We start from the raw sequence: 288358 nt of genomic DNA, 5'->3' as shown, positions 1-288358 counted from the left end.
AAACCACTCTACCACGGACGCCCCTTGTATTCAGTCACAGATTTATATTGTAATATAAATCCGTGATTCAGTTGATATATCAACAAATCAGATGTCCCAAAATGAAAACATATACATGTTTTAATAAGAATAGTAAGGTATATGTCTATTTAGTTCGACAGACTTTCTATGGAATTACGAATATCTGGGGTTTATCTACCTAATCCGGGGAGACAAACTTAATGTAGCAACATCGAAAATAAACGCAGAATACCTATATGACAGCTGGTTTCAGGGTTACCTCGTTTGCTTTTTAATCGCTGGTAATTCTTTTAAATAATTAAACATCTTTGATCCATAAGAAAAATTGGTCTTTCATAGAAAGAGAAAATATATCTGTAACACAATTTATTGTAAACATTTCATGTTCATGTATACAATAAGGGAACATAGTAAAAGTAAACATATAGCACTTCCTATTCTATTTGTCTTTTTGGTGAGTGTTCTTAAAGATGAACGGTACATGTATATATTAAAGCGGCATGTATCATGCATTTTCTTCTGGTCAAAAATGAAGCCTATGTCGGTTTAAGTTTTGATCAAAGGCCCACGAGTTGAATAACATTTGAAAACATCTACCATACCATGTTTCACACAAAATCATTCGTATCGCTAAAATTGAAGGTACTTTGGGCCCTAAACTAACTTCAGTTTTGCTAATATTGTGTGATCAGGTGTGCTAAAACACCACCAAGACTAGGTCAATTACGTAAAACGGTTTCTATATTAATACTAAGCAGCATGTATATTGTAATCTGACATTGTAAAATTTTGACTAAAATACTTTGATTATGCAAGCAGTGAAAATAATAAAATTAAATGAATGCTGAGAGTAATTCGGTGAACACATGATTGTATTGGCATCATCCAGCGGCCGATCCCTAATTTAAAACAGCTGATCAACTGTTTCTGTAATAAACAATATTCAGTGGACTATAGAGATGAATTTTCAGAATGCTGTTTAACGGTCTTCCATACTTTAAAATAGTATCCGAGACATAAGCCAACAAATATGGACTCTTTGGAACATAATAACATCGAAGGCTGGGTTCTTAATGTTGTAATTCCTTTGTGTCAATAGCTGCAAGTTACTTGTATATCCTAGGAAAACTGCAGTTTAATTGCGCTGTTTATACTTTTACATCGTATAATAGTAACATAATAATGGTTGCTTTTGCTTGATTTATCGCATAATTGACTAAGATCATTTGATTTCAATGTATGATAAGTTTGCAAATTAAAAACTATAGACATTGTATGATTGTATTTCTGTAAAGTATAATAAGTTGAAGTTGAGATTCGGTGAACGGGTTGCATCTCTATACGAGGAATGGTGAATCCAGGCACGAATGTCCGCTAAACAGGCCGCCCTCGTTAGCTATCTCGGGTTTAGTGCGTAGCAAATATCCACATTCAAAGTTCTCAAGTTCTGTTGTTGATGTACTAAAAAAATAAACAAAGATAGTAGTAACGATCTATATTTAGACAAGTGACGTAATCATTAAAAGTGCGACGTGCAGAAAATAAGTACGGAAACAAATCGGGAACAATTTAGCTTGATATCAAGTATTTTTTTGTTGATGTGAAAAATAAACAAAGATAGATTTAGTTGTTAATGTTTGCTACAAAATGCTTTGCTTCCATCATAATAGGTACTAATTTCAAATTATACACTAATACAGTTGTATAACGAACGTTTCACAACTTTTTTCTTCATAAACCAGTCACTAGCATAAAAGAAGAAAATTATAAACAAGTATCACCTGATTGCGATATTTTCACGTGCATAAAAGAGGAAATTTTACACTAATACATATAAATTCGGTGTTGTTTGACTCGTTCACTGGATTAGTATGAATAAATCTAAGATGTAAAAATTAAGATATTAATTATTAGAAGAAAGATAAAAGCTTTAAGAAACGCACGCGCTCATGTGCACAAACAACTCCTGTACCTAATATGCACGCCAAATATTCCTATTTCGCTAACGACATCTCGGCATTCCGGTCCTAGACCGACTCGTATCAGACGGTTTCTATGTCTAGCAGCTCGTATCCGGTCCATCAGGATCCACGACGATCTTTCCGGTGAATCTTTTATCTTCTCTAAATATTCCTTCAGTTCTGTTCCAAACAAGTTATTTCCTGAAGCGAAATAAAGAATAGTGGTTTATAAGTGTACTTCAGGAATTGTACAAAAAAAATTATGGACAACATGGTTTTAATATGGATTTCGTTGCAAGGAATGAAAAAAAATACATGTAGATGTATATAGCTGTGAACAATACAAACTTGCAAGTATCAGACTAACATAGATGACAATTGTTTTGTCGACATATAACTTATACTTGGCTACAGTACTGTAAACACAAACTTTACAAGTATTCAATGTTATGATGACCGATTTGGCATTTTAGTAAGAGAGTTTGACCTTGGCACAACAATTTATGCACATGTGTAGGAAATAGTACATTTCAAGCCTGGATGACAAAGCGGACAACAGTTTACATACACATATTCAAGTACATTACATGTATTAACTGCACCATTCGAAGCACCTTGTGTTTATTAATAAGTTTGTGTGTGAGCGTGTGTGTGTGTCTACCACCGTCGACACGCTATCATATATTAATAGATAATTAAATAAAAATCCAATCTCAGTGTACCTCCGCCTTCCCGCTGTGGTTTCAGGACATATTTCTCGGGCGTCTGTAAAGCTTGACTAATTATTTCATCAGAATCTGCCTGAAATAACGTTATAACATATAACAATAATTTATTTTAAAATGTCATATTGTTTGAATTGTTTTTGCTATAGAAGTACCGTAGCAATGCTGTATATTATTCTCCTACAAGCTGTCTACAATATGTACAATAAATACAGTTTCTAATTACATGTAATCTCGTGTACATCATTTTAAAATTCACGATACATGTACATGTAATATATGTTGAATTTATATACTAAATTACAATGTATTTCATATCTAACGCTATTTTCTTTACGTGGTAAATTTAACCCATGCTTGCCCTTACGAATGAAGAATAAAAATCGTTTGCAAAGAAAACTGTACTCTTTAAAGTTGAACAGTAACATTCTCCAAATATAAATGTCAACAAAAAAACAACAACATACATGTATTATTTACTATTGTAACCTGTAAACATAGAATGTATTTGGTTGAATATAAGTCTGACAAATTACATGAATTAACTTTGATTTTAAAGCAAATTAAGGATGGACTTGTTTTAAATTGTGACTATTTATATATATTATTGCTACTTGTTTTACATATTTTATTACTTTATGTATTTTTGCTCACGGATGTTGTTCAATATTTAAATTGATTAATATATGTATATTTGTATAAAACATGCCTACAGGCACGTATACATGAATATATTTAGATAAAAACTCTCTGTCTCTAGCTATCCCACACAAAACTGTGTGAACAAATAAACTTCATAGTCAAGTATTTATCGAGACTGTGATAAACAGATTTAATTTAGACTTTATCCATCTGAGTTCAATTCTTGACACTACGGTCGTCACTAACATCTTGACTTGTTGGGAGTTGCCTTGCTAATACACGTATTGTCCAAGATAAGCTCCTGTACTTAATTTCACCTCAGGAAATAAGATAACTATATCTACATATACATAAAAATAACTTCACTGTTTTTATCGTTTGATTTTAGTATTAAATGACTGACAAATAGAAATTTAACTTTAATCTTTTTACACGAATATGCTGGGGATTTGTGTCTAGGTTTACTTTAACTTAAAATCTAGTTTATTAAGTTTACTGAGTCAGGTTTATCCGCAGTGTCTAGTTTATTTACTGAGTTTAGTTAACCTGCAGTGTCTTGTTTACTCAATATGTCTAGTTGACTCACTGTGTCTAGATAAATAACTCATTGTGTCTAGTTTACCAACGGTGTCTAGTTAATATACTGAGACTACAATGTAGTTTATTCGATATGTTTTATTCATCCACGGTGCCTAGTTTTACCCGCTGTGCAGTTCCCACTGTGTCTAGTTTACTGAATAGCTCTAGTTAACACACATTATCAAGATTACTCAGTGTCTAGTTCACACATTGTATCTTGTTTTCTCAATGTGTCTAGTTTACTCTATAAGTTTAATTCACTGATTGTGTATTATATTCTCCATTTGTCTAGTTTTATTGTGTCAGGTTTATTGTGTATTTTTTATTATGTCTAGTTTACAGTGTCTAGTTCATTGTTTCTAGATTACCGTTTCTTGTTTACTGTGTCTAGTGTACTCATTGTATGAAGTTTACCCGCAGTGTCTAGATTGTTTATGGTGTTTAATAAATTAATTTTTTAACTAACTACATGTAATAAGTTAACAAACTAAGCCTAGTTTACTCACTGTGTCTAGTTTATATAGTCCAACAAATGTAGATCGTAAATCGTTTATAACATCGGTTCCTTTTATAAATCTCTCAAGCACTCCTGGTTCCGCTAAAACTTGTTGTATTTTCTTACATCCGGCCAGATGAAAAGCCACAGTTGGGCATTTGATTGCACGCGATCTCTCTATGTCTAACCGTAGCTTGAATTCCTGTAACACAACAACAATGTCAAGTAACTAATAAACGGATGATCCGTGAGACGAAAGTTTATTTTAGTCACCACCGAAAACCTATACAGACGACTCACGCTGACAGACTGTGAGCCATTTATTTAGGATTACACAACCAAAAGAAATACATGAAATACTACTTTCTAGGAAAAACAAATGGACCCTTAACGTGCAACTTGTATAAAGCACCATTACACCGACACACGGCTTTTAGTTTCACCTAGAAGACTTCAGTTATTTAAGCCGGAGAAGGGCTAATTTGCAAAACTATGTTACAACTGGTCCATTGTCGCTGCTTCAATGAACAGTTAGTGTCAGATGTCCGAACCCGAATGATTTCCGTGGCCATAGGTCACAAATGTTTCGGTAAGCGACGTACTGAATATTCCGTTGTATCTACCGCAACAATCGCACACTTACTGGCATTATATTATTTGCATCGGGATTGAAATTTGAAAGACCCTGTTTACATTCAATATTCAGATTTGTTTGAAAATTACTCAGCAGCTACAGTTTACAAATATAGAGTAGAGACTTACAGCATCTGTAGGATAATGTTTAGGAGAATATCCGTATCTATAGTAGACAACAGCCACCTCCATACCATCCCTGTCAAATATAATACCACACTAACTGGTTACAACATTTTCCTACATTATCATATATTTCGTAACAGAAAATGATAATTCAAGTGTTCATATATATAAACTTCGTTTGTAAAAGTGGAGTCAAGGACTACTTCTGTATCATTAAGAGCTGTCAGACCTTATTTTTGGCTTTAAATTCAGTTTTAATATAATACATGAATTTATTTCCTTTAATGTTTCAAACTATACTATATTTTGATTCATAATCAACGCTTTATCACTTTATGATATGAAGACACTATGCCCCAAGGTGCCATTGACACCAACATTCGGCAGTCTGAAATTAAGACCACCCCACTATTAAGACCATTTTCTTCAGAACCGCAAACGGTCTCATTAGTGAGGTTCTACTCTATTTTGCTTTTTTAAGCTTGTATGGGAATGAGTTGTTTTTTCTTCGAATCAATTTCGAGTCTGCTTCCTAACAAGACTAACAAGTACTGGTGTCTTATGAAGAAACATATGGTTGTGATCGACCATGTTACAACTCAGATCCACAATCCAAGAGGAGACATTTAAACAACTTATTACCACAATTTCAGCATATCTTTATCTTTTTAACTCTTATATATTTCATAATTTTTTACTAGTATCATTAATTATATCTATTAAATAGTAAATATAAAACCTGATATAAAAAGAAACAATATTTACACAAGCAGTTCTTTATTTTCGCCGAGCGTCACCTGGCGGATGAGTTGTGGGAATGTTCTATAAATAACTTTTACAGATCTGTCTATTTGGAATATATCTCTTTCGAGCCAGCGTTGATCCGGGGTATTTGGTTCAGGTATACCCACAATATACAGTATCACAGATCTGAAAATAGAGATTTCTATCTTTACTGTATATGTATTCATATTTCAAACAAGAATGACATTAATGGGTGTTTTTGCATAAATTGTCTTACAGTCGTTACTTTGTTCTTTGATTACAGCGTATATAAAATGTAGTTACAAAATATATTTGAGTTAAGTAATTTAAAAAATAAATCTTTAGTATAATATACATGATTATATAAGGACACATTGTTTAATTCATAATCACTATTTGTTATAAATTAGCAGTAAGTAGACGTATTTGTAAGAATTTCAGACGATTTACCATTAATTTAATATGATCTAAATTTTTTCGTTGATGTATTAAATGTTTCCTAGAAGGAATTCTTTGTGGTGCATCAAATTGTCAACTTCAGATCTGTTGTTGTAAGGCGTTTAACAAATAATTATAAATACGTTTTACAACTTTAATTTAAAAAAAATGTAAACGTTTTTTGTGTGTTTTGATTTAATTGCACACAGATGTTTATAACAAACTTTCGGAAATTCTTACTTCACTAGAGGTACATTAAACAACTCAAAATTTTTCATCACTATAAAATCTGTTTGTTATTTAGTAAAAGTTTTAAAAACACTATTTACCCAGTTGATACAAACTTACAGTATAAAAAGATATCAATAGATCTAGATTGAATCATTTAAGTACATTTTTTATTCGGAACACTTTGACTCATAATGCTTATCCGAAGTTTGGCCGAAAGGGACGAAAAGTTGAGTTTGTACATGGGTATAAGTGCTACTATGAAAGGTACAATGAAATGAAAAAATCGTTCATTTACTTTTGATTTTTGTATAGTCTCCAAGCCTTTACCATACCATCCGCTAATCCAGCAGTAGGGTGATTGTCTGGTAACTGTAGATAACAAATGAAGATGTTAAAATCATATATGACACAACTATAATATTCATATTTTACTCATAGCAGGATCTGTCTATTTGGAAGACCTCGCAAAAAGTAACCAAAAATCTTTATCAAAGTAACGAAATAGACTACTCTGCTCAAAGTAAGGCCTGTTCAAAGTAACGGATGACCCGACAAAAAGTAGGAAAAGATCCTGCTAAAATTAACGCGAGATCCTGCTCAAATTACGAAATACTTTGCTCAAAGTAAATCTCTGTTTAAGCTCGTTACTTTTATTTTGAATATTATCCACACATTTAACAATATCTATTAGGGTTTAAGTCACGCCCACGCTTATATGGTAGAGTATCACAGCTGGTGCCCTCCGTGCATATTAAACTGGACACGCGGAAATTTGAACAATAAGTTAGTTTAATTAATAGCGCAATTGACATGGGAGTAGAAACCATGGAAACTGGGAAGTGGAAAACATGCATCCTGCTTTGGGAGTGCAAAACTCGAGTACCCATATACGTACATACCAGGTATAAAACTATTTTATATATAACAATAACCACAATAAAACAGGCAGTGAGAAAAGAGCAATGATAAATCTGTCAATCGTACATGTAACTCATGTGTTACGTTTTTCATCAGGTCCCCGTAGCGCAGTGGATAGCGCGCTGGACTTCTAATCCAGAGGTCGCGGGTTCGAATCCCGCCGGGGATGTTTTTTTTATTTATATTGTTATATCAAACAATTCTTAGTGTGACCGCGCAATATTTAATTTCATGAATGAATTTACTTTAAAAGTTTGGGGGTTTTGACATTCATTCTTTCATTGAAATACCTGTTCACTGTTGAATGGAATATCTTCTAACGTTAGACTGTACCTGTAATGAAACACACAACATCATGCATCGAACATATTAATAAAATCAAATGTGTATTTACCTTTAATACACTAATTATCTTAATTTCCAATCTGTGCAAAAACAATTGGCCTTTTTAGTGAAAAAATTAAAATAAGTACCAGAAAAGCGTACAGTGCAGACCATGATCGGACGACACGTATATTTAGGTTAGTGTCGTGGAAACCAAGATCATCCGACAATATCCGCATCATCTGACCATGGTCTGTACTGTTCGCTATTCAGTTAGTACATATTATGATTTTCCCCCTAAAATAATGAATGGTTATGTTCAGATAGAAAGATGGACAAGTCCATTTAATATATATGCAACATTGTAAGGTTTAAACGAACGTAAAACGCTCCATAAATTATCATAATAAAACCTGATTTATGTAAATGAATGAAAAGTAATATGTCAACATAGAAACGCTTTAATAAAAACTATGGTGGCTGATTTCTGCCATTTCGTGTCCTGATGTCTTCATCCCTCAAATGTTGAAAGCAAAGACACGAAATGGCAGGAATCAGCCACCATAAAAACTGACCTGTGTACGTCGGTCATACTGCTTATCACTCCGCCAGCACCGGAAGCAAAAGTGTTAAATTCCACCTGTTTACAGTCTTGTGTGACGTCATTATCATTTCTATATTCCATCATAAAGTCGTTGCGTGTTAATACAAGAGATATTTCCTGTAAAATACAACATAACACACATTAAAGGCCCATTTTGCTTTAGAAATGTTATAATTTTTATTTCTAAAAAAAATTTCTATTTTTGTTATCTTGTCACCAGCAAACTCATAATCATGTGCCATATACATAAACTATCTATTGCATATTTTGCTCTGTTTTCAAATGGTATATTAAGTGAATTAGTATCTTGTATGGAAGTAAAATACTAGATTCTACATTGTTTACATTTTACTACCTTTAAGACACATCGCTGTATTTTTAGTGCTACTGTTTTTAGTTGTTTAATATTTAAAATACTCTTAATACCTTAATAAAACATAATCTAACACATCTTTCGGCATTTCTAAAGAAATTCAAAAATATCGATTTCTGAGGCTTGATGTGCCTTTAAATCAAAGATAAAATATTATGTTAATAATCTCTTCCAGAGCATTGGAGGCAGCAGAATTAAAGTGTGACAATTCATCAAAAGCTGTGCTTCAACTCACAGGTGCTCGTCCAGTCTTGGTGCCCATATAAAAAAAATGAAGTTTAAAAAAAAAATTAAAAAAAAAAAATTTGATAAAAAAAACAAAAAAAAAACATCAAAATTACTATTTTGGGTTGAGTGTAAGAAAAAAAAAATTGAAATTTTTTTTTTTCGGAATTTTAACAAATTGGAGTGTCCGAGTTTAAATGTAAGTTATTTAAAATTGTATGTAAGGTACAATAAGAATGTTAACAATTTTTTAAATGCACAATGTGTAAAGAGTAGCAAAATAGCTTTTATTGTTACAGAACTCGACATTGTGGTTGTTCCACAGTGTGTCCTAGTAAAGCTCCGTAGCGTTACGGCGACTAGGTGACCTTTTCGTAGTAATGGTATATAGGGGAAAAAAAATCAAATTTTTTTTTCTTACACTCAACCCAAAATAGTAATTTTGATGTTTTTTTATTTTTTTTTTTTTTCAAATTTTTTTTTTCAATTTTTTTTTTTTAACTTCATTTTTTTATATGGGCACCAAGAATGGACGAGCACCTGTGCTTCAACTTACAACTGTCAGAAGTTTTATGAATCTATGCAACAGCTATTAAGTATATAGTACAATATTTATTCCTTCCGTATTGTATGATAAATCTTTCATCAGGTCCCCGTAGCGCAGTGGATAGCGCGCTGGACTTCTAATCCAGAGGTCGCGGGTTCGAATCCCGCCGGGGATGATTTTTTGTTTTTGTTTTTAAGATAAAAGGATACAGAATAATTTGATATCGGAAGAACACGTTACTTCAGAAGAACTGTGCAAACTGTCAATGAATACGTAAAGCGCTAGCCAGGTCAATTAGGCAGTAAGTAGCTTTCTCCCAAATTCGAGCTTTAAACGGGTCATTGCCGTGTTTCTCACATGACGGCAGTACTAGTTAGTTCACAGAAGTATAAGGATTTTTTGGCCCGGTTTGTACGTCGCAGTAACACAGTATAGGTCTTATGGCGACTTTCAAGCTTTGCTGGTGGAGGAAGACCTCAGATGCCCCTCCTAGCATTATTTCAGGCACGAACGTGCACCTGAATAGAACCATCGGCGTTCCGTTAGGTAGCCGGACTGCTTCCCCAGAATCCAAAGTCACAGTCGAGATTCGAACCTACAGCGTTCAGGGACAAGTGGTTCTAAGGCAACGACATTAACTACTCGACCATGGACGCCCCAACTTTTTGTTAAAATAACCTAAATTCTAAGGTTTATTAATAGGATCACTATTACAATAAAACCCCTTTTCTGTATACCCATTTATAGTTGACTTTAGTTTAAATAGTAAAACATTGACTCTCAATTATACATTGTGTGTTACCTGAGTTATTCCTTCGCCTCGCACAGTTTCATAAATTGTCCAAAGTTGTTTTGTGAAGTCGTCAACATTGAGCAATCTGTGAATTAAAGATAAACAAAGTAAAAGACTGAACGCCATTGCGATTATGACCGGAAATAAAATTTCAGACACCTTACACATCTTACGCTTAACGCCGTCATCCTACCGCATCGCTTTAAAAGACAGCTCATAGCAAGAAATGAAATGTGAAATCTTACTCTATCGTGTCCCATATAGCTGGCAAATTAAAACACACTAATTCTCCTAAAGGTAAAAGTTAATAATATTATATTTTGCACACTGGATGCTTGTGATGAAGTCAACTCCATGAAAAGAAAGTAATATGAAACAATGACACAATGAAGAAGTAATGTTAAGCAAATCGTTCCAGTGTTATCCTTATGTTAAAGGACTGCTGGTATTGGACGCACATTCAATGAAAGTCATATTTCTAGAAATATGAAGAAAAGAATATATTATATGTTATAAAACCAGGGTTTCCGCCAATGTTTCATTACCAAACATGATAAGGCTGCACAACTTGAAGACAATAAAAAAAAATCGGCACGGAAGAAATTGCTTACGCCATGTCGCCCACACTAGCCCTCAGATATTCAGCAAGCCGAGAATAATGTCAAATGTTTGAAAATAAAAACAAGATCAAAAGTTGAAGTTGAAAAAAACCCGTCCTTCGACATTTAATAAGTTAATTACAATGTCAAAAGTTTTGAATCCTACCCTCCAACATTCAACAAGTTACAAGCAATGTTGGGGAAAAAATGGAAAAAAACCTGCTCTCAAAATTAAACAGACAAATAACAATGTTAAAACTCTTTGGAAAAAACATGAAAAGGGTACATATCCAGCTATCATGTATAAATATTTAAAAAATGGCGTTCCTACCCTTTTAAACATTCCTTCATGAACTCATGGTCATTAGCAACCTTATAAATCACAGTCTGGAAGGCTGTTTGTAAACCCCGTGTTTTCCTCAATACGTCGCCAGGTAGTATACTGGGAAATAATGTAAACGGCATAGGTTCAAGTCTTTCCGGGAACTCAGTCGCTGTTATCTTTTTCTGAACACCTGAATTAAAGTTATCTTTTCTGAACAACTGAATTAAAGTTATCTTTTTTGAACACCTGAATTAAAGTTATCTCTTCTGAACACCTGAATTAAAGTTATCTTTTCTGAACACCTGAATTAAAGTTATCTTGAATTAAAGTTATCTTTCCTGAACATTGTTTACGTAAATGCATTTGTATACATATGAGCCGCGTCACGACAAAACAAACATAATGGGTTTGCGACCTGCATGGATCCAGACCAGCCTGCGCATCCGCGCAGTCTGATCAGGATCCATGCTGTTCGCTTACAAAACCTATAACAAGTAGAGAAACTGATAGCGAACAGCATGGATCCTGATCAGACTGCGTGAATGCGCAGGCTGGTCTGGATCCATGCTGGTCGCAAACCCATTATGTTGATTTTGTCGTGACGCGGCTCATATATATATAACACAGGAATATGTATCACGTTGTCGGCATTTTCAACGACAAACTTGGCAACGGACGTCTATATTGTATCAAAACGCCACTCATTCCAGGGAGTCTTTCAAACTGCTTACATATAATATGAAAGATTATCACCACCATCATCATTTTCTTGAACATCTTCATCATCATGTCTTATTTATAACAAACTTTAGAAATGACTAAAAATAAGTGATTTTTTATGAAGAAAGTCTTAAACGAGCAGGTTTTCTTTACCGACACGATCTTTCTTGCATGTAAAAGTGACGCCATCAACTATTTAGTTTACCTTGCTTAAATAGTTGATCTTACTTTAGTCGTGTTGCCATCAACTATTTAGTTTACCTTACTTTAGTCGTGTTGCCATCATAGCATACCGTTTAACAAAGCCCATCCACCAACACGTTGAACCATTTCATCTAGTCTTTCTGGTGATAACGGCTTTCCATAGTCCTCCTCCACTGACACAACCCTGGACATCTTCTAAAATATCTGCTATTCGGACCTGCAAATGCTTAACCCTGAAAAAACAAAACTATATTATTTTGAGAGTTTCAGACGGATGGTTGCATGATCAGTCAAGATAAGAAAAGATAGATTACTAGGTTTTTATTAACATTATGTTTTAAGGTTTATGGTCCAGGTAGCGGATCGGAAGATATTAATACATGTATAAGTTGAATCATAGTTTGGGGACCTTTCTGTTGAAAATGTGTCTGAGTAAAGTCGTATACATGTATGAGATGTATGAATGGTATTTATTCATTTATAACACAGAAGCTGTATAATGAACTGTTCACAGATATTTATTCAGAAGTTCACATATTCGTGAACGTATTTTACTGTCGGTTTCATGCTCAAAAAGTCAGCTTGCCTTTCAAGCGTTTATAGATAAAGAACATATGCCTTTAAGGCTTTTGAATGATTTGTTATTAATGTATGCCTCCAGATTATGCTAATTTTCATTAAAAAATTGAAAATGTATTTTAAAGTAACATATTGTAAAGTAATAGGCACATAGCATACGGCACTTACAATCCGCGGACATTACCAAAAAACAAATCACAAATGGAAAAATAGCTCTCACTGCGTTAGCCACGCAGTATAGAAATTTTATATGGTGATATATTTGTGTAAATACTGCAATATCAGTCATTAATCGCACATATAATTTATAAATTAAAACTTGAGTTTAAAATCAATAATTTTTCTTAAAATCTTAGTACAAATTTTCTCTCAAGTTTGAGTTTCTTGACATACTTTGGCTTATTTTGGATGCATGTAGCTTTAAAGCTACACATTATGATATAAATATTGATGATGAGTTTTGATTTATCATCAGTAGATCGACTAAACTAGCAACAATAGGTTTCCAGTCAGCACAGTCATGTGTTTGTAGTCAGAAAGAAATAGCAATACCTCAAATACATTCATTATTTAATGAATATCATACGAAACGTGATTCTACTATATACTCGTATTGTTTCATTTATTTTATTTTATCTTATTTATATCTTTTTTAAATCTTTTTTTAGGGTAGATTTCAAAATTTAATCTGCAATTGATATAGTAGTGGAGCGGACAATAAACTTGAACGCAGTATACGGAGGTTCAAAAGGACATTCTGACCTTTCCTCATTAAGTCTATACACACGGTCACCGTGTGATGACAGATTGCTGTGCAGTGACGACGGAAATCTTAAATTACCCGATAACTACATGTAAGTTATAAAGTATAAACTTAGTTGGTTTATTCATATAATGCAAATAAGGAGTACAATTTCATGGCTATAAACATGCTGTCCATTGATTTAGTTTTGAACTAGAACAAGTTTCCCCATTTCATGAAATATCTTGAGCGATAGCTTCGGAAATATCCGTAAAAATGGTTGTTTTTATCTAATATATCTTAAATTTGAAATAAATCACTGGTGTCGGTAATATGCCAGGGTTTTTTCTCTCTCACTATATAGCAAAGGCCTTATATGGGCCCCATAACAGTCTACGCTCCAATGTATGAGCTCAACAACTGAAAGAAATGCCACTTGCGCTACTTATAACAAAATGTATATTTAGAAATGTCACCTTTAAAGACCCTAAAATACAAATCCAAGTTATATACAGCCTGATGAATAAGATCTTTGTAAACATTTCATTATAAATAACTCAAGTAAATCTTTCTTTTTCAAATAAAGAAAATGGTGGGCTGTAAATTGAGTGGAAAACAACGCAAACACTTCACGTTTCCGACAAAAATCGAAAATCAAGTGTAATATGTAGATAATATATACATATAGGTAAAAAGTTGACCTTTTCCAACAAAATACTGTTAAGGTAACATTTAATTAAACAAGGGCATAGTCTTCATTCAATCACATTAAAATCATATCCTAACTGTCGCTTCATTACCCTACGCTCGTAGGCTACGTAGCGAAGAGTAACGGAGCGAAAACGATGATCTGATTTTAATGAGATTGAGTCTTCATTACACATTTAACCAAGTTTTGTGTATTCATTATTATTTTTAGCTCGACTATTCGATAAGAATAAGTAGAGCTATTGTAGTCACCCGAGCGTCGGCGTCGGCGTCTGCGTCGGCGTAACCACTTATGTTAAAGTTTTTGTAATAGTTCAAATATTTTCAAAGTCCATTGACATAAGGCTTTGAAACTTTGCACACTTGTTCACCATCATTATCCCAACCTGTAAACAGGAGGAGGTAACTGTATCAAGCATTTTGACAGAATTATGCCCCTTTTTCGACTTAGAATTTACGTTAAAGTTTTTGTAATACCTCAAATATTTTCAAAGTCCATTGACATATGGCTTTGAAACTTTGCACACTTGTTCACCATCATTACCCCAACCTGTAAACAGGAGGAGGTATCTTTATCAAGCATTTTTTTTTACTATCAAGCACTAAGAATAGTCGAGCGTTGCTGTCCTACCGACAGCTCTTGTTTAATTTTTTTTTTGACTGACGTAATTATCCAAAATGTTTCAAGTTTATATTTCATCACCTTAGCAATGTGAAAATAGTACAGGCATCACACAATTAGGGTATGATATCGGTCTACGCATTGTCTATCGGCTATTTAACTACAATTTAAATTGGAGTAATGATGCGTAGGGTTTGACCACGCATGCAAACCATGCATATGTCTGGTGTTTTTCCCCGCGTTAAAACGGCAAAAATAAAATTACGTAAATAAGTATTTTCAATGATGTCATGTGCCTGACGTCATAAAAACAATCTGTCTTGTCTTCCCATCTTTACAGTATCGATAGCAGACCATTTTATTTCATTTTTTAAAATATCAAACATAAATCGCGATATATAACAAAACTCTTTAAAAATCTGCACTAGAAAACTGAAAATAAATCCAAATAATAATGCAAAAAAGGGAATAATATTATACTTTACAGATGAATGTGTCTAACTAATGAAATTTGAATTTTTTGCCCACTGTAACTTACGGTGGCGCTTACAAACCACCATACAAACGTAACATGTATACATGCAAGCAACGTGCTGAAGCATAAATCGATTTATAACATAGCAGGGCTTTGTTTAACCATTTATCTCAAAGCACTCATAAAAAAGATAATGTCACGCGATTTCAAATGTAATACAAAGTCTGATCTGACATCATTAAACGATGAAACATGAAAGATTGTTTATAACTATAACTTCTGACAATTTAACGAGTGATTTAATTGAGTAGCATTTCTACTTTCGTACGTATATCAGTAAACTAAAGAACGAAAAGTAACTTACCGTGGTGAGATGTTGATGTGTAATGTCCACTATTTATCCGTAGATATCATAGAACAATAAACCGATTTATCGTTACAGTTCAAACGAGTGTCTGACAATGTTTTTGTACTGCGGTGAATTCAATCTGTTCTATTTTTAGAACAATAGATAAGAGCGTGTAACTATGGTGTACACGTAGTGATTCAGTGATACATTGTATCAGCACAAGTACTAATTATAAACAATGCGTTTTTGACGCACACGCACAAATATGCGTGTAGTTCACACTTAAAAAAATATATTTTAAAAAGCCCATTCACCAAATAATTTATTGTCGGCTCGTCACACACATAATGGTCTTGTAATGTAGAGCATCTTTTAGTTACGAGGCGTGAAATAACCCAGTATTTTATATGAAGAGAAGTAGTTCCCGTACATAAAATATAACCCATAATAATTATAAAGTCGTGTAACATCGGTCATATTTTTCATTATAATCATAGAAGAGACCATTTTACAACAAGTATTAAAAATAGACATGTCATTCAAGAAATTTACAGTTTGGAGGTACTCTTATCCAAACGTATTGAACTGCGCTAATTATGCATTTGCTCATTAAAGTCATAAATTTATTTAATATGGTGATATTAAAGGACACATTTTCGTATTTAAGTAAGTTTTTTTATCGTATTGAAAACTTATCTAACCAATAGATAATACTGACAGGACGATATCGGTGATTTTCAATAAGTAGGTCCACACCATGTCACGTTGTTTTATATATAAGCTGCTTACTAAACAGCTAAAAATATTGTCCATGCAGCAAGTTGCATTACCATATTATTCACTGTTAAAAATTAGGCTCTTCCATTATCCACTGAAGAGTTCAAATTTGCGAAACCTTTATCGAATTTAAAGATCCTGTAACACATTTTTTTCATGGTTTTATTTCATAAATATGATGCTCAAATTAAGATTTGTCAATCTTGTAAGTTCAAATAAGCATTATTTATAAAGATATTACCCAATTTAACATTTTGCGTAAATAAAGGGAGGTAATTAGAAATTTATTTTCTATAATTCTAAGTCAAATTTTCCAATAAGAAATAAATGCATGTAACTTATTGATTAAATATAATGTGCACAAATATTTGCAGCACACATTTTACATATTCTTGGATGTTTGAAAATTGTTTTATTTGCATAATTATATACATATATAATATTTTGCAAGTGTATGATACATACAGTAACCTTCGTTATTGTCGCCTGCACTGAATTTTACTTTGGACATCATTTCCTTCGAAAAGTAGCTTACCAAAATCTGCTTTTTTTGTTACTTAAACAGCCTCTATTCTTGCTTTTAATTATACAAAGGGAATAACAATGACCAGTACAAGCTTTAGTCAGAAAATTTTAGGTGTTTAATGTGTCGCTGAAATTATCTTATTAAAAAAACCTTCGTTGTTCCCAATTTATATAATCTTTCAAATTATAAATATTTTGATTATCGAGCAACACAATATAGTGATAAAGCTATTAGAGACTAGTGTACACGACAGGAACACAAGCAGATATGTTTTGCACCTAAATGGCAAACACTGGTCATCATAAATAATTAGCATTTCTTCAAAAGTAGATTCTAATAACGTAAAACTTTCGTGATTTAAAAAAATACTAATGTTTCCTAAAGATATATCCTGACACCCTCTCATATCAACCAATATGTCACCTTGGTGTAGTAAGAGCGAAGACTATGTTTAAAACATTGTTATAGATCTACATTAAACTAATCCAGATCATAAATTGAGTTTAAACCTTCGTAATTTAAACTTTCGTTATCATAATTCAAATTTGCCGCGGAATTTGCATAAAATTACAGTGACATCACTTCCAGTGACGTCATATCGGAGTGTCTACTTGCCGGTAACTGAAATCACTGAAAAACACGAAAAACATTACTGGCATTTCCTTCTAGAATTGTGAGTATTTTTACCTTAGTTTTCAAAAGAATTATTTTGTGAAATGGTCGTTTGGAAATATATTTAATTTTGTAATTATTAGCGCAATAACCCATTTCACCAGCCCTTCGTAATTTATCGGAAACATTCGTAGACACGCATCACGTGGGAGGTAAAGTGCTAATATGTTTGACCAATGAAATACTGGTTCTCGAGTGTACATGTATTGTTTATATTTACGATAATGGCGGGTGATTCAGCGGCTGACGAGCGAGTGTTTATTGAATTAAAAAATGCTTATTCTTCTGGAAAACTCCCACAAACACTTTCATTTTGGTGTACGGACATAATCCCCTTCAGTCAAAATCCATACTTTCATTTTATAAACTACTTTCTGATGTCAAAATTAAACATTTCATTATCAGAATCCAATGGATTATCCTCCGCATCGGTCTCAAATGTAAGCTCAAATACTGACGATTTCTAATTGGCTAATATTTAAATATTCTCGGGGAATACCTTGAAAACAACCAATGATTTACGACGCTACAACGTGGCGACCGGGAAGTAAAGCAAACAGGTGTAAAGTCGATATCGACTCGTTATCGTGGCGTTAGGTATAGGAGAGAAGTTAAAACTGATGCATTATCGTCAATGAGTTAACTATGCAGTATAACGGCATATTCTTCGAAATATTTCAACTTTGTGATAAGAATCCGCCATGTAAATTTCCTTTGTTTACTTTTATGTTACTATTATTAGTAATAGATTGTACATGCATCCACCAGCATTTGATTGGTCAGTTGATTATATGATCGTAGCACTTCGCTAATTTTCGTGAGAAATCGTAGTGAAATGGGCTATATCATAATTTTTTAGTTAATAAATGAACATGATAATGATTTGTCTCCCTTTGGTATAAAAGTCATGTTAAAATCTATCAAACCTTCGTTATCGCATGATAACGAAGGTTTTATTTTATTTTTTTGTGATAAAAAATCAAGTTATACTTTGTGTATATACATTAAACATAACCCAGCAAACACCCGACGTTGACCCAACGTTGGATCAACGTTGAATTTTGGTCGCGACGTCGGTGACCTTCATACAACGTCAAATCGACGTTGAATCCCCGACGTCTAACAGACGTTTCATTTTGACGTCGAATCGACGTCGGGTTTTGGTCGGTAATCTGACAATAGGTGAATTTAATTTATGAAACCAATATATATATAAATGAAAGCATAAACAGCGAGAATTTTAAGTTTAAGTTTAGAAAGGGAACATAATATATTTATTTTCTCCATCAAAACAACAGTATCACGTGGGTGGCTAACGTACGATATTCGATAGGTGGCGCTCTGTTAACGGATAGTCGCAGATCAGTATAAAATATATTTGCTCTATTTTCGTTTAAATAATATCTTATCTCCTCGAATTAGTCTAAGAAGTGTTTATATAATTTACAATGAAGCTGTTATCATTTTTGAGGGGCTTCATTTTATAGTGGTAAATAATTTAGTAAATTCGAATTTGCGACTTATCGGATTTGAAATTCAATTGTATTGGCGGACAAAAAAACGTCGGGTTGACAGACAAAGTTGTATATTCCAAACAAAAGAAAAAGGTAGGCAAACATTATATATTGTTTTTCAATGCTAATTTACCCCATGTTTGCATGGATTCGATGGTTATTTGATCATTGAAATGTTTGACTGGTAAAACTTAATGTAACGTGATTTCGCGAGATAAATAATTTTGTTTCCACGTATATAAGAACACTTTATCATTTGCTATATAACAGTCTGTATAATCGGATCATTTTTCCCACACTATATCGCCATGCCAAATAAATGCACGATCAATGGTAGGAAATATCCTAGCAATTGAAATCAATAAAAAGTTAAATGCAGTACGTAAGACTCTTATTATTCAAATGCTGGTAAATAAAAATTCCTCTTATTTCTTATCAACATGAATTTCCCTTATATGAGGGGCCAGTCATTTACACATGTATCAGATGCAGTTTGATTTTGATATCTGTGTAGTTGTTAAACTACTCGTTGTTAATTGAAGTACTTTACCCATACTGTTAGCATACCATGTGTTTCTTATATTATGATAATGATTCATGGCATTTGATACATGTAAATGATACGACTTTGGTAAGATATATCTGAAAGCACATTGTATTTGACTAGCTATCTTTTTATTAATGTAATCAAACAACATATTATCAATCAGAAAACACATTATCATAGTTATAAATCAATAAAAGTAATAGTTTGTTAATTAGCCTGCTTATCAACAAGTTGTATGCTCGTATCATAAAACGTTTTTACACTAAGCCAGTCTGTCCTATATACACTTAGCAGACCAGATCATGCTGGGCAGAGATAATATCTATAAAAATGACAGTAACATGTGAATTTCTTTGATGTTGTATGAGCATTTGTACAAAGTACATTGAATATAAAAAAATAACAATATCAATTTTTGCGGGAGTAGAATTAATTTCATTTTGGTATTTGTTATATCAGTTTTTCATGCGCTTATGAGTTAACTAAGATTAATAGTAATTGGATTTTGCCTATTGTATTAGACAAACATCCTTCCACCACATGGTTAAATTCTAAAACGATTACATTGTATATTTCGTCTTTCAGATTGTGAAAATTATGATAATTCAACATGTGTCAAAAGTTCAGGAGGAGGATGAAAATATTTAGAGGAAAAGAAAAATGAAAACCTACCAAGATTTTGTGACAGGTATATTTCAAAATATTATAGAAAATACAGTGATCTTATTACCCTTGATTTTATAATGAAATTCACGAAGCCATTTTTATCAAAATTAATAGATATATACAGTAGGTACACGAAACTACATGGTTTAAACTAAATTAAAAATAATAAGTATCTTTTTAAGTAGTTGGAGAGTTTTGTTAGAATTTCGTTTAATTATAATATGTATAAGTGATTTATTTCTTGCACTTGTAACTGATTTTTTTTTTAATTTCAGAAAGTGTGATGAGATCTCAGGTTGGAGACGGTAATGATACGCTTATAGTATGCCCCAGATCGACATAGTGTAGGAGGACGAAAGAAGCTAGAATACTAATGAAGATACATGAACATTGCTATTTATAGTTATAACAAAATATTCAGAATATTGTTCCATTTAACATTCAGATCTAGATTCAGTTATAAAATACAAAGACAAATATACAATCAGTGAGTTGGATAGATGATTGAAAAATCCCAAACTCAGAGTGATCAGTTCAGTGGTGATATAATAAAAAACACATGAATGGATGTTTGCTATATAAAATGTCAGTGTTAATATTCAAGAAAGATTTTGTTTATCTTATTTCTAAAACATGCTTAATTAATACATGAAGCGTTATTAAAGTACATACCATCAAGTTCAATAGTTTCATAAAATATTATGTAAATCTTGCATTTGTTATAGTACCACATTTCTTGTTTTGTACTTGTGATTCCGAGTATAAAATAAATTGCTAAAATCATAAGAATGCTTATTTATTAACCCTATTAAAGAGCTTCAAAATGAAAAAAATCATATTCCAAAAGTTTTGAATGAGGTTAAATCATGGTCAGAAAATTTGGTCAGATAAGGTTGGCATATGGTCAGATAATGGTCAGAAAAGGTTGGATTATGGTCAGAAAAAGGTTGAATTATGTCCAAATAATGGTCAGAAAAGGTTGGATTATGGTCAGATAATAGTCAGAAAAGGTTGGATTATGGTCAGAAAAGGTTGGATAAAGGTCATTATATGACGTTGTATAGACGTCGGTTTCTGACGTCTAAAAAACTTTCAAATCCAACCTTCTGCCAACGTTTACCCAACGTCAGGGTCTAACGTCAGTACAACGTTGGTACAACGTCTTTTGTTTGCTGGGAAGTTTCTAAAACATTTATAACAGACATATCAAACGGGCATTATAACAGCCTTTTTAAATTGCTCTGCAATATATTTTAGAATAAAACATTATAAAATATGTTTAGAATCTAAGTATTCATGTTGCTCAAGTGAAAATTTTAATCGTTTACATCATATCCGTTTTCTTTCTTTACAATTTCCAATGTTATTGCAAAGAATTATATTATAAGTGATGTTTTGTTGTACATAAATATAGCCTTAGTGTCCCTTTCCATATTAATCTTAGGATAACGAAGGTTTCACGAACATAACGAAGGTTTTAATTTCTTTGCAGGTAAATATCTTAATATGGGAAAGAGTAAAGCAGAAATCCAAAGGGTCTATCGCCAGCGCCTTAAAGAGAAAAACAATGAAGAATACCTGAGGCGGGAACGTGAGAGAATGCGCCGTAACTATGTACCTTCATCTGAGCTCTCAGACAGAGACAAGAAAAGAAGAAACGAGCAAAATAGAGCTAAATTAAGAAGGTTTTACCAACGCAAGCGTGAAGAGCGACAACGGCAGGTGGCACCACAAGAACAAGACACAAGTGGGTATGATAGTGCTCCAAATGACAGTTCAGAAAGAGGTCGTCTAAGAGTACGAATCCCATTTCAAAACAATAGGAGAAAGGGTGCACTTATTAGGTCGAAACGAGAATTGTCAGAGGCCACCTCACGCATTAGACTTCTTGAACAAGAAAGATCCAAGCTTCTGAAAAGATACAAATCTACTCAAAGATCATTGCAGCGGATGAAGAACAAAAGTAAAAATCAAGTCAAGAATTAACACCACGAAAGCAGACAGAACAAGAAATGCAGATGGCAAACTTATCTAACAGTCAGAAGCAAAAAATTAGAAAGTCACTGTTGCTAGGAAATGTCATTGTCAGAGAGGTCAAACGTACAAAAGAACAAACGCCGATAGGAACTATGAAAGCTGTACATAGAGTCATCTCCGGAAAGATAGCCAAGAAATATAAATGTATAAAAATTTACTGTCATTAAAGACTGACCTCTGTCGACATAAACTTGGAAAAAGCTAAAGTAAGCTCCACCAAGTAGCAAGATCATCGAGAAAGAGCACACTCGGGAGATATCAGGAGAGAGTAATAGAGTTTTTTAAAAGAGAAGACAATAGTAAGCTTCAACCGGGAAAGAAAGATGTGAAGAAAAGTGAAAGTGGTGAAAAGAAACAATTATATATTCTTTCTGATTACCTATCAAATTTGTACAAAAAGTTTCAATCAGAAAATCCTGATGTTGATATATCTTTCACTTCATTTAGTCGATGCAGGCCAAATTATATTTTGTTAACCTCATTTTCAAGCCGCAGTTCATGCTTATGTACGAAACACCAGAATGCTGCTTTGTCGGTAAAGCTGCTTAGAAAGGAGGGTATAGATGTATCAGCAAACCCAGAAAGAGCAATTGAAAACTTTCCAACTAAAGATGACCTTGAGAAATCGCTGCCTGCGTCAATTGTATGGAGTCAGTGGAACAGAATTGAAATAGAAGAGAAAGGCAAGAAAAAGATGGTAACCAGAGTAACCGAAACAAAAGTCAACAGAGAGCAGTTTTTCGTCAAATTAGAACAACAAATGAAAGATTTTGAATCTCACGTGAAAAGGGTTGCAAAACAGTATGAAGAGATAAAGATGCTTAAGCAGAACTTGCCAAAACACGAGATGCTGTTGCAGCTGGACTTCGCAGAAAATTATAGTTGTAGATCTCTAGAAGAAGTCCAGAGTGCATACTTCAATCAAACAAGTGTTACTCTCCACCCAGTTGTTGCATATTTTCGAGACCAAGATGAAAAACTTCAACATCAAAGCATAATTATCGTGTCCGATGAGATGGGACACAAAGCATCAACTGTAATAGCTTTTATCGATGAGTTGCAGCCCATTCTTAAAGAAATAGATGCCAGTATTTCAACTATACACTATTGGAGTGATTCACCAACCAGTCAGTACCGCAACAAACATATATTTGATCTTCTATCTTACCATGAACAGCGGTATGGTACCAAGGCTAGATGGAACTATTTTGAAGCCGGTCACGGCAAAGGGCCGTGTGATGGTTTAGGTGGGTCTTGCAAGAGACTAGCCGACAAAGCTATGAGAAGTGGCAAAGCTATTATCCAAGACGTAAATGATTTCTACAAATGGGGTATCAACTCAAGTATGAAAAATGTCCAATTTAGATTTGTTTCTTCTGAAAAGTGCAGAGAAACAGAAATACGAATTCAGAGTAATCCAGTCAAAGCTGTCAAAGGGACTATGAGGATTCATGCAGTGATTGGCCAAGGAGAGTCTCGAATCAAAGTCAGGGAGGTTAGTTTGGGATGATGAATTCACTAGGACCCAAATAGCGGCCAATAATAGCAGAGTAAATACAGTTTGTGCTCAAGAGGAGAAAAATAATGAAGATGAAAATGCCGAAAATAACAGACATGATGAAGCTAGAAATGCAGAAGTAGAAAAGTGCACACTAGATATGGTGGAAATGAAATATGGAAATGGAGTGTATGTTGCTTCTGTATATGAAAATAAGTGGTTTATTGGCGTAATAGTTGATAAGGATGAAGAAGAGTATGAAGTTAAATTTATGGAAACCAAGAAGCAGTTCTTTCATGGCCTAGAAATGAGGATATTGTTTGGCAGAAACCTTGTGAAATATTAACAAAAGTAGATGCACCAGAAGCTACAGGAAAATCAAAAAGAATGTTCAAAATTAGTGAATATGATAGAGATCGTATTTTGAGTCTTTATGCATTGTATTACTGAAAAGCAGTGATGCCACTAAACCTTCGTTATCAACAAGACTGTTTGTGTTAAATTTGTCATTTAGTTTAACATATCATGATATATTTTGTAGCCATGTCACACAAATATGTTTAAACGTGATTGACGATGTCTATTAGAACAACCAGAAACTTATCTATGAACCTAAAATGATGTATTACGTTATTTTCTGATTCTAAGGAAACCTTCGTTACCATTAGTGTTTAATCGTTTGTCTTGATGAGGTGATCCTATTGCATATCTAGATTATAAGATTGTGTTTAATGGTTATAAATGAAAGGGTAATAATCTAAGAAAAACTTTGTTGGACTATATCAGTTCACTATTCTGACTTTTAATGTTTATTTTCATGAATGGCTACCATTCAATCAGTGAATTTATGAAATACTATAGACAATGCTATGACTTAATATTCATTATATACATTTCTGTATAAATCATTTCTGTATCTGTTCATTCTTGTGTTGAAAATTAAATAGATCTTCGATCAGATTTAAAACATTTTTGTATTTTCATAAATCAAAACCTTCGTTATTTTTTGGTGAATTATTAATGATTGGCCACGTATGTTAGATATATGTGGACTTTGCGAAAATTTGGTTCTTTTTTTTTTCTACATTGAATTAAAAAGTTGCATTTGTGTTTATATGCGATGACTTCAACTAACATATCCGGTACTGTATACATAATTTGTAGCATATATATGATTTTATTTATTTATTTATGTTGTAACCAATTTATAATGCGAACATATCATTATAAAATAGAATTATTTTCTTCCTTCTTGGTCAATTCGTTTAGTACTTTTAAAAAAATAAGTATTGCTATATTATACTTTTACGATAATGTTAAGTTTAGCAATGTTTTCAAAAATATTATATCAAATAAGTGTACATTATACATCATAGGGCTCTAATAACGGAGGTTTATACGTAATAAATTTAGTCTTCAGCCACCTGTGTTTGAGAGATCATTACACGAAAACTGCGAGAGTGTTGTATACAAAACTTTCAGATATTGTCATAGGGTGGTAAATGAATGTCTTAAGACAACTATTGACTAAATCGGGAAAGGTCGAATTTTTAAATATATTTTTTACCCCATGGACCTACTTGTTGAAAATCGGTGTATATGGCAGAAGTTTTGCGCGTGCGCTCAAGGACGTCATGTTTCGACAATACACACTATCAGGTGAAAATGTTTTCAAATGAACACTTTTTGTACCTGCTTCAAAACTAATATTAACACTTAGATTACATCTGCGTAATTTGATATCTGTTTTTAAAGAATGCAAGTATAAATTTAGTGTTTAACGACAAATACGAGGGGGAACTATATACTCGCATGCCACAGGATAATAAATGAGTGTACATAGATTCACTACTAAATTTATTAAACGAGTTGTATATAATTACTTTTATTGTATAAGACTCATGGATTTAAAAAAAATAAGTTGTGAATCTCCTCGAATATAATATTCTGTTAATCACATACCTCAAAAAGAACTCTTTATTGTACAGTGAAAATAATCATTTTTGTAACTGACACACCTTTTACAAGTAAGTGCTACTGATTCATTTCCAACGGGTTTCATGTTTGTACTATCCTTAGTTTTCTTTAGGATGCCAGGCTGCTCGGCTGCTATTTTCACAAAATTCAAAATGTCGGAATGAAAAAAAGTTCAATATCTTAGAAATAAAGATCACGATATTGAAAAAAGCGTGAAATGGTCCCAGTAAGTGCTGCCGATTCATTTCCGACCAGTTTCATGATTGTACTATATCCTTTGTTAAATTTAGACTGCCAGGCTGCTAGGCTGCTAAGTTCACAAATTTCAAAGCGCCAGAATGCAAAAAAAAAAGCTCAACATCTTGTAAAATAAAGATCGCAATATTGAAAAAAGGCGTGGAATGATCTAAGTAAGTGCTACCTATTCATTTCCGACCAGTTTCTTGTTCGTACTATCCATAGTTTCCCTTAGACTGCTAGGCTGTTAGTCTGCCAACTTCACGAACATATAACTTGACGTTTTGCTATAATTGTGTTCAATTGAATATTTTCCTATGAAAAAAAGTTAATAACCACGTGACCAACAGAAATTTCTATAAATATCGTCCAGATTGTATCGGTAACGTTAAAGAGTGGGGTAGTCTTTTTATAATTAAGGTCGTTTTTATATTGTATGTATCATAAACACTTTTCATTATCAATTATTGATCAATCATCATTATAATATTCAATCTTTTGAATTATATTACCAATTCAATTCAATTTGACAGCGATTTAATGAGCATAATGCCACTTTAACAAAGGAGAGAGCAATTTTCACTGAGCCTTTGAATCCGAAAAAATAAACAAATAAATTTAAAAGTTACATGGGCTTCGTAAGATAAATATTTTGTTACCAAAAAATATTGTCAGTGTTTGTAAATCATGTGATATTTTTCTAAGTTAGTTGGAAAACAAAAGAGAAACTCAGTCGTGACAAACCTATATTTCGGCAATGGATTCGAAATATAAACAATAGAGACTTGCGTAGATAAAATCAAAATTTGCCTTTAAAAAGAACGATAGACAAATCCTAAAAATCTGGAAGTTGTTGTTTTGTTTTTGTTTTTTTTTTCATTTTATTTTACAAAAATGAGATTTTGTATTATTCAACCTCGTTTTGATATTTCACAACAGGCAAAACTTCATATCCATAGACTAAAGTTGGTCAGCGGGATTTTGAGGTCTTTTTTTTTTGCTTAATTTCTAAATCAATATATGACAGGCTATTTACTATTTATTGTACAATCAACTTCGCTTTGAATGTATCTTTGACGCCATGTTAAAAGCATTAGTAGCGAACAAAGAAGGCGAAAAAGATATGGAAAAACAGAGACGTCTATCAAACCCATGTTTAAGACCGTATATATAATTTATTGTAAAGTAACGCCCGACGAAATAACTATGCAATAAGTATTTCATGCAATAATAAAAAGACTACTCAGTTAGACTTTTGCTTTTATTTCTGATATCTGAGTTTTTCAAATGAAAAACATCAATTAATATACAAATTTGAAAATTAACACCAATATATAAAACATCTATTACTGGATATTATTTTATAGATATAAATGTATAAATAATTTATATTCAGCCAATCAAATTGCACTGAAATTCACATTATTGTACTAGATCGAAATCAATGATATATAAAAATAGATATATTTATGTATGTTCATGGATAAAACATGCCTTAGATTCGTATTTAAAAAAACGTGATCTATAAATGTATTATAGGTTTAATTAATGAGGGTCAACACGCCCTTTCAGGCATTTAGCTATAACATACAAACCCGGTCATGATTGCCACTATCCATGCCCATTAAGATAGGTGACCTATAAATTTTGAATACAGTTATTTGACTTCAAATCACTTGCCCCTCACCGCTGTGGGTTCGAATCCCGACAGGGACTTTGGATTCTTTCGTGTGAGGAACCTATCCAGCTAGCTTACGGAACGTCGGTGGTTCTACTCAGGTGCCCGTTCGTGCCTGAAATAATGCAAGGAAGGGCACCTGAGGTCTTCCTTTACCAGTAAAGCTGGAACGTCGCGATATGACCTATACTGTGTCGATGTGACGTAAAACCCAAAACAAACAAACAAACAAAATTTGACTTATTCACTGAATGACACTTAAAATGTACTTAAGTCGACTTTTTATGTATGCATAGGACTAATGAGACCATTATATATAAAGGTGGTTTTGCCAAAATGAATTATCATATACAGGATAATTTACAGAAGTCTTTTAGTTGTTATAACACTGAATGTTCGTAACGTAAATTTTCATTGGTCACTCTTGGCCTTAATATTATCAATACCACTGTAGATATACAGAGTATTTCCATTTCCGGGCACTACATATATAATGATTAACAACAATTGTTCGTATTCTGAAATTCAGATACTGGTTTGGACATTTTTCATGATTACAATCATTTTCCTTCTTTCGTTCTTTCTTTCTTTCTTTCTTTTTACACATTTTTAACTACATGTTCTTAGTACACACTCGTGCCTTTTGAATTTCAAACTGTCAAACATATCTGTTTTTTTCTCATCTTACTCCTGGTTATTTTTCAGCAATTTTTTATGTTTTCACAGTTATTATAGATAATTTTGAATCACCGAATAATAATGCAACAGGCAATACAATTTTGTTACCCTCATCCATTGGTTAGTATGGTAATTAAACATTTTGTCTATAGAACGTTTTTAAGTACATGATTAATTGTGTTTCCAAAGTCTTTCGCACTTGGTCTCATCTCGGGATTAAAGGACCATCCCCTTTTCAAAACATCTAGTATCAAATCTGGTGGACGTTTAGGTGAACTCAGTGAGGGCCTCCAGCCGTCAGTTTTTGCAATATGATATTTCAGCTCGTCCATTGCATTGCCGTTGATACCGTAGGCGAAACATTTAGTCGCTATCTCGTCTGCTATGTCTTTTCCAAACCACATTTCCCAGAACATGATTGAGAAACTGTAGATATCCAGCTTGTTTGTTTGGGCCCTATCTGAGAGGAGGACTTCAGGAGCCATATACGCTGGAGAACCCCTTTCAGTCTGCGACAGCATTTTTGTAACTTTGGTCACGCCAACATCTGTAATCTTGATGACATTATCGTCTGTTACCTGCAATTTATTTATAACACATGTCTTTAGACTGAAAACTGCCATGTCTGTACTGTGAAAGGGACTTCACTGAGGTTTTATGACAGTAAGTAATGATAGGTCTGGAAATAATTTTTCGAAATTTATGTTCCATTTTGTGCGGATCTAGACTAAACACTTGTGTGCAAAATTTGAAATCATTTGCTCACTCCGTTTTTCCAGAAAAGTTATTCTCATTGTAAAAAAAGGACTAAAAACTGAAAAGGGTTGCTATGCTTTTCACTCAAATCCTGCTAAGAACAGCAAAAAATACATTTTTTAATTCAATTTTAACCGCGACAATTTAATACATATATCAGTTATTAAGATGCCTTAACGATATAAAAGATATTTAAAAATACTTATGTAGAAATAATAATTCACAGAAGCCATACCCCATTAATAACCAATCACTTGATGTCCATCTATACACACAACTTTCTAAAATGGTAAAATAAAAAGCACAGATATTTACCAGCACATTTTCTAGTTTCATGTCCCTATGTGTGTATCCTTTTTCATGAATGTATTCTAGGCCAAGACAGATTTGGTGGGCATGGTCGAGCACAAACTTCGCTGCATCAGCATAACGAGGATGATCGTTCCCAAGACAACCAGGTATCTTCCGCTCATTTCTTTCACTCCCTTTTAGAAAAAGAGATATGGAAATGTTAAATATGAGGGGGAAATTGTTTTTTTAAAGATAACAATGACACTGTGAATGTAACATGGCGACTTTCCAGATATACTGATGTAGAGAGGCCGCATGTACCTCTAAGTGCATTTGTTTCAGGCATGAGCTGACACCATAATCGAACCACCGACCTTTCGTAAACTACTGCAATAGGTTTCTTATCTGGACTTAAATGATATATATCTAGTACAGTTAAACCGGATGGTAGCCGAGGGTTATGAGATGTGTTATTTTTTTATTTTATCATTCATCGTTGATTTTTATCAGGGGAGTGAACAGGATCATTACGTTTTCTGAGGTTATATATAGATTACTCGCCCCTGGGGAATATTACAAAAAATATTGACATGGTGATATTCATTTGATAGATATGATAGATCGAAATATCACCATGTGAAGTCACACAAGGCTATAGTACTTGAGGTATAATGATATTAAATGATTTGAGAATACTCGTTTAGCTGAGAGTTTAGGACTCCTTCCAGTAAATATAATTCGATTTATCTTTCCTTCAGAAACATTTCAACATCTACTAACTTGAGCCTAAAGTTGAGAGAGAAAGTTATTCTGGGCCTGATAATATTACAATAATACAGATACTTGTATGTGTCAACCTTAATTACACGGGGAAAGAAAATAAATTCTAAAAAAATAATACCAGTATAGATCTGTTTGAGGGTTGTCCGACATAACTCTAGGACCATTATCCAGTGTAGACCCTTTGATGTTTTCTCATACGAGGCACCGTAATATCTGACAACATTATCATGCCTAAGATCCCTGAAAAACATATTTTCCAAAACCAGTATTATGAATGCATGTTCTCTCCTTCTTTTGTCCGACGCTCTGCTGTGTCGGTGGGTTTGGTTTACTGGAGTTAGTCAGGGCTGCGTTCATTGAATGCCACACTTCCATGTTGATCTTTGTTCCGATATAGTATTAATATCACTATTTGTTTATTAAAGAATATATAATGCTTTATCTAGCCTTTGTCGATATTTAAATTATGCAACCATGAACATTTCATTCTAGGTGATATAATATATCTTAACATTGTAGGGATCTGTTGTCATTTTGCAAGCGCCTTGTGTAAAGGAGCACGTCGTTTGCTTATATTTTAGTTGATGTATTTTTGTAGATATTTCATATATACATGGATGTTTATATACAGGAGATATTTTGTCAGATAGAGATTCTGTCATTTGAATGTTAACATTTCACCTGTATAGTGTTTATTTACGTAAACAAAGATCAACAAAGAAGGATGGTATTCAATGAACGCATACCCCCGATGAAACCCATCAACACAGGACCGTCGGCAAAAAAGCAATGTTCAATTAATTTTAATATCATTGATAATACGCCAGTTTCTTAGTTTGCCTTAGGATAAAGGAATTGTAATAAATGTAGTTGGCACAAGAATGTGTTGAATGTTTCAGGCACATGTTTAATATATAATAATAGTTCATGTTTTTTCATATAACTCTACAAATAGAGATGTCTACAGCGAAAGTATTATGCATTCTCCCACAGTAATCGTATTAAAATCAATGACCCAGAAATATCACAAATATATCAACACTGCCTTGAAGTTGTTTCTGGCAAACTTTTTACAACTGCCACATAGATCTCCAAGCCTATTGTTGTGAGTATAAAAATCGGGGAAATTATGCCGAATTACGTCCTCGTTATATTCTGAAAACATTTATATATTTATATCATTCATATCATGCAATGTAAACGAAGAAAATTAATCATGAGAATACATAGAAAAGGGCACCTCAATGTCCTGTCTTCACTCAGAATTTCTGTAACATTTGATTCGTTGACTTCATCAGTGGTTACCTGAAAAAAAAGTTCACTTTAATGGAAGTAAAAACATCTATGATATTACATTTCGCATGATTGTTTAAATCCTAATACCGGTATATTACAATATATTCCATAAAATGATATATGTTAACAAAATTGAAATTCTTAATTAATTCAATATATAGACTAAGAAGCTTATCCTTTTCATTATCACAAATACCAATGTGATATCCAAATATATTATAAAGGTTTTATTCAATGTTATTTTTCAATACTTTATTGTTGGAACAAGAATGACTAACATTAAGAAAACAATACTTGTCTAAGTGCAGTTATAGTGAGTTCATTTGAACCTGAAGCGTAGCCAATGTGAATGTAGCTGGCAATGCTTTTGTGGTCACCGTCTAAGAAGCATTTGCCTATGTAGGCTGTTGGTTCGAATCCCGTCATGAATGTTGGATATTTTCTTGTGATGAAGCTATCCAGCTAGCGTAGGGAAGGCATATACAGACTCAATCAAACCGAGTCTGCAATTTTCATGTAATTTTGCTGTTTTTAATGCTTCCGAGAGATTACTTTTTCCAGATTTTTAACAAAGGTGCCGCCTAGTTTTAGAAATTATGCACGTAGTTGTAACTGATGCCTTTCTCCACCAGTAATACTGTCAAGTCGTTATATGATCTTTCAAGTGTCGATATGACTTTATCAAACAAAACAATCATACTGTACAGCTGTAATTTGCTTTATACATTTGCAGAAACATCAAAAACTTTACTTCGTTATTGTCTAAATTGATAACAATTACCTTCAATGCAACTAGTCTATCTTTTTTCTTCAATTTGGATTTGTATACTTCGGCATATGCTCCGCTACCAAGTTCCTTTTTATCTTTCCATTCTAACTCGGACAGATCGTAGTCAAACTTCATTATGTTATTGATGTAGAATATATCTAGTTTTCCAAGAAGGTCGCAACATTCATTCACTAATTCTGGGAGTTTCTTCTTCAATCGTTCGTCTTCTTCAATACTGGTCCTTAATGTCTCTATAAGCTGCTGGTCAGCCTAAGTACGGAAATTTTTCAAAAACTTTCTTCTCATTTATCATTAATTAATTTAATGTAATTTAATGCAGCAACCGTTAATTTCATTAAATGAATTTTTATTTAGATTTGTTAAAAAAATCGATTTAAATTTTATGCATTCTCACATTATTAATCATTTATGTTTTAGACATTATATCAATAATTGTCATTCTATAATAAAATATTTTATTTATTTATCTTTTTTATCAATCTTGAACCCTTCTATTGTATACTAAAATGTTTTATTTATATGCTACACGCTTTTTTTGAAATATATAATGTTGATACAAGTATCATGTGTATTTGAAACTATAATATGTAATGTTTGTCGTGCATTGCTTTGATATTATGAATATGTATTGCTAATCCCCTATTTTGACATTGTATTTATATTGTTTTGTTACAGGAGCGTATCTTTCCATGTTTCCATGACAATATTAAACCCATTGAAAATCTGTCGGCCCATGTTGTCAATTATTTCCCCGAATGAGTGGTCCGGTGACATATGCATACTAAACCATGTTGATTTCTTACATTTACAGACGCACCAAATATGTATAAAGCTAGTCAATAGAATTAAACTGTTTGAAAACAAGAATTAATGGGGACGGTTTTGGAACAAACTTGAGTAGTTTACTCAGACAGTTTATGCAACAGATAGTAAATACATAATGTAACTACATCTTCATAGCATCCTGTTCTCACGTGAAGAAATACAAAAAAAAATTAAGCCAGCCGATGATATATAAACATGTAAATACGCAAACACATTTTCATGATTCTCTCTACTCACCTTAAGAAATCCAGGAATTCTTTTCGCAGCTTCATCAATGTCTTTAAAGTAACGGTCAAAGAATTTTCTCAGTTTCCCGCTGAATTCTTTGTGTGACAGTATTGTATTTATATATAGCTGAGTCGCCTCTGACATTTTTAGAGCCTGTGTTGTGTCATTAAAGTTTATCCTGAAACATAGAAGGTGATTGGATCTTTAGCAAACATATCTGTTTTATTCCCCCAATCTGTCAGCCCGCTAAGATGAATAGGGAAAGCATTAGATTAATAATGCAAGGGTCGCTGGCGTGCGAGGCGTACTTTAACTTTTGACTAATACACATGTAGTCATTTGTCTACAACTTTTGCTTCTGATTAGAAGTCTATCACTTGGTGAGAAAATGAACATTATTGGGTAGTTGTTTATTCCGCTTAGGCAGATCGACCAACATCGGCGTGAAACACACACAGAAAAGCGACCAAAACAAAAGTTTTATTTCTCATTGAAAACTGAAATTTTGTAAATGTACTATTGGCATATCATTTGGTATCATCAAAGGTATAGTAATGATTTAAAGTTTTTCAAGCTTGAAAAAATAATAAAAATATAATTATTACTTGAATATATCTCGAACTTTTCTCTTGTCTGTGTTAAGCATTCCCATACAGCTGACCGCGCCACCTATCGTTGAGTATGTTTTCTCTACTTTTTTCGCTTTTCTAAAGAAGAAGGTTTTCGGACGTTCTACACGCATCATTTGCTTCATGTTGTCTTTATGGCTATTCATCAAATATTCTAGATCATGCAAAAACATTTACACACACTATTACAACTATTCATGTTATTTTTCACAAAGTGGTATTATTGTTTGTATTTACTCTGATAGTAAGCTATTAAGTCTTTCACTATTTTTCTGAAAAAAAAAGAAACAACCCCAAACATTTCTAATATTTAATGTTAATTTTAAATATGCTTGTATATAAAACACAGAAAACTAGGATAATTATAAAACAAATTTTAAAGAAAAAAAAAGAAGTTTCCAAACGCATTAGAAGTACATGTATAATCCGAGCTAGTATTGCCTCAATAACAAGATAAGATACCTTCAAGTTCTTTCACTTGATCGTCCATCAGTCCGAGCTCTTTCCTGAACACTAATATGATTTCATTATCTATCAAGTGTAGAAGGCCTTTCTGTTTTTGCCAGACATCAAGTTCTCGCGAAATTCGATCTGATATTTTCACAGCTGCAGCATCTGCAGTGTTCTTCCATTTCTTGTCCGGTTTCAGACGTTGTTCCTTGCCTTCCCAATTACTTAATCTGTGTAAAAAATGAAAATAGTTCATGCTTTTATTATTGTATTCCCTTTATTAACAAACACAACTTTCTATTCAAAAATGGGACATATAATATTTTAAGTATAAACAATTGTTTAGAAAACCAAAAGGCATAATATGTGTGGTTAAAAGGCAATGTCTACTTAAACGAGTGCTAGACGATCATTTAGCATCAAATCACACTTCTACTTAAAATCAAAATGTTAGCAACAAAACGACACACAAATAATGTTATATAAATTACAGTTGACTCTCAATAAGTCAAAATCGCTTTACTCAAAATTCCGCGTTAGTCGAAGAATTTCTAAAGTCCCGTCAAATTTCCTTCTTTATCTTTGTATTTTAATTCCGCTCAGGTCAAATTTTGACTTACTGAGACTCCTGTTTAGTCGAAAAGAAAATTTGGTCCCGACAATTAAAGTCCATCATATTTTCATCTCAATTAGTCGAAGTGTGAAAACAGCCGACTGATCAAAGGTCGGCGACATCAAGTTGAGATGTTGTCACTCGTGATTCACACGTATCATATCAAATCAACAGAAATATTTTTATCTATAATATAAAAATCCAAACATTGAGTGTTTAAAATATTCCTGAATTGCCACAAATTGTACAACATCTATGTCAGTACATTTCTATTTTGGGGATTTTACCATTTTTACAGCTACTGAAATATAAAGTAGGATTGTTAAAAGTTTACCTGCCAATAAACGTTTTGTCTTCTAGAATATTTTGGACTTCTGTTATTATTCTCTTAATTTCATATTCAACCCTGAAACGGAGGCGGCTGATGCATTCGTCAGTGTTTTTCTGAAAATTGTAAAACGTTGAGCCTATTTTGCACATTAACTTTGTGTGCATTATCTATTAATTTCAGAATATATGACACAATATTATAAAAATTATAATAAAAATGTAAGACACAAGAATAACTATACATATAACCAGCAAATTACGAACACTAAAACATAAAAACACGATTACTTCTTGATAATCACTCCTGTTCTGTAAATGCTTTATCATTTTGAAATTTCTGTGCGTTTGTTCGTTTTTTATGCTATTTTGTTACTTTCGGGATATGTGTTGTTTTCAGTTAAACATAAACAATGAAATAGAAACAGAAACCAAAATGGAACAGACAAAAATAGATAGGTTACCTGTAAATCGGTCACGTGTTTGTGAACTTTTTCATATTGTCTGTCTAGCTCCTCACGTGTCATCGCTTGCTGTACTCTTGTCACACGCAGGAGGTACGAGGACCTTGCCAGGAATGTAGAAAGCCACCTGTGTTATATAATAATAATTCATAGCTTATTGTATGTATTTAAACTTTGTACAATCACTGCATGAACTTTGAAACGCTTAGTATAAAACCTTTCTTCCATTCTGCCTTAAGCATTTATGTAAAAGTATGACTTCATTTGATTGTACTGGTGACATGTAGGCACAATGGGCCGGATGTCTTTAATTGTCCTTATGTGTTATGTTATTGTCATATACTCAAATACGCGTCACAGTTATAAATTGTTATTATAAGAAATTATATCTATAATTAATGAATACAGAGATCAACGAGAAACCGCAATGTTCGCTGAAAGCAGCCCCGAAAATATTAAGTCATACCAGGCTATCGGGAAGGCACCCTTTTGATATTGCGGTGAATACATCTTACAATTAATTTTATACAATGTATATGTCCTTTATACTCGTATACATGCAACTTATCAAAAGAATAGCATAAACACAATAGATATTTACCAATAGTGAGAAATCATTCCCTGTCTAAGACTGTTAGGAACAAGGTGAACAACTTTGTTCATTAAATGTGTGTGTTCCTGCAGCTTTCTTTTGTATTTCAGATGAAACTCCGATGCCTAAAATAGCAATAAACCTTGCTTCTATATCACCTGAGATAAAATGATGTGAAAATAACTGCTAATTGATATCCGTTAAAGAAAAAGATAGAACCATTCAACATAAACAGTTATCTGGTACCATGACAAACCATGTGTACTCTGACCTATCATTATAATCATAATGAATGGGAAAAATAATCACAATGAATCTCTCTTTCAAACAATAACATTGAATCTATGGTTCCAACGTTTCAACTCAATACTTCTATTCTTGGTGGTTACAAAAGTGTGATAAATTGTCTTCCATTTTAACATCACGGTCAAAATTTATACCTAATAGGTCTTAATTACCTAAATCCAACTTAAGTTTGGAAGTGTGCATTGTGCTTGAGCAAAATCATAATGGTGTTTAGCTCTAAATTTACTTTTTTCTTAGTATTTTTCTTAGTATCGTCTAGTATAATATTACATGTTCAGGTATTAGTTAAGATTCTCAAAAAATAATCCACTATAACAAAGAAGGCACACGGGGAATCCTTGATATCATGGCCAAATAAAAATGTTGTATGGCTGTAGTTGTTAATAATTCATGCTACTATGTACGCCCACTAGGATGTATAACATCAAAATATGATTTGAAATTAATAACGTTAAGTGAAGGAGCAGTTACAGATGCATTTTATACGTTAGTGTTCAAGGAACATACAATGAGACATTTTAGTGTAATTCAATAACAAAATATGAAAAACAAGACCAAAAAGGAAGAGCATACCCCGATTGATTAAAGAATGTGTGTTTAAAGAACTATGAAACATTTCGGTAAATACTCGTACCTTCTTCACAGACATATAATGTATCTGCGTTTTTCGTATCCCTGGATACACCTGATTTAGCTTGTAGAAGATATCTTGTTGTACCTCAACGCGGTCTTCTTCCGGTACATATTCCCATTTATTGCCGATGAATAAAGAAGCTTCTGGGCTGAAATCTTCGCTTTCGTTGACCACAGTTTTAAGCAAATGACCAAGCTAAAATCGAAACATTCATGGTTATTTATGAATCAAAAGGACTGCACCCATTCCACTAGCAAAGGCTACATCCTAAGTAAGTCAAAATTTAACAAATGTGCTAATACATGTTTCTATGATATATAATTGGCTGATGTATATTCTATTGGTTTTGTCAAATTAAATAAAAATTGCTTAGATACTAAGTATCAATATAAACGTCAAAATGAATACAGGTACGACACACATTAAATTGTAGACAGAACTTCAATATTATGATTGATACTAGAAGAATGGCTACATGGTATCACTGATAAACATAAAATGAACAATTGGCTATATGTTTCAACAAAAGACAAGAATAAAGATCAACAAACCCTGCTTTGTTGAACTCCTCCAGCAGTATTCGTGTTGATGACGTAAATAAAGCCGAACGCTCTCGAGAGATATGTCTGTAATCTTTGATCCACATTACTGCCACCTTCTATACCTGGGGTGTCTACAACCACCACGCCTTTCTAAAATCACATGTAATAAAAAGAAGGAAACAGTATATAAAAAACCATTTTAATTCCAGCGAGAAACTTTAAATTCTTTCAATTTACGAGTTAATTTCGGAAGGTTTCTTATAAGATCTGTTACGGTTCTTGCTCATTCCTGGAATAATGCAAGAAGGTGTTACCCTAAAATCTAAGCTTACAAGACGGCATACGACCTGAACAGTAACGATGTGACCAAAAAAGTTGCAATGTGAATGATATTAATATAGTTAAATGCGGAAATCAAATTTCGATAGTAATCCAACAGGGTCATTAAATGTCATGTTACACTGATAATGTTTGTATTGGCCACTGGCGGTCATGAAAAGGCCGGACATGCAGCATTAATTTTACTGTATTGGGCGTTCGTTAAGGTTTTTTTTTATCTATTTTAATATGAATGCTTTTCTTGATTGGTATTTACATTAAAATCATTTTGATTAGACGAGCTACTAAGTCAATTCACATTCTTAATATTTATGATGAATTTTGGAAGATATACATGTACTTTCTTGCACGTTTGCAATGGTTGGAATAATGTAAGGATTATTGAGTATAGCATATACATACACTGAGTGTTTTGAATGGGTAAGACACTTCACATCGCTCATAAGGGTTGTCTTCTGATTGATCACACTCCGCCACGCAGTCTTTGAACTGTTTAATTCCATCCTGACTCTCTGAAACATACGTATAAATATATGCATCTATGTAGTATGTTAACTTGAGCATTTTCACATTTTATTTGTTCCTTAATTGCCAGTCTTATAAATAGAACTTTGAGAAACTGACGGTCAAAGAGCTTTAACTACTAATAAATACAAAAGATGATGTACACGAACAAATGCCGGTAAAGTTCTTTTCATGCAGGAATGGTTAATCATTGTTTAGCACTTATCTTAGCATGTGTAGAATAACAACATCGAACCAATCGGTATTGTTGTGCGAATTTATCTATTTATTATACAGAATATCATTCCTATCATTTCTTCATTTTTACAATCTCTGCTTGCGTGATTTATGCAACATAAAGACCATACATGCATTTGGAAATCATGTGTATGGCATATATTCCAATTCAAAGCGGTCGGTTTGGAAAAGTTTATTTTGCGTTCGTACGAAACACTTGATTAAAAAAAAGATTCTGGTACCAAAGTATGTTATAGGACACATATATGGGACTAATCTTCTCTTATCTGTATGGAAATGAATTAATAAAGTGATATTTTTTATGTCTTTTAAGACACTTTGTGATATATGTGAATCATACTTAGGCTGATCAATTTTGGAGGAATTCTGACTTTTTTCCCATTGTCTGATATCTTTGGTTTGCAGTAGAAAACAGCTTCTTCGTTATCACTGCTTCGTATTTCAAGAATAGTGTTGGTACACTTGAGTGAATCGACTGGGAAGATCTGTGTCTCTAGAATCAAGTTCAGAAGACTTGTTTTGCCGGCACCAACCTCTCCAGCTATAACTATCGTACATTCGCCCGACTTTAACGAGTCTTTTCTTTCAGTCAAATTTGTGCGCACGCCTTAATTGATGGACATTGAAAAAATATTGATGTATTAAAAACAATTGAATGAACCAGTGTTAATATGTTTTACGTTATCAACAATACTACCTATAGGTTTGCTAGCACACTAAAATAAATAATAGCCTTAATGTGAAGTTATTCTTATCTTAATGTAAATCGTGAGCAAACAAGTTTAATACAAAATGTTACCGGTAGGTTAGATTTCATATTTATACTTTGGAATAAAAAAAATAAGAACATATCGGTACAGTTCAATTTCATAGAAAGAGTACGTCAATCTCTTTACATTTAAACAGATTATATATATTATATATACTATACGACACATATGTATGTAATTATTAATTGCTGTTTTATAACGGTCAACCTTTTGAAATATATAGATAATTAAGGGAAAATTGGCAGTGGAAAAAAATGAGGTCGATGTAAATGATTTAATGTACAATTAAACATTTTAAGTTGAAAGTGCTGATATTTTGAATTAAGAAACATCAATAGTTAAGTTCATACGGTAATGTGGAACCTTCAATGTAACTTTTTCTTTTCATTCCATAAAAAGATGCGTATAATTCCAAATAACGCATATAAATATACTACAGGAAAGTAAAGTGGAAGTGAAGGAACATTTTGAATTTTGACAAATTTTGAAAGTTGGCTGTTGTTAAGAAAGTACCCGGTAGTTGACCTAGTCCTACCTATTCTCGAAGTAAAGGAAAGAACTTGTATGAAATTTTGATTTACCATGGTGGGATTCTTCTAGGTTGGATTGTATTTTTCTTGTAAAATTCTCATACAGTTTCTCCGCTTTCTTATACTTTTCGTAAAGAGATTTTCGTGTCTTCTTGTGTTCTTGGAATGCGCTTGCAAGATCAACCGACTCTGTCTATAGAAAGCATAAGATAATTTGATGCAAAATCATATGCATCTTGTACAACCTCATGTCAAAGAAATTAAAGACAAGCAGATGTAGTCTGTGTATGGTAAAGTTTGTGCCTCTCTCATGTAGTTACTCTGTAAATACTGTTTAACTTCGATCATTGAAGTGTGACTATGTCATGTCAATAAACGAGATTTACGTAATTTATCCAATTATTGACAAGTCTGGGGTAATTCGGATTTTTTATGTTTTCACGGTGCAATAATTTGTCGCGCGTCATTTTATCATGCTCTTATTTGTAATATTTTAATTACTTGATTAAACTTGCGCAATAATTCGGTTAACAACACCTAACAACTATCAAATTTCAACTCAATTGATATGTTATTAGCGTCTTCATATTTTACTTTGATATTTTATATTTTGATATAGATATTCCATTAGCGTATTTTAGTAAGAACTTCATAACTCATTCACAATGATTTATAATGATCTTAGTTTTTAATAAATGGAGGGTAAACATAAATTTTATTGAGCATTTTATTTTATTTTTATAACTTTATTATTTATGTTGATACATTATCAGATAAAGATGTGATTTCACTTCTCATTGCCAGATTTAATACAGTTTCCTTAATCGTGACTTGAATTTCATTAAATTCTTAAATGGAAAAATATCACGTTTACATAACACGTGTTTTCGTCTGTCATGCATACTGTTGAAAACTTGAAATTGATACTTGTTTAACGCGACGTTAATTGTTATGTTTGTAACCCAATATTTCTGATGGGCAGACTAAAGTGTCGCAAATGATTGAACATACATGTACTTTAAATTACATAATAGATTTACATTCAGGCATGTCTTCACAGAGCATACATTGAGAAATAAATCTTTAATAAATAAATAAAAGAAAATAATTGATTGAAACTTAATAATATGAAACACTGTACATATTTGACCGATTTCTGTTTGTTCTTTTCCAAAAAAGTAACTTTACATCAAACAGTTATAGGAATAAATTTCATCTCAACATATTTAAGATACCCGGGTACTTAATGTACTAATTCTAACAAAACCATAGCCACGACAATTTCTTAATGAATCGCTAGGTTGCTTAGAAAATGTCTTTTCTTTATATTAGATATCAAAAATGGTGACAACAAAACGAGTCTAAAAACGTCCACGACGAATCGAGAATCAAACCGTCTGCACTCTGAATCGTGGTTCCGTATAATCGCGAGAAATGGTTTCATTCCGGGGAAATAGGGCTCCTTGTAAATGTTGCAAGGGGTATGTGTTTTTTGTCTTGTCATTCTGGGAAGAAAGACAAGTATCTGTCCTACAGTTCAAATGGTTTCCAAGTCATACAAGTATATCTGCAATCGTGTAATAATTATACAAGATATTTGTAACAGTCTTGTATAATATAGATGATGTTGAAATATTATTGAGACGCATGTACGACAATCTCTTCCTATTGGATAGTGTAACTGGGTCATTATAACGAACCAGGATATGTGTACTCTTCAGAAAACAATCGTTGTTAAATGAGACAATACACTATATATATCTTACTTTATATATGTAATTTGTAGATATCTTATGTTTTTTTGTAACATATAGCTTTATAGTGGTAAGATAAGGGTAGATGGTCCTATGTGCTTCAGAAGATATAGAATATTTATATTCAAGTATAAAGTTTCATTAAAGTAAGTATAAAAGTTTCATTAAAAGTAAAGTATAAAGTTCACATTATATTAGTATATTATTATTTTGTAGTTGATTTTATCATTTTTAGTTTGCTATGTTTTTGGTGGTTTACGAAGATCCCTAGATCATATTTAAATTTATAGTATAATAATATAAATTTTATGGTACTATATTATACTTTGCTTCAAAATGAAGGAATAAATCTCCCTTTGTATCAATTGATGTATATTGCATTTTGATTTTTGTCAAATGCGTTATTCTTATTGTCGAGTTCCGGTCATTTTAAATCGCACATGGTCTTATTATTAATATTATATAATAATAACTAATAACATGACGAAAGATACAAACAAGCAATACCGTGCCACTATTTGTTCCTTCTTGCCGGTCTATCCAGAATTTAATAAGTCTGTCATGCATGCCATCTGCCCCTGTCAAACCTGATAAATCCACATCCCAATCTTTCGCTAGAATCCTCATCTGTTGCATCTTTAATTGCAGTATATCCTCTTCGCATTGAACGCGAGGAACTTGGCGTACATTGTTATGATGATGATGTCCATCTTTGTCAGCCATATCTGCCGTTTTCGTTTAGTCAACGCAGGTATTGTTCTAGAGTCATAAAATACAAGAAGAGGGAGATAACGTATTGTTTCGAGAGAGAAAAACAAGTATATTTTAAAAATAATCATACACTTATTTGACTTTTATCCTTTATCCTAGAGAACATATTACATACGTCATTACCTTAAATTTCTAAAATTCAAAATTGTCATGAAAATAATTATCAAATAATTTAGCACAAACTTAGAGTAAATCTTTCCCAAGAGTAGGTATATTCTTGAATAATAGTAATTGCAAGAAAGGAGAAATACATTATCATGCTTGTGTCACCGTATTTGTGTGGTAAGTGGCTGGCGATGTAACGCAAATGACTTGAATTTTGATAAATATCTTGATAAATTAAAGAAAGAATATGAACATGAGATAAAGCGAGTAAGGCATAAAATTATGAAATAGAGAAAATAAGAATCCCGAAAGAAAGCCTAACACGGCAAAATTGAAAATGTTGCAGACTCTGTTTGATCGAGCAGGTTCATGGACGGTACTGTCAAGTGCAAACTACGTCCACGCCCCCCCCCCCCCCCTAGCACCGGGTTAAGCAGAATTCAACATGAATCGTTGGTCAATGTGGTAATTCCTGTATATAACGCTTTTATGTTATAATCAACATTGCCTTGTAAATTATTTCCAAAATGAGAATATCTTTACCTCACCTGATCCTAACTCGTACAGCAATACTTTACTTTAATATCGTCACGCTTTGAATGTTTTGTCAATCAAATGTTATATATATAACCGAAAATGTTAAAAAATTGCACACAAACTACGTGCAAGCAGCTTTAAATCAATACTACCTTTTTTCTTTTATTCCATAAAGATAAAAAAATCCAATTTAGGCACTAGTTAAAATATTCTGATTTATTTTGAATAAATCATATTATTTATTTCCTTAAATTCCAAAATATCAACTTTGAATAAGAAAAGTTTGAATTATTTCGTTTGCACTTCCTGATTTAAAATTTTACACAGTAGTTGATACGGGCTTTTTTATTGGATAATGCTATACAAAAAGAACGCACAAAACAATACTCTAAATGTCGTCTGTCAGTGCTTATTGATTTCACGGCGTCGTATAGAATTTCATAAGTGTACTTTAATAGCCTTAATAAGAAAGAAAATACGATACAATGCATTATGTTGCAATCTGTTTAGCTATTTGAAAACATTAAGATAACAAATATTATTTCAAAACTTATATTCAAATAAAGAAAACTTATAATTTCAAATAATCAAATAATAAGGAAATATACTTCGCATCAGATATATTTATGAGATGTAAAGTGCAACGATTTGCACAATGGGACAATGTTAACCAACAGTTATGTAATAAAATATTTGACAATATGATCCCCCTTCTCGTGTATCATTTATGCTCAAGCTGTACTTACACTGTATAAACATTTAATAAAAAATGTATAACCTAGATTTTTGTTACGGATTTCCATATACATGCTCGTTTTGTGAAGTATTTTGGAAAAAGAAAAAAATTATGCGCACGTGTAAATAAGGTTAACTTATTTGACTAAATGTAAATTTTGTATATTTGGACATATCTATTGTACAAAGTATGACAATTTTTTCTATATTTACGACGTCTAGTCGTAATTCATTCATGCTTGCATGCGCATGCGTGGATACGAAGTTTGATGCGTAGGTATACACAATGATTTTATGAATGAACAATTTCTTTTCATAAGTTTTGAATATTTCTTTCAAATGACAATGCATGGTTTTTCAATTTTCAAAACCTTTTACATGTAACAACCTTGCAAAATATTTTAATGATGAGTTATCTAAATGTAACAATACTCTAGAATGAGGAACTACTTTTTATTCTGAGTGGATGTTGTTCAGCTTTTGTTTTTAACTTAACGAATGTTAACGAATGACATATGAAACATTTGAGGTACTGCGATACTGTTTTGTTCATGTGTATATAAACTGAAATTTCACGCAGTCGTATATAAATCAACAGTATAAATTAGAGATGATATTACAACAAATTTTCCTAAGTTACAATTCTAGTCGTCATGTTGTCTGATTTATGTTACTTTACCTTAAGTTGGAGTCAAAGGTTTGAGTAGGGATGCCAATAATCAATAAGATATTGTGTTTTGAAAAGTACATGTTCCTAAATATAAAGTACACCAAAAACGACAAAACTTTTATTGATATATTTTTTAAACCGTCGGTCTTCTAAGTTTTTAATCTGCTCAAACACAGAATTGTGATAATTTTATAAATTATATAACAATAAAGCATAAATGCAAAAAGTTTGAAATTCAAATCACTTTTCATTGATTTGTTCATGTAAATTGATCATATTTCAATATTACACTACTTATATTGAGCAAGTAACAGAACAAATTTGTAAAAACTTCATTAAAGCGCATGCAATTATAGGATATATTGGTCTATGGCTCAAAAGAGTCACATATTACTTGACATATACTTCTATCAGAGGATGATTAAAAATTCTAAATAATGATGTAAAGTCCTAAGCCGGTGCGAGGGGTGTGAATGATAGTGTCATTCATACATGATTAGACTCCATCAAACCGAATATCCACCAATTACTTTTTCTCCCATCTCCAATTCTTATCCCATTTGTTTGACCGTTTGAATGATAACTTGCAACAAATGAGTTCACAATTCTCAAATTTGGTTCTTATTCTAGATCAAACATTGTATATAAGAACGGGTAACACACAAAAGAGGAATGCATATATTGATTCAATGTGATTTATCTATAGAATAACACACCAACACGCAAACAAAACAATATAATTTTAACAGTGTAAAAACATAGTGTATAAATGATCATTGGGTACAAACAAAATATGTTAAAAACCTTTGGGTTGAGTATTTCATGTAAAACCACTTATTAATAAAACATAATACAAAACGAATGACAAATTATCAGCATTGAGTTATAATATGTCATAAATTGAAATTAGCCGTAAAATTGTAGCTTTCATCGCACATTTAGTCTATATCAACTTTTGCAACAACTATTATAAAACAGATCTTTAACAATGGAGTGATAGGTGTATTATAAAATGATTATATTGATGATTATAAACATTTGCTGTCCAGTTGACTTAAAGCTTGACTTAACTGTAGACTAAATGAAACAAAATGATATCTCCTTTGTTATTTCAAGCATTAAATAAAATAATAATAATAATAATAATATAATTATTGAAAAGATACATAAGAATTTGAGTTGTTATATAAACCAAATATAATTGATCAATTAACAGAATAGAATAAAACGAATCATAAGATTAGGGAAAAAGTAAATATTGGAAGTATAACTCTAAATAATCGATTCATTAGTCATATATATAATTCATAATTGAATTAATTATAATTTAGCAACGAATAATAATTACATTAGCGACTTTATGTCTGCATAACAACTTATATCTATACTAAAGGCATGCGCCTTAATTAGATTATTAAATTAAAATAGATAAATACAGAATCCCTAAAGAAAGCCCAACACGCCAAAATTAAAAATGTTGCAGGCTCGGTTTGATTGAGCCTGTTCATGGACGGTACTGGAAAGTGCAAGTTACCGTCCACGCCCCCTAGCACCGGCTTAAGCAGAATTCAACATTTAAACGTGAAATAGTAAAATTTTGAATTTAGAAACATCCGCAGATGTGTTCACACGGCGGTTATGTTCATACGGCGGTTAAGGTATGTCCCTCTCATTGCCAATGGTATGATTCCTAAATTCGTATAAGTTATTGTCTTCCAAATGGAACCTGGAAAACAGTGTTCACTGCTAAATAAAGAATATCACATTGTGAAATTATTGTTATGTGTAATCGTCATATTAAAATAATGAGAACCAGATGTATTTTATAGCCAACAACATGGCTATTCAATAATTGCCGTGGTATAAGTAGCAGTATGGGTATCATGCAAATGTGGTCTGAGAACTCAAGTTCAAGAACTCTTTATTGTAATGTCATTGTTTAGGCCAGAATTGTGAAATGGCTAAACGAATGGATCATCAATATATTAAATTTAGGTCGGGGAGGGGGGGGGACAAAATTAGATTAAAACAGAACTAGGGGCACAGTTCAGATACTTACTGTAGACAAGAAACTAAATTATAACTTTAAATATAACTAATGTTGTTTACTGGTTAATAACTGAGCACATGAACGTTTAAATAATGTGTAAACAGTAATTGTAGAAAAACTCATTGATTTATTATGTTCACTGATTGTTAAACTGCGAAGTTTATACTTCAACATCATAAGCTAATACATGAACTGATGCCAATATAATAGTTTGGATGATAAAGGAAATTGTGTTGATGATTAATGAATAACATTGTGCAATTTGCTTTGATTTTGAATTACATTATTAGCTTTCTGAAACACTTTATAGCCTATCATGATAGTAGTTCTATCCATATATATAATCACATAAATCTCTTCAGCTGAGATAATGGTAAGCTTTAAAATTTTGTATAGTCTATATGCTTTGTTAGAGGTTGTTCTTCAGAAACAGTTTTAAAGTGTTTCCAAACTCATTTGCACTTGGCCTGTCTTCCGGATCGGAAGCCCATCCCCTGTTTAATACACCAGTAAGTATTTTTGGAGGACGTTTTGGTGAACTCAATGGTGGCCGCCAACCATATGTCCTTGCAATCTGAGATTTGAGTAATTCCACTGCATTTCCATGACAACCATACCCGAGTAAACCTTTGTTGATTTCGTCAGCTACATCCTTCCCAAACCACATTTCCCAGAATATGAGAGAAAAACTGTAAATGTCAATCTTGTTTGTTTGGATCTTTCTCGACAGCAGCACTTCCGGTGCCATATAAGCCAGGGAACCACAAAGCATCTGTGTAACCCTGGTGGCGCCGACATCTGTAATCTTTAAAACATTTCCCTCTGCCAACTGTAAAATTATTTCCAAGATTATAAGAAACATATGTAAACGTATTTATTTAATTTTCCAATACATTAATGGCATCACTGAATGAAATAAAACAGTTTCCTTGAGCAAGAAACTTTACATGCATTGCTTAGTACTGGTTGGTTCCAGGAACGGATTCGAGATTGTTTCAATAAGCTTATAGCTTCCAACACAATCGAACTAAAATAAATTTGTATAAACTAAATAAAATAGTAAAATAATGTTTAAAAACATTTTCGAATCATTTGCATTCTTACTATTCTACAACTGAAGGTATTTGTAATTTGAGCATCGAGATAACAAATAACAAACTTATATTATGATCTTCATGTAGATAAATCTAAAACTTGCTGTTTGAGTTTAAACTCTTAATGATATAATTTATAAAGCCCGTAGGATCAAAAAGCTCGCAAGTCCAAAAATTCAAACTTAACCTTGGGCCAAACTATGCAGTATGTATTTACCAAAACGTTTTCTAGTTTCATATCTCTGTGGGTGTATCCTTTTCCATGAATGTAATCCAGGCCAGTACAAATCTGGATGGCGTGGTCAAGCATATACTTGGCTGCCTCAGCAAATCGTGGGTGGTCAGTACCTAAGCAACCAGGAATAATGCGCTCATCTCTTTCGCTTCCTGTTATTGATTAACTTCTTTTATATTATCTTTTAACATGTTTTATGTGATAGTTTAATAAATACTAAAATTGATTTATAGTAGTAAACTTAAAACATTATTTCACACCTTAAAAACCAATGTACTTTCAGCGTTTGAACGATGAGATGATCCAATAGAAATCATTATCGTATCCACGTCTATATGCATATTACAACCAAAAAAGTAACATTTGTTTCCATTTCCAGAGAACAAAACATTCATTTTAAATGCATATCTCACCTCATATAGCCTCGTTCGCATGTTTAGAGTCCAACATATTTTTTATCAAATAGATATCGTACTCTATTAAGCTTATTTTCCAAGGTCAAAAATCATATCAATTCCTTATTGTATTTGAAGCAACTAAGGATGATAAAATGTCATATATGTCAAATAAATATGTTAGTAAGCATTGAGAACACATTTTGAGAATACTGATTATATTTGAATCGTGGAATCAAGTCTAAACTTATTAAATTGTTTACACTGAATCCATACGGATAAGTCTTTTGTTCTGTCTTCGATTCAAAGCTGTAACTTTTGTTTTTATTTACTTGATAATGAATACAATTTACCAGTATATATTTGTTTGAGAGTTGTCTGACATAGCTCCATCACTATTATCCATTGTAAACCTCTCTTTGTTTTAATATAGGACGCACCGTAGTACCTGACGATGTTAGCATGTTTCAAATCCCTGAAATTATGGGGGGAAAATCTTCATCTTAATTCTATACTTCTTAGTGATATACACAAGAAAAGAGGATAGTTGATTAAAATTATTTTGAGACATGTAATGCCGCACCAAATTTTAATAGATAAAAACTATATTGGACAACTTTTGTTCCGTTGTCAGATATACGGGTGAAAAAAATACAAATAATTTTCTTAAATCTCATGGTTAAAATCAAGACAGCACATTCGAAACCAGTTTTGACTTTGCTGTCTTTTACGTTTACATTTCAGAAACACTTGACGAGTACAGAACTTTTTTTATTTTAAATGCGTACAAAAGTGTTTCACCTCATGATTCTGTCCTCGTTGAGGATTTGCCTGACATTTGATTGGTCGACTACATCAGTTGCAACCTACAAAAAACATTCAAGATCAGTTTTTATTACTGAATATCTCTTCGTAATATTTATTATCTATTATAACAATTGCAACATCAATACTAAAAGTAAATTCTGAAAGGTGCAAAATGATTGTCTTAATATTCTGACGGAACAAGCATCAAAATTCATTAATGAAAAAGTGTTTCAACACCTTTCATATTTAACTATTGGTAGTATATATTTATTCGCCCCTCTAAGTTCACTATATTTGCCCTTGTTTGTTGCCTTGCTGGATGCGTTTTTCGGTGGGCAATTGTGACTTGAATACGTGCTGCTGTCAATGAGCGTCGCTCTGCCTTGTTGATGTTTGTTGTTATATTTCACAAGTAACTCAATAAAGTATAACCAAATACATACCTTTATTGCAATTGGTCTGTTATTTCTTGTAAGTTTTGACTTGTACACTTTGGCAAATCTTCCATTTCCAAGCTCCATTTTATTTTGCCACTCTAACTCAGATAATTCAAAGTCAAACTTCATGATGTCGTTTATGTAGAAGATATCAAGTTGTCCAAGAAGCTCGGCAATTTCATTCACTAAGTTAGGGAGTTTATACATCATACGATCATCTTCTAACTCCAGGAAAACATTTCTTTTAAGCCTGTAACCTCAAATATTATACGATTTCTAATATTTGCAAATATTATATGATTTTAGAAAGTAAATAATTTATTTTCATTCATTACGTTTTTAAGGAAGTGTTTACTTTGTTTATGAAATGCAAAAATTAGATACATGTTCGTCATTTAATTATTTAACAGAACAAAATTTGTATCAGATCTATATAACTGTTTTTACCTATCAGCGCGGTTCCAAGACACTTATTTCTCCCCCCCCCAACACACACACACACACACACACACACACACACACACACACACACACACACACACACACACAAACTAGTTCATGTTACAATAATCAGTATCAATTCAATTGTGAACTGGGTGACTTATTGTCAATGATTTATCATTTAATCGAAAGAACGGTTTTCTGTTATTCGTTTTTGAATATTTCAGATTGTTATTTAACAATTCAGTTCTTGGAAAGCCAGTCCTTTCAGTAAGAAGTTGCATCAATACTTTGTACCATTAGTTATTGCAACATTTGATAATTTTGATATTACAGGGACAGCGCTTTTAGCAGCATTGAGCAAACTATGAAACATACATTATGGTCTGAGTAAACTGGCTGCGAAGAAGGTTATTTGGTACACTCACAGTAAAAATTTGTGTCAGTATTATAAAACAATTTTAAATCTATGTTACAAAATATTCTCCCACGATATATTTAAGCTGTGTGCTCACTATAGTATCTCTCTTTAAATAGATACAAATGGATATTTATAAAGAGACAGACATGTACAGTAGTTAGATAAATTACATTGATTATGGGATATCAGAGAATTTCTTTAGTTTTATGCATCATATATACGTTCGACACACTGGAAAGATTACATATGACGCAGTCCACTCTAGCCATAAGGGAAGGGTGCTGCTAAATGTTCTGGGCTTGAGGGGTTGCTGCAAAAATACTGACACGCGCTCTCAGAAAAAAATTGTTATCAAACAAAAGGATTTCACGCCATGAAAACCTTCAGTACGAGTGCCAATACAAAATAATGACATAAAATCATGAATGGCAAAATGTTAACATGTAGAATAACAGACATTCAATACAGACACATTATTTAACATGAAATGGAAAAAAATTGATTTTGAATAATCCGAAATGAGTATACGGCGGTTATCACGGAACCTTCAATGAAATACTTGTGTAGGTATTTGGCAAACAGTCAGGAGCTTCTCTCTGCAATCAAAGACGCCGCAATGTCTTGTAAAGAACAATCTATGATCCGTAGTATATATATTCTTTCAAAAAGGTTCAGAATGTGAGCGTTTCAAATTTTCATCATTACCTGTTAACCTGTTACGGGAGTTCAGCACAGTGCCTTTAATCCAATTCGTGAATAGGTTATGTGACAAATTAAAATTAAATGAAGCGGTTTATTTACCATTAACTACGGTCACACATTAGTTTCTTTAAAAAAATCACCACATATCGGTGTTCTAACTATCTAAGGTAGAACAATATATGTATCATATAGGTATTCTTGCCGTGACTGGGCGGTGAATTTAAGCGAAAGATGGTATTCGAGTGAGTTTATTTGTAAGACATGTCTTACATTTGTTTCGATCTGGTGCCGCAACTATGGGCGCTAACCGTAGAATAAAACTTGTAATAGACAGTGGAAAAGAAATGGTCGGTTGAAAACATTTCGGCTTATCGGCGGCTATATGGTGGAATCCTTGAGGGTCCGAATTTTTGTGTCATTAAATGTGCATTTATGAGTGTGTTTTTCTTTGACAGTTATTAGAAGTAAGATACTGTCAGTCATGAGGAAACGTGTTATAAAATTGAGTACTGAATCATTTATATCATAATGATATTATGAAACCTCATGTTTATGATTTCCTCTCTCATTTAAAGATATCCAGAAATTCATTCCGCAATTTAATCAATGTCTTTAAAGTAACGATCAAAGAATTTTCTCATTTTCCCGCTAAATTCTTTGTGTGACAGTAGAGTTTATATACACAGTGCAGTCGCATCTAAAATCTTCTTTGTAGTTGTTGTGACATTAAAATCTGTTACGAAACATTCAAAGTTTTAGTTAATTGACACACCTTAGGTGTTTCAAGTAGTGCTCCAAATTTGGCTAATTGATTAAAATCGCTAAAATTTTCTGCAGTGTAACTATCTATAAACCTGTCATTAAGTTCTACCCTTGCACGATTCGCTAATGTTTCCTCATGCAAAAAGCGGAAATATCTACTTATACAGTTCTTTTGTAAAGCGTATGTTATTTCGCAACAAAAATATCCTAGACTTAGAAATCGATATATCATACTCGTTTACACAAACATTCTGACGATTTGTTAAGATATTCATATAATTATGTTCAAATATAAATGTTTAATAAATCTTATCACATGACAAAGCTTTAATTACGCGCTATCATTAATCACCTGTACATCGTCAAAGTGTTTACGGAGCCACTTGGGGTCTCTGTATTGTTCCTCATGTGTCATCGCCTGGTGTCCGCATGTCTCGCGCAGCAGATACAATGAGCGTGACAGCAATAAAGTAAGCCACCTATGACAGAATAAAAGAATACGTTAAGTGATGGAAATGACGATGCATATCTTTCAAACATGAGCCGGATTTTTTGCTAGTGTATTATTTGACATTACATGATCACTCTTATGAAGTGCTTAACATATAGATAAAGAACATTTAATACTATATTGAATTTTGAAATGACGTTGTATTTTACCAGTAATATGACACCATTCCTTGTCTAAGACTGCTGGATACAAGCCGGGATACCTTGAACATTAGAATCTTGTACTCTTCTAATGTTGTTTCATACTTCATTTTAAATTCTGCCGCCTGAAATAAATATGCATATTAAATGCATAGTTTCTGTTTGTTTGGTTCTCTTTTTGTTATGAATTCCGCTTTATTCATTTCTGTCTGAGATATACGAAATAATTGAATTAAGGTACATGGTATGTGAAAACATCAAGGGTTTTACATATAATATCGGTAAATGAGTTATGCATTACATTATCAGTTATGCATTGGTCAATGTCAGTCGTATTTATGGACATTCAGAATTAAATGTCTATCTAAATAATAATAAATATAAAAGTAACAAAAGATTATTTCAAAAATAGAGAAAATAAGAATCCCTAAAGAAAGTCCAAAACGGCATAATTGAAAACGTTGCAGGCTCGGTTTGATTGAGCCTGTTCGTGGACGGTACTGTCGAGTGCAAACTACCGTCCACGCCCACTAGCACAGACTTAATCAGAATTCAACATTTAAAAATAAAATGGCAAATTTTGAATTTAGAAACATCCGCAGATGTGTTCATACAGCGTATATAATGGAACTTTCAATGTGACACTTCCGTGCCACTCCATTAAAAGCGGCGTATGGTCCCCAAGTTGTAGAACGCCAGTATGCAAATGTAAACCCTATCCGTATATTTGAGGTTGGCAATCAAAATAACCGCGTCCTAAACGACACAATTATTCTTGAATTCGAATACAAAGAGTAAATGCTAGTTAAAGCGTACTTTCAATATAATGGAGAAGACTAAATACCGAAATGGAAGTTCACACCAACGATAACAACTATGTTAATTCAAGTAAATACACCTACCTTCTTCACAGACATATAATGTATCTGCATCTGTCGTATACCAGGATACACCTGATTCACCTTGTAAAAGATATCTTTTTGTACGACAACGCGATCTCTTTCTGGTACATGCTCCCATTTATTGCCGATGAATAAAGACGCTTTAGGACTGAAATCTTCGCTGCTATTGACAACAGTTTTCAACAAATGGCTGAGCAGCTGTAGTAAAAGGTACAAGTAAATTCACAGACGAAAACTAGTCATTATAGGTTATTATTGCTGTTACTTAACTACAATGTTATTTGTAAGAAATATCCCGTTTAACGGATAGAGTCTTTTTAGTTGTCAAACAGTAAACAACAGTTTATCAATACATATCTTTCTGAAAAGTACCAAGAAACAAAACTAAACAAATTATTTCATTGGCAAATTACAAAGTTAACAAACCCGGCTTTGTTGATCTGCTGCAGCAGTTATCATGTTGATGACGTAAATAAAGCCGGACGCTCTGGAAAAATATGTTTGTAATCTTTGATCGATATTACCCCAACCGTCTATACCTGGGGTGTCTACAATCACAACGCCTTTCTGAAATCAAATTAAGACAATGATGTCCAGAATTTCCGATGAAATTTAAGGTATCAAAAAAATGTATTTGTGATAAAAATAAATCTTTGACACTATGTCAAGACATTCTTATGAAATATTAAGTGATATTTAATGTTTAATACAATCTGTCATCACATTTTTTGAATATCTGCGAGTTGACAATAAGTTCAAGTACTAGTTACCCACACCGAGTATTTTGAATGGGTAAAACACCTCACATCGATCGTAAGGGTTGTCGTCCGATTGGTCAACACAGTTCTTAAATTCCTGAGTTCCATCCAGACTCTCTGTAAAATAAATGCCCTAAAATAATCAAACTAAAATATTCACTATCTCTAAGTATAATCATAGAACTTGCTCTGAATTTGTTTCGCTTTGACATGGTCCTTAATTCTATCTTTTTTACGTAAAAATATTCATAAAAAGCATCTTTCATTCGACTAGCATGCATATTTTATTTGAAAATAACTAATTTCTGCAGGGTTATAAAAAAAATTTCTTGACATCACTTTTCATAAAAATAACAGGTATTTACATAATTATTTGATACCTGGTAAGTTAAAAAATAGTCGATTTAGTCATACTTTCATAATGATTGGAATATAAGCGGTTGATTTAAGTGTTTGACAATTTCTATATATCTATTGATAGATTTATGTTTGATTGTATCTCACTCAAGCTAATGATCTTCGGTGGTACTTTTTGTTCTCTTTCGCCGCTGTCTGACAGCTATTGTTTGTAATAGAAAATAGCATCCTTCTTCTCACTGCTTCGTATTTCAAGAATAGTGTTGGTACACTTGAGTGAATCGACTGGGAAGATCTGTGTCTCTAGAATCAAGTTCAGAAGACTTGTTTTACCAGCACCAACCTCTCCAGCTATAACTATCGTACATTCTCCCGACTTCAACGAGTCTTTTTTCTCTTTGATAAGTGTACTTACGTCTAAAATAAGTTTATAAGAAAAACGTTTTTATGTTCGAGTGGATACTTTTTATTCAGTGACAAAGTTTAAATTTATCTATGCAAAGCCATAACAAAATTCAAAGCAAATCAATACCATCTAAAACGAAATTGAAAGAGTTTAAATCTTCATAAATTGTTCCTGGTAACTTTCATTAAATTTGTCAATGACTTACTATTGTACTCCCATTTTATATGGTGTGCGAGATAATTGTACACTTTCTCAGCTTTTAGGTATATGTCGATCAATGATTGTTGTGTCTTTTGATGCTCCTTGAAGGCACTAGCAAGATAAGTTAGTTCCCACTTAAATAAAAGAAATATTAAAACATTGACTTGACGTGTCTATAAAAGGTAAAACTTTAATTAAACATTTTTATAACTCTAAGTTTGTAGAGATTATTTATATTCTATATTTTTTAGTTGGTTGATTGAATTTAACACCATGTTTCAACATATTTATGTGCAATGTAAATCATGAATGTATATATAGTTAAATTCAATACACATACATGTATTAGCAATGATACTTACTTTGTCGTTTGCAAATTTAGAAACACAATCCTAAGAAAAAGTCAATTTTACTTCTCACATGTCGTAATTCTGTGATGATATTTTGTTGAATGGTTTGTTAATGTTCAAAATATTCAAGTTTTCATAAACAAACATTTGCAGAGAAATGCTTGTTATATAATTACCTTTAAGTTTTGTGACCTTTATATACGTGTATTTTGTAACTAGAAGACTAAGAATGGATTTTTTGCGCCTGTTGTAGTTTCGTTAGGACGCAGCCTGGTGTGAATTTATGAAGTTCGTAGGACTTATCAATATCCGGAAAAGGTTATTCATCGCAAGCATTATAAACAGCAAAATTACATCAAAATTGAAGACTCGGTTTGATTGAGTCTGTGCATGAGGGATAATGAAATAGTGCAACGTCTCTTACGCCTCCTAGCACCGGCTTGACCGGTACTCAATTCTCAACACTTAAAAGTAATTGACGCAATGATCCCGAAGGACTAGAAATAAATACAACACTGAAATGTAGTACGACATGAAGCCTAATAAGGACTATGCAAATCCTAGGTAAAAGACAAATAAAACTTATAAGGGGTTTATAACTCATACGTAAAGAAGGTGAAAAGCCTAATTATTACTTTGTTACTTCATTGTATTAGAATGAAAAGCGTAATTAGAAGTTTATAACTCCTACGTAGGACTTTTTTTCTTTAAAATAAGGACATACAATCATAATGTAGATCTCGTTCGTTGGTTAAAAAACTTAAATACATGTAGGTTTTAATATCTTCAATGTAGTATTTTATAACTCTTCGATATAAATCCCTACTTAGGCTTGATATATAGTTATAATCCTATATAGAAGCTATAAAATCCTGCGTATGAGCTATAATTACTATATTGTATAATCAACAATAAAAGCGGAGCGAAAGTACGACAAAGTCATCATTGTGCCGTTATTTCGTGTTTTCGTCTAGCGCCTCGCAGATGAAAAAATACGACATAACACAAAGCAACCACCATAGGTTTTAGAATTATTTAAAAATGATATATCCCCATCCAAACTACGCAGATTTTACACTGGAAAAATAACCAAGTATCAATTTAGAAAGTTCTTAACTTAGACAGTCAATACTCAAAGTATCAAACAATGTATAATAAACAAAATAAACTGGTATCATTGTATCGTCTTAAAACAAGTCTTAAAACGTATATCTATGCAGCTGCAATGCACATTGTCTCTAAGGAGCAGAATATTTGTTTATAACGTGTTAAAATCAAATCAAAATAACAATGAATGAATAAAAGTTTACATTATAAATATAGCGGATTAGTCATGCATAAAATACATACAATTAATGCAGACATATTATGCAAAGGCTCTCTTTATATATTGCTAACAAAGTATAAAAACAACATGAATAATATATTACTGTTTATTGCGTTCTTCTTTTATATGCGGTTGTTATGCTTTTTAATTTTGGGCAAGCAACAAATTAACTGACCATACTAGGAATTAGCATCAACTGCAACTTTATTCTATCATATGACACAAGGAAATAAAGATCAGCAACAAATTAAATCACCCAAAGCAGATTCAAAGACAAAAAACAGACATGTTAGTTATTTTTAAAACATTCATAAGTTATCTCAAGTTAAATGGCATTGCACCCACATATTTCAAGTTTATGTTTTTTTAACACTAGATATGCTATGCATATAGTTCTAGTTAATGATTCTTTCCTAATATTTAACACAGAAATTTATTAATTATTCCTGCAAGCAAAGACCTTAAAATATAAGAAACGTTCTGAAAATTTTTCATTTACAGACAATGATTACAATCTATGTCCATATTTTTACTTGAGGCAAAACAACAGCGCCAAGTACGAAAAATGTCTTGTTGGAATGTAGGAATGTGACCAATATCTTGGCAGTGAACATGTTCTTTAATGCAAAGGCTAACATTCAAAGGAATACACTGAAATACAAAAAGAAGACACTATAAAAATATAGCCAGGTCTGCGTCTAGAATAAAATTGTTGAAAAAATCTAAAAAATATTAAAAATTCCATCGTTTCAAATTATCAGAGGAATCCTTTTTATGTCTTCTGCTTCATGTAATTTGAATAATCGTTTTTGTTCTAATTATTGTTGTTATTGTTTTGGCAATTGCCCCAAGGTAAGTGATGGCACTAAATAAGTGATTAAAACACCTTTAACTTATTCAAAAACAAACAATAAAACATGATGAAAGTACATTGGCGGGAGTTCCCTAATTTCTCAACCAGAAATAGATTATTATTTCCTCTAAGCCAATCTTAGATTTTACTCCTGACCCATCGACATTTCATCTTTTTTTTTTGCTACATCACTTAGCATTTTGAAATCTAACAGTGATATAGCGTCAGCACGTTTTTTATTAAAATTCTTAAGAAAACATGATTGACTTACAGAGTCGGACTTTTCCTCTTTCCTGTGACTCAACCATAATTTGATCAGTTTTTCCTCTATGTCTTTCTTATGCCTAAGTCCTGACATATTCACATTCCAACATTTTGCGAGAGCACAGACCTGCAGCAAACTTAACAGTGTAATATCCTCGGCACATTGTATATTGGGCATCTGTTGAGACTCCTGTTTCGTCATTTGTTAATTGAGTAGCGAGGAATTATCTATGATATTAAAAACAGAAAACAATTGATGTTGTATAATAAAGCCCCATAAGCATGTCGTAGCGTGTAAACACATTGTATATTTGGTAGTCAGCTTTGTTACCGAACAATTTACTTCAAGATATCTATTTAAGTTCAATTGTATCACTCTTGGGTTCAATTCTTAAAACTAATATTGAAAGATATACTATGCTCATTTTTTGGTAAAATATTTTTATTTTAGAAATGCTTTGAAATCCATGAAATTCTTACTGAATATGTTTAATTTGAATAAAATAATGAATAAACTATGTATGGGAAGCTGCATTCCTTATTACGGGTTAAGTAAAATTGGTCTTTTCTTAAAAAAACTGCCAGGTTTTTTTTAATGACACTATATATTCATATGGTGACTACATATAGTGTGAAGAGTTCAAAACATATCATTTCTACCTTAAATAAATTCCAAACATGTTTATTTTATACATACAAAGAGACTGTGTAGCAATTATTAATATTTTTAAAAATTAAATTTGAGCATAGTATATCTTTAAGGAAAAAACATAATATTCTTGGTCCTGGTTAAACTTGAGTTGAAACGCGGTCATCTTAACCTTTTGGCCACCGCCACTAATTCGTTAACACGGTTTCTCCTCTTTTCATTGAAGCTAAAAAACTCAGGTTGTCCTGTATGAATAAAAGACATAATTTATAACAAGCATACTTCTCAATGTGTATGTACTTACAATTGATGGCAATATAATTGACCTTGTCTGTGTGTCCATGTCCTAGACATATTTAGACACCCTGAAGTCTTTCTATGTGTTCAAGCGATCGAAAAAGAGATTCTGCTTTTTATGATTTAAGGTACATCTTTTTTCATTTCGTTAGAATGTGTGCACTGTCCAGAAAACGCATTAAAATCAAACCGAGGATACAACATTCTCATTTATGCGGTATTTGACGTATCAATTTTAAAATAATACAATTAATTGCTAGAAATAATTATAACATTATAGAAATAATTATAAAATACAAAGTCACAAATATTAACCGACATGCATACATTAGGACCTCCGTGAACAGAGGAACATCTGAGGTTTCTCAATTATTAAAGCTGAAAAGTCGACATATGACCTTTTCTATGTCGGAATGTTTAGAAAATACGATATCGTATATATTGTTAAAATCATTAATTGTAACAAGGGCCTGTATCAAAACATTATAAACCAGTTATAAATAAATTCAAATGTACCATAGTGAAATAATAGTGTAAACACGATGTTTTTCTTTTCTTTCAAACAAGTTAACCGTCTTTCACTGAACCTTCGGGATTTGTCAAACTTCCATGTTTGGTACTGTCTATTATTATTTAAGAGATTTAAAATAAGTCAGCCAACTGTAAAGTGTCTGGCCAGACTGCACGGATACCCTTGCTAGCCTGGCTCTTGACCAAGAGCCAAAAGAAAATAAGAATCCCCGAAGGGGCAAACGCTTCCAGCAGGTTTGAATTCAGGATCAAGCTTAGATACTAAATTATCGTTAAAGATCCTGTAACACATTTTTTCATGGTTTTATTTCATAAATATGTTGCTCAAATTAAGATTTGTCAATATTGTAAGTTCCAATAAGCATTATTTATAAAGATATTACCGAATCAAACATTTCATGTAAATAAAGGGAGGTAATTAGAAATTAATAAAGGGAGGTAATTAGAAATTTATTTTCTATAAATTCTAAGTCAAATTTTCCAATAAGAAATGAATGCATATAATTTATTGATTAAATTTATTGTGCACAGATATTTGCAGTACACATTTTACATATTCTTGGATGTTTGAAAAAAAATTTATTTGCATAATTATATACATATATAATTTTTTGCAAGTATGGTATACATACAGTAACAATATCAATCACAAAACATACAGGATCTTTAAATAATATACGTAAAGATAACCAAAATAACATATTTTAAGAAAGAATATAAGTAAAATATTTACCTGTTTTATTTTAAACTATCCATTGTTTTATATAGCCACTGTCCCGGCAAATTTAGATGAATATTATAGACTACGTCATTTAACTGTTTCCATCAAGATTCAAACTTTTGACTTCCGCTTTTATCTTATTAAACTTAACCATTATTTCACTTTTTAAAACATAGATTACGCGAATTTGTCTTTTAAATGCGTAAAAAGATTTGATAAGTGGTTAAAAAGCGGAAGTTCTAAGTTTTATGGATCAAATATTTCATTATTGTTCAAGACAGCGCAAATATTGTTAATAAACCAGTTATTGTTATCATGAATAAACTGGTTTGCTCCACCGCACGCACAACACTTATGAATTGGCATCGGGAATAAATATCACGGTGAAATAGGTGTCATGACCTTGGCTCGGACTCGCGGAATCCGGGATTCCAAGGTATACGTCACGACTTGCCTACTGGGTTGTACAATTGCATGCGGGTAATTAGCAAAATAAGAAAAAAGTGTAAAAATTGAAACACGTGATTATATTATTGTCGCTTAACACTGAACAAGATGAATGACTTGTTACTTTAGGGTTGTAAATCTGCAGTTTAAAATGTGTTTTATTGTGTTCTTTAACTCATTTTCAATTGATTTGTCTTTTATCTTTATTTTTTTACCATTATTTACTTCTTCTTCTCCTTCTTCTTCTTCTTCTTCTTCTTCTTCTTCTTCTTCTTCTTATTATTATTATTATCATTATTATCAATATTACTACTACTGCGCATATGATAAAGCAATGAATGCAATAAATAGGACATGTATTAAACAGCGCAATCTAAATTGATGTACGTATATCATGTTGGTTGACAACACATTTAATTCTTTCAACTTGTCAATAAAATTTCATCCATTGAATATGATGATTTAACAAATTAACAGTTAGTCTAACTGACTTTAAACGGTCATCAGCCGAAAAAAATTGATATAAAGTCCCTAAACAAACGCTCAAAAACCGCAAAAATAAAATATAATGCAGACTCGGCTTGATTGAACCTGTTCATAGAAGGTAGCGGTAACTGCAAGCTACCATCCTAGCGCTAGTAGTAATTTCAATAAAGCATCTTGACAATATTTCAATATAACGCTACTAAATTTGAGCAACTAAAAGAGAAATTTGGTTAAACTTCAAATGGAATATGGATATATAATGTTGCTTGGTTTGAAAGATTCACGCTACATGTTCAATGGTCGCCGCCGTATGAATATATCCTAAATAAAACACCATGATCATATATAAGTATGCATGGTAAGCATGTATGACGGTGGAAGGGGTGTGGAAGATAGATTTCAATTCCAATTGCTATACATTAGACTATAAGAATAGACTTCAATCAAACTGTATAAGCAACAATTTCAATTCCTCCATTTTTATCTCGTTGGTGTGTTCACATGATAACAGATATGTTCACAATTCACAAATTTGGTTCTATCAAAAATATTGAAAATAATTGTTATCAAATAAAATGTTACACAAAAAGATAAACGCATATCTTGATTCAATATGATTTATGTATAAAATAAAGCACCCACACGAACAAAAACGGTATATAGACAGTGTGTAAAATGAGTATCAGATACAAAATAAAATATTTAAAAAACTTTATGGATATATATTGTTGAGAAGAGTCACGTTAAGTTTTCAATGGTCACTGCCGTGTGAATATATCTGCGGGTGTTCCTAATCCGGAATTAAACATATATAATGATTCATGATAAGCAGGTAGGCCGGTGATAGGGATGTGAAAGATAAATTTACATAGACTTCATCAATCTGTATATGCAACAAGTTCAATTCCTCCATTGTTATCTCGTTGGTTTGTCCGTTTAAAATGATAACCGATCAGTTCAAAGTTCACAAATTTGATTCTATTAAAATATTCGGAAATTTGATACAGAAAACAGGTAACACAAAAATGATAAATGCATATCTTGATTCAATGTGATTGATGTTTAAAATAACGCACCCACACAAAAACAAAACAACAGTGTATCAAGACAGTGTGGAAAATGAGCATTAGAAACAAAATAAAATATTTTAAAAACTTTAAGATTATAGATTTGAGTGTTTAAGGTATAACCACTTGTAAATAGAACATAATGTAAAACAAATAACTGAATGCACATTGAATGTAAAAGTCTCTATATGAGACAAAGTTCCATACATCTCTTTTTTTGAAAAAGACATAAAGATGTAACTTTGATCTCCTCAATCATTGTATATTTTTACATTTGTTTTAATATAAATCCTTAACAATGGGTGATATGTTTAATGAATAATATGATATAATACAGTATTTAAAAAAGAAATGAAAACTTTGATTATTATACACTTCTATTGTTCGGTTGATTCTATAAGTTTGACTTTACAGTTGTCGAAATGAAACACAAAACAGTCGTCTTTGTTATTTCAAGCATTTTGTAGCATTTAATAAAATAAATTTTGAAAATATGCAAAAACAACTACCTAAATTTAGCTTAAGCTAAATAATAAACCAAATGATATTTGATTAATATAATCACTTAAACCATTTCAGCACAAAACTGTTTTGAAATTTACCCCAAAGTTTAGTACAAATATTGATAACAAGTTATTGAAAACCTTACTCTAAATAATGATTTTATTAGTCAAGTATACATGTCATTATTGAATAACTTATGAGATCATACAAGTTATTTGTTGTTGTCTTCCAAATAAAACCTGGATAAAATCATTCACAGCCATATTACGAATATCATACAGTGTAGTTCTAATTTGCTTTGTATAATTATATTTTAAAACAACCAGATGCATTTTAAAGCTCAAATCATGGCATTACAAAGATTGTCAAGATGTAAGTAGCATGTAAATGTGGTCTGTTCATGAACCGATTAATTGTTATGTAATTGTATAGACACGAATTGTGAAAAGATTAAACGAATGCATTGTCAACACATTAAATTTGTTGTGTAAACTTTGAACAGAACTAATCTTGTTTAAATGTTAATCACTGCGCAAATGACGTTTCAATAATGTTAAACAGTTATTGTTGACAAAAATCCTTAAATTTTTACAAATGAAACATGTTATAATTGAGTTCACTCAATGTTAAACCGCGAACTTTATACCTATGCATCTTTTCAAATACAGGAGCTTATGTCAATATAATAGTTTGAAAAATAAAAATTTGTATATGTTTTCTTTTCTTTTGGGCTTGTTTCTGAATTTAATTTACAGTTTTTAGAAACACTTTATATCATATCATATCATGTCAGTAGTTATATTCCTATATGTAATCACGTTAGACTTTTTCAGTTGAGATCAAAATGGTAAGGTTATAAGTTGTGTAAAGTCTATATGCTTTGTTAGAGGTTGTTCTTCAGAAACTGTTCTAAAGTGTTTCCAAACTCATTTGCACTTGGCCTCTTTTCAGGATCGGAAGCCCATCCTCTTTTTAATACTTCAGTAAGTATTTCTGGCGGATGTTTTGGTGAATTCAGTGGTGGCCGCCAACCATCTGTCCTTGCAATCTGAGATTTGAGTAATTCCATTGCATTTCCATGGTAACCATACCCGATTAAATCCTTGTTGATTTCGTCAGCTACATCCTTCCCAAACCACATTTCCCAGAATATTAGAGAAAAACTGTAAACGTCAATTTTGTTTGTTTGGATCTCATTCGAAAGCAGCACTTCCGGTGCCATATAAGCTGGGGAACCATCTGCAGTTTTACAAAGCATCTGTGTTACCTCGGTGACGCCTACATCTGTAATCTTGATAATATTTCCCTCTGCCAACTGTAAAATTATTTTAAAGATCTTATAAAACATATGGACACGTTTGTATTTATTTCCTTTTCCAATAAATAAATGACATCACTGAATGAATTACAATTATAGTTTAACAGTGTTTAAAGCTTTTTGAAGCATGTGCGTTCTTCATTTCTAAAATGTATTTGTAATTTGAGTAACGCGATAACATATCAAACTTATAATGAAATATTCATGCAGATTAATTGAAAATGTGCTGTTTGTGTTTAACACTCTTTAAAATATAATTTATAAAGCTGCTAAGATCTAATAGCTGGCAAGTTCAAAGATTCAAACTAAACCCTAAGTCAAACTAAGCAGTGTGTATTTACCAGAACTTTTTCTAGCTTCATATTTCTGTGGGTGTATCCTTTTCCATGAATGTAGTCCAGGCCAGTACAAATCTGGGTGGCATGGTCAAGCATATACTTGGCTGCCTCAGCAAAGCGTGGGTGGTCACTGCCTAAACAACCAGGAATCATGCGCTCATTTCGTTCGCTTCCTGTAATTCATTTATTTATTTTATATAATCTTTTACCCTTTTTATGAAATAAAATTTTATAATAAGTAAAATGCTTAAAAGTAGTAATAAAATGAAAAAAAACATTACTTCACACCTTATAAAAAATAACCAATGCACTTAAATCAGTGTTTGAACGATGTGATGATACAATAGAAATCATTAGCGTATCAATGCCAAATCAAATGCATTGACAAACCAAATACTGTGATTAGTAACATTTGTTTCCATTTCCAGAGAAGAAAACATTCATATTAAATGCATATCTCACCTCATATAGCGCCGTTGCCTGTTAGAGTCCAATATATTTTTTATCAAGTAGATATCGTACTTCATCAAGCTTTATTTTCAAGGTCAAAAATTATATCAATTCCTTATTGTATATAAAGCAACTAAGGACAATAAAATGCCATATACATGTATGTGAAATAAATATCTCAGTAAACATTGGTGGGAACAATACTAATTATATTCTAAATTTGTTTTGTTTGTTTTGGGATTTACGTCACATCGACACAGTATAGGTCATATCGCGACGTTTCAGCTTTACTGGTGGAGGAATACCTCAGATGCCCTTCCGTGCATTATTTCAGGCACGAACGGGCCCTTGAGTAGAACCACTGACGTTCCGTAAACTAGCTGGATAGCTTCTTCACATGAACGAATCCAAAGTCCCTGTTGAGATTCGAACCTACAGCGGTAAGGGGCAAGCGGTTTGAAGTCCACAACCTTATATTAACCACACGGCCACAGACGCCCCTATATATTTTAATATAACATTGCTCCTAGCGGCTGATCTATCATAAGTTTGCCAGTTGTGTACCAAAACAATTTAGTTTTGCACTCAAGAAGGTATAATAAATTCATATTTTTATCCACATAATTATGCACTTGGAAGAAAATAGTATTTGCACTTTCTATTAGTAGCAGTCTTTCTTTCGTTGCATCAAATCTAAACTTATGTTTGACTGAATGCATACGGTTTTCTGTTCTGTATTCGATTCAAATTCCAGTCATTATCTTCCATTTACTATTTCACTTCTATGCGTGTATTTAAATATATGTTCTTTAGAAAACCTTAACATAAGAAATATTAATTGTAACTTTAAAACACAACTCTTTTTTTTTATTAAAACTATAAGTTTTTATGTCTGTGTAATATTAACACAACAAATTAATAATTTTAGGCACTTTTCATAATGTTGTATGTTTAGCTTTTCACTATTATTGATCACTTTAGTTTTGATCCACATATGATTCCCCGTTTTGCAATTGAAGTGGTGTGGTGAAGGTGCTTGGATCCAGTGGTAAATTTTGATAATTTGTAAATGATTGTAATGCCTGTAACTGTTGGATCTCGGCAAATGATGGTTTCTTCCCAGCTGCTACTGCTTTTAGAAATTTAAAGTTATGGAATCGTGCCCTTGTTGTATCATCCTCTCCTGGCTCCTTGCGATATTTTAGAGCTCCTGGCAACATTAGAAATTTATACTTGTCAAGGAGGTAGCACCTTGACATCTCTGGAGCAACTTCTCCGTAAAAGAAAGCCTCTAGAGTCATGGCCATCATATCTACAGTAAGTAACCGTTTGTCGGGCGTCATGTTAAAATAGATAAATACAGAATCCCTAAAGAAAGCCCAACACGGCAAAATTGAAAATGTTGCAGGCTCGGTTTGATTGAGCCTGTTCATGGACGGTACTGGAAAGTGCAAGTTACCGTCCACGCCCCCTAGAACCGGCTTAAGCAGAATTCAACATTTAACAAGAAAATGGTGAAATTTTGAATTTAGAAACATCCGCAGATGTGTTCATACGGCGGTCATCATGGAACCTTCAATGTGACATAGTAGTGCCATTCCATGAAAAACGGCGTATGGTCCCCATGTAAAAGAATGCTTTTGCCCTAAACGAGAAAACAATTGGCAGAACTGAATAAAATGGAATTTTGTAAGTGGATCTGAGCTTATGAAACTGATACTGTTGTTATTTTATCACTTGATAAGGAAAAAAAAATTACCAGTATAAATTTGTTTGAGGGTTGTCTGACATAACTCCAGCACCATAATCCACTGTAAACCTGTTACTGTTTTAATATTAGACGCACCGTAGTACCGGACAATATTAGCATGTTTCAAATCCCTGAAAATATGGGGGAAATCTTTACTTTAATTCTATACGTCTGAGTGATATACATAACAAAAGAGGACGGTTAATTGATATTGTTTGTAGATCTGTTATGCCGCGCTTAACTTGAATAGATAAAACTATATTGGGCAACTTTTGTACCGATGTCAGATATACGGGTGGATACAACAAAATACATTCAATCTTCTTTAATATCATGGTAAAAATCAAGACAGCACATTCGAAACAAGTTTTTTACATGTTGTCAAAAAGTTAACGAGTACAGTACGTTTTACATTGTAAAGGCATAGAAAATTATTTCACCTCATGATTCTGTCCTCGGTAAGGATTTCCCTGACATTTGATTGGTCGACTTCGTCAGTTGCGATCTACAAAAATCATTCAAGATCAGTATTTATTACTTGATATCTTTTCATAATATTTATTATCAAGTAATAGAAAGAGCACCGAAACACGAGGCTATCTGATTTGTACGAGGGGGCGTAGCCCCCGAGTATAAATCAGATTGCCGAGTGTTTTGGTGTTCTTTCTCTTTTGTATTATCATAAAAACACGTTCCCTGTTGTCATATTTTTTAAACCCCGGGAAAAAGTAACCAATGATCGAGAATCTGAATATGATATTTCTGCCGCTTTCCCTTTCTCTGCCGTCACAATATGTAAACCCGAGCAAAAATGAGCTAATCAACGGGCATGATCTGGAGTGCGGGTAACTGATACCCGCACTCCAGTTACCGCACTGTGCATGTATATGTATACGATTTAACTCTGACACTTTTTCAACAGAAAGGTCCTCAAACTATGATACAATAAACAGTTGTAACATCAATAATAAAAGTAAATCCTGTATGGTCTCAAATAATTAATCACTGACTTGATTAATGAAAGAGTGTTTCAACATCAATCCTATTCAACTATTGGTAGTATTTATTTATTTGCCCCTCTAATATTTGCCCTTGTTCGTTGCCTTGATGGATGTTTTAACGGTGGTTAATTGTGACTTGAATACATCAAGTGATGAGTTCTGTGAGCGGCACTCTGTCTTTGTGATCTTTGTTGTTATATTTCACAAGTATCTCAATAAAGTATAACAGTTACTAATGAATTACATGTACCTTTATTGCAATTGGTCTGTTATTTCTCTTAAGTCTGGACTTGTACACTTTGGTAAATCTTCCGTTTCCCACCTCCACTTTATTTTGCCACTCTAACTCAGATAATTCAAAGTCAAACTTCATGATGTCGTTTATGTATAAGATATCAAGTTGTCCAAGAAGTTCGGCACTTTCATTCACTAAATCAGGGAGTTTTTCAGGGAGTTTATACATCAAAAGATCATCTTCTAACTCCCGGAAAACATTTCTTCTAATGTTTGCCGGTACCGTTAACTGCAGATCAGCCTTTAACAAGCAAATATATATCATTTTAGATATTTGCAATTATTACATGATTTCAGTAGATAAATAATTTATTTTCATTCATTACGTTTTTAAGGAATTGTTAAATTTGTTTATCAAATGCAAATGTCAGATACATGTTTGTCATTTAATTATTTAACAGCAAAAAGTGTATAAGATCTATCTATATAACTGATTTTTTTAACTACAATCACGATTCCAAGACACATTTCTTCTATTCCCCCAATCGTTCATGTAACAATAATCAGTATCAATTCAACTGTGAACTTGATGAATTACTTGTCAATGAGATTTATCATTTAAAAGAAAGAATGGTTTCCTGTTATTCGTTTTTGAATATTTCAGATTGTTATTTAACAATACCTTTCCCAGAGAGCCAGTTCTATTTGAAAGAAGTTGCATCAATACTTTCTACCATTAGTTATTGCAGCCTCTGATAATTTTGATATTGTGGGGACAGCCCTTTTAGCAGCATTGACAGGAAGATATGGGTCTGAGTAAAATGTTATTTGGTACACTTACTGTAAAAATTGCGTAAGTATTGTAGAACAATTTTAAATCTATGTAACAAAATATTCAATCACAATATATATTTTGTTTGTTTGTTTCATTTTACGCCTTTTCCCAACAATATTTCAGTCATATAGGCGGGTAGTTTCCTAACCATCGTTCTTGGAGAGTTACACCAGTACTAGACTACCTTCCTCCGCGCTAAACTACCAAAGCATCTCCCGGGGATCGAACCCACGCCAGAGAGGTAACTGGATTAGAAGTCATCGACTCTAACCCCTCGACCACGGAGGCGGTTACACAATATATATAGGCTATATGCTCATTACAGCATATCTTAGATATTAAATGGATACAAACGAATAGTTATAAAAAACAAGCATATACAGTAGAGTTAAAAGGTAGAGTTAAAGTTAAATTATATTGATTATGGGATATCAGATAATTTCTTTAGGTTCATCGATCATTACAACGGTCGACACACTGAAAAGATAACATATGACTATGATAACAAACTAACCTGTTTTAGTTCTTTACATTTCACTCAAAACCCGGGCAATATAATGCTTTACAGTTAACTGGGGGGGGGGGGGTGAAATAATTTGATTGATCCTACAGTTTATTTTAATCCAAGGACTGTAAATCATCATTATATCATAAAGTTAATATTCCTCTAGTAGAGCGGCCATTTAAGCCAGTTTTTTCCGATAATTTTCGCAAAACATAAAATCTTAAGCAATTTATTTGTGAAATCCTCTTGTTTGATGTTTGTTCGAGGCAGAAGGAGATATTTTTGAAAATACACACTTTCTTAAAAAGGTAATTGTGGCTAGAATAATGATAGTTTAAAGTCATATTTCATTTGAAACGATTGGTTGGTGTTTTTGTTTTTTTTTTAGTTTTCATTTTGTTGTTGCTGTTGGTCCTGTCGTTTATTTTATTTTCGTGTGTTATGGTTATAATTGTTTGTGTGAGAATAATGCTATATGAGAAAAATGATATATATAAGTATCTAACATCATATGAAATCAAATATCTATTATTGAATTTATCACTCTTTGTCTATATTACAAGCTTTAACCAGTCAGCATTGCTTTGATGTACAATACAGAGAAATGACAAATCCTTAAAGAACGCACAAAACAACATCGTTGAAACTGTTGCAGGCTCGATTTGATTGAGCCTGTTCATGGACGATCATGGAAATGAAGTAACAACACGTTCCCTGTCGTAGCAATTTGAAACCCCTGAAAAAAGTAACCAATATACGATCATCTGAATATGATGTTTTTATCGTCATACCATTCCCTGTCGCCATAATAAGATAGATCCAGAAAAAATGAAGCCAATCGACGCGCATGCTCTTTTGCCATTACCAACAGGCAGCCTGGTAACTAGAGTGCGGGTAACAAATATCTGCACTCCAGTTTCCGCACTTAGCATATTTGGGTGTACGATTAAAGTCTAACACATATTCAATAAAAAGGTCTAAAAACTATAATACCATACATCACGCACGAAGCCTATACCATTGAAACACAATTATAGTATATATCTTATAAGAACGAGTCCTGATAATTCAATAGATTAAGATAATATTATGCTCATCTTTAATATACCTCATTTTTTCTTATTCTCTCTACTCACCTTAAGAAATCCAGGAATTATTTTCGCAGCTTCATCAATGTCTTTAAAGTAATGATCAAAGAATCTTCTAAATTTCCAGCCAAATTCTTTATGTGACAGTATTGTTTCTATATACAGTATAGTCGCCTCTGACATCTTCTTTGCCTTCGTTGTGTCATTAAAATCTCTGTTACAATAAAGTCAGATGTTTATTTAATTGTGTAAATGACACGTATTGGGTTGTTTCAATATTTCTCCAAGTTCGCTAATAATTAAGAATAACTATATGTAACGAGTAAGATATCATGATGTGTACCTCATATGACTATTGTACAACGTGCAAAACGAAAATTTACGACAGGAAATTTGTAAATCTCGTTTTAACTATAATTTTGAACGGAATGTCTTTAAATAAAGTGTCATGTGACAATTGTACATCGTACATGCCTAAAATTGCAAAGTACCACAAGTAGCCATGCATCAAATAGCCAATGGTTAATTTCGTTTTAAACTTTTAATATATTGAGTGAAATTTCTTCAAGTAAGCTACTTTATACAAAGTATTTTCATCGGCTCAATCAATTCGACATTGTGAAAGTCTGTTCATGAGCAGTTAGATAAAGTCTTTGACTTTGGACCGCTTGTCCCTTGAATCCGGCCAGAGACGGATTCTTGCATTATTATGAAGAAGCTATCTAGTTAGCTTACAGAAATTCAGTGGTTCTCCACCGATAAAGCTTAAAAGTCATCAAATAAGCTTTAAAATAATCAGTTTGACTTACAACGTACAAAAAGGACGTTGTGTAAAGTATCTCTGGTTATCTATAACATTGTTTCTATCTGATATGTCGGTAGTGTCCTAAATGTTTTACAATCAGTGAAGAGTCAGAAGAAATACAAAAAACCTAAATGAATAGGTCATTTTTTATTATAATAGAATTTTGCCGTGCGTTTTGTCCAAAAGTTTGTTTGCTTGAAAGTTTAGTACATGCTTCAATAATCAATGTTTTTTAAACAGCATTATTTTTTCTTTAAAGTATTTTGCTTACCTGAATATTCTTCTGACATTTCTCTTATCGGTGTCTAGCATGCCAACGCAACTGACAGCGCCACCTAGTGTTGAATATGTTTTCTCTACCTTTTTCTTCTTCTTTGCAAACAAGGCTTTTACAGGAACTATACGCATTGTCTTACACATATTGCCTCTCCGGCTTTTGACCAAATAGTCTGTAATAGATGGATATTAGCATTACATAACCTTAAAAGATAAACGGTCTTGGAGCCTGCAACATATTCAATTGTGTTGTGTTGGACTTTCTTTAAGGATTCTGTTTTTCTCTATTTTAAATGTGGTTCCCCAAACTCGTCAGTAATGTTGACAATGCCCAAACTAAGCATAAATAGACTTCTTTAAATAGAATTATCATGTTTATTAGTGTAATCCTGTCTGTCATTATTGTTGTGTATTTTTAAGTAATTATTTCAAGAACATTTTACACTTAAATTATATTTGATTGTCTTGCGTTCCATTGTAACGCAGAGCTCCACAAAGTGGTCAATATGATTTTTGTGCCTTTAGAGTAATATGCTTTTGACTGGTTTACCTTCAAGTTCTTTCACTTGGTCATCCATCAACCCGAGTTCTTTGCTGAAAACTCCAATGATTTCGTTGTCAAGGACACGGAGAATGCTGTTCTGTCTTTGCCAGCCATCAAGCTCACGTGATATTCTGTCTGATATCTTTACAGCAGCGGCATCGGCAATGCTCTTCCATTTTTTCTCAGTCTTGGGGCATTCATTAGTGTCTTCCCAATTACATATTCTACACAGTCAATTCAAAGGAAATTACTTTTACATTTCATACGAATATTTAAAAAATGTATCAGTGATGTTTCACTAAAAAACACATTTAATTACATATATTTTCATTTCGGCTGACATCACATAATAGAGCTAAAAAATCATCTAATACTGGACTATTTTAGTTAAAATATTACTAACATTACTGATGTTGTGACGCGTCTTTAACTACAGACATTAACAGATTAGTAGTTCATTTTACCTGTCTAAGAAGTTTCGGTTTTGCAGTACGTTTTGAATATCTGATGTAATTCTTTTTATTTCATATTCTACTTTGATCCGAAGTCGTTCGATACTCTCGCCAGTATTCTTCTACAAAAGGAATTGTTTAATGTATTTACTAAATAATAATACTACAATATATACATATTTATACACAATATCATTCTAAAATGCATATGCATCGATATTTTGTTTTTATTTTTTAAACATGTGTAGTCTAAGTAATTGGCCTTTAAAAAGTAAATTGGAATAGCCGTGTATGAATGCTGTTTGACATAAGAATTCGTACAATGTTTAAGATACATGTATATTGTTTTTGTAAAATATATGTCATTTCGCAAAATGAACCATTGACTCAGAAATCGATATATTATTCTCGTTCATACAAACATCATGAGGATTTGTCCTGAGAAACAAGTATGATATTACTTCATGTTCTAATATAAATGTATAATCTGATCATACAACAAAGTTTATATCACGCGGTATCATACTAATCACCTGTAGATCTTCCATGTGTTTACGGAGGCCCTCAAATTGTCTGTCTAGTTCATCACGTGTCATCGCCTGCTGTACGCTTGTCACGCGAAGGAGATAAGATGATCGTGACAGGAAAGAAGAAAGCCACCTGTGAAATAATAAAATAATACGCAAAGTGTTGGAAGTGAGGTTTTGTATCTTATCAACCATATGGCGAGAATTTTGCTAGTTTATCATAAGACGTTACATGGTATATTTTAGACTACTCGTGTACATAACAATTATTATTACAAATAAAATTATGATGATAAAGATATGACTTTTTTATTGATTGTGTACCTCTCAAGCCGGTGCGAGCAGAAAATTTAGATAAAGGTAACTTGAACTCTGAGGTTTAATCATATTTTGCATTTTGAAATGACGTTGTATATATTTTACCAGTAATTTGACACCATTCCTTGTCTGAGACTGCTTGGTACAAGCTGGGATACCTTCAACATTAGAATCTTGTGTTCTTCTAATTTTGTTTCGTAGTTCATTTTGAATTCTGCCGACTGAAAGAAATATTTATCTTAAATTTATAGTCTATGTTTGTTTGTATTCTTGTTTTCAGAGATACCGGTATACGATTTAATTGAACTAGGGTATATCGTATGTGAGAACATCAAGGGCTTCTACAAAAAAATATATTGATATGCCGAACCAACCTTGACATCATTCCGCATTACATTAATAATAATGCAATGGTCAATGTCAGTCGTATTTATTGATTTTCAGAATAACATGCCTAAATATCTCAATAATAATAAATATAAATGTAACAAAAGACTACTTCAAAGCCATAATGTAAAACCATATGTCATTTCAAGTCGGCCAACATATCGCCTCCTTAATAACACTGTCATGCTTAAAAGTTTAAAGGCCATTGTAAAAGGTTACAATGCTGTCGTCAATTAATGGGGAACTACTTTCTATATCTGAATATCCTGTAGTACTTAGTAGTACTTAGATGCTGTGAAATTGATGACTTTGACAGAAAAAAATAATTATGTGAGAATTACATAAAAATACATGTCAACAAGTTAGTTTAATCGTTCTTTCTTTCAAATTAATGTAGAAGTGCATACACCTAATTGGGAGTTCAGCCAGATTTTTATACTTCACAACAGCAAGTGTCAAGTGCTGTGTGGCAGCTGTAAAAAGTTGCCCCGTACCTCACTTCAGTGTTGTTATATTTTTCTGGTCCTTCGGGATCATTGATGCCAACACTATTAAGTGTTGAGAATTGAGTACCGCTCAAGCCGGTGCTAGGGGGCGTGAAGGATGTTGCACTTAATCAGTATCTCTAATGAACAGACTCAACCAAACCGAGTCTGCAATTCTCTTGTAATTTTGTTGTGATGAATGCTTCCGAGGGATCACTTTGTTTCCAGATTTTCATAACAATGATACCATCTATAATTTGTTTATTCAAGTAACACACTAACCTTCTTTACAGACATGTAATGTATCTGCGTTTGTCGTATCCCAGGATACACCTGATTCAGCTTGTAAAAGATTTCTTTTTGCACGTCAACGCGGTCTCCTTCGGGTACATGTTCCCATTTATTACCGATGAATAGGAACGCTTCAGGGCTGAAATCTTCGCTACTGTTGACAACAGTTTTTAACAAATGGCCGAGCTGTAGATTAAAAGGTACAAGTCGATTAATAGACGAAATAATATTCATCATTACATGTTATATTTGTTGTTGCTTTGAAAAAAGTGTTATATTTCCCGTTGCTTTTAAACCAGTGTTATATGTAAGAAATATTTCGTTTGAAATAGTCCAATTTTAGTTACATCGGTTAATCAATAATGTTTATCTGACAATATCTTGCAGGAAAGTACCAAGATTTAATTGGTAAATTTGAAAGTTAACAGACCCTGCTTTGCTGAAAGCCTCCTGCAGCGTTCGTGTTGATGACGTAGATAAAGCAAAACGCTCTCGAGAGATATGTTTGTAGTCTTTGATCGACATTACTCCCACCTTCTATACCTGGAGTGTCTACAATCACCACGCCTTTCTAAAATCAAATTATTACAAATATATCAAGACACTCTCGATGAAAGTAAAAATACCACATAAAGTATTTTTCATTATAATAAATAATTGATGCAGGCATGATATGCATTTACACCTATTTTGTCTTACACAAAGGATTATAACATAAGCGCACTATTTCAAGACATTCTTATGAAACATAAAGTGTAATTCAACATATAAGAAATGTTCTGTCACGTGTCACTTTTGAATATCTGCAAGTTGCCAATACTTATTATTATTACATGCAGTTACTTACACTGAGTGTTTTGAATGGGTAAAACACCTCACATCGGTCGTAAGGGTTGTCATCCGATTGATCATACTCCGCAACACAGTCCTTGAATTCTTGAAGTCCATTCAGACTCTCTGAAACATTAATGCTCTGATATTAATCAAACTGATATATTCACTATCTCTACGTTTATCCATAGGACTTTCTCTGAATTGTTTCGCTTTCACTTGGTCGTAATAACATTCTAGCATTTTCACGAACAAAAGTTTCTTAAAAATCACCCATCATTCGCTTAATATTGGCGGTTGGTATTTAAGTGTTATACATTTACTTTATATGTATTGATACATTCGTATTTGTAACTTACTCATGCTAATAATCTTCGGTGGTACTTTTCTTTCTCTTTCGCCGCTGTCTGACAGCTGTTGTTTGTAGTAGAAAATAGCATCCTTCTTCTCACTGCTTCGTATTTCTAGAATAGTGTTGGTACACTTGAGTGAATCGACTGGGAAGATCTGTGTCTCTAGAATCAAGTTCAGAAGACTTGTTTTACCAGCACCAACTTCTCCCGCTATAACTATCGTACATTCTCCCGACTTCAACGAGTCTTTTCTCTCTTTGATTAGTGTACACACGACGTCTAAAATAAGGTAATATTAAATAAAAGTTTAGGTTTGGATTACAGATAGACTGCTTTTATTCAGTTATCAAGTTTAAAATTATCTAAACTTAAATCGAATAAATTCAAAACGTACAAACATAATTTTAAACTAAATCATAAGTGTTTTTGATCTACAGAAATTGTTCTTTATAATTTTATTAGATTTGTAAATGACTTACTATGAAAGGACAGTTCAATATTTGCTTTTATTTTTGGTGTGAAGTTTACATACAATGCCTCAGCTTTCCGGTACTTCTCGAGCAATTTTTGTCGTGTCTGTTGATGCTCCTTGAAGGCACTAGCAAGATCAGGGGGTTCCCACTGAAGTTAATGAAATATTGAATTATTGAATAGACAAGTCTGTAACACATTTTGGTCAACCTAACTGTAGTATGCAAGTCTACAATATAGATTAAGCCACGCCTTTAATATCAAATATCGTTATTGTTACTGTATGAAAGTTTATTCGCAGATATGATGTGTGTGTGAGTTTATACTTGGATGCAACACACACAATACATATATGTTTTATTGATATAGTTGTGTTACATACATTAATTTGTCCATACGCTCTTGCAAATGAAGCTTGAATTTATGTCTGCAATCAACAACATCGAATTAACTATGTTTGACGAGCTTAAAACTATTTTAATTTGTTTTGTTTGCTGCTGCTCCAATTTGTTGTGTTTTTGTTTCTATAAGATTTTAATAAATTATGATTTATGTTCCTTATCTACTATTTGCCTATTCTCTTGAAGTTTCGTATTAATTTTTCAGGTACCATGTCTGTTTATACATGTCTCCTGGGTGTTCAAAACAGTTTAATTTTCTTATCAACATTCTTTTCCTTTACTTCTGCATTTTGTTTGTTGTGTTTATTGTATACATGGTATTTGCTTTGTCGGTTTATGTCCTGCAGATTTAATGAATATGAATGGACATTAGATAAAATGTATTGTATTTTATCTAAAGTTTTCAAATGAAGCATTTTATAAGGTGTACTTTTGGCTGCGTACAAAGTGACTGAAATATCATTAGAATCATAAAAATAAATAAGACAGCTATTTAACGGAAGCATTGATAGCAAAGTTACAGCCGAAAGAACATTGTGAATATTACTAGTATAATAAAGATTTTTTATGGGGCGTAAAAAACATTTAGGTTCAAGTCAATAAAGTGTGAGGCGCAATGAGAACGAGTCTGCAGCATTTTCAAATTTTGCCGTTTTGGGTGGATTTTGTTATTAATATTTTGTTTTTCTGTATCTTTGTGATTCCATTTATCGCAATTTGATACATCTGATTATGTATATAAAGATTAATTAAGAAATCATACATCAAACACAGCGGTTTTATCGCTAAATAAAATCACTGTTTTGAGTTCGGATGCAAGGAATTATATAATAATGTGCATCCGAACGATAAACTGTGATTTGACTAAGCGATAACGATATTGTAACGAAAGCTTGAATCACTCTCGGTCTAATTTCTTGAACTAATATTGGAGGGAAAAAAATTTTTTGGTCCTAGAAAAGCTTAAATTCACAGTTAAACGTTTAAAGAACAAAAACTTACTGACCATACAAGGAATCGGCATCGGCTATAACTTTATTCTGTCATATGACACACGCGAACAATTATCAACAACAAATTCAATCAATAAGGCAAATATCTATGAAAAAAGTGATCATAATTCGGCATCTTATCTCCTACGTAGTGGTTATAATGTCCTACTTATGAATTACATAGTTTTAATTTGTTTTTTAATATCTTAGAAAATATATATTTATAGAACATTATGAATTATCACCAGGTCGATTCCGTGCGAAATTTCAACAGATGACGCAAATCCATTCTTATTCATTTATTTACAAAATTAATAAAGAGCAAAAAGTAAAAAGACTACACAAGGACCAGACATGTCGATTATCTGTAAAACTTTAATCAACAATCTCACGGTAAATGTTGTTACACCCTCATTTATTCAAGTTTAGGTTTTAAAATACTAGATCTTAATATATGAATGTAGCTCGAGTTAAATTTTAAAGCTTTCTTAACATTTAATAATAAAAACTTATTTTTTCCTACAAATAAAGATGCTAAGGAACGGTCTAGCCATTGTGCATTTCTGAACATTTATTACTTACTATGTCCATATTTTTTCATAGAGGCAGAACAACATCGTTCGATACTGAAACGTTCTTACAAGATTTTAGACATTTACCTCAATCAATTTCTCGATAGTGTATCCTTATGTAACGGTTTACATTCAAAGGAGTACACTAAGGTACAAAATATGCAAAGGACAAAATACAAATATAGCCAGCTTTGAGAAAAAGGCGGAAATATGCTTTTCATTTTACACTATCAAAATAAACATAAAAAAAACAAAGTGAGCATCAAATCAGAATAGTTGCATCCAGAACTTCATTATATTGTTAAAAAGCTCTTATTATTAGAAATACCGTCGTGTCAAATTATCAATGGTGTCAGTTTTAGGTCTTCTGATTCATGTAATTTGAATAATCATTTTTGTTGTTGTTGTGGCAATTGCTCCGAGGTAAGTGATGACACTTAATAAGCGACGTCGTGAAAAAACACCTTTTACTTATTCAAAAACAAACAATAAAACATGATGAAAGTACATTGTCGGAAGTTCCCTTATATTCTAAACAAAAATAGATTATTATGTCATCTAAGCCAACTTTAGATTTTACTCCTGACACACCAACTTTACCTATTTTGCTACAGCGCTTAGTTGTCTGAAAACTAACAGTGATAAAGCTTCAGCACATTTTATATTAAAACTCCTAGTAAAACATGATTGACTTACAATGTCGGACTTTTCCTCTTTCTTGTGACTCATCCAGAATTTGATCAGTTTTTCCTCTATGTCTTTCTTTTGTCCAAGTCCTGACACATCTACAACCCAAGATTTTGCTAGAGCACTTAGCTGTCGCAAACTTAACAGTGATATATCCTCGGCACATTGTATATGAGGAATCTCTTGAGAACCCTGTTTCGTCACTTGTTTTCCCGCCATTTTCTTATGTTGAGTAGCTAAATTATTAATGATATTCAAAATAGAAAACATTGGATGTTTTGAATTAAAAGTTTTATAAGCATGTCATAGCGTGTAATCACATTGTATATTCGGTAGGCAGCTATGTTACAGAACAATTTGTTTTTAAGATATCTATTTAAGTTCAATTGTAACGAAAGCCTGAATCACTTTTGGGTCCAATTCTTGGAACTAATTTTAATAGAAAAACATAATGTTCTTGGTCCTGGTTAAACTTAAGTTGAATCGCGGTCATCTTAACCTTTTGGCCACCGTCAGTGATCTTAACTGGATATTCATTGACATAGTTTCTCTCTTTTCCATTAAAGCTTTTTAAACTCAGGTTGTTCTGTATGGATATATACATAATTTATGACAAGCATACTTCTCAATGGGCATGTACATACAATTAATGGCAATACAATTGACTGTGACCACCTGGAAACTCACCCTAATAACCTCTAACCCCATCAAGAATTACTCTAAAACAACGCCCCCTAATACTCAACATACAACCAACCAAATGCCCATACCCTACCTCAGAAAATTACTCCAATCTTCTTTATCCCAATTTCCAAACCATCACCCCAAATATCTACAAATCACAGAGCCAAGATACTGACACTTTCACCTCAGTTACCCGACACCATCACCGCAATACCCCACACCGCCATCCTAATTCCCACACAACACATCCGTACGCTACACTACCTTCCAACTACCCCGAATAAACCATAAAAATAACATTAGGATCATTTATCCTGATTTTGATATATTTTTTATTGCGCTATACATCGTCAGTAAGACGTTTTAAAACATGTATGTACTGTATACAGGTTCATAATTCAACATATTACCATACAAAACAACGCTATAATTTACCTTATATATATATATTGTTTTGTTTTTTTATTTGAGACTTTTATAATGATTTCCAAAGTTGAATGGTGCCCATGTCCTAATTATATCTCGACACCCTGAAATTCTTTATTTTGTTCAAGCGATCGAAAAGGAGATTCTGTCTCTTTATGATTTAAAGTACATATTTCTTTGTGTTTGTACTGTCCAGGGAATGTACTTAAATCAAACTGAGACTGCAACATTTTCAATTATGCCGTGTTTTGGCGTATCTACTTTGAAAGAATACAATCAATTGCTAGAAATAATTATAACATACTAAGTCACAAATAATAACCGTAATAAAAAATGTATACATTAGGACCTCCGTGAACAGAGGAACATACGAGGTTCATAAATCAGTAAAGCTGAAAGTCAACATATGACCTTTTTCTATGTCGGTTTTCTATGTCAAGTTAACCTTGTTACCCTGAACCTCTGGGATTTGTTTAACTTTCATGTTTGTTACTGTCTATTATTTTACAAGGGATTTAATGTAAGCCAGCCAACTGCACAGTGTCTGGCCAGACTGCACAGGCACCCAGGCTAGCCTGGCTCTTTACTGTGGGCAAAAAGAAAAAAAGAATCCCCGAAGGGGCAAAGGATTATCACCTTTAACTTCAGCAGGTCCTTGCTTAGATACTATATTATTGTTAGTAAATATACTTAAAGATAACCAAATGACATATTTTAAGAAAGAATATAAATAAAATATTTACCTGGTGCATTTTAAACTATCCATTGTTTTATATAGCACTGTCCCGGCTAATATAGATAAATAATTTTTAATAAAAAATTTTAAAACATGGATTAAACGAATTTGTCTTTTAATTGCGTTAAAAGATTTGTCAAGTGGTTAAAAAGCGGAAGTTCTGAGTTTTACGGATCAAATATTTCATTATTGTTCAAGACAGCGTAAATATTTTTAATAAACCAGTTATTGTTATCATGAATTAACTGGTATGCTCCACCGCACGCATATTTGTAACACAGCAGTCTAGGACGAATGATATTCAAGATACAACACTTAGGTATTGGCATCGGCGATAAATTTCACGGTGAAATAGGTGCAATGACCCGGGCTCGAACTCGCGTGGAATCCGGGATTCCAACGTATATACACGTCATGACTTTCCTACTGGGTTGTACAGTTGCAGTCGGGTGAAATTAGCAATAAATCACAAAATGCGTAAATAATGACACACGTGATTATATAACTGTAGCTTAACACTGATCCAGATGTATGACTTGTTACTTTGGGGTTGTAAATCTGCAGTTTAAAATGTGTTTTATCATGTTTATTGGGTTTCATAGTTTCTTTTCATATTTTTTTGTCTTTTATCTTGTTTTTATTAATTATTATTTTACCGTTATTTACTTTTTCTCCTTCTTCTTCTTCTCCATTGTTCTCCCTCTTTTTCTTCTTCTTCTTCTTCTTCTTCTTGTTATTCCTCCTTTCTTGCTATTATTATTATTATTATAACTGCGCATGTAATAAAACAATAAATAGGACATTTGTTAAACACCGAAATATAAATGTGTGTATATCAAGTTGGTAAACAACACATTTTATTATTTTATGTCGTCAATATGCATTGAATATGGTAATTAAACAAATTAACAGTAGGTCTCAGAGACTTTAGACTGTCTTCGGCTGAAAAAATATACTGCTACGAAGTCCCCTAAGAACGCCGAAAAACCGCAAAATTAACTATATTGCAGGCTCGGTCTGATTGAACCTGTTCTTGGAAGGTAGTGGTAGCCTAGCACTAGTATTTATTTCAATAAAGCATTTATTTGACAATATTTCAATATAACGCTACTTAATTTGAGCAACTAACAAGAGAAATTTGGTTAAACTTGAAATTCAAGTATGGATATATATTGTTGTCTGGCTTGAAAAGGTCACGTTAAACTTTTGATGGTCACTGCCGTATGAATATATCTGCGGGTGTTTCAAAATCCATAATTAAATACCATGCTCATGTGGAAGATAGATTGCATTTACAATTGATATACATGATTAGACTTCATCAAACTGTTTATGCAACAATTTCAATTCCTCAATTTTTATTAGGTTGGTTTGTCCGTTTAATGAATTTTAAAGAATAATAGATAAGTTCACAATTCCAAAATTTGGTTCTATAAAAATATTTAAAAAAATAGGTTACACAAAAAGATGAACGCATATCTTGATTCAATGTGATTTATGCATAAAATAACGCATCCACACGAAAACAAAACTGTGTATTAAGACAATCTGTTAAATGAGCATTAGATACAAAATGAAGTATTTTAAACACTTTACAATTATAGGTTTGATTTCTAAATTCAATAGTGATTTAAAAACTCTTCTGCGACAAGGGATTAGCCAGCCTGGTTTTTATGGCGATATGATTTACAAACTTCGTAAGATTTTGGGTCATGGTAATTTTTCCTGCTGTTTTACTAAAATCATTAAACGTTTTATTAAAAAGAGGTTATGACCCTACTATCTTAAGACATACTGCATGTTTAGTGTTCAACCCTTTTACAGTTGGACACTACGCTTTCCTCTTTTGATTGCATCTGACTGACCAAGTGGGAGACTCTATGATGGATAGTTCGTAAAGCCCTTTGAGACTGAATTTTTTCTTAATGTTCGTCTTCTGCCTTGCTTCGTCGGGCCCTTGTAGGTGATTTTCTTGTTGCTCTGTCTTCCTTTAGGACATTGAGTACTTTTGTTATGGTCATTGGGTTTTACTTTTATATGTTTCTACATGATCATTTTAGTGTTTTACTTATTTAACCTTTTGTAACCATGACAACTGTTAGAATTTCACTTGGCGGGGATTCATTTTATTTACACTGTCTTGTTTATAGGAACATGGTGGGGCTAAGAGCGAGGTTTGGTGCACCATTAACCGGTTTAAACTCCCCAGCAGTCATTATTATGCTGCTGACCGTTCCAAGGCGGCGCCCCACTGTGTTCCTCAGATGTATGTCTATGTTGTTTCATACTGTTTTGGTGACACTTTTGCTTGTGTCCTTGTTGTTTTTCTCGTCTACGGTAAGTATCTTTTCCCATTGCCTCTATATTTTATTTTTTTTGATTAACCCCCCCCCCTTCCCCCGGTCTCCTGTCCCCTTCCCCTTGTGGGCCTATTATTATTTTCTTTGAATTCCTAATCAGTTACAAATTATTTATCATTTAATGGTTAACCTGTCCGTGCTCTGTCTTTGCCGTGTCCTGTTTTTGTTTGGGGTTCGCCTGGGCTCCTTGCCATTGGTTCTTGTTGCTGGGTCATATGGGGGTTGCGTTCATTGAACGCCGCCTTTCCTTGTTGATCTTGTTTATCATATTGAGTGTTTAAGGTAAAACCATTTGTCAATAAAACATAATGTAAAACAAAAAAATGAATGAACATTGAATGTAACAGTCTCTATATGAGACAAAGTTCCATTCTTCTATTTCTTGAAAGACATAAAGGTGTAACTTTGATCTCCTCAATCATTTAATTTTTTCACATTTGTTATAATAAAAATGCTTAACATTGAGTGATATGTTCAAAGAATAATATGATATAATACGTTATTTAAAAAATAAATAGAAATGTTGATGATTGTACACTTCTGTTGTTCGATTGATTCTATATGTTAGTCTTAACAGTTGTCTAAATGACACAAAAACAGTCTTCCTTGTTATTTCAAGCATTTCAAGCATTGAATAGAATAATTTTTGAAAATATACAAGGGCTTGTTTCTGAATTCAATTAACAGCTTTCAGAAACACTTTATAGCATATCATGACAGTAGTTCAATTCAGTGTAATTACTTAAGACTTTTTCAGCTGGCATAAAAAAAGTTGTGTAAAATAGAAAAAAACAGAATCATTAAAGAAAGTTCATCAAAACAAAATTAAAAATGTTGCAGGCTCGGTTTGCCTGTTCATGGTCGGTACTGGAAAGTGCAAGTTACCGTCCACGCACCCTAGCACCAGCTTAAGCAGAATTCAACATTTAACACGAAAAGTGTGAAATTTTGAATTTAGAAACATCCGCAGAAAGTCTATATGCTTTGTTAAAGGTTGTTCTTCAGAAACTGTTTCAAAGTGTTTCCAAACTCATTTGCACTTGGCCTCTTTTCAGGATCAGAAGCCCATCCCCTTTTTAATACATCAGTAAGCATTTCTGGCGGACGTGTTGGTGAACTCAACGGTGGCCGCCAACCATCTGTCCTTGCAATCTGAGATTTGAGTACTTCCATTGCATTTTCATCGTTACCAAACCCGAGTAAACCTTCAGTGATTTCGTCTGCTATATCCTTCCCAAACCACATTTCCCAGAATATGAGAGATAAACTGTAAATGTCAATCTTGTTTGTTTGTATTTCACTGGACAGAAGAACTTTCCTGCCATTAAGCAATAAGCCGAGGAAACCAAATCTGCATTATACAAAGGATCGTGTTTATTTGGTGACCATTAATCTTTATTTATAACATTTCCCTTTCTCTAACGTAAATAATTTCAAGATTGGAACAATGAAAAACGTTGCTTTCTTTGGTTTGATTTTGGGTTGTTTCTTTGGAGTTTTTTAAAGTTTTGTTTCTTTCAAAATGATAAATGCCACCATTGAATTAATTAAAGTAGTGTAGCATTGATATTACTCAAAACATTTTGAAGCATGTAAATTCTTCATTTTCTAATAGTATTTCGAGATAACAAATAGCACACTTATGTTAAGATATTCATGCAGATAAATAAAAACCTCGCTTTTTGAGTTTCAAACTCTTAACGATATAGTGCATAAAGCCGATGCAATCAAATAGTTGGCAAGTTCAAAAATTAAAACTAAACCCTGACTCAAACTACGAGTAGGTAGTATGTATTTACCAGAACGTTTTTTAGTTTTATGTCTCTGTGCGTGTATCTTTGTCCATGAATGTAGTCCAGGCCAGTACAAATCTGGGTGGCGTGGTCAATCATATACTTGGCTGCTTCAGCAAATCGTGGGTGGTCACTGTAGGCAACCAGGAATCATGCTCTCATTTCTTTCGCTTCCTATGATTTATTAATTAATTTTATTTTGTTTTGCATGTTTTATATGATTTTTTTATAAATAGTTAAATGGATAAAAACTTGTACATACAAAACAGTATTTTGCAACCAATGAACTTCCAGCCTTTGAAACATTTGAAGTTCCAAAAAGATTCATTAGTGTCCATTCTTTACAATTTAGCCTCGTTTAAATTTCTATGCAACATAACCCAATCAGCCCCCCAAATAGAACTTTTTCCTATCGGAAAACAAAAACCCATATCAAATTTTTTACCCACATTTCCTTATAGTTTCTTTAAATTTTATTTTCCAATTAAATTTATCTATTTAATACCCTTTTTTTTTCCTTTTTCTGAAAAAACTATTATCAATTTTTATTGTAGAGGGGGTAAAAAAATTTAAAAAATGAAAAAAAGGTAAAAATTTATTATTGGGGAATTTTTTTAATTTTTAACACGTTCAAAGCGCAAGCCCTTTCGTTTTAATACATTTTATTTGTTCTCATCCAATTAATGTTAGTATTGAACTCATGAATGTACATGTATAATACCTTCATATTTCAAACCTTATTTGAACTTGGAAGAATAGTATTTGCGTGTACAATTGGTAGCAGTCTTTCTTTCGTTGCATCAAAAAATTCTAAACTTATGAAAATGCTTTACACTGAGTCCCTATAAGACTTGTTGAACTGATTCAATGCTGAAAATATTGTTAATAAAAATCAATTTACAACCAGTATAGATTTGTTTTTAAGGTTTTCAGACATAACTCCAGCACCTTAATCCACTGTAAACCTTTTACTTGTTTTAATGTACGATGCACCGTAGTACCGGACAATATTAGCATGTTTCAAATCCCTGAAATTATCAAAAAAATAATTATTTTGTATCTTAACTGAATATGTCTGATTGAAATACATAACAAAAGTAAATAATCGTTTAATGTAATTTCGAGGTATTAAATGTCAAGTTTAATATATAAAAATGATATTTGGTAACTTCTATTTCGATATCAGACATACGTGTGTATATCAAACATACAACAATATCACCCATTGCAGTTTTGACATTAATGTATTTGACTGTCACATTTCGCTACATTTGACGAGTACAGGACGTTTTAACTGTAAAAGCATAGAATATGATTTCACCTCATGATTCTATCCTCGGTGAGGAATTGTGTGACATTGGACTGGTCGACTACGTCAGTGGCAACCTAAAATAAAACATTTAAAATCCTTTTTTATTTCTCTATATCTTAACATAACAATTACTTTAATTGTAATAGCTGTTAGGCCAATAATAAGAGAAGTATATAAATGGTGTAAAAGAATATACTGAAAATTGTGATGGACCAAGCAGCTTGGAATTTATCAATAGAAAAAGGAAAAATATACATCATCTTAAACAAATGGTATCATTTATCGGTAAGCCGCACCCATGTCCGCCGTCAGTGCCCTTGTACGTTGACCTGCAGGATGCCTTTGCTGTGGTCACTTATTGTTAGATTTTGTCGGACTGCGGTTTGCAAACATTGCTATGCTTTGTTGATCTTTGTTATATTCTACAAGTAACAAAATAAAGTATTGCCACATACACACCTTTATTGCAACTGGTCTATTTTTTCGCGTAAGTTTTGACTTGTACACTTTGGTAAAACTTCCGCTACCAAGCTCCTTTTTATCGTTCCATTCTAACTCTGATAATTCAAAGTCAAACTTCATGATGTCGTTTATAAAGAAGATATCGAGTTGGCCAAGAAGCTCAGCACTTTCATTGACTAATTCAGGGAGTTTCTCCTTCACACAATCGTCTTCTTCAATGTTAGTCCCGGTTAAAGTTTCTATAAGCTGCTGATCCGCCCTTTTAATAAGAAAAATATTTACGAATTTTTTAATACAATTATAAGTACTTATTTTCTTCCATAAAATTTAAAGAATTGTTTTTTTTAAATAAATTTTTTAACCCTTTCAAAAGAAAATGTTCGAAAAATAAAAAGTTTATAAATAAACAAAGAAAAATTTTTTTTTGGAAAGGTTTTGGGTTTAAAAATCTTTTCCCAAAAACCCCATTTATTTTTTTTTGGGAAATTAAAAAAAATTTAAAGTCTTTAAGGTTTTTAACTACAACATACAGTAATATTTTTATAGTAAAATTTAAAAACCCTTTAATTTTTAAATCAAATTAAAAAATTACTGAATTTTGTTCAAAAATTTTACCTTTTTTGTTGTTTTTTAAATATAAAATTTAACTGTAATGTCATTTCAAATGTTTTAGAACAAAGCCCTTTATGACTTATTATTTACATTATAATTATATATACATTGTACATGCTTAATGAGTAGGTACTAACATTGTTTTTATTACTAACCAATGTAAATCATTAAGCATGTATTATATAACATCACGGCGCCTTGACCACTTAACCATTATAGTATTTATCTTATTTAAATTAAGTTTTTGATAATTTAGATCTTAATAATAATATGCTCATCTTTATATTACCTCATTTCAACAATTTTCTCTACTAACCTTAACAAATTCAGAAATTCCTTTTGCCGCTTCATCAATTTCTTTAAAATAACGGTCAAAGAATTTTCTCAGTTTCCCGCCAAATTCTTTGTGTGACAGTATTGTTTCTATACTTAGAACAGCCGCTTCTGACATTTTCCTTGCCTTTGTTGTGTGATTAAAATCTCTGATACAAATGATTCAAATGTATATTTAATTGTGCAAATAGCACATATTGGGTTGTTTCAAGGACTGTTCCAAACTCAATGATAATTTAGGCTAACAATATGTAACGAGTTAGTTATCATGCTGGTTACCTCATGTGACTATTTTACAACGTTTATAATGAACATTTTTACAAGACGATATTTGTTAATGCTCTCGTTTTAACTATACTCTTGAACAGAATATCTTTAGATAAAGTGCCATGTGACAATTAGACAAAATGCAGGACGAACATTGCACATGTAGCCATGCATCTAAAAGCCAATTGTGAAGTTCGTTTTTTAAATTTATATTATTGCTTGGAATTTCTTCAAGTAAAGTGTTAAAGCTACTACAAAGCATTTTGTCATCGGCTCAATCAATTTTACATTTTGAAGGGGTGTACATAACCAGTTGGTTAAGGTCTTTGGCTTTTGACCGGTTGCCCTTGAATCTTACATGTGATGAAGCTATGCAGCTAGCTTACGGAACGTCGGTGGTTCCACTCAGGTGCCCAATCGTGCATGAACTCAAGTATGGAGGGGCACCTGAGTTTCTCCACCGATATAGCTGGAAAGTCGCCAAATAATCTGTAAAATTATCAGTTTGGCATACAACCTAACAAAAATTCGACGTTATGTTAAGTATTTACAAAGAGTAAAAAAAAAACTGAATGAAACGGTCATTTTTATAGATTTTTTTGTCGTGCATTTTGACCTAAAATGTGTGTGCCTGAATGTGTACTATATACAGTAGGCTTCATTTTCAATGTTTTTAAACAGCATAGAGAAAAGCATATATATTTTTTCAAAGTATATTGCTTACCTGAATATTCTTCTGGCATTTCTCATATATGTGTCTAGCATTCCAAGGCAACTGACAGCGCAACCCAGTGTTGAATATGTTTTTTCTACTTTTGTCTTCTTTCTTGGAAACAAGGCTTTTACAGGAACTTTACACATTACCTTACACATATTGCCACCCCGGCTTCTGACAAAATATTCTGTAATAGATGAAAAGCATTTTTGAAACCTCAGTAATATTTGCTATGTCCAACGTTGGCACCAGTAGAATTTCATGTATTTCATTTTAGTACAATTATGTGGCTCACTATTGTTGTGAATTGTAAGTAGCGGGCAGTAACACATATCGTTTGATATCTGCTTTGCGAGCAATATGCAATTTACCTTCTAGTTCTTTCACTTGGCTATCAATCAATCCGAGTTCTGTTTTGAAAACTTCAATGATTTCGTTGTCTAGGACACGGAGAATGTTGTTCTGTCTTAACCAGTTATCAAGCTCGCGTGATATTCTTTCTGATATCTTCACAGCAGCGGCATCCGCAACGATATTCCACCTTCTCTCAATCCTGGGACACTCATTAGTGTCTTCCCAATTACATATTCTACACAGTAAATTAAAATGTAATAACTGTTCCATTTCATACAATTATTTAAGAAATATTTGGGTTATGTATGACTTAAATGTAATATTAGACCATTTCCACTTAGACCGACATAATATGACTTGAAAACGTCATAAGAGGACGATACCAACCATGTATGTAGGCCTATCAGAAAATAATAGGCCTATCAGAAAAAGTGCATTTATTTTGTTTATTAACTGCCAGGGTCAATACATGAAGTCAGTTTTATTTCAACATATTCTTTCTTTTTTTACCCGAATCTCATATTAAACTGATAATTGAAGTTAATTGTTAATTGGAGCAGTGTGGCCTTGTAATTTTCAACACAGATGAATCGAGCAACTCATAATTCAATATATAGACCAGTATTGTTTACTTGTTCGAAGCCAGCTACAAGCTTACTCTACGGTAGAAGCTTAAAATAAATTTAATGAACAATAGTTGGCTATTTTTAGTTACAATATTTTTAACATTACTATGCTTTTGACCCGCCCTTAATTTCCAATGTTTTTACAGCTTTTGCAATTTACCTGTCTAAAAGGGCTCTTTTTTCCCCAGTACGTTTGAAGGGTTCTTTTGGAAATTTTCCTTTTTATTTTTTTCTCCCTTTTTTCCCAAAAGCTTCGAAATTTCGCCATTTTTTTGCAAAAATATTATTTTTTTAAATTTTATTTCCCCAAGGGAAATATACAAAAATTTTTACTTTTTAAAAGAAATCATTTTTAAAAAGCAATGCTTTTTTAGGGTCTTATTTTAAAAAAAAGAATGCTTTTCGGGGAATTTAAAAACAAAAAAATTTTTCTTTTGCAAAATTGGGGAAAACAGCGTATTGAATGCGCTTGACAGATAATTTAATAAATATTTAGATAAAAGGTTTGTAAATGTATTTCATTTCGCAAAGGAATCCGATATATCGTTTTCTTATAAATTATACAAACATTTTACAACAATAAGTTGCGACAAAGTTTTAATCAGGCGGTATCATACTAATCACCTGTAGATCTTCCACGCGTTTACGGACGTCCTCGAAATATATGTCTAGTTCCTCACTTGTCATCTCCTTATGTACGCTTGTCACGCGAAGGAGGTACAATGATCGTGATAGGAATGAGGAAAGCCACCTTTGACGGAAAAAAAAGAAGGAATTGTTAAAGTGATACATGATTAGTGTAAAACTATTTTTTCACCATTTTGCCGGCATTTTCCTTTATTATTATATAATAAATGGTACATTTTAGGACCACTTTGTTTAATAGCAAATCTTCATTTCAAAAACAAAATTTCCGTGATAAAATTAAATATGCTTTGATTGAATATGTTTTTATAAATGATATACATATGAGATTTTTAAACTTTATATGCTCAATACTTAGATAAAGGTGACTTGATAATGTATTACATCTTGAAATGACTTTGTATTTTACCAGTAATTTGACACTAATACTTGTCTGAAACTACTGGATACAAGCTGGGACACCTTCAACAGGAGAATCTTGTGCTCTTCTAATTTTGTTTCGTACTTCATTTGGAATTCTGTCGACTGAAAGAAATATGCATCTTAGATTTAAAGTTTGTTTGTTCTTTATTTTTGTTTCAGAGATATACGATATAATTGAATTAGTACATCATGTGTGAAAACATCAAGGGTTTTTGCAAATTATATCAGTTATGGAGTTATGCCGAACAACCCTTGAAATTGTTTCGCATTACATTATCATTAATGAAATGGTTAATGTCAGTCGAATTTAGTGATGAAGAATTAAATGCCTAGTTATAACTCAGTACACCTGTTGCCTTTGAAGCCGGCCATCAAAATTACCGTCTCCTAAATTTAAAAAATTAAAACAACTTGAAACAATTACAATGCTGTCGGCAAATGAGAAGGAACTACTTCCTATCGCTCGCGAAGAATCCTCTAGTGCTTAGTAGTGCTAAGATGCTGTCAAACATTGATGGCTCTGACTGAAGCGATGTGAGACAATTCTAATAATTCTGTGAGGAACACAAAAATACATGTTAACATGTTAATTTAATCGTACTTTCTTTCGAATAAATGTAGACGAATAGACACTTAATTGTGAGTTCACACCAACGATAACGATACCAACTATGGTTTATTCAAATGAATACTTTTACCTTTTTCACAGACATGTACTGTATCTGCGTTTGTTGTGTCCCAGGATACACCTGATTCAGTTTGTAAAAGATATCTTCTTGCACGTCAGCGCGGTCTCCTTCGGGTACATGCTCCCATTTATTGCCGATGAAAAGGGACGCTTCAGGGCTGAAATCTTCGCTGCTATTGACAACAGTTTTCAACAATTTGCCGAGCTGTAAATTAAAATGTACACGTCAATTAATATTAATATTCATCATAATATGTTATATTTGCTGTTGCTTTTAAAACAGTGTTCTATTTTCTGTTGCTTTTAAAACAGTGTTATATGCAAGAAAAATTTCGTTTGAAATAATCCATTTTCAGTAAACTTACAATAAATAAGTAAATAAATAATGTTAATCTTACAATATCGAGCAGGAAAGTACCAAGAAACAAGACAAAACAAAGAATTTAATTGGTACATTTGAAAGTTAACAAACCCTGCTTTGTTGAAATCCATAAGCAGCGTTCGTGTTGATGACGTAAATAAGGCCGAACGCTCTCGAGAAGTATGTTTGTAATTGTTGATCGATATTACCCCCACCTTCTATACATGGGGTGTCTACAATCACCAAGCCTTTCTTAAAATCAAATTAATACAACTTTGTCAAGAAACTCTCGATTAAAGTTAAGATATAACAAAAATACTTGTAATTATAATATATCATAATATATCATTGATGTATCCGTGATTTACATATATAACTAATCCGTCTGACACAAATGATGACAAAATTAACGCACTTTTTCAAGATATTCTTATAAAACATTGAGTGATATTAAATATATAATAAAATGTTCCGTCACGTGTCACTTTTGAATATCTGCAAGTTAACAGTACGTACATTATTACATCTAGTTACTTACACTGAGTGTTTTGAATGGGTAAAACACCTCGCATCGGTCGTAAGGGTTGTCGTCCAATAGGTCATACTCCGCAACACAGTCCTTGAATTCCTGAATTCCATCCAGACTCTCTGTAACATAAATGTCAAAATATCAATCAAACTTAATTATTCATTACATTTAAATACAAGAATCGCTCTTGATTTGATTTGTTTTGACTTGGTTATAAAATTCTGACATTTTCACTATTAAAATTTTCATAAAAACATCATTGATTCGCTTAACAGAGATGAAAAAATAATTTCGTCTTATTTTATAAAAAGGTTTATGTCTATACATTTCTGACACTTAGTAAGTTGAAAAACATGTCGATCTATTAATATTTCTAACATAATGATTGGGATATTGGTGGTTTGTTTATAAATGTTACACAATTAATATATATGTATAAAAACGTGTATGTTTGCAAGTTACTCAGGCTTATAATCTTTGGTTGCAGTTTTCGTTCTCTATCGTCGTTATTTAACATCTGTTGTTTGTAGTAGAAAACAGCATCCTTCTTCTCACTGCTCCGTATTTCTAGAATAGTGTTGGTACACTTTAGTGAATTGACTGGGAATATCTGTGTCTCTAGAATCAAGTTCAGAAGACTTGTTTTACCAGCCCCAATATCTCCAGCTATAACAATCGTACATTCTCCCGACTTAAACGAGTCTTCTCTCTCTTTGATAAGTGTACATACGTCTAAAATAAAGTAATATAAAATAACATTTTTATAAGATAGGTTCAGATAGACTTCTTTTTATTCAGTCATCACATTTAAAATATCTATACATAAATCGAAACTAAAACATATTCGAAACAGACAAAAACACATCTAAGGCTATGTCATATGTGCTTGTGAACTTTAGAAAATGCTTTTATAATTTTGATTGAATAGTGAATGACTTACTTGGATGGGACAGTTCAAGATTTGCTTTTATTTTGTGTGTGAAGTTATTATACAATGCCTCAGCTTTTCGGTACTTTTCGAGCAACGATTGTTTTGTCTTTTGATATTCCGTGAAAGCGCTAGCAAGCTCCAGAGGTTCCCACTTAAATTCATGAAGAATGTTACATTATCTAATGTTCCTATCTGCAAACTTATCATTCATATTAAACTTTCTTCTACAACTCTGTGTGTGAAGACAGTTTTGGATTATTTTCCATTTTCCAATAATTACCAATTTCTTTCGCAGGTGACCGTCTACTTATATTGAGCAATGGACATATATTAATTGACAAAGAACACATGACTGTAGAAAGCAAAGAATGCATAATTCTGGACAGCAAAGAAGTTTTGTCATTTTTGGTGGCCATCTTGAAGTTCTGTACTTTTGCCCGAGCTGTGTTACTTGAGACATAGGTTTAGAAAAACTACAAACAACATGCTTGATAATGACAATGTTTCGTTTTGTGATACAGTAAATTGAAATAAAAACAACCATCTCTTAATGGTATCGGGAATCGTTAATGTTAAACTTAACATCTAAGCATTAAAAACACACGACTTTTAAAGGTTTTTTTTAAATAAATTATTCGTTAAGAAGTCAAATGATTATTCCTGATATTTTATTTTCTAGTCATTAACTAAGTCATGTGAAATATTTTGCATATTTTACCAATAATGATTTTACTTAACAGTTTATGTTCCTGCTATGTTAAATTTGTTATTGAATTGTTGTGAAAATATTTGAATGAAACAAAACTTTACAAAGCATGGATGGGTCCGTCCTTTCATAACATTTTTAATTACGTTCATAACTGGATTCAGAATTCACGTTTTGCCAGAAATATGTGCCAAAACATTTTTTGTAATATAATATAATACGATTTATTGTAAATGCCACGTAAAGATTCACTTAAAGGTAAAACAGGCACATTCAATAATAATTATAGTGATTGTAAAATACATGCTTGATATTGTCTAAAGGTTGTGTGTGTTTGTAGTTGAGTGCATGTATAAAGATCTTTTCTTTTGATAATACTTTTTGATGTAGTAACAATAAGAATTGAACCACATTTTGAAGACCTTGTCTTGATTTATCTTGTGTCTTATAAACGTCACATATGTTTGTCCACAATTCGGGGAAGATGGCAAGGTTTGGTAATATCTAAGTATTTCTTTTTATAGATTACAAAAAAATATTGCATGACAACACTTATTTCTAAGGGCAATAAAGATATTACGTGTAATACTCTTTTTACTGTTCCACATACGCGCAATAAAACATGAATAACTTACAGAGTCGGAGTTTTCCTTTTTCCTGTTACTTGTCCAGAATGTGATCAATCTATCCTCTATGTCTTTCTTTTCTTCAAATCCTGACATATCCACATTCCAGCATTTTGCTAGAGTACTTAGTTGTGGAATATATAACAGTGATATATCCTCAGCACATTGTATATTGGGGATATCTTTAGAATCCTGTTTCGTCATTTGTTTCCCCGCCATTTCTGATGTTGTTTATAAAGCACCTTAATTACCTATAAAAGCCAAAAACAGATGAATTGATTACTTGATGCTTTTGCATTTGCAGTATCTATTTTCATGCAATATTATGTTAATTACGGTGGGAGTTTTGGTGTCAGCTATGTTATAGGAAAACTTAACTTAAACATATTTATTTTAGTGCGATTGTTATGAAAGCTGGTTAATTTGAATCACTCTCGGGTACAATTCCTGGAACTGATCGGTTTCTCTTTATGTCTAACATTTTGAAGAAATATTTAATAATCTACTTAAGCTTAAACCTTCAATCATCGGTTGAGAGGCAGACATTCAAACCCTCAGGCTAAAGCTCCACCAACGTAATATAATATCTAAACTTCAAAATAACTCTCTATTTTAATAAGCTTCAGCCAGAAAAATATGCAAATAATAACAAGCATACTTTTCATACTTCACAAGAGTGTGAATGTATGTTTCTTTGCTGTTTTTTCTGCCGGGGGGATTTTGTTGGGTTTTTGTTTTGTTTTTGTTTATGTTTTTTGTACTGGTATGGATACTGGTTGCATTCTTTAAACTTTTCTCCGCGGCTTTTCAGTTCAATGTATAACACATAATCTGTCCACAATATAGCGTTTATCTCACATTTCATTTAAACGTCGTGTCTGTCTACATAAACATAACGCGTGCCTGCATATTCAAGATCATGTAACACACTATTCTTATGGTTTTATATCATAAATATGATGCTCAAATTAAGATTTATCAATATTGTAAGTTCCAAAAAGCATTATATAAAGATATTACCGAATTTAACATGTCATGTAAATAAAGGAAGGTAATTAGAAATTTATTTTCTATAAAGTCTAATTCAAATTTTTCAATAAGAAATTAATGCATATATTTTAAAGATAACATATAATGTGGACACATATTTGCAGTACATATTTTACATATTATTTGATGTTTAAACATAATCATATACATACATAACATTTCACGTAAATGTGGTAACAACCTTAAATACAACATAAAGGATATTTAATTTAGACACTAAAATGCAATGGAAAGAAAAGAATTTCAAAATGACACGTAAAATAACATTCTTATTATTTGAATACATTTGTTTCACATATATTTTACAGGTTTATACCTGGAAATGCAGTTCAAAAATTGTTTCACTAAATCCTTTTAATCTTCTTAGATGACACACTTAAAAATAAAACTGACGGGTTTAAATGTCCGGAAACCAAATCTTCCATAACATTTGTAAAGGAATATATACATGTTAACTTCCTGATTAAAAAAAGTCTGAACTGGATTTTGAATGGTTACAAAGGTAATTCTTGCAAGTTGTACCGTCAATTTATTGATTCAAACAGTAACTATTATATTGTAGACATAGAGTGTAGCTTTTCTATACTGTATTTATCAAACGTGTTTAAAAAAAGTATAAAATGACTTTTACTTGCGCTTTGGGTTTTTTGTGTGAAGCTATGGTAAACTTAAATTTCGTCACGCTTTGACTTTTCTATAAAATCAATTAAATGTTGTTTTGAGGTTGAACCGAAAAAACTATGCACAAACAGCTTAAATTTATAAATACATGTACCAATTTTCGCTTAAAATCCAAGTTCAATTTGTCCAGTGTTTGCACTAGTTGATCTTTTCTCATTCATTATGTTTAATCGTTTTATTTCCTAATATTCCAAAACATTAACTTTGAATAAGAAACGTTCGAATGATTCCTTTTGCACTTCCTTAATATATATTATATATTTAGCAATAGTCTTATAAGTTTTTATTATATAATCCACAACAAAGATATGCAAACCAATACTTTATGTACATTATCTGTCAGTGCGTATTGATTTCACGGCGTCGTATAGAATTTCATGAGTGTACTTTGATAGCCATGATGAGTAAGAAAAGAAGATGATAATAAACGTATTGCATTTTTTATATTTAGCTATTTGAAAACATTTAAATAATATATATAGTTTCGTTATTATAATTTCATATATTAAATAGTAAGGACACACTCTGCATCAGATTTATTTTATCAAATGTAAATTTAAACGTTGTTTTTTTTGTTTTTTTACAACATGGTCTATGTATCAACACTTATGTAATAAAATATTTGACAGTCTCATCCCTCTTGCACATATTGTTCTTTACACTGTATAAACAGTAAATGGAAAATATACCATCTCATTTTTCTTTACTGGCTACAAGTATTAGTCTTATGTTTCCTTTTAAAAACAAAAATGAAGTGCTTTTGTTATGTATGTTGTTGCTCTTCCTCCAATGGCGTTTGTTTTATTTAGATATATCAGTCCCCGGTTTTCTATCAAAGTTGACACAGCAATTGCAAATATATTGGCGCTGTTTGTCTACATATGAGAGATTTGAGGTACTGCGATACTGGTTTATTCATGTGTATATAGATTAAAAGTTTACGTAGTTATATATTAATCAACAGTATCCATTTACAAATACAGACATTATCACAACAATTTTCTCAGTTTCAATTCTAGTCGTCATGTTGTCAGACTAATGTTATTCCTATTGAGTTTGAGACAAAAGTATTAGTGAGGATGCCAATAATTGAAATGATATTGTGTTTTGAAAAAGAAGTTCCTATTTTATAGCCAAAACGCCAAAGGTTGGTTTGATTGAGGCTGATCATGAAAGATAGAGGTAAAGGCACTTTATGCTATTCAGAAAAATCGAATTTACAAGCGTAAAATATGGAAACTGTCATAATTATATCAATTATAAATATTACAATAATGCATATAGGCTAAAAGTTTGGATTTCCAGTCACTTTTCATTGATTTGCTGAGCATTGGTCTATTCTGTCGTAAATATTAATATATGTTCATGTTCACTTTACCAATATTACACTACAATGTGCTATCAATTATGGATGTATATTGGTTCCTGCCTCGAAAGCGTCACAATTTATTTTCAGTGGTCACTGCGATATAATTCTATCTGCGGATGATTAAAATTCTATTTCAACACCATGCTCAACTATAAAAATGTTAAGTCCTAAGCCGGTGTGAGGAGATTTGGATGACAGTGCCATACAACATTAGACTCTGTTAAACCGTATGTGCACTAATTTCTATTTCTTCAATCCTTTTTTCAATGGTTTGTCTGTTTAAATGATAACTTGCAAAAACTAGTTCACAATAAGTATTCATAAAAATTGGTTCTTATTCTAAATAATAACCATTGCATTGTAAATAAGAAAAGGGGACACACAAAAGATGAACGCATATCTTGATTCAATGTGATTTATTCATAAAATAACTTACCCACACGCAAACAAAACAATATAATTTAACAGTGTATAAACATAGTGTGAATGAGCATCGGGCACAAAATAAAATATGTTTAAACCTTTAAGTTTGAGCATTTTGTGTAAACCCGATAAAACAAAATACAAAACGAATAACAAACTATGAGCATTCGGTTCTTGTAGGGCATAGATAGAAGAAAGCCGTAAAAGTGTAGCTGTCACCTCATAGTTTTTTCTATTTCAACTTTTGCAACGATTATCATAAAACAGATCTTGAACAATGGAGTAATGTATTATGTAATATAAAACAATCATTTCAAATTTAAATGGAAACATTGATGATTATAAACATTTGCTGTTCCGTTGACTAAACGTTTGACTTTACTCTTGACTAAATGAAACAAAAACAAATGTCTTCTTTGTTATTTCAAGCATTAAATAAAATCAAAATTAAAAATATACAAAAGATATTGAATTGTAATGTAAACCAAATGATAATTGATTAATATAATCAATATTAACAGAAAAGAATATTACGAAACAAAACTGTCTTGAAATCTTATCCAACCCGAGGATTAGTAAAAAAAGTAAATATTGAACGATTTATTAGTGTAATTGTATGGATCTGAATTGTGAAATGTTAAAAGAATGTTTTGTCACCACATTCAATTTGTGATGAAAACTAAATTATAAATTTTAATAGAATAATGTTCTTTACTGGTTAATCACTACGCAAATGAACGTTTAAATAATGTGTAAACAATAACTGTAGACAAACTCCTTGAATTTTCACAAATCAAATATGTATTTTTATGTTCACTGATTGTTAAACCGCGAATTTTATACCTAAGCATCAAAAACTTATACATGAATTGATGTCAAAATAATAGATAAACGAAATTGTGTTGATGATTTATGAATTACATTGTGCAATTTGCTTTGTTAAAACCTTTATAGCCTATCATGACATTAGTTCTATTCCTGTATGTAATCATGTAAGTCTTTTTCAGCGGTTCACCTATACGTTTGTATAATTTATATGCTTTTTTAGAGGTTGTTCTTCAGAAAATGTTTCAAAGTGTTTCCAAACTCATTTGCACTTGGCCTCTTTTCAGGATCGGAAGACCATCCCCTTTTCAATACATCAGTAATCATTTCTGGCGGACGTTTAGGTGAACTCAGTGGTGGCCGCCAACCATCTGTCCTTGCAATCTGAGATTTGAGTACTTCCATTGCATTTCCATGGTATCCATACCCGAGTAAACCTTTGTTGATTTCATCAGCTACATCCTTCCCAAACCACATTTCCCAGAATATGAGAGAAAAACTGTAAATGTCAATCTTGTTTGTTTGGATTTCATTCGAAAGCAGCACTTCCGGTGCCATATAAGCCGGGGAACCATCAGCAGTTTTACAAAGCATCTGTGTTACCTTGGTGACGCCTACATCTGTGATCTTGATAACATTTCCCTCTGCCAACTGTAAAATTATCATTAAGAATATATGAAACATATGGAAACTTTTGTATTTATTTTCGAATATTATTTATTACATCACCGAATGAATTGAAATAGCTTAACAGAATTTAACTTTTTGAAGCATGTGAATTCTTAATTTTCTAAAAGGTATTTGTTATTTGAGTATCGGGATAACAAATATCAAACATATATTAAGATAGTAATGCAGATAAATCGAGAACTTGCTGTTTGAGTTTAAAACTATTAAAGATATAGTTCATAAAGCCGATGCGATCAAACATCTGACACGTCCAATGATGATAATCTAAACCCTTGGTCAAACTAAGCAGTATGTATTTACCAGAACGTTTTCTAGTTTCATATCTCTGTGGGTGTATCCTTTCTCATGTATGAAATCCAGGCCAGTACATATCTGGTAGGCGTGGTCAAGCATATACTTGGCTGCCTGAGCAAATCGTGGGTGGTCACTTCCTAGGCAACCAGGAATCATACGCTCATTTCTATCGCTTCCTGAAATTCATTAATTTAATCTACATTACTTATTTACATGTTTTATGTGATAAATTGTAAAATGGATGAACACTTGTAAATAATACAAAAAATATTACTTCACACCTTATAAAATATAACCAATGAAATTTAAGCCTTTGAACCATGTGATATTCCAATAGAATTCATAATTGTCCATTCTTAACAATTTAGGCTCGTTTTCATTTACAGAATCTATATCAAATGCTTATTATATCCCATATAGCATCGATTCCATTTCCAGAGAACAATACATCCATATCGAATACATATCATATCCCATATTACCTATGTCAAAAATGAGAAAGAAAGAAAGAGGTCATTAAACATAATTGAGAACAATACTGATCATATTGGGCTCGTACTAGCGCCTTGTCTAATACAACTTTAACAGCTGTGTACTCAAGAATGTATCATAACTCCAATTTGTATTTAAAAGAATAGTACGGTACTTGCCTTAACAATTGTTGGCAGTCTCTTTCTTTCAAATTTACACTGATTAAGTGTTTACACTGCATTTCTACTGATAAGTCTTGTGTTAACCAATTAATTGCTGACATTATTATTAATTAAACAAAATTACCAGTATAGATCTGTTTAAGAGTTGTCTGGCAAAGCTCCATCACCATTATCCACTGTAAACCCTTCTTTGTTTTAATATAGGACGCACCGTAGTACCGAACGATGTTAGCATGTTTCAAATCCCTGAAGTTATCAAAATTAATTATTTTATCTTAACTGTATAATACATAACAAAAGAGGATAGTTACAATAATGTCATTGTGGGATATTAAATGTCGCACTGAGTTTTGATCTTGGACGACTTTTGTTCCGATGTTAGATAAACGTGCGTATATATCAAACATAAAACAGTTTTCATTATATCTCATGATAACTTGTAAAAATCAAAACATCACATTCGTTACAAGTTTCGGGTTAAAAGATTTTGATATGTCGACAAAAAACTGTCACATATTGCTTACACTTAACAATTACAGGACATTTTATAGAAAATTATTTTACCTCATAGTTCTGTCCTCGGTTAGGATTTGTGTGACATTGGACTGGTCGACTACGTCAGTGGCAACCTAAAACAAAACATTCAAAATCCGTTTTTATTTCTCGATATCTCTACATAATATTAACTATTGTAATAGCTGTTACGCTAATGATAAGAGGAAAAATGTGAATGGTGTAAAAGAATATGTTGAATATTCGATGGCACGAGAAGCTTGGAGTCTATCAATGAAAAAGAACTTAAATATTCATCATCTTTAACAATTAGTATCATTTATCGGTAGGTCCCGTTCGTTGCCGCCTTCTGTGCCCTTGTTAGTTTTTAGCTAGATACCTTTGCGGTGGCCACTTGTGGTTTGCTTACATCAGGGCTGTGGCTTGTGAAAGTTGCTATGCCTTGTTGATTTTGTTATCGTATTCTACAAGTTATAAAATACAGTATTGCCACATACACACCTTTATTGCAACTGGTCTATTTTTTCGCGTAAGTTTTGACGTGTACACTTTGGCAAAACTTCCGCTACCAAGCTCCTTTTTATCGTTCCATTCTAACTCTGATAATTCAAAGTCAAACTGCATGATGTCGTTTATGTAGAAGATATCGAGTTGGCCAAGAAGCTCGGCACTTTCATTCACTAATCCAGGGAGTTGCTCTTTCAGACGATCATCTTCCTTAATATTAGTCTGTAATGTTTCTATGAGCTGCTGGTCTGCCTGTAATAAGACAACATTGTAAGATTATTATTTATTTTCATACATAACGTTATCAAAAAAAGTGTTGTGTTTATGCAATTCAAAATTAAAAATGTATGCAAAATTAAATTAATGAACATTTTATAGATAAACAGAAGAATATTTGTTATCTGTCAGTGTTTGGATTGTAGGCAATTCCCTTACCCAATCTCCATTTTAGTTCTTGAAGTTAGATATTTATTTGTCACGTATCTATAGAGTGAATCAAATTAATATATTTAATAATTCTGTTAACATGATTGTTAATTTTTCAAATTTTACCAATTTTTGGTATTTTATAATATCATATTGTTGAACTGTGGTTTGTGCATTAGCAAATGATGAGAACAAATACCTTTATGACTTATGACTTATTGTTTCCAATATAATTGTATATACAATGTATAATGTTTAAAGATTCTCTACTAATACTGCATTAACCATATTTATTCATGTTATGTGTAATAAAGAACTTCGACTTGATCGATTCAGCGAAAACAAACTAGTTTGTAGGAGAACTAACGTAAATAACTGTTTAATTGTTGGCAGAAAAAATGCCATCTTAGTTTACTGATTTATTTGCTGTTTTCTGGGTGTTTCTTTACATTGATATTAACACATTACTTAGTTATATCTCAATGGTCGATCCGCCTGACCGGGTTTCCTGGTTAACTTACCAATTATTACCAATTTCTGCGCATGTGACTGACAGCTGTGTGAATAAATGATCATCAGGCCCGATACCCGTGATCTATCGCCCGAGGATCAAATAAGCTTACTTGTTTACTAATGTGACGCTCTCCTAATTGAGCAAGCGGACAAAACTAACATAACTTACAAACGTATTTAATGGAAAAATTGCATATAGAGAAAAATAACTTGCAATTATATTTGCAAATGAAGTCTGTCTCTAAAATCATTACACATGTATTAGTTATGGAAAGATTTGTACGAGGGGGGTATAGCCCCCGAATATTAATCAGATTACCGAGTGTTTTGAGATTCTTTCTCTTTGTATCATAGGCAAGAATAAAAACAAGTCCCCCTCTGTCGCGATATAAAATCCCAGTAAAAAGTAACCGACAGAAGTAACCAATGGACGAGCATCTGAATATGTTTCTATAGTTATCCCTTTCCCTGTCGCCACAATAAGAAAACGTCAGAAAAAATGTAGCAATTCGACTAGCATGCTAAATGTCATCCCCAGCAGGCAATGCGGTTACTAAAATGCAGGTAACTAATATAATTATGCACTCCAGTGAACGCACTGTACATGTATGGAAATAAGATTTTAAGTCGGACACATTTTCAATAGAAAGGTATCCACTCTATGATAAAATATATATCTTACAGCACGGTGCTCATACGATTGAACCACTATTATACTTTAAATCTTATGATATTGAGTTGTTGATATTTAGATTAAACTTATATAATGTACATCTTTAAATAACCTCATTTTTTACGATTTCATCCACTCACCTTAAGAAATCCAGGAATTCTTTTCGCAGCTTCATCAATGTCTTTAAAGTAACGATCAAAGAATTTTCTCAGTTTCCCGCCGAATTCTTTGTGTGACAGAATTGTGTCTATATACAGTATAGTCGCCTCTGACATCTTCTTTGCCTTCGTTGTGTCATTAAAATCTCTGTTACAAACGATTCAGATGTTTATTTAATTGTGAAAATAACACATATTGAGTTGTTTCAGTATTTCTTCAAATTCACTAATAATTAAGGACAACGATATGTAACAAGTAAGTTATCATGATGGTAACCTCATGTGACTATTGTACAACGTGCAAAACGAAAATTTACAAGCCAGTTTTAACTATACATTCTGTATATTTGAACGGAATGTCTTCAAATAAAGTGTCATGTGACAATTGTACATAGTACATGGCTAAAATTATACAAGTACCACAAGTAGTCATGCATCAAATAGCCAATTGTTAATTTCGTTTTTAACTTTATATTACTGCATGAAATTATTCAAGTAAAATGCTAAAGCTCCTTTTAAAGTATTTTCATCGGCTCAATCAATTCGACATTGTGTTAATGAGCAGTTATTTAAGGTCTTTGACTTTGAGCCGCTTGTCCCTTGAATCCGGCCAGAGATGGATTCTTGCATATGACGAAGCTAGCTTACAGAAAGTCGGTTTTTCTTCACCGATAAAGCTTAAAAGTCACCAAATAAGCTTTTAATTATCAGTTTGTCTTACAACAAATTATTGAAAATGTATTATAACAGAAAAAGGACGTTTTGTAAAGTATCTCTGGGTATCTATAACTTTTTTCTATCTGATGTCGATAGTGTCCTAAATGTTTAACAATCAGTGAAGAGTCAGAAGAAATACAAAAAAAACCTTAAGGAATAGGTCATTTTTTATTATAATAGAATTTTGCCGTGCGTTTTGTCCAAAAGTTTGTTTGCTTGAATGTGTAGTATAGGCTTCAATAATCAATCTTTTTTAAACAGCATAGAGAAAAGCATAATTTTTTCTTCAAAGTATATTGCTTACCTGAATATTCTTTTGACATTTCTCTTATCGGTGTCTAGCATGCCAACGCAACTGACAGCGCCACCTAGCGTTGAATATGTTTTCTCTACCTTTTTCTTCTTCTTTGCAAACAAGGCTTTTACAGGAACTATACGCATCGTCTTACACATATTGCCTCTCCGGCTTTTGACCAAATAGTCTGTAATAGATGTAACGTAGCATTATATAAAAGATAAACGGGCTTTAAAAGTGGTTCCCAAAACTCCTCAGTAATGTTTACAATGCCCAAACTAAGCATAAATAGACATCTTTAAATAGAATTATCATGTTTATTAGTATAATTCTGTCTGTCTTTATTGTTGTGTATTTTTAAGTAATTATTTCAAGAACATTTTACACTTTTATATTTTATATGTCTGCGTTCTATTGTAACACACAGCTCAACAAAGTGTTTAATATGATGCTTTGTGCCTTTAGAGTAATATGCTATTGACTGGTTTACCTTCAAGTTCTTTCACTTGGTCATCCATCAACCCGAGTTCTTTGCTGAAAACTCCAATGATATCGTTGTCTAGGACACGGAGAATGCTGTTCTGTCTTTGCCAGCCATCGAGCTCACGTGATATTCTTTCTGATATCTTCACAGCAGCGGCATCGGCAACGCTCTTCCATTTTTTCTCAGTCTTTGGGCATTCATTAGTGTCTTCCCAATTACATATTCTACACAGTCGATTCAAAGGAAATTACTTTTATATTTCATACGAATATTTACAAAAATGTATCAGTGATGTTTCACTAAAACAAACACATTTAATTACATATATTTTCATTTCGGCTAACATCATATAATAGAGCTAAAAAATCATCTAATACTGGACTATTTTAGTTAAAATAAAACTAACATTACTGATGTTGTGACGCATCTTTAACTACAGACATTAACAAATTAGTAGTTCATTTTACCTGTCTAAGAAGTTTCGGTTTTTCAGTACGCTTTGAATATCTGATGTAATTCTTTGTATTTCATATTCTACTTTGATTCGAAGACGTTCGATAATTTCGCCAGTATTTTTCTACAAAAAGGCATTGTTTAATGTATTTACTAAATAATAATACTACAATATTTATACATATTTGTAAACAATACCATTCTAAAATGCACAGGCATCGATATTTTGTTTTTGTTTTTTAAACATGTGTAGTACTAAGTAATTGGCCTTTAAAAGGTAAATTGGAATAGCCGTGTATGAATGCTGTTTGACATAAGAATGCGTACAATGTTCAAGATACATGTATATTGTTTTTTTTAAATATATGTCATTTCGCAAAATGAACCATTGACTCAGAAATCGATATATTATTCTCGTTTATACAAACATTATGAGGATTTGTCCTGAGAAACAAGTATGATATTACTTCATGTTCTAATATAAATGTATAATCTGATCATACAACAAAGTTTATATCACGCGGTATCATACTAATACTAATCACCTGTAGATTTTCCACATGTTTACGGAGGCCCTCGAATTGTCTGTCTAGTTCATCACGTGTCATCGCCTGCTGTACGCTTGTCACGCGGAGGAGATAAGATGATCGTGACAGGAAAGAAGAAAGCCACCTGTGAAATAATAAAATAATACGCAAAGTGTTGGAAGTGAAGTTTTGTATCTTATCAACCATATGGCGAGAATTTTGCTAGTTTATCATAAGACGTTACATGGTATATTTTAGACTACTCGTGTACATAACAATTATTATTACAAATAAAATTATGATGATAAAGATATGACTTTTTTATTGATTGTGTACCTCTCAAGCCGGTGCGAGCAGAAAATTTAGATAAAGGTAACTTGAACTCTGAGGTTTAATCATATTTTGCCTTTTGAAATGACGTTGTATATATTTTACCAGTAATTTGACACCATTCCTTGTCTGAGACTGCTTGGTACAAGCTGGGATACCTTCAACATTAGAATCTTGTGTTCTTCTAATTTTGTTTCGTAGTTCATTTTGAATTCTGCCGACTGAAAGAAATATTTATCTTAAATTTACAGTCTATGTTTGTTTGTGTTCTTGTTTTCAGAGATACCGGTATACGATTTTATTGAACTAGGGTATATCGTATGTGAGAACATCAAGGGCTTCTACAAAAAAAAAAATTGTTATGCCGAACCAACCTTGACATCATTCCGCATTACATTAATAATAATGCAATGGTCAATGTCAGTCGTATTTATTGATATCTAAATATCTCAATGATAATAAATGTAAATATAACAAAAGACTACTTTAAAGCCATAATGTTAAACCATATGCATATTTCAAGTCGGCCAACATATCGCCTCCCTAATAACACTGTAATGCTGAAAGGTTTGAAAGACCTTTGCAAACTATTAAAATTCTGTCGTCGATTAAGGAGGAACTACTTTCTATCTCTGAATATCCTCTTGTACTTTATATGCTAACTGAAGTTATTTAATAATTCTGTGGGAAATACAAAAAACAAGAGCGATCAGTAATCACATGTGTCGCCTCATAATGGCCAATTTCATGTTGGGACAAGTTTTGTGACAGACAGACAGACGGACAGTGCACAACTAGACTTGGTACTGATCATTATTGTAAAGTTTGAATAAAATTGCACCAGTAGTTTTTGAGGAGTAGTCTGGACAAGCTTTTGTGTATCTGGCAACACACAGAAAAAAACATCTTTTTATCAAAGGGCCATAACTCAGCCAAAATCATTCAAAAGGAAAACCCGTGCAATATGCGCAAGGACTTGAGCTACAGGTCAATCCTGTAAAGTTTCATTGAAATTGCATCAGTGGTATAAGAGAAGTAGTCCGGACAAACTTTAAAAATAACAATTATTAAATCATTGAACCGGAAAATGCTGACAACATGCACAACTAGACTTGGTACTTATCATTCCTGTAAAGTTTAGATGAAATTGCACCAGTAGTTTATGAGGAGTAGTCCGGACAAGCTTTTGTGTATCTGGCAACACACAGAAAGAAACACCTTTTTAACAAAGGGCCATAACTCGGCCAAAAATAATTTAACCGGAAAACCCGTTCGATATGCGCAAGGACTTGAGCTACTTGAGATAAATCCTGTAAAGTTTCATTGAAATTGCATCAGTGGTATAAGAGAAGTAGTCCGGACAAACTTTAAAAATAAAAATTATTAAAGGGCCATAACTCTGACAAAAATCATTGAACCGGAAAATGCTGACAATATGCACAACTAGACTTGGTACTGATCATTCCTGTAAAGTTTGGATGAAATTGCACCAGTAGTTTATGAGGAGTAGTCCGGACAAGTTTTGTGACGGACGGACAGACAGACGACGGAGAAGTGATCCCTATATGTCGCCACTACGCCGTAGAGGCGACACAAAAATCCTATCGCGTACTTTCTTTCAAGTTAATGTAGAAGTGCATGCACATAATTGGGAGTTCATACCAATGATACCATCAACGGTTTGTTTATTCAAGTAAACACACTTACCTTCTTCACAGACATGTAATGTATCTGCGTTTGTCGTATCCCAGGATATACCTGATTCAGCTTGTAAAAGATATCTTTTTGTACGTCAACGCGGTCTCCTTCGGGTACATGCTCCCATTTATTACCAATGAAAAGGGACGCTTCAGGGCTGAAATCTTCGCTACTGTTGACAACAGTTTTTAACAAATGGCCGAGCTGTAGAATTAAAAGGTACAAGTCAATTAATAGAAGAAATATTATTCATCATAACATGTTATATTTGCTGTTGCTTTTAAAACAGTCTTATACTTCCTGTTGCTTTTAAACCAATGTTATATGCAAGAAATATTTTGTTCGAAATAGTCCCATTTTAGTTACATCAGTTAACATCAGTTAATAAATGTTTAGCTTACAATATCTTGCAGGAACGTACCAAGATTTAATTGGCAAATTTGAAAGTTAACAGACCCTGCTTTGTTGAACTCCTCCAGCAGCGTTCGTGTTGATGACGTAGATAAAGCCGAACGCTCTCGAGAGATATGTTTGTAGTCTTTGATCGACATTACCCCCGCCTTCTACACCTGGGGTGTCTACAATCACCACGCCTTTCTAAAATCAAATTATTACAAATATGTCAAGACACTCTCGATGAAAGTAAAAATACCACAAAAAGTATTTGTCATTATAATAAATTATTGATGCATGCATGATTTGCATTTACAACTATTCTGTCTTACACAAAGCATTGCAACATAAGCACACTTTTTCAAGACATTCTTATGAAACATTAAGTGTTATTCAACATATAAGAAATGTTCTGTCACATGTCTGTTTTGAATATCTGCAAGTTGCCAATACATATTATTATTATTACATGTAGTTACTTACACTGAGTGTTTTGAATGGGTAAAACACCTCACATCGGTCGTAAGGGTTGTCATCCGATTGGTCATACTCCGCAACACAGTCCTTGAATTCTTGAAGTCCATTCAGACTCTCTGGAACATAAATGCTCTGATATTAATCAAATTTAAATATTCACTATCTCTAAGTTTAGTCATAGGACTTTCTTTGAATTGTTTCGCTTTCACTTGATCTTCATATTTTAGCATTTTCACGAACAAACGTTTCTTAAAAATCACCCGTCATTCGCTTAATATTTAAGTGTTATACATTTACTATATATGTATTGATACATGCGTTTTTGTAACTTACTCAGGCTAATAATCTTCGGTGGTACTTTTCTTTCTCTTTCGCCGCTGTCTGACAGCTGTTGTTTGTAGTAGAAAATAGCATCCTTCTTCTCACTACTTCGTATTTCTAGAATAGTGTTGGTACACTTGAGTGAATCGACTGGGAAGATTTGTGTCTCTAGAATCAAGTTCAGAAGACTTGTTTTACCAGCTCCAACCTCTCCAGCTATAACTATTGTACATTCTCCCGATTTCAACGAGTCTTTTCTTTCTTTGATAAGTGTACACACGTCTAAAATAAGGTAAGTTAATAGGTTCAGATGTCATTCGTTTAATTAAAGTTTAAAATCACCTTTACTGTAATTAAAACCAAATCACATTCAAAAACAATCTAATTATATGTCATATGGTTTTGTGGTCTATATAAAATGATTTTTTATGAAACTTTGAATTTGACGATGACTTACTTTGATGGGACTGCTCCAGATTTGCTTTTATTTTGGGTGTGAAGTTATCGTACAATGCTTCCGCTTTCCGGTACTTCTCGAGCAACTTTTGTCGTGTCTGTTGATGCTCCTTGAAGGCACCAGCAAGATCAGGGGGTTCCCACTTAAAGTCATAAAGAATATTACATTATCTAATGTTCCTATCTGTAAACTTGTCATTCTTAATAAATTTTCATCCACAATTCTGAGTGTTTTGTTGGTTGGTTGGTTGGTTCGTTTGTTTGTTTGTTCGTTCGATGGGTCGTTGGATTTTACTACAGTGTATATATATGTAACACAATTTTGGCCATATCGCAGCGGTCGGTCCGTCTAATTGTCTTTCCTGGATTACTTACTTATAAATACCAATTTCTCCGCCTATGACTGTCTTTTAATTCACTGTAGAAAGCTACTTTATGATGAACATATGTTTTTATTATTCATTTAATTTCTCTACTTATGTTAAATACTCATTTTGTTTAGAAACGTACCAATTGCATTGAATTAGTAACTTCAATTGTAACAATTTTATTCCATAATCATGGGTGTGCAGAAGATACTGGTTTAACCTGCTTCCGAGCGCTGCTGCTTTATAACCCGATTCTATGTGCTGCTGTTTTATGTTTTACTTTTTATATAGCGTTCTTTAATATGCTAATGTTTCAAATGAAAATATGTCCCCAACTCTAGCAACAGAAGCATTCACTTCTGTCGTCCACAACATTTTCGAATTTACCGAGTTGACAAACTTTAAGCTATAATTGTATTTCATTTGATCTGCTGTTGTTCCAATTCATTGTTTATTGTTTATGACTTGATTTGTATTTGTTATGTTCTAAAATATGTTCTTATCATGATCAAGCAATCCACATTATATTTCTTTTTCTTTGTATAAGATTGTTTTCTTATGTGGCTCCTTTGTTTAAAATGTGTATCTCTTTATAAATATGTTTTCCAGAACAGAGTGATTTTAGTGATCAACATTCTTTCCTTTAACAGGTACATTTTGTTTGTTGTGTTAATTCTACATGGTATTTGTTTTGTAGCTTAATATAGCTTACATATTTTATTAGTATATAAAATGGCTTAGTAAAGTGTTTTGTACTAAAATATAGAATTATTTAAATGTATTTTATTGGGCGGACTTTGTGGTTGCTTGCTAAGCGATTGAAGTATCATAAGAATCATAAAAATAAGCCATTAGATAGCTACTTAACGAAAGCATTGATCGAAAACTTACAGCCGTAAGAACATAATAGCATGACGATTTCAATTCACTACATTAGTTTTATGAGGAAAACAAAGTACATTGTACTATTGAATAAACATTTATTTTATAATGCATATTGCATTATTCGGTCTTGGAAACAGTCAAGTTTTATATGATTTTGAACACGCATGATTTACTGTGGAATTCGTTTTGCGAGCAGCGTATGCCAACTACAAGTTATCTAGTGCATACGTAATATCTATCGCATAGGATCATATGTTTTTACGTGCGCATGTCGTAAACTAAAGTTTTTCTATGCTCCATTTATCCCACCATAGTATTTTGATCCGTTTTAAAGAATTTTGACGGTTGTTTGGCCCAGCAATTCGAGCTATAAAAACACAACTGCAAAATAATATTTAATTATTTCTAGAATCTTGAATCATTTTACTTTTTTTACAATATTAATACATTTTTCTCAAAGTTTCTTGAAATACTTTGAGAAGTCAAATAATTATTCCTGTTGTTTTATTTTAAGTTAGGTAAAAGATTTTGCATATTTTACCAATAATGATTGTACTTAACATTTTATGATACCGCTATTGAATTGTATTGAATTGAATTGTATTGAAAATTTTAGAATAAAACAAAACTTCACAAAGCATGGATCGATGCGTCCTTTCATAAATTTCTAAATTACGTTCTGAATTTTCATTCAAAAGTCAAACTTTGCCATGAATATGTGCCAAAGAAAAAGCTTTTTTGTAATATAATACGTTCTTTTGTAAATGTCATGTTAGATTCGCGTGAAGATAATGCAGGCCAATCTAATAATAATTATACCGTTAACTGCACACTTGATATAGTGAAGGTTGCGCGTGCTATTTATTAAGTGCATTTCAAAATATACATTTTGATTACATTTATTTACACTTGATTCAGTAAAATTAGGAATGGGGCCGCATGGTGGATGACCTTGCCTTGATTTCACCCACCTTTGCCTTGTATTATGAACGTCACGTATAAACTTCGGCTATTATATCACAGATTCAGCGAATGGCATTTTATGTATAATCGAAAACGACGATTATGCTGATTTTTTTTTAATCGAAGTATAAATTCAAACATTTGATAGTGTTACTATTTATTATTTTATCGTATTTTACTGTTATTATGATACTTTTTCTGAACAAAACCATACACCTTCCTTTCTAAAGCCTTAATTAAAGTGGATTGGTCTTTATTAGAAGTTCTGTAATACAATAAATAATTATATTGATAGAAGTAAGTATCATATGTAAACACAAGCTGCAAAAGAATTATAGATGGGTGGTGTTGGCACGTGTTAGACATAAGAATATCAATATTTAAAATACTAGAATAAAAAGAAAATATTTCTAAGCTCCCACATTAGACTGCGTCATTTGTGCCGACACTACGGACATGCTTTAGTAGTTTTTTCTTTCTATTTATTACAAAAAAGGCACACACAAAAAACACTTATTTTAAGGGGCAAACGAGGACGTGAGATTGTCAACATTAATCGACTCTCTTTCCCGTTTCAACATAAAATATAAACTTAGTTAAAAACACTGTATTCAATTATAAAAACGTAATAGGGTACGAATAAAAAAAACAGTGTTGAAATAAAAACTAATGTGACTTAAATTTTGGCCTGAAACATAACTAATAATTCTCCAATCAACGTCTGTTCAAAATATGTCATTTGTTTAAATAAAATATTTATAAGAGCTTTAATTGTAAAATGTTCTGCGTAACGCTTATTAAATATTAACGTGCTCTTTATATATTCTGTAACTAAACTAACTTATAATGGATTTCCTTTATCTGTTGAAGTCCGTATATAGCATTATTCATAAATGATTGGTCCCTGGACAAGTTACGCAGATTTTGCACACTAAACATCTTATCGGGTTTCAGCGTTGTAATGTTCAAAATGTCGACACTCAAGACTCAAAATATTATGCGATCTATAAATAAATAATAACAACTGCTCCCATTTATAGTTTCGTCTAAACAATATACCCATCGAGTAAGCCTTAAAAAGAGTATTTATAAAGCTCCTAATTAACGCTACGCATTAGGAAAGAACTTAAGAAGATCTGAAATTTTATCAGACTGAATACCCTTTTAACTGTTTCTAAAAATAACGAAATAAAGCATACATGACTTACAGAGTCGGACTTTTCCTCTTTCCTATGACTCATCCAGAATTTGATCAGTTTTTCCTCTATGTCTTTCTTTTGTCCAAGTCCTGACACATCTACAACCCAAGATTTTGCTAGAGCACTTAGCTGTCGCAAACTTAACAGTGATATATCCTCGGCACATTGTATATGTGGAATCTCTTGAGAACCCTGTTTCGTCACTTGTTTTGCCGCCATTTCTTATGTTGTTAATTAAGCACCTTTATTACCTATAATAGCCAAGAACAAATGTATTTTAACTTGGTATTTTGGCTTTAAAGCATGGAATTAGCATGCAGTAGTGTAATAATTACATTGTGCACGGGGTAATCAGCAATGTAACCGGATAACTTATTTAAAACATATTTTATGTCCGACTGTGATGAAAGCTTGAAGTTTATTTGAATCACTCTCGGGTCCGATTCCTGAACTTATCGGTACTTTTATATTATTTATATAAAAAGGTTCTTGATCCTAATAAAGCTTAAACCCACGATCCTGAGCTGAGAGGCAGACATATTAAACACTAGACCAGCGCCCCTTAACTTAAAAGAATAATGAAACACCAACATAATTTCTCTTCTTTCCAAAAAAAAAAATAAATAGATAAAAACATTTTTCCCAAATGAAAATATCCAAATAAAATTAACAAGCGTGCTTTTCAAAGCCCATGAATAATACATTTATGACAATCCAATTCCTGCATACTTCCACTATCACTCCAATACCCCATCCAAATACTCATACCTCCGCTCAAAAAGCCCTAAATTATCTACCACCCAACACTTATACCTACAAATCATTACCCACATCCACAGCGCAAAAAACCCAAAATCCTCAACGCAATATCCTACTTTAACATCTTAGTACCCCATACTATAACAAGAGCGTGACTGATTTTTTTTTAATTTTAAATGGTTTTACCAGAATCAGTATTTGTAATAATTTTGCGTCCAATAATTTTGCGTCATTTCTTACGCTCTGTTTCGCATAATCTGTCAGATATATATTATAGCGTTCATTAAACGTCGAATCTGTCTAGACCCTTGCCAACGAATTTCATTCGATCCTATGTCGCTCCTTCTGGGTTGTTTAAATCGTTAAATAAAATCTTAAAATCGTCGTACTTTATATGGCTATTACTGAACGCAAGAAAAGACAATATTTGATAAAAAATATATATTTAATCATTTCTTTGTGAATATAACACAAAATACACATTAAATACATTTCTTATTTTTCAAATACACCTATTTTACATGAAACTTACCGGTTAAGATTAAACTCCAGAATGCAGTACACAATATTTTAAACTTGATATATTCAATCTTGTTAGATGACACTTTTAAATATAAAAACTGACGGGTTTTAAAAATAAAAACTGACGGGTTTAAATGTTCTAGAAACCAATCCTTCCACAACATTTGTAGAGGAATATATACACTTCTGTCAACTTCCTGATTAAAAATAAATACAAAATTCTGAACTGGATTTTGATTGGTTGATCCTATACAAAAGGAATTCAAACAATTATTTTACAAATTGTACCGTCTCATTATTGATTCAAAAACTTTGTATTGAATACTATTTTAAGTTTAACTGTGTATTGTATATAGGTTCGTTATTCATCGTATTAATAACCATACAAAAAATAACAAACGCTATAATGCACTGATACCGTATACTTTTATCTTGTTTTATTATTTGCTATGATTGGACTGATTTCTAAACTTGAATAGTGCATAATTCCTAGCGCACAAATCTAGACGCGCCTGCAGGTTCGGACCTATTTTTTCAAGGCCCGCGGGATATGAATTTTGTCCTCGATATAGGCACATGAGATCTAGTATAGAATACGCACACCACAGGATGGACATATCAGTATAAATCATCGAGATTGAATATACGTACTAATTACCCGAGCATCTGCAACATGATCACGCATGCCGCAGTATTTCGCTAAGTGTCAGTTAATGTCAGATGTCAGATAGGTAATAGATGGAACTTGATATAGAGGGGCAGTAGAATAAGAGGATCCGAGTAGAGAACCTATATTGTCGGGGTGTTGTAAATATATACATGATATAATAACTGTATAGTTAGATCTATTAATTGTCAACGACTATAAGTCACCCACGACGTGTATAACTTAGATATAGTCAAACACACCTACAGAAAAAGTTAGAAACTCCATCTTTCTTTCAGTGTCAATTTTCAAAAGAGAAGTGAAAACATGACGATTTGTTTCCTGTTTACAAGTTAACCTGGTCGCCCTGTACCTACCGAATTTGTCCAGGTTCCATTTTTGAAAATGTTCATTATCAATTTTATTTAATCAAATATCTGATTTAATGAGAAAGTCAGACAACATAAATAGAGCTTGACCAGACTGCATGGCGGGAAAAGCTTATCATCTCCGATTCCAGACTCAGGTGACAGTATCAGTGTTTGGCCTTCCCCGCCCCTGGACTCCTGCTACAACCCTGAAACAAATAATCAAACACTCTTAGGCTTACTATAAGATACAAAATACAAACCCATCGATTAAAAATTCCACTATCAAAACTATATTTCTGTAAGCCTTAGAGTGTTTGATTATTTTTTCAGGGTTGTAGCCGGTGTCCAAGGACGGGGCGGGATGGGGTGGCCAAACACTGATACTGCCACCTGTGATTCCAGAAGGTTTAGCGATAAGCTAAGATACATGTGTTTATCATTAAATAATTTTCTCAAAGATAATTAATAAGATAACCAACATATATTCAGATATAACTTAAACATTTACCTGGTGTATTTTTTAACTATCCTTTGTATTATATAGCACTGTCCCGGCTAAAAGACAATGTCATTTTTTTTTCAACCAAGAAACAATTTTTGTTAACTAATCATTAAGTCAGTACAAACGATTTGTGCGCCGTTAAATCTTTGTGTTACAACTAAAACTAAAGAAATTTCAACAAACAAGCTTGTAAAATATATATAGTTACGTACGAGAAAGATAGGGTTACAAAATCTATAGAAATAGTAACAATACGCTTCAAATTGGAGTTTTAAAAAATCAAATTTACCTTTTAAAAAGCGTTAAAGGCTCTACTGAGTGGTAAGAATGCGGAAGTTCTGATTTTTTACGGATCAGATATTTAATTATGTGAAAGGCAGCATGATATTAGGGGGAAATTTTTTGTTTGATTTGTTTTGGTTCGATGGTCAAATTTAAAGTTTTAAAGTAATATGACAGCGACGAAATTTGTATCGAATTCTTGTATATTCTTTAATACTTTATCAATGTCACAGATCTCAGTACAAATAACATAACAATAATGAATATAAAAAATCTTGCAATTTTACAGAAAATTTTATAAAAAATAGTATTTCAAATTGGTAAAATCTGAATAAATGAATTAAAATGTAGATTTGCGTTCTTCAGACATATAATACAAAGATGTGTATAAATAATACACCTTCAAAATAATGACATGAAGCAGTCAAACAACATTGTACAATAAAAAAAGATCATAGGAACTATCTTAAAATCTTAAAACAACATTTTACAAGTTTTACCTATTACGTTAAAAGTAGATTTAATAAATTTTTAAAATGGATTTACCTGACTTATCACAATTACCAATAATAAGTTAACAAGAATTAAATATACAGAATAGAAAAAAGTAAATTTGATAGTATGGTAATATAAAGAGATCTATACCCATTTAGCTCGATCGCTAATTTGCAATGGGGTTCTATAAAAAAAATATAAATGGATTATCTGATTTATCACAATTACTGATAATATAAGGACAAGAATTATTAAAAGATAGAATAGAATGAAATACATTTTAATAATATAATAATATCAAGAGATCTATGGTTACAAGGATAAACCATTTAGCTCGATCGCTAATTTACAACGGGGTTCTATATATCAAAAATGAACCAAGGTGCAACCGGGGACCACTCAGTTATGAACATAACTTTTAATATTAAACATTCTTACCTTCTAATTAAGGTCAGTTTTAATGGGCAAGACGATAAGTATATAAATATATAAACAAATAATTTAATAAATATGCATTCAAGTTACAACATCCAAGTAAGGTTACATCATCAGCCTCCCAGTTATAGTCAGGAGTATCATGTAGATTAGTTGAAAATGAGATTTTTACTGTACAAACTTGTTTCGAATTTCTCATAAAAAATTTATTACTTTTTTCTCCTGTATACTTCTCGCATTGACGCGCATGTGTACATTATATTCGAAAGAGTGCACATGATGCAGTATCTATAGAACGATCGATTCGATCGGTAGGCATGTAGGTTGGTAGGTGTAAAATAAAGAAAAATACATATGTGGCCAAGTTGTAATTTAATATAAATCATCAAATTAACCTATAATTATGATCAGTGTTTGCTGGTGTTTCAAAATGTAATAAAGTATGCAATTTCGTTTAAGTGAATACTAGCACTAAAGAATAGCAAGACAAAAAAAATAATGCTGCCCCAAAAGCGGTCAATTCGGCTCCTCTTCAATGTGGGCCCAACATTGGTCAATCCGGCTCCAAAATTGATTAATTTGGCCCAAAAGTAAATTTTCTACACAGAAAAAAAAATCATTTGATATATATATTGCAACAAATATATCTTAACTAAACATAGTGAGAAGATATTAAATGACAATTATTCAATACGCAATAGTTTAGTAATAATAAATGATTATATAAAATCAATTATTATGTGTGAAATATCAGGTGTTCCAACAATTAATAATAAAAATAATTTATGACTTACTTTGTGTTTTGTCTTAAATTTATTGGAATCGTCAATGTATAAGATATACTATAACATTTTGAATTACCGAGTGAGTACTTGGGATGAAAGTTACAATAAAATAATATTAAAGACGACCAAAATTGGTTCTGAAGAAAACATAGTACGATAGATCATGTTTTATGTTTCAAATTTGACAAATTTAATTAATTGACACTAGAAAAAAGGCTAACGCAATCAACATTCTACGTTTTTTATTGATTTTAGAAAGGCATACGGTTATATAAACAGGGATAAATTATGAATACGTTTAGAAGTTGGTATTTTTGTCATTTTGTTTTCTTTTGGGCTGGATTAAGTAACACATTGCCGTCACAAACCAACAAGAGAATGGCACTTTGGGTTGACTCCAATGCTGGATCGAAATGTAAAAGTAAGAACTATTATGAGAAATTTAAATTATCAGAACTGAATGAACTATACAGTAGTGGTGTGTTTTTTATAACATTAGCGGATTATGTTTTTTATATTAATTTTATTCAATCAGATTCTAAAAGAACCTATAACAAACAGAAAGATCATAAGACAAATAACAAACAATAGACAATTCATAAATTACATTTTTCACAATTACGATAATTACAATATATACATTATAAACATTTCAAAATTCCAATGAAATAAATATATACGTACATACTCGGTTTATAAATGTAGAATATATTACTTCAAAATATCAAGAAATAAAATGTTTAAAGATCCTGTAACTCATTTTTTTTCATGGTTTTATTTCATAAATATGACGCTCAAATTAAGATTTGTCAATCTTGTAAGTTCAAATAAGCATTATCTATAAAGATATTACCCAATTTAACATTTTGCGTAAATAAAGGGAGGTAATTAGAAATTTATTTTCTCTTAAATTCCAAGTCAAATTTTCCAATAAGAAATGAATGCATGTAACTTATTGATTAAATATAATGTGCACAAATATTTGCAGTACACATTTTACATATTCTTCGATGTTTGAAAATTGTTTTATTTGCATAATTATATACATATATAATATTTTGCAAGTGTGACAATATCAGTAACAATATCAATCACAAAACATACAGGATCTTTAAATCAGACGATTATAAATCTTTTAAGTATTTCCAATGGGAAATATTTTATTACGAAATAGATGTTTAATATTGATTTGAATGCAATTAGAGGAGTGGTCAAATACCAGGAAATGTTATAGCTATCCGATTCCCAGAACCAAATCAGCTAAAAATAACTATCATACAATATCAGTCATCCATCACTCGACTCATTTACCCATAACAATAAGACAAAAGATTAGAATGAACACAACACCACAATAGATGTGGTCTTGCCTATAAGATGAATTACCATAAACATTCTAAAAAGAGAACTTGGATTATTGTAAACCTTTACACATTCAACCCTCTAGTTAAAATGACATCGGCATTTTCCTACGAACATTAATGAAACGTAAATGTATATGGAAAAAACAAGAACAACAACAATTTAAACCCTTATATTCAATATAATAACAAAAATGCAATTCACTGTTCATTCATATGACGACAAAAAGTATATCATATTATTTAAGATATATAGATCTATACTGCCCTCCTATAACTATATCGCAATAGTTAAACAGTAAAATATAAAGAAATAATGTAAAACAGTAGAATTGCCAAATCTATATGAAAATGATTATAAGAATCTTACCCCGGTTGCCGGTACAGACCGGAATATTTAGCTCGAGGGTAACTGCGTTTACAGCGGTTACGAGGCTCTTTTTTTTCTTATAGTAGTGTATGAACATACAACTTCATTCATAACGGAAAATTGACGTCATCATAAGAACGCGATTCATTCATAAAAGGCGCGCGTCAGTGACGTCATTTAAAGCACGCGACTTGTCGTACAATGGGGGTGTAAGATAGAGTTTTATCACACACCCGTGCCGATTTTGCGACTCCGTAAATATGGTATTGCACGGCCGTGCATATATTTTGACGTGACGTCATTAGCGTTATACAAACATGGTGTAAAGACGCGCTAAATGTTAGCGTTATACTGTAGGCGCGTCAATGAAAAATTACATTTATTTCACTTGAAACGGTCCTTATTTTGGATATGTGATCAATAGAATATTAAATTCGTGTAAGTTCATTACTGAATTTATTGCACTCGTTGAATAAAATAATATTATGCTCGCTAAGGCTCCCACGTTTACAATTTTCTGTAAACGTTTACACGATTGCTAAGAACCGAAACGATACCGTTTAAACGGTGGTACTTCTATTTACTATACTACACCATGTATTCGAGTCGGCAAATGATGACATACTTTCTATTTTTAATACATATACAAGGGCTCATCACGATTGTGTCGGCACACATTTTCTGCATTGTGTCCCAATTTCGCTCTTTTGAAAGATCAAAGGAAAATCAACTTTACCAAAAATGTATTATGCCACAAGCAATTATTGCACGGTGATGCTGTTCGGAGGGTTGTAAACACCCATTTTCCATTTTTACTTTGGAATAAACCAATTGGAATTGATAAAAGCCGTGATTACAGGCAATGATTAAGATATTCCGTAAGACAATATGGTCATTTCGATTAAACGGTAAAAGATATCGTAAACGTTTAGGAATGAAAATCGAAACGAATCCGTTTAAACGTTTAACCGTGGGAGCCTTAATGCTCGCCAGAGGCTCGCATAATATAATTTTATTCAACTCGTGCAATAAATTCAATATTGAAATTACACTCATTCAATATCCTCTATTCTAGCACCGGTGTAAACGGTAGATAATCCTGTCTGAGATGCAAGAAAAATACATATTATACCTCCATATATAGGGCCAAATGAAATTTAAGATGACTCCATAAAAATGAAACGGCATTATACAATAATTATATCCATTCACCATACCATCAGGGTGTATCATACGTCTAGGATGTGGGATAGGGCGTGAAGATGAAACGGGTGTATGTACTGGAATGACTGGAATAGTCACTGAGTTAACTGGAACACTTACTGGAGTAACTCGGACACTCACTGAAGTAACTGGGAAACTTTTTTGGGAATAAGTCACAGGATTGGTGTGAACTTACCTTCTCGTGACCTTTCAAACAGCCAATCATCGACGAGCTTTCACAATTTTTAATGCGATGCGGTTTTTAATTTTTACCACTGGAAAAACAATAGTGAGTATTTCGAGAACAAACATGGCGTTGTCCATATAGCCGTCAGGTTAATTGGCCCCGTGTACACAAAAATTTAAAGATCGAATTCAAATATGAGCTAAACTTTTAATAATATGAAAAAGGCAAAGCCTCAAAGCGAGCTCGATGTACTTGTATGAAAGCTCATTTTTATTTCAAATGCAGTGACGAGTGCGTGTGACGTCACACGTACTGTGTTAAATATGGCCCCGCCCCTGTCGTGAAATGAATAACGAGTTTTGAAAACGTTGATAAAACTTTGTTTATTTTATTTCATTCTATAATTTTTCAAGCGAAATAAAGATTATTTTAAGTGAAATAAATGTAAAACTTAACACGTTTGCGACATTAAATTTGTTTGTTTTGCACGTGCTGTTTGGCGCTACATTGTGACGTCACGTAAACAATACTTTAAACGTCTGTACAGCGTTAACGACTGAATAAAAGCTTTGGTGTTCGGATTCATTTTCTTAGTTAGACCATTTTCTTTCATTCTAGATAGCTTTCACAACAAAATTTGACCAAAAAAATTGTTTTTATTTATCAGATTTCAAACAAAATGGCGCCTTCGAATTTCATTTTTTATACACAGCTTCCGTTATTCTGGTTCCCTGTCCAATTAAGGTTCCCATAGACGTGCGCGGGTGACCAGTCTACACATCCGTTTTCAGTCAGAATTCCTCAGTTTTTATCGTTATCTTTAAATTCGAAAGGTTGCGATGTGTCCAATTCGGTTCTTTGGACGAAAGTTTTCAAAACCATCACTTAGCAGGTACTCGCGTTACCGTAAAGCTCGCTTTGCGAGCAGGCCCTTCGGGCCAGCTCGTCGAGCTCGCTATTAACTTGATGAAAGTATGTTAATGAAATTTTAGAATAGATTTGTTGTTATTTTTAGGAGATATTATATTTTACAGATGATCCAAATATTGATTTATACAGTACCCTTAATTTGATCCTTTTTTTTGTTTTTCGTTGATTCTATGTTAAAATATGTTGGTTTCTTTGCAAATCAGCAATTTTTTACATTTGAATATGTACCATTGTAATTGTAGCAAAATAACTGTAATTTTACTTTTATAAAACAATGAAAATTAAATCAGGATCATTAAATCCTGATCCTGATCTTTTCTTAGTGAACACGGGGCCAAAACAATCTTGCCCATTAAAAACTGAGTCTATTGTTTACAGTTAATTTGTTTCAAATTAATTCAAATATTTTTTTCTAAAAAAAAATCAACAATTTGTTGTAAATGTAAAATGTGGACGATGTTGCAAAAAAATACAATTATACCGGACTCACTTGATTTTGACCCCGTTCGTGTAATGTTGCACCGGGGGCTGGATTGACTTTGGGTCGGGTAGACTATGGGCCGTATTGACCGTAGAGTTTGTTCCGTCTACGAGGTTTTAACACCTACAAAACGTAACATCCGGAAAATTCGGAAGTCGGCGGTTCAAAATGGCGTCGAATAAAAAGAAATTAGATGAAAAACATTTAAAAATGCTACGGGAAATGGTAGCATTGCCCCATAATAAGCAATGTTTTGACTGTCATCAAAGAGGGCCAACATACGTTAATATGACAATCGGTTCATATGTCTGCACGGCATGCAGTGGCTTACTGTAAGTTTTTGAAGCTTTCTGGAAAAAAAAGTTCACAGTCACATAGTCCAAATATTTAGATGTAACCGCGGATTTGAAGCTATTTTTTACATGGGTTAAATTCGCTTTAACGTCTAAACATATCTCTTTAAAAGTCCATAGCAAAATGAAAAACAATAAACATGCACAATCATTCAAACTCCCTATGTAAAATGTTACAAATAATACTTGGTATTCATATAAATCCTGCCAAAAATGTGTATTTTCCTTCTCATAACAACTTATTTAAATTAATATGAAAAAGGCAAAGCCTCAAAGCGAGCTTGATGTACTTTTAACGTGAAATAGTATGAAATAATCGCTCATTTTTATTTCAAATGCAGTGACGAGTGCGTGTGACATCACACGTACTGTGTTAAATATGGCTCCGCCCCTGTCGTTAAATGAATAACGAGTTTTGAAAACGTTGATAAAACTTTGTTTGTTTATTTTATTTCACTCAGTGATTTTTTTCCCAATTTTCAAAACAACCTGTGGCTTTCTGAAGGGGAAAATATAGCGCGATAAATCAGAAAAGGGGGAAATCAAATTCCAACAACTGAGAGTGGAATTTACTCACACAATTTATAAAAAATTTAATTTCAATTCAATTTATAATGCATGGTACAGGCTATAGGGATTCTGGCTGATATAAATGTCAGATGCTGTTAAGTTATGGTTCTGTTGAAGTGCACAGGGCATTACAGGGGAAAATATTAGCTTTTTTAGGGGAAAATATACCTATTTTTAGCTAGGGGAAACAGCCTTTATTCGGCTGTAAAATACAGGGAAAAAAATCACTGTCACTCTATAATTTTTTAAGCGAAATAAAGATTATTAAAAGTGAAATAAATGTAAAACTTAAAACGTTTGCGACATTAAAATAGCGTACTTGATTTGATTGTTTTGCACGTGCTGTTTGGCGCTACATTGTGACGCCACGTAAACAATACTTTAAACGTCTGTACAGCGTTAACGACTGAATAAAAGATATTGGTGTTCGGATTCATTTTCTTAGTTAGACCATTTTATTTCATTATGCCCCCACAATGTGGGAGCATATAGCGATGCACTTGTCCGTCCGTCTGTCAGTCCGTCCGTAAGTCCCGAAATCTTGTGAACGCAACTCCTCTTAAACCGGATGGCAGATTTTGCTTAAACTTACAGGGATGAACAACCTTAATGTGTAGATGGTAGTAAAGGAAGGAATTTTTGCTGCGACCAAATTTAACAGAATTATGGCCCTTTGTTGATTTTTCACTAGCTACTATGTAGAAATTTTGTGAACGCAACTCCTCTTAAACCGGATGGCAGATTTTGCTTAAACTTACAGGGATGAACAACCTTAATGTGTAGATGGTAGTAAAGGAAGGAATTTTTGCTGCGACCAAATTTAACAGAATTATGGCCCTTTGTTGATTTTTTCACTATATACTATGTAGAAATTTTGTGAACGCAACTCCTCTTAAACCGGATGGCAGATTTTGATTTAACTTACAGGGATGAACAACCTTAGGGTGTAGATGGTAGTAAAGGAAGGAATTTTTGCTGCAACCAAATTATAAAGAATTATGGCCCTTTGTTGATTTTTTCACTATATACTATGTAGAAATTTTGTGAATGCAACTCCTCTTAAACCGGATGGCAGATTTTGCTTAAACTTCCAGGGATGAACAACCTTAATGTGTTGATGGCAGTAATGGAAGGAATTTTTGCTGCAACCAAATTTAACAGAATTATGGCCCTTTGTTGATTTTTTTCATTATATACTATGTAGAAATTTTGTGAACGCAACTCCTCTTAAACCGGATGGCAGATTTTGCTTAAACTTCCAGGGATTATTAACCTTAATGTGTAGATGGTAGTAAAGGAAGGAATTTTTGCTGCGAACAAATTTAATAGAATTATGGCCCTTTGTTTATTTTTAGTTTTCAACTTGTGGCACATGTAGTCCAAAAAATATTTGACCTAGAGTCATAAGATTGACAGAACAGTGGCGTGTGGGGGCATCAGTGTCATATGGACACATTTCTAGTTCTAGATAGTTTTCACATCAAAATTCGACAAAAAATTGTTTTTATTTATCAGATTTTTCAAACAAAATGGCGCCTTCAATTTTCATTGTACATTTTCCATTTTAAAACTGTCTTTCGTTATTTTATACATAGCTTCCGTTATTCTGGTTCCCTGTCCAATTATGGTTCCCATAGACGTGCGTGGGTGACCAGTCTACACATCCGTTTTCAGTCAGAATTCCTCAGTTTTTATCGTTATCTTTAAATTCGAAAAGTTGCGATGTGTCCAATTCGGTACTTCTGACATAAGTTTTCAAAACCATCACTTAGCAGGTACTCGCGTTACCGTAATGCGAGCAGGCCCTTCGGGCCAGCTCGTCGAGCTCGCTATAAACAAATCCCGTGTAAACAGCCGCCATATTGGTGTCTACTACGCAATGCGGTGATTAATAGAACCAAATTTTTTAGACCAAAATTTTCTGCGAGCACCTGTCAGCGTCTAAAATAACAACAGAAATTTTATTCGTTCAGAGTAATTTTGTACTATTGTTTTTTGAGTGACATCACAGCATGACCTAGTCCTATAAATATGACGTCGCTTTGAGATATTTTGGTTCTGGGCAAAGCAACGTCATATCGAAATTGCTCAAAAACCCAGCATGTTCCGCCAGAAACACTGAATTGGTGGTGTTTAACCTATCATCGAAGTATTCCAAGTGTTTCCAAATATCTTGTCTGCCAATTTTTGTTGATTTCAAATCAGAGTTCAGGGTTTTTTTCACCAAAATATTGGGCGAAATTCGGCCCCATCCCCCCCTCAAAATAGTATGTTTTTTTCCCCTCTAAAAGCCAAAATTTCCCCCTCATATGGCAGCCAAAATTTGCCTGCAATGGATACCATTGTTTTTGCGTATAACTGCCGAAAAATGTTTTATATTAAGCCTGTTAGACTTCCTGTTAAGCAAAGTTGTTTACAAATTGTTCCTGGGTATGTAAGGGGAGCTACTCCTGGCGTCCCAACAAGTTTAACATGCGACTCTTTAAATTCTGCTGTCAATATTTTAGATCCGTATATTAAGAAAAAGCGACGTATTTTAAACTTGTGTTGCGAGAGTTGCTCCCCTTTTCTACTCACTGGAAAGAAAACAATGTCAAACAAAAGTCTTACAGTGGTAAGTGATGTATTAAAATATGCATTGGATTCGTTTTTGTTTCTTCATTTGTGAAGAAATAAAATTCCCCCTCCTTTTGCATTTTTCCCCCTCCAAACGGCACCGACCCCCTTCCCCAAAAAGTGAAAAAAACACTAGAGTTGTTTTTAATGTTATTTAAACATGATGATGTATCAAAAATTAAATAGATATTAAAAAGTAACTTTTTATGTTAATCATCATTTCTTCAGTTCTTATCAATGATTGCGGGTCTGCCTATTTACCCCATGACATCCCTAGAAACCCCAAGACACTTAAACTGACATGTTAATACAGTCTTAAATTTTACATTGTTTACTGGAGGTAACTAATCTATGTGATTTCACATGTACACATTAAATTATCTCCCTTCTGAGAAAAGGAATATCACATACATGTACATGCCAACAAGTAATCAACCTGATGGCACTGATTATAACTCTGAATGGAATATCTTGAATAAAAAACTGTATTTCTTTTCTATATTAAGTAAAAATATCAGGTCTCAATAAATAAATTAAACGAGATGACACGTAAATAACCAATCATAGTAAATAATAAACCTTTTTCAATTTACACAATATTTAAGTTTCTTGTCTTAGGGTAAATAGACTGACCCTAATGATTGTAATATTTATTTAACAGTAAACTACACAACTTAATTTTCGATATGAGATCAATTTTTACATGAATAAGACCTTGACCCCTGAATTGACCTTTCAAATGTCAAAATGTTTATTGTTACTTAAAAATATGATTGAATTGTTTGTATTTTCAGGCGAGGGCTTAATCCACCACACAGGGTCAAATCTATATCTATGGCTAGTTTTACAGCAGATGAAATGGAATTTATCAAATGTCATGGAAATGAGGTGAGCAAGTAAAAAATTATATTTGAAAACAGTAAATAGCTCTTTTATTTGAGAGTTTTCTAGTAAGGTTCATCCAGGGCCAACTACAACACTTTCTGTTTAACATTATAGCAGTCATTCAAATTTTGAATTAAAGTATACCAGTAGTTTGGGTTAGTAAGTGAAATAGCAAAGTAATTTTCAATGTAAATCTTTCACTTGCCAGAGAGAATATTTATATGTTTTCTGCTGAAGGGTTCATGCTTATTTCAATCATTGTCACCAACTTAAATCATTTAATGACAGATAATTATTTCAAAACAGTTCTTATTGTAAAGAAATATTTTGAAGAAATAAAACTTATCAATTTTTTCAAGATTTGTTACTTCTGATATACAAAGTGTTTAAAGTAAGTTGGATAATGATTTGATAATCTATACTGTTTATTTTAATTGTACATTGTATGTTAGGAATTAGAAGTTATCATAGAATGAATATGTTATTGTTTTTTCTCCCTATTTAGTATTGTAGGAAGGTATGGCTAGGTCTCTATGACAACAGATTAAGTGGTCAGACAGAGGGTAGAGATGAAGCTAAAGTAAAAGACTTCATGGCACAAAAATATGAAAGAAAACGTTATTATGTGGCGCCCTCTGACAGTATGAAAGATGAAGCTAAACGAATGAACGAGTCTGCGATAACAACAAAAACGCCGGGAACAAAACCACTAAAGTCATTACTAGGAGAGAATGCTCCAAAACTACATGTAGGAAATACTCAGGTATTCATTTCAATAACTTTTAAACGTCACGTCGTGAATTATTCATCAGTCAGTTATAACCCCACCCACATCCCACACTCCCTAGGGAATAGGGATATGACTATAAGATTATCAAACCCTTGTGGTGGTGGGGGTAAGGAATCTGCATTGCAGCATGCCGGGTTAGTCATTTAGTGGGATCTCTCACAACTGCCCCTGCTGAATTTGACATATCATTCTATTTTGGTGTCAAAACAAATTAGTAAGTCTACCATATGATTGACTGGGCAGCGAAGGACAAGGGGGAAGCTGAAAACTTTTCTTATATCCTTTCTCATAAGGGTCGGGGTTGATGTTACAATTGACTGATGTTTAAGAACTATTTGGCACGCTAAAATGATAATTATAAAAGCTGGAACCAGTGAGATTACCAAAACGCTAAAGTGATAAAGAATTATGTCTACATAGTAATTTCAGATGTCCAGAAGTATTTACCTGAATTATTGCTATAACTTTTAACTAAACAGAATTAACAAAGTAGAATAAGAAAATAAAATAAAAAATTCACTATTTGTTTAAAAGAAAAAGGAGAGCTATTATATTCACACAGACATCAGCATCATACTTTGGTTAATTTTTAACATGCAGTTTGGTATGATAAAACTACAGAATGGAATTGGTTAAAAAAACTTCACACACATATTTGAGAGCATAACAAAAATATAGGGGGTCACTGTCAAAGGTTGGTAACTTAAACATGGATTTTGACAGAATTATGGCCCTTTTTGAACTTAGAAAATATTACATGATTGTCCAGGCTCTTGTTTTACTATCAAGCACTAAGAATAGTGGTGCATGCTGTCCTACCAATAACTATTGTTTTATTAAATCATGGTTATTAGCATTTGACAAGTTAAAATTTGTTTTACAACATGTACTTATATTGGGTGTTAAAATTATATAAAGAATAGTCTAATATGGTTGACAGTATATACTGTACCCTGTTCCCAGAGTTCATTTATAAATCACTACTTTGAATATTTAAAATGATAAAAATACCAATCTACATTGTAGGTACAGATAGAGTGAATGACATTTATTATTGTAATTGATAACCTTTAACCCCCATCCCTTGTTTTGTGATGACCTCAATTTATCACATTAATATTTCACTTTCTGATAAACAAAATGTACTCGAAATTTTAACGGGATAACTTTGATAGGTTATGATAAAATGTAGACATAATCAATAAAATATCTGAAATGTTTGCCATATTTGAGGTATTGTTAGTGATACTGCCCTGTAATAATTCAAGTCATTATCATCACATATATTGTGTAACCCCATTCTCTTCACAAATGTACTGACTAACTGAGTACTTACAGTCCCTATTCTTAAGGTCTTACGTAACAAATTCCCAATTTTAAACTCCTCTGTTTTGAAGAAAAAGTCTGGCTATTATTAATGCTACGGCAGCGTCCTAATCATGCTTAAACTTAAATGTTCATAATTATTCAAACATTTTAAGTTACCAACATGAAACTTGGAATACTTGCTTTTTCTGACAAGGTGCAGATGTTAGACAAGGGACATAATTCTGAAAGCTATATACTTGGAGTTAAGTCCCTCTTTAACAAAAAATTTCTGTCAAAAGTGGTTATTTTCACATACAAGTGTTAAAACGACACTTGTTCTAATTTGGTAGTTTTTATTGATTTTTGTTAAAACACTTAACACTCAACTGACACTTAATTTGAAGTTGACCACAAAGTTATGCATGCACAGCTCCTTAGTTAAAACTTGTGTATACAAGAAACAAATTGGTAAAATTAAATGATTTAAACAGCTCAAAAGGAGGTACAACTCAAGCTGTTTAGGACATTTAATTTTTTTCTTATTCACATCTATAGATCTATTAATTAGTCAATGATCTAGGCAAGCATAATGTTTATCCAGATAGATGCAGCATTTTAATGAATGGTTTAAATAATGAATGGTTTAGATATGTGTTTAAATAATTATTATGTATCATTGCGGATGGTTTATGCAAAAAAGTCAGAAATCTTCAACTTTTAAGCCATCTTAAAGTAGGGCAAAGACTAAGGGATATTTTAAATGTCCCAAGTTAAGTTGACTTTGAAAATGTGAACCATTCTTAATAATGTTAAAGGTAAATATCACTATAGTATAATAATGAAGTTTGAGGTGGTATAGAAATTACAGGTGCAATGAAATTACTACTCCTAGATTTATGTTGTTTATTTATGTTATTGTGTTCATGTACATTGATTTAGTTTGACCTGTGCCAGTTGGCTACGTACCTGTGACTGATAGTGACCGTATTGTACTAATGTACCTATAAACACTCACCTTGTTTAAAACTATTTGTTTACCATTTAATAATGATAGTATGTTTGATCACATGATTACATTAGGTTCTATATTATGTTGGTTTGAATGTATCAGTTGTGTATGATGTGATATTTATTATTTACCTGATCATAGTATTCTCATCATTTATATTGAAAAATAATCATGTGTTAAGTATAAAAAAGGGAGGAAACTGCCTTTTTGACACAAGGGACCCTACTTTGGAAAGGCTTTAAGTTGCTGACTAAATATTACTTGTTTGCAATAGCTCCAGGCCTGTAGCTCTAGATTCAAATACAGACAGGCACCTTTGAGTTTCATGTGGGGAAAGTACAATCATTGTACATGTATTTAGTTACCTGCCATAGTCTACTTGGAGAAGAAATGCACTGAGTGCATCTAAGGTCTTTCTTCTTCAAAAACTGGAATTACTGAAAGCATAGCCATATATTAACAGTAAACAAGCTTGCAGTTTTGGTTATAAAAGTTTTACTGTTTATCATTAGCCATATAATCTGTCAAAAATCTTATAAAAGGCTGCATAAGATGTCTTAACCCATTACTTCATATACACGCCTTTTAACGCCTTTTTCACCCCCCCCTTTTTGTTGTCTCAAATGGTGAAAAAAATGCATTATTTAGGCCCTTAACACTTGTTTTTGTTTGAGAAATGTTGTTTAAAAAAATGACCACTTTTTCGGCGCGGCCCCCCAACCAGAAGATACATCAGGGGGTTGCCAGAAGGGGGATGTGCCCCCTTTCTGTTTGGGGGGTTTGAAGGGGGGCGGAGTCACCCTCATCGCCAAGAAAATTTTGGACTTGTGAGAGGCTATAAATGACCCCAGATTGATCATAACGTAACGTGTAACCAACACTGAAAAGCATTTGACTCAACCTCAATCCATTGAGAAGTTGCAGCACTTTGAAATCAAATATGATGGAAAAAATCAACGCAAAATAGTGATTTTTGGCAATTTTGAGATGTCCCCTCGTTGCCATGGTAACAGAAAATTTAAGCCTGAGCATGTTGTTGCAAGGGCAATGGTCCAGTCAACATTTGTGCCAAGTTTGATTAGTGTTGAAGCAGTTTTTATAGTATTATAGCAATTTGAACTTGTAACGGGAGACTTTTCAATGAAAACAGCCATTTTTCACAAAATGCTCATGAAGTAATGGGTTAATCCAAGTCTGCAATTTTCGTATTATATTGTTATTTTCATTGCCTCTGTCAGGGATCACCACTAGTCAAAAAAAAAAAATTACCTTGAAAAAAAAAACAAATTATCATGATCTAAACAGAAAATGAAAACCAATGTTGTAGGAAGATGTCATTAATGTCACTGTTAACCCATTTGATGACGATGAGCTACCAGCTACAAGTGTGTCCGAGGCCAATGTGACAAACTCTAATCTATTTGAGGAGCAATTAACTTACACACAGACATCTACAAACACAGCAACGCCACTGTCTGTCATAGACACTCAGATAATTCAAGAGATGGTATAATAACCCGTCCTCCATGTGATCCAATAAAAGGCATTATCCCAAATATAAACTTAATAAAACTACCAAGATGTTCAAATACATTGCACCGCTGGAAAAAAAAATGCACTCCATTTCCATGCAATAGGTACAAAAACTATTTTACACCATTCCCATAGTATATTTATAGTAAAATTTATAAATTACATCCTTTTTACTTATACCCTGAGCTTAAAAGCAATTTTTATCCTTTATGAAATAAACTTTTGCCAAAACAATATTTTCCTTGAAAGTTATTATATAATTCCTGAAAATTTCCTGAAAGTATAACCTCAATTAATAATGCAGTAGCTTTGAGTCCACAGAAAAATATTATATATGGACATGTTCGTATCTACCTACCCCTAACACCCAAATGAAGCTTCTATTATTGACAACAAGTACAGGCCTTTGCATAAAACCTTCCTGAATCCCGCCCTCCACCAATTCAACCCTGCATATTTAAAAAAACCAACACAAAAAACCGTCCCTAAAAATATTAAAATATACTGTTATAAAGACAAATATTAATAAAAATAATTGTTTTATGTTTGTTAAATAAACCAGATAGCTTTAATTTACATATAACAAATTTATGTACTTCACTGCAGGATTTAAGAATTAGCAACAGTAAAAAATGTATAAAATTTTACTTTCATAGTGAGATGTTAAAACTATGAACCATTATTAATGCTGAGAAAATGAAGTTAAGAAAATATAGTAAAAATATCTCTAGTTTCATTCTGAGAAGCCCCCCCCCCCTCTCCACCTTTCCCAACCCACTCATGATAGAGCACAGTTTAATTTATATTCTTACTCATAGATATGTAGATATGTTATGAAAATAATGCCAGACATTTTAAACTGATTGATTAATAACAGTTAAGTGATAAGATTAATGACAAAAAGATGACATATTATTATGTGACAAGATGTTGCAGTGATCATCAACGATATAGTGTCACATGATGTTTACCCATTTGTATCAACCATTTACGACTCACATCTTACAATGATGTCATATCAGCATTTTTGCCCATTTTAATTAACCCTTAATTAGACATACTATTTAATTGATTGCGTAATTGTTCTGCCCACTCTTTGACTGATGACGTTAGTTCTATTTAGCAATGAGTTTATTGTATTCTGTGAGTGAGTATACATACTATACATGGTCATATATGTATGATTGGTATGAACATGGCGTGTCATTGTTTCACCAATGTAACAGTTAGTGATTGATACAATGTAAAATAGGTTATCAGCTCGGTAATTCATTGATAATTAACTTGTTCAATATAAGTGGGTACTTTACAGTGTAGATATCAGAGTACACTTGCAACAGGACGTGGCTGGGACTAATTTATGCACCGTAATTAAAGTGCACTGATATTGTTGTCATCTTGAAAGGAGAATTAAAGTTTAAGAAAGAAATTTAAGAGAATTTTGGCATTTTCTTGCTAATTTTTAATCCTGAGGAACATTTAATGATCTTTCATCTTAATTGTGTTTGTTTTGAATTAAATAGTTATATAAAAGTTTAACATTGAGTTGCCTAGTTACATGGGACGTCAGATGATGGTGAAGTGTTTTTTTTATATAAGCTTTTCAATCTTTAAGTAACTATTTTTAAACTGTGAAAACAAAAAGAGTTTGTCTTTTTATCTGGACATAAGACTGTTAAAATTTATTGAAAATGTCTGTGGAATTAATGCAGTATTTGAACAAAAGATCTACAACTGTTTATGGTAAACAGGTAAGTTGTTGTTGTTGTCCAACATTTTAGAATATTAATTTCTGTTGACATGACAACAAACTCTAAAACTTGTTATTCTGCAGTCACATTGTGTCCATTGCTTTAACACAAGTATTGGTAAGAAATGTACAAAATGATCGCAAGTGAAGTTCAGCAGTTTATAAGATTTAATTTCATCTGAAGATAATCTGACAATAGACAGCTTCCATTTAAGAACATAAGATTTCCGTCAAAATAGCTCCCAAGGATATTTTTTTGTACATATAAAATAATTGCAGTTTTTTTAATATATATGATAAGATTGCTATTATATTAGGTCAAAAACATGAAAATAAAAATTATAGCAGATGTATTTTGAGTTTTAATCATGTTTTAAATTTCATGTTGCTAACGTCATTATTTGACAGAATATTTGACGGATATTTTTACGTTCACAACATTCAGAAATTGGAAAAATTAAGCATTCTCTTTATTATAATTAGCAACATTTTATTCTAAGTAATAAAAGATTGAAAACTGTATGTAAAGGAAGTACTATCTCTGCAGAGAACAGGCCAGATACAGATTTATTCATTTTTGATGATGTTGCTAAACGTCATTTTTTGACGGAACAAATTGTTGCTAGAATCATTTTTGGACGGAACAAATTGTTGCTACCATCATTTTTGGACGGAACAAATGTTCTTTCACAATTTCTAAAATACTTTTTCGCAATGGATACAAGAAAACAACTGACAACAAGTAAAAGTTTTCAAAGAGCAAACAAGTAAATTATGTAAATTTACTTGGACATTATCCGAAATTAACTGTCAAAACACTGGCCATCAACTTTTCTAGGCACTAAAGAACGTATTTTACAAAATAATCTGTCAATGGCTATTGAAACTTTTCAAAAGATATGCTATATTTTAGGGCCGGGAATTATATTCAAATATTCGAATATTCGAACATTGAAAAACGAATACGAATATTCCAAAAAAAAAGGAGAAATGTTTCATTTTTTGTCATTACTTTCAAATTTCAATTCAGATCGTAAATTAACCTTTGCCCTTTCTTTCACCAGGTGTTCAAATGTTTGTATGACGCGTGTCAACAATTATCGCCAATTAACTTTGAAAACTTTGGGGTATAGTTGATCAAAAGGGCACCCGTTTCACAGTTTGCAAATTACCTGTTGAACAGTTTATAATGTAAATTTTTCCGATTTTAATTATCTTATTTATTGTTTTCTGTGTTAAAATCTTTCCGATTAATCAATAATTGTCTTAAATTTTGTGAATAAGAATAAATTGGCACCATTATTCGGCGCGTTATGAAAGCATATGAAGTGTCTAAATTCTGTCAGAATATATTTATTCCGTAGACATTAGACTCCGTGTGATATTTACCTCGTTATAGTTAAAAACTTATCTTAAGAATATTTTAAACTTTATATAAAATTATAAATAAAAAAATATTTGATACAAGTTAAGTTTCAATATCAATATGTGTCTTTTGGGGATAAATGGCTACGATGATTCATATTACTGTCAGTCAAGTCACGTGAGTTACCTCCCGTTAATAAGACAGCGGTCGGGTTTACTGAACAAAAGGCAATCCAATTATGAATTTATTTCAAAAGTAAACATATATCTCGATTTACAATATATAAATTAAAAAAAATTCGACATAGCAATAAAGGGTTCTTTTTAATCGCCAAATATAATATATTCTTTTAAACGGGTTTTTGTAAGGGAAAGGTATGAAAACGATCTGCACCAAATTAGAATGTATAAGCACCAGTTCACCATGTCGCCTTTTGATGGGCTATTAAGTTGTAAACTGTTACACAAAAACACTCAAAATTTGTAGTATAATTTTAGAATCCATGGCATAGACAGAAAAGGTTTCACAATGTTTTAACAACAAACAAAGAAAGATTTCTCCTTTCCAATGTTCCTTAATTTGTCGTCGCCCCTTTTCCCCTTTTTTCTTATAGGAAAACTGCGGACCCACAAATCCATAGACTTTTCTCCTCTTCTGTGAAACTCATGGGTTTTGAACAACCCTGCAAAATGATGTTTACAATCCAATGACTTGTTTTGCAACCCAATAACATTTTAACAATTACCAGTATCTTATCAAAGAGGTTCAAACTGGACTCAATGAAACAATCAAATGTATTTACCAAGTATTCACAACTGGTAATGAAGTCAAGCTCTGATTGACATTCAAATGTTGCTTCATATCATCACAATATTAACTGGAAGAAAAGACTTAAAAATGCATATACACTACATGTATAAACAAATAATATTTGCACATGAACAGACAACTGCTCTACCTGAATAGTAAGGCTATATTATTAGTTATAAAGATTTTTGACAGGTTATATGGCCCTATATAAATGGCTGTTTGTAAAAAATATAAACCCAAATCGCTAGCAAGGATCATTTTTAGAGGAATAAAGCAAGATTTCTTTATTAATCAACAATAGCTGTGTCACGTGTATAAAACACTATATAAACGTCAAGATTATCCAATGAAAAGCGACGTTACAAACATGCAGTATTATAAAAATTATTTAATAATTAATCTTTATTAAAAAAATGCTATATGGCTGGGGCTTGAAATACTGTTATATGGCTGGGAATTCAACTCATGTTGTATGGTTAAGGCTTAAACTCATGAACTCCGGAGATTGATATCTGACTACAAATCTTGTCAGCAAGAGTGCCTTATATTGGGTTTTAACATATATTAAATGTGATGAAGACAAAAAAACAACTTTTTAACACACAAGTAACAATTTTTTTAAAAAAACATAACTTCCAAAGTAACAAAAATGGAACAGCACAATACAGGCCAAACAAAAGTAATGCATTGAAGAACAAAGCCAGTACTAATTGCTTAAGCTTCTTATAAACGCTGATAAATCTTTGTCCATTTCCCGAAAAATTGAAAAAAAATACTGATTGCACCTTTTGACTGACAACTGACGAATTTGCTAGTTTGCATTGACTTTTTTTGTGTACTGAATTTAACCAAACTGTTAAAACATTACTACTTACAACAGCATTAAAACTTTCTGATCCATTTCTGATGAGAAGGTTAGTTTCCTACAAGGTACCTGCATGAAAAGTTGTTGAAAGGGTAGACCTTTAAAAACTGATAACCATGCCTTTTAAAAACTGATTCAAAAAATTAACTTGTGCACACACTCTCCATATCATTTTAGACACATTACCTCTTTTTCTGCCTCACTTGAAAACCAAAAGGGGTTTTGGAGCGAAAGACTTTTAAAACACAAGGACTTTTTTCAATTGTTCAGAAAAAGAAATGGGCCTGACCGAAATCAAAGCCAAAAACCCCTCAAAATGAAAAAAAAAAGTTTTCAAATTTTCCACCCCCTCTCCCGGCATTTTTTATAAAGGGGGTGGGTATTACAAAAAAGAATTTTTTTCATTTTACTATTCATAGGTTTTCCTTTCTTGGAAGGGAGGTTTTTACCAATGTCTTAATCAAAATTCGCCTCTCGCCCCGTCTTCAAATTTGCTTCGAGTCACTTTCAAAAAAACAAGTTTTTTCTTTTTAAAGGGAAATCTTTTGGGATTCCTTAAAAATTTTTATCATTTTTTGGGGAAATTTTTGGGGTATCCTTTTTTTCCAAAAATTTTTTTAGAAAATTAAATTTTAAAAACTTTTAAAAAGAGAAAAAATAGCATTAATTTGTAATTGAGGGGGCCCAAGTTATTCATAATTTAACCTTTTGCTTGAAAACAGGTTATACCCAAAATCTTCAATCAAACTGTTCCGCCAAATCATCCCCAACAAGTCTACTTTTCTGCAAACTTTAGAAACATTAAACTTTTTCAAGACATATAAATGAGAAAAAACAGAAAACATTAATTTCTAACAAGAGCTGTCGGTAGGACAGCAACACTTGACTATTCTTTAGGTGCTTGATAGTAAAAAAAAATGCTTGATTAAGGAGTTAACCTCCTCCTGTCTACAGGTTGGGGTCATTGATGGTGAAAATGTGTGCAAAGTTTCAAAGCACATATATGTCAATTGGACTTTGAAAATATTTGAAACTATTACAAAAACTTTTAACGTTAAATTCTAAGGTCCAAAAAGGGGCATAATTCTGTCAAAATGCTTGATAGAGTTACCTCCTCCTGTCTACAGGTTGCGGGTCATGATGGTCGAACGAGTTTTTACCTCCTTCCTGTCTACAGGTTGGGGTCATGATGTGGTGAACAAGTGTGCAAAGTTTCAAAAGCCATATGTCAATGGACTTTTTGAAAAATATTTGAACTATTACAAAAAACTTTAACATAAGTGGTTTTTATGCCGACGCTCGGGGGTACTACAATAGCTCTACTTATTCTTATCGAATAGTGGAGCTAATAAGGCAAGTTAATTCATAGTTAACCTTTGCTTGAGAAGTGACAATAACATGAAAAGTGACATTTACATTTACTGTTCATATGTTTATAGACAATAAATAGTTTAGTACAGTGAAGATTAAATGTTATACTCAGAACAATAAATTATATTGATTATTATGTTTTGTTCTGGTTTTCAATGTAATCCATTGTTAGTCATTTGATATTCCAATCCACACATTTTTTTTAACAACATTTAAATAAGAAAATGAACAAAGAAAAAAAAAATGGGGCTGATCTGACTATTTTGGGGCCGATCTGACTTGGGGCCGATCTGACTTGGGGCCGATTTGACTGCCTTAATTCAACTCAATCCATCTCTCACTACCTGGTATTACTGACACTACAATGTTTACATGTAGATTTATTATGTCAAAACATTGACGGTTTTGTCAAAATATTGATGATCGCATCATTAACAGCCGTCAAAGAATGACGATAGCAACAATTGTGTATGTCGATTAAATGACGTATGCAACAAGATAGAGCTGTCATCGATATCGACAATATCGATGTATCGTTTGATATTTTTTTGTCGATCAATAATCGATACACATTTTAAAAAATCAATACTTTTGACTTATTAATTAAATGCCTAGAAATTATACAATTCACCCAAAATATGCTGCAGAAACAATTATTTATATCAAATGTGATGCTTTTGTTATATAGTGGAATTATTTCATAGCAATGGTGACAAAAAAAATATTGTCTAGAAAAAATCATGCAGTGGACAAGACACTGTACAGAACATGTTTTTGACTGAAATCATTGAAACAGGTATTGAAAATGAATGACAGACAAGTGAGTATAGGATATTATCGATATATCGGTGTATCGTTGATTTTAGTTACTTGATATCGATATATCGTTGATATGCTTTGCACTGAATCAATGACAGCTCTACAACAAGAATGTCCGTCAAAAAATGACATTCGCAACAGCTTTAAGCGTTAACAGTCATTGGAAGCAGTAGACGTCCGTGTATTCGTCTATTTCCTTCATACAACTCTCGACTTTAATATGTTTTCTCTTCTTTAAAATATATATACAAATATCTATATGTACTTATTGTTGTATCGTCAACATTTAAAACACTTTTGACAGACACAAACTTACTCAAAATAATTTCGATCATGTGTAATCGAGCGTCTCAAATTTTTGGCCATGTTTTTGCATTCGGATACTTACGGATTAATCGTTAGTTTCTTGTCACTATGCAAAAAGGGAAGTAACAGCTATAAAAACTGAGGAACAAAATGTGCGAACGTCATTCACTAAAATTGACAGAAATTATGATCGCAACCTTTTTTCAATAAAAATTTCTGGTTATGGCTTCAAAACTTAAGAAACCACCTGTTAAAACCAGAAAGTACCAAGTTTAACACTAACTTTGAATCCCCACCCAATACATAATCACACAATAACCGAGTCGATGGACAGTTTTTTGCGAACGTTGCTTTTTTGACAGACGTTCATTGTTCATCATCTACATTATTCTAATTCCTTTATTTTGCAAAATAATTGAAAAACACATAAACTAATCAAATAGAATGCAAGGCAATACATACCCCAACAATAAATTGTCTTTGTTGAAATAAAACTTCCAATATTATTCGAAAATGCGAGTATATATCCGACCTGGTGAAGAAGCTGGGAGTTCCGTCCGTCAAAAAGATGATGATTTCCAATTTAATTTTTAGTTATTTTGTTCATTTCAATATAAAATTAGATCAGGAAATTGATTTTTATTGATTTTATTGATGTACTTTATTCAAATAAATGCATGTACTTTTCAGGTGAGCTAATTTAACCCCAAAAAATCACATTTCATAAAATTATCTCAAAATCAGAAGCAAACTCCAGGAAATAAAGTACCGAAATATATTTATTGATTTATGTATGACACTTAAGTACATAAAACTCAATATTACTTAATAATGGATTAATGTAAGAACTAACATTATAGAACATAATCCATGATAAATTATAAATGTCCAAAGTCAATATAAACAAAAGGGCTTACATTAATCAGATTCCGCCCTTACATTAATCAGATTCTGCTATATTTTCAACAGCACACAAACAAAATTGCCCTTGGTTGACATAATACACAAACAACAAAAAACTAACCAACAGGTATATATAATGTACCTAATCAAAAAAACACAAAATAATAGGGCGGGCGGAGTGGCAAAATTTAACATTCCATGAAAAACGTGTCATACAAACTGTACCAAAAAACTAGTTGAGCGACTTATTTATAATAACCGCGGATGAATACAAAAAATCAGTCAAGCAAATCAAAAACAAGTCACTGATTTTAAAAGGGAGACTATAAGCCAGGTAACAGACGTAATAATAAAAAGCCCCTGTCAATATCGATAATTAAAAGATTTTATGTTTCACAAAAAATACTTCAAATTATCTCAAAATCAGAAGCAAACTCCAGGAAATAAAGTACCGAAATATATTTATTGATTTATGTATGACACTTAAGTACATAAAACTCAATATTACTTAATAATGGATTAATGTAAGAACTAACATTATAGAACATAATCCATGATAAATTATAAATGTCCAAAGTCAATATAACAAAAGGGCTTACATTAATCAGATTCCGCCAAAACCCGCCAAAACATAAAACATAAAGCAAAAAAAAAAAACAAAAAACAAATCACTGACAAAATACATATCAATCAATGTTACAAATTTAACAAATCTAATAATCATAAAAGAATGCAGCAAAATCAAAACTATATCAATCTCAACAAGACTAGGGTAACGTCCAGAAAACCATTACCACAAGTCTTCTAACCTCGAAGAAGTGACAAAAACCTCCTTCAAAAGGTAACAAAAACGTGTAAGACATAAAGATACTGTCGAACCACGTACAAGAAGTCTAAAGGAATAAGAACAACTCCCTTTAAAGACTATGTATCTGAATCAAAATAAAGCACCATGAACAATTTTGACAGAGCTACATTCATTGAAATAACAAACTTATATACAGACATAAACTTAACATATAAACATGAATATATACATATATAACATACAGTGCTACATGCTGAGCAAACAACATCTTACAGAACCACTTTACCTTTAACCAAATGCGACACCGTATTAATGAAAAAACGGCGTAATAAACGCGTGCCTTCTAAATTCAAATGAAGACCTTTGTCTTTAACAGCAAATAGTGAACGAATTGGTTTACCAAACTTGAAAAAAGGCCTAAATGAATGAATAAATTGACAATTCCTTTCTTTACATAGACCTTCCAACAACTTATTGACTTGTTTAACCTTCGCACTTGTATCCATATAATCACACGGACGAGGCAAAATAGAAGAGAAGACAATATGAGTATGAGAATTAATACTCCTAATCAAAGTAATCAGATTATTGAAAAAACTAATAATCTCATCAACTGAATAATTCTCCCTAGAATTAATGTCATTAGTGCCAACATGAATAATTGTGAAAGGTTTTGACACCAAAAAAATGAGCATTCTGTATCCTAGCTGAGAGACGGGCTATGTTAATCCCTGGGAAGGCAATCACCTTGGTATGCCAAATGCCGCTAACGTCCTTGGCAATGGAATCAGAAATAATATGAACCATCAGGCCTGGAATGACAAGAAAAACAGATAACCAAATCATTCTGTTTCTAATACAAACATCCTAGATAAAATATCAATTTTATCATTCCAATTAAGATCTAAATAAACCTTATAAGCGTCCGATTTCCAATCACCTAGTAATTGAATAAGCTCATGGGGGATATTTGACCTATGTGCAAGAGTTGCAAAACCCCGTCTAAAAGAATGACTGGAAAATTTCTCACAATCTAAACCTATCATTTGAATACATTCCCTTAACTTTTTCTGAAACAAATAATATGTAACCACTGAACCATTTGGTAAAGTAAATAACACATGACGATGTTGACGAATTTTCAAAGATAAAAGCATATCATAAGCTGTAACAGGACATAACCTCCTATCTTTTAATCTAACTAAGGGACATATAACCTCTCTTTCTCCAAATTGTATAGTTTTTGACCAATTAAAATGTATTAAAACATAATTACCACAATGGCGAATACAATTAGAGTTCAAAAATTTTCCTTTATCAATATCATCCAAAGAAGTGGGAACCAAATTCGATTTTCTTGCACAAAGAAAAAAAGCAAAAAGAAATAAACACCAATAAACAACATTGTCTTTAACAGAAAAATCCAACTTTTCAAAAATCCCCAATAAAATATCTAAAGTAATAGGCTCTGCACGTTGAACAGCCCAAGGATTTAACCTAGCAATACCTCTAAGGGATAAATTAAGTAAATAAGTATTAATAAGATCAATGTTATAACCTAAACACATATGCAATGTCTTCACTCCACTAATGTAATTCTTAATACTTTGCACTGATTTAAAAGATCTACTAAGAAATTGAGCATATAATTGTAAAGTTGATGTAGAAGCAGGTAAATAACAAAGTCCAAAATATAAACAAAATAAGATGAAACTTTCCCACTGTATATGCAAATTCTTGTTGGTACCATCAGCAAAAGCTGATTTATGTGACTTCCTGAGGTCCTGTTTAAGAATCACAAACTGTTTCTCTGAAACAAATTACAATTACCAATCATGAAGAAATCTAAAAATATCTTCAGGAACAGCAACATTCTCCAACAAAGAAACATGAGAAACTTGTTCATAAAATGCATTAATATACATAGGATCTGAATCCCATCTGGACAAACAATCTGCAATACGATTCTCATCTGAACTGAGATGAATTGCTTTGATTTGAATCTCATTAACTGAGGTAATAAAACATAGCTCCCGTAAGCACTTTTGTAAAAATAAACTCCGAGTTTTGCCCGTATTGATAACAATACAAACTGCTTGATTATCACAATAAATAACCACTTTTTTCTTTCTCAAAACAGCACACCATAATTTAAGAGAAACAATGACAGTTAACATCTCCAAACATGTAATGCTCAAATTCTGATTTAAAATAAAACCAGGAAAAACACTGTGGAAAAAACTATTACCACAAATTCCACCACATCCTGTTAAACAACTATCACAACTAAAAACCGAATCTACTAGCGACCATTCTCCATAATCAATCAGAGATTTGCCCTGAAATATAGATAAAAATTTATGCCACCACAACAAATCTTTTTTAACGTCATTAGTCACTAAAAATTTATTTGAAGAACAAGCATGACATTCTCTAAACCAATTCAAAATCCTGTTAACAAATATTCTACTTGACCTAACACAAGCACCCACAAAGTTAAGTTTACCCAACAAACTTTGTATCTCTTTTAAAGTAACCGACTCTTTCCCTAACCAAGAAGAAACCAAAGACTTAATCTCTGCAAGTCTTTCTTGAGTAACCTCCATGGTCATAGTACTGCTATTAAATAAAACACCTAAAAAGACCATAATGTCAGAAGGAGGACAAGCTTTATCAAGAGCTTCCTCAATGCCACTCCTAACAAAAATCTCTCTAAGTAACATAAAAGCAAAATGAGCCACATCATTTTTTTCCACACCACAAAAATCATCTAGATAATTACATATACAAAAACCAAATTTGAACATCATAAAAGCAAAAGCATTTGTCACTCTTTGACAAATATGTGCTGAAGATCTTAACCCCATAGATAATACAGTGTCAAAGAAAATATGTTTTTTCCATTTGAAACCCACTAAATTATAACTGGATGGACAAATGCTTATTTGCCTATACGCTCGACGCAGATCTAACTTAAACATTAAACAACCTTGACCTTTGGCTTTAATAAGAGACACAAAGTCATCTATTTTAGGATAAACCAGTTCAACATCAGAACCAAGATATTCATCCTTCGAAACAAAATCATTAACTCCTGTACCATCCTTGGGAAAACTCAAATCTAAAATAATACGTCTCTCATTAGGATTGGACTTGGGGACTGTGTTTAAAGGAGAAATGACCATACCATCTAGAAAAGGACAAGAACTAAAAGGACCAATTATAGCATCACAAGAAGCTTCTTTCTGTAAATATTTCAACATATGATCCGGGAAAGCGGTTGCACCAGCTAAATTCCTCTTACAAGGTGGTTTATCAAATAGAATTTTTTTATCCTCTAATGTTACATCAATTGGAAAACCATATTTTAATAAATCACACACCAACATATCATTGTAACCATGCAGCATTTGCTTAATAAAATCTGTATCTATCCTATTATTAACAGGAATCCTGCAGCCTTCAAAATTATAAAGGCCTGAAGATTTAACCTCCCGACTTATCTCAATTTTTTCCTGAGATGAAAGAGATAATGTTTCTTTCAAGCTTAAACAAACCTTACAACTTTTTTTATGATTACAAACACACTTTACAACTGAATTTTCAAAAATTAGAGTCTTCAATAACCTTAGGAGACGAACCTATGTGTTGATATTTACAAAAACTAGGCAAGAAAATATCAGCCAAACCATCTAAAGAAGTATTATCTGATGTATTATTAGTTGAGGCCATAGCCCACAAGCCATTAGTAAGTCATACACTGGCATGAGGGCAGGCAGTGGAACATTCTGGGTGTGGCAACTCTTTTCTATCTGTTTGCCAACATGTAGCACAAATATGCTTTGCAAACCGGGTTTTTCCCCCTTTCAAAGCAATAACATGTGATGATTTTTGCGAACATTTATTCCTTTGATATCTATTACAAAACCAAATTTTGTAATCTTCACCTCCAACAGTACTTGAATTTTCCTGAGGAAGATCAAACGATGGTTTGGGACGTAATTGCACAAAATCTACATTTCTAAAATTCTTAACTTTGTGTCTAGCCAGCACTGCAGACTCAACATAATGGAAATCATCCCCCCAGTTACTGTGACCTAATTCAATCTCTCTCAAAATGGCAGCATAAAGTGACTTAACAACAGAAAAATCATATGAGCTATTTAGGTACATCAACTTTTTTAACAAATCCAATCTAGCTTTGGCTTCTTTTTCTCTAATCTTAGGTGAAGAAATGATTTCTAATTCTCCTGCTACAAACAAATTAAAATCTATTTTCTCAAAAGTAATATTTCTATTGACAAAATCAAACCTTAAGGTAGAATGCGGATATTTTTGCCTATTTTTAACAGAATCAGAACATTTTGAAGTTATACCAGATTTTGTATGTTTATTACTATGTCTATTATGCTTCTTAACACTACTACTGTGAAGCCCAGAACCACCATCATCAGAGTCAGAAACAGTTGACTCATTAGTTGACTCATTATCCGTAGTAGAAGCACTATTATCAGTTGAAGACTCTGAGCTGACAACCCCAAGTTTTGCCATTTCCTTCCTTGTCCTTCTCCTCAAACCAGTCATTTCTCTCAAATGTTTAATAGTTAATAAATCCATACCTGAATCTCCAGCTGGAGTAGAAGAAGGCAAAGGCACCTGAAAACCAGCAGCTACACGAGGTTTCTTCGAACCTTCCTTCCCTCTCTTAGGCATTGACAGTGACGGGCCCGACAGTGACTTTTCCAGCTCATCCACCACGGCTTCTCTTTCCTCCACCTGTTTTCGAAGTATCTCCAACTCTTTCCGTTCTTGCAATACCTTCTGTTTCTCGTCCAATTCTGCAAGGCGAGCCAACAGTTGTTTTCTTTTATCTGTATCACTGAGAAGCTTAGCCGGTGAGACCGTATGTTTAAGCTCGTCTAATTTATCGGAGACTCCGACGGGTAAACTCGATTTAACTGAAACTGACACGGAGCCCTCTTTCCCAGGAATATGTTTCCCATGCGACTTAATGGCATTTGTCGTACTAATTTTATCCGGAACTGTAACTACCGGACCTTTAGTGCCCGAAATTTTCGTAGACACCTTAGAACTCGAATCTTCCGTCAAACTTGTCGAACTGTGACTAGTTGTAGGAACACTGACGGGACTAAAACCCGAAGCCATTTTTCTATAGTCTATAGCTTTTCTAGCCCTAGAACTCCTCATTCAAAACAGAAAATTATGTTACACAAAACTCTGTATTCAAAGTCAAAAGACAAACAAATTCAAAATAAAAGTTCAAAATAAAAGTTTTTCCCCACTGGGAAACTCCTCTGAAGAACGTAAATTAGTCCATTTAAAACTGTATCCTAGAGAAGCAAAGTAACCACAAAAATATTATATTCTTTTCAAAATGGCCACAGTAAAGACCGCCAAAATTTAACATTCCATGAAAAACGTGTCATACAAACTGTACCAAAAACTAGTTGAGCGACTTATTTATAATAACCGCGGATGAATACAAAAAATCAGTCAAGCAAATCAAAACAAGTCACTGATTTTAAAAGGGAGACTATAAGCCAGGTAACAGACGTAATAATAAAAAGCCCCTGTCAATATCGATAATTAAAAGATTTTATGTTTCACAAAAAATACTTCAAATTGACGGAAATTTGACAGAACTTTTACGTTCTTAAATGGAAGCTGTCAATAAGTAATATTGTAATGACAAGACATATGAGCCGAGTCACGACAAAACCAACATAATGGGTTTGCAACCAGCATGGATCCAGACCAGCCTGCGCATCTGCGCAGTCTGATCAGCATCCATGCTGTTCGCTATCAAGTTCTCTACTTTTTATAGAGTTGTAAGCAAACAGCATGGACCCTGATCATACTGGGCGGATGCGCAAGCTGGTCTGGATCCATGCTGGTCGCAAACGCACTATGTTGGTTTTGTCGTGACATGGCTCATATTTGCTTATTGAAAGTACAAGGAATAAAATACATTTGGAGAGAAAATCCATTTCTCCTTACTTTATTGTCTGTAATATAAACTTTTGTTTTATTAGTTAATATTATGTAAATGATGTTACAAATTATTTTTGAAAATGTTTAAATCATTACGTGGCTTGAAGGCCCAACTTGGCTGATCGTTGTAAAAATAAATATATATCATCTTTATGTATGTACATAATACAATGTCACTATAATAAAATAATAGCCCCCCTTTTGGAAAATGTTTAGCCCCCAGGGGCGTTTATTAGGAATTTTATGGTATCTTGTCTTATTATAATAACTAAATGTTTAGCTAAATGTTTAACTTAATGTTAAGGAAACAGGCTTTAAATTGACATTTCAGAATGGTAACATTAGCCACTATTGCAAAATACACAAAATCATCTGGGTATTAGTCAGTTGTATTAATTTGTTTCTCTAGTTTAAGTTCTCATGGTTTAGTGAAAGAAATTCTGTTTGTTATGAACAAGTCTTTTGTAAATCCTGGCGATCAACCCCCACTCTAATCTACATACCACTACTGAATATCGGGAACTTCCATTTACTTTGACATTGATTTTTATCACTTAATTGGGAACAGGCGGCACAGGCCTTTGCCTCTTGATTTTGGGGAAATTATTGCTAAAATGTAAAGAGCTGATGTAAGTTCAGATTTTTAGGGAAAACTGCATGGTTTTAAAGAAAATTTCATTTGGGAAAAAAGAGGCCTTTACAATGCCTCTGTTATATAAGGTGAAAAATCACTGTTACATATTTTGATATCATGAAATTTTTAACGTCAATTTTTAAAAATACCTATTCTGCAAATACAATAGGGCGGTAAAATAACCCTGCTCTTGTAATAGATACCCCCCCCCCATTCCAACATTTTTAGGGCTATAGGAAAACCATTGTGACCTATCCTTTGTAAAAAGCCAGACACTGGGTTGTTTTCCCTTTTTTTCCTTATATTTCTTTTAGGGAAATGGGGCCAAGGAGGTACAAATGGCTTGTGCATTTTATTTTACAGAGATAATTCTTCTTAAAAATTCTTAAGAAAAGCTCTTTTTGTGAAATTGTTTTGTTTCTTACTGTTTAAGTTGTTAATTATAAATTAAATTATATCTTTGACAAACAGTTGACCATTGGTTTGGTATACACTTTCTCAGTTTGCTTGATAAAGTACCTTTGTTGTTAGAATTTTTTATACTGTATGATTGTATAGAAGGAAAAAAATATATGATATAACATTTCTACAGCAATATTGGTGAAGCTTAAACTAACTTAAAATACCATTCTTAGAAATTTTAAAACGTAGTGTTGTGAACTTAGTTTAATGAATCAAATATAAGTATTTCATTTCTGTTAATCACATGTCTGTATTGTGTTTTACAGCAGAAAGCACCAGTGTCGGCGACCCCGCCACCTATAGGTTCAACTCCACAGAGCCCCGGTAACCTGAGTATTCAATCATCAAAGTCTACAGGCTCTACGGCCATGGACCTCCTTGGAGATTTAGGCGGAGATCCGTTTGCTAGTTCAGCTCCACAAACTCATCCACCAGGGGGAGGTAACTTTTACCATTCATGTTTATTTAATAAAATATTTTTCCTGTTCTTACTTTTGTGAAATCATCTTTTATGGTGGGGCGTCCGTGGCCGAGTGGTTAAAGGTGTTGACTTCAAACCACTTGCCCCTGACCGCTGTGGGTTCGAATCCCGACAGAGACTTTGGATTCTTTCATGTGAGGAAGCTATCCAGCTAGCTTACGGAACATCGGTGGTTCTACTCAGGTGCCCTTTCGTGCCTGAAATAATGCACAGAAGGGCACCTGAGGTCTTCCTCCACCAGTAAAGCTGGAACCTTGCGTTATGACCTATACTGTGTCAATGTGACGTAAAACCCAAAACAAAAAAAAACAAAGAAATCTTTTATGATATTTGACTGTTAAAAATTTAGAAGTCAGAGACTGCAAAATCTCTAAGTTTGGAAGTCACATTATATAGGTAAAGAAGGAAAAGTAACAGATTTTAGAAGTCAGAAGCCAAAATCAAGGAGTTATGACTCCCAAACTTCCATTGTTTGGAGTCCTGCTTGATTTTTAACCAGGTTTTCAACGAAAACCGGGTTAATGTAATGCCGAAGTCGGCGGGCGGGCGGGCGTCAACTTTTGGTTTCCGCTCAATAACTTTAGTTTGCTTTGACCTATTGTCACCAAACTTGGTGTATGGATAGCTTATATCAAGAGGCAGCTTGGGATTGCTACCCAGGTGTCTGTGATCAAGGTCAAGGTCACTGTTACTAGAAATAGAAATTCAGTTTCCGCTCAATAACTTGAGTTTGGTTTGGCCTATTGACACCAAACTTGGTGTATGGATAGCTTATATCAAGAGGCAGCTTGGGATTGCTACCCAGGTGTCTGTGATCAAGGTCAAGGTCACTGTTACTAAAAAAAGAAATTCAGTTTCCGCTCTATAACTTGAGTTTGGTTTGGCCTATTGACACCTAACTTGGTGTATGGATAGCTTATATCAAGAGGCAGCTTGGGATTGCTACCCGGGTGTCTGTTATCAAGGTCAAGGTCACTGTTACTAAAAATAGAAATTCAGTTTCTGCTCAATAACTTGAGTTTGCTTTGGCCTTTTGACACCAAACTTGATGAATGGGTAGCTTATATCAAGAGGCAGCTTGGGATTGCTACCCAGGTGTCTGTGATCAAGGTTAATGTATTTAGTTTTCATGTTATAACTTGAGTTTGCTTTGACCTTTTGACACCAAACTTGCTGAGTGGCAGCTTTGGATTGCTACTTAGATATCTGGGAGCAAGTTCAAGGTCATTTACTTACAGTAGAATTTTCAGCTTCTACCCAATAACTTCAGTGCTCTTTGACCTATTGATTGCTGTCACATAAAAACTTGGCCATTGAAAACCTGGTTTTCGTCGCATTGCAGCGCTTCTTGTTCAATCATATAATGTTTTAGATTTGTTATAAAGACAGGTTATATGGCCATGAATAAACAGTTGTTAGGTATATATAACCCTCATCTATCAGCTAGGGTGATATAAGTTTCCAACTGTTTATACAGAACCATAATTATAGCTTGTCAATAATCTTTATAATAATATGTATTACTCTTTTAATCTGGAACTTATATTGGTATATGTATCTTTATAACTTGTAATATGCATTTACTGGAACATATAAACTAATTCACTGCTTTTGTTGAAAGATTCGGAAAAAAAAACCAAGTGATAAATTGAATGTGTATGAAATTAAATTGATTTGATTAAGTTTTAGCTTTGTAAATTAAACATACGTTTTACTTTTGCTATGCTGAAGATATGTCTCTAACCATTGATTCAGAAATCATGTGGAATTAGCAGTTAGTCACTTGCGGAGATTTTGGTAATAACTGGTTAGTCATCCAGTAAAGCCAGTTCTAATGATGAACTGAAAATGTGTCTAAATTGATGTAAAAATCAAATAAACAATCAGTTATTTGGGTATGTTTGTAGGTGGTTTTGCAGATTTTGGTAACTTTGGTAACACGGCATCAAGTACACAACAGACTCCATCATTCCCACAGTCAGGTATGTAAAAAATTGTTCCAGACAGAACACGGTTGACAGAATATACCTAACCATTACGGTTTGCTTGAACTTTATGGTATAAAGTTTTTATACTGGTTGTTATTTGGGGATATTGGTGAACATTGCTTGCTGCCGTCTTTTCTCCTATTTGTTGTGTGGAAAACAAAACAAACAAAAAACAAACAAACAAACATGATTTTCCTCTATGTTGATAAAGTTACATAGGCAATGGAATATTAGAAATTATTCAACAATACAGAGTAGTATAAGGTTGACTAGAGGTGTATAATTTATTATTATTTTCTGTTTACTGTAACATAGTTTTATATATCTCAAGAGTTTTATCAAGATAATTGTTAGTATGTACATTTATCAGAGCTTTTACTGTAGATAATCTGTCTCTAATCTTTGCTTTATCATAACTTCATATCATCATCATTGTTTCTTAATGTGATTTACACTGACTTAAGTAACCACTGTACGGTCTTTATTATAATTTCTGGTCACTAAGAAGTCTCGTAACAAGATTCCCTATCTTTCTTGCTGAAACTTTAATTTTGGATAAACCTGTAATCATTGATAAAAGGACATGCCAGTGTGTAGTCAAATATGAAGCTATTTGTAAAATTATGGACACTTTATTTGAAAACATATAATACATTATGCACATAGTTAAATAGCCATTTCTAACTTTATTTTACATACAGAGACACATAAGTGTATCAAAATACAAACATATAAGTTATTACATTACTACACATAAGCTGAAAATTCAAACATACAAATTAACAAAACCATAATTACATATACTTCGGTTTGAAACTTTATAATGAAATTTTTGCAACTGATGCCCAACAGTGGTGTAATCTTGATTGTATGTTATACAAATTCAACATTTACTTCTTTAAAACAAGTGAATTGCAGACCTGTACATTACAGCATTAAATAGCATGCCCCTAATATCATTACTTGGGCAGCTAATATTCTGCTTAAGAATTTATAGAAATAACCTTTAAATAACTTACTTTTGTTGAAAATATGTTTGTGAAGTAATATTAATTTTGCTTTTAAAACACTATTCAATCTTCTGTAGTCATTGAAAATGGTCAAAGTCACAATGTTTGGACGTAGATTTGTAATTTCGGGGTAGCAGTTTGTAACATAGTGCATTTAAAGATAGTAAAGTGCTAGAAATTATCTACAGATCTTAGATAAAATGACTACTGGTAGTGCTAGAAATATGCCTTACATAAAGCCTATGGGGACTGTTTTATCTAGTTCAACTAATCAGTAAATCTAGGAAATAGATATTACCTTTAAGTGTGTTGTTTTTGCAAGAGAAGGTGATATTTATTTCTATTCTAACATGCTGTTGTTCCATGACAAATGATCTCAAATACTGATTGTAATGGTCATTAGTCTCTAATCACTGACTCATGTTGGTCACTTGCAGAGAAATTGGTTATTACTGGTTAGGTATCCAGGAAAGCAGGGTTAAATTGACCAATTGAAATATGTTGAATTGGACTTTGGAGAAAAAAACTTAAACAAAGAAGCTTGCAAACAAATTATTGGGAGGGAGAATTATTTAAAATATGTTGGACTACAGTGAGGGGAGAAGTAATTTTATGATGTTGTAGAGCTTGTGAATGTTCCTTTCCTTATTTTATTTATTTTCGTGTAGGTGTGCACTTGATTACTGTTATAATAAAGGAATAGTGTGAAGCATGTGAGAATTGAATATTTCGAATCACAGAACGATAGGAGATTGTAGTTATATAGTAATAAATTTTTTTTAGAAAGCTAATTGCACTGCTTTAGCACGGGCGATATATAGGTTGGCAGGTCACATGGTAACTATACTATATAATTTCAGCACCCCTGCAGCCCTCGGGGTCCAGTTCTCAGGCATCGCAACAGTCTGTTAACGGTTTCACGTCCACGCCAGCATCTTCTGTTCCAGCAGGGGGCGCTGGTGGGGACAAATATTCGAACCTCTCAGATCTGTTCAGTGTCCCAACAACGTCGGAAGAAAGTCCATCAACAGGTAATATTAGATGTTGATTGTTTTGTTAATCTCCTCAGTTTATATATTTAGGATGTATGAAGGATACATTTATGTTAAAAGTAGCAGTATATAAATACATACATATATATATTCACCGTATATAGTATCATTGCGTCAACATACTGGCCATAGCTTGCACAACATAACTATTGTAGAGTATGAAAGCAACACTTTGCTGTCTCCATAACAGTGATTTTTTCACCTTTTTCATAACAATGATTTTTTTCACCTGTTTCATTACTGATTTTTTCACACTTCACATCGGTGATTTTTTAAGTCCTATTGTGAATGGACTATAATGAAAAAGGTGTCTCTGGCTTAGAAAATACGGCCCAATGTACAATGTAGCTGTAAATATGCCTGAACACATCATTTTAGAAATCAAATTGTAAAATTTTACATGACATAATTTTGTAAATATTGGTTATAGGAATAGCGAGTGTTGCTTTAGTACTATTATTCTTATCTATATGGTTTCTGCTAAACATTCTTGCCGTATGTAATATTTTCACACCTCTTTTTGTGTCCACTGACAGGGTTTTGATATTGCTTAATCTCTTAATATTATATTTTTCTGATAGTCACGAATGTGGTCATCAATAAAAAAATAACTGAAATGTAAAATTAATGTTGTAATGAAACTGGAACATTGTGAATTTTAGAGATTTCCTGCATGCATACCCTCGCCCCTCTCCCCATCCTTTTCCGACCAAGATTTCTACCCCCCCACTCCCATACCCTTGTAGTATAGAGGCATATAATTGCATATTTTGTTTACTATTTTGTTTACTTTTCATTTCTTTAAGAACAACTTTTTCTTAGATATGCATAAAAAATAAAAATCTATTAGTAAATTCTTAGATATTTCCTGTTTTATAATTTGCTGCTCTTGTTAGATTGTATGTTTCAGTGAAAAAGTTGAGCTATTATGATTGCTGCATCATTGTTATCATGCAAAAAAAATGTAGCCCATTATTTAAACATTTTAAAACTAATCAACATGAAACTTGGAACACGTGTTTATCTTGACAAAATGGCTGATGCAGTTATTGGACAACGGGCATAATTCTGAAAGTTATAGATTTGGAGTTATGCCCCATTTTAACTTAAATTTTTTGTCAAAAATGGTTATTTTAACAGCTGAGGGTTAACACCGAATGTGGTTCTCTTGTTTTATATGCTATATATTTGATCAATAGAGCATAGTTTCTTTCCTTGGTGAGATTTTCAGTGTTAACCAATTAACCTGTCATGGTCAAATGGTCAACTTTCCAGCTGTAGTGGTGAGAGACTGCCTAATGCTGCCTAAAATCTTTTTCATTCAGTAAAGCTGGAAAGCCTATATGAACTGAAATTTTCTTAAAAAAACTTGTTAGCAGTTTGCAAGATATTATGATATCATGTCTGTGTAATTCTCATTCATATTTTTAGCTCACCTGTCACAAAGTGACAGGGTGAGCTTTTGTGATCGCTTTTCGTCCGGCGTCCGGCCGTCCGTCCGTCGTCCGTCTGTAAACTTTTACTTTAAATGACATCTCCTCATAAACCACTAAGCCAATTTCATCCAAACTTCACAGGAATGTTCCTTTGGTGGTCACCTTTAAAAATTGTTCAAAGAATTTAATTCCATGCAGAACTCTGGTTGCCATGGCAACCGAAAGAAAAAACTTTAAATATCTTCTTTTAAAAAACCATAAGAGCTAGAGCTTAGATATTTGGCATGAAACATTTTCTAGTGAGTGTCTACCAAGTTTGTTCAAATAAAAGCCCTGGGGTCAAAATTGGCCCCGCCCCGGGGGGTCATTGATTTTCCCTATATACATATAGTAAAAACTTAAAAAAATCTTCTTTTAAAGAACCAAAAGAGCTAGAGCTAAGATATTTAGCATGAAACATGTTCTAATGGGTGTCTACCAAGTTTGTTCAAATAAAAGCCCTGGGGTCAAAATTGGCCCCGCCCGGGGGGGGGGGGGGGTTATTGATTTTCCCTATATGCATATAGTAAAAACTTAAAAAATCTTCTTTTAAAGAACTCAAAGAGCTATGGCTAAGATATTTAGCATCAAACATGTTCTAATAGGTGTCTACCAAGTTTGTTCAAATAAAAGCCCTGGGGTCAAAATTGGCCCCGCCTTAGGGGGGTCATTGATTTTCCCTATATGCATATAGTAAAAACTTAAAAAATCTTCTTTAAAAGAACCAAAAGAGTTAAAGCTAAGATATTTAGCATGAAACATGTTCTAATAAGTGTCTATCAAGTTTGTTCAAATAAAAGCCCTGGGGTCAAAATTGGCCCCGCCCCAGGGGGTCATTGATTTTCCCTATATGCATAATTAGTAAAAACTTAAAAAATCTTCTTTTAAAGAACCAAAAGAGCTAGAGCTAAGATTTTTAGCATGAAACATGTTCTAATAGGTGTCTACCAAGTTTGTTCAAATAAAAGCCCTGGGGTCAAAATTGGCCCCGCCCCGGGGTGTCATTGATTTTCTTTATATGCATATAGTAAAAACTTAAAAAATATTCTTTTAAAAAACTCAAAGAGCTATGGCTAAGATATTGAGCATCAAACATGTTTTAATAGGTGTCTACCAAGTTTGTTCAAATAAAAGCCCTGGGGTCAAAATTGGCCCCACCCCAGGGGGTCATTGATTTTCCCTATATGCATATAAAAATAACTTAAAAAATCTTCAATTAAAGAACCATAAGAGTTAAAGCTAAGATATTTAGCATGAAATATGTTCTAATAAGTGTCTACCAAGTTTGTTCAAATAAAAGCCCTGGGGTCAAAATTGGCCCCGCCCCGGGGGATCATTGATTTTCCCTATATGCATATAGTAAAAACTTAAAAAATCTTCTTTTAAAGAACTCAAAGAGCTATGGCTAAGATATTTAGCATCAAACATGTTCTAATAGGTGTCTACCAAGTTTGTTCAAATAAAAGCCCTGGGGTCAAAATTGGCACCACCCGGGGGTCATTGATTTTTCTTATATGTGTATAGCAAAAACTTAAAAAATCTTCTTTGAAAAAACCCAAATAGCTAGAGTTAAGATATTAAGCATGAAACATCTTTTAGTGAGTGTCTACAAAGTTTGTTCAAATAAAAGACCTGGGGTCAAAATTGGCCCCGCCCCGGGGGTCATTGATTTTCTTTATATGTGTATAGCAAAAGCTTAAAAATCTTCTTTGAAAAAACCCAAATAGCTAGAGTTTAGATATTAAGCATGAAACATCTTCTAGTAAGTGTCTACAAAGTTTGTTCAAATAAAAGCCCTGGGGTCAAAACTGGCCCGGCCCCAGGGGTGTCATTGTTTTTAACTACATGTGTATAGTAAAAACTTAAAAAAAATCTTCTTTCAATAAAGCCCAATGAGCTAGAGCTTAGATGTTTAGCATGAAACATCTTCTTATGGGTGTCTACCGAGTTTGTGCAAATAAAAGCCCTTGGGTTAAATTGGCCCTGCAATGTTTGGGGGGGGGGGGGGGGGGGTTGGGGGACCTATATACAGCGTGAGCGACCTTAGGGCCATCATGGCCCTCTTGTTTCAACATGTAGGTTTTCATTTTGTTTGCTTTCAGTAATGTTGCATGAATGTGGTTATGATCTTCATTTTTAAAGTGATTATTTAATACTGTTTGCAGACTTTGAGTGTTATTCATAAGCTAGAACTATTTTGCTCCTTATTTCAAGCCAGGAGCTGAATGCGAAGATATTCTATATTTAGACAGATATTTAAGGACAACAAAATATTTGCTTCAAATGCTTAATTTTATTTTGATGAATTTTTTTTATAATCAAGGTTGGAGTTCAATGAGTACAAGTAACGCCGGTGTAAGCTGGGGGGGAACAACTAATTCTACCGGTGGTATTAACTGGGGAGGAGAAAGTAATACTGCTAGCTCCGGGGGAGGACTTTGGAACAGCTCTTCCACTCAGTCGATTCCCAGCTCCTCTAGTTTAAATTGGGGAGGAAGTACCGGTAGTACAGTACCATCCAGCATGTCATGGGGTGGAGCACCAGCCACTGCACAATCAAATGGTATGCTTTAATTTGTCAAATTTTGTGATCTGTTAATAACCTTAGGTATAGTCTGCACTCTTAAGGGTCTATTTATTATCATCTAAAATTTGTAAGAACATGTAAATATAGATTCAATTTATTTTACTATCTTAATAGTTTGGCGGAACAAAATCTGCTTGTTTCAGTTACTAACAAAACATACTTTGAAACTATTTTTTGGATTGTCAATTTGTTAGTTACCTTCTTAGTGTAGTATTTTGAGACCTACATGTATATCTAAATATTTGTTTTGGAAAAAAAAATATGTATACTCAATGTTTCAGTTTACTTAAACGTATACTTCTGTTATTATTTTCTTGATATTTTGTCTATTTTTTTTTGACAGTTTTAATGAAAACATTAGGATATACACCTTATAGTTAGAAAAAAGGTGGATGTTTATTTTTCACACTCAGTATTGAGACAGTCTACTAAATAATATTTTACTGCATTTCATATGAACATAAATGATATGGTTCAGAATGTACAAATGTATCTTTAATTTTTAAAGTGCACACAGTATGTCACTTAATCATGAAGCTATCAAAATGGCTATATAAAGGTATTAGACAGGTTATATGGCCCAACAAAGGTTAAATGGCCCATCAAAAGTTATATGACCCAGTACCAGTTATATGACAGTCAAGGTTATATGACCCAGGAAAGGTTATATGTTCCAGTTTAATTGGTTGATACATTATATAACCCAAGCCACAAGATAATGGTTATATAACAAACAACTGTTTATACATGGTCATATAACCTGTCAAAAAGTCTTTATAACATTTTTATACTACTGCACAATTCCTATGTCACTGTTCAGAACTGTTTACTATTTAGGAGAGATAGTGTATAAGTGGGTGGATAGCTCAGTCACCCTGTGATGTGTACAAATTAAAAAAATTACAACAGTTTGTGCATAGTTGTGATAATAGTAATTTCACAATTATCAAATGAAAATCAGCAACACAAATGTGCAGTTTTATAAACATAATGATATTTTGCAGGAATAACTTTGTGCATTTCACATGCTTTATTTCACTAACATGATTTTAATCACATTATATAGGTCTAGGCGTGCCCGGCAATCCATTCTTGACAGCCACCGGTAAAACGTGCCTTGCATCACGATATATCAAGACTATTCTTGACATATTTACAGCATTTTATTATGTTATTTTTAGTTTTATTTACTATATATACTGTGAACATGGAATCTGTAAACATTCTCACTCATATTTGAATAAAAGTTTTGAATAAAAGTTTGTTCAAATCCAGTGTTTCACAGTAAGATTTCAAGAGGGAGGTGGGACATGAAAGCACCTTGTCATTGTAACAAGGTATAAGTTTTTTTATTCCAAACTGTTATTAATATGTAACTACCATGTATTGAAAAGCCAGGAATCAAAGCCTAAAATCGTTCAGACAGTCATGTACATATATTAAATCTTCCTTTTTATATTTTGGGAAAAATCATGACAGAAATTTCATTGTATAAGATGCTGGGAAAAGTTAAATCATTGGATAATAATATCAGATATAAATGTATAGTATTACTTTATAGGGAATAACATATGATATCATTATTTCAGATATTGGGAAAAGTGACATCAATGTGACATATTGACACACTGTTTTATTGAGAGAGAAGTTTTATTTCCGTGTTCACAGAAAAAAAGCAACAATTGTTACTGAATGCTAGAGTTTTGACAAAAGTCATTTGGTGACTTCTTTTTTGTTGCAACAAAATTATCTTGTAGCTTAATATTGAGTCATGATGATTAATTTAAAAATCAGTTAATTGTGACATTTGGAACAATGTTAGAACTAAATAGAACATAATATTTATATGAGCTGCGTCACGACAAACCCAACATAGTGCGTTTGCGACCATCATGGATCCAGACCAGCCTGCGCATTCGCGCAGTCTGATCAGGATCCATGCTGTTCGCTTACCAACTCTATTACAAGTAGAGAAACTGACAGCGACCAGTATGGATCCTGATCAGACTGCATGGATGTGCAGGCTGGTCTGGATCCATGCCTGTCGTAAAAACGTTATTTTGGTTTTGTCATGACGCGCCTCATATGTACTTGTAATTGTTATATGCTAAGCAACTTCTGATAAATTTACCAAATGACTTTAGTGCAAAAAGAAGAATGTTTGGTTGAAAGTTTGAATATTTACTTACTTTTGCTGGTATTTGCAGCTAAAGATTTGTTTCAAAACTATTTTTGAGCACTGCCACTGGGTTATGCAAAACTTGTCTTGTTGATGCATTGTGATTTATGTACATGTCAATTATTTCTTTATTTCGATCTTCATAGAAATGGCTGGAAAACACAACGTTACCCATTGCTTTGTTTTGTTCCAACACATCTGTATACATTTGCTGAAAATTTTACTTTTAAGCATTTAGATATACATATATTATGATTTTCTAGCTCAACTATTGCAAGTAGTAAGCATTTCCTTCTAGTTTTCAGCCTGACATTAGCCTATTACTTGGTTAAGATTTTGCATACACTTTCATATCCCATTACTACTTGGTTAAGATTTGGCATACACTTTCATATCCCATTATTACTTGGTTAAGATTTGGCCTACACTTTCATATCCCATTCACCTTTGGTGGTTTTTATTGAAATTTCCATACTTGTGCTTTAATTACACTACTCAAGATCTATAACTCAAATGTGAAATTGTACTGAATTATACCCCTTTGTTGGTTAAAATGTTCCTGGTTAAGTGAGTAGGCCTAATCTCAACCTCCAACAACCACTGAAGGTATTTATTTAGAACTTCATACATGATTTCATAATTGAAAGGTCACTGACTTAGACCCATTACTGGACTTTGACTGACCCATTCTCCTTTGAATTGTTTTGGTTTTACTATCGTGTACTAAGAATACTTTCTGTCTGCCTGACCAGCTCTTAGTTTCTACCTCCTCCATTATTGTGCTATCTGAAATGTATTTAAGTAGTAACTGTAATGGCAAGTTTCTTAGTAAATCAAAATAAGTGTTAAAGGTAGATTAGAAAAAGAGGAAATATTAAAACTTAAACTGACAACTTTGGCATTCAAGGCTTCCTTTATGATGCATCTTGTGATTTCTGCCTGCAATGTGTTTAGGTGCATTCCTCGAAATTTTTACCATTAAAATTTTTATCTTGAATTGTAACATTTCTCTGAATATGTAGATTTATGTAAATTTTAAATCAGCTAATAAAGGAAAAGTCGATGTCCTTGAAAAAGTTTTAAAGGACAGGAGATGTCAATATGTCAAAGAAGTTAGATTTAGGTTTAATAATTATAACCTTGTATAAAACATGAGCAGATATTCATACTTGTAGACTTGTAATTTGTTAGTCGAGACATTAATTCTTGATATATCCAGAATAAGATAGTATACCATGCTATAATTATGTAATTTGATTCTTGTATGCATGTCTGACTTGTATATTGATTGAAAGCATATTCACTAACATTGAATTTGGAGTGATAAAATGTTCTTGATCAAAACTTCGAAATATTCGTTGTTAGGGTGGGGGATGGGTCTTAGAGGGGTAGACACAACAGAATTTAATGCCAGCCTGGAGACAAGGACATGGCATTGTTTTTGCAAGCGTTCAATGATTTGAGAGACATCTGTTTTCTGTAGAGGAACTTTCATCATTGTAACTCTTTCATCATTGTAACTGAAATGCCTGTTTATGTTAGAAGTTCAATTACAAATTTATGTATATTTGTATCATATATTACTAACTGTCCTGATTACATGAACAAATGACTACATGGACAAATGATCACATGGACAATTGATCACATAAAAAATGATCACATGGAAAAATGATCACATAAATGGATAAATGATCTCATACATGGACAGACAAGTGATTACATTGAAAGACAAATGATTTTATGGAAAGGCATATAATCACATGGAAAGACCAATGATCACATGGACAGATAAATGATCACATGGTCAGATAAATGATCACATGGTCAGATAAATGATCTAAGAAAAGGCAAGTTATCACATGGAAAGACAAATGATCACATGCACAGATAAATGATCTCATGGAAATACAAATGAAAAGGAAGACAAATGATCACATTGACAGATAATTGATCACATGGACAGACACATGATCACATGGACAAAAACATGAACAGATAAATAATCACATGGACAGACACATGGACATACAAATGATCTCTTGGTCATGATCACATTGACAAAAAATTTATTTCTGAAATCATAAAGAAAAAATATATGTAACAAACATAATTATGACATACATTTTTTGTTGAAAAAGTGCAGAAACATTAATTTCTAAAGCAAAATGTTTATTTAATGAATGTATTATGAATGTATTACAGTAAATGTTGAAACAAACATGTATACAGTATGTTGTATAGTTGGATGATAATTATTTTATGCAGAAATCTGTGTACACTAACCAGTTGTTACCATAGTAATGTACTATATATAGACAGTGAAATATATCCAGTAACTGTAGAATAATATAACTGTTTCATAGCAACACTTGTGTAATCTATTAAACTCTAAAATTAAATTTTAATCAAATTACATAAAAAGTTACAAAAAGTGACATCAATCTTATGTCAGGTAATATTATAGTATATGGTACAATTGTAAAATGATTATCTATCCTTGACATTATTGAGGCATATACAATATAAAACTAAGAGATTTATACTGTCTGCATTCAATCTGCTGTCTACAAACTATAATGATTAAGGGATTTGGTGCAAAACAGCTGTAACTCTTATTACGAAACAAAGGGGTTATGTCCATTTTGCACTGATCCATCTATATGATACCAGTGCATTATATACATGTAGTTACATTCAGGTAACATGCTCAAATAGGACCTGAATTGAAAAATAAAACTATTTGTATGTCACTTCCATTCTGATTAAGTAAATTCATATCTTGCAAGTTCAAATTCTTTGGGTTTTTTCTTGTTTCTTTAATTATTTAACTTTCTTTGAATGTTTAAATGCAGCTGAAACTTAACACTAAATGCAAGATCTCTATATAAAATGAAATAATGAACACAAGAATACACATGAAAAGGCATGACTTTGTATCAAAATTGGTGGAAAGTGGCTAACAAACAGTTTTATAACAAAAAAATTGTTATATGGATTGGCCCCCCGAATGTTGATAATTTAATTTTTGTCTCTGGTTTTATACATAGTATGAGAGATTGTTTGCATGGGTTATCTTGGTAATTTTTATCCTTTTTAATGGTTTGGAAAATTGATGCATGGTAAACTTTTGACAGTTTAATTGTTATGGCCAGAACTATCTTCAGGTTTTCATATAATGCTACATGTACCCCTGATGTTGGGATTATTTTTTTCAATTTGAAAATTTGTGATGATTAGGTAGGTTAGGGATAGGGAGTGGTCAATGAAAATAATCATAATGTAATTTTAGTAATGTAAGTAAATGAATTATTGCATCAGTCTGCTTCATTATATAAAGATAACTATTATTTTTTATTCTTTGCTTTACTTTTTCGTCCAATGAGAATGCTTGAAGAATGTCAGTATTTCGCTTTAACTGTCTTCTTTAGCATTAATTTATTCAGTCATTCATTTAAACCTTGCATCTATCTAGAAAAACACTGCAGAAGTAGGTCAACTACTAAGTTGCTAATATGAAAATTTTTTTTTTAACCTTTTCCCTTATATAAGCGTGTTTCGACGGCTTTTTGCCCCCCCCCCCCCCTTTTGAGGCCTCAAACAGTGAAAAAATGCCCTATTTAGGCCCCAAACACTGTTTTTCGTTTGAGAAATGTTGTTAAAAAAAGTGACCATTTTTTCGGCGCCGTCCCCCATCCAAATATGTTAAAAAAAGTGACCATTTTTTCGGCGCCGTCCCCCATCCAAATATTACATCAGGGGGTTGCCAGAAGGGGGATGTGCCCCCTTCTGTTTGGGGGGTTTGAAGGGGGGCGGAGTCCCCCTCATCGCCAAGAAACTTTTGGACTTGTGAGAGGCTTAAAATGACCCCAGGTCGATCATAAGGTAACGTGTAACCAACGCTGAAAAGCCTTTGACTCTATCTCAATCCCTTGAGAAGTTGCAGCACTTTGAAATAAATTTTGATGGAAAAGATCGAGGCAAAAAAGTGATTTTTGGCAATTTTGAGTATCCCCTCGTTGCCATGGTGACAGGAAATTTAAGACTGAGCATGTCGTTACAAAGGCAATGGTCCAGTCAACATTTGTGCCAAGTTTGATTAGTATTGAAGCATTTTTCATAGTTTCATAGCAGTTTGAACTTGTAAGAGGAGGCTTTTCAGTGAAAATGGCCATTTTTCACAATATGCTCATGGGGGAAAGGGTTAAACAGCTACAGTGGCTTCTAAACTTTCAGTGGAATCATTCTTATAAAGGATTTTACATGTAGTAGTAGTTGAATATCAAACTATTCTGTTGGTAGCGTAATTTCTGAATTTTGATTTCGAAATCCTTATAACTCCATAATTATGGACTATTCAAAATTCAAAGCAGAGTTAAGACATGTGGTATTCAAAAGATGAATAATTATGATGTAAGAAATTTTTTATTTCATTTACAATAAGAATCTGATTTTATTCCCTTTTCACACAGTTATATATATATATCAGTAAAAATGTACTTCAAAAAAAAAAAAATAACCATTCCAAACTTAATGCTTTATCCACAGGTTGAAGATATTTTATTTTATATTGTGGATTCAATGCAAAATTGTCATAACTCGAAGTTTCAGATAAAACTGTATATATTATGTTATGCCAAGGTTGTGATGAATCAACATTTCGTCAATATAAGGTTTTCTGTAATTATAAAGTTATATATATAATTATGTGTAATGAGTCAATAGACGAAATCTGCAATTAAGAATTATCGGGTTTTCCCAGGTAATCCGTAAGTACAAACAAACTTTTATTACAATTGCACAGCTTGAAAATAAGCGCAACAGGTTGACTGAACTATTGTGACGAGTAGAGCACCGTGAAGCTATAACCGTAAAAGTATTTCTGTACCTACGGGATTAGTTGGGAAAAACTGGCATTAACTGAGTTCCAGATAACATTCTATTCAGAACTACAATTCAATGCATGCTTAATATACTTCTATTTTATTTCAGTTGCAAATCCTTTTGGAGGGGGCAGTAATACATCATTAACATCACAGTCTTCAATGGGGGTCCAACAGGCTCCTAATGCTAACCCATTCGGCGGACAGGCAGTTGCTAGCACAGGTGGATTCGGGGCTTTTGGGGCACAAAATACTGCAGTTTCTCAGAGTGCAGGTTTTGGACAATTTGGTACTCCGGCCAGCACAGCTGGTGCAGGTTTTGGACAATTTGGTACTCCGGCCAGTACAGCTGGTGCAGGTTTTGGACAGTTCGGTACACCAGCTAGCTCGGCCGGTGCTGGTTTCGGACAATTTGGTACGCCTGCTAGCACGGCTGGAGCAGGATTCGGACAATTTGGTGGGATACAACAAAATGGTGGTTTTGGTGCTAACACTACTGCGGGTGGTTTTGGGGGTGCTCAGACAAATACCCAGCAAGGATTTCCACCCGGACAGGCAGGGTTTGGAGGACAGCCACAGCAGCAAGGATTTGGTGCAATGCCAGGGGCCGGGTTCGGAGGTCAACCTCAGCAACAGGCAGGGTTTGGTGGGCAGCCACAGCATCAAGCAGGGTTTGGAGGTCAGCCTGCACAGATGCAAGGATTCGGTGGAGCACCAGTTGGTGGGGGCTGGGGACAAATGCCTGCCTCTTCAGCTACAGTTAACCCATTTATGGTCTGTTTAATTTAACTGTTTCTTTATTTAAATTGATACAAAGTCATTATAATAATTTAAGAAATTTGCATCCAATTAAGATAAAAAATCATTAAACTTTAATCTGCTGAATTTGTATAATTGACTTGGACTTTGATTTTGGAACAGTTCATTTAAAGTTTAAGAGATTAGTTTATACAAACTTATTTTAGTTCGATTGTGTTGGAAGCTATAAGCTTATTGAAAACACTCTCGAATCTGTTCCTGGAACCAACCAGTACTAAGCAATGAATGTAAAGTTTCTTGCTGAAGGAAACAACAGCTTTCCCCTTGGCAGGGGTTTGAACCCACGCGGTCAGCAATCCTTAGATTACTAGTCAGACGTGTTTACCACTCGGCCACGCCGCCACACCAAAAGTTTAAGAGATTGCAATATAGAAATACAAAAACTGAATGAATTTTCAACAGTATAAAGCCTGCTCAGACTGCTCAAATTTGTAAGCAGGCCTGGATCTATACTGGTGGTAAAGGTTTCACACTAGGTTCCAGCATATTAAGGGTTAAGAAATTAAAATATGATTGCCTCTAGATGTATAGGGCATGTTCTATGTGTGCATATCTAAACTTCAGTATTAAAGATGATTACTGTCTGAAATGTAGAATAAGCAATAAATTATGGCTATAGACTGTGGATTTTTTTCCTTTTTTCATGTATACTATTTGTTCAAGCCAATATTTGTTTTAATGAGCACTTACATTCTAAATGTTTCTTTGTCACCTTGCTGTTGGACACTTTTTCCGTGTCTATTCTAAGATTCGAAAAACAGGGGGGATTTTTTATCGAAAATTGAAAATTTATTACATTTGTTGATCTTTTTCCTTCTTTCTCTATGTAAATTTTTCCCCCTTCCTCTGAAAAAAAAACCGGGGGGAATTCTCAAAAATATGGGTGAATCCCATCATTCCTCCTCCTAGAATAGACACTGCTTTTTAAATCCTTACAAAGTTTAATTAAAATGTCTGCATCACAACCCAGGAATTGTGGGTTCAAGCACTAGTGTATTTTTTAAGGCACCACTAATGGTTAGTTCCAGGTAGCAGAAAATTAGTAATAAAAGTTGTGAGAACCTTTTTGCAGAATCGAGGCTTAATAATCATGTTTGAACTTGAGGTTTAAAAGTTTTTTAAACTTGCAAAATATAATTATAAATCCATAATGCCACAGAAAATCCTTTATTTCTATTTCTCATAAGCTTTGAGTTTGGTATTCTATTATAGTAAAAAAAAATACTCATTAGCCAATTACCTGAACCATCTTTTGTTTCTGTTTCCTTTGGCATTTAGAACAGTTATAGTGATTGAGTATTTTGTATGGATGTCAAAATACTACTTTGCTGCTTTTATGACAAACAGTTTCAGAGCTACTTTCTTCAGGTGATAAACATCTAACATGTTTTAAAACCATTATGGAAAAAATTTGTTTCTGAGGCATGATGTGCCTTTAACAGAGTTGAGCATCAATAAAGTGTTTCATATAAACTATAACAATATTCTTGTTTTGTCTATTTCAGTCTACAGCACAACAATACTCTGGGGCACCAAAAACAGGAGCAACAAACCCATTCTTGTGATACTCAGTGCACTAGCCAACCTATAGTGATCTTCTCTATATATTTATATAGTTAGGATTATATTACATTATATTACATGATCAATAATAAATTACACAGGCATTGTATCATCATCATGAATAATAAAGACGGGCCTCTATCGGGTTGACAGGCTTTCTTCATCATTGTACATTGGTACTGGTTCATTTTTTTATAAAGAAACATCAATAAAGAGATAGTGAAATCATTGGCAAGGGGATAGTGTAGGATGCATCTTGTGGACGTGCTGATTGCAAGATTGTTACGTAATTAGATACCCAGCCATGAATTAATGCTGAATTAAGGTACATCCATGAGCCATGAATATATGATGAAATAAGGTAAATCCTTTAGCCATGAATATGTGACGAAATAAGATACATCCTTTAGCCATGAATATATGATGAAATAAGGTACATCCTTTAGCCATGAATATATGATGAAATAAGATACATCCTTCAGCCATGAATATATGACAAAATAAGATACATCCTTTAGCCATGAATATATGATGAAATAAGGTCCATGTGTCAGCCATGAATATATGATGAAAAAAGGTAAATCCATCAGCCATGAATATATGATGAAAAATGTATCAGAAAATAATTGGGATACAATGAAAACCTGTGTAAATACTGTAAGTCCAACTTGCAGTAGTGTGTGTGGCACACTGTGTTGACTGTATAGTACGGAACAAAAGGATATTCAGGAAGAGAGGAGTTGGTGATATTTTTATTAGCTTACGGAAAAAAAAGCTTTAATAATGAACTATATTATGTATGTTGGGATAGCTTTGTTTAAGCATTAGAATTATATTGTATTTATTTAATGCTTTTTATTTGAAGTATAATTTCCATGTGCTTGGGGGTATATATTAAATGCTTTGTGATTTAGGATAATTTCAACATATTTTAATGAGTTAATAAGATGTTTGCTTCAAGTTCTTGGTTAATCATATAAGAATGTTTGTCAGGATTGACAAGTGACCTTGATGAACTTTTGTCAGATGTTGTTCTGTTGTTCTGTTTATAATAGCAGAGAGTGTGGATAATTTTGGACAGTTTTAACTTAATAAATTTTAAATGTTAAAGAGTACATAAACATTTTTTTGCTTCATGTCAAAAGCATAAAGTCTTATTCATAAAATCTTGGTAATAATATATTTATATCACATCCCAATAGGGGTGATAAAACAAAATGTTCATCTAAGACCAGTGATGTTAAGTAAGGTATAAGCCAAGGTTGACATTATCTTGTCAGGGGAATTATTCTGGTATATCACCCTCTGTGTGATATGATACCTTCTTTATTACACCAAACCACTAGATTTTGATAAGGTCGTAAAGCGTCTAAGCAAAGGAATGTAACTGGTAACTAACAGAAGAAAACATTTTGTTACCTGGTACGGGTTTGAGGCCCATTCAGTAATGTCAACATATGGAGAAGATGTTATGTTTTCATGTGGCATTACGGGTTGTTACTCTCTGATGTCACATGAGGCTATATTTAAATAAAATATGTGGGGTCTGGTTACATAAAATATCTCATTAGTGAACAACACTGCTTTAAATATACTCCGACATTAAGAACGTTTTTGGACGTAAGTGGACAGAAAAATTGAATACATTTTAACCTTTTTATCATTGTAAACAGTGATATTGCCAGTAATTAGCCCAGACAAGCTTACACGCCCCCCCCCCAGTTTGGCCAGATTTGATAAAATGAATTAAATATTTTATTAATGTGTCATTTGTAAACATACAAAGCAGTGAACGTACATTTACATGAAGTTATGCTAGTATACACCTGTCCCAATGGACCTATCAGACACAACATAAAGACAAAAATTTGAAAACACTTGATATTTGTTTTACTTTGTGCATTTTTGATAGGTAAAATCTTGTATTTCAATAGAAGAACTGATTACATTCTTGGAGTGATTTAATATTAGTTTGTATAATGACCTACCAGTACTTAAATTTGCCAGTTTAGAGTTATATTCATACTGTCTGACCAGAATTTAACATATATTGCTTAGCATTTTGATATTCAATCTCTTGTATTAACACAGTTTTATTAGCACATTTACTGATCTTAGGAAGTTGAAATCCATTTTACAAATTTAGCTTGGTAATGATTAGGTAGGCACTTTTTTAATTGGCAACGTTTTTTAGCTCACCTGTCACAAAGTGACAGGGTGAGCTTTTGTGATCGCTTTTCGTCCGGCGTCCGTCCGTCCGTCGTCCGTCCGTCGTCCGTCCGTCCGTCCGTAAACTTTTACTTTAAATGACATCTCCTCATAAACCACTGAGCCAATTTCATCCAAACTTCACAGGAATGTTCCTTTGGTGGTCACCTTTAAAAATTGTTCAAAGAATTTAATTCCATGCAAAACTCTGGTTGCCATGGCAACCGAAAGAAAAAACTTTAAATATCTTCTTTTAAAAAACCATAAGAGCTAGAGCTTAGATATTTGGCATGAAACATCTTCTAGTGAGTGTCTACCAAGTTTGTTCAAATAAAAGCCCTGGGGTCAAAATTGGCCCCGCCCCGGGGGGTCATTGATTTTCCATATATGCATATAGTAAAAACTTAAAAAATCTTCTTTTAAAGAACCCAAAGAGCTAGAGCTAAGATATTTAGCATGAAGCATGTTCTAATGGGTGTCTACCAAGTTTGTTCAAATAAAAGCCCTGGGGTGAAAATTGGCCCCGCCCCGGGGGTCATTGATTTTCCCTATATGCATATAGTAAAAACTTAAAAAATCTTCTTTTAAAGAACTCAAAGAGCTAGAGCTTAGATATTTGGCATGAAACATCTTCTAGTGAGTGTCTACCAAGTTTGTTCAAATAAAAGCCCTGGGGTCAAAATTGGCCCCGTCCCGGGGGGTCATTGATTTTCCCTATATACATATAGTAAAAACTTAAAAAATCTTCTTTTAAAGAACCCAAAGAGCTAGAGCTAAGACATTTAGCATGAAACATGTTCTAATGGGTGTCTACCAAGTTTGTTCAAATAAAAGCCCTGGGGTGAAAATTGGCCCCGCCCCGGGGGGTCATTGATTTTCCCTATATGCATATAGTAAAAACTTAAAAAATCTTCTTTTAAAAAACTCAAAGAGCTATGGCCAAGATATTGAGCATCAAACATGTTCTAATAGGTGTCTACCAAGTTTGTTCAAATACAAGCCCAGGGGTCAAAATTGGCCTCGCCCCGGGGTCATTGATTTTCTTTATATGTGTTTAGCAAAAACTTTAAATCTTCTTTGAAAAAACCCAAATAGCTAGAGTTGAAATAAAATAAAAGCCCTGGGGTCAAAACTTGCCCGGCCCCAGGGGTGTCATTGTTTTTAACTATATGTGTATAGTAAAAACTTTAAAAAAATCTTCTTTTAAAAAGCCCAATGAGCTAGAGCTTAAATGTTTAGCATGAAACATCTTCTTATGGGTGTCTACCAAGTTTGTGCAAATAAAAGCCCTTGGGTTAAATTGGCTCTGCAACGTTGGGGGGGGGGGGGTGGGGGGGCCTATATACAGGTGAGCGACCTCAGGGCCATCATGGCCCTCTTGTTTAATTTTTAGATGACATGCTTTTCTGTCTATGTTATTCAACTTACGTTATTTAACTTATAATCTTTTAGGGCACAATTTGTTAATTTTTATGTACAGTGATCAGTATACAACTATATGTATGCCCTGCCAAATATTTGTATAAATACATACATTTCAAACTCTGTCAGACAATCTTTAACAATGTTCCAATTTTTGAACTCTTGCTTTAGATATTGTATCATTTAGATGATATTATAACATTAATTTACTAGACTATAGCTAACTGGGGTATTTACTGTTACAGATTTTTTTTGGATTTTTTTTGCGAAAGATTTTATTAATTTTGCTGAATTTAGATTTCTTAATTATTTTTTGTGTGTGCCTAAGATTGCAAACTTTATACTAGCAATGTACTCTATAACAGCAAATTAGGGTAAAAGCTGGAAACATTTGGATTGTTGATGTGTCAATGTACAGATGGTGAACTGTTCCATTTTAGAATCTGAACTATGTTCTTTTAAGGTCCATAGCAGATAACTAAATATTTATCTAATTTTCTTTAGCAACAGAAATTTTGAAATCAGCTACAAAAATTTGAATCAAGGGAAATTGGGGAAATTAGCTATAGAAATTTTCATATTCATCCATATTCATTTTGAATTTAGTTAGAATTGTGAAAAGACCAAAGTAGATATTTCCATATGTTCATGTGTTGTTGTGGCTTTGAGAGATAATTTTTTCACACATATACTTTTTACCATTTATTTATAACGGTTTTCAGACTGTTGTTGAAAGAAAACTTACAGAATTATACATTATAACATAGCATACTTTCTTACTTTCATTTTGATGTTAGATAACTGTTATTCACTTGGGCTGTGGTTTCTTCATACAGTGGGCATTTGTTTTAATATGAGCCGCGTCACGACAAAACCAACATAATGGGTTTGCGACCAGCATGGATCCAGACCAGCCTGGGCATCCGCGCAGTCTGATCAGGATCCATGCTGTTCGCTTACAAACTCTATAACAAGTAGAGAAACTGATAGCAAACAGCATGGATCCTGATCAGACTGCGCGGTTGTGCAGGCTGGTCTGGATCCATGCTGGTCGCAAACCCATTATGTTGGTTTTGTGGTGACGCAGCTCAAATAGTGTTTAGTTTTTTTACAGTGTTTTATTCAATTTAACTTTATGGGCATGATATTTTTTATTATTTCATCCAAAACAGCTTTTTGTCGTAGGCATAAAATTCTTCCGGAAAATACTGTCACCTTAATGCACTAACAGGTTAACTCCTTTTAAATCATATACTGAGTTAAGCCATTACTGCACTAAGGTGGCAATACACATGCCATGAAACGTCAAGTGTGTGACTGAGTTAGTGAAGTTGGTGTTTCGACTACATCTCGCAAGTTCTATATATTTATATGTAAGACATGAATGATATTCAAACAATTTGAGCATTAACACAGGGTTTGTTAGCTAAGTGCTGTAATGTATTTATAACTGTTTTCCTTTCTGAAATAAACTATATATGTGTAGTGAAAAAGATGATAAAATAAACCCGACCATATTTTGTGATTCTACATTTAATAGAGATTGGCTTTACATTGCATTTTACATAAAGCAAAGAATGTGGCCCTTTCTTACAGGAATATGTTACATCAACACATTTCACTTTTGTGCATATCTTATATAAGGAGATCATTATAGATATTTTTTATATCATTGTCTATGGAGGTTTACTTAGCGCATGTTAATGTATTATATAGATAAAGTTAAGAACACGCAGGACAAGAAGTATCTTTATTATTATAGGTTAGTGTAATGTATATATATATTATAAATTGTTAACCCTTCACCTGCTGGATTTATGGAATGGATTAGCCCAGCTGTAAATATGGAACAGTCCATTCAAAGTTTTAAGGGATTTCAATATGGAAACCCAATTTTCGTACATGTGAACTCCCCCATTTTAAGCGGGAGACTCCCTCTTTCTGCACCCTTATTTTCAAAGATCTTTCTTAGAATAAGGGGTATTTTTAAATTTTAAGATTTCTCCCAATTTTTTATTTCAGAACTTCCTTCTTTGTTTATTGCAAGTTCTAAAATCTCCCTCTTTTTGAGGAAAGATCTCCCATTTGACCATCGAAAAAAGTTCACATATATGAATTTAGACAAAATTCAAGCTACCAACAATATAGAGCCTGGTCAGACTACACTGATGTGCAAACCAAACAGATGTACAGGCTGGCCTGGCTCTATACTGGTAGCAAAGGCTAACCAGTTGTAGATCTGGCAGGTTAAAGGTTGATGATATTTGCCTCATGAACAAATGTTGTCAAGATTTGAAAACAAAGCTTTCATTTAGTGTTATATGCTGTATAATACCAACCAATTGCTTAACTATGGTTACATCTGACTAACTGTGGTCATATTGTTGCCTAACTTATTTTAAATTGGACTAAATCGTTAAAAGTGCTTTAACATCTGTATTTTGTTACTTGCAGTCAATTTCACCTGTAATTAAAAAATTAGAATAACGATAAAAGATCAGATACTGTGGATTATGTAACATCCCATTTTTTCTTCAGCATATTGTTTTTCCTTAGCATCTGACCTGGAAATAAAACAAGTACAGTAAACTGGAAAAGAAAAATATTTTTTTGTGTTAATAGTCAAAATTAAATATATTACACTGAATGTAAAGCTTTGTTTTCATGTCAGTTGTTAAAATACCTCTGTTATATTTTTGTTGTAGTGACTGCTTTAGCTAATATCATCAATATTTGTTAAATATTACATCAGTCAACCATAGTTAATTTGTAGCATTTGCCGAGTGGTTTAGGTGCATTCCTCTTAGCTCTGTGATGGTGGGATGGTGGGTTCCAGCCCTATTGAAGCTACTCATATGTTTCCTTATATGACACCTGGGCCTGATTTCATAAAGATTTAAAGATCAGGATCTTTGTATCACCTTAAAGCAGTAACAAGTTAACCCCTGATGTAATTTTATAGGAGTTAATCCATTTCTGCACTAAGAAGATGATTTGATCATGATATTTTTTTCTTTGTGAAGAGAGGGCCTGGGTACTGACTAGTTCCAAGAATCTGTTATAGACTGGTTCAAATTAACTACATTGCTATCTAAAGAATCAAACTTTGATAATGTTTGAATTAATTATAATTGCAAGTTAAATATTCCACTCATTGATTCATTCATTACTGTTATTTTTGTCCATTCATAATGAACTTGATAGCTTGTGATATGTCAATGTGAAAAAGTTTTAGGAAGTCATCTTGGTGAATGATTTATGTATTTGCTTCTTTGGATAAATACATTTACATTAGTCATTTGCTGAGATGATGAAAATTTCTGTCTGACTTCCATTTTATTTTTAAAAAAAAAAAATATGCATGTGAAATAACATATCATGTTAAGTAAGGAATAATTGGATATATAAAAAAAGCCTAATTAATTAAGTGGGAATGAAACTGACTTCTTCTAATAGACTAACAACTTGTGGTTGTTTATAACGGGTTGGATTGGGTGAAAGTTTTTTGGGATTAATTATTTCTGAATTCAGGATTTTAAGTACCCAAATGTCCCCTTAAAAAACCTTGAATTAACAATGGTTTACTTGAAGTTCAATGCAGATGTAGCCATTACATAAAGTTAGTGAGATAATTGTAAATAGAGGATATTCAAGTTTTTTCTATAAATAAATGATTTATTTTCATCGAGTGGTATGAAAATAAATATTTCATGAGTGGCGGTAGCCACGAGTGAAATATGGTAATTTTCATGCCACAAGATGAAAATAAATCATGTATTTATAGAAAAAACTTGAATTTTCTGTTTATTATATACATTTTTATCTTTTTTGACATTAAAATTTGAAAGACTTTCCCTTGAATTTTGTGTACTGGCAAAATTTAAAAGAAAGTAGTCTGGCAAGACACCAGTGAAAATACGGAAAATATGTTTCACTGCAGTGAAAAATAAATTTTTACAGTGAAAATACGGAAAATGAACATACGCATTTTATTTCATCAATATTTCTCAATATTTCATTTATAAGTATATAATAAAACAAGATATGACATTGTTGTAGTGAACTCTTGGTTAATAAATTTACATTTCGAGGGTCATATTCATAAAGCTCCAAAAAGGAAAAACTTTCCTTTTCCCTAAAAATCTAAAGATAAGCATTTTTTTCCCCTTAAAACTAATGTTATGTGCTCTACGGATATAGCCCCAAAATTGTAATTTTAAATGTATTGTATTGATACAGAAAATGCCAGAGAGGTGTTCATTAATTTAGGATTGAAAATGTATATATTTTGTACATACAGCAACATTCCCATGTTTCAGGGGGGTGTTAGGTACATTTTGTATTTTGCTCGGCCAAAGTTTAAGTTAGCCATATCTGTTAAAGCCATCAAATTTAGAAGATTTTAGTTGTTCATTGTTCCAAGTAAGTTGTTTATTGTTCCAAGTCCCGTTTTTCTGAACTATTGTGTCATATATAAGGAAACCAGAGAAAAGAAATGTAAGTTTTCTTATTATGAGAATAGCGTGAATTATATGGGAAGACTATACTGCAGCCACTATGTATAATAATAAACTTTTAAAAAAAGATTTTTTGTGCAAATCCTTGGAGGGAAGGCTATTTCATTTTGTTAACCTTCATTCTGTTTGAATAGAACTTCAGACATGAATTTAAATTTCAGCATCTTCACCACCCTTGTAATACATTCTGACCTATATTTGAAATTGTTAGCTAGAATAGCATTCAGTATGATAATTATGTAATGTTGATCTTTGATTGAAAGTTTACTTGTATATTTTGAATCATATCATTGAATTTCAGTTTTTGAGCAGGTTTCAGTATAGAAAATCATTTCCAAGAATTTAGATAGGTTTTGTAGGATTGCTGTTTAATAATAGTGCTCATTTTATGTAATTTGTGTCATCCATATTTTGCACTTCCTTTGGAGAATTTTTCAGTAATATTAAGACATTTGAGCATTGTTCCTTGCTTTTAAAACATTTGAGTATTTTCTTGATTGAAAGACCTAAATGTCCTTATAAGAATTCTGTGCAAGTGAATAAATTGTTAGCCGCAACTGATTCTACCCATGTGACCAGTGAAGACCAAGATTAGCTGGCACTTCCATTGCTGGCTCAGATCATGGTCTGCATTGATCGCTGTTCAGTCAGTACATATTTTAAAAAAATATTCCCTATAAATGATGAATGGTTCTGTCAAGATTGAAAGGTGAACAAGTCCATTTAAGATAATTAGGATGGTAAAGGTTTCATTGAAAAAGTTGTTCTGTTACATTTATTGATCAACGTTTAGTGTACATCTGATGAATGACTTAAAATGTTAAACAATATTTTTACCTGTATCAAAACAAAGTAGATATCACTTACAAAATATAAAGTGCTTCCATTAACATTTTATTTTGATCTAATACATTCAAAGTGCTTAATTTTGTTGAGATGTTTTTGTTGTGTATTTTTGATGCTAGTATTGTGAAATTTATGAGGTATAGATATTAGGGTTTATGAAAAAGAAAACTCAAGTTTTTTTGTATATCAAAACTTTGGCTCTTTTTTTAGCAAAATTATTATTAATGATAAATATTTCAGGCTTATATACAGTAGAACAGGCCTATCCAGCCTGTCTTTGTAGCCATATTAAGCTGTAGATTTCTAAATTTAATAATAGATGGACTGTTTGGAAGCGGCAAAGCCAGGAAATTTATAATTGTAATGGTAAAGAAGCAAACTTGCTAAAACATACATAACATGCTTACATTTATACTTACATTTTAACTTGAGCTTGCTGGTGTTAACAGATTCTACCCATGCAACCAGTGCAGACCAAGATCAGCCGACCCATCTATACCGTCTGATCGTGGTCTGCACTGTTCCCTATTTAGTCAGAATATATTTTTGAATTTTTCTCTAAAAATCATGAATGGTATTGTTTAGATAGAAAGATGGACAAGTCCATTTATAATATTTAGGGTGTTACGCGAACAGTAAATCATAATCATCAAAAGCATTTAAGGATCTTTTTAGCACTTATAATTTTGGCTTGCTACATTGAATATATACGAGTATTTACAGACGCTGTAAATAAAGATAGATAAAACTTATTTATTTTATGGACAAGGTGTTTGGAATGTATTTATATTATGGACAGCCTTAGCCTTCACTTATCTTGTTAATATCTTATGTTATTTGTGATATGTTTATTGTAGCCTCTAAGTCTGAATAAAATTTGAAATTTTTAATAAATATGTGTATTGTTTTATTTCTTTAGCTCTCACCGAAGCATATAGTGATGAAGTGAGATTTAGGGATACGTTTAAGGACCCACTCCCCTCCTGCACAGTCATTCACAATTTTTGTTTGCCTGCAAAATAGCAGCTTTGCATTTCATATGATTGGATAATGAATAACATCTTTGTTACTTTCTGAAATCAGTCTGAAAATGATACAGTATATTGTATGACAGAGTTGTGGCCCCTTAAAGTGCCAGCAATTTCATATTCAGCATAACCATGCAAATCATCATGCACATTACAAAAAAAATAAAAAAAATACAAAGGACGAAAGTAAATTCATGTAAAGTCAAATTATTCCTTTTTATGGCCCTGCAATGAATAAAGTGAGGAAGGTCTCAATTTTTACCCTGTCTGTGTGCATATAATTTGAATGTAGTTCAACATATTTACATTGTCATATATCACACAGTTCTAGTTCATATCTTTGTCCTATATTATATAATTTATCTTATGTAAGCAAGCTTGAAATAAGTAATGGGAAGCCTAAATGGAACAGCGAGTATTCCTTCTTCACTGTCAAATATTATGAGGTTATGCATTGCTGAGTAGAATTGGTACTGTACGAAATAATGTACATGTATTATGACCTCAATTTCACATCATTTAACAATTTGACAGAACTCTAAAGAACGCTCATTGCAGACGACATCCAAACACATTCATCAGTAGTCTGGAGTTCCTTCTCCTAATACTATGTTATAGTCTGATTCCCGGTCTACATTAACTATGAAAAGTAGTAAAAGGGGAAAGAACTCCAGACTACTTTCCGTAAAAATGTAGGCAGGGAACCAGACTGTCATCAGGTGCTTGATGATACAGAATATGGAAGATAACTCTGTATAGAGATTCTTTGAGTACAATATGGTTTTGACATGGAAAATGTAAACTAGGCTATATGGAGTACAATATTAATTTCATATGGATATTTTTTATCTTGTGGTAATGAAAAGGAAGCTAAAACGATTGGGTCTAATAATGATTTATATTGGTTTAAATGCAGGAAGGTTATTCCTTACATTTTATAAGGTACGATATAAATAAAAGTTTATACTAAAATAAAAATGAATCCACTTTCTTTCCTATCATAAGTGATAACAAAAGCTAGTATAAAATCTATTAGTTTATTAGACTTTTTTACTAGATATTTCATTTAACTATAGTTGATACATCCCTTGTTTAATATGAAAAACTGAAATCGTCATAGTAACATAATGAATAAAATTCAACAAGATATCTTACAAACATAATTACATACTGTTTTAATAAACTTTATACATTCAAATACAGACTACCTTCTATCAAACGGTATGGTATATGAAAATACCATTGTTTTCACTACTGTATGTCATAGGTAAATAAATCATTCAGTCCAGATATGTTAACATCTGAAAATGTGTATTTACTTTTTCGTTGTTTGTGAAATTTCAGCATATTGTATTTCTATCACCATTCAAACCTTTTTCTAGCTACACTACACTAGTGTTCATATATCTACATACAGTATATTAAAACAGCAACAAATTAAGATCACCAAGTATGTTTTTATGATTTTTTCATTTTATAAATTAATGTCAAGCTTTGCCAGTTACACTGGATACTTGCTGTATTGAAATCATTAAAATCAGTAATAACAGTTGAAAGATGGTTAGTCTTTGTCATCAGTAAAGAAACCAGGCCAGCTTGCAAGTCTGTGCAGTCTGACCAGGCTCTATACTGTTGGTAGGTCAATTTTCCTATTTCCATACTGAAATCCCTAACACTTTGAATGGACTGGCCCAAATTTCAAAGCTGGGCAAATCCATTTTACAAATTAAGCAAGGTGAAAGGTTAAGAGGTACTGTAATTATCATAACATTTAAATCTGTACAAAAAATATAATCATATAACAATTGTTGCATATATCATAATTACTGTGAACGATATCTATTTAAAAACAGCATGATCCACTTTCAACCCATTTTTTTCTCTCAATATTTTGTAGAAGATATTTGATAATGAATACAAAATCCAAATTCAAACAAGGATTTTGATTGGTTAATTTTTTTTAAATATAACAAAGTAATGTATTTCATTTGTATAGCGTAACAAACCTTTAGAAAAATTGGACATCACATATTGTAGACAGAACATTGCTGAATAGAATCAATAAAGGGATTCATTAAATCATTTTAGATTTAACATATCTCATTTGTTACAAATCATGATATTGACAATACATTTTATCATTATTCATAATACAACAACATACTTCTAGCACTAGTTTTCTTATGTAAGTCATATCTTACAATTTGTTTCATACAAAAAAAAAGAAAGAAAAGAAATATACAATTTAATACAAATGATCAGCTGTCCAGTAAAGGGAAATAATTCTGGATGTAGTCAGGCTCTTCAGCAGCAGGTAAATAACAAACAGAAGAAAACAAGGAATGCTGAAGAGCCTGTTGGTGAAAAAATCAAGAGAAGATGTTCCATGTATTTCCCAGCTTAACTAGGAACACTGTCTGTTGCCATAGAAATCAAGAGAAAGTGTTCCATATATTTCCCAGATTAACTAGGAATGCTGGAAAGAATGTTGCCATAGAAATCACGAGAAAACGTCTTATTTATATCGCAGATAAAGTTCATGTTTACAGAGATATGATATATAAATGTGGCAACACACACACAATAGGCACTGGAATGTATTGATGTTGTATATTTATCCACACTCTTGTTTCACTGTCTTTAAGATAAGGTTGGTTTGATAAGTCAGGTAGTTTGCACTCAGGAACACACTCTGGTTCCTATAAAAAAAATACACATAAAACATAAATCATTACACACACATGTTCTTTAAAATATAAGTAATATGTTTATTATTATACATTTTTAACAACCTGAGTGAAAGTTTCAATAACCTGTGATATACATGTACAATATTTACAACCTGAGTAAAAGTTTCAATAACTTCAGGTATACATGTTCGATTTTTGTCTCTACTGTGAAAGGTTTTCACTCATAATACAAAAGTTTAAAATTTGGGTAATCTTAGCAAATGCAAGATTAGTTGAGTTTAAAGTCACGAGTCACTGCAACAGTAAAGCATTACTGGGGAACAAATAAGATGTCCTATGTGCACATTATAATCGTCTGTAGCGGACGCAGGAGTAGAACCATCAGCCTAGAATAAGCTAGCTGGACTTCCGAAGTCCAATATCAGTTTTTAATATCTCATACATTTTTATCCCACAAACAGAAAGAACAGGGCAATACCAACCAAACAATACACCTTAATCCCCAAATGCAAACAGTTGTAGGTTTATATTACCAAAAACGCTTAATGAATGTTTTATTAAAACAACCTTTATACACAGCCATTTTAACTGTCAACTATCTTTATAACAAATCTATAATACAGCACAATTACTTTATTTCAGGGAAAATGAAAATAACATCAACAGCTTTGTCTATAAATTATATAAACATCAAGGTGGTGGAAGTTTTCACTCCAGATCATGAAAGTAAGCCTCATTGAATTTACCAGAGCACAGTTCAGTCACCCCATCGTTTCTAGGCAGGCTGCCAAGCTATTACCAGTACTTGCCTCCACTTACGCAAGTAACTGATAAACTTCAGCACATGCCAGAACAGAGGTACAGTGTAAATGATCATAGAAAATATTTCATGATCAATCACAATAAAAGTGACCTGTATAAACCTGGGTTGCCTGATTCACAGTTTAATGCTCCTGTTGAGCTAAGGGGACGACTTTGTCAATATTATCCAATGATATATATTATATATAATAGCATTTTAAATACAATTATAAACTTACTGGTTTGTATCACGAAAGAATTCTTTCAATGTGTTGCTGAACTTTTTGGAATATCTCACAAACTCTTTCTTCCTGTCTTCCAATATCTACAGATAAATTTATCAGAAACATTATTATTCCTGAAAATAGTTAATTTTTACACATGTCAAAAAACACCTATGTTATACCTACATATCCCCAGATGAGTTGAAGGGTAAAAGGCTATCTTATGAAGCTTTAAACAGAAAAATAATATGGTTTTCATAATCTTTAAGTCAATTTTCAAGAGTTAAAACAAAGAGTCATAATTTGTTATGAGCCTTGTAGTTTTAGAGTTACCAACTTTACCAACAAAGTTTGACGCTGATTTTAACATCAATGCCTTGGTGTGCACAATAGGGTAAGTTAGGTAAATTTGGTCTTAAGCAAAAGTTACATTTCCTCAGTGAAATACTCTAGAAACAAGAAAAGATTGCAGGACTGCATTAAATTTGCTAGATATCTGAAGTAAAAACAGCCTTGGCATACAATGTGTGAGTAAATGAATATAAGATGACCAATACCAACCTGTTTGCTTCCATTTTCTGATGAAGGTACCTCACTTATCACTCTATTTACTGCATCCAATAATAACTTTATAGCACTTGCTATTTCTCTGTAATTAACAAATAGTCAACAATGTAAATACCATAGAAAATAACATATTCCATCTACATTGTATTTTAATTGTTTAATTTTGTGTAACGCTGATGCTTTTTAACTAAGTAATACACATGGATAGTTTTTTTTAATTTGTGAACAAAATAACCAAATGTACAAATAAGAGTATTATTTTACTCTACTAAGGACAGGTTCATTATTTTTATTGGGTTTTACATTGCACCAACACAGTATATATCACATGGCGACTTTCCAGCTTTATTGGTGGAGGAAGACCTTATGTGCCTTTTTGTCTGTTATTTCAGACACAAACATTCCTTAATCTAAAGATAAAAGCATTTCTGAGGCATAATGGGCCTTTAAGGTATGAAAATAATTTGATTTTACAGTTTTTGAAATTCTATGACATGCAGCATTTTTTGGATATTATAGCTACATACACTTAAAATATTCAGAACCAATTGCTTACTTTATAGTTTCAAGGAACTGTTTTCTATCATAGATTTGTTCTGGAATTCTACTCAGTATTTTCTTTAAATGAACAGCACATCTATTTAACTCCTGGAATGTATGCTCAGGTCTAGTAATACGTAAATCTGAAATATAAAGATAAATTCAATAAATTCAACTATAGTCACTAGAAAAAACCTGCTTTGAGGACAGTATTTTAACAATTTTACTTGCTTAGTTTCATCTGACACCTACCTAAAAATTTCTTGTCCTTTCATTTTTCTTGTTCACAAAGAAAACGAAAAATTTAATTTTAGTTTAAGTACTGTAACTCATTTAAATAGATAATTCACTGTACAAATCAGATGGGTTAGACAATAACAGAAGTATATGCACTCTAAAACATTCAAAACAAGTTCATAAATAACAAAACTATGATAAAATTTCCCAGAGCAAAAAAAAAAAAAAATTGACATGAAGTTTAAGGTCATTTAAAAGGTCATGGTCATATAAATTTCAATATGCAAAAATGAAGCTATTCCAGACTAAAAGTTATGTTGTTTACAAAGTATGAATGCTTAAGCTTTATAGAATTAAGATTTAATGGAATAAGTTTAAATTTTATGCTGCGATAGGGAAAAGACATGTACCCAAAATACACCCCCACTTTCTCAAGAATTTTATACAAATCTCCAATTAAACTTTTACCACCTTTTCAATCAATTACAGTTCTTTACTTTTCTTGCATATACCGATACAAAATATAGATTTACCTTCTGACTCAGGTGATCCTCCTAGCCTCAGTAATGTCTCACTGATATCAAATTTTTCATGTAGGTCAGCCTTTCTCAATAATCCTTTTGTAAAGTCATATGTGAATCCTGGTAAATTTGAGTCAACCTTGAAAATAAACAAACACTTTAAAGTAAATCAAAACTGTTACTTATAAAAGCAAGAAAGTTTAGTCCACCTGTCCAGATTTTAAAATTTTTTAAATTATCATTTTTATTTTTTTTCAAGCATACTAAAATGTTAAAGCTTTTAATGTTCAATATTACATATGCATCTCTTACAGCTGAAAAGTAGTCAATTTCAATAAGTGACTTTTAAGACCCTCAGACAGTGCTCAGATTGATTGATCAGGATATTTTGTCTAGCTAACAAGTTGTCTTTTGTCAATAAGATGTTCTCTTCATATGAACTCTCCCACTTTTAGCGAGAGACTCCCACATATTTTCAAAGATTGTATTTTCACAAATTAAAGAAATCTCCCTATTCTTGATGTCAGAACTTCCTTCTTTGTTTATTGAAAATTTTAAAATTTCCCTGTTTTTGAAGAAAAACCTCTCACTTGATCATCGAAAAAAGTTCACATGTATGCATTCTCTTTGTACCACTTCCTTAAAGTTAACTAATGACTCCTTGATTGATTGGTCAGCACAATTTGTGAATGAAGGAAGTTTCAACGATCATTACCTTTGTAAAAGCTGCTCTTAATGTCTGTGAAGCAGCAAGATCCTTCTTTTCCAGCTGAAAATATTACATCAAAATAGTGAAGAAGTAACCAAAAGGAAGCAATTTACACATTACTGTCCATGTAAATTACCAAAAAGAAGTCAAAATATGCAAAATAGCATATAACATGTTAATTATTTATGGAATCTCTGTAACTTTTACTTCTCTTAAAATCTTAGTACATTTTTCTCAAGTTTAATTTTCTTGAAATACTTTGACACATCTGGAGGCATGCAGCTTTAATTATCATTATGATTGAATTGTAAACATACTGCCTACATGATATTTAGTCCACACCGAGTCCATTTCATTAAATAATAAACAAATACTTCATATCTCTAGAATGTGGAATCAAAATAATGCATTTTTTAAAGTGTCAGAAAACATTATCATTTTGACTGTTCAATATCAATATATTCTATGTGTTTAAATTTAATACAATGAAATAGAATATTATAATAAGTAAATGATTTGATCTGTTATAAAATAAGTAAAGACCTACCCTTTCAAATATTGGTGCCAGGACTACATCACCAATCATTTTGGCATACAATGTTTTATTACTGTCACTCATGATTCTGTTTCAACAATCTTCTCCTTATACCTCTGAAATGAAAATCTTTCAATTAATATATCACAGTGGTATCACTACAATATTGTATTTGTATGTTTAATTTCTCAGGTAAATTAAATTAGTAATTCACAAAATTCCAAAGATTTTGTCATATAAACTTTTATGCAGGTCTTGAAAAAGTCAAATTGGGATAAAGAAGGCAATGTTTTAGCATGCCTGAATATACCGGTATGCCACAGTATATTGCCCACCCTTATTACCCAACAATTATGGCTGAGTCTGTAAATGAAATGTGAAACTTTTTAAAAGATCCCTAGTTGTTCAATTGGATTATTAGATACATAATCTGTAGATTTGGTGAGCCTGGACTTAACCTTTTTATTTTACTATGATTTCTTTTGTCACATTTTTTTTAGTGAAATGGGATCATGTTTACACATAATTGTTATTGTATATGACGCCATATATGCTGTGATAAACCTAAGCAAGTTAAGGTTTTATCCAACTCAACTGATGTTTTAAATACATTTAATGATTTGAGCCGCGGCACGACAAAACCAACATAGTGCGTTTGCGACCAGCATGGATCCAGACCAGCCTGCGCATCCGAGCAGTCTATCAGAATCCATGCTGTTCGCTTACCAACCCTTTTACAACTAGAGAATATGAAAGTGAACAGCATGGTTCCTGATTAGACTGAGCAGATGCGCAGGCTGGTCTGGATCCATGCTGGTTGCAAACGCCCTATGTTGGTTTTGTCGCAACGCGGCTCAAATTTTGTTAATAAAAATCTTCATTTTATGAAATATTTATTGTAATATTGAAATAAAAGTACAATTTATAGAAATTATAATTGATAAGACATTAACAGATTAATCTGGGACATACGATATCGTATGTCCCAGGATTAATACAGGATAAGTGTCATTTCCTGTCACGGTCCACCTTGTACAAAAATACAGTTCACCCGTCCTGATTTACTATTCTTGGTACGGTACAACCTGTCACATGGTTCATTCTGACAATTCAAATTAAATTAATTTTACGGCAAATAAGACTTATTGATAAAGCCTAAAGGGGAGTAGTCAAAATATATTGACGTGCAAAAGCTTGATTCTGAGATATTTTCGTTCTAGGGCAGAATCTCGCTTTAACGAGATATTGCCCAAAAACGAAAATAGCACAATATCTCGTCGCGGAGTACAATTAGTTGGACTAAAAGGGGAGTAAAGCTACATATGTAGGGGGTGGAGTATTTAAATCAGCACTGTTTTCTAATCCTATACATTATTTTCTAAAAACTTAAAAGACTAAACCCACATAAGAAAACATGTGTACATCTTTGAAATGAACGGTAGAATATCTAACAGGATAAATAATTGGACCACACCTCAAGAAATTTTAATGACTTCACAAACAGGTGAGATAAAAAATGAGATTTTTGTGTGGTATGCCATCAGTCACTTAAAGGTCCCACTTCTCATTTACCTGGTTAACAGATTATATTTGCTCGATGTAGCAGTATTTCTCTATTCGAACATTTTTGTCTCAACAAAAATAGTAAAAGTAAACAAAACAAAATCTAAAATTTGTTGTTCTTCCTCATTGAGCACCTCCGCACTGAAGAGTTGTTTTAACATTTCGTACTTAAAACATTTCGTTCCAATAGAGCAAAGTTTTTTTCCTTAAATAAATTTATTAATATCAAAGTGCATATTTATAGCAAGTGTAATTTCATTTATTGTCCTTATGTTTATCATTTTCAAATTTGCACACAAGAGGTTAAAACATAAATCAGTTACACCTGTCAAGATCGTGATATTTACACGTCGTCTACTTTCACTTTATCAAAAAAGATGGACAAGGTCAAGATATTGGATGGTGGTGCTGCGGACGAACTTATAATACAAGGAAAAAAGGAAATTTATGTAAGTATAAAAATAAGGAATACTTCCTAAACGAATGGGCACACTATAATGTTTGATCTCTTTGTATTTTTTAATAAATATTTTGTTGTTGTCTAATTATCAGATTTAAATACATGTATATGGGATGCAAACAAAAGAGCACATGTCAATGTTCAAATCTATTGTTATTCAAATTGAAGGTCAGAGTAGGGATCTATCAATTGTGCCAGAACATTTTCTCTTTTTAATAATTTTGGAGTTATTGCCCTTTCCAATTTTTTTTACATAATTTTTGTATTGGGCATTTGAATTTTTTAGATTGATAGACTGAGTGACAGATCACATGGAGCAAAAATGCAGACTGTCTAAGAACCATAACTATTTTTGTATAATTTTAGAGTTATTGCCCTTTGCAGTTATTTCAGCAAGGAGAATATTAAGCATATTTTGAAATGTTTTTAATTCCAAAAAGATAATAATAATAAGAACAAGAGACAAAAAACAAGACAGGCATTACATCATTGAATGTTTAAAGTTCCTTTACTTTTTATATGCAGCTTCAGTGTCAGGATACAGTATTGCATTTAATTATTAGTACATATTTCTAAATTTCACCATTGCTGTTATTTTTCAGAAAAAATAATGGCTTGTGATTATAATGACTTATTGCTACACTCACTGTAACAGCTAACGTCTTGGAATGTTTGGATTTTTAGGGATCCGTTGTTTTTGTATATGAATTTATATAATAATTTACACAGAACAGAACATTATAGTTCTATATGTATATCTCATTTTCAGGAAGATCCACTTTGGACGGCAGGACTTCTCCACACAGATCCAGAGTCAATATTATCTCTTCATAAAAGGTATGTAGGGCCTATTATCTTAACCATATTGTCTCAACTATATTATCTCAACTATTTTGTCTTAACCATATATTATCTCAACTAAATTATCTCAACCATACTATTTCAACCATATTATCTCAACTGTATTATTTCAACCATATCCCAACTGTATTCTCTCAACCATACTATCTCAACCATATTATCTGAACTGCATTATTTCAACCATATTATCTCAACTTTATTATCTCAAACATATTCCAACTGTATTTTCTCAACCATATTATCTCAACTGTATTATCTCAACCATATTATCTCAACCATATTATCTCAACTGTATTATCTCAACCATATTTTCTCAACTGCATTATCTCAACCATATTATCTCAACTGTATTATCTCAACCATATTATCTAAACCATATAATGTCAGCCATACTATGTTAACTGTATTATCTCAAATGTTTTATCTTAACTGTATTATCTCAACCATATTATCTCAACTGTATTATCTCAACCGTATTATCTAAACCATATAATGTCAGCCATACTATGTTAACTGTATTATCTCAAATGTTTTATCTTAACTGTATTATCTTAAACATATGTCATCCATACTATCTCAACTGTATTATTTTAACTGTACTTTATCTAAACAGCATTTTCTCACTAGCTGTGCATTTAAGTCGCACAGTCGTTTATGATTTTATTTCCCTTTCTTGAACTACCTCAAGCTCAAAATGGACGCTTAAGATTTCGTAGTGGGGCAAGTACATTGCACAGATCCAGCAAAATGTCAGAGTCAAATATGATCAACATAATTTATCCCAGACTTAATTGCTTGCTGAGTAAAATCTTTGCGTAATGAATCCTTTGGGTAATACAAAATGATATTTTACAGATCAATACAATTCAATAATTATGCTTTACAGTCATGTTTTTCATTTCATTTTAATATTTTTTTTTGTCTGCACTGTTTTGTTAGTTTATACAGAATTTATTTTAGTTTGATTGTGTTAGAAGATATAATTTTATAAACACACCCTCCAATTGGTTCCTGGAACCAACCAGGACTGAGCAATGAGTCTATAGATTCTTGCTTGAGCAAACAACAGCTTGTCTCTGTTTTGTTCTGATTATCACTTTGTTTGAATATTTGATTAATCAAAACTTTTAACTCTGCAGTTTTCTAAAGGCAGGAGCAGATGTTATACTGACGGTCAGTTACCAAGCATTTATAGATGGATTCATGAAACATCTCAGTATAACTGAAGATGAAGCCATAGGGCTTATCAAGAAGAGTGTGTACCTAGCAAAACAAGCCTGCAAGGAGGTGGCACAAGAAACTGGTAAAATATTTTATATCATCCATGAAAAATGTTTGGCTTTGATTAAGAATCTTTCTTAAATTAAGTTTGACCTTAAACATTTTAAATTTGTGTCCAAGTTTATAGTGTTAAGTCAGGACTAATAAAAGGTCAGTGCAAGAAAATATGCTTTTAGCAGGATGTAAGTATGTTGGTGAATTTCTGTTTAATAGATACAAAGTTGACAGTTATTTATAAATTTCTCAGTTATATAAACCTTATTGTTGGATTTATCCTGTTTTCAATTTAGAACAGTCCATATGAAGTTTTAGGGATTTCAATGTCAAATAAGAAAATAATAAGCTACCGTATAGAGCCTGGTCAGACTGCATGGATGACCAGGCTGGCCTGGTTCTATACTAGTGGCAAAGACTGATCTTTTTTCATATTTAAGTATCATTTTATTTCCACTTTTGTTTCAGAGATGTTAATATTGTATATGTCAGCAGATAATATAAATACAACGGCTGTTTTTACTACATTAAAAGTAAATATTTTTATGTTAATTTGACTCATGAATATTCAAACTGAAGTGCCTTAATGATAATACATATCTTTTTGCTATTTATTGAAATATAAGGGTCAAATATTAGGTACAGTATAGACCCTATGTATGTCATGAAGATGAGAACATTTATAATTTTGCTTATTTCATACATTTTATAAATGACACGAAGGACATGACAAGAAATAAATACAGTTTAATCTATGTTAAGATAAAAAAAACACAAAAAAAACTTACAACACTTGTATGTCAAGGATTTCTGTGTGCAGTTTCCTTAGTTAATTGGAAAGCTCACATTGCAGAAAAACTAATCAGTTTAGGTAATGATGCACCCATGAGTACTTGTTAAAATAAAATAATATAATTGGTAATCCATACAAATTTATGTTGGTTCCAATTCGCATCTAATATTCAGGAGAATGAATGAATTCATACGGAATATTAAACGTCTATTTTTAGCCATGACTTTGTTGATTTTGTCAGACATTTAAATGTTATATTCTTTAAAATTTGATAAGCAGGAAAGTAATTAAAAAAAATTGTTATAATAAAGTTCTTAGAAAAAACACATTGTCTGATGATGACTTGCATATTATGTCTGTAAAGTGTTTTAAAATCTAACTATAAATATCAAAGTTAGAGCTGCAACATAAAGTAAGTATAGGGAACTAATCATGAATAGAAGTTAAAGTGTTAGAGTTACATTTCTTGCATTCAACACCTCATCATGATTTGGTTGCCATGTCCCCCAAGTCATTTAAAACTCCAACCATAAATGGTAAAGAAACATTGCAGATACATTATCTAGGTGAACAGACAGGTGGACACACAAAATCAGCAGACTGGTACCCTGCCAAGAGGGAAAAGGTTGGAGCATAGAAATGCATTATTGCCATGTGCTTTATCTCTAAACATTAACTACAAGGTTAAAATGTAAATATTTCAGGTGAAAAGGAAGGTCAGGTGGCAGGCTCAATTGGTCCATATGGAGCATGCCTACATGATGGTTCTGAGTACACAGGCAAATACATGGATACTGTATCTATACAGGTATTTATATATCCTTAAAACAATATACAATACAATACAAAATTTTATTCAGCATAAAACATAAACATATGTTTAGAGCCAATACAAACAAAAATGTTCAGCGACAGACATGACAAAAGAAATGAAATTTTATCCGAAGAGAGTAGTTCAAATTACATAAACAATTCTCACAAACTGTCTAGATATACAAAAAAATACTAAATATATTGTTACATATATATATTTAAAAAAAAGTTCTAGTTATTAAGGAAAAAATATAGTTAGTAATAAAGATATTTAAATTTAGAGAGTGTATTATGAGATGCGGTTTTTCATTGCAAAATAAATATATTTGCTAAGTTCAGTAGAACAGATTTAGATTTTGATGACATTATTTTTTCGAATTTAGTGATATTTGGCCAACGACAATAATATTGTTTAAAAAATTTACTTCTTAAGTCACGGTGAAATGGACATACTAGCAAAAAATGGTACTCATTTTCAATGGTTTTCATATTGCACGATTTGCAGAGTCTCTGTACTCGTGGAGTATCATTATATCTTCCAGATTCTATAAAAAGATTATGTGATGAAGTTCTAAATCTTGACATAGCAATTCTATATTTCTTATCAGTAATCACTTTCAGATATTCTCCTAATTTGAATTCATACTTAAAGACACAATATGACTGTAAACGATTGGAGTTATTGATATCAGAGTACCATTTTTGTAAAAAGTTATCAATAATTCTCTGTTTAATCAATGCAAAAGGAATATCGATTTCAAATTGATCATTTCATACATACAATACAATACAATACAAATACTTTATTCACTTTAAGGCCTCTGGCCCATGCAAAAACATATATACAGAGAAACAATTAACACAAAATTATAGCATGTGCACAATGTTTAAACATATACTATATAAATTTAACTGAAAATAACTTTTAAGCATAAAATTTTTTTTCTGGGAGTTTCTTAATTATCATTTTGTATCTAAGACATATTAATTGTTTAACTTCCTTTTTTCAAAAGCGTAATACAAAAAATGTTGCTGTACCCTTTATAAGATCATCATTTTTTGTAGACATTAATATATTAACTTTGTTTCAGGTTGGAGCATTTAGGTACTTAATCGGTAAATATAATTTTCTAAGTTCTGAATAAAAATCACAACATAGTAAAAAATGAAATTCATCTTCTATTACATTCTTAGAACATTTTATGCATAATCTGTTTTCCCTCAATATCTTTTTATGTCTACCAACCTCAATTTCAAGATCATGTGACCCTATTCTAAAATTTGAGTATATATATCTAAATTTTCTAATGTCTAGAACATCTAAATAACATTCATATGAGAAATTTTCCTTAAACATACCATAAAAAGACAATTTTACATTAGAGGTTACAGATGAATGCCACTCTTGTAGGTATATATCTTTTAACCTATTTTCAAATTGTGCTATAAAGTATTTATCTGATGTAACATGTTCCATGTTCTTGTAAAATATTTTTTATTTGAAAAGCCCAATTTTTCCCATTATATTTTAAATTACGATCTGCATCTACTTTTAAAATTAAATAGCTTCTTCTAACCAGAGCAGTATCATTCTGTTTTAAAATTTTTATCCAGTACTTAATCATATTTATTTTTCGAATGAATAACAAAGGAATTCTTCCTAATTCTCCATAAAGTGTAGATAAATTTGTTGACTTTTTTACACCCAAAATGCGTCTTAAAAACTTAGTGTGAATAGACTCAATATCCTTTGCTTCATGTATACCCCATATAAAACATTTATCACACTATTTTGATATGTGTCATTCCAAGTTAAAGCAGATATTAAGGTATGTAATGCTTTCCAAAAAGAATCTAACATCGGCCAATAATTATATTGTAGCAAATTGGTTTTTTCTGTATGGTTATTTTTTCAAAATCTTGGGCATTAGATTATTTACAATCACTCATCATTTTATCGTACTAAATTTCAGTTATAAATGGTTAAAAATTAATGAATATCGAAGATTATGAAAAATAACATTCTGGAAATTACCAATTTTTATTACGATATTGGCCGATGTTACAAAATTTTTGGGCGAGAAAGCATTGCAGTGAGACTACCTTAAGAAGCATGCTTAGGTAACTTGGATTCGCTTTAGAAATCAAGGATTTAAGTGGTTCTACTCAGGTGCTAGTTATTATATTGATGCACTGATGGATACCTCAGGTTTTCCTCCACCAGTAAAGTTTGAAAGTCTCTGTATGATCTTGAGAATGTAGGCAGGACTAAATCCCAACCATTGATGTACAAATAATGTATTAAGCATTGAGCTTTGTACATATTCCTTAGGCTCTTTTTTTATCATATGTGTAATGAAGCCATGAAATTTGTCCTGTGCCATTGATTCAAGTGACTTGTGTGGAGAAGTTTGCAATAAATGGTGTTGGAGAAAAATTTATTGAACAGAAATGAGACTGAATGACTGTTTGAATTATGCATGAATCACCAACACTGTTTAAATTATGCATGCATTACCAATACTTAGAACTCACCATGTTACTGATGGAGTGAGACTTATGTTATGAATTTCGACATACATTTGTTTTTCCAAGGATCAATAATGCTTAGAATTTAAATCACTTTACTTGTTCAAATTGACAATCATTAATCTTGAGGCTGTAAAGTATTTTCCTTGACAGTTTTTGTGTTGTTTAAACAAGATGATAAGTGTTTGAAATATTTCAGGAAATACAGAAGTGGCATTTACCTAGATTGAAAGCTTTATCAGAAGCTGGTGTAGACATGGTTGCTATAGAAACAATACCCTCTAAACTGGAGGCAGAGGCTGTAGTAAACTTGATAGAAAAACAGTTTCCAGATTTAAAAGCATATGTGACATTTTCTTGTCGGGTAATTTATCATTATAATTGTATAATAGTTGGCTAAGAGTTAATCTATAATACTAACAAAACATTTGAGCCATGTCATGACAAAACCAACGTAGTGCATTTGCGACCAGCATGGATCCAGACCAGCCTGTGCATCCGCGCAGTCTGATCAGGATCCATGCTGTTCGCAATCAGTTTCTCTACTTGTAGTAGAGTTGGTAAATCCTGATCAGACTGCGGATGCGAAGGCTGGTCTGGATCCATGCTGGTCGCAAACGCACTATGTTGGTTTTGTCGTGATGCGGCTCATTTAGTTTTATCGGAATTATAGAGTAGTAAGGGCTTATTGCCTGTCCATTTGGCTCACAATCCAAGCATAACATCTTCCACCAGTAAAGCTGGAAAATCTCCATAATGAACATTACATTGTTGGTGTGACTTAAAGTTCATCAAAATAAAAATAATCTCAATCATGTTTTTGAAATAAAATCAGCAATTATAAGATGATATTTTCATATGTACCCACTTGCACTTGGGGGAAGGCTGGGGATGCATATATTTTTTCACTTTTTTGTCCATCCAACTGTTCATGGACTGAGAAGCAATGGAATGTAGAGGCAACATGTTCTATGAACACATTTCTAGCTTCCTAAGAATTATACTTACTTGGAATTCATTTCAACCTTGTGATAATCAAAATATCCGAATTATAGTTATAATTATAAAATTTGGAAGGAAGCAAGCAACTAATGGTAATCATTATTATTTTGGTTCAATTTCAGAATGGTGAAGAAACATGCTATGGTGAGAAATTTTGTGATGCTGTTAAAGCAGTGTGTTCCTCGTGTAACGTTATCGCGGTGGGAGTAAATTGTACTGGTCCACAATATATTAACTCCCTTTTGAAGAGTTTACAAGGATTAAGTATTCAGAAGCCAATTCTTGTGAAACCAAATAGCGGAGAGTTATGGAAATCTGGGAAAGGGTGAGATTGACCTTGAGTTGTTCTATTTTATGATAATTTCTTTGCTTCAGTTTTACATAATGTTCTTTGGAATTTTGAAGCATTGTTGAAACAATTGGTCAGATTTCTCATTGAAATTGATTTCTTTAAGTTATGGTCATAGCCAGACATGAATACATGTTCCAGTATCTAAGAAATTACCAAAGTAGTTGAGTAACCAATATCATTTTGCAGAAGAGTTAATAGGGTCATAATGAGACCTTTATGTTTCATGATACAATACAACCTTTGCAGAGCAAGTACTTTTGGGAGAGAAAGGTTTTCATATAACTGAGAGGTGTTGCACTGGAGAGGTTAGATTCATTGTAAGGTCTCTTAAGGAAGAATTGATACAGTTGTTGTAGAGCTATTGATGAAAATGATATCGAGGTATCGGTGATATTTTTCTGTTGATCAATAATCGATACACATTTTAGAAAATCGGTAAATTTGATTTAATAATTGAATGTCTTGAAATTATGAAAATTTACCCAAAACAAATGCAGAAGCATACTTCCTAGCAGTGATGACAAAAAATGGTCAACAAAAATCATGCAATAGGCATTTATAAACAGGACTCATGTATGAAAAGAACACATTTTTACTGAAAGCTTTTAAACAGGTATGATAAAGAATTATAGACAAGCAGTTAATACTTAAAGTATGTGATTATCAAAATACTGTTGTATCATCAATATTTGTTGCCTGATATCGATATTGTTGATTTGCTTTGCACTGAATCAATAACAGCACTAGTTGTTGTAAAGAGGTTGCTCTACAGAGCGTTACAAAAACATAGTGTAAAGACGCGCTCAATGTTAGCGTTATACTGTAGGGGCATCAATGAAAAATGACTCTTATTTCACTTTAAACGGTCTTTATTTTTGGTATGTGATAAATAGAATATTAAATTTGTGTAAGTTCATTACTGAATTTATTGCACAAGTTGAATAAAATAATTATACTTCCAAATTCTCATATATTGTTATTGTTTCAGGTGGTATGGTAAAGAGACATGCCCGGATTTGTCTGACTGTGTACAGGAATGGATAGACCTTGGTGCATCTTGGGTAGGCGGCTGCTGTCGTGTCTATCCTTCAGATATCAAAAAAATGAAAGACAAAATTAAACAAATATATGATAAATGATTTTAACATAAGTGGTTGATAGACTATGATAGATTGCAATGAAATAAAATTTTAAAAAGTTTGTATGTTTAAACTTTTAATGATTTGGTGTCAGACAAAACTAAGCAAATATACAATAAATGATTTTTACAATAAATGATTTTACATAAGTGATTGATAGACAATGAGAGATTGCAATAAATTGAAATCTTAAAATTTTGAATTTTTAAAAAGTTAATGATTTTGTGTATACAGTGTTTTAGCGTTATGTCTTTGTGTTAATATTCCCTCTGTGTACAAGTGTTTCAAAAATACACCTTATAAATCTCGAAATATTCTAGTCAACTCCAACTTTACATAAAATAAAGGCTATAGCAATTTGCAGAACCAAATGCAATATTAGGGGATAACAGAAGGATACCTTCAATAGTAAATTTGCAAAAATCCATTATCCAGTATTGTTTTGCATACACATGAAATATTTTACTTTCGGTTTACTTGACATTGATCTTTGTTAATTGATGTATTTTATATACAAACAAATGATAAATTACTTTTGCTTATCTTATCATTAGTGCTATACAATGTGGTGGCACAGCATTTCACAAATGTTATCTTGATTTTATTATGCAGATTATTAAATCATTTTCTATACTTTCTGGATTTTTATTCAATTTATTCACCAAGCATTGAATTACTTTGAAAACAAGTTATGAACAAGAAAATATTGAACTTTGGAAATAGGGTAAGTGAGAATTTAGATACAGAGGATATTAATTGAGTGTAAGTTTAATACTGAATTTATGGAACAAGTTGAAATTATATTATGAGAGTCTGTGGCGAACATAATATTATTTTATTCAATTTTAGTAATGAACTTACATGAATTTCAAATATTCTTTTTTTTCACTGAGTCGCAAAAGTGGCATGGGTATGTGATAAATATATGGCATTTATAGTTCCTTTGTTAGAATTAAGGTATGATTTGAAAACAAATGTTATGTGTGCTTTCTAGCATGTTTATAAATAATGTGCTATGTAATAAATGTGCAAAAAATTGCAACTTTGAAATTATAACATATAGCTAAAGACCCCATAAATGTATTTGGTAAGGATTGTCTCCCAACTCCCAACATATGCTGATGTCAGCAGTTGGGTTCTTTAGAAGGAAATTGATTAAATTTATAGCTCTTAACGTCTTTAGCTAAAACAGATAATAATTGGAGAGCAGAAATATATAATAAATCAAGGTAAATCCTCTTCTGGAAATAATCCTGTGTACTCAGTGATAATTATGCAGATAAAAAGGGAAAGTATAGCTGTATATTCATCCAATCCTATATGGTCAAAGGGAAGTAACTAAAAAAACTCCAAGAAAAGTATACAATGTTGACTTCCCTTGCATTCTGCGAAATGACAGAAGTTTGTATTTCTGACTGTGATGTAGTAAACAAAACAATTATTGTCTTCAATTGCACATGTACATGTATATCAAGAGTATTACAAAAAATACATAATAACTGATGTACTTAAATGTCATTCTTAAATTCTTGAAGCAAAAAATACATGGCTTCAATAGTTAATTGATAAAAGTTTTAAATAACCTTTTTTATTTTAACACAGACACGTACGCAGAATAAAGCTCTTAAATCATTTTCTGCCAATAGTGTATCCTTCATATTCATAAAATCCCTCGAGCTACTGACATGTATATGTAGGCCCCTACTGTATATTTTTTCACGAGAAATAATATATTTAGCCATATTCTGGTACAGAATTAGTTTAAAAAAAACAACCTGTCAAATAATAAGCCTAATAATTACGTATAGATCTATGGCATTATCGGTAAAAGTGCAGATGTCTGGTAAAGGGTAACCCAAATGGCGAGAAAACATCTACATCTGTACGTTAAACTGTCAAACTTGACATTTCTTAAACAGTGCGCAAGAAAAAATAGGATAGAAAGAAAATTAAGGACACGGACACGGTGTTTGCTAGATAAAAGTCTTACAGGGATTTCAACACAGTGGCAGGGGCAGAGGTGAAAAGGTTTTTAAAATGTGGTAGTTAAGTATGTACAATGTGTTAAAAAGTACGTAAATCCAGAGACATAGATAACTATGTTATCTATGTCTCTGGTAAATCCTTGTATTAAATTTGTTATCTATAATCTGGGACGCAACATTTTTTAAATAAAACATTAAAAGGGACACAACCACGTTTTAACTGTTCTGCAATCGTATATAGTATACTATCTCCCTTTACAGCAAAAAGTTATTGAACTTGTTCGGTTACCTGTATGACGTCACAGAGGTGTTTTCCCAATTAGAATATTGGGATTTCCTAATTTATCACATTAATTAGCCATAAACAGTTATTTACCCGTGGTTTTAATTGTTTACTAAACTGACCTCTTTCGTTATTAATTCAAATCTTCAAATATTAAAGAGCACAGTAGGTGTTTCACGCCCAGGTGGACACATTAATTGATAAAATGACGTCACCTGGAATACTGTGTACATGTTCCGTGAAGCATAAACGCTTGACAATTGTTGGGTGTGCCCTAGAAGAAACAAGGATTTTCACCAGTGTTATATCGGAATTATTGACATTTTATAAGAAAATGGAGTGATTTTAAACATAAACAGGTAAATATCGTGTGTCAAACGTTATACCTTTTAAAAATTACCTGTTAATTCGGATGCGAATTCGTGTTAGAATACGCCTACCCCACCATGTTAAATTTCTATAAATTTGGGGTCACTGGGTTGGAACAAGATTTCATATACTGTATAAACTGTCAAACCCGGCATATTATAATCCTTTATTGTATAAGATATTTTGTAAAAAATAACACCTGTTACTTAAAGATTGTGTAAATCAAAGACTGTATACAAACTGACAAATGCACCTCAACAATTATTCATGTAATTTTTCAATTTTTTTTTGTAAAATTTACATTCCAATTTCTTGTCTAAAATAAAATTCTCTGAATAAGTTTACCTGTGAAATTATGTAATGTTATATAGAATGTACATTTAAAAGAGTTACCCCATCAAAGCTCAGATTACTATTGTAAGATATATTTTGCCTTGACCAATAGCATTTCACTGAAAAGGTAGCACATTTAGGTAAGTTAGAAATATCATAATAATGAATTCACCTTTAGTTGAATTGTCACTGCATAAGTTCACTAAAAAGTTGAAATTGTCGAATTTTAATAACTGTCTCAATAAATTTTGATATGTAATTCTTCCAAAATGAAAGTGTAATACATGTAGTTAAAACATGTTCATATTAAAAGTTTTTGCTCTAAGTCTAATGGACTTTACTTAACTAAGTTAAACATATTTATTTAATCTCAACAGTCAGTGATGACAACTTTTGTGTCTGCTAACTAATACTGCAGTGCTGTATGAGAAATCATATTGTTCAGTGAACCAAGATTAGTGGCTCTACACCAGCCTGTCTACACCCCATCCCTAAGGATGGTTGTGAGAGGTAGACATTCCATGATTATGCCTGACCTTATTTAAAGCACTTATACACTGGGGTATTTGTTAAAAGTCTCATATGACTGACTACAATAGTTAAGTAAATTTAATTTAGAGTACCAGAGTCCTGATGGCCTTTGAAAACGCAAACTTTTTATTGGTTTCCATAATTATACTCAGGCTTTATCATGAATGGACCATTGTGCCTTTTCTTTGTAGAGTCAATTTGATGTATGTCAGCAGGGTTGTCATTAAAGACTCGGTCATAATATTATATGTAGAAAAACTGGACCAAACATCTCGGAAAACTTTTAATGACAACACTGCATTTGAAATTTATACAAAGTCAACTTTACGATTATTAAAAAAATTGGCAGTTTTTAGTTGTCAACCATTTGTTGTATCTTAAATATTTGCCATATAATTTGAAATCAAATGACAATTCAAACTATTGAGGAGCGCTGACCTAATATGCCTGTAACTAAAGTGCTTTACATTTGACAATGGAATAATGGCCTTTATAGGTCAAGGCCACCAATTTGTATTGTATCTAAGCAACTGAAAATTGATCGCGGTTATGAAAGATGACTCTCGAACAAACATCAATATCGTTTAGCTGTAACATATGCTTACTACATATAATCAATTAAAACTTGTATTATGTATATTGTATTTATTTAATCCCAAGCATTCAAAGTGCACTGTCTTTGCTTTACGGTATATTTAACCCTGGTCAAATTTTACGGTATTATAAAAAAGACAAGGAGTGAATCCGCCATTTGCCGCGACGTTTTCGGCATGGGTTTTTCCCCTTTGGGTGTCACTCCCTATCTTTCTTTATAATACCGTAAAATTTGACCAGTTTTAAAAGACAGATTGGGTTCAATTGATAATATATTTTTTGAGGCCATATACTCAGATTATACTAAAAGATATTTAGATATAGCAGAAATGTTTTTAAAAACGGTAACAAGATCGAAAATATGCGCCGCAATCTGCTGTCCCATTCTTGAGTTCATATGATTATATAGGTAAAGAAGGAAAAGGGTTATATTTTTGGAAGTCACAAGCCAAAATCAGGAGTAAATGACTCCCAAAACTTCCACTAATGGAAGCCCTGTATATAGAAGAGATTGAGACAGAACAAAGACAAATCTATACACCTCCATTGATGTTATGAATACAATAAAGCAAAAAAATGATATATTAATAGACTCAGTATACAACAATGCAGTAAATTGTCCAATCGTTAAACAGCTGGGATAACAACTGAATAGTTGGACTGCATTTTGACCATCTGTTGGAATCTTGTGAATTATTTACAGACTTCATGTCTATTGTTTATCAGGTCCATGTCCACATTGATTACAGGAAAAACACATTAATAATTCAGTCAGTCACAGATTTTTACTGCAATCTTATGGTAAAATACCAGACTATTTCTGTTTTATCTTTATTGATTAAAGGTGCAAGAAATACAAATTATTTAAAGAAAACCAGCAACTATGACCTTATTGTTTCAGGTTGATTTTATTTGTAATATATACCCCATGCTGGTAGCTTGGTAAATTCTATGTAATAGAGCCACTTAACATACTCTGGTCTGAAATTTCTGTAATGTGCTGGACATGCAGTCTTAGAATGATGGTTACATTGGCAAATTACCAGCATGCCTTCAGATATATAATATCTGTCATATGTTGCGGTTTCGGACAGGAATATCCGTCCCGAGGGGATCCGCCCATTGGGCGGTAAGGAGGCTTGCCAAGTTACCACCCATGGGCGGGTTCCCGAGAGACGGATATTCTGATCCGAACCGCAAACATATGTCAGATATTTTTTCTTGCATATACTCTCATATTATTTCATATTTAAAATTGTTTACCTCAATATGATATATGTTCATGGAAATTAAAGTCATTTCATCCATAACTATTTTCTTACAATAGCATATGAACTTACAACTTAAATTATGAACAACAGCGAAATCATCCTAAGCACATATTTCCCTTCTAAAACAACATCATTTTAACGCTGTTCATTCATAAAGTGCGCTAAAATGACGTTGTTGTTTGGCACGCGACTCATCTGGCACCCCCCCCATGTCAGATGAAATTTCCGGCATGAGTAAATCCTACAGAAACGCCAGTCTGCTATGCAAGAATAAAGCAGCATGCCTCCAGATTCATGCTAATTTTTATTTAAATCCTGAAAATGTAGTTCAAAGTGAAATATGGTAGAGCGAACAAAGAAAGCAATTTACACATTGCAATCGGCGTGCGCTTACAATCCACGCAAATTACCAAAAACATGTCAAAATATGCAAAAAAATAGTCCCTATTGAGTTACAAACACCTGATAAATATGGTGATAGATACTGCCATTAATCAGTCCTTTATTCACACATAACATGATGAATTATTACTTGAATTACTTTTCTGAAAATCTTAGTACATTTTTCTCTTTGAAATATTTTGGCTCACTTGGAGTATGCAGCTTTAAGCATAATGTATCCTTAATTTAGTGAGCTCTTTATTAAAATGTATTGAAACTCCTGTGCTACTGAAGTAAATTTTAGATTTGTGCAAATCTATGTTGAAAGCCTTATAATGATTACAATGAAATTTGTTAACTTAAAATGTAATGTAATAAATTTAACTGCTATTAACAACAGTCATGCCTCCTTTCTGCTTTATCCCCGTAGTTAATCCAAAAGTACCCCTGCGAGAATTCCATGAATAATTCATGAACTGTTCATGAACATATTCATGGACAAGTTCATGAATGTGCATGAACAACAAATGAGACTTTTTTTCGTTCACGGACAATTCATGAATCAAGATATTCATGAACATGTTCATGAATATATGTTCGTTAACATTCATGAATATATCGATTCATGAATTGTTCATGAAAGAAAAAAAGTCTCATTTGTTGTTCATGCACATTCATGAACTTGTTCAAATGCACATTCATGAAATTGTTCATGAATATGTTCATGAACAATTCAAAAACTTCTCCCAGGGGTCAAAATAATGTGACATCACAATCAATTTTCATTTAATTCTAAGACTGCTGATTTGTACCAGCCATAAAATGCACAATAGACAGTGTTTTAGTACAAATACAAAACACAAAAGCCCATTACACAGGTAATGAAACTTGTTAAACACTGTGCTCATTGATTCCCTATGTTCAAATTGAATTGTCATTAGAATTCACGACTTGCCAGTTTGCTCTTCAATTTATTTCTTTGACACAATTTTCCATAAGATTTTATATAGTCCATTATGTTAATACATCACTTTTTCTTCATTTTGCTAAGTCATTGTTATTTATTCCATTTTTAAGTAAGTTTGCACCGAAAGTTTGTTAAAACACATGTAGAGCTTTGTTTCTGGCGGCCATGTTGACTTTTGCATTATGGGTGTTACCAAGGTCAGCCAACTCTTGTTGATGATCAGTGAGTTCATGAACTCACGAGAGTTCATGAACTGAAATTTTTCAGTTCATGAGTTCATGAACTGAAATTTTTTCTAACACTAAAAAGTATTCACATGGGTTAGAATTGTAAAGACAAATTTGTTTTTAAAGTTCATGATTATTGTCAGCTTGTTCATGAACATACCAAAATGTTCATGAACAGAGCAAGAATGATGCCAAAATGTTCATGAACACATCAACATGATCGTGAACAGACAAACATATTCATGAACTTGAATGTTCATGAATATTTGTTCATGAACATTTCTGCCAAGATGATGAACAATTGAAAGATGTTCATGAATATTCATGAACTGTTCATGAAAATTCATGAATTGATGAACATGCTTTCGCAGGGGTAGTTAGCCTTTACCACCAGTTTTGAGCCTGGACTGAGGTCAGCCTGGACTTCCATTCTGAGTCTGTCATGACTCTATACTGTATACTGTTGATACCTAAATTTTAATATTTTGAATCCGAAATGTTCAAATCCCCTAAACATCAAATGGGCTTTTCCAAAATTCAAAGCAGGGAAAATCCATTACATAAATTCAGCAGGGTAAGGGAAAATGAGATCGGTTTGAACTGCCCTGTTTTGGTCATTTAAAATAAACATAATAAGCTGTCATACCATTATTAATTTAGCTGAGATTTAAATACCTAGAGCTTAGACAATCTTGAAGCCAATGTAACATTTTGGTTTTTTACGGGCAAATCAGCAGGAAATCATTATGTCAAAAAAGAAAAAAATCGTCATAATACATGTAGTATCTATCTTAATAATTTCACATAGACTAAGTAATAGAAAGAGCATCGAAATACGAGGCTATCTGATTTGTACGAGGAGGGGGCATAGCCCCCAAGTATAAATCAGATTGCTGAGTGTTTTGATGTTCTCTTTGTATCATAGTCAAACATAAAAATACGTTCCCTGTTGTCACAATATGAAACCCCATGAAAAAGTAACCATTGATCGAGCATCTGAATATGATATTTCTGTTGCTTTCCTTTTCTCTGTCGTCACAATAAGTAAACCCCAGCAAAAATGAGCCAAACAATGGGCAAGCTCTGGAGTGCGGGTAATTTAAATACCTGCACTGGATACCTGCACTCCAGTGCATGTATATGTATTATGTAACGATTTATCTCTGACACATTTTCAAAAGAAAGGTCCCCAGTTACTATGATACAAGTTATCTTATGAGCACATTGTACTAGGTTAAACTTTCCCAAATACTTGTGTGTATTATATAATATATAATTTATTAATTTACTAACTCTCTTAAGAAAATGCATTAATTCCCTCACTCACTTTTATATTGTATTAGTTTATACATTAAAATGCATTAATTTGCATTGTAGATTTATTAATGTATTCTGGAGCAAGTAAATTATACTAATTTAATCCGATCTATAGAAAAGAATGTTTATAGATAGTGGAAAATTACATGTAATCAGGGCTTGTCTTTATCTATGGCCTGCATGTTAATGCAAATGTATAATGTTTATTCAGTGATAACGTATTTCGAAAGACACCCAACTTTACTTCCGTATTTCTTTAAAATTTCGTTTGAGTCATTATGGCGAGCGAATCGTGACGTTATTATTTATTATTAATGTGAAATGGAATCTTTATCATCCAAGCTTTTAAACAGGTATTTTTTATCAGATTTTATGATGACTTCTTTTTTGTATATGAAATTTTAAATGAAACAGTAATGGCTAGAATAATTAAGAAAATTATTTTTTTGTACACATAGAAAAGAAATATTTTTGTATTTTTTAAAACCATTTTGCTATGGTGGAAAATATAAATAATGCATGTACATACTGATTTTGTTTCTTTCTTCTTTTTACTTTTTATTTTTATTAAGTCAGTGAGACATTCTAGACCATGGGGTAACTGAATCATGTTTTACCTCTAGGCACAGATGATATTGGCTATTGTATGGGACAGAGTCATTTTTGCTTTGATGTTCAAACTTGGCATTTATAAGTTCAGAAACCTGGGGAGACATATATTCACTGACATATGACTTTAAGTGTTTAGAGTGCTAGCCTGCTAGGACAATGTTTACTTAAATTGGTATTTCTTAAGAAATTTTTCAGTAATGTTTATCTAAAGAGGCAAAGTAATTTTATTACACAGACTCTGCCTCAAAGGCTATAGCTCTGCTGTAAATTGTTTGTTTGTTGAAACATTCATTAACTTTTCTTTTTAAATTTGTCATATAGTGAGGAAAATATCTTACATCATCTCCTGAAAATACCATACAACTGATACCCCCTGCATATGCCATACAACACATCAAGAAAAAAAGACAAAATGCCCTGTATATATCATACAACACCCTTGAATACACTGTACAACACCCATCAAATATACCATACACCACTCTTGAACATACCATACAACATCCCTGGAAAAGACCATATTATAGAACATCTCTTAAAAATAACCAAACAACATCTTTAGAATATTACCAAACAATATCCCTGACAACGTCGTACAACACCTTTGAAAATACCATTAAACATCCGTTGAAAATACCTTGAAAACACCTTACAACGTTCCTTGAAAATGCTATACATTAGATCTCTCTGTCAAAGTCATTAATCCATATTTGCTAATATTTTGTTTTATTTGGATACTGCAATAAATAGTGGACTATGATTTCCTACTCATCCTCTGCTTTTTTGTAAAATGAAAGACAAATAGTGAATGCAGGCAGTTTTCTAAGAGAGACATTGATTATAAATGTGATTAGTTTTAATTGTTTATTAAATATAAGACTTGATTGTGTAAAAAGTTTGTCAGTATATACAAACCTGTGCATTTACCCAGTATGGCTCAAACCCATGATTTGGCCAAGTGGTTCACGCGTCTAGACTAGTAATCTTTGATGCTGGCCATGTGGGTTCAAACACTGTCAGGGGCAAGTTGTTGGTTCTTTGAGCTGGTTGGTTCCAGGAACGGATTCGAGAGTGTTCCAATAAGCTTATAGCTTCCAACACAATTAAACCAAAATAAATTAGTATAAACCAATAAATATGGCTCAAACCCATGATTCCTGAGTGGATAGGCCATTGCACTTTAATCACAAAGTCACCACTGCCAATTAGGTCATATAAACTATTAGCAATGATAATTACTGAGACCTTGAGATATCAGTATTGATGCATTTGGTCATAAAAATGACAGTGTATAGCCACTGTTATTGTTGCTGTTTTACCTTTTTAATAACATATTTTTTTCAAACACCAATGACCGAGTAATATGGTAGCCTTATCATAATTTGCGTTAAAATGATTGTTGAAATTCCAGGAAGTCCTGATAACATTTTTGTATTTCTGCTGTCCCTATTGATTAAATAGTGAGCTAAGTCGTGATAAGATAAACTCTGCAGTGGTGTACAATATAGTTTGTTATCCAAGTTTCAATATGATTTATTGGTATGTTATATCACCTTAAAGTTTTTTTGATAATTGTAAGATAGGTTTTTTATTATTATTTTTTTCAAATTTGGTATTTTAGTTTTGGTGTTTAGATTTGTATCACATCAGTCAATTGTACCCCAACATGTCTTCTCACTTCCTTGGTTGCAATCCCTGTGATATTATAGTGAGGGAAATGAGCTAGGTATTTAGATATCTTCTGTCTATATGGCACTGCCTTAATTGACATTGTGGTGGTTTTGTTTTGATGCTAAAAAGTTAGGTCATTATGTCAGACTCCTTCCCCTTGTGGACGAGGGGTTGCCTTTACAGGTTGCAGTCACTCTGAGTTTAACCCTGTATGCAGTGTTAGCTCAGGCGACTAAACGGGTTTGAATAATAAATACTGGAGCCTACCGGTGAGGTGGTTTTTGACCCCTGGTGTTACTTTTAAAGTTTGTAACCTCCGTGGCTAACCAAAATCATCTTTCCTGTTTTGGTGCCCTGTGACCTAAATAGTGTATGTGCACCAAAAAACCAAACAAAAACAAAAATATGTCAGACTTAAGCATTGTGGAGTCACTTACCAGGTAGTAGGAGTTTTACAAGCCAACTTTTCCAGTGCAGGATGGGGCATTAACCAGAAGTCTGAATTTCCAAAAATCAAAGTCCTTATTTTATTCCCTGAGGCATTGTTGGATACCCACGGTAACACCATTAAAATTGATTACATGTTATGTTATGTTACATGTTAATCAACCATGAGTATCAGACGATAACCCTGCATGAGGATTAGGGGGCAGTACTTAGAGAATCGAGGCTATATAAGGTTATAATGGTGGCATAATGTTTAATGACATATTACTGTTGGACATAAAGTTGATATCTAAGAAGTTGATTATTTTAACATTCATAATCATTGGGTTTTTTCAACTTTGTTTCAGTTTCAGTGATTTCATATTTTGCATGATATAAAAAAAATATTTATTAATGAAATTATTTTTTGGTACTTATATTTGTTTTCTATATTTCAGGGCCACTTATATAAAACAGCTGACATTTAACAACAACAAGAAATAAGGACATACCAAAGTCTTTAACAATGGTCATTCTAGCCAAGGTAAAATTTAGAAATTTCAAAGATAAATTTGACCACATAATTATAATGTTTACCACCATTGTTTACTTTAAATGGATGGTAGTTTAAATAATGGCCATTAGATCTATCTGTATTTGACATTACTTATAATTTAAACTATACTTGAGGTTGTTAATACATTTGTACCAATATGTGTGAATGATATGTACTTGCACATATTAGAGTATGCCAGATAAGTACCAGTACTATTAATTGTGAATGACAGTACTGAATATTATCTTATGTCATTGCAATGGTAAGTTTCATAATCTAATACCAGCATTATTTTACAATCATGTATTATCTTTAAGATTAGGGCCAGTATCAATATACCCATACCAAGCTTTATATCTGAAAAAGTTTCTTTTAATCTGGACAAAACCTTCATTTTAAAGAAAAACTTAAAAAAATGTACTGACTGAATTGTATGCAGTGCAGATCATGATCAGAATGATGGTAGTGAATTCTGGTACCAGTGCAGGCTGATCTTGGTATTGCACTGGTTGTATGTGTACTGGTATATTTAGTAAAGGCGTGGTACCAGAAGGCAATATTTGTTTGATACATTCATCTGTAGATTGAATCCTACATAGAATATTTAAGAGAACTTTGTTTACCTAATATAGTGAATCATCATTGAATATTATATACTGTAAGCATGATAAAGCACGAAATGATGCATACTATTATTTTACATTCAACTGTTTCAATTAGATTGGCCTCAAAATGAAATGTGTTAACTATATATAAACTTATAGATGTTTGGATCTGTTGACATGTTGAGCATCAATACTTCATACTTCCTCATTTTAAGCTAATCAACCATGTGAAGACATATGCTGCATTTAACTATGTATATATGCTTCATACAGAAAAAGTTTTTTTTTTCAGTGGCAAGAAAATTACTTGCACATATTTTGTTCAAACAAAAAAATATGTTTTTTTTTTCTTTAATTGTTAGAATGGTATTATTTAAATTATAATATGAATTTTTAACATCTCATTTTCGAAGTACTGTACATGTAATTAATTAAGAATTGGTTTTTAATATGAACTTCGGGTGTGAAGAGAATTTTTCCTTTAATTTTCTATCTTTATTATAAATTTAAGATATTATTTTCCCTTGATTTTCTATCTTTATTATAAAGATATGAGTTTCCTTTGATTTTCTATCTTTATCATAAAAATATGATTTTCCTTTGATTTTCTATCTTTATTATAAAGATATGATATTCCTTTGATTTTTTATCTTTATTATTAAGATATGATATTCCTTTGATTTTTTATCTTTATAATAAAGATTTGATTTTCTGTCTTTATTATAAAGATATTGATTATCCTTTGATTTTCTATCTTTATTATGAAGATATGATTTTCCTTTGATTTTCTATCTTTATTATTAAGGTATGATTTTCCTTTGATTTTCTACCTTTATTTTAAGATATAAAACACAAAATTACACATACATTAACACTGTTATAATAAAAACAGTAGGCAATAAATCAGGGGCTACCATTTTTAAGTAAACAAGAAATATTGCCTATATATTGACTGATCGGTCAAATTGTAACATAAAATACTGCAGATATATTCACAAGTAGTTGGCATGCCCCATAAATCTTCATAAAGTATGTATAGATAAACTTACTACTAAAGTATAAACATATTTATTGCAGATATGGGGAGGGCCTAAAGGTTTAAGCAAATCACCTCTGTACACATTTTTCTCCTGTTTTTGGAATGTGAAATAATTCCTTTACATGATAAATTGATGAAGTTTTAAGAGCAAAGTCGTTTTTTTCCTTTCTTTTGTTTGAATAGAATATACAGACTTTATCTTTAACTTTTTGTCTAGTGAAGTATAAGTAGCTGTAAAATGTTGCCTGGTACTTCATCTTGGTGTCTTTACATCTCTTCAGAATTTTAATCTTAAAAAATACACCCTGCATTGTTTATTATGATTGATTTGTCTTGATTAGAATTTGGAACATTTGATTACATTTAAAAGTGTTTTGAAGAACTTAAAATTTAAGGGTCAGCAGTAAATATAAAAGAGCTAATTCTGACTGCATGCATGGAACTGTGTGTGACTCGATCCATCTATACTGGCATTTAACATAGGCCAATCATTCTTGCTTTTTCCAATCACTAAGTTACAAATTAATTATAGACTCCAATGAAATTATCAAGGACATTTTTATAGAAAAACTTAATTAATATATGACTTATTTAGGATGTGTATATGTTTTTTTCTTCACATTAGGGCTGAACTCACTTATTCAAAATGTTATATAATTTTCTGAATCAAAGTTCAGGTAACTGAAATGGATAATTCATGTAACTTTATCAAGAAAAAAACCAACATCCTCTATACAGATGCACAAGCAGTTTGTTATCTTCAGTGTTTATTTTTAAGTAGCCTTTAAAAGACCCCGAGCTAGGTGAATATTCTGTGTAATTGGTTAATATCATAAAATGTTGTTGGTTCAAACATAAAGTTTAACATGTTTAACAACAGCTTAATGATTAATTTTTACAACATTTTATGATAATTAATTACATGTTTGCAATAAATTGCACACTTTTTATTGTCTATGACATTTAAAGAGAAATGTTTTATGTGGATATTGTATGAAAACAAGAAGATTGATTTGATGAACAAGGAAGGCCACTGACAATGAAAGAGTGAACAATGCATATACTCCATGTTGTATTCAGCAAAATTGCATGTACAGTACTTAAATAAAACCTTCACCTTTCAAAAAGTGCAAATTTTATCACCTCGGTCAACAGTTTTCTTATCAGAAGCTGAGCCTCAAAAAGGGTTAAGAGATGTTTTGGGTAAACTTTAGATTACTGTAAGGCAAATTTAAGTTGTTTTTTTTCTTTCTGATAAGCTAATGCTGACACTTGAAATTAGACAGGAGAAGCCGTGTGCTATGAACTTTATATGTACTATGAACCGATTTTACAGAATGTTTAAACTTTGTCCGCCAGCTGTTAATAATACAGGGCTTAATATCATCAGACAAGCACCAGATTTGTAAGCAGGAATCACCGTGGTTTGATCCTAGAGCAAGTCAGAATTTCTTGCTGCTGATGTCAGAAATGATGTCAGACTAGTTAAAAAGTCTGTCATTTACTGATTACATTGTAATTGATATTTACTGGTTGGGTTATCGGTATTTACTGGTTGAGTTATTGGCATTTACTCAGGTTGGGTCTGAATTCCATCAAGGCATCATTTTAGAAATTTATCCTTTAAAGTGAATTGATATTCTCTTTGGTTTAAAAGTTAGTGAACATTATAGATTTTTGAAACTCTTTACTAATTAGATCTGCTGCTAAGTCTGATTTTATAAAAGAGCCTACTGGTTGGGGAGATAACTTCGGCTGGTTGATAAACTCGGCTTTTTATAATTAAATCGAGTTATCGGAATTTTTAATCTAATCAAGCTCACCATCTCAAACTATCGCTGGAATTCGACAATATCTGGAAATTTTGTCAAGTTTGGTAAGATATTTAAAAAATAACACAGACTTTTACCTGTTTGTTTACAAAACATGCCTATAAAAAGTACGGGAATCCCATTGTTGTGCGCATGTGCAGCAGATGCTCAATTTGAGGCCCGCACAGGCGTATTTTTATATATTGACCGACTACCGGTAAAGCAGACAACGTCTAAGTATACATTTTGTAGATGAAATTCAGACTCACTTTTGTCTTGCTTAGTCAGAAAAAAGGCTGATATCACAATTGTAATCTTTAAGTGGAATGGATTGAAAGACTGATGTTAAATGCTCCTTTTATATGTTAATGTGTAGGTTGAATACCACTAAATTAATTTCTTCTTCACTCTGTTAAGCTAAGCAAAAATAAATTTGAATCACTTATTCTTTAACTACATATTTCGTTATACGTTAATTAATGATAATGCATGTGTTTTTACGTAAAAATGATTTATATGTTACATAGTATGTTGCATATAAATATCGTGTTAAATATTCATTATACCAACGTAATGCTCAACAATTTTGGTAACAAATATTTTTTATTTGACATAAATGAACAGCAAAGAAATAATAAAAATGTCTAAACATGTTATTTTACGTTTTAACTTACTCATTTAAGAAGAAAAACAAAGAGCCGGAATTATCTACTCGCGCGCGTAAAAAATATCCTTTTTACGTACCTCTTCCAGGGCCTCTCAAAATTACCCGTTATGTTTCTAAATATAACTTTCATGGTGATACCAGAAAATCGAAGAGCTGAAGTTTATTGTGGTGCAAGATTCATCAGAATACGTAAACAAATAAATGAAATATGCCCTCAAAACACTGATTTTCGGCCGAGTTTATCTCCCAAACCAGTAATGTATATTATACTGATGAAATTTGTGATATTCTGGTCAGATTGTTAATTAATTGATTAATTTTATTGATATCTTCTATTAAGCTGATTTGTAATTCAATCTTGAAAATATCTTTCTCACTGAGAGTATTATGGCATCAGTCATGGTTTTATGATTTAAACTAAATAGTAATTAATATGATGGTTAGATCTGAGGTCCCAGGGGAGTTCGGGGATGGGGAGGAGAATTGTCTAGGAGACATTTTAACCATTACTGGCAAGTTTTCAATATTTCTCCCAGGCCCGTTAATGTCTTGATGTTTAAAATCGTGGCAACATGACCACATGTATGGTATTTACAGCATTTCTTTCCCCTGATTTCATTGTTAATTTTGTTTATTTAGTCTTTTAAGGGCTTATCAAAGATAGATTTTAAATGTGTGCAAAGGTGTTTCTTGTTTGTGTATGGTCGAGGCTGATAAAATATCGTCAAATCGTAGAAATTTTGGATGTCATTTGGATTTTGTTGACGAGTGGTCCTTCTGACATTTTATTTGGAATTTAAACTGTAAGATGAATATGTTTAATTGTAGGGTAAACATTTAAGTAATGCAGTTTTAAGTTTCGTTACAAAATTATTTTTTGTGAAAGGATAAAATTTCAGAGTCTGTGTATTATTGTATTTATGAGATATGGACTGTAGAAAAGCGATTGTAAATCTGCATAAAGCCTTGTAAATAACAGATTTTGCTGATATTGAATACAGATATTCTAGGATACAATTATGCACTGAATCTAAGGGAATTATTTATAATTGTGGTGACATTTTCCAGCAGCTCTGTGTGTGAGAAATATAAATGAAGGAGCTTGTTTATAAGGAAAGTAAATGAGTATGTCATGCTAAATTAAAACAACTGAAATATTTACAAGTATAAAGTGTTTCTGTGACTTTTAATGGTGGAAATTTATGAATATATTATTAAAAAAAAAAAAAGTTTATAATTGATTTGTGCAATACATGTATTGAGGGATATATTCTGGAGCATATGAAAAGTTTGAAACAGTGAGATGGCCTTACGCTCAATGCGTCCTGGAATTTCGGTTAGCAGATTTTTAGTTTTCATTAATGTAAAACGAAAGGGTTTGTGCAGATATTTATATCATAGTCTCACTTGGTTTTAAAGTCTTTTTGAGTGTTAAATATGAAAAGAAACCATTCTTCTATGTAAAGACAATTTTAGCCTTCTTCTATGTAAATTATGTCCTAGAGCTCCTATGTAAATATGTGCTAGCGTTCCTATGTAAATTATGTCCTAGAGCTCCTATGTAAATATGTGCTAGCGTTCCTATGTAAATATGTGCTAGCGTTCCTATGTAAATATGTGCTAGCGTTCCTATGTAAATATGTGCTAGCGTTCCTATGTAAGTATGTGCTAGCGTTCCTATGTAAATATGTGCTAGCGTTCCTATGTAAATATGTCCTAGTGCTCCTATGCAAACATGTCCTAGTGCTTACATACTAGTGATTCTTCAATGTAAAGACATGCACTTAGCGCTCCTGTATAAAGATGTCCTTGCGCTCCTTATATAAAAAACATCTCAGTGCTTCTTCTAAGTTAAGATATCCTAGCCTTCTTTCTATGTAAAGACATCTTTGCACTTTCTTTCTAAGTCAAGATATTTTAGCGGTCTTTCTATGTAAAGACATCCTAGCACTCCTTGTGATATACCTGAGTTGATTATTAGCCTGAAGTGAACATGTTTTATTGTTATCATTAAAGTTGTATGCTATCAGGACAAGTGAGGTTTAACTAGCCATTATACAAATGTAAGCTGGAATAATTGACTTGTTAAAGGCCTAATTGATCAATACTTGAAATTCTTTCAGCTGTTATGTATAATGGTAAAAGTCGAGACTGAATATATACCCATATCAGCTTGTACATCCATACATTCTGATATTGTTAGTCAATGTTTTTTTGTATATATGACATGACCAGCTAGCTGAGGGATATATCTCAAATAAAAAAAAACTGTTTATATGTTTAAGGCCATTATAAATTAAACCTGCCAAGAATCTTTATAAATAATTTCATAACACAGCAAACTTCCTTTATTTGAGAAAAAAATGCATTTAACTTCATAAATTGACAGGAGCTGTGTAGATAGTAATAACATGAATGCCATGATTATCTGATTAAAAGTGATGTAACATTAGCCTGTAGTATTTATTAACCAGGTTTTCAATTTTGAAAATCCTGGTTATTAGATTGGGGTATGGCGGGCGGATGGGCGGATGGGCGGCTGGGCGGATGGGCGGATGGGCGGGCGTCAAACGAAATTGTGTCCGCTCTGTAACTCTTCAACCCTTTGAAGAATTTTGATGAAACTTCAGACAAATGTTTACCACATCAAGATGACGTGCAGAACGTATGTTCCGCATGGCTGGCTCCAAGGTCAAGGTCACAGTGACATTAACATTGAAAATCCTGTCCGCTCTGTAACTCTTCAACCCTTTGAAGAATTTTGATGAAACTTCAGACAAATGTTTACCACATCAAGATGACGTGCAGAACGCATGTTCCGCATGGCTGGCTCCAAGGTCAAGGTCACAGTGACATTAACATTGAAAATCCTGTCCGCTCTGTAACTCTTCAACCCTTTGAAGAATTTTGATGAAACTTCAGACAAATGTTTACCACATCAAGATGACGTGCAGAACGCATGTTCCGCATGGCTGGCTCCAAGGTCAAGGTCACAGTGACATTAACATTGAAAATCCTGTTTACATGATTTTAACTTGATTTGGCAGTCAAAGGTCATATCATCTTTGGAGGTAATTTAAAAAAGATATGATATATTATTTCATGTCTACTTTGTAACTTGTTTTTCATTATACAGAATTATCAATATAATTATAGTGAACAAATTCTTCTGTGCTGAACTCGTCCTACATTTCTCAACGGATTTTGTTCAAACTTTCACAGAAGCTTTGTCATCAAGCACCCTGGCACATATTGTCGGGGTTTTGTGATTGGATAGTTTTTGACCTAATTATGGCCCTTTGTTTTTTTCCTTATACATAATATTATAGTGAACACTTCTTCAGTGGCAATTCCTCCTACATTATTCATGTTTTACATTGCACATAGTTACATTGTTTGTTGCTTGTATTTGTATTTCAAATACAACATATTTATCTACAATGGTGATAATTGAAAACCTGGTTTCATGGCATTGCCATGTTTCTTGTTATTATTATAAATTATAATATGATAATATATAAACTTGTGTCTGCTTACTTGATATGAAAATAATTTAAAGATAATCAGTGGATATTCCACAACACAAAACTTTAGTGAATTATATGGCACAAAATCTTTCAAAATTACAGTTTAAAATTAAAAGTCTCAATCATTTTTTACCGTCTTGTTGAAAGAGTTTATTAGTGTCCGCTGGACTGTCCACTTGTCATGTCCAAATGTCATAACAAGTGTCCACTATCATGTATCTTAATTATAGCCACTACTGACCACTGCTAATTGTTTGTGTCATAAAACTGACCATTGCCATAATATTTGTCACATTTTGCTTTGCTAGCTGTACTGACCTGTATTTACAGTGAAATCTAGCTTAGTTAGATTAGAATCTTTCGACAAGGTGGTTCTGGAAGACATTAGGGTGATGATTCAGTAAGCATCTCATCCAAACTTAATGACTTGTCCTAATTTTGTAATCTAAATGAAAAGTCTCTGCAGGCTATGGGGTTATTTTTGAGCCTAATTAATGGAGCATATTGGTTTATATCCATTCTTTGTAGGGTCACCACTTATGGCATATGAGATGCTGTAACAGTTACAAAATATCTAAGCTATTGCCATTTTGCACAAGAAGATTTAAATCATTTATTTAGAAAGCTCACCAGGTTAAATTAGCTTTCAGTTAAAGGCACATTATAATATGCCTCAGAAACAAATGTTTTAACTTTTTAAAAAGTGCCGAACCCAAAATTAAGGACCTACTTATGGGAGAGGGCCAGATGTACAGTCTACAGGACAGAACAGTATTTCCTTGACTTCATTTAAGTTTAGTTTCAGACCACTTAATTCTCAAGTAAAATGCAAACAAAATAACTTGGCAGTAACTAAGATGAAACAAGTTTTCGATGCAATATTTAAAGCACCTATTTAAAGCACCTGCATTTATCATTCCTGATTACTGAACCTCTGTAAAAAAAAAGTTCTTATCACAAGCAAACCTGAACAAATCAATATAATATTGTGATATGATTTTTGATGACTTAACGGAAACATTGAATGTTTACTTGTCCATTTGCTTCACATCAAAACATATCTGATATAACTTCAAAAGTCCAAATTATGTCAATGAACTTCAGAGTATTGATGGAGATCATAAAACACATTTTTTCAGTTTTTTTGTCATCTTCTAAGATACGTTCATAGATAACGAGCAATTTTTTGTTTTTTGTTTGTTTTTCTTTTATCTGTCAACTTTTGAACTTTGTTGTTTTTTTGTGATAACTTAAATCATTGGTACTCAGGCCAACTCTTGTCACCACAAGCATAGATAGAGCCAGACCAACTTGGTCTCCCAGTCAAACTGCAGTCTGACTTGATGATTTAAATATTCCATCATTGTTGGCAACATAATATTAACCCATAGCCTGGTGCCAGGGGGGGGGAGGCTGAATCTCCCCATGGGAAGGACCAGTGTAGGCTTAGATCTTCTGACACATCCATGCACATTGATCAAAGTCTGCACAGTGTTATATAACCTGCCAAGAATCTTTATAATAAATTTATAATACAGCAAACTTCCTTGATATTTGAGAAAAAAGAAAATGAAGTTACTTCATGATTTGATCATGGTCTAATAAATTTATTAAGTCAGTATATGTTTTTGTAAAAACAAAATAAAGTTGTAACTTCATAAATTGAAAATGATCTAGCTGCTATTCAGTCAGTACATATTTTTAAAGTTTTTCGTTTTAAAATGATGAAATTTTTTTTCCAGATTGAAAATTGGAAAAGTATAATATTTAAGAAATTGAGGGTGATAAGGGTGAAGAATAGATGGTGATAATACTTATAATGAATGCACAATGTTGCTTTATTAAAGTTTTTATTTCAAAGCTGAAAGCATGACCATATCAATAAGCTTTACAGTGTAAAGTTAAAAAAAAAATCTTAAGGTGTGCTTTAAAATTACAGTTATCTCACTCTTCTATAGATAGTTGTTAAAGTATCTTCTCTTGAGTTATTATATTGTGATGTATTCAGAGATAGCCATCTTAGATGTTTAACAATGTCTATGTGTTAAATATTCAATTGGACCATCAAGTTTGACATAATTTAACAATCAAGTTGTTCCACTTTGATGAGCTTGTAAAAGATTTGTATTTATGCGACCAGGTCAGGTTGGATTACGTAAAAAATTGCTAAATTATAAATATATATCTTCCATATCCATGAAACATCTGCCTTTAATTCTAATGTTATTGCATCTTGAAACTGATATTTATAATATGTTGGGGAAGAAAATATATGAAACTAGTCAAAAAATTACTAAAACTTTTCTTCAATTTCAAGAATTATTGAATACTTCTAAGTTCAAATTACAATGTAATTTTCTTCATGGTGATGTAATTACATACAATAATTGTTGTTTTTGCTCATTTAAAAACAATCTCAATGTATCTTTAACTATAAAAAAATTACAATTGAAAAAGGAAGTTTTTCCCTTACTGGTATTAGGTGTTTATGTTTCACTGACTGAATTTTCCATAATAGTTTTCAGGTGTAAAAATGATCAGCAAATTTTATAATGGACTTAAGAATTTCACCTGACTGCACACAGACTTGCAGATTTGCTCAAGGTTTTCTAAATGAATGTACAATTTGTTACAGTATAATATACAAAATGTAACAGCCATTTAAATCACTGTGAGCCAACACTCCATTTAATTTCAGAATGTTCAATTTTACTGAAAAATAAAAATGTTTTTGGTCATAATTTTAAACTTCCCAAGGTAAAGAACAGTTGAAGTTCATTTTCTCATGGGAATAATTTGTACTGTAAAAATATCACAGCGCAATCTTTAAACTTTAAATTAACTTATTGCATTAAAATGTATTTTAAAAATCAATGCCCCATAACTATAAAAATATTGCAAGCTTTTAACTGAAAAATGAACAATGGGCAACAAAATTAAATAAAAAGAAAACCTATTTTTGTTTAGTTTACCATTTTCTGATACTAATGTTATGCACTGTGTGTGAACAAATCAGCTGATTCCTTATAATTTTTGGCATAAATAGGATCAGATGGTGAAAACTATGTTACAAATAAGTCAGCTGTGACACAAATGTGCATTTTTGTCCTGAAGTTTTAATTGACTTTAATGGAGCATATATCAGACGATTGATGCTATGTCAGATAAATTGTTTATTATGAACAAAGAGTAATGAATTAACATGCATGAATAGTGTATCTTTGATCGTAGCCGTTATATATATATATATATATAGCCTGCTGGCAGCAACTGTGAGTCTATACCCATGTAACCATGCAGTGTGGACTAATTTCAGCCGCACATCCATGCCATCTGATCATGGTCTGAGCCATCATCGAATACCCATGTTTGATCAACATGTTACATAACATGTAATGGATGTTTATGGTTACTAAGTCAGCCGTGGGTATCCCGACGATTGATCTGTACTGTTCAGTATTCATTCTGTACATGTTAGTTTTGAAATTTTCCCAAAAAGTGATGCACTGGTCTAGATTGAAAGATGGGCACATCCATTTAACATATTGAGCATTATGATAATACAAATAAACCTGGTGTTGTGGTTGGTAATATAGGTGTTAATCACACTTTCCCTACAGATACAGATTTACTACCATGCTACAGATTTACTACCATGACATGAACACACATGGGGGAGTTAGGTGTAGTTTTAAATCAAGTGTTCCAAAATCGTTTTATGATTCATACTTTAAAGGAAGATATCATGCATATCCAGTTAAATGTCTTGATAAAATCACCCAACAAAGTATACATTCTTCTGAGTTATCTCCCTTGAATAACCCACTTCACTTGATAAAGATTTTTATGGTTGCAAATTAAAACTCAGATTTATAGCTTCTCTGTATAATATGTTGAAGATGAAATTTCTTTCTGTCTGACATGAAAGAAAAGATTATTTTTCACTGTATAAAGCATAAACTGAATTTTACTTTTTGTAAAATTTTGATATGAAATAAATAATCATATTTGTTGTTTTGATTTTCAAACTGGCCATTGTGAATTTAAAAGTGTTCAGGCTCAAAGTCATATATCAGTATATTGAGAGCATAATACATGCATATAATATGCTGCATTGCATTTTAACACTGCCTGCTGGTGGGTGCAGAATCTAATCCAAATTGCAACCAGTGCAGTACAAGTTCAGATGGCACACCTGTGACATCTTGTGCCATCTGATTATGGTAGAGCACTGTTTGCTATTCTGTTATTATTTACTTTGAAATTTTCTTAAAGAACGGAAATGAGGTTTTGTCCAGGTTGAAATATTAATAAGTCCAGTGTAGTGTGGGTAATTGTACGACATAGAGTCTAATATGTATCACTGCTAACACATGTACAAAATTAATGTAAAGACATTTAAAGTGTTAAAAAAATAATAATAATAAATAGACCAACCAAAAATCTCAATAAAAAAAGGCTTAAAACAATTTGTTACACATTCCAGATAAAATATTTGTAAGCTTAGTCTGTAAATGTTAATATATACCAATTCACTGTTGTATAATAACTTGTATTACGCCCATTCATGCAATTGTATACTGTTATTATTTCAATACAGACCGTAAAAATAGTACCTCTTGTTTAAGATATAAAGTGGGTAGAAAATGTGTAAGGATCAGTCAATGGGTTTTACATTCCATATGCTTTAATGCTCGGCTATATGACTATAATGTTAAATAAGGTTTTTGTTTAGTTAATATCCTATATTTTCGGACTGAATAAAGAGTTTTATTTACTATCAAGATATATTAGTAAATTCAGTAAAAATAGAATTGAATTAAAGTACTGGTCAATACAGGTTGAAAAGCAGTGCTATTTGAACAGTTAGTCTAAGGTTTGAAAGAATTTGTCTCTATGTTGACTGTAAAAGGGAGAAGTTATTATATACTATTTATAACTTGTTTGTTTGCATTTCACTGTGACTTCTTAATATCTAACTGCTTGATTTATTGTTACAAATACATTTTTAAGGATAGGTAAATGATTTAACACAATGATATATGATATAACAAAATATAATATAATATTATTATATCCTCCCTATGTGTCAGTAACAAATTATAGCAAGTAATGACAATATTTGTCTACCAAGTGTATTCTGTATCGCAAATACAATCAAACCTGCTGACTAGTAGTCCATTTAATTTACATGGTTCATCAGTTATTTGGTTGGGGTCACTACCGGTCAAATCTCTTATAAATGACTATCAGCATGTAATGACCACATTTAACAATATGGCTAAACACCTCAAACCTCAGACGAAATTTGCCCTAAACTATTTTATCATGTTCCTATTTTATATAATTGTAACATTCCATTCAAAATTAGCTTAAGTAAATCTTTTAAAGCTCTAGGTAAAATTTATTCAGACTTTAAAATATTTTGCATTAAATTATAATGATTTTAGACTGGAGATGACCTCTTGTTAACTTATTGACAGACAAGACATTTCGTTAAATGATTTAACATAAAAGAAGAAATAAATAGTCAGACATTATAACTGTTTAATATTGACTATTAGATAAGAGTACATACAAAATTGTAAACAATTATCAGTTACCTTAAGGTGGTGTCTTATTACGCCCTTAACCTGTAGAATTAAAAAGACTGATCAAACTTTCATTTTGGGAACAGTACATGATCAGTTTTTGGGATATCAAAATGAACATAATTTTAAATAGTAAGTCGGCCAGTAAAGTATATATCATGGTTTTGACTGCCTATCGACAAAAAGGGCTTAAAAAACTTTGGTTCAGCATTAAAGGGTTTAACATAATAAACATTATAAATAGTATCATTGTTTACATTTTGTTAAATGTGATATGTTTCTTTAGATTACATAATTTATATTTTTACTGAGAATGCTGTTACATTGGCTAAATAGGTAGAGCGTTAATTAAACGGCCCAGGTTCGATTCTCAGACAGTGCATGCAAGTCACTTTCGTTTTGATTGATCATGAAATCCTTGCTAAGGTCATTCACACCGTACCTCTGCTCTGGCATGTCTAGAAGTTGGCATGTACAGAAGTTATCAGTTCCTTGCAAAAGTGAAGGCAGCTTAAGTACAGCCTGCCCATAAACAATGCGGTGGCTGAACTGTGCTCTGGTAAATTCCATGTGGCTTACAGTCTTGATCTGGAGGGTATAAAATTACCACCACCATTATTTCTAATGACTGTATTTTTTTTTAATCTTAGTATAAACAAATTTAAAGGATTGACAATTGGAAAATAAGAATTTTATTCGTTTTTAATCCTGTATAGTTTATCATGTCAAGGACATGTTTTCATAATCTTTTATTTAAATCCGCCAAAACTATTTGTTACATGAAAACATTAATGCACTTACTAAAGTTTTTTCTTGTATTTAATATGTTTACATTTTTCCCCTATATAAATTCCTTTGAAATAACTTTAATGTTAGAAATAATTTCTTCTAAATTAATTTATTTACAATAATAAAGATTGTTTTTGAGAGGGAAAAAATTCAGTAATTTCTGAAGGTAAATAAACAGGTAGAAGCCACAAAGACAAGTCCCATCATCTAACATCGTGCCCTGCATCTGAGTGCAAGGTTTAGGCATGTTATTTAAGAAATCAGTTATGTTTATGATGGACAGATCCGAGTTCAAAGAAAAGTACTGTTATATAAATGTAGTATGATTAAGATCAATGTTCTAAATTTCTTTTTCCACCCATTCAGCATAAGTGATTATTCAAAAATATTACAAAGGTATAGGGCTATCAAGAGAAGATGCTTCTGCTCAGGCAAGAACTGTTTCTACAGATATTACAATTATTTACTATTATTTACTATTATATGTATTTGTTTCAGGGTGACCATGTGTGGATCGAACCAAAGCAAAAGACCGAGTTCAGCGTTGCCATTGGTGCGCAGGTCCAGTACTCGGAGGCGGGCCGGATACGGGTAGTTGACGACGATGGAAAGGAACATTGGGTAGATGGGAAACAACAGATTCGGCATATGAACGCGACTTCTGTCAATCACATAGAAGACATGATCTTACTTGGTGACCTCAACGAGGCTGGGATACTTCGCAACTTGTTTCTTAGATATGCTGATAACAAAATATACGTATGTAACTCTGTGTCAATCGTGGTATAAGTAAAAAATCATACTAGAGTTATATAAGCAATATATGACAGCTAGGTAACATATTCAAAAGGCATTTGACAAATATTAAAAGAGAATTCACCGCTGTAAAACTTTAATTTTATTTCAAGGTCTTGTTTTTCCGTGGCCTTTACTATTTTAAACAATTAACGCAAAGTTTTATATTTGTAAACTGTGCATAAAAATTTTAAGAAATAAAAGTATAAATGTCTATTCCTGCTTACTTTATAAAGAAAGTTAATAGAAAATCGATTAGTACAAAGTTTTACAGAAGTGTTAGTCTGGGCGCTGCATGACTATTAAAAAAACAGACAGTGTTTGGTGAGAATTGACAATTGTCATAATAAATATAGGTTGAATGCAACTGTTACACCTGCATCATTAACATTCATTTTAGTCTGTAAGATATACATTTTATTTAGATTCAGGATGAGTCATTGACTATATGTCGGAATAATTGTTTGTACTTTTTTTATATCATCATAAAGTCCATTATACTTAAATAGAAATGTTTATATCAACAGACCTACACTGGTTCCATTCTGGTAGCTGTAAACCCTTACCAAGTATTGCCGATTTATACGCCAGAATATATCTCAGAGTATCGGGACAAGAAGATTGGTGAGTTGGAGCCTCATATCTTCGCTATAGCAGACAACTCGTACCATAACATGCAGAGATACCAGCATGATCAGTGTGTTATCATCAGGTATGTTACATCTCATCTAGAAAATATTCAAGAAATGATATATCCCAAACAGTGATTTTATATATATTTATGAGGAATATATCACGAGGAGGTTGCCCGAGTGATATAATAATGCGCATCCAAATGACAAACAGTGGTTTTATCAAGCGATATATTAATGGATATATTATTTTGATTCTAACACAACATAAACAAATAAATGCTGCAGTACCTGATATCAAGTTAAATTGCGCCCAATTTGTTTTCGTACTTATTTTCAGCATGTCGCGCCATTTGTGTTGTACTTCTCCATTTTCCTCTTATTTTGATTGTAAAATATTTTATATAACTTTTCTAGTATTATAAACATGATATTTTTCTTGAAAAGTCTGAATTGCATGTAGTGAAATGGGAAGAAGTTAATTCCTGGATGTTTTATTGTACAGTTCATTCAAGTGTGATGTTACTAAATGTGATATATACAATAAAATTATGATCAATTAAATGTTATGGTATTTTTTTTTGGTCTCTTACTATAATGTTCATAATCCTTCTATTTGATATAATGCCACTTTCCTAAAATAAAATTAAAGTGGGTAAATAAGAGAGACTGACGGGAGATATGGCATAGTGACTAAGATGTCTGCCACTCATCTAAGGGAATCATGGGTTCAAGTCTATCTTGGATCAGTCCATGTTTCCTGCTGACACCAGTACTAGATAGATCCAGCATGCAGACTCTAACATAGCTTAAATAAGCATCAAGCTGTTAAAACTAATTTTCAATCCACCTTAAAATAAATATGTTTAAACTGATTTTGTATTTTCAGTGGAGAATCAGGTGCGGGTAAAACAGAAAGTACAAAACTTATCCTGCAGTTTCTAGCGGCCATCAGTGGTCAGCATTCCTGGATAGAACAACAAATTCTAGAAGCTAATCCTATCATGGAAGGTAAAAATCATCTAATTTTGTTTGTTTGTTGGTTTTTCTTTTGTTTTTTATGCCAATTTTTACACATTTGGTAATAATTAGCGGAGGATCAAACCTAACCCGCTTTACTGGATAACTTAAACCAGTAATTACCAATTTCTGTGCATGTGATCAACAACTAATTCCACATGATTTCTGAACTAGCTGTTGAGAGATAAATGACCATTAGACACAATGTTTGAGATCAGTTTTCACATACCGGTATCCACAATTATCAAATTAAAAAACAAAACAAACAAGAATCCATCCACTCTCAGGTAGATGTCGTTTCGATAACAAAATTAATATAAACCCATTAGCTGTAAGGAAATGACTGTTACCATTGTATTTTATTATTATTCCAGCCTTTGGTAATGCCAAAACTATCAGGAACGACAACTCTAGTAGATTCGGCAAGTATATAGATATTCACTTCAATCAACGTGGATCAATAGAGGGCGCTAAGATCTTACAGTACTTGCTGGAGAAGTCGAGAATCGTTCACCAAGCTCACGATGAGAGAAACTACCATATATTTTACTGTATGTTAGCTGGTATGACCCAAGATGAGAAGAGGAAGTTAGACGTCACTAATGCCCAGCAATACTGGTACCTCACTCAGGTGAATGATAGTCCTGTTTACATATAATATTTATTAAAGCAAAGTGTTAAATGTGAACCTAAGTTACTTAAAGGGGAAGTAAATCTAAATATTTAATTCAATGGGCAAAATAAACTGAACTAATTAACCAAAAGTTAACATTAAACCTGAATTATTAATTCGAGGGGGAGACAATCCCAAAAAAATAATTATCAAAATGGGATAATCTTGATTTATCAACCTGTTGTGCTTATATTTTCAACATTATAACTGTAAAAGATGGTATATACTCTCCTGGGAAAGTCAAAAATATTCTTAATTCCAGAGTAAGTCTATTTGCTTAAAAAACATAATAGAATAAATGTTTATGAAATTTGTTAGTGAGAAATTTATTGGTTTTAACTTTATTATTAAAATGTTATGACAACTTGACAAGTGTTTTTACTTGTGAAAAAAAAATACAGTTTGTTGAATTCATGGTGTTCATGAATATTTTATATCTATTGTTTATGATTTTAATTGAGTCAATTAAAATGTTAATTTTTATTCTATTATTTAGGGTGGAGATACTAAATGTGAAGGTAGAGATGATGCTAAAGAGTTTGCTGACATCAGATCAGCTATGAAGGTGCTCATGTTCTCAGATAAAGAAGTCTGGGAACTCCTGAAAATATTAGCATCATTATTACATCTGGGAAACTTGAACTACAATTGTAAGTCTGATTGTTTAAAATCATTTGTTTTGTTTTTTGTATTTTAAAGGTTTTCTTTTTCAATATTATCTCATGAATGAATATAATGATAAAATTATCTCAATATATCAGATAAATTAGGAATTCAATAATAGGATAATCGCTCGAACATGACACCACTGGCTTCTTTTGAAACAGGTTAGATAGCAATGTAATACTGGGTTATGTCCCCTGACATGTGTCTAATAATCTCAGCTGTATTATTGCAAGGCTTTGATTGTCTAGTTATTCTGATATTCTCGGCTGTCTGTAATAGCAGTCTCAATATAATGGTATGGTTGGTCATTTGCGCCAGTCAAATACGACCATAACTTCACATTGGGGCATTACTTTGGCCTTTCTTACACTGGTGGGTTTGTGTTGTTTATTTGCCAACAATTTATGGCAACCATCTAATTCATTTTACAGAATAAAAAGCTATTACATATAATTATTCAGCTTTTTATTGTTTTTTCAGCCATAGAGAATGGACAATATCGATGATGCCAGTGAAATATCAGATATATCTCACATCAACAAAGTGTGTGCTCTTTTTGAGGTGAGAAATATGTTGCATTATACCAGTTGACTGATTTGTATGCCTTAGTTAGTTAACTGACTAAATTTTGTTACACTCAAAGCACAATTAAGTATATAATGTCAGTGCAAAAAATTGCTCCAAATCAGGTGTCAAATTTGTTAAAAAGTTAACACATAAAACCAGAAGGCATATGATTTAAGAAGTAATTACTGTCCTTCTTTTATCAAATTGTTGACTAGTAAATCTGTCACTAATAGTAGAACTATTATTACCACCATTAGTTTTGCAAATCTATCTGAGAACTCTAATCTGATATTGACTGAATGATTTACATTCTGTTTGTGTATTAGCTAAATAATATAATATATATAAATATCTGAACATTACTGTCACCTTCGAAACCAGTTCTAAAATTCCATTATTTTGTTGTCTATTTGTATTTTGGTATTGAACTGAAATTTGATCAGCTACTTCTTTTCTTTATATTAGTTTTCTCAAAGCAAATCTTATGTTTCCTGTTGCACACATTAAATCAAATCAGTTTTTTTTCAAAAGCAGGACATATTTTGGATAATTTTCTCACATAATTGCATGAAGTTATTAAGATACGTAAATCACCGAATCTATAGAAATCTCAGTTTTATGGGTAGTTCTTTTAACAGAACTAGACTTTCTAAAAGTGAATCCTTTAAATAGATAGACATTGTATCTTTGCAATTATGGTCATAAAATGTTAACCCCTACCCAGGTTGACACTAAAGATGAGTGATATTAGTCTTTGCCACCAGTATAGAGCCAGGCCATCTTGCACATTCTGTATGCTGACCAACTTCTAAATTTCCATCTTGGTATTCCCAAAAATGGATGATGGACTAGTTCATTTAAGAAATTCAGCAGGTTCAGGGTAAACAGTCCTTTTAGAATACAATTAATGTATAATTAAAGCTGGACTTTGACCTTATAGAGAAATACCTTACATTTAGGAACAGTTAGGTGTTGAAATGCAAGTCTAAATATTCAAACTTCAGTTTCAGATGCAATGTCCCCCCCCCCCCCCCCCCATAACTTGAGCTTTCAAACTAAGTGAAACAAAAATTTATATTCTTTTTCATCAAATCCAGTTTCTTTTCTGAGAAATTCAGTACATTGTATATGAGAGAATATATGAGCCAAGGGAGGTAACTCTTCTGCATCTTAATTTGAAAGTTGATTTAGTATAGTCATTTGCATACAAAGCAGAAAATAAAAACTTCATGTATTTTTTCATGCAGGTTCAAGCCCAGGATCTGATAGATTCTCTAACAACTAAGACCATAGTTACACGAGGGGAGAGTGTCACCAGTGCTATGGGTGTGGCCCAGTCAATGGATGTCAGGGACGCGTTTGTGAAGGGTATCTATGGTAGAATGTTTGTATGGATTGTAGAGAAGATCAACAAGGCAATCTTTAAACCAAAAACAAACCCCAAACATTTCAGAAGCTCCATCGGTGTTCTAGATATCTTCGGCTTTGAAAGTTTTGATATCAATAGGTAAGTTAAAGACATTGTAGTCAATTGCTTGGCACTTTACATTCTGGGTTCAAATCCCGGCATTTTAGGACCTTTGATTCTATTATGTTAAGAAGTTATCCAACTAGCATAAGGGAGGTTGGTGGTTCTACACAGTCGCCTGCTTCTTCCTACACAGAGGACCACCTAAAGTGTTCTGCTACTTTAAATTATCAAATGTGGCTGTCTGACCTTTACAATGTTAAGGTGACTAAATAAAATCAATCCAAATTCATGAGGGTTGAATTCAATTCATTGTAATTCAAGCCTGTCTTTAACATTTATTCAATGTTTGTGAATAAACTGATAAATGATTTGAAGCTTTTGTGTTCAGTATTATACAATGGCAATTTCATTGTTATACTAATGTATATATTATATTATTATAATGTTTACAGTTTTGAACAGCTGTGTATCAACTATGCGAACGAGAATCTGCAGCAGTTTTTCGTACAGCATATCTTCAAGCTAGAACAAGAGGAGTATGACAATGAAGGTATCAACTGGCAACATATTGAGTTTGTTGACAACCAAGATGCCCTCGATCTCATTGGTCTAAAACCTATGAACATCATCTCATTGGTTGATGAGGAGAGCAAGTTTCCCAGGGTAAATACTTAAAGTATTGAGTAACATGAATTTTCATTGGATAATTGAATAGAAAGTCATCTATACATTATGTAATATGAACTTTGATTGGTTCATGCTGGTTGTTTGAAATGACAGTTTGTTGTATTCAGAATCTCAGATACAGTCAGTCCTGTTATAAGAGACCTTTCAAGTGAAAAGCCAAAAATGAAAGCTTAGTTCATTGGATTAAATAATAAAACTAATTTGATAGCCCCATCAGATGTTCAGCTTTATTCACATATTATGAACATGAATAATTATTATAATTTCCCAATGACATCCAAATAGTTATTAAAATTATAGGATTTATACAAGCTCTGCTAGCTTGTATAAATTCAACTTTAAGTTTAAATTTAAGAAACTTTATTGTATAAGACATGATGACCTGAGATTAAAACATGATATATATTACAGGGTACAGATCAGACTATGTTAGACAAGCTACATCAGACCCATCAAAATAACAAGAACTATCTCCGACCAAAGGCTGATATTAACAGAGTGTTTGGTCTCAACCATTTTGCTGGTGTTGTCTTCTATGACAGTAAAGGTAAACTTTAATCTCTTATATTTTACAGTTTATATATTAATATGGATTTTATATCTGGTGAGAATCAGATATGAAAAATGAAATCAAGATGGCATTCAAAGAAGGCATCCCTTAAAAGTTGATCTCATTTATATTTATGTATATATTCATTGTATGAAAATAAACATTTTAATATCTTAAAATAAATGAGAAACCTGGATTGCTTAAAAATTCATACCTACATCATAAAGTAAGGCTTTAATATGAAATGGAGGTTTTTAATATGAGTTAATTGTCTTACATGGTGTAAAGTCACTACATTAAGTGACCTTGTTAATTATTGTTGTTTTTAAGAAAAATCTAAGTTTCAATTTAGTTTTCATTGATTGATTGCTGTCAAGCTATCCTTATACACAATTAATAAATTTTTCCTACTTCTGTGATTAAGAATAATTTTTGTTTGAAAATTTGGCCATTTCAAGTTTGTTTTCTCACCATTCCTGTCACTTGAATTTTGTCACTTAGTATAGATTTTGTCTTTTGTTTACAGGATTTCTGGAGAAGAATAGAGATACGTTTTCTGGAGATTTACTACAAGTTATACAGTCATCAGGGAATACATTCTTACTGGATCTCTTCAAACAAGATATACATATGGTAAAATGATTAAGTCTTGTCAAGTTTTTCTATTTAATATTAAAGTTCTGGGGCTGCATTTGTATCCTAAGTCCTAGGACATAAAACCAACTTTAGGACTTACTTAAGACCATTTCAATAGATGTTTTTACCTTCAGTCAAAGACTGTAGACTATAAGTAAATTCATTTTCCTTAGAAAAGTTATTAAATACAATGACAGACCCTATACTATTCGCTACATGTTATTGCTCATCTGTATTTCTATTCAGAAATTAAGAGAGCCATGAAATAGTAGTCATAAGTTAAGATGTTTTCCTTGAAACACAAATTTGTCTCAGTTTTGGTCTTAAGACTGTTTTTTCACACGTAGGACTTCCTATGAAATGCAGCACAGTATGTTTGTAACATCGCTTTTCATTGGATAATCATTATGTTTATATAAACTAGCTGCTGTCAATTTATTAAGTTTTTTTCTCTAATAAAGGATGTTAACTTTGCTGTATTATAAATTGTTATGAAGATTGTTGTAAATATTTTACAGGGTTCAGATACAAGAAAAAGAGCCCCGACATTAGGAGCCCAGTTCAAGAAGTCTCTGGAATCTCTAATGAAGACATTGAATGCCTGTCAACCTTTCTTTGTTAGGTGTATTAAACCTAATGAGTTCAAGAGAGCACAGGTAAACAAACTCATTTCATTTACCTTGATACATTACCGAAATATTAAAGATGGACTGTCTAGCTTTAGATTTTGGACTGTACAGATGCAGGTTTAAGTTCTTTATATTGAAATTGAGCATGTAATAATAAGACTTTTGTCAGACTGCACAGCTGTGCAGGTTTCTATAATATCACACTGTTACAAAATGTTCACTGTTCATAATTAACCCTAAGGGCCGAAAAAAAACAAGAAAGAAATTTAAAACATTGAATATGCAAATTTTCAAAATTAAATAAATTTGTAATGTTTGTTAAGATTTCATGTCAAAATAAAAAATAAGTCAAGGTGTTCACTGTTACAATGTTATACATGTGTACATATTTCTTTAGCTTCATTTAACTTCAATGTTGTTCTGGATTTTAAGATATTTTGTGTATATAATATCATTAATTTTAGCTATTTTGATTAGGAATAAAGCATAAGAAATAGTACAAGATATCTATATTTTAATACAAATTACCTCATGGGTTATTGTGTAATTCAGGATTTTGACAGGGAGCTATGTTGTAAGCAGCTCAGGTATTCTGGTATGATGGAGACAATCCGTATCCGTCGAGCCGGATATCCTATCAGACATTCTTTCTACGATTTTGTTGATCGTTACCGTATCCTTGCTGACGGTATTGGCCCCGCCCACAAGGAGGAGTGCAGGGCAGCTTCACTGAAGATCTGTCAGAAAGCCCTTGCTGGTTTAGATTATCAGTTGGGACGTACAAAAGTTTTCCTCAAGGTAAGAAAAACTTCTCTCTTTTTTTCTATGACATTGAAGTTTTGCAATTATTTTAGAAAACATTGTTTCTCCTTTGAATAATGTTTGGAAAAATCAATGTGTATTTTGAATTATACCATAGAAATAATATTGCTTATATAAATTGCGCTTGCAAATTCAAGGGTGGTGAATTTGATTGCCTGTTTGTCCAACTTACATGGCTGATGAATCTTTCAGCTGTCACTTTTAGAACTGAAATTATAATTGTTGTGTCCTAAACATCTAAGTGCAAGGGACAGAACCAGTTATTTATTCTTGAATGTGCACATCTTTCATATTCAAAAAAGTAAAGCAACAGGCAGTCAGTTATCTCTATGGGTTTCTGGTGGTGACTATAATCAAATAAACATGTATCACTCAGACATGTGACATGGTTAAGAAATTATCATATTTACAGGACGCACAAGACGCATTTTTAGAGCAGCAGCGTGAGATACGGTTGACGGAGAAGATTGCTATCATACAGAAGTGCATACGTATGTGGGCGGTGAGACGTAGGTTCCTGAAGATGGTTGGATGCTGTACCACAATACAAACTAGATGGAGAGCGTATGCTGCCAGGAAGAAATTCTTAGCTGTAAGATTTTGTATTTATATTATTAGTTATAAAGATTTTTGACAGGTTATATGGGCCTATATAAATGGTTGTTTGTAAATATATTACAAACAATTGTTTATATATGGCCAAATAACCTGTCGGGAATATTTATAACGAATTTATAATACTGCAAACTACATTTTATAGAGAAAAAAGTGAGATTTCTTCATGAATTGACAGCAGCTGTGTACATATAAAACTATATTAACATCACGATTATATGATGAAAAGCGACATTACAAACATGCAGTATTATAATGTCTTTTTACATGGCTTCTATGAGACCGCCTCTGTGGTCGAGGTTAGAGTCGATGACTTCTAATCCAGTTACCTGTCTGGGTTGGTTTGATCCCTAGGAGATGCTTTGGTAGTTAAGCCAATAGGAAGGTAGTCTGGTACTGGTGTAACTCTCCAGGAATGATGGTTAGGAAACTACCCTCCTATATGACTGAAATACTGTTTGGAAAAGGCGTAAAATGTAACAAACAAACAAACAAGACATATAGATAAAACAGTACAAGTTCTGCAGAGAGACCCTTTGAAGAGCAATAAGCTTTTTGAAATAACAGTATCAGATCTTCCTTAAGGAAGATTTTTCTTAAAGTTTAACCTCTCCAGAGCAACACCTCTCAGCAACAATCAAAATATTTGTCTTGCAAAAGGTGTTGCTTTGAAGAGGTTGTAATATAATTGTGAAATTTCGATATAGAATTTTGGCACTCTGTAAACATGTTATTAATAGTAGTAGCTAAATAATTTGTTTGGGAACTTTTCTGTTTTTCATGCATAAAGTGACTTTAAGATATAGAGGATATTTGTTTGTTTGATTGTTTGTGTGTGTGTAAGATGTAATTTTGTTTCATCGAGTGAGCTTGAAAAACAGTATTCTTACGAGTGGCGTAATAATATGAAAATAATGTGAATGTACTGTTTTTTAAACTTTTGTAGTAATTGTCTCACAAATAATATCTTTGCGCCCTTACAAACCTTATAAAGTGATAAATTTTGTGTGTATTATATTTCAGATGAGGCAAGGTTACATGAGACTACAAGCTTTATGTAGGTCAAGGGTTCTCACAGCTCAGTTTAACGCACAGCGTAGTCTAGTGATTAACTTACAGCGTTATTGTCGGGGTCACCTGGTACGTCAGTGGGCACAGAAGAGAATGTTCTCTATCATCAGAATACAGGCACAGATTAGAGCTGCTATACAGAGGATGAAGTTCCGACGATTGAGGATTGAGGTACGTTACCGTTTCTTTATGACAGTCAAGTGACGGTTAAGGTTATAGATACTTATCTATTGATTCTTATAAAATATTTGCAAGTGACATCCTTGCCATACTGTATCTGATTAAAAATTCTAGTAACTTCAGTTGTCCTGCAATTTGGTATTAAAGTACTGTGTAGTTGTTTTAACAACAGTGTCAAGTCCTGTTTGAAATAATGCATGAATACTCCCTGGCTCTTTAATGTATATTTTATAAGGATCCATTTGTCATTCTTTCCATTTAAGTATCAAGCTATAAAGTTGATCTGGGGTCTTGACATTAAGTGATAAAGCTTGATTTGTTGCCATGGTTTTATTAAATTAATTCAAGCAAGAAAAAGAACCCTAAAAAAGCTACAAAATAGTTAAAACCTAACAATAGAGATGCAATAATTGTATAACACAGAAAAGGTGAAGTAGTTTGTTTTCTATAAAGGATACTGATCCTAACAAATGCTATTCCAGAAAATCCAAAAATGCTGTTGTTTGTATAATATTACTGGTATTTTTATATTACAGTATGAGAAACGTATGGAAGCAGAGAGGATCAGACAAGAGGAGGAGACAAAGCTAAGGAAGAAGATGAATGAGAAGAAGGCCAAACAAGAAGCCGAGAGATTACATCAGGTTTGTTATAACATTCATTACCCATCTATAGGACGATTATAGTTTGGGGACCTTTCTAAGAGTTGATTTGAATACATATACATGCACAGTGCGTTAACTGGAGTGCAGGTATTAGTTACAGTTGTGTGACAACATTGGACTTAGATTGAACTAAGGCAAAGGCAAAGCTTAATTTCTCTGTGACAGTTGTCTTGGACATTGAGTCAAATGGTGATTTGTCTATCCCTGCTGATTAAGAAATGGTGTAGGATTAAAAGTTGGTAACTCATTAATAAATTTGTTATTACTGGTTAGTAATTAAGATGGCTCAACTTTCAGAATATGACCAAAACATGTCAAAATTAAGATAAATGCAAAACAAAAAAAGACTAACAATCATCTTGTTTTATAAATACATTGTTTATATGATTTTTATTCAGGAAAGACTTGCTGATATTGAACGTGAAGCATTCGAGACAGAGAGGATGCAACGAGAACAGGCGAAGATGAAAGTTGAACAAATAGAAATCACAGAGAGGAAACGAAATGAGACAGTCAGCGATTCTCAAGTGGTCAGACTTTTTTGTTGCTTTTATTCTTACATATATATTTTTTAAGAGGCATATTACTTGGTTATGTTCTGAGTTTCATTTCTGAGCGCTTTGTTTTCATGATAATATTTATTTTGTCTATTTATGATTATATAGTGTATGTCATTTTGCATCTTTATTGTGTGAATTGTAAGTTTTAAACTAGTATTCATTCATCTTATTCTGTGAAATCTGCGGAAAACTCTATTAAGTTGATTGCAGTACAGTAATGTTTCGTACAAAGTTCTCCAGCAAGCTTACACATTTAAGTGGCATGAGTTTCAATGTGTATGTTGAATAAATGTGGTTAAAACTAAAGGACCTAAATTAAACTATGTCATAGTGGCAGATCTTTCAATGTGTATGTTGAACAAAGCTACATGTACCTAATTGTATGTCACTATTTCAGGTGGATGATATATTTGGATTTATTGGGGACGGACAAGAGGGATATGGTGGTGAAGGGCCGTCTGCATTCGCTGTAAGTATTTTTGTTTGTGTTGACATGTTGCAGTGTATGAGTGGTATACAGTCTGACATTACTTGAATGGTTTAGTGTGTTTGACAGTTTTATGCAATTTGACTGGTGTATCTTTGGGTGTGTTTATACGAGCCGCTCAGGAAATTATAGTTATTATCTATACGTTAGTGGATTGAGAAATCTGGCATGTTGCTATTGTAGTTAATTTGTTATAGATATATATCTCTGATATATATATATGCAATTTTATATTTTTAAGTATTACTTAAACTAGAGTGCACTTAACACAAAATTAGGTCATGAGTAAAATAAAGAAATGTTTAAAGTTGTCACAAGGAATTTAAAGTCATTTCTTGAATAATATATAGGGCTAAAATTAGATATATTTCAAAAAAGATTCTGAAAATGAAAGTGTTTTTAATGTAGTATCAAAATGTGTATTTTTGTTTGTAAACTATATCATTTGATTTATATATTGAATTTGCCCAGGATCTGAATAGCAAGGTAACTGCTTGTGTTGGGATTTTCTCTCAAATCTGACCAATCAAAAACTCCCTTACATAAGGGTGTTAGAGAAAGAGCCTTTTAGTTAAATTGCTTTTGATTACGTTGACTCTCTATGGCAACAGTTGCTAGGTTCTAAAGTCTTTGAGTTTTTATGCCCCCACAATGTGGGAGCATATAGCGTTGCACTTGTCCGTCCGTCCGTCAGTCCGTCCGTCAGTCAGTCCGTCCGTCAGTCCGTACGTCCCGAAATCTTGTGAACGCAACTCCTCTTAAACCGGATGGCAGATTTTGCTTAAACTTACAGGGATGAACAACCTTAATGTGTAGATGGTAGTAAAGGAAGGAATTTTCGCTGCGACCAAATTTAACAGAATTATGGCCCTTTGTTGATTTTTTCATTATATACTATGTAGAAATTTTGTGAACGCAACTCCTCTTAAACCGGATGGCAGATTTTGCTTAAACTTACAGGGATGAACAACCTTAATGTGTAGATGGTAGTAAAGGAAGGAATTTTTGCTGCGACCAAATTTAACAGAATTATGGCCCTTTGTTGATTTTTTCACTATATACTATGTAGTAATTTTGTGAACGCAACTCCTCTTAAACCGGATGGCAGATTTTGCTTAAACTTCCAGGGATGAACAACCTTAATGTGTAGATGGCAGTTAAGGAAGGAATTTTTGCTGCGACCAAATTTAACAGAATTATGGCCCTTTGTTGATTTTTTCACTATATACTATGTAGAAATTTTGTGAACGCAACTCCTCTTAAACCGGATGGCAGATTTTGCTTAAACTTACAGGGATGAACAACCTTAATGTGTAGATGGCAGTAAAGGAAGGAATTTTTGCTGCGACCAAATTTAACAGAATTATGGCCCTTTGTTGATTTTTTCATTATATACTATGTAGAAATTTTGTGAATGCAACTCCTCTTAAACCGGATGGCAGATTTTGCTTAAACTTCCAGGGATTAACAACCTTAATGTGTAGATGGTAGTAAAGGAAGGAATTTTTGCTGCGACCAAATTTAACAGAATTATGGCCCTTTATTGATTTTTAGTTTTCAACTTGTGGCACATGTAGTCCAAAAAATATTTGACCTAGAGTCATAAGATTGACAGAACAGTGGCGTGTGGGGGCATCAGTGTCCTATGGACACATTTCTAGTTTTGCTTTTATTTTATAAGCACATTCTTGCCAGATGTTTATAATACATAGCACGCATTTTTCTTTTTCAACCTATAATAATTTGTTTTTTCTTTAGTTAGCTTTGTGAATCTTGCTTCTTTGGAAGAAATTTCTTAAGTTTTTGGGAAGTAAGATGGTATATAAAATTATGCAGATAATGATATAAACATGTACATAGAATCAAAATTGCTCCTCTTAGAAGTAATATTATTGAAAAAAAACTAAGAATTGAAAAAAGTGTTAAGGTTAGTTAGTATTTTTTGACAATGTGTGTTTTAAGCAATAATGGCTGTTATTACTGAGTGACATCACAAATTTTCATGTGACATCACAATTTTGTATATGACATCACAACTTTTTATATGACATCAGCATCAAAATAAATTAAATTAGAAATTTAATACAAAAAAAATGATAGTATATTAAATAGCCAATGACTTGTGCAATGAAGATTCTTTGCTTCAAAATAAATGTTCATTTTGAATAATCAGTGTAAAACAGTCACAATGCTCTTTCTAAAAGATAGGCAAATATATGTTTTCTGTGTATATGCGTGCTATTGGTTTGATATAATGCTTGAGTGTGCTTCTTTGCCCTATATTTTGCCCTATATATCATGTATATAAGAGTGATTCTATTGTATATATCTTGTTTATAATATATAATGTGATTACATACAGAAGTCACGTGTTGAGGTGACAAGTGTTAAGGTTCTATATCCATCTTGTACTTACAAAATTCAGCAAATTTTATTGCTCTCTGGCAATTTTTAACTTGACTCTTGGAAGAGTAGGGAGAGCTATAGTAGTTGACGTTGCCTTCACGCTTTGTTCAAGTTGGTATCTTCAAAACAATGGAAAGGAATGGGTTGAAAATTCACACACATGTTCTCTGTGATTATCTAAGCAGATTGGCTTAGATGCCATAACTCTTGAGTTACCTTTAAAGAGTGTAATGCCCCTTTTCTTACTGTCAATTACTGAGAATAGTTGCGTGTGCTGTCTTACAGACAGCTCTTGTTTATGGAGCGGGTTTGTCCTTCCATCGTTCCTGTTAGTCCATCAGATTCTTCTCCTACCTTCATATTCTTAGTATCACACTTTTGTACTATTTCTTACCACACCTCCATTAGTTGACTGATATATTAGACAAGTGGTGTACAGCCCATACATGGTTGGGGCTTCAAAGGCCAATTAAATGGAGTAAAGAACAAGTTTTCTTGTTTTACAAAATAGATTTCTCTACATCTCCTCAATATTACACACAGATGACAGAACAGTTGTGTTAGGTTTAGATGGATATAGTACCTTAACATGTACTTCATGTAGATGCTAAATAAACTTTTAATAGTGCCAGAATATTTTACTATAATCATATTTATCGTCTACAGTCAGATGGATTTCAGGATAACTTTCTGTTTGCAGTATGTATAGAAGTTTACAATCTCCTATTTTAGACTTTCATAATTATACCCCCGCACAACAAAGTTGTAAGGGGGGTATACTGGAATCAGCTTGTCCGTCCGTCCGGCCGTCCGTCCGGCCGTCCGTCCGTCCGGCCGTCGGTTTTTTCTTGTCCGCCCAATAACTTAAGATTCCTTTGACCCTTAGTCTTCATATTTGGCATGGAGGTTAGTCATGATTAGTAGATGACCCCTATTGATTTTGAGGTCACTAGGTCAAAGGTCAAGGTCACAGGGACCTTGACTTCAAAAAGCTTGTCCGCCCAATAACTTAAGATTCCTTTGACCCTTAGTCTTCATATTTGGCATGGAGGTTAGTCATGATTAGTAGATGACCCCTATTGATTTTGAGGTCACTAGGTCAAAGGTCAAGGTCACAGGGGCCTTGACTTCAAAAAGCTTGTCCGCCCAATAACTTAAGATTCCTTTGACCCTTAGTCTTCATATTTGGCATGGAGGTTAGTCATGATTAGTAGATGACCCCTTTTGATTTTGAGGTCACTGGATCAAAGGTCAAGGTCATAGGGACTTTGACTTCAAAAAGTTTGTCCACCCATTAACTTAAGATTCCTTTGACCCACAGTCTTCATATTTGGTATGGATGTTGATCATGACTATAAGGTGACCCCTATTGATTTTGAAGTCACTGGGTCAAAGGTCAAGGTCACAGGGACCTTGACAAAAAAAAGCTTTTCTTCTCAATTGCTAAAGAATGTCCTGTCCGCAATGTATTTATTTTGACATTTTCACATTTGAAGCATGTAGAATACATAACTTAGCAATGCACTGGCTTAGTAACCTCAGATTTGGCAGGGAGGTTGTCCTTGAGCTCTAAATGGCCACTGTTGATTCTGACAAAGTGGTATGCGGGGGTATTCACGCCATGATAGTGGCAGTTTTTTTTTTTTTTTTTTTTTTTTTTTTAGATTTTTAAAAAAAATTTTTTTTGGCTTACTCTGCAATTGACCCTAGCATTGCCTTACCAACCTTTCCTAGTGCCAACTGCTAACCTTTCACACTGATTTTCGAGTGTCAATTACACTGTATTTATTATCCTTTTTTTAAACTAAATAGAAATACACCGGTAACTTTATTATTAAATTTACAATATTGTAGGCATTACTTACTTGCTATTTTATATTTTCATTTTAATTTTTTTTTATGTTTTATAATTTTAGACTAGTTAAATGGTTACATGTATATAATGAAATAGTTTTTTTGTGTGTTATTAATTTTCTTTTTAAATTTGATTTTGATACCTTATTTTGTTGCTGTTAACAACTGTAAAGAAATTCCTTCAGCCCCACTTTACCTTGCTTAACACTACATAATTTTCTGTATAAAAATTCCCCCAAAAAAATTTTATAAAAAAAAAAAAAAAAAAATTGAGCTTTTAGAGATGTCTCATTGTTTATATTGATGCGCAAAATGCATGCAGAATGTAAGATGTAAATCTTTTATAATATTATGGTCTTTTATGTACATTAAATCTCCAAGAATGACCATTTGGTTAAGGTTGCAGGTTAAGAATCGCCAGACCCACACCAGGGCCTTTTTATTATTTCATGTATTGACTGAGCTACCTGTCTAGGTTATAGATTTAAGAATTTTAAGAATTAATTTTATTATTACTTTAGTTATTACATAAGCTGCAATATATGTTGTTTTTGTATCAACTTATTACAGTGCTGAACAAGTTAAGTGTTTAAATTTAATGGAACAGATAATTACATGATACTAGTTAACTTTTCGGTTAATTGCAGAGTTACACCGAATGCATTATGCCATGACAGAAGCTTTCATCCATGTGTTCCTTTCAAATGTTAATGAACTCAAAGCATTTGCTTACTGGTAGCTGGCATTGTTATGCCCCCACAGAGTGGGAGCATATAGCGTTGCACTTGTCCGTCCGAGTGTCCGTACGTCTGTCCGTCCGTCCGTCCGTCTGTCCGTACGTCCCGAAATCTTGTGAACGCAACTCCTCTTAAACCAGATGGCAGATTTTGCTTAAACTTCCAGGGATGAACAACCTTAATGTGTAGATGGTAGTAAAGGAAGGAATTTTTGCTGCGACCAAATTTAAAAAAATTATGGCCCTTTGTTGATTTTTTCACTATATACTATGTAGAAATTTTGTGAACGCAACTCCTCTTAAACCGGATGGCAGATTTTGCTTAAACTTCCAGGGATGAACAACCTTAATGTGTAGATGGTAGTAAAGGAAGGAATTTTTGCTGCGACCAAATTTAACAGAATTATGGCCCTTTGTTGATTTTTTCACTATATACTATGTAGAAATTTTGTGAACGCAACTCCTCTTTAACCGGATGGCAGATTTTGCTTAAACTTCCAGGGATGAACAACCTTAATGTGTAGATGGTAGTAAAGGAAGGAATTTTTGCTGCGACCAAATTTAAAAGAATTATGGCCCTTTGTTGATTTTTTCACTATATATACTATGTAGAAATTTTGTGAACGCAACTCCTCTTAAACCGGATGGCAGATTTTGCTTAAACTTCCAGGGATGAACAACCTTAATGTGTAGATGGTAGTAAAGGAAGGAATTTTTTGCTGCGACCAAATTTAACAGAATTATGGCCCTTTGTTGATTTTTAGTTTTGAACTTGTGGCACATGTAGTCCAAAAAATATTTGACCTAGAGTCATAAGATTGACAGAACAGTGGCGTGTGGGGGCATCCGTGTCCTATGGACACATTTCTAGTTTTAAATAAAAAATCAAGAGATATAATTTAAAAAGCTTATTTGCAGGTAAAATGTTTTATATAGAAGATCCTGAGCTATTTCTATATCAAGCTGTGCAAAACATTTATGTTTGATACTTATTATTGAGTTTAAGTGATGAATTGATGAGAGATTAAAAGTGCTAAAAAGTTCTAATTGCTGTTAAAAGTTTGGGGGCAGAATTGTGCAGATCTTGATATGGCTTGGTTTACGTGGCAAGATCCTTGCAATTGGAAAAGCTTTGTGGGGAATATAATTTTATTAAAAAAGGAATGCATGTTTTCTAATATTTTTTCCCAAGTTTCAACATGTAAAGCATTTCCTTATAAATAATTGAATTTACATGCTGAACGAACAGAAATTAAGGAAGGCAAATCCATGTTTTAGAGTGTGAAAATATATGTTTTAGAGGAGGAAAATTGTTTTTAGAGTTGAAAAACATTTCAAGAGGGGAGAATTTTTATTATAAAGAAGGAAATATTTTGTCTTAGAGAGGGGAATAATATGTTCCATTTTAGAGGGGAAAACTACTTAGTAATGTGTCATATTTTAAATTTTTATCATTTACATGTAATTAGAGAGGGGGCATTATGTTTTAGAGAGGGAAAACAAAATGATTTTAGAGTGGGAACTTGATACTATTTTTAAACTGTTACCTCTAAAAAAAGGGAAAATATGTTTTAAATACTTGTTTAAAAAATGTACTTTCATGCGATATTGAGACTGAGTGATATAAATTATCTGTCTCAGATTCTTAGAACAAATTTTCTACAGCTTCAGACAATTGTTACACTTTAACATTATGATACATTATGATGTGAGTATAGTCGGATATTAAACCTAAATTACAATGTCACCTTAGTGCAGTAATGGGTTAAGTTCTTCTAAATAGGAGTTAACCTGTTATTGCACTAAGGTGATGAACCGTAATTATCTCTAAATGAGATGATAATATGATTATATCTGTCAAATGTTTAAGAAAATTTTCTTTAAACTTATTGAAAAGTTAAGCAGTATAGCTGTAGAAAACCTGCACCTTCATAATATTAAACCTTTACATGCATTAGAATATTTGCATGACAATTTGTTATAATTTAACAATTACTGTACACAGATTTATATACACATGTTTATCCCTTTTTAGTTTCATTGAAGAAAATTTGATTTAGATTGACTTGCATAATACTGATTTTGCAACATAATTTACAGGTTTCATTTTGAATTCAGATTTTTTTTTAAGCTTAAAGTATGATAAGTCTGTCATCTTAACTTTAAACTTAATATGGATTTGTTGTTATACATTTACAGGATCTTGAGGAAAAGAGGAAGCGTATTATGTCGGAGATCGGTTACGACACCGACGAGATGCATATACCTTTACCATTAGACGAGGAGGATATATCTGAGTACAAATTCTCCAAATTTGCAGCGACGTTTTTCCAAGGGAACGCCACACACACGTACATTAGACGTCCGATCAGAACTTCATTGTTACAGTTGAAATCTGAGAGTGATCACCTGGCTGCCCTTGCTGTATGGATCACCATACTGAGGTTTATGGGAGATTTGCCGGAACCGAAAATATATACTGGAGTACAGGATACTAGGGTATAGAAAATGATTTATTGCGATCAATTTCACTAATAAAGGTTAAGGTCTTGTTGGATATGAAATTTAAAGAAGCACACCTCAAGATTCATGCTATTTTTCATGAAATTTTGAAAATGTATCTGAATGTTTGATATTGTGAAGTAACCAAATGGAAACAATTTACACACTTTAAATGCCACATACAACCCGCGTAAATTACTAAAAAGTGGTCAAAATATGCATAAATAGCCCTTACTGCATTAGTAATGCAGTAGAAATATAGTTGTAAATACTCAAAAATCAGTCATTAATCGCACAGAACCTTTAAAATTACTTGAATATTGAATCTTTTTACATTTCCTAAAATTTTAGTTGTTTGATTTTATTGAAATATTTTGACTCATCAGGAGGCATGTATCTTTAAATTTTGAATAAAACATTTTAAGTTTTTAAAGGAACTCCACCAAGGGATTTTTTTGGTATGATGTCTTTCGAAATATTTTTCTAAGAGTTGTAAACCGTTTACATAAACCAATAACTTGTATGCAAATTTTCAGATCATTCCCTCTCCCTGTTTTCAAGATGTGTTCCATGTATTTAGAAGACATGATTTTATAACATTATGGTATTTTATTTGAACTAAATGGTTGAACTTATTAAATTACTATGGTATTTTGATGTTGGCAATGATTTGTAAAAGGAAAGAAATTTCAAAATTGAGCTTTAATATATTAAAGTGAAAATCTGTGTTACAGGACACAACCCCAGTAATGACTAAAATCTACTCGACCCTGGGACGTAAATTCAACAAGAAAGATCTAGAAGAAGCACAGCGTATGAATATGGAACTCGAGAATGAGCCGAACGCGATGATTCGTGGTAGCGGGAAACGCAGCATGCGTAAAAAGCTTGTGTCTTTGACACTGAAAAAGAAATCAAAGATTACAGAAGAGTTCAAGAATCAGCTTGATTCTGATTATTTCTCACCATCGGGTCAAAATGCTCTATTAGAAGAGAGGCCGACTACAAACTTGGAAAAATTACATTTTATAATCGGGCACGGTATCCTGCGACCAGATTTAAGGTAGGTTTTCTAATTGTTTATATTCATGCTTATTTGGTAGTTCATTTAAACTTAATTGATACTTATCACAACAAAAATGATTATGAATTCATGTTTAAATGTATAAATGAGAGTAACTAATGTATGCTTTTGTATATATTGTTTAATCACAGTTTCTTACAATTTTGTTGACTATTAAAATGACAGAGTCCCTTTCCCAGACATTAACATTTGGAAAAAACATTTCAAAAGAAATATTATTTGTATCAGATCTGCACATATGTTTTCCCAGCTCATTATAGCTATGTTAATGTATAGATTTGTTAATAAAGGTTAAAGAGATATATTTTATTTTTGTGTTTAAACAGGGACGAGATATATTGTCAGATTGCCAAACAGCTTACCCAGAATCCTTCACGCTCGTCACATGCTAGAGGCTGGATCTTACTGTCTTTATGTGTCGGATGCTTCGCACCCTCCGATAAGGTATGCCTGTTACACATTATAGAAGGCCATATTGTAAATAAGTTGTATGTTTATTATGAACTCTTAATATGTAACCTTCTCAAAATCTTACCTGTATAATACTATACCGCCGTTAGAGAATATAATATATATTGATACAAATTTGATAACATACCCGGAATGGCCTTGAACATTGGTATATCTTACTGGCTGCTTGTAATGGCTATTATAAATCTGAGCAAATGCTGTGATATAATATAGAAAATTTGATTAGTAGTTAATAGGCGTTATCTGGAATTGGACAAAGTGGGTTTTTCCAAGCTAATTTCTAGGTACAAACTAACTTTTAATGTTATAGCTTCACGGTGCACTACCCATCACAACAGATTAGTCAACCTGTTTTGTTTATTTTTCGAAGCTGTTACTGTAAAAGTTTGTTTGTACCTACAACCCCAAATATTCTTAATTAAGGAAGTTAGTCTTTAGATAACTTGTTTTGATTAGACACGAAACAAACAACTTATTACTTCAAAAAGAGGACTCTCAACTGACGGTTATCGATATCAAGTTTGTGACATACAGTATGAAATACAATTTTGATTTTAGTTTATCAAGTACCTAAGGAATTTCATAAGTGAGGGACCACCAGGTTATGCCCCTTATTGTGAGGAGAGATTGCGACGAACCTTTGCCAACGGTACCCGTAACCAGCCCCCATCATGGCTCGAACTTCAGGCTACCAAATCCAAGAGACCTTTGATGCTTCCAATAACATTTATGGATGGCAACACAAAAACATTGCTCGCTGACTCAGCAACAACAGCTAGAGAACTCTGTCAACAACTGTCAGAGAAAATCGGTCTCAAAGATCAGTTTGGATTCTCATTATACATTGCTCTTTTTGATAAGGTTAGTGTTTAGTTACTTGTAAGTATGTTTTTAATGGTTTAGATAAATATGAGGATAATCTTGATATTTTACAGTGCAAATTTAAATATGTATAGAATGAAATTGTTGACTTAAAACCAATTTCTTCTCATCGCTGTTGGTTTGAATCTTGCCATGGAATTTGGACACTTTCATGTGAAGAAACTAGGAATGTCGGTGGTACTACTCAGGTGCTCGTTCGTGCCTGAAATAATACACGAAAGGGCACTTGAGGTCTTCCTCCACCAGTAAAACTGGACGTCGCGATATGACCTATACTGTGTCGGTGTGACATGAAACCCAAACTTACAAACATGTGAGAAAACTATACATATAGTTGAGGAATTTCAGTGATTCTACTCAGTGTCTGTTAGTGACCGAAATTATGCACATGAGATGTTACTGAGAGTTAGGATATAACCTTTATGGTGCGAGTGTGATGTAAAACCCAACACCCCTAATCCCACCAAAGTTTGTCTTATAACTATGTATCACTATGTAGCCAGTGACTGGTTTAATGTTTGCAAAAATCAAGTTCAATTTAATGAAAATTAATATAAACATAGTTGTTTTTTAGAAATTTAAACATTTATGTATGGAATTTATTTTAGATATTAAGAAAATCATAAAAGGGGAGCTGTGGCCTAGTTGTTAAGGTGTCTGCCTCTCAACCTGGAGATTAAGGGTTCGAGCCCTGATCGGGTAACGACCATTTTTCTTCATATGACGCAAGTACAAGTTGGTTCCAGGAAGAGGACTCGAAAGTGATTAATATAAGTTGCAAGAACTTGTTTTGCAACGGAGTATAAATAAATATGTTTAAACCTAACCAAGAAAATCATATCATTGTTAACATTAATTATTACAGGTATCATCTCTGGGTAGCGGAGGTGATCATGTAATGGACGCCATATCTCAGTGCGAACAATATGCCAAGGAACAAGGAGCTCAAGAAAGAAACGCACCATGGAGGTTGTTCTTCAGGAAGGAAATATTTGCTCCATGGCATGATCCGAGTGAAGATTCCACGGCAACAAATCTAGTTTACCAACAAGTTGTACGTGGTATCAAGTTTGGTGAATACAGATGTGATAAGGTATCGTCCTTGTTGTTTTTGTTCAAAGATTAGTTTAAAATAAAATTGAAAAGATACACAGTGATTTATTATATTGTTGTGAAAAACATGAGGTCACCTATTTCCTGTTGCTAAAGTTTAATTTAAACTTTGTATGTAACAACAATTACCTGTAATCAAATTTTCAGTTTGAGGGTAATAGTTTCAATGAGAAAAAATTGTATGAAATTTTTTTTTCCAAAAGTAAAAATTCATTGTATCCATAATTTTATAGAAGATTGAATGTGTTGTCCAGCAAGTAATAATTATTGATAATTTATTGACAGGATGATGATTTAGCAATGATCGCAGCACAACAGTACTATATTGACTACGGTTCCAACTTGAGTACCGAACGTTTACAGAGTCTTCTCCCCTCGTACATTCCCGACAGCCTCCTCGGCAAACCTAACGCTCTAACCTACTGGATGCAGCAAGTCAACAATAAAATACACGGCCCTTACTTTGCCAATGATAGGATTAAGGGCCTTAAAGTGAAAGAGGACATTGTTAGTTATGCCAAATATAAATGGCCACTTTTATTCTCAAGATTCTATGAAGCGTATAAATTTGCCGGACCGAGCCTACCGAAGAATGATGTCATAATAGCCGTTAACTGGACCGGTGTGTATGTCGTGGACGATCAAGAACAAGTACTGCTGGAGTTATCTTTCCCTGAAATAACAGCTGTCTCAAGCAGCAGGTATAAAACCACTTAATGTTTATGACTTTTTTGGGTTATTTCATAATTTTGCCAAAACGAAGCTGTGATTTTGCCCAAGAGAGTATATGTATGCTACTCCTATATATCTCAAAGGATTTTGACCAAATTTTCAGACTGATTTGTCATCAAGTTCCCTTGAACATACTGTCTGGATTTTGTTATTTTGTCTTCAGTGGCAAAATGGATTTGCTTTTTTTCCCCATTTGTAATATCGGCAACAAAAATGAGGTTTTGTGTCAAATTTCCTTTCTTTTGGGATGTTTTGAATAAGTAAGCTATTATTTGCTAATATGTGTAATTAATATTTGATATTATTTTTATAGGACAGGAAAGATGCATGGCCAGAGTTTTACTCTAGCTACAGTGAAAGGTGACGAGTACACATTTACTTCACCCAATGCTGAAGATATCCGTGACCTTGTTGTCACCTTCCTTGAAGGTCTAAAGAAACGTTCCAAATATGTGATAGCCCTACAGGATTACAATGCACCTGGTAAGTTTATAGTATAAAATTATAGAAAGTTTGACAGTTTTTATTTTTACATTTTATAAAAGGTATTTATTAAGAGGAAAATGTTGAGTATTTTCCTGTTTCAAATGACGAAGACAAATTAAAGTTGATACTTATTTATGATTTAGCTTTTTCACTTGCAAAATGAAGTAAATTTTGTACAAAAGCAACACTTTTCATTAAATTGTGTGAAAATTTAATGTTTTATCACTATAAATATCAGTTGTCAGATGTTTCAATTTTGTTTTATATGTGTAAATCTGAAAATGAATTTTAAATAAATCTTGAATATATATATTATATATAAATGGCCTATGTGACACAAATGTATCTTTATATAATCTGAAGTTGTTATTTTTACATAATAACATACAGTTAAAGTATCAACATCATAGTCAACAAATGAATAAAAAGTACAGTAAGTGAAGAAATAAAAAAAAAATTGAAATTACTGAAATTATAACAATTCAACCTTTCCTTTTTTCAGGTGACACATTCTTGAACTTCCAGAAGGGAGATTTGATTGTATTACTGCAACAGAATGGTGAGACTGTGATGAACTCCGGCTGGTGTGTCGGAGAATGTGTCAGGTCACAGAGGAAGGGAGATTTCCCCGCTGAATGCGTATACGTGCTGCCAACCATCACTAAACCACCCCCAGAAATACTGGTCAGAGTCTTTCCTATATTTTATGTTATACTTTATAAGAGGATATTTAATATGTCTCTGTTATCTCCTATCTAAAGTAAAAATTTGATGAATTATTTTCAAATGTGCACAGAGGGGCATTGGAGATCTTTCTCCACAAATAAAACTGGAAAGTTGCCATATGACTCTAATAATGTGTTGCTATGCAACGTAAACCCCAACAAAAAAAAAAATAATTTCAAAATGTAAATCATTAGACTGAATATGAAATTTTTTATTTACAAAGTAAAAAAATTGCATTTTATGTTTCCTCTTTTATGAACAGTCCTTGATTGTTTTCCGAATTTAAACTTGTTTTCATTGCCTTTGAACCATCTCCATTTGTTTTCAATTCATTAATCTTATAATATTGTTTTTCATTAAGTCAGTGAACACAATCCTGTGTTGAGTATATGTTCTCTATTTATACTATATTATATTAATCTTGTTTACAGCAACTGTTTATACAGTCGTCAGACCCATCAATGCTGGTACAAAATACTGGAGAGGTTACAGTAGAAACTGGAGAGAAACCATACACACTAGAGGAATATGCCATGGACCATTTCAGGTAATTCTTCTGTTCTGTTATTGACATGTTATGACTAAATTATTGTTTCTTTATAATCGTTCTTTCATCATTTGTTATGATTTGTGCTGCAACTGTAAGAAAATGATTTAGATCTTGAGTAAAAGTTTTTTTTTTACAGAATGTCACAGTTTCCATGAATGCATCTATTATCAGGATACAATCATGTTTTGCGCTATTTTACACCTGAAAAATTACTTAAACAAATTAGGGGGGGGGGGGAAAAACCTACCACCACTCTGCTTTTTTACCATTTTTTTATGGCAGTTATCTTTGTCAAACACTGGTAAGAGATGAAATTTGACAAACCTCAGAAGTGGCCTTTGTTTGATAATTGTACTGTAATATTACACATAGAATTGATTTATATAATTTCAGACCACCACCTAAGAGAACACTCACAAAAACACTGTCATCAGCCAGGCGACGTAAGCCAGATGAATTGTGGAGATATTCAAAGGAACTGTTGAAACAGCCATTGTTAAAGAAATTACTGGGTCGTGAAGAAGTGAGCCAAGAGGCTTGCATGTGCTTCCTAGATATCCTTTTTATGAAATAAATGATTGAATATATAATGATATAATGATTTTGGGTCATTTTAAAAATGGCTTGGAATGGTCTGTTCCAAATCAAAGCAGATCAAAACCGAATAACACACTTGGCATGTAAATGGTTAAGCTGCAATTGAGCATCTAACTTTTTTTTTTTAGTTTGGTCACACAAACATACATGTGTATGACATTATATTAAAGACAAAGCCGTGTTAAAAAATCTGAATGGTAAAGTATTGTATAATAAAGTTTAATGTTTATTGAAAATGGTGATGCAGTGGAGTTATTATTTCAAAATAAAATTGAAAATTTTATACTACATCATTTTATAAAGGTGTAAAACTTGTAATTTCTGTATTCACAAACAATAATTGATTTACCTTAACAATGTTTTACCTATCCTAAAATATATGGGAGATCATCCGTCACGACGTGGACGTGTCGCTAACGAGCTTACTGATCAGATCTTTGAACCTCCACTCAGAACTGTAAGTTATATATATTATAACTATATTAACTTGTCTTAAAAGTGTTTAATCTTGCCACACGCTGGCTTTTATAATCAAACTTTGTTAGGCTAGGTTTAAGATGTATAAGGTTGTTGTTTAATTTGCATAAAAATTAATAATTGTATATTGAAGTCAATGAGGTTAACATAATAAGTGATATGCTTACCAAAGATCTGAAATATGCATTCTTATAACCAAAAACTGAGATTGAAAAGCAGATTTTAATATTCATTCTTCATGCAATACTTAAGATGATGAGATTTATTGAATGTTTTTTACTTACTTTACTATGGTTGTAATAATACTTCATGACACATTGTCGATGTGCGCTACATTTAGTTATTAATGATTTTGTCAAGTGATTAAGTATACAAGTTTTGGTTAAGGTATGTGATGGTAAATTCCAACCCCAAATAATTATATTATTTATATATGAAAACTCATGTAAGATCCTTTAGATATTATTAGTTATAAAGCTATTATTGGTTATATATAGGTTATATGGCCTTGAATAAATGGTTGTTTGTATATATAACCCAAGCTGTTAATCATAAATCTTTTTAACTAATTCATAATAATGCAAATTTACTTTATTATAGGAGAAATGAAAATCGGCTGCAGCTGTGTATATAGATTGTATAAACGTCAGGCTTATCCAATAAAAAATGATGTTACAAACATGCAGTATTTTATGTACTAATATATTTACTTGTAATATTACAGGAGCTGTTGAAGGATGAGATATATTGTCAGGTCATTAGACAGTTGACTGACAACAAGAACAGGTCAGTTTATTGACACTTCTTTGAAGCCGGCAGATAGCATACAAATTTTCAAAAAAAAACACCTAATTATTTTCAATCAAAGTGATATTGACAGCAAAAACATGTTTTTTGTGTGTGTTTGCATCTGTTTACCCTCGCCACCGGAAAGAAACCATATGGGGGAACATGTTTTTGTGTATTCATGTATATTTAATAATTATATTTTACAGTCCCACCTCTTCAAGTTATGATAGTTTATTTGATGTACAGGTCTAATTTGTGTTTAGGCCGAATTGTGTTTTTCTCTTAATACAAGAGCATTTCAATCAAACTTTTAACATTTTAATGTTCTGATAATATGAAAAGTATTGACTTTGCAACCTTATTTTTATGCAGTAGAAAGTAATCTAGAAATTTATTTCATGCTTTCCAGTGTTTTATTGTAATATATCAGATGATTATATTCTGATAAACCACTAGTGAAATTTATAAAATATAATTTTCACTGTAGCCGGACTATATCTGAATGCGGATGAACAGAAAATCATAAATAAATGGAATAACAGGCAGCAATAAATGCCGTCATACGTAAAGTTTGCTTCTTTAGAAAAAGAAAGTCAATGTCATCATACATCATGTTAGAAATTTAACAAAATTAGAGAAATTTAACGGAACTAGATTTCAAAACTGATGATGTGACGTCATGATATAATGACGTCACAAAGGAGAATGCGCGACGTTACGCGGCAAAATCAGTAAAAAATTACTTAAAATCACTTAAAAAGCATAAAATAAAAAGAAAATTTATTTGTTTTACATATAAGATTGAAATATATTTCATTCGTGAACACCAGCTATTATATTTTCACTCGTGGCTACGCCACTCGTGAAAATATTGCATCTGGTGTTCACTCAGTGAAATTATATTTCAATCTTACATGCAAAACAAACAAATATCCTCTATATAATTACATTTTCTTATGTATGCATTGGATTAATTATTGTTTATAAACATATTAAATTGTTTATAAAATGTAAACAGATTAAGTGAGGAACGAGGGTGGGAGTTGATGTGGTTAGTGACCGGATGTTTTGCCCCATCAACAAACCTGCTTAAAGAAGCCACCTTGTTCCTTCGCTCTCGTAGTAGAAATCCAATTGCCCAAGACTGCATACATAGACTTCAGAAAACTTTGCGGTAAGTAATATATTTTAGTATAGAAGATTTAACTTATATATATTTTTTCTTGGAATTTTTATCAACATTTATGAAAATCTAACTTAATTAAATTCAATAAATGAGGAGTTGTATTAAAACCAAGGGAAATAAGTATCTAGTGCAAACTTTTGAACAAAGGTCTTCTAAGGTAGAAACCAAATATGTCTTTAATAAACATGTGGTCGTTATTTTATGGTAACTGTATTCCTTATAATCATTGAAGGGTTGTGGGAGAGTGGCCTTTATTTACAGGGTGATCTTTAACACAGGTTTAACTGTACATGATCGTTTGGAAGATAAAAGTTCTAATTCTATAAGATTTGAGACTATTTCTTCTTTATAATTGTGTAATGCTGGCTCACAGAATGAATTACTTTGAATTTTGTGTTTTTAGAAATGGAACAAGAAAGTATCCCCCTCACCAGGTGGAGGTTGAAGCTATACAACACAAGACCACACAGATTCTTCACAAAGTTTACTTCCCTGATGATTCTGATGAGGTAAATATATAACAATTAAACCAAGATAATCCTTTAATTATAGCAGCAGTAGTTCTACCAGTAAAGAGACAAGCCAGTCTGATATATATATCTATTTTCCCCATGCCCAATAGGTAGAGTGTTGGACTGTGAATCGAGTGACCTGGGTTCAATTCCCGGACGGCGCTGGTCACTTTCGTTGTGATCTATCATGAAATCATTTCTATGGTCATTTGCATTGTACCTCTGCTCTAGCATGTACAGAAGTTTTAGTTCCTTGCGAAAGTGAAGGCAACAAGTACTGGTTAACTGCTTGACAGCCTGCCCAGGAATGATGCGGTGGTTGAACTGTGCTCTGAAAAATCAATGTGGCTTACTGTCGTGATCCGTAAAGAAAACTACCACCACCACCACTTAGCTTAATAGGGAAAGCATTGGAAAAGTAAACCAAGGGTTGCTGGTTTGATCCTTGAGCAAGGCTTAATTCCTCCATGACAGTATATGGCAGACATTGAGTCTTATTGTCATTTGACTCCAACCGCTGATTAAGAAATTATTTTGGATTTGTAGTTGGTCACTTGTGGAGAAATTGATAATTACTGGTAAGCCAGGCAGGTGAACCCTAGAGATAAGACTAAAATTGTGTTGAAATTCCAGGTGTAAAAAAAAACTCAGAAAAAAAAACTTAACAAAATATATCAATTCATGGTTACTATACTCTGTATTGTTGGGTGCTAAATTTCGATACAAATAAGTTTGATTGAAATTCATGACACTTTGTGTTGACCAGTTTAAATATTTGCCTGACTCCTAATTTACATTAACTGTCAAAGTAATTTTTCAATGTTAAAAGAAATACTTGAAATTGATTGGTCATTCTTGTGCTTTATTTATTTTTATAGTTATGTACAATGTATTAATTTAATTATTTTTCTTTCCTTCACAGGCATTTGAGGTAGAGTCAAGTACCAGAGCTAAAGATTTCTGTTTGAATATATCCACCAAATTACGTTTGAAATCATCAGAAGGGTTCAGTTTATTTGTGAAAATTGCTGACAAAGGTAGTCATTTAATGTATATATCTAATCATTTGAAATATTCTAGTGTGCCAACAGTTATAGTGAGTCAAACATTTGATTATAGCATGTCATGTTTTTGTTAATATTTGTCAGTGATTTTACTCATGTGCCTTTTTGTGCCTGAAATTAATGCATGGAGTGCACCTCAAGTCTTCAATAAAGCTGACAAGTTACTGTGTTACCATTACAGATTCAGTGTGACTTATAATACAACCCCAACCTCCACCCCCCCCCCTCGACAAAAAAGAAAAAAGATAAAAAAAAGATTGATTTTCAAATTCTAAATTGAGTTTTGTTACATGTATTGAATATGCAAAAAGTTGTTAAAAATATTACTAACAAATTAGCCTAATACACTATTCATGTATTTAAGAAATATTTTGTAATTTCATAAAATTACTTCAGATATATGATTATGAACCTTCATTTAGAAGTAACTTGTAAATAAATATATTATTTAATTCATTTCAGTGATAAGTGTGCCAGAAGGGGACTTCTTCTTTGATTTTGTACGACATTTAATAGACTGGATACGAAAAGCGCGACCAACTAGAGATGGTGAGTATATAAAACATTATCTTACAATTATCTTTCACTAGAAGATTAATATAACCCAGTAGCCATATTGACACAAATGTTTCCAAGATATTTGAACAATAGAGTGCAGATTAACTTTTATCACATACCCGTGCCGATTTTGCGACTCCGTAAATATGGTATTGCACGGCCGTGCATATATTTTGACGTGACGTCATTAGCGTTATACAAACATAGCGTAAAGTCGCGCTAAATGTTAGCGTTTTACTATAGGCGCGTCAATGAAAAATGACTCTTTTTTCACTTAAAACTGTCTTTATTTTGGGTATGTTATAAATAGAATATTAAATTCGTGTAAGTTCATTACTGAATTTATTGCACTCGTTGAATAAAATGATATTATGCTCGCCAGAGGCTCGCATAATATAATATTATTCAACTCGTGCAATAAATTCAGTATTGAACTTACACTCATTCAATATCCTCTATTTATTAGAATATTTTTATTTTGGGGAAGTTTTGTTTTTCTCAGGATTTATTTTAGTTTCATTGTGTAGGAAGCTATAAGCTTATAGACACACTTTCGAATCCGTTCTTGGAACCAACAAGTACTAAGCAGTGAGTGAAAAGTTTCTTGCTCAAAGAAACAACCACTTGCCCGTGACTGGGGTTTGAACCCATGTGGCAGTTGATCATAAGATTACTGAGTCTGATGCATTAACCACTTGGCTAAGTTTTGTTTCCTACACTTTAGAAAGCAATAATGTCTTGTCTGCTTTCATTATCATAGAGTCTTATGCTGTCATTTAGGTGAAGTATGAGTAATTCCTCCAGTGTGTTTATTCTTTTTAATGAAGATTACAAATTGAAATATTATGCAGGTGCCCCACCACAGTTTACGTACCAAGTTTTCTTCATGAAGAAATTGTGGACTAATCTGGTACCCGGCCGTGACATGAACGCTGATTTGATCTTCCACTTTCACCAAGAGTTACCTAAACTGTTACGTGGCTACCATAAATGTAGCAGGGAGGAAGCTTCTAGACTTGCTGCTCTTATTTACAGAGTGAAGTTTGGCGAACAGAAGGCTGGTCTACAAAATATTTCGTAAGTAAAAAATTTTTGATACTTTTTGTATGAAATGAATATAACTTACATTGTATGTGTTTAGGTTTGTTACTTACATGGCAAACATAATTCTTATATGGAATAGTGTAATCATTGCTAAACTGCAATTATAGTAAACAGCGAACTATTATAAAAGAAATTAATATAGAAAACAAACAAAATAAACAAGAAGGTAAACAAGGAAAATAACGAAAATGGATCTTTTAAAGGATTATCCATTTCTGTGTCCTAAATTGCCCTTTCTCTGTAATTTTTTTTAGTTAAAACTGCTTGATTTGTAATCTTTTATGAATGTTCATGATATAATACTTAAAGAAATTGATATGATAGTTGAATTCTTTTCATATTTTGATACCAGATGTTTTGAAACATTGCCTAAAACTATCACTTTAATATAGACAGTAGCGTACATTTGTATTTTATATTTCAGACGTTTATTAAGAGAGCTTGTCCCAGCTGATCTGATTAAAACTCAATCACCAGAAGATTGGAAGAGGGTAAGTTTGACATTTTCACATACAAATCTGTCTCAGTTAGAAAATTTATATCAAAATAGTGTTAAAGAATAATGCATGTTTCAAGTTCAAGTGCACAGGAATATAATCATGAAGGCTAATACTGTTTTATCAAAATAACTCATTTTCTGTGGTTACAAAAATAATAGGTTGATATATTAAGATTTTATTTCAATTATAGCATCATGACATTAGGCACACATTGATTTCAGTGACACAAGACACAGTGTGTAGAAAATAATGCATTATTATGCTAAGTGACAATTAACAAAATTTTGTACTATAGAAAATAAAATGTCATTTTACCAGTTTGTCAATGGTGGACAATTTAATGTTAGCCAAGACACCTTCTTAGTAAAAGTTAAAGTCTTTATAAATGGATACAACATACATCTAATCAAAAGCTTCATGTTATATTTGACCTTGACTTTGGAATGACCTTATCTTGTAGGCTTTCAAAACGTTAGAAATTTATTTTTATAATGATGTAGTTCATGAATAGACATAGGAGAAATCTGGGTTTTAGTAACACATATTTTATATTTCAAAATTAAGACATATTATTAGGTATTGGATAAACAACAGTATACATGTTGACTGTAGAATACACTGACAAAATATTATTTCTTATCAATCAATGCTATATTGATGAATTATTTATATAATATTGATATTTTCAGGCTATACTCAGTGTATACAATGCTGATGCAGCATTATCACAAGAAGATGCTAAAATAGAATTCCTCAGAGTCATCTATAAATGGCCAACCTTTGGTTCAGCTTTCTTTGAAGTCAAGGTATGTCATTATTGTTTGGTAATTATAGTTTCAGTATTGAACTATAGAATTAGGACATATCATTATACTGTATGTAAAGAAAGTAAAGGGCAACATATACATACAAGTTGGTCTTATTGAAAGATGTTCAACTTATAAAGCAGTTTGTTGTTTGCAAGATGTTACTTTGTAATTGTACTAGATTTGGATGTGTCATGTTCCAGCATAAAGCCAAGTTAGAATAAAGCTTTAATTTGTTCTTCCCATTTCTGTGAGTATATGTTGTCTTATGTCACATAAGAACTCTGGTGATTTGACAGATTGAATGTTTTCATTCACAACTAGGACCGGTGTCCACACTTGTTTAAAACATTGTTAAATTTCAAAGTCTCTAAAATTCTTTTATACTATAAAAATCTTCAGGTCGCTTGGTAAGGAAGGTTGGTTGTTACATCTGTTGGTGTCTGAATTAATTAACAGATTTTCTTTTGGCAAATTTGACTTTTCACCGTCATAGATACAAGAATGTTTGCTTCTGATAATACAACATTGTATCAGATTCACTTGTTTTTGTGCAGAAAATATAAGCTGGTTGAATGTACTAAATAGTTGATAAGTCAGTGTGTGACCATTTATGACATGGTATATATTTACAGCAAACAACAGAGCCAAACTACCCAGAACATGTGCTGATAGCCATTAATAAGAATGGTGTCAATCTCATCCATCCCCAGACAAAGGTTTGTATCTTCTTAATCATTATAATGCACACTTTTCAAGCTGGCAAAAATATATGGAGGGGCAGCTAAAGCCTATCCTTTGTTATCATTACCGGTATATGCACACTGCTTAAGCTCGAGATAATGTATGGAAGGGCAACTGAAGACTGTCCCAACCAGTACTGCTAGAAACTTGTCATTATGACATTTATAAAAAAAAATAATGTTATATATAATTGTCTGATAAAATATGGATTTTTCAATATTTATTGGGTATTAATTGGTATTTAAATGTTAAAATGTTAAGATCAAATTCTGAATTTATTCAGAATTATGATATTTAAAGTATTCTGTTTTCTTTGGGGATTTGTGTTAAAGTATATAAAAATATTTATGCTGTTTTTTGGATTGCACATTTAGTGTTCATATTGAGATAAAATTGTTTACAAAATACTAAGAATGTAAGAAATTTGTCTGCATATTTTGTTGAAAATGATGCCTTAAAAAAAATTGCCAAACATTAGAACAAATTAGAAGTTGAGCGTTTTGTTCCGGAATATTTTATTTTGTTTACTTACAATATTCATGTATAAAAGTTACATAGACATTCCAATTTACAAATCTTTCACAAAACATCCATATGGGTATGTCTGCAAAAACATTATAATTTTACTGGTTTTTAGCTCACCTGTCACAAAGTGACAGGGTGAGCTTTTGTGATCGCTTTTCGTCCGCCGTCCGTCCGTCCGTCGTCCGTCCGTAAACTTTTACTTTAAATGACATCTCCTCATAAACCACTAAGCCAATTTCATCCAAACTTCACAGGAATGTTCCTTTGGTGGTCACCTTTAAAAATTGTTCAAAGAATTTAATTCCATGCAGATCTCTGGTTGCCATGGCAACCGAAAGAAAAAACTTTAAATATCTTCTTTTAAAAACCATAAGAGCTAGAGCTTAGATATTTGGCATGAAACATCTTCTAGTGAGTGTCTACCAAGTTTGTTCAAATAAAAGCCCTTGGGTCAAAATTGGCCCCGCCCCGGGGGGTCATTGATTTTCCCTATATGCATATAGTAAAAACTTAAAAAATCTTCTTTTAAAGAACCCAAATAGCTAGAGCTAAGATATTTAGCATGAAACATGTTCTAATGGGTGTCTACCAAGTTTGTTCAAATAAAAGCCCTGGGGTCAAAATTGGCCCCGCCCCGGGGGGTCATTGATTTTCCCTATATGCATATAGTAAAAACTTAAAAAATCTTCTTTTAAAGAACCCAAAGAGCTAGAGCTAAGATATTTAGCATGAAACATGTTCTAATGGGTGTCTACCAAGTTTGTTCAAATAAAAGCCCTGGGGTCAAAATTGGCCCCGCCCCGGGGGGTCATTGATTTTCCCTATATGCATATAGTAAAAACTTAAAAAATCTTCTTTTAAAGAACTCAAAGAGCTATGGCTAAGATATTGAGCATCAAACATGTTCTAATAGGTGTCTACCAAGTTTGTTCAAATAAAAGCCCTGGGGTCAAAATTGGCCCCGACCCAGGGGGTCATTGATTTTCCCTTTATGCATATAGTAAAAACTTAAAAAATCTTCTTTTAAAGAACCAAAAGAGTTAGAGCTAAGATATTTAGCATGAAACATATTCTAATAAGTGTCTACCAAGTTTGTTTAAATAAAATCCCTGGGGTCAAAATTGGCCCCGCCCCGGGGGGTCATTGATTTTCCCTTTATGCACATTGTAAAAACCTAAAAAATCTTCTTTTAAAGAACTCAAAGAGCTATGGCTAAGATATTTAGCATCAAACATGTTCTCATAGGTGTCTACCAAGTTTGTTCAAATAAAAGCCCTGGGGTCAAAATTGGCACCGCCCAGGGGGTCATTGATTTTCCTTATATGTGTATAGCAAAAACTTAAAAAATCTTCTTTGAAAAAACCCAAATAGCTAGAGTTAAGATATTAAGCATGAAACATCTTTTAGTGAGTGTCTACAAAGTTTGTTCAAATAAAAGACCTGGGGTCAAAATTGGCCCCGCCCCGGAGGTCATTGATTTTTTTTATATGTGTATAGCAAAAACTTAAAATCTTCTTTGAAAAAACCCAAATAGCTAGAGTTTAGATATTAAGCATGAAACATCTTCTAGTAAGTGTCTACAAAGTTTGTTCAAATAGAAGCCCTGGCCCGGCCCCAGGGGTGTCATTGTTTTTAACTATATGTGTATAGTAAAAAACTTTAAAAAAATCTTCTTTTAAAAAGCCCAATGAGCTAGAGCTTATATGTTTAGCATGAAACATCTTATGGGTGTCTACCAAGTTTGTGCAAATAAAAGCCCTTGGGTTAAATTGGCCCTGCAACGTTGGGGGGGGGGGGGGGTTGGGGGGGGCCTATATACAGGTGAGCGACCTCAGGGCCATCATGGCCCTCTTGTTTAAATTTTATAATAAATTTCGCCAGATTTAGCTTTATACACTTTAATGGTACTATATTATTTATGTTGTTAGGATATCTTGGCTACCCATCCATTTACTAAGATCTCCAACTGGAGCAGTGGTAACACATACTTCCATATGACAATAGGAAATCTACTGAGGGGCAGTAAACTTCTCTGTGAAACATCATTGGTAAGTACCATACATGATTAGTATTTTATGTATTTTTCTTCAATACTTAATTTTAGAGCTGTCATTGAACTTCACAATATCAATATATCATTAATATTCTACATTGAATATATTTCTCGATGTCTTATGCAAAAATTAATGTTTCTCCATTATCATTATGTTTAAAGAGAGGTCACCCTTACAAGATTTAACCCTAAGTTTGATTTATAAGGGTTGGTGTGAAATAATGAAAATTACTTGGTCAATGTCATTATTTCGCTAAGTAAATGTCATTATTTCACCTAGTCATTGTTATTTTCACTTGAAGCTTCACAAAGAATGTGATTCATCTCATAATTTAAGGTACAATTAAAGTATTTATAAAATGTCATTTTCCGAACTTATTACATGCAGATAACTATTATTTAGAATATCTCTCTCACTGGCGACAATTTCTCTATTTCAGGGTTACAAGATGGATGACCTATTGACCTCATACATCAGCCTCATGTTGACAAACATGAATAAACAGCGCACATCAAAAAGATAACTTTGTCATAACATAAAGATAACTCTTACATAACAAAAAAGGATAACTCTGTTTATCTCTAAAAACACTTTGTTACAAGGAAAACATAACTGTGTTAGAACAAAAAGATAACTCTGTTATAAGCAAAGGATAACTGTATTGTTATAAGCAAAGGATAATTATTAGAAGATAAGGACAACTACTATTTCAAAATAGATAACTCTGTAAAGACTGTATATATAAATATTGTTGACCCTGACTTTGTATGATAGACTCAAAACCTCTTTGATAGGGTACTATACAAGTCATTTTAGAAGTTTATATCAATGCATTTAGAGAACAGAAATGATATTCAACTAATTTATAATTAACTAAAAGAAAGATGATAATATCTGTTGTGATAATGATAATATTTAAAGTGCAGTTAATAGTTCCCTCTAGAATTATAGACTCTATAATAATTATATTTTAAGAAATCATTTTGACATGTTTTACTGGTGTTATAATGGTTCATATTTTATACATCTGATCACATTTTGTGTTCAGTTTGAGGTAAATAAATTTAGTGTTCAACATGCACTCGTGTCAACCCACAGCACCATCTTACAAAACTGTCCTTAAATCAAACATTGTACCATTAATTCTGCAATGATCCATTTGAAATGTGGACAACTCATCGCCTTAGTGCAGTAACGGGTTAAGTCCGTCTACATTTAATAGGACTTAACTAGTTATTGCACTAAGGTGACAATTTACTGTGCTTTTTTAATGGTTCTTGTTCACATATACAAGTACTAATGACATACGCACATTTTATGTAATGGCACACTTCATGTTATTGCATAAACAAGGGTTCAGTTATGAGGCATCAAAATATAAGGATAGTATTAATGTTATGAATTTATTGCATTTTTGTAGGCGTAGTGTGTTTTGATAGTTTGATAAAATATATCAAGAAAACATGGCCTAAACCAGTAATAATGTTGTGATAATTATCAGTGTAATGTAATTGATAATTTTGCATGTAATTAAGATAGTGAGTAAATGTTTTGTCAATGAAACAAGCTTGGTATACATACACTGTTGTTTAAAAAAATCTAACTGGCGTACAAAATTATTCTTTATCACTATCAATTCATCATTGTTGTTTATGTATAGAATTTTGCTTAAATTGACTGTCATTAAAACACATTATGAGATGTTTTTTTGTTATCACGTTTTTTTACGGTCTTTATAAAGTACATTGTGCTAAAATCCCTCATTTACATAAGCTTGTTATTCCAGTTTGACAATTTATTGTTAAAATTCCAACATCACTAAAACACATATGTGCTATGTTTATGTTCAACATATGTTTAATGTGTATATAAGCTAAAATCACATTGCATATACATATTTTGAAATGAATCTATTTTGTGAACTTACTTTTATTGTATTATTCTTTTTTTGTTTTGGTATTATAGAAGTTCTGTAGAACAATAATATAACATAGTTTGGATATAGGAGCATTGTTACATGCTGGTATAGTTAACAAGTGCCAGATTTAGTTACTAGAGACTGTTTTCTTGGAAATTTCTACAATTTCACTATAAATATTACATAACAAACAAGTAGACCTAAAGAATTTTAATTCTTTCAATAAAAAAGATTTCTAGATTGTTCTGTAGCTAGGATTCCTAGAGGAACTCATATTTTGTTATTATAATGATACATTTCAATATATTTGTTTATACAATTATTATAATTTGTGTTACCATGGTTACCAAGTTGTTGGTTAGGGAACATGTATCTTTCTGTCTCTCATACACAGACATAATATTCCATAGTTATATAAACTTGTTTTTTTGTCTCCGTCATGTTTTTATTTAAAGATTTATTTATACCTAGAAATACCAGAGAAATGGAAATAATGTGAGACATTTGGATGCAGTAACCATATCATGTGAAACAGAATTCTGAAAGAAAGCTCAACAAGGCTAAAATTGAAAATGTTGCAGGCTCTGTTTGTTTGGGCAATGTTCATAGATGGAAGTGGTAATTGCAAGCTACCGTTCACATTCCCTAGCACATGATTTAGCAGAATTCAACATTTAAACATGAAAAGGGTGATTTTTTTTTTTAATTAAAAAATATCTACAGATGTGTTCATATGTCAGTTATCATACAACCTTTAATGAGGCATTTTCATGCCATTCCATGAAAAGTGGAATAAGGCACTCAAATGTATAATTCAAAATTACAGCGGTGATGGTGACTTACTTGTACTACAGTACTTGTACTACTGACTTACATGTACCTCTAGTACTAACTAAATTATGGCATGACCAGCCTGAACTTCCATGCTGTCGGACCAAATTCTATGCCATTGGTTGCTTACTTTAAGTTATCAAAATACACTTGTAACACTTACAATATCAAAGTTTTCATATTCAAAGCAAGAACAAGTCAATTATTCACATATTGATTGTCAGGTATAATACAAACAGATTTAATAATAAAAGTAGGTTGTGTTTTTCTTTGACAGCTAATAAAGCTGTATACAGATTAAAACTTGATGTTGAAGCCCTTAACCTGCCAAATTTGTATAAATTAACCTTCCTTTGAATTAAGAGCATTTGCTGTCTTTTTTGATTGTAAGTTAAAAACCAACTATATTGAGCCTGAGCAGACTGTCCTACCATTAAGGTTTTCCCTGTTTTTGTCACTCAGGTGGCATAGATCAAACCTGTAAATACAACAAACCTGTAGACTTTAAATGTAAATATTTCCTCTACTTGACTATTTGTACTGGTAAATTACTGCATTAAAATGTCACGCTTTATTTTGAGAATTTTATATTTTGTATATAAAGTTATTTAGATTCCACAAAATATAACCCTATTATGTTTTGTATTTATCTTTATGTGTTTTTTATGTTATAATATGTATTATTAATGTACATGAATATTCCAAGGTTGTATGATTTGTATGGATTGTTTTGGTTGTGCCAGTTATATGAATTGTTTAATTATTACAAATATGTGCACTCTTTGCTGTGTTTATGTGTGAAATGAATATTCATGATGATAATTAGGAAAATATTTATGAATATTAATTATCAAGTTGTAAAAGTATTCAGTTTCAATTTATTAGTTTTGCCTCCAAAAGACTTTCAGTTGTTTTATTGATTTAAAAATAATACTGAAAATGATAATGAAAGAGCTATTTCTGCTGTTGAATATGCCTATTTGCTTTTGCCTTATTAATATTCATGAGAAATGTAAATTTCATTTTGATTTCTGTGATGTTGAAGAATAATTATAGAAGTTCTAGTTTAGTTTTAGTTGAACATCATTCATGCATTTGAATTATAGTAACATTCAAAAATAAATATTTTTATTTGAATGTTTTAAATAACTATAATTACGATAATATTATTATATTAACTAAAATGTAATGGTTAACTTTCTACACTTGAATCTTGCATGCATATTATAGTTTGTCTAAAGTTAGTACTCAAATAAGAAAAGCTGGCCTTTTTGCATTTAAAATAATGTAAGCTACCTATGTTCACAATTTAACTTCTATTAAATAGAATCTGTGACACCAAGTGCAAAACAATTTATCATGGTAACAGATGAGACTTGCTTTAACATGCAATGAGAAAATTAATTTCATTTCTTTCATTTATATGTTACGTGTTACATACTTTCCTTTAAATGATGAAATTACATATTTTCTGGACTGGGAGTCACTCCAGATACACATGAAACCATGACATTTTATTATTATCGAACAAAAATGACATCTATTGAATTAGAAATGATTAAATCTTTAACAAATTTATGTATTGTTTCCTAGTTGTCTTGGAACTGAGTCATTGTAGCTACTGTATTTATTAAGTGAGATTTTCAGTTGTAAAACACATACTTGGATAGTTGAACCACCTTCGCTATTTGCAGTCCATAGCTTAGCCTTATAGTGGCTGAAATGAATATGCATTATGAAATTAAGAAGAAGTTATATTCAGCATTTGCATAGTTCCAGAAATAAACATTCCAGACTTTATAAATTCTTTTGAAGATAAATTTAAGATATTTTAAATATCTTTATTTACATACCATATATACTAACATTCCATATTATTCCTGTGATATATATAATGTAAACATATTTCATGTGTCTTTGTTTTGCTATTTTTCTGAATTTTCTTCATGTATATAATAAGCATTCCATTAAAGAACTTTTATATTAAATTGTACATCACAGATGTTTATAAATTGAAAAAGGGCGGAGTTTTGTGACATGCATATTCATTAATTATAATGGTAAGGAGTCATTGACTTAATTATTGTTTGAAAATGTCATGTATTTAGGTCTTTGTTACAATTGTGAGCTAAGAGTCCATCCAATATCTGAAACATGAGGCTGGTTTTATCTATGTCATATTTTGTACGACTATAAAATGATTAATAATGTCCGATTATAAAAAAATATGTATTCTGTTTAACACTTAACAGCAAGTTATTGCATGTTTACTATATTTTGCTAGAGATTTTATTGCCTTGATATGTTATATTACAATAATTGCACATTCAACCACTGTAAACATTAAGTGCACATTATTGTTTATTTCTTGTGACAGTACAGTATAAAGAAGGTCAAGGGGAATTTTGAGAGAATTTTTTTTTCTTATTTTGCTATGCTGCAAAATAATATGAGCCGCGTCACGACAAAACGAACATAATGGGTTTGCGACCAGCATGGATCCAGACCAGCCTGCGCATCCGCGCAGTCTGATCAGGATCCATGCTGTTCGCTATCAGTTTCTTTACTTGTAATAGGGTTGGAAAGCGAACAGCATGGATCCTGATCAGACTGCGCGGATGCGCAGGCTGGTCTGGAACCATGCTGGTCGCAAACGCACTATGTTGGTTTTGTCGTGACGCGGCTCATATAGATACTAGATGTTGACATACATATATATAAATTATAGCTTGTGTACATATATACACTCTGGTTCAGATACATATCAATGTGTTGTTTATATACAAAAGCAATAAAATATAATTTTTGACATTGTCTTCTTTCTTTTTTATGACATTAAATTGAAGCAATATTTTCTCATACCTGCTATTTCACATTATTCTTGTCGAGGAGGAATCTGTCATTTATTTAGCCTGTATATACTTGCCTTTCGGACATTAAGCTGGAAACACACTGACATCAAACTGATACAAAACCTCTAAATTTTAAATGCCAACACTGATAAAAGTGGGTGCAATGAAAGCAATATGATTACCCTATATGTAAAAAAAATGTATACGATTCTGGTACTACACTGGTTGTATTTTCACTGTGGTGTCAGCAACTAGACATGCACTTGAAACACCAGGTTGAAAAAAATGAAAAAGAAATCATTGGGAAGTACATTGTATTTAGGTCAGCAATTGAACTTTATCATTATATACTACTCAAAATTTGATAAGGATCACTTTTTCTACAGTGCATTACTTTTGTGTATTTGTGATTAATGTGAAAATTGATTAAAAGGAATTAAATATAATTAGTTAGGAATTGATTTTTATGAAAATAATGACAATGGAAGTGTTCCTTGACGTGTGCCTGTTGCTGAAAGAGTGTGCTGGATGAAAATCAACATTTTGGAGATCACATAATGGAATAAAAATGCTTTCAAATCAGGAAATTGTTGGCGTAGGGTGTTTAATACCGAGAATGGTGTCCTGGTGCATTAATTGCGGCCTGGCATTGCCGCCGCATGCTGCTGGTGAGCCTGCGGACCTTGTGATGAGGATTCTGGGCCCATTTCTCTATGATTTCATGTCTTAGCTCCTGAACTGTTGTTGGTTGGATGTAGCGTGAAGAAATGGCTTTCTACAGCATCTTCCAAGCTTGCTCAATTGGATTTAAATCCGGGGATTTCGCTGGCCAATCCATGCGGACTATAGTTGCCTCCTCAAGATATCGGTTTGTGATGTTGGCTCTGTGTGCACGGGCGTTGTCATCCATAAGAATGAACTCAGTGCCATCTCATGGGTATGCTTTTCCACGTGCTTATCGTGCAAATCGATAACTTAAGTGCACGATTATGAGGTCCCAGTACAGGTGTATCGTTAGCGGAAATATGATGTTAATATAGTGATAATATGACTGAAATATGCAATGTCAAAAAGGTGATCCTTAGCAAATTTTGAGTAGTATATATTAATTTAGTTTCTCTCTTCATACAAACTGTACACCTGGAAATAAGTTAAGCACACCCCAGAATTTTAAAATTGGTTGTTATTGAAAGCACTGTCATGATGACGGCTTAATTAATCTAAAAATAGTAATGTGATAAGTAGCGATTTCTATTTAGTAATCATGGATCAGTAAATTTATGAGTTTATTCAATTCTTAACCAAATTATTGAAGCATAAGCAAGCGTAAGTGTTTATAATAACTATGGTGTTGGAGCGTTAACAAACATTCACTCGTTGTACGTATTTATGGTAAATGTTTTCGATTACGCCTAAAATGACATGTGGCCAAATTTTTGATAACATGTGCAACCGCCACGTGCCCGGATGATAATCCCTTCCCTTCTTATACTACCAGTAAAGCGTCTATAAATTTTGCCATTCTTGGTGCAGAGCTTGTTCCCATTGTTGCAGGTTGACAACAGGTGGTTCGTACCATTGTCCAAATAAAATTTAAAATTTCAGTTGTGGTCATGTCAATGTTGAGGCAAAATGCCGGGTTTGAGGAGAAGGGTTGAGGCTAACATCCAGGCACGTGGCGCGTACACGCGTTATTAAAAATTGGCTCAATAATGTCATTTTAGGTTACGTACACCATACTTATAATCACTGACATTACTGGTAAAAACAACACATTTGCTTATGCTTCAATAATTTAGTTAACAATAAAGTAAACTCATAAATTTAATGGTTTATGATTACTAAAGTGGTATCGCTAAGTATTAAATTACTATTTCTTAGCTCTATTAAGTCGTCATCTCATGACAGCCCCATTTTATATTTCCGGGGTGTGCTTAACTTATTGCAAGGTGATTACTTAAAAGATCTACAAAACCGTCTGCATATCACTGCCTACTTTCTCTACCTTCTGTTTGTGAGAGCATACTACTAATGAACTTGCATCATTTAAGTCAGGCTATAAGTTAACGCTGGTTTTATTTGATAATATTGTAAATTTTAACCTGTACTACTTATATACGAGGACTGATTGATAAATTCACGGAATGCTCCTCTCAAGAATCGATTACTTCATCAAATGATTTGAACCCTGTACGTTAATGCCCCAGAGTGGGTTATGTACAGTATTGGAAGAAGAAGAGAAGAAGGTAGAACGCTCGTTTACAAGAAAGAACAACATGTTTTCTGATTCATCATCAGGTAGATGAATAGTTGTTTAGTAGAAGAATAATTCTAACTATCTACTCTTTCTTCCATTCTTGCGCATTTACCTGGCACTAAACTTCAGCCAGTATACTGGAAGAAGAAGAAGAAGAAGAAGAAATTGTATCCATAGAAACCACTGTTTGTTACCTTGACAAACACTGTTATCTCATATAGAAAGTATTCTGAATTCATTTAACATACAAGTGCCTACTAGTGCTTATGCAACTAACGTTAGTATGAAATTTCGTTATTTGCTGAAAATTTGAGGAGTCGTTATTTCAAACAGGGTCTTTCAAATAAATTTGAAGGACCCTAGTTGTTTGAAAACAGCGTTTTAATGGCATTTCTTCAAAACTGGACATGTCAGCTGTTGACATTGAGTTGTGTGTGGTTGTAAAATTTTGAGTTGGACTCACACTTTTACAGATAGAAGCACTAAAACAAAAACGAAATTATCAATCACCTCTCGATCATAACTGCATCCAAATATTTTATCTATTTTCAATTTTAATCAAAGAAACATTTTAAAGTTGTTGTCAAGTAATATAATCGTGTGTAAACAAATATTTGCTATAACACTCGACTAATAAAGCCCAGTGTAATATGTCACCCTTTAAACCTGGCCATATATCAATCAGAACACTTTGGGCGACTACAATTAGTCTTTCAAGAAAGCCTTTTGGTCATAAATTCTTTTAATAAGTTAAACATATGCTATGATATAGAATTAAATGGTTCCAATTTGTTTAAACAAAATTTTAAGCTTGTATTTTATTACATGTTTAGTTATTTGTTGCTGCTAACGTACATTAACCGCCTCATACTTTTGTCCACGTGTATCCCTGTCACTGGGGAAATATAGTAAAATTATTTTTCAACAGTTACTTCCCTTTTATTGTAAAACACTAGTACAGTAATATCTGTATTGAAATCAATAAAACAATGTATGCTATGTTTTTGTATTTATAAAGATTTTTCTTTCACGGACTTGGTTGCACAATATTGTTCTGCATATTAAGTTGCCGGATTCTTATATAATTCTGATTAACGGTTGAATTATTAGAGATTAAATTATTAATATTGTATTTTTAAACCTTACAATCAATTATCATGGAAATACTATACTAATCTATTAATAAAGGGAAGATAGAATGAATGTTATACTGAGAATTATTAGCTATATACGAAGATGGGTGTATGTTTTATACTTTAACATCTTATTATGTATATTATTTAAACTTGTACTTTGTTCTTTATAACGGAAACATGATAACTGTTACTTGTAAGCATCCTGCATTGATTTTATGAACTTCAAACACATTGCAATTTACATGACAGTGTATAATTATATATTTATATGATAATGCAGTATAGTAATATCGTTCTTGTATGATCATCGGGGAATTTATGCTCTGAGATAAACGACCTTAAAAATGATAAGGGGCGTCTGTGTAGTTAAATTGTGTTACATGGATACTTAAAAAGAGATAAATTTAACTATTTAACCTGACTATTGAATGCCGGTAGGGACATTTCATATCTGACTGGAATAAAGTTGTATTTCCCTTATTTAACATATCCTTAAATTAATTACAGGTTTTAATTGTATTTAAACGCTATAAATGTAAACGTATTGAAAAAGACTGTGTTAATTTTAAGATAGATGATATATTGCACTGAATGTGTTGATGGACAATTGTATAGAGCTATAAGGACTTATTATTAACAAAAGTGGTTATCTTGCACCGTCATATATTCCTCCTAAAACCAACGTGAGTGAAGCATTTTATCTTTCAAGTTATCATATTCAAGCGATGAAATTGTATCGCTCCTTATTTACAAAGCTATCTCAATATTAACGTGTCCGAATTTACATGCTGTTTATTAATTTTTAAGCTTTAATATCACCATTGACATGTCGACGCATTCAAGATAAAAAGGAGAAAACTTTATGCAATAACCGTGAGTCTTTCGATGCATTGATCATTTTCCTTACATTTTAAGATATAGTTTATTTAAAGTATTTATATTTAAATATGCAATGGTTATTTTACAAATCCATTTGAATGTATGTCATACAACTGTCAATCTATTTCAGAGTACCATAAATCACAACAATCATATATAATCATTTGAAGTATTCCGGACTTTTGGATTCTTAACAATTGTAGTGGTTGGTTATCACTATGACACGAAAACGCCTAAAACCGACTGTTCAAGATCGTGGCTATGCTTGGGTAATTGTAGCTGCGTCGTTCTGTATCCAGTTTATCCAAGATGGCGTGCGTTTCTCATATGGCCTTTTCTTCGTAGAGTTCCTGAAAGAATTTAACACAGGCAAAGGTCAGACCGCATGGGTTGGTAGCATAACACTGTCTGCGTTCAACCTTCAAGGTAAACACCATTGCTTAAATATTCTGAATACTATTACGGTATAAGTTAAAATGGGGGTGGGTGTCTGATTTTGAACTTGTCGGCCTCTAAACCGACAAAACTTGGATTTGAAACCAAGGCTAGCTGTGTAAAGAGTAAGTCTGACAAAGACAGTGCATAAGTATGATCATAGATCCGGTCATATTTTACATGATAAGTGTAGCAGGGTACATCATAAATCTATTTACCATACTAAGGCAGACAAGTTATGATACATTTTGCGAAAAATCTTTGTGAAGCTTAACAGGACATGATACATACTATAATTTGTATACTTAAAAGGAATCGAATTTCATTTAATACCATTGACCTTGTATATTATCTAAACAGTATACATATAAATTAACTAGCTGCTGCAAGGATTATATCAATTAAAATATTGCAGGATTGCAAACTGGGTATAAGCATGTTATGTTCCCATGTTTAAATTGCTGTTTGATATACGTTATGACAACTGTTTACATTTGCCAATAATAGCTTAAACTTACATAATATTTTGCCTTTACAAGTATTTTAGTACATAATCTTTATTTTTCCAGGTCCATTATCAGCGTATATAGTAAACAGGTTTGGATACCGCTTCAGTACTATTCTTGGCTCTTTGATCACATGTGTTGGCTTCTTGTTGAGTTATTTAGCACCTAATCTATATTTTCTCTACTTTACATATGGCGTTTTGCAAGGTAAATTATTTTAAAATACATCTATATCATTGCAATAAATACAACATATATTTTTTAGATAACCATTTTACTTTATAAGCATATCATTTTCATTCTTATCTTTACTGACTAGTACCTTTTCACTACGAATTTCTAATCCGCTTTTCGCTCTTCTTTTATTGCTTAAATAAAGGGATTCCACTGAGGTTTTTCGACATGACGGGCCTAAAATAGTTTTCCGATATTTGACTTCCATTTGATGTGGGATTGGACAAATAATTTTAAATTATTCCCACATGTTGTTCTTTTCTTCTTCAAAATAATCATTTTATTAAAATGGCACAAAAAGTAAAGCATTAAGTCGGGCTAAGAATTGCACATTCAATTAATTCATGGCTATATATTTTGATTACCCTTTGCAGATTTTTCCATTTTAAGCTATTCACTTGATCTATATAAGAATTTCAAATTTTATGCAGTTAGAATGTTTGACCTCAGTGGATCCCTTTTAACAATCCAGTTCAGTTAAATTCAATATGTCTGCGCAGTATTCAGTATGCTCTTGTCAATGGCTGTTAAACTAAAATTTATACAAATCACAGATGCATCAAAAGACATATAACTATTATTTTAACATAGGTAGCGGTCAGATCCTAGAAAATCAGTCATTTTATACATATTTATCCTTTTCAAGGTATTGGATTTGGGATGGTTTTCCTGTCCTCATTTGTTGCCACTGGAAAATATTTCAAAAAGAGAAGGGCACTTGCTGTAGGGATTAGTTTCTCTGGGGGAGGTATAGGAACATTGGTATTCCTCCCTATCGCAAGACTGATAATTGACACGTTTAGATGGCGAGGGGCAATGTTGATATTAGCTGGTGTTGCTTTGAATGGATGTGTCTTTGGATCGCTTTTAAGACCATTTATAGGTGATGAATCAGAACTCGAAGTTGTAAACGAAACTGACGGAAAGCCTGCGACAATTAAAGAAAATAATAAAGATGTCACAACAACAGTATTTGCAGACGTATCAAATACATCTGACGAGCATTGTCAAGCTGGTAAAAAAGAAGAACAAACTGTTCCCTTGGTTGTCATGAAACCTAATGAAGATAATACGGAAAATGCAAACAGACGTTTCGAATTACCACCATCTCATCATTCGTCTTATGTTGAGGATCATGATTTTTCCGAAGAAGATACGCTAGCACCAATAACGCATGAAACAGACACCTTGGAAGAGAATGAAGAACATAAAGAACTTAATCCAAAAATCTTGCATGGTGATACTGGTGAACAAGACGGGTTCAAAATTGCTTTCATAGAAAAGTTTTGTCCAAAAGGGCTAGTGACGAATAGTAATTTTATTATTCTTATGCTGTCAACAGTGTTTATAGCCTTGCCAGAGTTTGTACCATATAGTATGTTACCGGACTTTGCATTAAATGTAAACTGTAGTTCAGCACAAAGTGCATGGATGTTGTCGACAGTTGGTTTAGGAGGTAGGTAACTTTTAACCGTTTTGTTGTAACAAGAAATATATTATAAATGATGGGCGCAAATGAGACAAATAAACTATTTAAAGCAACGCAAAGGAGCAAGGTGATTGACGGTTTGGCAAGATAATCGATAGATAAATAGATAAATAAATGGTTAAAGATATTCTATGCTCATCCCTGAGTAAAGTTAGTTTAATTACAGAAATTTCATGAAATCTATACATTTCTTACTGAACATGTTTCAATAAAAGAATGAATTAACAATTTAAAAAGAAGCTGCGTTCTCTATTACGGGTCAAGAAAGGCTGGTACATTCTTTAACTGCCAGTTTTCTTAATGACATTATGTTTTTTATTTACAAAGAGACTGTGTATCAATTATTGAATTATAAATAGGAGCATAAAGTATATCTTTCAATAAACGATTTTCAAGACAGTTTATGTGAAACGAACATTTTCAAAGTAAAACCTTCTCACTTAACAACAAAGTATTAGTCAAGGACTTTCAAGGGATGAGCGATTGCTAACTGTCGTAGTACAAAGTTACCTACTTCATAGAAAACTAGATGTTTGTTTAGTCTTGCATGTGAATTTTCATGGATTCATGCAATATTGTAGATAAATTGGTCATCACTCTCTGCACTTCTAAAAATTCAAGCTGAGTTGTCACCATTTGACAATGACCAATTAGTGCAAGACCTGAAACATTTAAACAACAAACGCATGTGTTGTTTTGCTTTTTGCATCAATTGTATGTGTAAGTAAAATATTAATCAAACACAAAAGCGGATGGGGAAACTCATTTAACATTTGTTAGCTTCAGGAGAGAGAAAGATTTAAAAATGCTTACATTAAGATGAAATGGATTGCTAGATATTTTAATGATTCATTTTCTTTATAACAATATAAGCTTATTGTCTTTGTTCTTTAATTTGTAGTCAAGAATGTCTAGATTTATTTTGAACCGTTGCTTAGTTACATACGATTAAGAGTACAACTTTAAATATAAATGCTAATTTCAAACAAACTTTCATTGATAGGTTTAATTTCTTCAATCTCCAATATTTAATCAAATTTGTCCACATATTTACAGCATTAATAAGCCAAGCTGGTGCCGGATGGATAGCTGATATGAAATGTGTTCATAATCTTAGTCTTCTAGGCGGTTGCCTTTTATCAATCGGTGTAACTACAATGATTGTTGCTGTAATCCCCATGTTTTGGACGCTCATTACGTATTCAGCTCTTTATGGAATGCTTTCCGGTGCGTATAATTTACACAGCGTTTAGTTATTTCTTTTGAATGCAAACAATAAGACTACCATTAGGTTATATACATGTATGTATAGGTCATGTAGTATTTTATGCTGCTGAAAGTAATATTTAATTTAGTAATATTTCTCTCTGTAGATTAAGATATATTTGCATTTTGTAACAAATATCTTTAAAAATTATACAATGTAAGAATATCGGTTTTTATGAAATTTTATATTCTCACCAGGAGCTATGTACGCGGTTCAGCCAATTGTAATATTGGAGTATATAGATGAAAAGTACATGGCGACAATGCAAGGGTTGACCATGTGGGTGTACGGTATTTCGGGATTAATTGGAAGTCCCGCCGCTGGTATGTGTGTTTAATTACAATGATAATGGGCGTAAGTATCATGTCCAAGACTCGGCCTGTGTACCCATGGATAGGTTCGGCATGTCTATCCAGGCATTGATTCGGCTAGTCTGCCCAGGGTTAAGGGACTAAGGCGTTACTCTTGTCACGACATATATATCCTTAATTTACACCAATACTGGTTAGTTTTAGGAGGAGGATTCGAAGGTGACTACAATAACTTGTATCGCAATCGAGCTCCAATAGATATATTTAAAATAATTAAAATGAACACTTCATTTGACCATATAATTCATCAGGTGCAGAAACTGAATTAGAATCTTTTTACCAGACATACTATTAAAATTATGTTAGCTCATATTTATATATTTTTTGTGGTTGTCGACTAGATATGTTATTTATGTTTTAAAGAATATCTAGCTATACACGTATGATACTACCGGAAGTTGTTTGTATTATAGGTTGGTTGTTTGACGCTACTGGAAGTTATACATCAAGTTTCTTGGCAGCAGGGGGTTGTTTTGTACTTAGTGGTTGTATCAACTTTCTAGTCTTGTGTACAAAACGTAGCAGAACAGCAAGAAAACTTAATAAATTAAAGCAAGATATCAATGAGATGACCTGCAATGAATGAGGACATAAAATAAATCAAGATTCCTTTACACTAGTCAAATATTTCATAATTTGATTCGGCGATTATCTTGACTGCATTTACATAGCGACAATGATGTTTTGTCAAGGTTATTGTGTATGACACCTTTCCAATCTGGTAAAGACATAATTTATCTTTCATACGACTGTGATATAGCTTTAAAAATGTGTTTATACGGTTGTGTTATTGAGTCATTCAAATCATGACATTCTTTACAAAGGTTCATTAAACCATTTTAGTACATTACCAATTGATATTTGTAACTTTAAGTATAAAGAACTAAGGTTAAGTAATTGAATATGCATATGTTAATTGTTGACAGTTGTATCACACTTCATAAACCGTCTTGTGTTCTCAATTTTGTCTCCTTTCGAAAATCTTTATTTTGCATCAATCACATGACAGGTGTATACGTTGTTTTGATATATTTTTATATAAAGTCTGTTCAATTTTGAGTAAAAAAATACAGATGATTGTGTTCAACTGATGTTTTTGTTTTATAGGCATTAGGAAATATGCTTATTTTAAATGTTGCTGGTCCATCAAGATCATTGATTGCAGCCCTTGAGTACCACTAAAACCGTTGCTAGGGACGCGTGAGAGATTTTGTTTACATAATCTCTCGTGAACATACTCTTACTTATTGAGTGTGCAATTTTCATATTGTTGTTTTCACTGTCTCCGAAGGCCCACCCTTTTTTCAGATTTCTTTTATGTCGTACTGTTTTATTTTTTAATATTCTGTTTTATCTCTTGATGACATAGATACTATTAAACCAGATTACAAAATGTGCATAAAAAGAATTCCTATGATTTTATTGCCATTAACGCGTCTCTCTTTTGTAGATTTTTAACACTAGAAAATAGCGATATAGAAAGATCAAATCGGCTAAGGTCATAATCAATAAAGATTTCCAAGTAAATATTCAGAGGCTTTATTTGAAAATGTTCATTTCTTCAAAACGCTGAATGTATATCACTCAAAAATGGTAACAACATTTTGACAAAACAAGCAATCCTAATCGCCTTACTAGAGATGTAATGGCTGTCTCTTTCCCCGATTCTGCCACTGTCACAATTTTTGCCTTAAAGTTATCGTTTTTAATAAAGTAATCAATGTTAATGTTAGGAAAACTGAGAAATGAGAACGTGAAAAACAAAGAAACCAGGATAAAAGCACGTGAATATTTGCAGAAAAACGCTGCTTTAGAAACCTTCGTCTTAATGGCATATGTAGAACAGTAAGTTAATTAATCTAAAATTATTTTACAATACACTGGTCCTCAATGCAGTTGAAAGTGTTATGACCGGAAAAGATTACTTGAACAACTACATTCTGTTTTTAATCATAAAATCTCGTATATAATCTTCAACTACATGTATCAAATTAAAGTTCTACATCGCTTGTATGTCAGCACCCTTTTATTCATGGAAAAGACAACAAAACCATATCAGTCATGTAGCATGAGAAGAAATTCCAAAACTTTTGATACTGAAGCTTAAGAGAAATTCCAAAATTGACAGAAAAAACTGTGAAAATAATAATCATGGACAAAGAAATGAGTGTATTTAACGGATTTGAAAACTGTCTATCTACAGGCAAAGTTTTTTATTCTAGAGTCGTATATTTAAATTTTTGGACAAATACGGCGGTACCATGAACTGACGTTAAAAAGTCTATGATATGCATGCTCGAGATTAGATACACCTGCAACTGAAATTCTTGAACCACGAACCTATCAATATTGGAGTGAAGCATTTTAAAAACTTTTTCACAGACAACTTTGATGAGAGAATAATAGCTAGATTACTAGATTACACAGAATAAAACAACTTAAATAATCGCCATTCTAGCATAACGAATAGTGTTGTGGAGAGACTGAATTCAAAATTGAAATGGTAAATTTATCACAAAGAAAATTTAAAAAAAACGACAAGTAATGAATTGCCATGTATGTTAATAATGTACATGGGAATGATCTATGTGAGATTATTCGCGGCTGCGGATGCATTGTACACTAGGTAAAAATTTCAGATTTGCTGCACAAGATCCAGAACAAAAAACGTTTGCCACCTGGATAAAATGATTTAATTAATAAAACGCGAAACAAGTGCTCAAGTCTACTTCTAACAAGATGAATAATGATTAAGATTCACATGATAATGAACCAACTGTTGATAAAAACATTAGAAATACATATATTGTATGTTAGTTTTGAAATATCATTAGCCATCAAAACTACCGCTTAACAATGGATAATTCTGGTATTTGAAATGGCGCTCATGGCACGAGGCAAGCAAGACAAAAATATTCTGTGACAATTTTTTAAGGGTCATGTCCCGCACATTTTAGCTGCAGTAACGGCAATCGGGATGTGTGTTCCGAATAATAAAACGTCTTCAATTGAAACAACAACGCAAAAAATGTTTAAAAAGTGTTGCAAAAATAAAGTACAGTAAAATTTCTATGCTTTTGTTGCCGCAATTTTCTCTGTTACACCCCTTTAATCGACTGGATACCAGCCAAAAATCCCATGGCGGTTCGACAATGGGTATACGACGATGCTTCGCCTAAATACCAGTGTAATATTTCAGCTTTTAAATTGCAATCGTTTGTACTTTGCCATATTTTGGTTACACAATGTCGTACTGCAAAATACCTAAGGGATATAAAGTTGCCTGATTCTTATGTACGAGGAATGATCAAAAATAAACCGGACTGTGACTGGTAATTGAAGAATTTTCAGCCTGTCACTTATTGTTATATATCACACTTAATACTAACGGTTGAATGATAAAACACCTAATGTATAAAAATAATTTTTAAACATTCAGTACTGTAAATAATGTCATGGTATATTAACATCGAGACAAAAAAGAATCTATAAGACATTGCATATATAATGTAAACGATTGCTGGATAGTAAATTTGTACTTGATGAACAACGGATTTATTTTTTGACAACTTTAACATTATTGGCAATACAAATGAGACGACAGATTGTATATTATGATCTGAGATTAACGACGTTATACATGATAATGTAGGTAGGCGTTAGTGTAGGTAAAATATAACAAAACAAGATCAACAAGAAAGGGAGGCGTTCGATGAACACAGGACCACACGCAAAGAACCCAGGAGGACACCAATCCAAACCAGGACTGGGCACAAAGCAAAGAACGGACGGGATGACTACTTTAATAATGCATAATAGGAAATAATAGAAACCGATTAGGAAATTAAAGAAGAAGAGTAATGAATAGTTTAAACATATTTTATTTCAAACATTTTCACACAAACATTTATTACATACAATCATTAGTTACATAATATACAATGCTGAAAAAGTATTAGATCCAAAAGTATACAATGCTTATAGAGGTCTTTTCCTAACATATAATTCATTACTGTAAATTTGGCGGTAAATTACATGTTCGAAATAGTATATCATGAAGAACATTTTATTGATGATGAATGAAGAAAGACGAGGACGGCAAAAGTGTCTATTCAGAGCTAAAAGTAAAAAAAAAATATAGTAAGAGTAATGAATAGGTCTATCAAGTAAAGGAAATATAATGGAAGGGGACTTGAGGTACGAGTTGTGTACATGTAAATATTTAGACTAAACCGTTAATTGAAATAGCTAATCTAGCGGACAAATATGGCTGTTGTGTAATTGTAATTAACGAGAGAAGCATTTTTTTACTTTCAAGTTTTTATGCGAGCGATAACATTGTATCGCTTCTTAATTACAAAGCTATTTTAACTTTATGGTATCAATATTAACATGTGCAAATTTACATGTTGTTTAAAAGGTTTAATCTTTAATATCTCCATTATACGCAGTCAAGATTAGAAAGAGAGCACATGATATGCAATAACCGTGAGTCTCTGATACATGTATCATTTTACTTACATTTTAAGCTATAATTTATTGAATGTCTTTATATTGCATTGGTCATTTACAAAATACATTTGAATGTATTTCATGCAAAAGTCAATCTATTTCAGAGAACTTTAAATGATCATGAGCATAATTCTTTAAACAACTCTGGACTTTTGGACTTTTTGCAATTAAAACGATTGGTCACCACTATGACACAGAAACGCCTAAAACCGACTGTTCAAGATCGTGGCTATGCTTGGGTAATTGTAGCTGCGACGTTTTGTCTCAATTTCATCCAAGCTGGCGTGCGTTTCTCATATGGGCTTTTCTTCGTTGAGTTTCTGAAAGAATTCAACAAAGGCAAAGGTCAAACAGCATGGGTCGGTAGCATAACACAGTGTGCGTTCAATCTTCAAGGTAAATACTATTTCTTAAATGTTTACTGACTCAGAAGATGCCTGATTCTGAAATTGACTGCTTCTAAAACTAGAGAGAATGGATTTGAAATTAGGGCTTGCTGTCTGAAGCATATATCACACTCAGCTTTTTTCACAAAAGATCGTACATATGTATTACAAGTGTATTTAAAAAATAATAAGCTATCGTTATATATTACATGATAAGTATAGAAGGGCACATCACATGTGTACCATATTGAAACGGACAATGCTGTTTTAGTCAGTTGTAGTGATCAAGTTTAACAGACAATCGTTTTGAAATTTAAAGGGGCATTATTTATACCACAATTTTTTATGCTTAAAATGCTGCACGTAATTAATATTTTAATACCATTTTTTTGCGAAAATAGGTTAAACTTACATTACTAGTATATTATGCTCTTGTATTTTGATACAGAATGCTTATTTTTTCCAGGTCCAATATCAGCTTATATAGTAAACAGGTTTGGATACCGCACCAGTGCTATTGTTGGCTCTCTGATCACATGTGCCGGCTTCTTGTTGAGTTATTTAGCAACTGATCTATATTTTCTCTACTTGACATATGGTGTTTTGCAAGGTTAATTTTTATTTTCACTGCCTTAAAACATTCTAGAGCATCACAGAACTAACTTTGAAAAAGAGTTGTTTTTCCGCTTTTCATTTTACTTCTATGTTGTTTTTTAATGTTATGTCGGGCCTAGAAATAATACCATTTGATTTGTAATTGTGTAGAAATTTTCAAATCATTGTCCTTAATCCCTTAACCCTTATCCCATTTCTTCAGAATAATCTTTTTTGTGCAAATTGACCTCAAAATGTGTCAAACCGGGCTAAGAACTGCATTAAAATTTATATTCGATTTAATACGGAATTTTATGTTTTATTACCATTTGAAGATTTCTCCATTTTTATTGCTTTCGTTGATCTGTTTAAGAATGTCAAATTTTATGCTTTTAGACTTTTTACCTAAGTGGACATTTAACAAGTATCAGTTTGCTCTTGTTAATGGCTAAATAAAATTCATATGCATTTTATCAAGAGACATATAGTTATAATTTAAATATAACTTCATTACGTAGCTTGATTGTCCGAGATAATGCATTATTTTATACATTATCATCAATTTCAAGGTATTGGATTTGGAATGGTTTTCCTGTCCGGATTTGTTGCTACCGGGAAATATTTCAGAAAAAGGAGGACATTTGCTGTAGGGATTAGTTTCTCCGGGGGAGGTGTAGGAACATTTGCATTCATTCCTGTCGCAAGACTGATAATTGATACATTTGGATGGCGAGGGTCTGTGTTTATATTAGCTGGTGTTACTTTAAATGGATGTGTTTTTGCATCGTTTTTAAGACCATTTATAGACGATGAATCAGGACTCGAAGTTGTAGAAGAAATTGAACAAAAGTCTGCGACAAATAAAGAGAATGGTACAGATGACACGAAATCAGTGATAACAGAAATATCAAATACAATTGACGAGCATGATAAAGTCGGTAATAAAGAAAAACAAACTATTTCCTTGGCTGTCATGAAAACCTATGAACTAAATACGGACAATGTTATCACAAGTTTAGATTTGTCACAATCTCAACATTCGTCTTATGCTCAGGATTATGGTCAGGATATTTCAAAAGAAGTTACGATAGGACCATTAAGATATGAAACAGACATGTTTAAAGAAAATGAAGAATCAAAAGAACTTAATCTAAAGACCCCGCAAGGTGATACTAGCGAACAAGACGTGTTTAGAAATGCTTTCATAGAAAAGTTTTGTCCAAAAACGCTAGTGACAAATAGTAATTTTATTATTCTTATGCTATCAATCGTGTTTATAGCTTTGCCAGAGTTTGTACCATTCAGCATGTTACCAGACTTTGCATTAAATGTAAACTGTAGTTCAGCACAAAGTACCTGGATGTTGTCAGCAGTTGGTATGGGAGGTAGGTAACTATAAAAATTAAACCATTTTGTTGTACCAAGAACTTTGGTTATTACGTTGGACGAAATTAAGAAAGTACAAATTATTTCAACAACGCAAATTTAAGCAGCATGAAAACTGACGCTAGTTTTCGTTATGCTGTCTGTTTTGTCATAATAAACGAAATGTATATAATTATGTAGATAAATAAATTTTTATATGACACAGACATTTTCAAAGTGCGACTGTCTCAATAAACAAAGTGAATTTTCATTCATGCAATAAATTTGTATTGTAGGCAAGTTGGTCTTTTCCGTGTGACAATGATTGATTAGTGCAAGACCTTAAACATTTAAACAACAAAAATATATATGGTTTTGGATGGTGAATCAATAGATTGTGTCAGCAAATATTAATTATACACAAAAGCGGATGGGGAGAATAACTTACAATTGCTACAAAAAAATTAGTAGACAGAAAATTTTTCAAATACTTACCTTTAAACGAAATAGATTTCTAGATATTTTTATTAATTCATTTTTCTTCAAGCTTACTGTCTATGAGTCAAATGGCTTGACTTGTTTTGTACGGTTGCCTAGTAACATTAGATTTGAGTACAACTTAAAACTAACTTCAAAACAAACCTACAATTATAGGTTTAAATTCCTTTTGCATACTAAATCTGATTTATCGACATATTTACAGGATTAATTACCCAAGCTGGTGTAGGATGCATAGCCGATATGAAATGTCTTCATAAACTGAGTCTTCTAGGCGGCTGTCTTTTATCAATCGGCGTAACTACAATGATTGTTGCTGTAATCCCGATGTTTTGGACGCTCATTACATATTCAGTTCTTTATGGAATGCTTTCAGGTGCGTTATTCACACTGCTTTTGATTATTTCTTTTGAATGCAAGCAATTAGACTTCCATTAGTTTATATATTTATAGGTTATATAGTATTTTATACTGCTGTAAATAATATTTCTCACTGTAGGTTTTTAAAAAAAAAAAGATTTTTGTTTCTCAAACCACATACAATGTAAGATCACATTTTAAATTTTCATCAGGAGCTATGTACACGGTGCAGCCAATTGTAATATTGGAGTATATAGATGAAAAGTATATGGCGACAATGCAAGGGTTGACCATGTGGGTGTACGGTATTTCAGGATTAATTGGAAGTCCCGCCGCTGGTAAGTGTGTTTTATTACATACAACAAGAGGGGTGGGGTTAATCTCGTGGTAAACGTTCTGCCTGTCTACCCAGCGTTAAGGGGATAAGGCGTTTCTCGTGACATACATATCCTTATGTAACACCAATACTGGTTTGTTTCAGGAAGCGGACTCGAAAGTGACTGCAATACTTTGTATCACAATCGCCCTTCAACAGATACATTTAAGCTAATTACAATGAACACTTCATTTGAAGATATAAATCATCAAGTACACGAAGACATACCAGATATACTGTTCAAAATATTGTTTAGTAAAATTTAGTATTTGAAAATTTTGATACATTTTAAAAATTCCACGCCATAGGGAAACACAGAATGAAAACATAGTGTCATTAAAACTGGCATTTGTTTTAAGAAAGGACCAAATTATCTTGACCTGTAATCAAAAATGCAGCGTCCCAAATAGAGTTTGTGCAGTTTCTTATTCAAGTTACACCTATTCAGTAATGGTTTCCTAAGCTAGATTCCAATTGCTGTATAATAAATTTTTTAGTTATTAACTCAAATATGAACATAGGATATCTTTAAACCAGGTAACTCTTAAATACGTACATTATGCCTAAATAGACAAAGTCACAAATATATTGTATTAAGGTTTGATGAACAAAAACAATAAACAACAAAATTAAGATAAAAAATAAATTATAAATAAATAAATAGATAAATAAATAAATAGACAAACACTTTCTCTCTAAAATTGAAATAGGCACGGGCAAACTACATAATCCAAATGTATAACTGTTAATTGTTCTCTGTGGCCTACCACTTATGCATAAATTACTCCATGTGAATGTTGATTTCTTTTGATTGACTGTAATATTTTAACGTGCTATTTGGTTTTAACATGTTTGGTTTCAACAACTACAAGAAAAATATTGTAAGAAAGTATATTGATTACAATCAATGATAGTTATTCTGCAGTATTAATTTTAGCTACAAGGAGTTTTGTTGGCAGTTTCTATGACCAATTATAAACAGTTAAAATCTTACAAATGTAGCTTGAACTTCTAGGCGAATGTACGTAATGCATTTCATAAATTCGTAAACAACTTAAAGTAACAATTCAAATGTTTTGGTATACCTATATATAAGAATTGTTACTGTGCCGAAGGACATTTTCCTGGATGCGAAAGAAACTCATCATTTGAACTTATGCTATTGCATATTTTAGCATGTTAAAACATGGCGGATTTTATGTAAGAGCAAATGGTATACTGTGCTATTCTGAAACCAATATCCATGCAGGTTTACAGAAAGTTTATGAAGACAATGTATTACAATATGGTGTTGTTGCAGAATGGGTCCGTTGCTTTAAATAAGAGCGCAGGTCAGTTGAAGTCTATGAAAGACCAGGTCGTTCAATCTTAGCTTCATCGGAAAAAAGAGATGGAAGAATTGATTGATACTGATACCAGATATACACTGGAAGAATTCTATTATTAGTTTTGTTATATAGGCATGGTTCAGTACTTTAGTTAGTACTTAAGTACCACGCACAGACACACGTGACCTTCACCTTCTCCATTCCAATACGCGCGCTCATAAGCAAACATCTTGCAGGAAATCAATCTTAATGTCAAGTGGCATCCAACTTATAGATCTAACCTTGCTCCTTGTGACTTTTGAGTGTTTCCAAAGTTTAAAGAAATGCTGGTAGGTCATCATTATAAACCAAAAACTATTTTCTTAGCAATATACGAAACATTATCCGCTTCATGATTATTGCGACGTTTTTAAGAAACGGATACACGTTGTAAACAGGTATTTTTCTACAAAGAAGAACTACTTTGAGAGACTTACAGAAAAATAAGAATTTTGAAACACGAACAGGAAACTATGGCTGTTTTATGAATTTATATATTGCAAATATGTCGTTCCCAGAAGTTTTGTTTTATATTTTTGTGTGATTGTAAAATGCTACCTGATATTATTTATTTTTGTTTAAGGAAAACTACGCATGCATGACGCGGAAGTTATTCTTGTATTATAGGTTGGTTGTTTGATGCTACTGGAAGTTATACATCAAGTTTCTTGGCAGCTGGCGGTTGTTTTGTACTTAGTGGTTGTATCAACTTTCTAGTCTTATGTACAAAACGTAGTAGAACAGCTAGAAAACTTAAGAAACTAAAATCTGATCCGTGAGACATTCTTTACAAAGGTTCAACGGACCATTTTAGTACAATATCAATTGATATTTCAACTTCAAATCTTGAGAACTAAGATTAAGTTATTATATTAATTGTTAACGTTAATGTTATACAGATTTTATTAATACGTGGAAAAAAGAACAAATATGACTTATATATCATGTTGATTTATTCTATATATATTATCTAGACCTTTAAGGTCAAATGATTGAAATTTGTCTTTACTTTATTCATTTACAGATTTGATTTATAATTATAAAAAAGGAACACATGCTATTAGTCTCCTATCGGTACCCAGAGGGGTCTTTTCTCCAGCCGTCTGTCTGTCCGTTCGACCGTCAACAAAACTGGATCCCATGATTAGAGTAAAACGTACTGAAAATATCTTTATGAAACTTGAGATATAGATATATGGCAGTCTGGAAATCTTTTCCCCTTCTTCCATGTTGTAAACTTTGGTTGCTATGGCGACACGTAGACTGAGAATATGGCGAATATAACACATAATTTGGATCCAGTTACAAGAAAAGGCGCACTGAAAATATTTTTATTAAACTTGAAATATTGATAGATGACCTGGATATTATGTACGTCTTTCTTTTCTTCCTAGGCCGAACAATTTGGTTGCTATGACAACAAATATGCTTAAAATATGACATATATAACAATATTTGTGATAACTCAAAAGGTACTGGCAATATTTCTATCAAACTTGAAATATTGATAGATGGCAGTATGGATATTATGCACATTATTTAAAGCTTGACTATAGGGAGTACATTGAGAGCTTTTCTACTCACCCAGCATCGGCATTTGCGTTCAGATTTCTGATTACAGTTTTCACGCTGTTGAATCTTTTTCATTATATATTTAAAAAAAAAATTAAGGTGTTAACTTTATACTTGAAATATATCAAACACATCATGTGTGATAAAGTTCTCAACTCTAGGATCTAGCATCACAATTATCAGAATTTCACCCCTTGAAATTAGAATTTTCATGAAAAATGCTGTTCTTTTTATATAACTTTTTATAACTAATGTATCTACTTCAGACTTGCGATTTCTAGTTTTCTACATTTCTACGCTAGTATGTAAGCACCCTATATTTAACCCATAGCAAACATGTCGCTTAAGACGAAAATCCAAAACTGTAATCAAATACTTTAGAAAAAAATAAAATTGAAGGACAAAAATGTGAATATGATAATCATGGACAGAGAAAAGAGTAAATTTAACGTAGTTGAAAACTGTCTACCTAAAGGCAAAGTTTTTGTATGCTGGTATCACATATTTACCGACAATAACTCTTGGCGGTACCTGTGACGACAGAAACTCTTATGATTTGCATGTTGTCGGCAGTTTTTTATATTGACATATAGGCATAGTTCAGGCGGTTCATATGATGCATGTCTGGACTATTTCATAGAAAATATGTCTTATGAGACAATAATAGAATTTCCGGACGCTGAGTACTTTTGATAAGTTAAGAGTTAAATTAATTACAAAGAAAAAAACACATCAACATAGAATATCAATTGTTATTTATGTTAAATATCTGGTCTCTGTTTCGTTTTTCGACTTGTTATAAAAATGACGCCCCTCTCCTAATACCATTAAAAGGCAAAAATGTCTGCTGCGTGTCCTTGTGTCCGTTTTTTACATTGGACATTTTGGCCGATTTGGATTTGTGGCCAAGCTTCTTGAATTAAAAACCGTGTATCATACAAGATTAGAATTGCAATGTATCTCAATAATATACAAGGAAATTATTGATGTGAGATTATTCCCAGCTGCGGAAGCCCTTACTTCTAACAAGATGAAAAATGACTCAGATTCGAATGATAATGTGCCAACCGTTGATGAAACAAAATAAATGTGTAAAATTTCAAAGACCATTAGCCGCAAAAACTACCGCTTGAAAAGAGATATTTATGTTTTCTGAAATGTGGGAGTTTATGGTACGAGGCAATAAAGACAAAACATATTCTGTGACAAATAAAAAAAAACTAGGAGGAAAAGTAAGATCCTTACCGTACAGAAGAAAACACAAGAAGGACACTAAATAAAATTCCATTTAGAAGATACTAAAATGGTGAATGAAGAGCTTAAATTGTTAGCTCTTAATGTTTATAGCATTTTTTAAAATTATTTACGAATTGTATCAAAAAGCTATATACTGTGTTAAGTCTCGCAGCATTTCATCAATCTTTATATTTACTGGTCACTTTTCTTAAACGATTGGTTACAATTCATGTCAAAAATGTTTGAATGGCTTGCCTGGTTTTCGAAACCTAGTATAAAATTTTAAGGGCAAATGATTTTGTTGTTTACCTGATCAAATGAGAATACAGATCAACAAGGAAAAAAGACGTTACAGAATGCTGCTCGCGACACAATCCAGTCATATCAGAAGGGTACCCAGAAGGCAATATGCCAAAACACAAAGGCGGTGAAAAGAAGAGAGGGGCATGTAATTGAACTATTTATTATCTGAATGACCGATGGTCAGTTATTACCATAACACAGTAATATATAAATTGATCACAACTATAAAAAGGGTCGATACAAGAATTTAAGGGACAAGGTATAGCGTCACTTTCGTTTCCGATTACCCCGGAAATGTAAACAAAGTTTTTTTGTCAAATTTTTTGTCTTGATTTCGGTGTTTAACCAGAAATATTAACTAAAGAGCAGCTTAATTGTAGTCTTGACGGCGCCGTAAACAGGAACAACCATCTAGATGTTACTAAACAAACAACGCAAGTCTCAGTGTCAGCTTCTAGAACAATACCCCATCCACTTCACATTTATTGGAGTGCTCTCCTTTCAGTTCTCCTAATTTTTGGCCTTTGTTTAACAACCATTTAAGTTTTAAGTACCTTCATATTTATTATTTTGCCTGCTATCCACGTCTCTCTAAAACATTTCAAATAGACGGTCATATTTATCGTAAAGTGTGTATTTGGTTTGTTTAATTTGCAACTCTAATAAGAACAGCATAAAATCAGAATTATTTAATACAAGTGTTACCATAATTTGAATTATATTATCATATACTAGGTCAGCGAGAGGCCCATAGGGTATGCAAATCAATGTCGAGGAACGTATGGGTCCTCAAGGGCTAAGATGGTAAACTATCTACACTACATCTTAGAGTCTTGACCCAACACATTAAAAACATATCAACAATTTGAAAAAGGCTACACCACTCGCTTCAGGTCAACTAATGCTGGAGTTTGCTTCCCGCGAAGCTTACATTAAGGCATTAGATCTCGGTTATTCAAATATAGCCGGGATTCGAATTAAGGTCTCATCTCACCCAAGTGTAAAACTGTTCGCGTGTACCACTGGGAGATCTGTCCGATTTTCAAGAAAATCTGAAATTTGACAGATCAGGTGGGGCCTCCGTATTAAGGGTAGATCAATTTAACAACAAATACAAGCAGTTGTCAATGGCAGTGAAATTGACCTTTGCGGGGACCATCCCCATAAATGTAGCTATACAGTTCGAGGACACAAATAATGTTTTTAAAACGGAAACCTATGTACATCCTCCTACACGGTGTTTTTCATGTTTCGGACATGTGTCAAAATCCTGCAAACAAAAGACTTAATTTATGCGGACGTTGCGCGGACGGTCATAATGCAAGATCATGCCTCTCCAAAGAAATTAAATATGCAAATTCTGGCGACGAGCACTTCGCTATCCAGGATGTGTGGAGTACTTCAAAGCCACAGGTATCACTACAATTGCCAGATTGCATAGAATAAATTGGGCCAAGGCATGTCATATTTTCTCTGAAGAAGAGGTCCAAATACGAATCGAAAGTGACAAATTATTAGGAGATTCTGCCACTTCCCCCATGGTCAATCATTGGCAGTGAAAAGAGTCACATCAAACTGTATAGCCAAATTATTAACAGTAAAAATTTAAGATTGAGTATGAAGCTTACTAAAGATTTTCTAATAAAAGAATAGAAGAACAGATGGGTCAGTTATCTGTCACTATGTAAACATACTAAAATGGGAAATTTTAGAATGTCTTAATTACCTTATAATACAATACAATATGATAATTATTGGCACATAAAACATTCTGCACACAATCCGTCAATAAGGTACTTATGTCAGAATTTCTTAGTAAGTTTTTGAGTGTACATACATTTTAAGAAAAACTCAAATTTACCAAAATATGAAAGACAATATCAACAAGGAAAGGCGTTCAACGAATGCAACTTAGTTATGTTGCTTTTGGAAAATAGATATAGGCAATTCATAAAATATATACGTGGGCTGTTCAAAAAGTTCATGGACTGCGGCCCTGTTGGTCACATTTTTTAATTTGCGTACACGATTTTACGAGAAACAAATAATGGAACAAGTCCTTAACATACAGTGAAAAAATCAACACAATATGTTACAAATAAAAATTCTGTGAAAATTACAAATAACAAGGGGTACGCGCCGGCGCACGCAAATGATAAAACAAAATGACGTTCGCGACGTCGAAATTTAAATTAAAGATGTCACCTGTGCCATTGTGTCTGAAAGGACATTTTTGAGTGTTCAATGTCTCCGGATCATATAACCATAACCATTTTTCTGTATGTTATGAGAAGCGAGAAAGAAAACGGTCACCTTTTTTTCCATTTTTCGTATAAGGGCCTCGAGAGTTGACCAGTTTGCGCTCTTTATTGCGATTTGTTAGTAATCTCGACACTTAGCGGACAGTGTTATCAAGTTGATTCATTCATCAATTGGTGGTTTATAATATTGATTTAAAACAACAATCGTTTGAACCATAAACAGTATGATTCTCAACAGAACAGAAAAATATTTTATCAACTGACAATTATTATTTGCGGTAAATCACCAGTTAGCATTTATTATCAAACAAATCAGGGAAAATACATGTAATACAAATAGTAACTACATTTATTTATTGTAAATACGCATATATCCTGATGAATAAAATAAAATATTCTTTAAATTTAATTGTCTGGACAGAATTTAATGTGCAGACCCGATGCAGAAATTAAACATGGTGGACAGCTCGCAAACCTTTCATACTGTACATCCTCCTGTAGAACTTTTGCAATTGACGTTTCCCCATCGTCCCTTTCTGTCTGTGACCATGTATTTGCCGTTTTTGAATCGCTTGCGCCAGTTGTAACCTAATGACTTTTTCGCTGACTCATTGCCTTTGTTAAATTAACCACCTCATATGAAAGTGAATGAGTTTCCGCAGTTTGATGGAAAAACTTTCCGAAAATGCGAATTTCTAGTTTTTAAATGTGCTTTTTATTTCGCAATTTACGCTACTGACTACTGCTGCTCATAAAATATGATAAACAAGATCATCAAGGAAAGGCGGCATTCAATGAACGCAACCCCCATACGACCCAGCAACAAGAACCAGTGGCAAGGAGCCCAGGCGGACCCCAAACAGGACAGGGCACAAGACAGAGCACGGACAGGCCAATCACTAAATGATAAATAATTTATAACCGATTAGAAATTCAAAGAAAACAAATAAATGATTGAATAATAGACCCACACAGTCAAAGGGCACAGGGGAAGGGGACAGGAGACCGGGTGAAGGGGGGAGGGTGTTAATCAAAGAAATAAAAACTAGGGGTAAAGGGGGAAGATACTTACCGTAGACGAGAAAACAAAAAGGGACACAAGCAAAAGTGTCACAAAAACAGTATGAAACAAACATAGACATACATCTGAGGAACACAGAGGGGCGCCGCCTTGGAACGGTCAGCAGCATAATAATGACTGCTGGGGAGTTTAAACCGGTTAATGGTGCACCAAACCTCGCTCTTAGCCCCACTATGTTCCTATAAACGAGACAGTGTAAATAAAATGAATTCCCGCCAAGTGAAATTCTAACAGTTGTTATGGTTACAAAAGGTTAAATAAATAAAACACCAGAATGATCATGTAGAAACATATAAAAGTAAACCCAATGACCATAACAAAAGTACTCAATGTCCTAAAGGAAGACAGAGCAACAAGAAAATCACCTACAAGGGCCCGACGAAGCAAGGCAGAAGACGAACATTAAGACAATTGAGTCGCATAGGGCTTTAAGAACTGTCCATCATAGAGTCTCCCACTTGGTCCGTCAGATGTAGTCAAAAGAGGAAAGCGTAGCGTCCAACTGAAAAAGGGTTGAACACTAAGCATGCAGTATGTCTTAAAATAGTAGGGTCATAACCTCATTTAATAAAACGTTTAATGATTTTAGTAACTAGAAATGTGTCATCATGCCACGGATGCCCCCGCATCCAGCCAAAATTTCAGATGTTATAATATTTAGTTCCAAATTTGTTTGCACAAATTATTGTTTTCATTTTAAGTTCAAAGCCCTTAAAACTTTTCAATGTTAACACAAACCATTTTCATAAAATGTTCAAGGCACTGAAATTATTCAGTCTTTACCTTTTGAAAATAGCATATTTCATATTTGTAGCCAAAATAATGGCTACATACATTTCCACAAAAGTATGAGTGCTGAAACTGAAAGTTCAAAATGTTTCCAATATTCAAGAAAGATAAGTTTGTCCAAAATCATTGAACCACGACCAAATTAACTTAAACTGCTTATTTCTAAGATGTATCTATATTATTTTCAAAGTGAAAGGGACATAACTCTGCCAAAAAATCATCGAACCATGACCAAATTCCAACTTGACCTGCCCATTCCTTTGACATATCCATATGTCAAATTTGAGTTGAATATGTAACACTGTTGGGTAGATAATGAACAGAAACTGTAAATTTTATATAATTTTCAAAGTGAAAGGGGCATTATTCTGCCAAAAATCATTGAACCATGACCAGATTCGAACTTGGCCTGGGCATTCCAAAAACATATCCATATGTCAAATTTGAGTTGAATGTGTTGTACCGTTGGGGATATAATGAACGGAAACTGAAAATTTCATATTATTTTCAAAGTAAAAGGGGCATAACTCTGCCAAAAATCATCGAACCATGACCAAATTCGAACTTGACCTGTATACCTCATGAAATATCCATATGTCAAATTTGAGTTGAATGTGTTGCACTGTTGGGGAGATAATGAACGGAAACTGAAAATGTCATATTATTTTCAAAGTAAAAGGGGCATAACTCTGCCAAAGATCGTCGAACCATGACCAAATTCGAACTTGACCTGTATTTTCTCATAACATATCCATATGTCAAATTTGAGTTGAATGTGTTGTACCGTTGGGGAGATAATGAACGGAAACTGAAAATTTCTTTTTTTTTTAAAGTAAAAGGAGCATAACTCTGCCAAAAATCATCGAACCATGACCAAATTCAACCTTGACCTGTATTTTCTCATGACATATCCATATGTCAAATTTGAGTTGAATATGTGCAACCGTTACTTAGATAATGAACGGAAACTGATGATGACGGAATGACAGAATGACGGAAGGACGGGACACTATATGCTCCGGCCATTACATGGCGGGGGCTAAAAACAGCAGAAAAATTACCATGACCCAAAATCTTAAAACTTGTTTGTTTAGTCATTCATCGTCCAAATGACGTCGAATTTCAGATTTATGTCAATTTAATAATACGTGTAATTGATGTATACCCCGATTTTGCCTGGTAAAATAGCCGTTCAATTTATTTCAACATTTGTTTATATTTAAACATAGTATGAAAATTTCGGCATGCGCAGATGTTGCGTTGCCATGCGTTGTTATAAAAGTGCACATAATTTGTAAAGGAAGAAAAGGTTTAAGATAAAAGTAAAACTTACTTTTAGAAATAAAATACTTTTTCGATTCATATCAACTAAAGTTGTTTTTATGAACCAAGTAAAAAATGACAGCAAAAGCCCACGAACTTTTTGAACATACCTCGTAGTTTACTTAAAGTTACAGGTTTGATATTAATTTCAAGAAGGTATTCTAGTATGTTTATAACGGAATATTTTCATTCCGAAAAATAGTAAAAATAACATAACCGAAACATTTGGGTTGGAAATTGTTTTGTACAGGTTAAATAGTCAACAACAAT

At 32.5% G+C, this 288358-nt stretch overlaps 15 protein-coding genes, 1 long non-coding RNA gene and 2 other non-coding genes across 38 annotated transcripts; 8 read left to right on the top strand and 10 right to left on the bottom strand.

Annotated features, from left to right (window-relative positions):
- Positions 1 to 445: 445 nt before the first annotated feature.
- On the bottom strand, positions 446 to 15831 carry LOC132731580 (glutathione synthetase-like). 2 transcript variants are annotated; one of them, XM_060717777.1, is made up of 13 exons: positions 15740 to 15831; positions 12339 to 12482; positions 11332 to 11515; positions 10411 to 10486; positions 8435 to 8580; positions 7826 to 7868; positions 6913 to 6986; positions 5949 to 6113; positions 5187 to 5256; positions 4435 to 4626; positions 2705 to 2783; positions 1994 to 2183; positions 446 to 1482 (listed from the first exon to the last, which is right to left on the bottom strand). In XM_060717777.1, exons 2-13 carry the CDS (start codon positions 12439 to 12441, stop codon positions 1359 to 1361), a joined length of 1446 nt encoding a protein of 481 aa, XP_060573760.1. In that variant the 5' UTR covers positions 12442 to 12482; positions 15740 to 15831; the 3' UTR covers positions 446 to 1358. The 2 variants fall into 2 exon arrangements, with proteins under 2 accessions (XP_060573760.1, XP_060573761.1); XM_060717778.1 differs by lacking the exon at positions 15740 to 15831 and having other exon boundaries at positions 12307 to 12435.
- Trnar-ucu (transfer RNA arginine (anticodon UCU)) lies at positions 7632 to 7704 on the top strand. The gene has a single exon. It is a non-coding gene; the product is annotated as a tRNA-Arg (tRNA).
- On the top strand, positions 9711 to 9783 carry Trnar-ucu (transfer RNA arginine (anticodon UCU)). The gene has a single exon. It is a non-coding gene; the product is annotated as a tRNA-Arg (tRNA).
- A 2871-nt stretch (positions 15832 to 18702) lies between the features above and the next one.
- On the top strand, positions 18703 to 21232 carry LOC132731589 (uncharacterized). Its single transcript, XR_009625910.1, has 3 exons — positions 18703 to 19306; positions 20346 to 20448; positions 20702 to 21232. It is a non-coding gene; the product is annotated as an uncharacterized LOC132731589 (long non-coding RNA).
- Positions 21233 to 28587: 7355 nt separating this feature from the next.
- Positions 28588 to 43967, bottom strand: LOC132731585 (uncharacterized). 2 transcript variants are annotated; one of them, XM_060717789.1, is made up of 18 exons: positions 43778 to 43967; positions 42720 to 42971; positions 40510 to 40651; positions 39499 to 39765; positions 38799 to 38908; positions 38067 to 38207; positions 37516 to 37710; positions 36585 to 36700; positions 35984 to 36110; positions 35527 to 35636; positions 34592 to 34809; positions 34106 to 34283; positions 33510 to 33678; positions 32439 to 32696; positions 31602 to 31666; positions 30480 to 30601; positions 29603 to 29772; positions 28588 to 29109 (listed from the first exon to the last, which is right to left on the bottom strand). In XM_060717789.1, exons 2-18 carry the CDS (start codon positions 42933 to 42935, stop codon positions 28678 to 28680), a joined length of 3036 nt encoding a protein of 1011 aa, XP_060573772.1. In that variant the 5' UTR covers positions 42936 to 42971; positions 43778 to 43967; the 3' UTR covers positions 28588 to 28677. The 2 variants fall into 2 exon arrangements, with proteins under 2 accessions (XP_060573772.1, XP_060573773.1); XM_060717790.1 differs by lacking the exon at positions 43778 to 43967 and adding an exon at positions 43632 to 43765.
- Positions 43968 to 46699: 2732 nt separating this feature from the next.
- Positions 46700 to 48726, bottom strand: LOC132731572 (uncharacterized). Its single transcript, XM_060717763.1, has 3 exons — positions 48687 to 48726; positions 48392 to 48561; positions 46700 to 47909 (listed from the first exon to the last, which is right to left on the bottom strand). The coding sequence occupies exons 1-3, from the start codon at positions 48724 to 48726 to the stop codon at positions 47490 to 47492; spliced, it is 630 nt and encodes a 209-aa protein (XP_060573746.1). The 3' UTR covers positions 46700 to 47489.
- A 391-nt stretch (positions 48727 to 49117) lies between these two features.
- Positions 49118 to 58645, bottom strand: LOC132731570 (uncharacterized). The gene is made up of 11 exons (XM_060717762.1): positions 58451 to 58645; positions 55654 to 55783; positions 55283 to 55459; positions 54698 to 54802; positions 54354 to 54475; positions 53928 to 54125; positions 53035 to 53150; positions 52710 to 52853; positions 50055 to 50298; positions 49606 to 49670; positions 49118 to 49279 (listed from the first exon to the last, which is right to left on the bottom strand). Exons 1-11 carry the CDS (start codon positions 58643 to 58645, stop codon positions 49129 to 49131), a joined length of 1647 nt encoding a protein of 548 aa, XP_060573745.1. The 3' UTR covers positions 49118 to 49128.
- A 4032-nt stretch (positions 58646 to 62677) lies between these two features.
- Positions 62678 to 76333, bottom strand: LOC132731569 (uncharacterized). Its single transcript, XM_060717761.1, has 16 exons — positions 76324 to 76333; positions 75940 to 76212; positions 75597 to 75706; positions 75180 to 75320; positions 74741 to 74935; positions 73692 to 73807; positions 73275 to 73401; positions 72754 to 72863; positions 72296 to 72513; positions 71741 to 71918; positions 70713 to 70878; positions 68253 to 68537; positions 67442 to 67506; positions 67011 to 67132; positions 64805 to 64974; positions 62678 to 64460 (listed from the first exon to the last, which is right to left on the bottom strand). The coding sequence occupies exons 1-16, from the start codon at positions 76331 to 76333 to the stop codon at positions 64029 to 64031; spliced, it is 2718 nt and encodes a 905-aa protein (XP_060573744.1). The 3' UTR covers positions 62678 to 64028.
- Positions 76334 to 76359: 26 nt separating this feature from the next.
- Positions 76360 to 81037, bottom strand: LOC132731587 (uncharacterized). Its single transcript, XM_060717792.1, has 3 exons — positions 80910 to 81037; positions 79066 to 79292; positions 76360 to 76554 (listed from the first exon to the last, which is right to left on the bottom strand). The coding sequence occupies exons 2-3, from the start codon at positions 79273 to 79275 to the stop codon at positions 76381 to 76383; spliced, it is 384 nt and encodes a 127-aa protein (XP_060573775.1). The 5' UTR covers positions 79276 to 79292; positions 80910 to 81037; the 3' UTR covers positions 76360 to 76380.
- A 4026-nt stretch (positions 81038 to 85063) lies between these two features.
- On the bottom strand, positions 85064 to 115979 carry LOC132731583 (uncharacterized). 4 transcript variants are annotated; one of them, XM_060717785.1, is made up of 18 exons: positions 115793 to 115971; positions 112987 to 113237; positions 109573 to 109714; positions 109128 to 109397; positions 108801 to 108910; positions 108381 to 108521; positions 107934 to 108128; positions 106332 to 106447; positions 105915 to 106041; positions 105384 to 105493; positions 104923 to 105140; positions 104442 to 104619; positions 103403 to 103568; positions 101645 to 101902; positions 101195 to 101259; positions 100755 to 100876; positions 99984 to 100153; positions 98145 to 99644 (listed from the first exon to the last, which is right to left on the bottom strand). In XM_060717785.1, exons 2-18 carry the CDS (start codon positions 113203 to 113205, stop codon positions 99213 to 99215), a joined length of 3039 nt encoding a protein of 1012 aa, XP_060573768.1. In that variant the 5' UTR covers positions 113206 to 113237; positions 115793 to 115971; the 3' UTR covers positions 98145 to 99212. The 4 variants fall into 4 exon arrangements, with proteins under 4 accessions (XP_060573771.1, XP_060573768.1, XP_060573770.1 ...); XM_060717787.1 differs by having other exon boundaries at positions 112996 to 113237; positions 115793 to 115968; XM_060717786.1 differs by lacking the exon at positions 115793 to 115971 and adding an exon at positions 114278 to 114434.
- Positions 87650 to 89500, bottom strand: LOC132731586 (uncharacterized). The gene is made up of 3 exons (XM_060717791.1): positions 89128 to 89500; positions 88766 to 88943; positions 87650 to 87923 (listed from the first exon to the last, which is right to left on the bottom strand). Exons 1-3 carry the CDS (start codon positions 89378 to 89380, stop codon positions 87737 to 87739), a joined length of 618 nt encoding a protein of 205 aa, XP_060573774.1. The 5' UTR covers positions 89381 to 89500; the 3' UTR covers positions 87650 to 87736.
- LOC132731582 (uncharacterized) lies at positions 90304 to 96697 on the bottom strand. Of its 4 annotated transcripts, none has more exons than XM_060717781.1 (9): positions 96471 to 96694; positions 94655 to 94896; positions 93323 to 93464; positions 92845 to 93114; positions 92392 to 92501; positions 91965 to 92105; positions 91503 to 91697; positions 90791 to 90906; positions 90304 to 90487 (listed from the first exon to the last, which is right to left on the bottom strand). In XM_060717781.1, exons 2-9 carry the CDS (start codon positions 94862 to 94864, stop codon positions 90334 to 90336), a joined length of 1338 nt encoding a protein of 445 aa, XP_060573764.1. In that variant the 5' UTR covers positions 94865 to 94896; positions 96471 to 96694; the 3' UTR covers positions 90304 to 90333. The 4 variants fall into 4 exon arrangements, with proteins under 4 accessions (XP_060573764.1, XP_060573765.1, XP_060573766.1 ...); XM_060717782.1 differs by lacking the exon at positions 96471 to 96694 and adding an exon at positions 96012 to 96134 and having other exon boundaries at positions 90305 to 90487; XM_060717783.1 differs by having other exon boundaries at positions 90329 to 90487; positions 90811 to 90906; positions 96471 to 96697.
- A 6458-nt stretch (positions 115980 to 122437) lies between the features above and the next one.
- Positions 122438 to 166908, top strand: LOC132731588 (arf-GAP domain and FG repeat-containing protein 1-like). Of its 6 annotated transcripts, none has more exons than XM_060717797.1 (12): positions 122438 to 122647; positions 126649 to 126742; positions 127245 to 127502; positions 146721 to 146765; positions 147752 to 147926; positions 149874 to 149948; positions 151825 to 151995; positions 155815 to 156054; positions 157145 to 157183; positions 163250 to 163414; positions 163457 to 163914; positions 165465 to 166906. In XM_060717797.1, exons 1-12 carry the CDS (start codon positions 122484 to 122486, stop codon positions 165522 to 165524), a joined length of 1944 nt encoding a protein of 647 aa, XP_060573780.1. In that variant the 5' UTR covers positions 122438 to 122483; the 3' UTR covers positions 165525 to 166906. The 6 variants fall into 6 exon arrangements, with proteins under 6 accessions (XP_060573780.1, XP_060573779.1, XP_060573777.1 ...); XM_060717796.1 differs by having other exon boundaries at positions 163250 to 163456; positions 163499 to 163914; XM_060717794.1 differs by having other exon boundaries at positions 163250 to 163914; positions 165465 to 166905.
- Positions 166909 to 177999: 11091 nt separating this feature from the next.
- On the bottom strand, positions 178000 to 184097 carry LOC132731575 (programmed cell death protein 10-like). Its single transcript, XM_060717768.1, has 8 exons — positions 183940 to 184097; positions 182380 to 182483; positions 181839 to 181892; positions 181136 to 181262; positions 180382 to 180508; positions 179820 to 179907; positions 179274 to 179359; positions 178000 to 178242 (listed from the first exon to the last, which is right to left on the bottom strand). The coding sequence occupies exons 2-8, from the start codon at positions 182449 to 182451 to the stop codon at positions 178158 to 178160; spliced, it is 639 nt and encodes a 212-aa protein (XP_060573751.1). The 5' UTR covers positions 182452 to 182483; positions 183940 to 184097; the 3' UTR covers positions 178000 to 178157.
- Positions 184098 to 184291: 194 nt separating this feature from the next.
- Positions 184292 to 193800, top strand: LOC132731578 (uncharacterized). 2 transcript variants are annotated; one of them, XM_060717775.1, is made up of 7 exons: positions 184292 to 184379; positions 185160 to 185227; positions 186391 to 186554; positions 188024 to 188127; positions 190861 to 191025; positions 191786 to 191988; positions 193004 to 193800. In XM_060717775.1, exons 1-7 carry the CDS (start codon positions 184308 to 184310, stop codon positions 193152 to 193154), a joined length of 927 nt encoding a protein of 308 aa, XP_060573758.1. In that variant the 5' UTR covers positions 184292 to 184307; the 3' UTR covers positions 193155 to 193800. The 2 variants fall into 2 exon arrangements, with proteins under 2 accessions (XP_060573758.1, XP_060573759.1); XM_060717776.1 differs by lacking the exon at positions 193004 to 193800 and adding an exon at positions 192262 to 192397.
- Positions 193801 to 195624: 1824 nt separating this feature from the next.
- On the top strand, positions 195625 to 261448 carry LOC132731573 (myosin-VIIa-like). 3 transcript variants are annotated; one of them, XM_060717767.1, is made up of 42 exons: positions 195625 to 195781; positions 204580 to 204665; positions 219205 to 219465; positions 220029 to 220213; positions 221023 to 221144; positions 221528 to 221784; positions 222323 to 222480; positions 222981 to 223053; positions 224307 to 224566; positions 224983 to 225193; positions 225629 to 225764; positions 226294 to 226400; positions 226922 to 227059; positions 227585 to 227830; positions 228267 to 228446; positions 229493 to 229711; positions 230257 to 230364; positions 230784 to 230915; positions 231343 to 231414; positions 234505 to 234537; positions 238628 to 238927; positions 239665 to 239993; positions 240341 to 240458; positions 241044 to 241346; positions 242233 to 242460; positions 242766 to 243181; positions 243526 to 243695; positions 244201 to 244382; positions 244856 to 244971; positions 245368 to 245528; positions 245937 to 246028; positions 246773 to 246834; positions 247856 to 248011; positions 248427 to 248532; positions 249458 to 249572; positions 250062 to 250148; positions 251009 to 251234; positions 251686 to 251752; positions 252451 to 252567; positions 253203 to 253286; positions 255765 to 255884; positions 256330 to 261448. In XM_060717767.1, exons 2-42 carry the CDS (start codon positions 204648 to 204650, stop codon positions 256411 to 256413), a joined length of 6555 nt encoding a protein of 2184 aa, XP_060573750.1. In that variant the 5' UTR covers positions 195625 to 195781; positions 204580 to 204647; the 3' UTR covers positions 256414 to 261448. The 3 variants fall into 3 exon arrangements, with proteins under 3 accessions (XP_060573750.1, XP_060573747.1, XP_060573748.1); XM_060717764.1 differs by lacking the exons at positions 195625 to 195781; positions 204580 to 204665; positions 219205 to 219465; ... (3 more) ...; positions 222323 to 222480; positions 234505 to 234537 and adding an exon at positions 231904 to 231918 and having other exon boundaries at positions 222987 to 223053; XM_060717765.1 differs by lacking the exons at positions 195625 to 195781; positions 204580 to 204665; positions 219205 to 219465; ... (3 more) ...; positions 222323 to 222480; positions 234505 to 234537 and having other exon boundaries at positions 222987 to 223053.
- A 3273-nt stretch (positions 261449 to 264721) lies between these two features.
- Positions 264722 to 271152, top strand: LOC132731577 (monocarboxylate transporter 12-B-like). Of its 5 annotated transcripts, none has more exons than XM_060717774.1 (7): positions 264722 to 264739; positions 265894 to 266189; positions 266768 to 266911; positions 267585 to 268394; positions 269484 to 269654; positions 269892 to 270017; positions 270479 to 271152. In XM_060717774.1, the coding sequence occupies exons 2-7, from the start codon at positions 265982 to 265984 to the stop codon at positions 270649 to 270651; spliced, it is 1632 nt and encodes a 543-aa protein (XP_060573757.1). In that variant the 5' UTR covers positions 264722 to 264739; positions 265894 to 265981; the 3' UTR covers positions 270652 to 271152. The 5 variants fall into 5 exon arrangements, with proteins under 5 accessions (XP_060573757.1, XP_060573756.1, XP_060573754.1 ...); XM_060717773.1 differs by lacking the exon at positions 264722 to 264739 and adding an exon at positions 264882 to 264990; XM_060717771.1 differs by lacking the exon at positions 264722 to 264739 and adding an exon at positions 265147 to 265318.
- Positions 271153 to 274531: 3379 nt separating this feature from the next.
- On the top strand, positions 274532 to 280793 carry LOC132731576 (monocarboxylate transporter 12-like). The gene is made up of 6 exons (XM_060717769.1): positions 274532 to 274973; positions 275430 to 275573; positions 276127 to 276942; positions 277626 to 277796; positions 277993 to 278118; positions 280151 to 280793. Exons 1-6 carry the CDS (start codon positions 274766 to 274768, stop codon positions 280300 to 280302), a joined length of 1617 nt encoding a protein of 538 aa, XP_060573752.1. The 5' UTR covers positions 274532 to 274765; the 3' UTR covers positions 280303 to 280793.
- Positions 280794 to 288358: the final 7565 nt, after the last annotated feature.

Source organism: Ruditapes philippinarum, unplaced genomic scaffold, assembly GCF_026571515.1.
Source record: "Ruditapes philippinarum isolate M1 unplaced genomic scaffold, ASM2657151v2 ctg3083_1_1_1_1, whole genome shotgun sequence".
Classification (NCBI taxonomy): Eukaryota; Metazoa; Mollusca; class Bivalvia; order Venerida; family Veneridae; genus Ruditapes; species Ruditapes philippinarum.
Note: the sequence above shows the minus strand (reverse complement) of the source record. Positions and strands in the feature narration are given on the sequence as shown.

What these genes read in the sequence shown, in the direction of transcription:
- LOC132731575 (XM_060717768.1), bottom strand. Translation starts at nt 182,451, where the DNA reads ATGAGTGACAGTAATAAAACATTGTATGCCAAAATGATTGGTGATGTA. An exon ending in AGGATCACCTGAGTCAGAAG is followed by an intron (nt 180,509 to 181,135) that starts GTAAATCTATAT and finishes TTTATATTTCAG; the next exon opens with ATTTACGTATTACTAGACCT. An exon ending in CAGAAAATGGAAGCAAACAG is followed by an intron (nt 179,360 to 179,819) that starts GTTGGTATTGGT and finishes ATTTATCTGTAG; the next exon opens with ATATTGGAAGACAGGAAGAA.
- LOC132731577 (XM_060717774.1), top strand. Translation starts at nt 265,982, where the DNA reads ATGACACGAAAACGCCTAAAACCGACTGTTCAAGATCGTGGCTATGCT. An exon ending in TACATATGGCGTTTTGCAAG is followed by an intron (nt 266,912 to 267,584) that starts GTAAATTATTTT and finishes ATCCTTTTCAAG; the next exon opens with GTATTGGATTTGGGATGGTT. An exon ending in AATTGGAAGTCCCGCCGCTG is followed by an intron (nt 270,018 to 270,478) that starts GTATGTGTGTTT and finishes TTTGTATTATAG; the next exon opens with GTTGGTTGTTTGACGCTACT.
- LOC132731570 (XM_060717762.1), bottom strand. Translation starts at nt 58,645, where the DNA reads ATGACGAAACAGGAGTCTCAACAGATGCCCAATATACAATGTGCCGAG. An exon ending in AAGAGGAAAAGTCCGACTCT is followed by an intron (nt 55,784 to 58,450) that starts GTAAGTCAATCA and finishes CTTTTATTTAAG; the next exon opens with TGGGAACTAACTTATCTTGC. An exon ending in GGAATGGTGTCATATTACTG is followed by an intron (nt 52,854 to 53,034) that starts GTAAAATACAAC and finishes ATTCTGTCATAG; the next exon opens with GTGGCTTACTTTATTGCTGT.
- LOC132731572 (XM_060717763.1), bottom strand. Translation starts at nt 48,726, where the DNA reads ATGATTTCTATTGGATCATCTCATCGTTCAAACGCTGAAA. An exon ending in TCATCGTTCAAACGCTGAAA is followed by an intron (nt 48,562 to 48,686) that starts GTACATTGGTTT and finishes AATCAATAACAG; the next exon opens with GAAGCGAAAGAGATGAGCGC. An exon ending in TGAAACTAGAAAACGTTTTG is followed by an intron (nt 47,910 to 48,391) that starts GTAAATACATAC and finishes ATAATTTTACAG; the next exon opens with TTGGCAGAGGGAAATGTTTT.
- LOC132731587 (XM_060717792.1), bottom strand. Translation starts at nt 79,275, where the DNA reads ATGGCGGGAAAACAAGTGACGAAACAGGGTTCTCAAGAGATTCCTCAT. An exon ending in AAGAGGAAAAGTCCGACATT is followed by an intron (nt 76,555 to 79,065) that starts GTAAGTCAATCA and finishes CATTAACTTCAG; the next exon opens with TGGGAACCCCCTGATCTTGC.
- LOC132731576 (XM_060717769.1), top strand. Translation starts at nt 274,766, where the DNA reads ATGACACAGAAACGCCTAAAACCGACTGTTCAAGATCGTGGCTATGCT. An exon ending in GTCAGCAGTTGGTATGGGAG is followed by an intron (nt 276,943 to 277,625) that starts GTAGGTAACTAT and finishes ACATATTTACAG; the next exon opens with GATTAATTACCCAAGCTGGT. An exon ending in TCTTTATGGAATGCTTTCAG is followed by an intron (nt 277,797 to 277,992) that starts GTGCGTTATTCA and finishes AATTTTCATCAG; the next exon opens with GAGCTATGTACACGGTGCAG.
- LOC132731580 (XM_060717777.1), bottom strand. Translation starts at nt 12,441, where the DNA reads ATGTCCAGGGTTGTGTCAGTGGAGGAGGACTATGGAAAGCCGTTATCA. An exon ending in AACATTATCCTACAGATGCT is followed by an intron (nt 4,627 to 5,186) that starts GTAAGTCTCTAC and finishes GTTGTGTTACAG; the next exon opens with GAATTCAAGCTACGGTTAGA. An exon ending in ACCACAGCGGGAAGGCGGAG is followed by an intron (nt 2,184 to 2,704) that starts GTACACTGAGAT and finishes ATTTCGCTTCAG; the next exon opens with GAAATAACTTGTTTGGAACA.
- LOC132731583 (XM_060717785.1), bottom strand. Translation starts at nt 113,205, where the DNA reads ATGGCGGCAAAACAAGTGACGAAACAGGGTTCTCAAGAGATTCCACAT. An exon ending in TCTGGAGCAGTCCCATCAAA is followed by an intron (nt 109,398 to 109,572) that starts GTAAGTCATCGT and finishes ACCTTATTTTAG; the next exon opens with ACGTGTGTACACTTATCAAA. An exon ending in AACCGAAACTTCTTAGACAG is followed by an intron (nt 105,141 to 105,383) that starts GTAAAATGAACT and finishes TCGACTGTGTAG; the next exon opens with AATATGTAATTGGGAAGACA.
- LOC132731573 (XM_060717767.1), top strand. An exon ending in GTGAATACAGATGTGATAAG is followed by an intron (nt 242,461 to 242,765) that starts GTATCGTCCTTG and finishes ATTTATTGACAG; the next exon opens with GATGATGATTTAGCAATGAT. An exon ending in CAGCTTTCTTTGAAGTCAAG is followed by an intron (nt 252,568 to 253,202) that starts GTATGTCATTAT and finishes ATATATTTACAG; the next exon opens with CAAACAACAGAGCCAAACTA.
- LOC132731588 (XM_060717794.1), top strand. Translation starts at nt 122,484, where the DNA reads ATGGCGTCGAATAAAAAGAAATTAGATGAAAAACATTTAAAAATGCTA. An exon ending in ACGGCATGCAGTGGCTTACT is followed by an intron (nt 122,648 to 126,648) that starts GTAAGTTTTTGA and finishes TTGTATTTTCAG; the next exon opens with GCGAGGGCTTAATCCACCAC. An exon ending in GGAAGAAAGTCCATCAACAG is followed by an intron (nt 151,996 to 155,814) that starts GTAATATTAGAT and finishes TTTATAATCAAG; the next exon opens with GTTGGAGTTCAATGAGTACA.
- LOC132731578 (XM_060717775.1), top strand. Translation starts at nt 184,308, where the DNA reads ATGGACAAGGTCAAGATATTGGATGGTGGTGCTGCGGACGAACTTATA. An exon ending in ATATTATCTCTTCATAAAAG is followed by an intron (nt 185,228 to 186,390) that starts GTATGTAGGGCC and finishes TTAACTCTGCAG; the next exon opens with TTTTCTAAAGGCAGGAGCAG. An exon ending in TTATGGAAATCTGGGAAAGG is followed by an intron (nt 191,989 to 193,003) that starts GTGAGATTGACC and finishes TTATTGTTTCAG; the next exon opens with GTGGTATGGTAAAGAGACAT.
- LOC132731585 (XM_060717789.1), bottom strand. Translation starts at nt 42,935, where the DNA reads ATGGCTGACAAAGATGGACATCATCATCATAACAATGTACGCCAAGTT. An exon ending in AAGGAACAAATAGTGGCACG is followed by an intron (nt 40,652 to 42,719) that starts GTATTGCTTGTT and finishes TGCTTTCTATAG; the next exon opens with ACAGAGTCGGTTGATCTTGC. An exon ending in AACACGTGACCGATTTACAG is followed by an intron (nt 35,637 to 35,983) that starts GTAACCTATCTA and finishes TACAATTTTCAG; the next exon opens with AAAAACACTGACGAATGCAT.
- LOC132731586 (XM_060717791.1), bottom strand. Translation starts at nt 89,380, where the DNA reads ATGGAACAGTTATTACATTTTAATTTACTGTGTAGAATATGTAATTGG. An exon ending in CCAAGTGAAAGAACTAGAAG is followed by an intron (nt 88,944 to 89,127) that starts GTAAATTGCATA and finishes CATCTATTACAG; the next exon opens with AATATTTTGTCAGAAGCCGG. An exon ending in AATGCCAGAAGAATATTCAG is followed by an intron (nt 87,924 to 88,765) that starts GTAAGCAATATA and finishes CATTTGTATCAG; the next exon opens with AGATTTTAATCACACAACAA.
- LOC132731582 (XM_060717781.1), bottom strand. Translation starts at nt 94,864, where the DNA reads ATGGCGGGGAAACAAATGACGAAACAGGATTCTAAAGATATCCCCAAT. An exon ending in ACCCATTCAAAACACTCAGT is followed by an intron (nt 92,106 to 92,391) that starts GTAAGTAACTAG and finishes TTTGATTTTAAG; the next exon opens with AAAGGCTTGGTGATTGTAGA. An exon ending in GTATTAGTGTCAAATTACTG is followed by an intron (nt 90,488 to 90,790) that starts GTAAAATACAAA and finishes TTTCCGTCAAAG; the next exon opens with GTGGCTTTCCTCATTCCTAT.
- LOC132731569 (XM_060717761.1), bottom strand. An exon ending in AACACATGGAAGATCTACAG is followed by an intron (nt 72,864 to 73,274) that starts GTGATTAGTATG and finishes TTCCTTTTGTAG; the next exon opens with AAGAATACTGGCGAGAGTAT. An exon ending in CCTCAAACAAATTTATACTG is followed by an intron (nt 64,975 to 67,010) that starts GTAATTTTTTTT and finishes AATGAATTACAG; the next exon opens with GAAGCGAACGAAATGAGCGC.